A 288,358-nucleotide genomic window follows, 5' to 3' on the forward strand; every position below is an offset into this window, starting at 1 on the left:
GATGGACAGGCAACATGTCAAGGGTCACCCTGCTCTCGCCCTGTGGCTGCTGAGGTAGATCCAGTTCAAAGCAGTCGAGAAACTGAAGTAATTCCCCCAGGTAACTGTTTTGGCAGATGATGATGATTTCTTTGAACATTTAAAACAAACAAACAAAAACATGAAAGAAAATATTATGAAGAAAATTCTAATTCCAGCTACTTGAGGTAATTCGGCTGTCTTGCAAGGATGCTTCCTGGGCGTCTCCTGCATGAGTTGCTTCGGGCAAATTCCACCAGAAGGAAGCCCCAGGGCAGACCCAGGATAGCTGGAATCCCCAGGCCTCAAGTTTGACACGTACACAAAAGGAACATTGTCACTTTAGGGGTCAAGCAGGTGTTTCCTTTAATTTCCATAGTGCACGCCCATAAATATATGAGGAGGATAGAAAGATCTAGATGAGTTCGTTATATTTTCTTGAGAACATCAAGACCGGATCTCCCAGTTTTTCTCATTTCATTTTGATATGCATTTGCAAAGATACAACACAAAATATCCTCTCTCACAATAGTAAAGGCTCATAAATTCTTCCAAAAACTTCCTGGATCTGTTCTAAAAGACAGTTCCTTTAACGCTGGGCCTCTAAAGACCTCACCTTTCATAATGTTTTTCTTCAGATCTGTCCATAACTTATTGATAATTCTGCAAACATGCATTATGGAGACAATAAATATTAAAACACTCCTTTGACATTTATCATCTTGTTCTTACATCACTGTTTAAAACTCAAGACGCTCTGTGCATCACCAATCTTTTCCATGGAAGACAGAAAGGTGCAGAAGCAGGCAGGTGAATCCATCACTTCGATGTTCACAGCAAAAAACACAAGTACAAACCTGGTTCCAGGCTGGAGTATGAAATTTATTTGCAATGGTAGGTGAAGGAGAGATTGTCAGGTGATTTTGTTTACCGTCTTAAGAGAACACAGTGTTGTGCACACTGATGAGATACCTGAGCTTGGCAGTCTGACCAACATAACCAACGCACACAGTGACAACACGCTCGTCTCTGTACAAAACAATAGAAAACAAACGTGTTTAAGGCAAACCTTTACTGGTAACAATGAGAGATGTGACCTGACATCAGGAACTATATATTTGTTGATGCTGAATCTTTCAGATTCTGAAAGATTATGAAAAGTTGTGTTTTTTAGGTACTGATTATATAAACACTCTCTAGTTATAGTACAAAACTATACAGCAGAATACTACACATGCATATTAGCTCATTTCTCATCGTCTCCTACATCAATGAACAGACACCAACTGCAGAATTTAGAAAGATAAAAATGAATATTACTAATAAAATAGATGTGACATTCAGCCAGTACTGTTCTTTATTGCACAACGTGCAGAATTTACAACTACAAAATCTGTCAAATTAAAACAAATCAACAAAGAATATACTCATCAGTGTTCTTCAAGACGCACTTCATCCAAATCGCAAAACCACCTCAGAATTTTCTGAGATTTTAATTTTTCTTTGTCTTCAAAGCAAAACAGAAACATTAGAAAAATTAAGGTTTTCTCCGTTTATCAACTTAGTTTTACTTTGCCCAGCAACTGAAGCTAGATTCTGATATTGTTAAAATGATTTTATTCTTTACAATTATGAATAAACTTCTTAAAATTAAAATTTTTACCTATTTTTACCATATTTAAAATTTTACTTATTGAAAAATAAATTGGCATTTCATTATGAAGTGATTAAATGTCTTCATGAAATCCAGAAATATATTAAAGCAGTTTACCTACTCATAGCTAGTTTACCTATTTTCTACCATACCAAACTATTTTTATTGCCCAGCATATTTTACGCAGCAGAAATTTTCAATGTATTTTTTAGAAAACATCCACTGAATATAATTATACTCTCAAAGTATCGCAAATTTTCTTTTCTCAGCACCTTTATAGTCGATTCTTTCCTCTGCCAGCAGTGTTGCTTTTCAGTATTTATTGTAGTTTTAGTCTCAGTATATTAAAGCTTTTCTTTTACATTAATTTCCCATTTAGTCTAATTATAATATTCACATTTTCTGACAAAAAGGGAATAAAAAATGTAAAAAAATACATTATATGAGCTGTCAAGACTTTAAATGTGTGTTACAACTTTCCCATTTTCCATCTCAATATACACAAAACCTACCCTCATTCCAATGTTTTTCTTTTAACCTTTATTTCATTAAATCTCTTTACTCAAAATGACTTTATTTGCATGATATAAAAACATAATACACTGAGCCATAATATTTCATCTTAAGGCATTAGAGGACAATGGTTTGTGTGATTTTGGGTGAAGTGGTCCTTTAACACTCGTGTGTAGAAGGCTTTGTTTACATGAATCAATGGCCATCAGTCTCTTTTCATCCAGATAACACCGCCACCGCCGCCCTGCACAAGAACTCATCCAGCTGAGACAATGACGCAGCTAGGAGGACAATGTACACTGAGAGCCTCTCAATTCAGTCAACACTTGGCATTGTGGGTCATTTCAAACACGGCGCAGAGGCAAAGCACAGTATCTGCAGATGGAAGTATTCAACAGAAAGTAAATAAAACAGGCACAAAATGTAAAAGCAAGAAGCTAACCCCTGCTGTTAAGGACAAACATGAGCTCTACGTGAATACAGGCCGTCACTACAGGTCCTCTCCAGCAGCAGCAGCAGCGCTAAACACACTTGGTTTGAGGTGTAACGGCATCAGACGACGAGGTGGAGGCAGAGCGAGCAGCAGCCACATTTCAAATCAACACATTTTTATTAAGTTTGATCTGACTCAATCAGTCACCACCTTAAAAACCGTGACATCATCAGGTGACCTCACCTCCCGCACACTCACATGTGCACCTGTTCTGCTGAGGCAGGCGTGTGTTTTGGAGGAAACGTGATGGACTGTGCAGGCGGATGGTACCACTGAACACACAGCAGTGATTCAGTGAAGTAGCTGCAACACAGGAAGGACCTTTTTTCATTTGTATGTTTCATTTTCACATTTTCTGTTATTCAAAACTGTTCTTTGACAAATGCAGTGAAAGGGAAATTTAACTGACCTACTAACAAGCATAGTCTATGTCTCAAAGCCAGAAAAATCATTAAAAATGAGCTAAACCGTTGCACTATTGGAACACACATGGAGTGCAGTTTTATTTTGACATGCTGCAGGGAATGCATCTAATATAGAGCACAAAATGCATGTTAATCTGCTTTTCAAAACAATACCACTCCCCCAAAACGCACCGTTTCAACCTGATTTTTTTGCAAAAAGTACACAGGATAAAATGTTTCAGAAAAATAAACAAAAACAAAGAAGCAGGCGGAGTATTTTTCTTATCATTGTGGAATTTGACACTTAAAACAAACAAACAAAAAACACCAATAAATAAAGCAGAGATCAGTAACAGAGTTGGATGAAATAAGCCCCCTGCTTCACTCCACCTCTACACGTTTTGATCTTTGCTCTCATCAACTGAAAAATGAGAAACTTGAGTTCATTCGTACATGAGGTCAAAAGGAGCCGACAGACCTTTCGCACGCACACTACGTGTGCACAACTACAGCACAGCAAGTGACCTTTTGCCCTCGTCCACAGCCCCCTTTACGTTTACAATATAAATAAAAGAAAGCCTATACCCCGTAACAAAAGTACCAACTTCATGATGACTATATTAGCAAAGAGCTTAACAAAAAAACCAAAATCTGACCTGAACCTAAATCCCAAGTGCAAATTTAACCAAGAAAGTGTCAGTGAATTAATTTGCAGGCTTGTACAAAAAGGACGTTCTGATTTGCTTTAAACAGAAAAAAAGAAAGAAAAAAAAAGTAAGATTGGCATCAGGTTTCCTCCAAAACCACATTTGCTGATGTAAAACAGCTGCACTTTTTTTGTGTAGGGGATGGAGTGTCTTTAAAAAAAAAAACATACAAATGAAGGAAGGTTAAATAAATGTGTCAAAGAAGGATTTTTAACTTAAAAGAAAGCACAGACACTGTAACAGTTCGGTATTTACAATAGCAAAAAGGTAAAGTTACAAAAATTATAATCATGAAAAGCAAAGAGAATGATTCGGTTCCTATACATTTTCTTGCACGTGAACAGTTAAAACACGCTGTAAGTTTCTCTCATTGAGCATACTGAGTAGCACCTGTACTCTCCTGAAATATCTGCTCTTTGCAACCGTAAGTTTGTCAGAAGATTTCTTAGTACTGGAGCAGAAAATGAAACTGGTATAAATGTAATTCTGCACTGGTGAAAAACAGACAATGACAGTAATATTCCAGTATCTTAATATATATTATTTGTCCTGACATTCAGTTGGCAGAAGCACACAGTTTACACCACGTCACCCCCCCTTGCGTCTCTACGTGGAAAACAGAGGGAAGAAAAGGTGAGTGCAGCTAACAGGAAGAGTGCAGAGTCAGTAATGGCCGGCGTGTCCTCAGTGAGGAGCTGAGCCGAGGACTGAACAAGGCTTGATTTTGAAAACAAAAATGTGAAGATGGCAGGCAATCTGGTTGCAAACACTGACACAGTAACGCACCAAGTCAAACAAGGAAAGGATCTGCGGGAGAGAAAGAAACAAGGTCACTCTTTAAAACAGGAGCTTAACACACTGCGGAAGCCCACTGATGCCAAGAAAATGAAAACTAGATACTGATATATGGGCTGGCCAATTAAGATACATTTAAGACATTCCAGCATGCACCCGTACGACCCTTTGATAAATCATGGTAGCACTTTTTATTATAGCTCAGCAGCAGTGTTGTCATAAGGAGAAAACAAGAAGATAATTCAGAACCTGCAAGTTATTAAAACTTATTTACCACATAATATATAAATAATTAAGTAATATCTTAAATCAGCACTGGGTTTAGTTGAGTGGTATAATACTGATACTGGTATACTGGCCATGCATACTGTGTGTTGTGACGAATGCTGGGGACATATGGTAGGATTAATTCCAGCATTATAACACAGTAATAGTCTCCTAATATGTTAAAACACCAATCAATATGGACAGATGTTTCCATTTTTTTCTAACAGGTTTAAAGACGATACTGATTATTAACTGGTTTTCTCGAAATCATGCATGTTTCCACATCATTCCCCCCAGTTTCTGACACCTTATTACCCAATCACATAAACTTCAGTGTAACATTACTCAGCTAAAACCACTATAGATACAAGACGATTTGTTGGCTTTTACTCAAGCATTTCATTGGTAATAACTTGTGTAATGACCTTCTTGTTTTTAACCTTATTAGCCCACTATTACCACATTTTTTTACAGAGCTGCAATAACAAATGCAACCAAAACTATAAATATATAAAAAAATATCTGCTTGGGTCCACTGGATACAAATCTGTTTCTACTTGTTTTTTTGTCTCGAAGGACAAAATAGGTTTATTTTAAACTGTAAATTCAGATACATTTAATTTTGCGGACTTACGTTTTGTTTCTAGGGATGATTTGTATTTGAAGTATGCCAGCATTTCATTAAGTGATGTGGTTTGTCCTTGTAAACAAAAATAAATGTTTGGGCTAATTTAGAAATGACATCATTGTTCATTTATAACAGTCTTGAACCTGCCTGGTAAGAGACTGAAGCAGGGTCTTCGCACTGAACACCAATTTCACTTATTGCTTCGTACCTTTACAGGCAACAATGGGCTTCCATACAGCACAGACACCATCAGTGAGAAGGTGTAACGATTATGGATTAAACAGCAACAACAACTGACTGAAGGAGACACTGTGACTATCAGAGTAGGACAAGATATAAAGATATAAACACTAAATTCTAGACCTGCCAAAGCCTGGACATGACCCAGCTAAATGGAACACATCCATCACTCATACTATTAGTTACCTCTGTGATTTTCCTGCTTTTCAAAGTAAAAATGTCATGACCACATTTATCCAAACTTGGCATCGTGCGTACTTACCAGTGCAATCCAGAGCACCAGGTACTCATCAATAAAACTATTGAAATACTGATCCAGGAACAGTAGTCCTGGTCCCAGGAAGGCTAAATCGTGGAGATGCATCTCACTTTTTGTCATATGTGCTACCTGTACACAAAGATCACACACAAACACACAGAGTTTCAATTAAACAGTCATCTCTGCAAGGCACTGGAGTTGTTTGAAGTTTCCGTTTTCTACATAAATTGCATCAAACTTCCTCTGCTACAGTTTGGTGTGGTAGCTCGCCTAATGAATCTTGCATGCATCTTAAATTATTGGAGAGTTTTCCCACCCCATCTCTGTCCTAATTTTATAAAGTTTAGTCTGTGAACATCTTCAGAGATGCCTCTCATCCAGCATCTCTCTACTGTGAGGAGGAAAGGAAGACAGCTTTAAACATGAGCGGTTCAGAAGTCTCTTCCTGGGGATGTTTAGACCCTTGAATCTTTTTTTCCCCCCGAAGATTTATTTATTTTTTACAGTAACAGGTTTTAGAATAATTATTTGTGGCATTTGTGAATTTTAATGCTATTTTTTTAAACCTGTATTTATAACTTTTTGTTATGATGAGCACTAACAAACATGTTTTTTTAATGACAGCAGAAACTCAAGGTCCAGTAGAAAACCTGGGTGAGAACGAGGTGACAACATGCAAAGTTCACTCCAAAGCCCCCTGCCTGGATCTGAGTCCCTTTTGCTGCTGTTGGCAACAATGTCAGCAACGGAGCAACCATGCTGTTAAATGTTTCTGCACTGAGCTACATCAAATGCTACCCTGTCTGCTCCAATAGCTCAGCTTTAAAATGACCTGCAACTAAATCAAAGCAATAAATTAAACTGAGGGTCAAATGTTGAGTTTTAATGTTAAGTTTCAACCGTGTTTCATGATTGTAGATGGAAAGCAGCTGAAAAGCCAACAGTGTAAATTAGAGAAACAAACAATCCTGTTTTTATCCTCCTGCAGTGTCTGCAGTGTTTTGGATGCTGGTCCAAAAACCTGGAAGCAGTTTTACTGGTTGGCAGTCTTTGTCCTTACCCTCACCTACAGCTATGAGCTGTGGGTAGTGACGGAAAGAATTACACACTGACACAAATGGTGGAAATGAGCTTCCTCCGTCTGGGCCCTCAGAGATAAAGGAGTTTGGTTATTTGGGAAAGGCTCAGAGTAGAGCCACTAATCCTCAACACCAAAAAGAGTTAGGTGTGGTGTTTCGGCATGTTGAACAGAGAAGAGACACCAGGGCAGAGCCAGGACAGCCTGGAGAGATCATGTCTCTCAGCTGGCTTAGGAAAAATAGCTAAGTTTGTCAGCATCTATGCTTTTTCAGGAATCCTTTACCAATAATTATTATTATAAGTAAAGCTGAAACAATTAAATATGCACGTTAGCTACCTCATGTCTATTCACAGCTTGCACTCTGATAGCATCAGGTTTACAAAGTGAAAAATATAAGCTTTTTTTGGTTTGTTGATGGAACTATTCAAACAGTTTTATCCTTTCAGTATTTATGCTAAGCTAGGCTAATCACACCTTTGATGGAGGATATCAGGAATAACAACCATGAAAAACACAAAGTGCAACCTTCATTCAGTAAATATAAACTAATGATGATTATAAAGAGAAAAAAAGTATGTTTGACTTACAACTAATTTATTGGTGATTTTGGCCGAGACAAAGCCAAATGCCAGGATATAAAGACACGGATGATTTTCAAAGAGCTGGACAGCAGACTTTTTGTATATCATCATCGCCAAAATTATGACTGAACCAATATGTAAGACTGGAGAGAGCACACTGGTTCCCTGCAAAACAAAGAGGAGAAAAAGACAATTAATGTCAGTGGAAACAAACAGGAGCTGCTGAGGTACAAATAACTGTAACACAGACTAAAGCGGGCAGAAATACAGAAAAAGTAAAACCTCGCTTATCCCTCATATCACTATTGCCAAAATGCTGACCAAAGCACTGCACCACAAAACCAGTGGGCCAGAGGTTTGAGCCACATTTGTCAGTGGGGCTGCCTCATAGGTAAACCCGATTTGGACAAACTATCCTGTAATTAAAAGGTAAGAAAATATTGTAATAGCTTACCAGTGGCACCAACAAAGTATTGTGTACTGTTTGTCTGTTCTTTGTAATGTTCTGCTCATTTAGATGGATCTAAATTAGCAGTTTTGCTAAAATCTCATGTTTGCATTCCATATTTTTCTACAGATATCCATTAACATAGGTTTCAGCTGTAATACGTACTCTGCTACATAAGACACAGCCTGCAGATTAAGTTCCCCCCTTGTGTAAATTACCCCATCATCTGCTATGTAAAAATAGGCTGTCAAGTTGGTCAAAACACTGGGTGGTTCTCATAAGGCACCAGGGCAGAGCTGTGCAGCGCATCAGTCGAAAAGAGGCATTACAAACCAGGACAGGACATTGAGAGCTTACTGCTATTGTGGATCCGTTTTTGCCCACACCTCCTGTGAAAATAACTCTGAAATAATTGGTGCAGGAGAAGATGGCTCCTAACAAAGTGCAGATGGCAGGAATCATTTTCATCTGGATATTTAGGATCGGAATCTGGAATTCGAGACATTGACATGGAAAACTTAGATGTGTTTATGCAACACAAAGTCATCAAAACAAATCCTGATCAGACAGAAAATTTCCACCCACTTTTGTACTTTGAGGGCACATTCACTACACCACCCTCATTTAAACAATCATGACTAATGTTAGACACTACTAAAAGGCACTCGCTTATAACAATTACAGTAAAACAGTTTAAACATGACTGTTAGAGCAGCATTACTGTAAATTATCAAGTTAAATGTCATGACATTATAGTCTCACTGTCATTGGTTCCAATTCCTTCAGATTAAGATCAATCAGAATTACCAGTGACTGCCAAAAAGCAGATCCTCCCACGGCGGCCAGCAAATACATGATTATAATGAAGATTTGCACCTCAGTCACATCAATGCTGAGTGGGAGGAGAAAGCAGAGAGTTTACAGTGAGGATTAGTGACGTATAACAGCACACAGTCATCCTGCAGCATTCCTCCACAACACACTGCCGGACATGGAGCCCGTTCTTCTGCTCGACACGTTTGATTTGAAGGTTAAAAGGTGCGATCAGTAATATTTCACTGGCTCGGTCAACAAAAGGACGAGTTTTGTTAGCAGAGTGAGTCACTCCCCTGCTCTCTTTGACTTGAGCAAGTTTACTGCAGGGCACACTGTGACATGGGTCCAATAAACGTCACTAGGACATCAGGTTTGATGCAGGCTGTAGTGCCTCTACTGCTCGTTTCCACCTTTTCTTCTTGCTGTGATCATGGTGACAGCTGAAGTTTGTATTATCATTTGATTATGAAAACCATCTGATAACATGTTTTCATTTATTATTGGCTACAAAGCTGACAGTCTGTCTTGGGATATACAGCACTGTGTGAAAGTCTGATGCCACCCCTCATTCATTCATGCTTTGCTTCCAAGAAGCCAGACTTAGTTTTTTTAAGCTACCTTGAGCAATAATTCTACAGGTTTTCTGAAGGTCTTTCAAAGTTTTTCTTTTGACATTGGCTGCTTTTTCCATTCATTTTCAGTCAAGTCCTTGCACCTGACCATTTCCAGGATTTTTTTTTAATTTGTTTTTTTAAGCTACTTAAGACTGACCTATGAATCATTACAGGATAAAGGCACCTAACTCAAGGGCTAAACCAGTGTTTTGTCTACACATAACAGACTTAGTGACTAGCAGCCTGTTGCAAAAAGCATGTTATGTTTTGTACCCAAAGAGCTGTTAGCTGAATAAATTGGCATCTGTCAGCTTGGTGTGCAGTGTGTCTTTAAAGATTTTGAGGAAACTAAAAAACTGGAGGACAAAAGAAGACGTGGGAGGACTAAAAAAAAAAAAAATCTGTGTAGAGCAGACAGACAGGATCTGAAAGTCACGTTCCTAAGAGGCGAAAAAAAAACCCATAAAGAGAGATGCATCTTGCCCATTCAGTTAATACACTGTTATACTGCTTCATCAAAAATGGTCTCAGTGGAAAGGTGGCTGTCAAGCCATTCTTAGACTGACATATGCCTAATTACACAAGTCATTGGCTGAAAATCAGTGAGAACAGCTCTTAGAGTGATAAAAAAAGCCAAGTTTTAAAGTTTTGGTTCATTGCCCATATGTTACGGTTGACATGAAGAGAGAGGTACAACAGAGAGCGTGTGCAGCTACTCTGTAAAACCAGGTGGAGGAACTGTCATGGCCTCTAATTAAAATATTTAGTTTTTAAAAATGTAAATGCATAAAGTCCTTCGTAACAAAAGTTTGAAACTAAAATCTTATAAATGTTATATTAACTGTTATATTTGACAGGTGAAAGGTAGTTGCCCAATTGCTTCAGCTGATGCTACTCAGAGCCATATTTTACTGACCGCACCTTCAAGCAGAAACGAGTACGAGCTGATCTGACCACGTGACTCCATGCGGGTCAGAGTTCACTGTGGAAGTGGACAACAGTGAGCCATGCAGGCAGCAGCCAGAAAGTTTACCATCACGTTCCACAGGCAGGGACCCACAGCGGCTGTGAGCATCTGTAATCCTGCTAGACAGAGCTGCACCTCTGTTATATCAAATCTACACACAGAACACATCCACATTTACTCCGGGTCACCTGAACACGTAAATGCTGTGATCTAATGACAAGACTAAACCTCAGGTCTAATTAACTTGCTGCACCTTTTATTAACTTTTTCAAAGCTTTGGACTGAATTCCTGAAAAACCTGTTTATGACTACCTCATAGGTTTCAGTAGGTAAAGTCAGAAGGTGATTCAAAATGACTACATTCTTTCTATACCAATAGTCCATTCTGCCTAATATGAAGATGTTGGCTTTAAAAATCAATCATATAAATCTAATATTTGTGCACAAAGAAAAATCTGTGTTTATATTTATACAGAAGGTGTTCAATAAAAGTGAGAGCACACATAAAGGTCAAGTAAACAACTAGAACTTTTCAGGGTTTTCAATTCTTAAGTCAGTGTCCATATAATTTTTATGTCACCCTCATTTGTAATAAAAATCAGAGATTATTGGTTGGCAAACTGAGCAGTTTACTACTAATAATAAAAAAAAAACTAGACTAGTTTAACAGCCAGAAAACAGTCTGAAACCCAAGATTGAATTAAACAGTCTCTACAGGTGTTGTGAGTGTTTAAGTACCATTTGAGACTTAACAACATCCTTTCATAATGAAATCCTATGAATTGTGCGGCCCTTTGTGTCATGCATAATATTACACATACAGAATGCCAGAATACAGGAGTTCACAAAGTGGGGCTAATGTTAGCTGTGCTAACTTCAGCAACCTTTGTTGCTTTCAGGTTAAAATCTGCATAACTGTATAAAATTGGTCTGGCTTCATGGCAAAACATAGAATAGTTACAGAAACTCAGGTAAATCAAGTTCATGGCCATGAGTTGTCCTGTCAGGAAGTATTGCCTAAACCTAGCCGAGTATTTTTTTTTTTTTTTAAATAATTAGGAACACCGTTAAAACAGCACAAATGTTTTGAGGTAATCTGTCTGAACTTTGGCCTCTGGTATGAGCAGAGGCCAACTACTCCAGCCTCCAGATGTGGACATTTTCAATCCTTTAAATCCTACATAGAATAATTCTATGTAGATGAACATGACAGAAGAAATGAGACTGATAAAAAATGTGAAATGAAAAAAAAAGGAACAGAAAAAGAACATTTGTACTCAGAAGTAAGAATCAATAGATTAAAAATGTATTTCATGAACTGCAGTGAGGCTGTGATGGTACAGAAAGTGGTTGCATATTTTTAACAACCCCCATAAATAAACATTACTTAGCCTCCCTGTAGATAAACCAATGGTATCAATTTCAAAATCCTTCATCACCTTGTTCTCAAGTTATCGTACTCACAGGATTTTCAGAAAACTTGACCTCTGACCTTAAGGTCGAGGTCACTGAAATTTGAACTCATCCAAGATTTTTAGTAGGTGCACCTATGATATCAATTTGAAGCTCCAGCATCGCCTTGGTCTCGAGTTATCACATTCACAAATTTAGGTCTCCACGCCACCCACCCGCACGATGGGTGGACAAGAATACCCCATCAGCCTTTTACGGCTGAGGCGTAACAATAAAAAGTTTAGTCTGTCATTGTCTTAATTTCCACCACAGAGAGAGACGAAAGTCTTCAAAGCAACAGGTACTAACGGTGTGCGGTGATGAGATATTAATAACTTCTTTAACAAACTATTTTTTGGGGGGTGACAAAGTGACGGGAGCAAAATTTAATCCTCAAGATGGACACTTTCATAAATCTTACACTTTTAACTTCTAACCTTTTGAAAGAATCTGAGGCAGCATGATTAACATCTGCTGTCAGTTTTTTTTCCACACGGACACAGTGTGAAAAACACTGTTGCCACTCTAACTCAGCACAGCGAAGCATCAGTAAGAACTGCTGTGAAATCAGAAATGAAACAGATTTGTCTTAAGACGACTACATGTGTTGCCAGATAAGAAAAATAGCTGCAAACTCTTCTCTTAAACATAAGAGAAGAGAAAATAAGCAGTTTTTATTGACTCACATCCCAAAGCGCAGCGTCCCTGACACATATGTTTGCCAGTGTGCACAATAGAACATAAACATCCCGGCGAAGCAGCAGAAGAACATCCAGTCTGGGTTGGTGCCCAGCTGCGCTGCTATACTGGTTCCCAACACCACAAACACTGCAGAGGAGAAACAGATTATTCACTGAGCTTCAGATTTTCGGAAACACAGAATCAAACGGGATGTAAACTGACCGGTGGAGAGGGAGTCACAGCCGTGGTCAAACAGCTCGCCCAGCGGAGAGCTGCTGTTAGTGCGTCTGGCCTGCTTCCCGTCGATGGCGTCCAACGACTGGTAGATAAACAGACCCACCGCACACAACAGGTATGCCCAGAGAGGAGCCTGGAGCAAAAAACGCAAATAATCACATGGAGGTCACTCTATGTTGATGCTCACGAACAGGTGCAGTCTAAGGCAAATTTTACATGCCGTGGCTGGTGGAGGATTGGGCACCATGACCATGATGGTTTCTTTCACCTCATTAATATACATAAACACAGAGACTGCAATTGTTAGAATTGTGCCAACACCTTTCATAATGAGTAATGTGCTGGTGAAAGAGGAACTGGGGAGTTTAGTTCCTGCTATGAAGTAAAGGCTTCAGTGTGAGACCTTGTTCACATACAATGATGAATGATGTAGATTATTTAAGTGAGCGGAAATGAACAGAGATCATCTGAACAGTCATTAAAATACACCCGTCTCTTTTTTTGCCTTTAGCCAGTCCATCATTACGTGTGTGTAAAATGCCTCACTCGTCTCTCTCATTCAAGTCTTTACAGACAAACACACTCAAATCAGAATCAGAATAATTTATTAATCCCTAAGGAAACTGGAGAAACAAAAGCATCTGTGCAGTTTCTAATGTAACAGCAGACAGAAATACTCTCACTTTTTTTTCCCCCTCATTGTGAGATTTGGTATTTCAGTGTAGCTGAAACGCCCACACATGACAGAAACCGCAGCAACATGTCAGTGCTGGCTGCAAGAACATCAGTTGCCATTTTACTCCCCTCTGACACCCAAATAAATATCACCAGATTTAAGAAGAAGCTCTCATATATTTGATCCTAAGAGCTCACGTATGACAGTCAACAGTTATTGTTGGAGGTTGAAGGTAGTGCCAAAGAAAATAAAACACTGAACTCTCTAGACCAACCAGTTTTCAGTGGAAATTAAATACAGTCACACCGAAGGGTTAGCATTACAAAGACTAAAAGATAATTACAAAGCTGTCCACATAGATATAAGCCAGAGCAAGTGACATATCTTTATGATTTGGTTCATTCATGCGGTCCCTTTGTCAACAAATTAAGTCAAGTGACTTTATTCAAAACATGCATTTAATTTTTATTATCCTGTTTAATAAGCATATTGGTAACCATTTATAACTTCCACGAAAAAACTAAATCATGCACAAGCAGCATCCTCAGCATCTGAACAGCAAAGTTAACACAAAGAACAAACAAACCAAAAAAGGACTGCAGTTCCTCTAATGGCCACTTGAGGCTGACCCTCAAACTTCATCAACCCCATAGATTCCCATATTAAAATGTCCAACTTTATAGAATTAAAAAGCACATTTATATTATTTGTCTTTTGTTTTTTGAAAGTTCTCTCCATCCTGTGTTCAGTTAAGGTCATTTCTGCCTCCAAAAAAGCAACACTGAGGCTTAAATTTGCAGAAGCACATGGACAATACAGTGCCAATGTTTTTCTTTTATATACCAATCTAAAAGCATCTTTACCAACACTGCTTTCAATCATGAGTTAAATGATTGACTTCTTATTACACTTTTTCTTTCTCTGAGCTACCGCTGATGTTTCACATTAAAAGCCTTCCAGCAGTTCCTATTACCTAATCTTACCCTTTTCATATCTGCTTATGTTTTAATATAAAACACTGACAGAAAATAACAATAACAGTAGCGCTGTAGCTATGGACCTCATCCTCTTTAAGATTATCGGCTAACCTGCTCAGTGGCAGTTGGGCAGTAGTAGACGAGCACGAGGGTGGTGAAGACGTTGGTGGCCAGGCCGATGATGGTGATAAGATTGGGTGCAATCCAGGAAGGGACACGTCCTACCAGCCATTCCCAGTAGCGCTGCATAAGAGGCTCCAGCAGGGAGCGTCCAGCACTGCTGTACCTGCAGGGATGGGCAACAGGTGGTGGCAGTTGAGACACAGAGGAGCGACAGATATGAATGTTTACCGACTTTTACGAGGGCTTAACAATTATTAACTGTGTTTAAATATATCTCAGCAAGCTGTAGAAACAGAGTTACAGCTAGAGTTTCTTGAGTTTGTGAGCTGCAATGAAGGTTAATGCTCCAATCAGCACGAGAACAACAAAGAAAACAAAAATCTCATCCAGACAAATGGGACGTTACATTATGTGGCTTTTGGTTGATCTAAAACATTTTGCTTTAATACATATTCATGTATTTGCCAAATCACCTGTTCGTTATAATTCTGCATTAGTCTCAGACGGTTAAAAGATGGTAGATTGGTTCCTCTCAAAGGTTCACAAACTTTTTCTTGCACAGATTTCTGCTTTAATTACTTAAAATGTCTTGTGATCTTCATCTCACTCGCAGTTGCACACAAAACACAGAGGATACAAAAATATTGTTGAATTTAACTGGGATTGTCCATAAGTCCTCCTCATAATTGTGCAAGTCTTATCAGCAGCTTGTGGGAATACTTAAGTTTGGTGCTGCTAAAGGAGGTTCTGTGAGTTATAAACCTACTTTTCTTGGCTTGTGCTCTAAATTATTGCTAAATAAATTCTAAAAGACTTCAAAAGTGCAATTTTATTTCTATAGTACCTTTTAAGACAAACATCACATAACCCTTCATCAGTAAATACCACAGACATCAAATGGACAAAATAGCATCATTAAAAACTTTAAACTAAGTCTTCTGAATTCAGAGGTGGCTGGCAGCCAGTCCTTTAAATGTTAAAATGTTTAAGATGTTTTCAGATTTAATAATAGAAACATTACCTCAAACTCCATTTGGATGGATTTTTAATGTTCTTAATCACGTCACTGCAAGAAATTCCAGCACCGTTTCACCTCCTACACATTTTAGATAACACACTGTGGCAGCTTCTTTAAGACGGCTATTATATGTGTAAATCCAGTTAACAGTATCATTAGCTAATTTATCTTAACAGCCTAATTTAACATCTTAAAAATAAATAAAATCCCAGCTGCTTAGGCCCAAGAGGGGGTCAATTTCACCCCATCTGGCTTGTAACACCCTGATGGAAACACTAAAGATGATAATGAAGATGTCATTAGTCTCAGCCAAGACTAATGGCTTCAAAATAACAGTTCACCAGAAATCTGTGGTTAAACTCAAGTCTAACGGTGTTATAATACAACAATTTTGTTAACTTATTTGGATAAAGCTCTTAAATTCAAACAAATACTTTCATTGAACTTGTTTTTTTAATTTAAACTAACATCATGTTTAACTGGGAAGACTATGTTTTCACTTCTGATACATTATTTGACCTTAACTTAAATTGAAAGTGATAATAAGGGTTTTGTTTCAGCTCGAGGTGTGACTCAATCCGACCCATGAGTCTGAGAGAGGAAACACGAAGAAGGGAAGGAAAAAAAACAAACAAAAAAAACAGCACAAGCTGCTACAGGCCTGATCTGTCAACAGTAACATAGCTCGTCAATCCTGACATACCAGCAGTTTTTTTTCCTAAACCAATCATAATGACTATGTACATCTGTTATCCATTAACGTAACACTATTCTTGAATGACACATTGCAATAATAGAGAGCACTAGCACAAATCTTGACAAATGTAAGCTTAAATTTTCCTGGAGAAATCGGGTTTAATTTAGGAGGTATTGTGTCTGAGTGGCTGTGGGAATCATTTCTCTTTTTTACCACGTTGAAACAAGTCTGTGAGAACACTTGGTGCAGGCATGTCATGCTTCATGCTGTGGAGACCACAAACACAGACCTGAAGCTAAAGTTTCTACAGAAAATTATTACAATTTGAGTCACTATGCTGGTTATAAAAATGAACTGGAAACTGATATTGTAGACAACATTTATGAGGACTCAGCTCCATTCTCTTCAGACTGTTAAAAGGCAACCTATTACAGGGCCAAAAATGATACTTCTTGAGATAAATGAGATTATTATTTAACACAATTATTCCTGCACTTTGGAAAAATGACGGTTTTATTACGGTTTGAAAAAGAAGAAATTTAGATTTCCTTGAACTTTCATTTTATTTTAATCAAATAAACCCATTAAAAAAAATGAAATTAAAAATTTAATATTTGGTGTAGAGGAGCATGTCGTGACTCAGTGTCAGCCCTCTTCTGACTGGATGCCCCTCACAAAAAGATTTGAACACTGCACCTGTGCACATGAGATGATCATATTATGGCTACACCCTCTCTTTGAAATCATACACAGCCAAGAGTAGAACAAAAAACTGAGCATGTGCTTTTGGCTCACAGGGATTACTGTGGAAATGCTCACCTCCTTATTTGAAACCTTTGCTCGTGTTTAATACGAGCATCCAATTTTGTGACAGTACACATTTGACATAAAATAGATTTCCCACTTTTCACTCCACTTACTAACACTTTGTTTTCCTGAGTTCAGTGTACACGGCAGAAACCTGCATTACCTGTGCTCCTCCAGTCTCTTGAGTTGGTGTCGAGACAGGGGGGGTGAGGGCAACTCAATCAGCCTGCGCAGGACTCCAGGGGACAGCCAGCAGGTTGCCTCCATGCCCATGCCGTGCCCGGGGTCTTTGTCCCGGCTAAGGCCTCGGCGAGTACGCAGACCCCCCCCTTGCTGCTGCCCCGTGGCGCTCATGAAGCCCTGCTTCCTGCTGGTCTGGTCCCTGATGGCTCTACCTCTGCCACTGCCAGTGCCCTGCCTGAGGGGCTAAAGATCCACAGTGAGGCCGGATGATGCCTAAGAAGAAAAACCCAACATCATAAAACTGCCCTGTGGAAATATCTCAGCAAAAAGAAAAAGAAATGCACCTCCTAAAATCCCAAAAACCAATTTCAGAGGCTACAACTAAAAATTATTTTTTATGCTTCATTAATATCATATCTACTTATTCTTCTAGGCTACTTGTTATATATCAATGTTAAATCTGGTGCTTAAGAACTTTCTCTAACAAATCCTTCCATTGGACAAGCTAAAACTTGAAAACAGCTGAAATTTTAAAAATAATATACATTTTCTTTTCTTTTTTTTTTTTAACTAAAATTAAAAAAACTAATTCACTTCACTAATACCAAAAGCCACATGGGAATACTGCATGACCAACTGCAACTGTTATTGATGGCATAGTTTTTTCTTTCCCTGCTTGAATAATTTTAGTGAACATTTACCTATTTTAGGTAAATGACGCACTTACTATGCCCTAGTGTTAGCATAAAGTCAGACAAAGGCTCCTGCAAAGTGAGCTGTGAAAGGTTTAAACAACCAACCTCCCAAATATCTCTATAGCCCTGTTGCACTATGGAAATGTGGATGCAATATTCTTGAAAGTGAACGTGCAATGCAGATATCTGCAGCTCCTGTAACACCCACATAGACATGCTCAAGACTGGTTAAAGAATGTAAGTCTGATGCCATGTTTAACCAGTGCTAAGGCAACAAGTAAAGTGGAAATGCATCAGAATAATAAAGGAGGGTTTAGCGAAAACACACACTTTTAAATGTGGCTTTGTTTAGACTCCTTAAGATTTATATTTTTTGCTGTACAGTACAAGCAGTGCTTTTACATGGAAAAACAAAAATTATATAAGCGTATATGTAATACACGCCATAGTTGTAAGTTTCCTTGTGTCTTTGCAGGAGCAGATAGATGAGCCCATAACTATGATAATCAGTCTGAGCTTTTAAAAAAAACCATAGGAACGAACTAAAGCATGGGTTTGGAGAGTTGTTCCTCCCCTACTCTAATGTATAAGCCCATCCATCCATCGCCACTTGTTAGGAGTGAGGCTGCAGCCTCTATGACCTAAGCAAAGAAACCTAGACCCCAGTCTCACACAACAAGACATTGCTAGGCTTTACTGGACCTGAACACCAAGGTCTTATCCCAGTAGGACATGCCCAGAACACCTTAGCTTCCTCCTTTTGATGTGTAAGAGTAATGGCTCTTCTTTGAGTCCCTCCCAAATGACTGAACTTCTCACCCAGCCACCCTTTGGAGAAATCTCATTCCCACCACTTGTATCTCTGATCTCATTCTTTCAGCTGGAGCTTGTTCTCAACCAGGAAAGGGTAGAGTACCCACTCCGGGTCAGGGATGAACTGCTGCCCCAAGTGAAGGAGTTTAAGTATCTTGGGGTCTTATACAAACATATATAAAAATGCACCCTGACAAGACATCCACTTGACGAGGTCATCCGGAACATGACTCTCTGTATTGAGTTTGTAAAGACACTCCTGCAAAGAGCCACCCACTTACAGTCATAGGTGGATGTGAGTAATCAGCTTAATTATGCTCCTCATAATATTCTGAGATTAAAGGCAAGTTAAGACTCGTAACTGGGACAACAGGGCACATCTAAATTTCTGTAGTAACAGAGAAGGCCCATGTGTTGCTGATGACAGGACCCAGAGCAAAGCTGAAGAAAGATTAAATCAATAACGCAATATTTATTGAGACATTACTGACACTGACAGGGGTTAGTTCGCCAGCTGTTGACGCTGCCCGTCATTAACCTCGTCTACGTTTCTAAACTACTTCTTGTGACTGTCACTTGAGCTGCTGACAAAGCTCGAAGGGCACCAAACAACCTGCTTCTTGAGACCTAGCACACTTGCTGTTAGCCCAGTCCCCATCAGTTAGCGTGTGCATTAGCTGGACTATCTGCAACGTTAGCGCAGCGAACGGCTACGGAAGACTCATGTCAGGGTGGCAATATAAATTTACACGCTTGCTGCAAGTTTATTAACTCTTTTTCATACTTATTTTGCTAAAGGCACCGGTGCATACTCAGCATATTGCTCAGATCAGACGGAGACTCATGGACCTCCCGTGGTGACTGCGGCTAGCTTACGCTAGCCTAGCTAGGCAACCCAGACTGCTGGCAGGATGCTGAACGTAATGCCGACTAACCTGAGCGATTAAAGGACGAGAGTCGCGGACAGTCCAAGGGCCAGGTGGGAGTACTTCAAGCCGACAGACAGCACCTTTCTCTCCCCGGTTAGCTTTGTGATTTCCCCTCTATGACTTGGAATATCAAAACAGCGTCTGCATCTGTAAGGTGGATCACCACGACCGGTGTCACTGTGGTTTGACACAGCAGGCTAGTTATCGTTAGCCATCACAGAAATCTCGCGAAGTTTCCTTTCGTAAAGGGTAAATTTTGCCCTGAACACATCTCACAGGTACACGGCCCGCTCAAACTCCCTCTAGTGTAGGGGTGTCAAGTTCGTTTAGTTCGTTGGCTACATACAGCCCAGATCTGATGTCAAGGTGGTCAGACTAACAAAACCACTGCATAAAAACACTCCACCAAAGGCTTCTCTTTCCTTATAAGGAAGTTTGTTTCTGCCAGGCAGATACGAGTAAAAATTTGAATTGTCGTCTCTAAATTTTGAATATCGTAAAATTTTGACTTGAGTTGGCTTTCAAGTAATTTGAAATTTGAAGATATAAAAAAAATTGGACTTACTGACCGTGGTGAGACTTGCTTTGACAAGGACTTTGGGTCAGTGCTACAAAGAATGTCTTTTGTTTTTTTCATTATCATATAATTGATTGATTTATTGCAGCTTGGGTATGAGAAGCCTAAAAGCTTCTAACCTTAAACTATCAATACTTAGTTACTAAAACATTTTTTAATCCTCACAACCAAAAAATAGCATTTAAAAACACAGAAAACTTTTTGTATTTGGCCTCAAGAGAAGTTTTGAGGTTTTATCTCAAAAATAATATTATCTATCTGTCTTTTCTTCTTAGTTTAGATAACATAGCCCAGATTTAGTTTTTCTCATCCACTTCAGATGCTGCAAACCTTGCACCCGTCTTTATTACACCCAGAACTGATTGACAGCAACAAGTGGTCTTCAGGAAGTTCAAAGTGCAGCAGTTGTTATCTAAAAAGTTCCATTACATTTCTCCTGTCTGGGTGTCTTTGCAATATAAACCAGACCTGATTTCAGAATCTTCCTCCTGACCTTCAAGGTCCTAATCGGATTATCTTTCCCCTGACATTTCCAGCCCTATTACTCAACATACACCATCACACCCTTCATGCTGGGCTCTTAACTGTCCCTGGATTCAGTAACTAAACTCCTTTGAGGATACAGCATTTGGCCACAGAGCTCTTCTCCTTTGGCACAAACCTCCAGTCCAAGGTCGCCCGGGTGACTGAGTGTAGATTTTCAAATCCAGACTCAAACTTTTCTCCTCAGTTCTGTATTAGTAAAAGTCCAGGCTTATCAAATGATGCCAAGTTTATTTCAGCTGCATATTCTTTTCATTTTTGGACTCCAGAGTAGCTTTGCATGATTGACTATTCAAAGAAATCCTACTTATACTTCTCTTATACTCTTGTGCTAAAGCACTTGTTGGAGCTGCATCAAGGCGCAGCTGCACGCCTGTCTCTCTCTTTATAGCAAATGAGTGTCTCTCCCTGACAGGGGATTTCTTTAAATCACCCTGCCGTTCTTTGTTCAGCTGAGACACCTGAGTTATTCTCATGACACTCCCTCATAAAGAACAGATCAGAGCAACAGGTGACTGGAGCGTCTGTGCTGAAAGCCAGCGCTGACCACATCTGGAACATCCGCACAGTCTATCACCTGAACCTTTGTCTCACAGAGATTTCACAGGCTTCACTGACCCAGCGTCCCAGCGCAAGTACTGCTACTCAACAGCCATCTTGAAATGCCCTTGGGTATTTATAATAGGTATTTTGAAGAATTACATAAATTTATCTTAATGTCAATGGTTATTGGAACAAAACTGCAGCTGATTAGATTTGATATGGATGTATGGATGGATAGATAGAACATGTGACACAATTTTCTTAATTTTGCTTCTGTACACAATAACAGTGGATTTTAAATCTAACCATAAAGATGAAAGAATTATAATACAATACAATACAACTTTATTTATATAGCACATTTCAAAACGAAGGTACACCAAAGTGCTTCACAACAAGGTTAAAACATAAGATATAAGATAAAAGGCTATAACAGAGTACAAAAAACCCCAAAAGTACAGACAAAATAAGAAATAAAACATTAGAGCTTAGTTTAGGAGATAAAATTACTGGGTATTCATAAATATAAGGTGGGGGTATTTATACAGGGGAACATTAGTAGAAGATAAATAACATCAGGGTAAAATATAGGGGATGTGCACTAACTAACTGAAAACGCTTGGTCAAACAGGTACGTTTTTAACTGAGATTTAAATGAATAGATGGAATCAGAGGCGCGAATAGCAGCAGGAAGATTGTTCCAGAGGCTCGGGGCTGCTAGGTCAAAAGCACAGTCACCTCTGGTCTTTAGCCGGGATCCAGTCTGCACTAAGAGTAATTGTCCCGATGATCTTAGGGCTCTCCTAGGGGTATATGGACTAAGGAGTTCAATGAGGTAGCACGGCGCGGTATTGTTTATGATTGTAAAGGTAAGCAACAGAACTAACACTCAATTCGGTATTTGGCAGGGAGCAAATGCAGGTCAGCAAGGACATAAGATAAGATAAGATAAGATAAGATAACCTTTATTAGTCCCACACGTGGGAAATTTGTTTTGTCACAGCAGGAAGTGGACAGTGCAAAAGTTATGAAGCAAAAATTAGAATAAAATAAAATACTATATACAGTAGAATACCCCCCCATTCTCAGAGGCAAATAATTACACATTCCCTTATTATTCCATGACAAATTTAACAGATATCTGGAGTTAACTGAGCTTTCAATATGAGGCCCAAAGAGGTGTTGAATGCAAAATGCCTCAGAGACCACAGAAGACACCTAAAGTGGATGATTCCAGAACTCTTTCCTGGGTTAAGAAAAACCCTTCACACCATGTAACCGAGTCAAGAACACTCGCGAGGAGGTTCCTTTATCATTGTCAAAGTCTCTAATCATGAGATTAGAGACAGAAATACAGAGGGTTTGTGACAAGGTGCAAACAACAGGTTGTATTTGGGAACAAGAAGGCCAGATTAGACTTGACCAGATAACATCTAACACTAACTGCACAGCCCGGAAACAATGGACAATCCCTGGTTTCCTGGTACCAGGAAAAACCTGAACCAGGTTGGCAGGACGAACAGGATGAACTCTGTGCTCTCTGCTCAGATTCAGGTAAAATCTGTGACACTGACTGATAAGACAAAGCATAATGAGTCCCCTTTAAGCAGTAAGCTGACACAGACCGTGACCGTGTGTACAACTGTGCACCACTTAGTTTAATATAAATATTCACAAGGTAAAATTGCAAGCATTCAGATTAGTGTTGCATACATCCTTGCACATTTCTTTATACACTGATCACACAAATTTGGAAATGTTACTGACTCTGGGTAAATTCAAGCTGCACTATATGACATGTTAAACTTAACACAGGTTTGCATTTTTACTACTGAACCAACCACAACGCACTGATTTTATTTTACACAAAGCACTGGTCTAATGCAGCCAAGAAAAGCACAATGATCATGCACATTTTCCAACATGCTGACAGCTGAATAAAAGTTGCACAAAGCCAAATGCAAATGATGTCAGATATTTGCAATAAGATCTAAATGAGTCATCATTTCCCTCCTTTCCTCTCCCTCTTACACAGTTGCATCAGTCTTTTTGAATGTAGTAGCTGCAGCCTAAAGTCCCTCATTCCTTCCTGTATTACAGGCTTTTTTGTGTTTGTAATCATTCACTTTGTAACATGACTTCACTGTAAAGGCTGAAAGTCAAAATCCTCCATCAGCTTCAGTATAGGAGTTAAATCAGACCATGCTGCTGTAATTGAACATAACTCTCTATTGCCTTTTCTGCTGTACAAATAACATGGTTTTCACCTGCAGTCACATCCTTGTTTTGTTAGGCAGCACATCTTTGTCTGGGTCTTTGTTACTGTATAGTACTTATTGGACAATGGGACTTTTTGGAATCGTTGGATGGAGATGCTTACATTCAGGGGCACCCCTTGAATCTCTCGACTTTCAGGTTGCTGTTACCTCTGCATTTACTTTCTTGGGTTCTCTTTTCAGAATCTATCATAGCACACAGTGCTACGTCTAACCTGTTAAGTTCAGGTTAGACTCCCTGCAAAAACTTTGCAGAGACGGATGCTATGGGCAGCTGTAGGATGCAGAGCAACTGACACCTCCAAAAAATCAACAACACTGTTGTGCATCAGGCAAATTTGCTAAAAGCAGCACAATAAAGGACAAAAGAGACCAACCTGAAAATATTTCAGTTAATGATAAAAAAAAAGCACTTCTGAGGTGTGGGAGAAGCATAGCTGCAGGTATGTAAATATGTTCAGTCTCATGCTTCAAGGACTTTTTAACATTAACAAAAGACAACATCATTAAAATGCTATTTTTATGTTATAAAGTGGACATTGAAGGGGTATTTAGAAAAACAAATTAACTAATTTACTTGATTTAAGTTTTGTTGAAGTCAGGAGCGTTGTTTTCTCCCAAATGTATTTGGGAAAATCCCATGCTGCTTCTCTGCCAGCAAAATCACATAAAAACTATTTAAAAGAACCAAATAAATTTTGGTTCTCATCCAGATCAGGTTCTTTAAAACTGCTACATGCCTTTGTGTGGGATCTCAAACTGTCTCCGTCCTACACTTTTTTCTGGGCTTCATACTTTCGCCATCTTTCTGCCGAATCCAAAATTTGTATATTTGCATTTGATGGAGAGAATGAGAGCTGGAAAATATGTAGCAGAGCTGGGTGACGTATCACAGCTTTTGTATATCAGGGATGATGTGTTTATAATTCAAAGAATATATACAGGAGAAATCTGCATACAGTCTTTTAAATATTTATGCTTGCTGTTACCAGGTGGCAATTTTTTCCCAAAACTGAAAACTGAAGAGTTACAGCATTTAGTTTACAAAAAGTAAGCCTATTCAACTTTGGTAACCAGCTGTAGGAAAATGGTCAAAAAAAGAACATCACAAATTAAACTGCAAAATTAATTTGAGCATTTAACATTTTAGTATAAGTATGATTTTTTTTAAATATCTGCACAAAAAAAGCTTATTTTTCCATGAATGCAAAAAATATATAACAGACTAAATCATGTATTTTTTAACTGTCACAGTTAGGTTTATTGTGACTTTGAGTTTTGCAGGCATCATCTGCAGTTATGAAATTGTCTAAATGGCTTTCAAACACATGAATATGCTGGTCCTAAAACTAAAGCTGGATATTGAAAAAAGTCTGCAATAACCAACAAGTTTTATATTCGTTATCTAGATAATTTGGTGTGTGTTGGCCTTAACGTGTGATATTCAGTCATGATTAAAAAACAAAAAACAACAACATCAATAAACCCCAATAAATGTTTTTTAAAGCCTATGCAGTCATATAGACGTATGCAGTCATACATTGAAACCTTACCACTACACCCACTGAAACACTTTCATGCAGCTCTATTAACTAAACTTAAACTTACAGCTGCTTTTAAACACTTGAGACACATCTGCAGCTGAATGGGTGCTTTGGGCACTCCGGATGATTTTGTAGTTGTGCTTTTTGTGCATTTTATTATTCAAACAATTGACACAATAAAATTTTCATATATGTTTAGCTTCATGTTTTTGCTTCTGTGCGTTGTTAGTCGTCCCCGTTTGGCAGGTATGGATTAAAGAAGTCTCTCAGGAGGCTCCTGACTCGGGCGTTCTGGGGGTTTCCATCATCAGGGATCAGCTCTGGATTCAGAGCCAGGTTTAAGACCTTTGTGGGGCTGAAAGCGGCAGAGCGGGTCTGTGCTGTGTGGAGACCCTCGATCGCGCTGGACAGCCAGAAGAGTCTCTTGAGACTCTGGATGGTTCGGCCGCGGTCATGCATCAGCTGGTGTTCAGTTACAGCTCGGCGACTGCAGCGAGAAAAGAGACAGCAGGAAGCAGCTGCTGGTCAGCGCACAGTCTCAAAGTTCATGCAGCAACCATCAATGACATGTTTTATCCAAACACACAGATTCATTTATGGAAACAAACTCAGAGCCGCAAACGCAGCACAACAAACAGGGTCCATTCATTTCTCAGCACATGAATACATTTTAAATGAGTGAAAACTGTTTTAGATTCAAAGTGACACCAAAAACAGATAAAATCCGTAATAAATAAATAGTAGTTATTATTCATAAACTCTGAAATAAGGTGGGAACAGTGAGCCCACCTGTCGCTTTGTTGGCACTGGCCGGTTGTAACAATGACAAGAAGCATGACAGCGAGCCACTGCACAGGCCTGTGGGACGTCTGCATCTTCTGCATGAAAACAGCAGCAAAGACAAAACACATTAAAATCTCTCATACAAAAGGTAAAAAACAAACATTCTGAATGCACATCAGCTATTGCTCTACCAGCTCAGGAGGAAGAGAAAGTCATCTACTAATGAAAAGGTTGGGGATCCCTGGGTGATCCGGGTGATACTGAACCCTTTTGAGTTGCTTTTGATGGGTTCATCTATCTGAATGTTAGATAAAAAACATTTAGACATAGAAAACAGTGCTTGTATATATGTGTGTGTGGATGGGTGAATGAGACATGCTACATTAAGCACTTTGAGACTTTGAAGTAGAGTTAAAAAGCGCTATAAGAATCAGCCCATTTACCATCAACTGTTAGCACCCTTACACGCCCTGTCACCATTTTTCTATCAGCTATGGGAAACATTTTTCTTTAGCAGTTCCCAGGAAAAAGGAGCACATGCTCAACAAACTGAGGAAAATGAAATTTTCTTCAGCAGAGATGAGTCGTTTTCACACATGAACTGTAGAAGAATCGTGAAGGGGGATTTTCCACAGTGGTCCTCTCTGACATGCAGCACACAGCAGGAAATAGACCACCTCAGACACTTTAGCGCTGCTGGAAACACTCGGTGTGTTTTAGGCCTGCACAGAGCGCGCAGGAGCACAATGCCCACTCGCAGCAGTCAGCTGTATGGACTGATGCATTATGATATCACATAAATGTCAGACTGCATCTGACATTTATGTTCTCGTGCTTGTGTGTCAGGTAAGCTGTGGAAATGTTTAGTTCAGTGGTGTACGTGTGAGTGAGTGAGTGCGTTTTTCTTGTGGCTAGGGTGATTAGGTGCCCCAGTCTATTCAGGGACTGCGCCACATTTTTATCCCTAATCCCCACGATCCAGATACTGAGACAATGTCCAAGCTTTTGATTGGCTCTTAAATCAGGAGCCTATGAGTCTCACGAGAAAAGTGGTGCTCAATAAGAGATGTGCTGATCTGTGGATGCATCCCTACTGAAACTCCAAGATAATCAGCAGACAGAAATGCAGCTAAAATTAAAGTTAACAAGTTCTTCTGAATGAAAAGAGAACATGGGAACATGCAAAGACTTTTGCATAAGAATAAACAAAAACCTCCCATTTAAGCTTATCGTATTTTCTGATTGGAGTTTAAAAACTTCAAATAAACCGCTAAATAACCTGTAACGCACTCCTTGCCCTATTTAGATAGTTGCCAACAGACCTTTAACCCATTACCAGGTACTGACCACTTCTTATGGAACCACTGAGTTATGCAAGTCACTGAAATATAACAATACAGAAAATATAAGCATATAAGCAAATGCATTACATTTGCATCTGCTTTTCTTTCATTTGCTGTACATATAAAAGCACAGTAATCAGCCTGAAAAATACCAGAAATAAATGTGCTTGTAGAATATGAACACAACGCATCGTTTATGAAGGTTTTGTTTGTGTTTTAATTTTTGATGATGTGGGCAATCTGGATGAATCTGATTCTAAGTGTTGGAGGATATTTTTGGTTTCATTAGTGGATGCAACCAAATTATGTTCCACTACCTCACAAAGAGATAATTGTGTAAACCTGCAAACAACAAAGAGTTCTCCACACATCTGATTCCTCTGCAGCCATTCATTTTTTTCCCCAGCATCAGAATCCAGAATGAACACAGCTGCTGTTTTCTGCCTTGAAGCAAACTACAAACTTTTCACAAAGCTGGAAGATCGGCTGTATGCAGAGAAAGGTGTGATGGGTAAGTCATGAGGAGCCAATGATCTCCCAAAGTCAATGACAAATCAAGCTGATTGATCCTACTCCATGTGGGCCTCGGGTTCAACACAAAAAAAGAAAAAAAAACACGTAAAACGAGCATGCAAACGTTTCCGATATTGTGTGTTTTCTTTTACTGAATCTGGATTTCATATCAATTTCAGTTTTATAAAGTTCAATTTACTTTTACCTGTTTGACTGACACAGAAAAAATAAATACCAGCATCATTTAAGTACAAAAAAACAAATCAAATAAAAACTAACATATGAAAAAAAAAATTACTAAAAGCTTCTTTAGAGACTCTTAAAGAGGTACTTACATTGCCCCTGTTTGCGACTGCAGTACTTCGGACGATTAGACACTACACTGACTTCAGATTCGACCTCGAGACCTTTTATAAAGCTCTCTCCGTCACACACACACGGACACACACTTTACCCAGACCTCCCACTCTCTTAATTGAAAATGGTTTGATTTGCTCCTGAAACAAACGTCAGCACCATCATCTCTGACATGTGATCTTTGTGACTGCAGAGAAAAAAAAAACATGAAGCATTTTTTTTGGCTTATTCATGTTAATAATTTGATCCCAAAACAGCCACTTGCACCCCAGTGTGACAGTGGAGGAGGTTTACACACTTATACATGCTCTTTACATAAGCAGGTGTTTTCAAAAGGAGGATGAAATTCAATTGAGGGATTATCATTTTTCTATTTTCTGGTCTAATCCCCTCTGGTTCCTCTTGCAGACTCATGCTGGCTAACAATGGGGGGAAGAAATGGGGCTGAATGGTTGTATTGATGTTGAGGGTGAAGACACGGAGCGGAATGAGTCAGTGTGAATGACGCGAGCGTCAGCAAACTGTCTGCCAGTTCAGCTTTAAACTTTGCTAAATGATCTGTCTGCAGTTAAGATGTTTGTCGCCTGGAGCTCTACTCCACATTACGACCACCGGCACTAATGAACCCAAACAAACTGGAGTCACTGGTTGCTGTGGTGGCGCCGCAGTCGCCATTAGAAATGCAGTCGTCGTGACAACATCTTGCAGGGCGAGTTTCCCTCAGCGAGAAATGTGGGCTGCCATCGGAGGCTCGTGGGTGGAGAGATGGGAGCGAGATGAAGTGATTTAATTCATTAAGGAGTAAATGATGGCAGTGTGAAGAAACCCAAAGAGACGGACAGCAAGGGAGGAGTCGTGAGGGTGAAAGAAACCAAGAGACAAGAAACTAATCAGCTCGATGGAGGTTAATTTCTCACGGCAGGAAGTGAGTGTTTACATGACTCACATCCAAACCCAATACTCAAATTCTGTTTTATATAGAAGACTCATTGTTAAACTTTCCCTTTTGTGCGTCACAGTGGATTAGCACTGTTGCCTGGGTTTGAATCCACTGGCCAGCTGAGGCCTGTGTGGCGTGTCTGTGCAGGTTCTCTCCGGGTACTCGGGCTTCCTTAAAAAGGCATGCATGCAGGTTAATTGGTGATTTTGGATTTGCATGTAAGCCAGTGACTATGTGATAGTGACCAGTGTATCTATTCTACATAGCATCCAGTAAACAGATGTTTGTACAACAGATAAGGATGGTGGTTGGTAAAGTGGGAACTGCATCTAGAACAGAAACAGCTGCATTATGCTGCTAACACAACTCTTTACAAGCACCTGCACAGACAGCATGCTAATGCTAGGCTAGCAAGAAACCCGGAGTGATGCTAGCCTAGTGAATGCTGACCCTGAACTTCAACAGGTAACAACAGCAGAGATTAGCAGTCAGGGTGCAGCCTCTGTTTCTACCTGTTCATGTTTCTACAGTAGAATCACTGCAGTGATTGTTTTTAAGTCACCGTGCTGGTTTTCATCTTTGCTTTGTGTTGATGCCTAAAATACTAAGACAAAGATCATGTGGGGTGTCCTCACAGGGATTGGTGTTGGTGTGTGGGACTGTAGCCCATAGGTTTATATTTGAGACGATGCATTTCAGGTGTTCTGTGTAACATGTTTAATAACGACCCCCAACACTGATCACAACAATGAGGGGAACTACCTCCAACTTGCACAAACATTTGAACACAAAGCTTGTAATTAATTTACATGAATGTCTTTGACGTGCTGCTAAGAGATGGTGGTGACTCAAAGTGGAGAATCTAAAAGAATCGAAATGATAACTGATGTCAGTATTGACATCATTCCTACTCACACTGCATCTACTGTCCCAAAGTATTAACCTGGAATTACCCCTCCACAGTTTTGTAGTGTCTTTTGGGCGTGTTTAATGCACAAGGTCTGCTCTGCCGTTCCTGTGTCTGTTTTGTACCAATGAGGCACTTTTAAGATGTCTCACTTTCCAACACATTACTGAAATTGGTAATTTTCTGATAATTAGTTGTACAGATAACTGATTACATAATTTCCTTTGGGATAAATAAAGTATTCGGATATCTGCTGGTCTCACAGTCGCTATGACGGATATATGAGATAGAGCTCATACAACAAAATCCATGACCTGGGGATCATACCAGTTGCTTGGCTGTTACGCACTAACAGTAGTTTACCAAATTATCTGTCTTTGATTCTCGCATGAATCAAAGATTTGCAGCAGTTCCAACAAGGATCCAAATGCAGGGGGAAAAAGGCGATTTAATACTGAGATGATTCAAAGCTGCAGAAAAAACAAACAAACCCAAAAACAATGAATCCACCAAGGCAGAAAAAAGAACAGGCAGCAGAGTGAGAACAGGAGAAACCGATGAGAGTAAAAAAATCGAAAAAGACAAAGTAAAAACAAACGCAGAAAGTTATCCTTTCAAAATAAAAGAGGAATCTACAGAAATGTGTAAAATTCTGTTGTGAACCACAATGTTCAGATAAGGTCTATAAATACCAGTGAAGCACAATAAAAGTTACAGATTCTTAAAAGAAATAGAGACAGAGAAGTTCAGGCATGAGTAAAACCAGGGAAGACTTTCCTGTGAAAGTTTTAAGACAACTTAAAGAAAGTCGCTGACTCAGCAAACCAGATTTCCTTCAGTAGCTCACTCCTCGCCTCGAGGTGCTGCTATAAATCCCCTGTCCTCTTTAGTTTTAGTCGTGCTGTATTTCACTCTGGGCTGACTGTTCTTTAAGCTACTACAGATACCTGATGAAGGAGACAGAGCGTTCCCTTTGGCATCAACTGGAAGTTAGTTTTTTATGTTTTATGTTGATATTAGTTTTTATTATTAAAAGAAAATGAGGTTAATACATTTATTATAACTGTGTTTTGGATGAAGAAATATTGGATTTACACACTGACATGTGTTTTTGTTTTTTTGTTTGTTTTCAGTTTGTTTTTTGTTTTTTTTTGGGGGGGGGGCATCATAGTGGGTTTTAAATCAAGCAGTGAAGATGAGTTTGAAGTGCAGACGTTTAGCTTTAATTGAAGAACTTTAGCAAAGTATTACTTTAACTATTTAAGAATTACATTCATTTTTATACACAGTTCCCAGATCTCATCGTTTTCAGGGAAGGCCTTGCATATTTTGACAAGATAATGCTAATCTGCATAGTGGGGTTTAGCTTTATATACTGTAGACTTTCTCATTTTAAATATGTGATGTGTTTTCTTTGTTCAGTTGTAAATAAAAAAGGGGTTGCATTTTGTTTTTACAGTTTACAGAGCGTCCCAGCGTTTTTGGAAGTGTGGTTGTAAAATTGTATATTTGTCCAATTACTTTTGAGCATCTGAAAATGTGAGACTATATGTATAAACAAGAGTGTAACTCCTAAAAAGTTAATGCAATACTTTTGTTAAAGCCGTCAGTTAAAGCCAAAAGTCTGCATGTCAATCGCATCCTGATGGTGAAGATAAGTTTCCACTTCTAGAACAGACAGAAAGAAACAGAAGGAAAAAAGAAATGCGCCCAAGCAAAGGACCTTAAAAGGGTCATTTTTAAGGTCCTTTAAAGTGTTTCTGGCTCAGACGCACACAGCAGTGAGCTCGTCACATCAAATCACAGCCACCTTCACTCACAGCCTGCAGGCTCTTTAAGCAGCAGAGGAGATCGTTGGTGTAGTTGTTCAGGAAAAGGCATCAGGAAATACAAATGGACCAATTATGGGCCACATGGAAGAGAGAAGGAGAATTACCTTGGGCCATAACACACCCACACCAGCTTTTCTCAAACTTTTTGCGACACACCACCTAAAAAAAATTATTAATAATAAAAAAGCAGCAGTAATTTTTTTTATTTATTTCTCCTTAAAAACAAACAAACAAACAAATAACAACCATTATTTCAACTTGGTTGTCCACCTCCTGCGTGCAGTGGCTGCGCCCCACAGTTTGGTAAGATATCCTCAACTGTAAAGCAACCTGTATCCACATGGGGGCAGTGTTGTACTGAGCAGCTCAGTGTTGCTCATGACACTGCAACACTAAATTCATCTGCTGTGTAACATACAGTAAAATACATTAGGACTGCTCAGTAATGCCCCATAGAGGCCGCAGCGTTCATTACAGTCACAACATGAGCAAACATCTTGATTTTGTCCTTCTTACTGTCTTGATGCATCTTCAATCATTCAGGTAAGTAAATCCCAAAAGGTTGATTCTGTTCATCTGGATGTAGAGTTTTCAGTGGGAGAAACGTTTCGTCACTCATCCAAGTGACTTCTTCAGTCTCAGCTGACTGCAGGTTTCCCCAACCTCATAAACAGTACATTTGCACAATAAGTTCAGTTATTGTGAAAATGTACTGTTTTGTTTATAAAAAAACAAAACAGTCTATGCAATGATTTTATAAAAAACCCTGAAATTAAAGCTGAAAGTCTGCACCTCAATCACATCTTGATTGCTTGATTTGCTTGATGTGTGACGTGTAAATGCTGCACATTTACGTGCCACTACCAAATGGCATGGCCTCGGACAATGTGCACAAGATCTTTCACTTGGCATTTTTGTCTCTCGGTCCTTGAATCACTCAGGTCTCAAGGAACAGATGTAAATGAAAGAAGCAAGGATACACACCTGCATAATGAAAAGCACTACATCAAAACACTTTAAATGTAACACCTTTAACATTTATGAAAAACATGAGCAGCTAATACACAGTGTATAACAAAGTCTAACATACCTGCATTGGTCAACAACCATGAATTCTCTTAAAGACAAATCACACTGTTACCATGGCGTCACTTTTGGTTTTTTAATTTTTGAAGCCTCAAAATCATCAACTGATTTGGGTAGGAAGCTGCATCTACAAACGTCCGTGTGCAAGGCACTATCAAGTGCCAATCAGTTATTTGATCATTGTATTCAAAAGGAGCCCGATCTCCTGATCTAACACAATCCTTAGTTAATCTTTGAAATCCTTATTTTTAGTTTAGTTTGAAATCATTGGTAATTTTTGCATTTATTGCATAAAATAAATACTGCTTAATCTTGGCGACAACGCTGCTCTGTGGACCTTGGATTATTTTGGACGTAAAGAGTCAGTCACTGTCTGTGGCATCAGGTGAATCCAGTCTTTGGGAGAGTCTCTGCTAAAAGAGTTTTGTGACCCAAATTTTTCTCCAAGGTTTAAACATGAATGAAGTCAGGTCGGTTTCCGTAGAATTTGTTCAGCAAAAGACGAATTCAAGGCCGCAGGAAATCATTTGTACCTGCAGCCATCAAAGTTTATAACTCCTCCTTGTGATACCTGGACTAATTTTACTTTTCTGTACTTTCCTAAAGTCTTTTTTAATATTTAATTCTAATTTAACACATCACTTTGACTGCTTTCATTCATTTTTGTTTTATGTATTGAGTTTACTTTTTCTATCTTCTCCTAGGATTAATAAATACCTCTGAGTCTGTGAATGCACCATTACTCCAACCTAGCCCAACTTTTATCTCTAAAACCAAGTGTTGCCTTCAAATAGGCCTTTGAAGGGGCAGGCCAGCCAAACAGTTCCAGCTTTTACAAAGGTAACTCTGATGGTCTAAACCTTTGAGACTGTTATTGCCGCAAAAGCACATAAATCTGCACACACACTGAAATTCACACATGCGCACTGAGAGATAAATGCACAAATGCTTTTGCTCCAACGATAACCTCATGTAAACCTCTCATTTGTAGATACTTTCATGCAGGCAGCGATGTGAAATGATAAACACTGTATACAGCAGTGAGTAGCAAGTTTATCTAAAAGCCACTGAGGCTAAGAGAAGGCAACCGGATGTGGAAAGATGCAAAATCACTTTTTGACCCCTGCGGCGCTTTTTATGATCGCCTTCGTGTGATGCATTAAGGGGACATCTGTAAATAACAGCTCTTACAAACCAGTCTGGTTTTCATTCCCCCCCAGCAGGTTCAGGTCTAGTTTTACTTTTAAAAAAACCTGACATTCAAAATCTGACAAAAAAATAAAAAATAAAATCACAAGTTGACACAGCTTTATTTCAAATTTCAATGGCTTTATTTTATGTGTATAGATTTGTATATATTTATATATATATATTTATATATTATATATATATATTTATGTAACAACTTGTACTCAGTTGCTTGATTATCATCTTTTGTTCAGCTTAAGTTCAAACGACATGACACTAAGACCAAGGCATTCCACATGTTCATATTTTACAAAAGAGTAAAGAAAACGTGTGCGCGCTTGCGTGTGTGTATGTGCATCTGTCTGCACACAGCTGCTATACACAAACACACACACACGCACACACACACGCACAGACATATATCAGTGTACAGGTGGTGTCGTGGTTCTGTCTGTACAAAGAACTGGAACACAAAAAGCAGATAAAGACGGAGACGAGCGGACAGAGTGAGAGCGCGAGGGAGAGAAACCGGATGAACCACTGGAGGCGAACTGAAGGATTCTGTTGCATAGATTGAAGCAAACAGGAGGAGGGTGTCTGACAGGAACGGACAGGATGGGAGTGAACGACAGGGAAAGTGACACACACACACACACACACACACAGACACGCACTGAGGAAACACACCTTCATCGAGCCAATACATCCACACGAACACACTCACTCAGGGAAGCACAGGACGTTTTATTTTGGCTCAAACAACAAACCACCGCTGCGGCTCAGAGTCTAGCAGACAGGACCAAAGACACAGAGGTCACGACCTCTGTGTTTCAGCCGATGGAAAGCTAAAGGACCACCAAAGCTGTTACACCTCATTCAAAGGTGTAACAGATGTTTTGTGCGAAAGTCCATGTCAGTACATCCAATAAAGTGTCCAGATACTTCACTAAAATGTCACCCTCATGTTAGCACTGAAGGGAAAGTCTGTGTGAAGGATTTTTCTTTTAGGGAGTCTGATCGCCGCTGTGGCCAACCAGATCTGTGGACGCCAAGAAGCCACCCAGGCTTCCTCATCTGTCACGGTGTTCCCTTATCCCACAGGGAGAAGATTCCCTTTCACGAATGTTTGTGCAGAGATTTCAGTTCTGACAGAGCGTCCAATGGTTACTCTGATATTCTATTCTGGACCAGATAACCAACGCTGGTCAGCCGTGATGATAGAGCACGGTTGAATTTTGGGATTTTAATCTTTGTTTAATCTCGTCACATCACATGTTTTTGTAAAGCACTTTTTAACATTGTTTTGATTCATGTTATTTCGACTGAAGCTGAAAAGTATTACAACTTGGACACATAAACAGTGTTTTACAAGAAAGAAAGAAATGCAGTTTGGAACTTGTACATTTCACTACTTTTAGGCATTAATTTCAAGTTTCAAGTTTACTCAATGATGTTGGGAAACAGAACGCTGATAACAGAGTTGCAGACTTAATAAGGATCAAAATAATTAGAGACAAACATTTTATCTTTGTTTGTGCTGGGGGCTGAATTGTGTTCATGACCTCAGTGTTGCTTTAATCCTGTCAGCGACCCTGCTGTCAGATTTCATGCTTCATGCACTTTAACGCAGTCACTTCCAATGTGATGCTAAATTCTACAGCCTGAAAAAAACAAAAAAAATCTCAAATAAACATTGAGTCCATAATTATTTGTATCTAACTGAAGTTTGTATCTAAGCTGCAGCTGTTTATTAATGTAGGCTTGAAGTAAAATGTCATTCTCTTTTGTGGAAACTGAAGGACTAAAGGATTTATTTTGTGTCTTTAAACAGGAAACTTTGTGGCATTTTGCCCGCCACTGGACACAATTAGGTGCCGCTTGAGATTTTAACACTAAAATAGGGAGCGGGGCTGTTTTTCTTTGTATTACATGGAGGGTAAACAGATGTCGAATCAATTGAAAATGGGGAAACAAGGCAGAGCCCACATTTCACAGCTAAAAAATAGTTCAAATCCCTAAATCATATCACATGATGACTCCATTATCCTCATTTTTCTGTCCAGCGTAGCCTGTAGAGAGAGTCAGGAGGATAACGGATCGATGGATGCGATCAGTGAGATGAATGGACGCCCACCTGAACCACATCATGCTGAATGTTTCAGGCCTGTTTAATTGCCATCACCTTCCTCCCTCCTCCTCCTCTTACTGCACACAAGGGGGTGATGAGTTCAGGAGAGTCTGTAAAAGTGAGTGTTTGTGTGATATGAAAGAGAATGAGGAGAGAGGAGAGACGTGATGAGTGGAGATGATGAAAAAAAAGAAGAATCTTCATCTTTCATCAATCCATCCACCAGAAGTCGCACAGTTTTAATTTCCTCAGTGTTTCACCTCACAGTGCACATACCTGTGTGTGTGTAATGGTGCATGTGTTGGGGGGCGTGTAACTCAGATTCATTTGGAAAACAAGTCAACGTTTGGGATGTTTCATTCCATACTAAAACATGCAGAACACAGAACATTGAACACATATACTGAACAGTTAGTTTTATCCAAATGCAGTTTCTCTTTTTTTTGTTTGGTTTTTTTATCTTTTTTTTCCCGTACAGAGTGATTTTAGGATACACAGAACACGACGGAAACCAATCGCACCAGGTTGGACATATTGCTTTAAACCACCAAATTTTGTATATATGTCATGCATGCCACATAGATGATATTATGTTTATACAAAAATAACACCAACGCCTATTACTGTGTATCATAGTAATTACAGAAAAAAACTTTCAGTCTTTTTTGCAATGAAGTTCAACTGAGAAACCTTATACATCTATGTATTTATGTCTAATACATATATACATATAAATATATATATATACACACACATATTAGATATAAATACATAGATATACTATATAAATATATAGATATATATGTTAAATGGTTATGACTTTTCCAGCTGTGATATTCCAGTTCAATTGAACCCCTTTTTTTTCTTTGTTAAAGTTTGATGTGGTCGTGAAGGTTCTCTAAAGATTTCCTGTTGTGAAAAAAGGCAGTGCTCTGAAGAAGAAGAAGCAACGCAGTCAAAATGCAACAGTGACCGGATAAGACGTGAGTTCCTTCTCCATACAGAAGTCCTAATGAGGGAAGAAAAGAAAAGAAGATCTGTGGCAAAATGAGATCTTATCTAGTCCAGAAATGAACTTTCGAAAAACTAAATCCAGGTGAGGATTTTCAGTCTGCTGAGTCTCGTCCGGACTGTTTTTTGTTTGCGACGTGGCTGAAACCAGGAGCACAAACAGGCCGCCGCAGAGTCTCTGATTGCATGGCTCTGCTTGTGCAGCTGGCATGAGACGTGAGGGGCAACCAGTCCAAGCAGTCCAACACATGACCACCGCGGCCACAGTGAGGCGATGGCGAGAGCGGGGCGGGGGGCACTCTTATCCAGACAGGAGGGAGGAGAAGCGAGGCGAGGGGAGGGGGGTGACAAACTTGTGCAGAAGAAAAAGACGACTTTGGCAGAACATTCTTAAAGCTTTGCTGGGTGATGATTGGCTGATTGCCCCCTCTCCCATTTCCTGTCACCGACACAGACAGCAGGTACACTTCATTCACTTATATGACAATATTTACACTGTACTGACTCTAAGGAGGAGCGCAGGTGTTGAGCAGTTAGACAAAACAAAGAGGAAACGCGTCATCGTTTGGAGGGCGTGTCTCGTTTAGAGCCAACGGACACATGGCGGGAAGAGGAAGTGATGTCACCAGCGCTCTTACAGTCCTGCTCTCTTCCCGGAAACAGTTTCTGAAAGCTGTTAGTCGCATATAAAACGATGATGACCTCCACAGCTGCAGCTGTGTCCCGCCACAGGCTCCGCCTCCTCCAAGATCTGAATTTCATGACCACAAAAACAAACAAACTGTGGTCCAGGGCCGGACTGAAACTTCTTAGGGTTCTTTCAGGCAAGCCCCCCTTTACCCCCAATATGTAACCATGCACATTAACGGCTTCAAGTAAATTCATAAAGCTCCTGCTGTTCCTGGATGCTGTAATAAATATTAACTCTACAAAGTGAAGCCTCACCTTTATCAGTTTAAACAGTGACTGAGTCCTGAACCCAAAGCCAAGTCGCTGTGGGCTCAAATACATTCAGTCTGACCTGGTTTGGGCAGAGCGCTAAATTTTAGAGCTAACCAGACCACGCCTTGTGAGAATGTTGGACGAGGGCTCAAAGACTTACAGCAACACTAAGATCACCTAAAGCTTGACTTAGAGTACAGCACTGAATCCACACTGCATCCTGATGTGCACGACACGTGATTGGTCCACTCGGTGGTATCAAAGTCTTTCTAGAAGCAACTCACAGAACTCGTTATCCTGCAAGCCCTTACATGGGCATTTATTTTGAAAAATTTTTCAAATTTGCCCCAGAATAAGATTTTGAATAAAGAAGTTAGACTCGTCCCACAATTCTTTCTCTCTCTGTCGCCTGTTTGCTGTGCATACACTGTAAAACCCATTGATTAGCACTCTGTTAATGCCTCTGTTGAACCAAATGTAATAGGCTGTGATTGTATCTAGTGCGATCACAATGCTAATGCAATGGCTGGTATTCTGCCAGTGTACATGGCGTTTTCTCATTTTTACAGCTCAGTTCCCTTCTTCCTGCTTTAAAGTAAAAGTAACTGTTGTTCAGAGTCCAACGTGAGCAGCTCAGCTAGTAAAAACAAAGATGGCCGCTCTGGGGTCTGTGGCGATTCAATGCAGGACTTCAAATTAAGCTTAAAGTCTTTGACCTCGAGTCTGGGAGGTCAGAGCTTGCTTTGTGATTTGGTCCGTCTCTGTATTGACTACAACTACATGGAGCTTACTTTCTGAGGTTTTTCTCGCAGGGGGGTTGGGAAGTCAATTTGGACAAAGATGGGCGTGCCTTCATGGACCACAGCCCCTTCAAAACGGAGGCGGAGCATGACGCGGGACACAGCTTTGATCCTCTTTAAAGTCGTCAGCTCCGACACCTGCAAGCTGGAAAACAGCATCAATCCACTCATTCAAAAAAATCAGTCGCTGTAGCTTCAAAGCAGAGAAACAAACAAACCCAGAGGTTATTAAATAATTATACACTCCCATTTAATGTTTGATACAGTTAGCTGATGCATTTTCTGAACTCTAATGGAGTTGGATAACTGCGAAAAATCACTTAACGTGTAGTGTGTCACAACATCTTAGGTAAAGTGATTATACTCATGTAAAAGGGGGCTAATGGGACTAGACTGTTCAGATTCCAATTGATTGGGCGACAGGAAGTAAACAAGTCACTGCAGGTTTCTGAGCCCTAACGTCAGGTGACCAAGACGACACACGTGGCAGAAATATTTAGAGAGCTGTAAAAAGACAGAGTCCACGGTAGGTTCATCTCATTCATGTACGGTACTGTCACCAAACTCTTCAGCCTATACATATATATTCATATATCTCCAAAATATTAAAAAGTACTTAATATAAAAATACAGAAGAATTGTAAAAAATGAGCAAAACATTGAATTTTATATGAAAACCATGCAAGAAAGATTCCCCATTTAGTTAAATAGTAACTCTAAGATTCAGGAAAGCAAGGGAGTGAAAGGGAAGTGGTCGGATGAGAGAAGCGCAGGCGAACTGCCACCGACTCGCTTTTCATGTAAACATTGTAGAGGTCCTTTAAACTTGGTTCGGCAGTGACGACTGAAGATTTTTCTCCTTGTTTTTTTTCTTCTTTTGTTTCTTTTTTGGTCGTGTTTGAAGTAAAAGGGCCAGGGGTGGAGAGAGGGTGTGTGTTGGGACGGGGTTAGAAAGGGTCAGGGGTGAGAAAGTCCAAAGCAAACCTCGATAACAATGAGATTTAAAAAAAAAAAAAAAAAAATCAATACAGACAACCTATAAAATATGGCTCTGAGTTACATAGAAAAAGCTCATCAGTGGGGGAAGAGGAAGAACCTAGTCATGACAAAAGTTGGAAATATGGCAGTAGTAGCACATTACTTCAATAACGTGTCCTAGTTCAGAGATAGGTTGATGGCTGCTAGTCAGACTAAGAGGGGATTAGACGCACCGCTGCTTCTGATTGGAGGATGAGTCCTTCTTCTTTTAAGACAGTAATCTGCAGACAAGCAGGAAGTACTAAGCGGCAGCAGGAACACAGTGGATTTAACTCTATGGGCTGACTGGTGACATCATCAGTCTCCCGTAAACCTCAGCGTGGCCGCCACACTGATGCCTGTCAATCAGACACAGCAGAGCAGAGAGCGATGATGTTGATGGTGAAGATCAAACATCTTCTCCGCTCCTGGCTGCGTGATGTCACTGACAGCTGATTTAAGTTTATGTTCATAAAATCTGAGAAAGGAGCTAAGATTTGTCTTAAACACAGGCAGACGGTCCGGACGCCGTTTAAAGCTCCATTTACTTCCTGTCTTTGCCCCAGAAACAGACTCGTCAGTGGTAAAGTCGTTTTCTGTTTAACACGCGTTTAAACTTCTTTTACCAGCGCCACAGTCAGACTGCAAAAATGTGAGTGACACCAACAGATGTGAGCTGCCCACGGGCTTAAAATGCTTTAGATTCATTGATAGCAAAACTAAACTTTGTGGCAAACCTACATTCATGGATCCAGACATGAAGCACCGAGAGTACAACCTGACCTCTGACAGGAAATGGGTAGAAGACTAAATAAGATCTGAAATGCTTTACCTAAACTTTTCCTTGAACAAACTAAAAGGTTAATATTCCTCCATCCTCTGAAGGAAATGTTTTCTCTTTAAGCAAATACCCTAAGAAGCCCAAATTATACATCTGCACAGCAGGGAAGTTAGTTGTGCTCAATTTTAACTTGCTGATGAACCCAGGGTGGGCGGGTTTTGTCTAATACGAGCCTGTCGGAGTGTCGAGTTAGGAGACACAAACGAGTGTTACAGTTTTCACACCTATCGGTATGCAAACATCTGCTTGGGAGTGACATAAATTTGGTCATGGTCATGTCCCTGTGCCCGGTGTATCGAGAGGACAACAGTGATTCCTCTCAGAGGAAGAGCACCGACTTAACGTCGGTGTCCAGGGGCGAGTATTACAAGAACAGAGATGAGAATGCATGTGTTTTAGTCTGTCTCTATCCATGTATTACTATTTTGATTGTATTCAACCTCTTCTAGCTGAAAGCATCTCTGTGCACAGCTGCCAACATGAGATTGGAGTGGGCCGGTCGCAGCCACGTGGCGAGCGAGCGACACAGTGGGGGTCGAGCAGTGGAAAAAACAGGCTGCAGCTTTTGTTTGTTGTTGTTGGCCCTCGGGACTTTCCGTGTGTGTAGTGACCTCATTTTACCAGCGATACCTGTGTTGTGACAACACCGAGACAGACATTGGGTTTCAGGGCCTTGTGACACACGCAGACGCCGGGGTATCGATTGTTTTAAACACCCTGATGGTCTCCTCTGCCAGAATATCGATGAGGCTGCCGTGGTAACAGGAGGTTCAGTCCTACAGACAGGAAGCTCATGGAGCTCTGAACAGACGCTGCTGCAGACGCACAAAGTTGAAACAGAATCCCGAATATTCATTCCTACTGTACGTTATCATGCGACTCAACACGAATTAAACAAAAACATGCATCCTACTAGAGAGGGAAAACATGAACCACACTCCCGTTTCCTATCCTCACAGGGGACAAACTGGGGGAGGGGCAGAGAGAACCAGAACCCTGACTGGATGAGATGAGGTCAGAACCCCCACTGAGCAGAAAGCGAGCCCCCTCCAGACGCTGCCGTCTTCAGTATTTTTGGGTAGTAAACATTCTGTCCTTCCACATGCAACACAGCAGCTAAAAAGAAAAGCAACACATACAGACACGATAAAGGGAAAAACATCATTTTAACCTTGAAAGCTGTAGTGTCATACGCACAAGACATTCTCAGGAGTCTGAATCAACCATTGATTGACATTCGTTAGAAGGTTTCAAAAAGAAATCAAGATCAAGGTCTAAAAAACAAACAAAACAAAACAAAACAAAAAACAATAATAATAATAATAAGGTTACATTTTTGCATTTGCCTAAAAATCTTCTGATCAACAAACCCGGCTTATAGCTGTGTAGAAGAGCGGAAGCGTATGTACATCAGATTCACTGCACTCTTTGAAAAGTTCGGTGCCGTTTTTTGAGAACGCAGGAATGAAGCGAGTACAGAACACAACATGCTGCTGCTGCGAGTCCTGCAAGGATCGAACCCAATAAAGTTTAAAAGCTTTTCAAAAAGAATGTCAAGTTAAAAAAAAAAAAAAAAAAGGAAGAAAAAAAAAAACACATGAATGGACTAGAAGAGGCCTTCCACTGTGGAGACTCCATCAGACTTACAGGCAGAACGACGCCACAGTCAGTATGAAAAACACAACGTGGCAGGAATGACCGAGGGGGGGTGGAGACGATGTGAAGCATGTGTGTGTGCAGAATGAGTCATGACTCCCTTCCTCGGTGTGACAGTTCGGTTGGTGGGGTGACAGATGATGCTGATGAAGAGGAGAGAGGAGGAACTCAGATGGATTAATTGAGGTTGAGGGGGAAGGTGGTGGGCAAGTCTTCTCCTCCCCGGATCACTGATGAGGAGCTGGGGAGGGGGTCGATTTCGTCTCCAGTCTCCTTAATGGTGGGGATGCGAGCCTCCTCCTCCTCTGACAGGGGCACGAACTCAGGATGGGCCATGAAGTTGTGGATGGAGCTACGGGACTCTGGGCTCTCCAGCCCCGCGTACAGGGAGCTACGGAACGCATTCACCACCTTAATCTGAAACAAAGAGAGGAAACGAATGTCAGAGGAGGTCTTGTAGGTGGGCAGCCATTTCTACACAAACAAAAACAAAACTGGCAGCAGGGGCTGATGGGACACGTGGCGGTCGTGCGTCTGAATTCTGGCAGGGAAATGAAAAAAAAAACAAACAAAACCCACAAAACACAACGAGTGGAACAGCTGAATGAGAACACGGATGGAAAGCTGAAAATATCCACAAAACATCAACGCAAAAAGGTCAAAAAAGGTCAACGCTGGAGGCAGCTCATAGCAGGAAGTACATAAAAAAAAAAACACAACAAAAACAAAAGCATCATCAGGGAGTCAAATGTGGAGGAGCACTGAATCACAATCACCACAGTACGCACACCTGCACACAAACACACACGTCTGCAGGGAGAGTTAAACTGATGCTTACTCTACATCTATAATTCTGCTTTTTAATATCTGACAGTTAAATATTGATATATGTCCAAAAGTCTGTGGACACCTTAGTTACGGTTAAACTGGGTTCTTAATGTATGAGCACATCGACGAAAGAATGCATCATCACGTTTTATCTTTCTACACACGAACTCATGCCTAGTTTTAACTTTTAGCCATCACGGCCGACGTAACCTTAACAAAACCGCCACTGTAACCGTCACTTCACTAATGATGAAAAAACCCCATTTAAACCAGCACAGATCTCACAATTAGCAACGTTAACTAAAAATGTCTGATATGTTCGTTTCTCCCTGAGCTGGCACTCAGTCATCCAAACTTCCTGACAGAAGACGCTGCATGTTATCAACCCGCTCCCCCACTCATCTAGCTCCAGATGTCGAAGCTGTATGCACTCCCATTCAGCCACTGCAGTATTAATGAGGACGGATGCTGGCGCTGGGTGATGAGGCCTGACACACAGTTGGTGTTGTAGTTCTTTCCAGAGTGGATGGATGGGGGGTGGGCTCAGGTTTTTTTCCCTTTCTTTTCTTTTTTTTTTTTTTTTACCAAACTGGAAAAATATTTACTAATAATACTTTTTGTACATTGGGGAATCGTCACATTGTGTCACAATGAAACACTAATAGGATGATCTGAAACGTAATACAGACTACAAACATATTTGTTTTCAGATTTTCTCTCACTGGAAAACAGCGGCTAATACCAGGACAAACACACTCATACTACATAATACAGTAAACGGTGTGGATGGTTTTGATTCCCCCAGCCTTCGTGATCTCATACCTGATGAGAGATTACCCAAAATGACTCAAAAACACATGCTCGTAAGGACAAGTCTTTCATTACATTTGTTTTTCTTGAACCTGATCATGTTTCAGCTCAGTCTCTGAGAATGAATTCCTAAACGAGCACCGGCGTTAAGCACAGTATGAAATGCATCTGTGGAGCTTTTTGTTTAGACAAAAATTTTAATTCTGCTGCCCAGGTTTAGACGACAAGTTTTGTTAAATAAAAATGATATTGTAGGAAAAAAATGCATAATCCAGAACACAGAAACGTCTTTATTTGTATTGGGCTTAAATAACTGATTAAAATTTCAGTTTCAGTAAATTTTTATTATTTTTAAAGCCAGTGGGTATTTTGTAAACCTTAGTTTTAGTTGGTTTAAAATTTAAAATTAATTTAATTTTCTTCATTCGCAATCTTGGCAACACTGAAATTATGTGCTCAGCCAACAGAACATGTTGCCTGACAACACGCCTGCATGAACCAATCGCAGCGCTTCCCTGCACTGCGCAGCCTGAAATCACAAACCAAAATATGTTTCCAATCAAGGACTAATTAATAAATACGTCCAGTAAAGACAATGAGTGACGGGGGGTTCAGGTTCAGGCAATACAACATCGCCTCGCACGATTATTGTCCCAAAGTGGAAAAACCTGGATCAGATTCAACTTCTTTGTCTACAAAGAAGGTTTAATTAACAGGAATGTCCCACAGTGTAACAGTGACAGCAACAGTGCCCTAAAAACCCCCAAACATTTTCTTCTAAGAGATTCATTGGATGATTTTTCTTTTGATGTAAAGATTTGTACAAATTTTAAACCGTGAAAGCAGTGTTCGCATTCTATGACAGTGTAATAAAACCATTTTTGCCACTAAAACCAACAAATAATGTAAACTTTTATCCTCCCGAGACGGTTCCTGTGTGTTAAAAGTTTTCCCCAGTGGATGAAAGGGTTACTTAGAGTCGAAAAACGGGCCCCGACTGCGGTTTGTAGCCACTCCAGTTTTTGGCCGGATTGTTGGAAGCTGCACCATCTGAAGTTCTCAGCGCTTACCTGGGAAAGTGAAATCTGAGGCTTGTGACTGGGAGGTCTAATCTGAATCTGGCTATGATTTAAATATACAAATATACTTTGGTTCAAACTTGTGAGTATAAGAAGCCGACAAGTCAAGTTCATCATCTTGTTTACTCACTTACTGATCTTTTTTTTCTCCTAATTTTGTTGTTTACTGCTTAAATACCTGCAGAGCTTTGTGTCATATTGCAGGATGAGTCTACTAGCATCATCTCGTCTATGCAAATAAGATATAAATACCATAAACTAACTGTCCTGCAGCACACTGACTTTCTGGGGTCACTGCTGGTTGGAGGCCACGTTTTACCAACTCAGCCATAATGGCGTCAGCGGGAATACCGAAATATTTCAGCCAATCCCCGGCCCCAGTAAACACCACACACATAACAAACACAATCTCACTGTTAAGCATTTCTAATCACGTTCCGAGTGAGAATCGTTTTGTCCTCGGCCTGCTCTCCTCTCTTGGCCTAAAGTCGTTTTGTGTGTGATGAATCCGCAGAGGCTGCAGCTGATCACACTGATTTATACGCACCAGTAGACACTCTTCATTATAATTAATAACCCCGCAGTTCAAAGCTCTCTATTACTGAACCACAAGAAAGCTGCAGGCTGAGCTCTGCAGCTTAGAGCATACATGCAACAACCACACACACTCGTGCATACACAAAGCTCACAAGTTAAAAAGCTCTTGGCTGTTAAACCACGAGGGAGACTTGCTGAGCCTGACAGATTTAACCCTACACAGGATTAACCCATAAAATGATCTCGATGACCAGGATGTTGCCTCAGAGAAAAAAAGGGGGGAAAAAGCAAGAAAGAAAATGGGACGGGGAAATGAGAGCGATTCATCGTCTCTTTCTCTTCTAGTAGGTCACACGTGCCTTTAGTGACTTGTCAGGCACCAAGTCTCATCATGGGTTAATAGATGCATGGTGAGAGTTTAATTCTTCATGCAGGATGGAAGTGATGTAAGTAATAACAAGAAAAAAAAAGATGAATATAAAAGCAGAGGAAGGTGAAGTGGATAGCACACAGAAGCAGAGAGATGGAAACAGATCAGGTTGTCTGCAGGCTCTCTCAGTACTTTTTTCTCTGGCTTTTACAGTCAAACTGCAGTTCACGCTGGTGTCTATTCAAAGCCGTAATGTATGTACTAAACACTTTAAAAGGATTTAATAAAACACATTCAGTGTATTTTTTCTGTACAATAGAGCTGAAAATGTTTGAATGTTCTAGAAATGCTGAACTGAATGAAAGAAACATCTGAGTGCTGCAACAAATCATCTAAAAAAATCTTAAACCCTTGTTTCTCACTCGCACCACTGTATGAATGCAGCAGGTTAACATGAAGCTAATTAGCAAGCTCTAAAGATGTTCACTTTTTCTCTAAAGATGTTTTTAAATATCTTCTGATGTTCAGCTCTTACTACACTCACATCTTCACACTTTTTTACTTACAGATTTCAGCAGCAGCATCACAGCTTTATTTGCGGTTTTAATTGCAGCGATTGCAAACGGAGCATTTTCCCCTTGCTGCTGGTTTACATTTAATGCTCTCCACCAAACCTTTGGGGGGCTTTTATTGTAAAGCTGCTGTAGACAATACAACTTAGCCAGGAGTGTGATTAGAAGAGCTTTCTAAGCTATGCTCCTTGTGAAGGAAGGAAAGTAGAAGAGGAAGAAAAGTTTCTATGTAGTCAGCACAGGTTCAATAATAGCATTATCTTTAGTGCTACCCTGCAGTGGGCTATTCCCAATTCCACCGCTTCCAGTTAATGAATAACCTAGGCACAGTCTTCACATGAAAAATTCCAGATTAGTTCAGGGCGTGCAGACACCCGATTATGACGGCAGCAGTGCAATGGCTTCAGTGTCGGTAAGTCATGCAACGTTCAAACAGAGGAAAAAAAAGACAGAGTCCAGCCCGGTGGAGCGTGCTGTTAGCTGGCCTCCAGTCACCGACTCACTGCCTGCAGTAGAGGAGGAAGCAGCAGCGGGGGGCGGAGCCCCAGCCGAGTTGGTGAGAGAGGAGGAGGAGCTAAGCCCTATGTGGGTGGGGCTAGAGAGAGTTTTGGCAGCAGTGGCGTCATTGTGCTGGCTGACGACGGACGGCTGGCGGCGCAGGGCACCGGGCACCGCCGCCTGGCTCGTCTGGAAGGTATAGACCACATCCATCTGAAGGAAGGACAGTCACAACACACTGTTAGAGAGCAGAGAGAGCAAGAAGACAGCGCAGAGGAACAGACTTCTGCAGAGGTTAGAGACAGTGCAGTCTGACCGTCAGTCCTTTTAATTCATTCGGACATAAAGAAGAGGTAGCGTAAGTACAGCGATGAAGACAAGCACATCTGACAAAAGGGTGACGCTATGTTTGCAATGAAAAATGGCACTGTCCGCACAGATTCTGAGCCGTTCCCTCTCATATTGACTTGAATTAATCACCCAACCACAGATATCAAAACTGTAAAAACATCATTTGATCAAAACCAACTAATATTTCATTTCATTCACCAAGATCAGTGCTGATGAAATAGACAGATTTTATGAAGTGGATCCTTTCCTTATTTTCTGTCATGTATATATACACTGATGCTGGATGTTCATTTTAAACTTTGCAAAGTTTCAAATAATGACTGCTAGCCAAAAACTCAGACAGTTTTTTTTTAATCTCTTATATGTGTGCACAGCATCCCCTGTGAGTGAGGGGCAGCCAATCAGAGGAAAGTTGGCTTAAAGATAAAAGAGCTAAAACTGCTTGTTTCAAACACAGGAGTTGCACAAAGTTCCAGTGTAAGATAAATAAGGATGATTTTGAATTGTGAATCATGCAAAGCTTCTCTGTTAGAGTCCTAAAACTGTAGGCAGAAGCTGGGTATCATACTGTCCCTATACTGAACACACTGTATCCAGCATTTAAATTCAACAGTTAGTTTTACTGAAAGAAAACAAATGGACATTATGGCAGTAAGAAAATTTCTGATTTTCCATTGAGGTATTTCTTGCATATTTAGTACATTTGTTAAAGGAAAAGCAAAATAAAATATCAAATCTTCCAATGGGGTAACCTCTGCAGTCCTTATCTGTGCTGCTGCAATACAGAAAAACTGAGCTACTGATACTTTTAGTAGGTAGAGACACTAGAATATGAAAGAGAAACAAAGATGAGAAGAGGAGGATGAGAAAGAGATCAGGACAGAGGAGAAGTTGTAACAGCGAGGAGAAGTTTGAGAGCTGTCATTTAGTTAGTGTCAAAATGTGAAAATCCTCTGACAGAACGAAGGGATGGAAAAAGAAATGGAACAATGAATAAAGAGCTTTTGAATCAGGCTTACGGCACTCTGACAGAGAGAGAGCTGAGACAGGAGAAAGAGAAATGTGTCATTTGGAATGACTGATAAAGTTTCTGCAGCGAGGTGCTGCATGTAGCAATTATTCCCCCACTGTGTCTGACTGTTGAGGCGTTGAGCGGCACAACTCTGCCCACCAGGATTAGAGAGGAAGAGGACAGGAAGAGGAGCGTGGAGAGATAAGAACCTAATTAGCTTGCAGCCTTTCGTCGCCTCCCTCTCCATCCCCGCTTCCTCCCATCCTCCCATCCCGAGAGGACAACACACTGATATTACAGATACACAGCCACGAAGAGAAAAAGGAGAGCGTCCTCAGTTCTGTACAGCAGATCCGATGGCAGACAGACAGAAGAGGAGGAGAAACATCCGCCTTTCACGACACTCCACTGATTTACGTGGACCGGGTGAAGATTATCGTAAACCGCACACGTGGATCAGGGTTTTCCGCTCCACCTGAAATCACACTTGCCCTCGCCTGTTCATTTGTACCCGCTCTGAAGCTTTCAATCAGATTATGTGATCTGCTGAATGAAGCTTCCACTTTCTCGGGGCATTTTAACCTCTAGACATTTACCAGCTCACCGGTAGCACATCGATGGTTAGGGTTAAGTTTGGCTTTTGTTTTAGCTTCATGCAAAACAGGCACATTTTAAATGAAGTATCATTTATTAAATTTGGTATTACCAGATTTTCCTACAGTTCCTACATGAAACCACCGACTTACTAAATAATTCATTTGTATTCTTACAGTTTTAGTCTGTTCGTGTGATAAATAGTGTATTATGGATGTTTAATAGTATACTTTCCAGTTTTTTTTTGAACAGCTGTTGAACACTTTGGCCATCACCTGCTGTTTTAATCAATGTGTAATGTATAACAATAATAAAATGGACAAATGATGGAGAAGCACCAGAGCTCTGGATTAAGAAGCTACACTTCTTTGTTTAGTTGTTTCATTTGGAAGAGGTCTGGTTTAAAATAAAGTCTTATTTTCTGTCAGTTACAGAGATGAGTGAAGAAGCAGAGAGTCAGTGTTTCTGCAGAGGTCAAACTGAGAAACTCAAGACGACAAACCAGAAGAAATTCGCTATTATTAATTCAGACGTGGTTACCCTCTGGCCTCAGTAAGTACAAGCAAGCCCAGTGGTAAGAGGAAAACACCTGACCTCGCTGACTCCATGTGTGTGCGCGTGGGAGCAGAGCGATGGCTGCTGTTACTGTAAGTGGGCGTTAGCATGGAGGCTAATGAAGCCCACAGAGACTGAATGGGACTGCCCGTGGACATGCTAAAGCTCAGTGAGCTGTCCTGTAGTAGGAGGATAACACAGACAAGTTCTAGCGTACTAGTAAGAACACCAGCTAGATTTCAATCCAAATGCAATGTAGCATGAAGTTAGTTTACTGACATAATAATTCACTAATGACACTGAGTCTCCAATTCTGATGGAAGAAAAAGATGATCGCATTCGTGTTTTAAAATCCAGTTTATCTCTTCCTTTGATTAGAGGACTGTTGACTCTCATTTTCTTTGTCCTTCATGCTTGTTTTGCCCTTCGTCGCTCTTTTCGTTTACTTTGTGGTTTATTTTGTGACGTTTTTTCTCCCTGACCCATGTTATTGGTTTGATTGAGTCTTCTTGCTTTCTTTTTAACCCCTCTCTCTTCCTTGTTGTCTGAATTTAGTCAGAATTTCCATCAGTCTTTGCCAGTTTATTGCAGTTTCAACTTCCTCTTGTTCCTCAGTCTTCCCTTGATTCACCCCATGTTTTAGATTCAGTCAGTGCTTTTTTTGGACTAACCTGCCTAATTGTGCTGCAGGTTTTCTAACTGAAGTTCCTTTCTGTTTACCCTTTCTGCCTGTCTGTCTCCGTGATCCTGTATTTAGGTCAACCTTTTCAAACTTGACCACCACAGGTTACACGATTGTGGTCTTTCAGAAGTGTTTCTAAAGATATGCTCACTAAATCTGGCTTTGTTATTATTTAATCAGTAACTTTTCCAAAAAGCGTGACTTTTTAATTTCTTGTGGTTTCCCTCAGGTTACACAGGAACTGAAAGTCTGGATGGAAACAGGTGGATGGAGACACGCTTGCTGACATGACTGATTAATTTACTGACTAATGAAAGTACTCAGGAAGGTTTCTGCCGCTGTAGCCGTCTTTAATTTCTGTTTTTTAATAAAGTGGTTCTGTGCCGAAGCTCTGCAGCAGAGTGTGAAATTGACAGGACAACATCTGCAGTTGAGTGTGTGTGTTTAATCTTCAGTTCAATTACAGACACACACACACACACACACACAGTTTTATCTAACAGTGTGTGTCACAGAGGTGCCGACATGAAGCTGCAGTCAGAGATGCAGCTACGGTAAACTTTTATCAAGAGTTCTGGTTGACTGCACTATGTTGTACAGTATACATATGATAAAGACTCTACAGGCTTCATTTGGTGTCTGATCTGCGATGGATGCTGACAGTTTAGAGGATCCACATGGAAAGTTTGCAGAGCCAATCAGGCTTTGCGGCGCAGCTCCACGCATTCGTTAAATGTAGATACTGTGCTTTCTGTATATATTTTTTCTCCTAAGCGGTGATCAGCTTGACTTTAAAGATTTTTTTACACCCTCCAGCTGTTAATTCCACCGTAAAGCAGCTTGATGCAGTTTACCACTTACTGCTTTTATTTCAGTAAGAGATGGTAAGGAGATCTGAAAAAAGGTCATTTTTTCTTTTCTTGCAACGAGAAGAGAACATCAATAAGAAAAAAGATGTACTGTACTGTGAGAGCACAGAAAATGTTGAATGAAAGTGAACTTGTCGTTTTGCTACAGAGTCTGGCTGGTCACCAGTGGTGATAAGCCGATGCTTGTCGTGATGCTCTGCCTGAAAAACACAAATGATGTTCGACAGATCTGAAATAAAAACTTTGGTAAGGAATTTGTTGATTGTGAACCAGATCAAAAATGGACCCGGCTGCTGGATTCCATCAATTGTGATGCATTCAGGTGTCTGCTGGAAAAAATATTTTTATTAAAGTCTCTCTTTGTCATCTTGATGAGAGAATGCCTCTCAAACAACAATTCAGATAAGACAATAGACCAAAAACAAAACAAGTCCTCAGCCGTTGCCATCAAAGGGGGAAACTGATAACAGAAGTAACCTGCAGTAGGTGATAAAGTTAGACATGTCGAGGAGCCGAGGTGAGCATACCTGTGTCTGGATGCGGTTCAGACCTCTGAACCAGAGAATCTGGCCTCTCCTCAGCTCCATCTCGGCGTGGTCGATCTCATCCGTGCCCTCGTTCAGCTCCTCCTCGGGAATCTCCTCCTTTGTGATACCGTGACCGGCCTCCTTCAGGAACTTCAAGTGGTGTGTGGGGATGGCCGAGATCAGCTGAGGTTGAGAGAAAACCATTGTCAGCAGATCAGATCTGGTGGTGTTTACGCCAAATCAACAGATGAAAACAGCTGACAATATCCGATAACACATCGATGGTCAAAATAATAAAACGTTTTATGAATATATAAAGACAGCCTGTGCTACAGGACAAGTTTAAAAGATGTATGAGAACTGCATTATGGGAAATGTAGGATTCTTTGGAGTGTGACTGATTAAAGTCCTCACAAGTTAATAATTCACGTGTTAATATGTGTAGTGTATAATGACTCAAAAATAGACAAAAAGCAGGGTGTGCAGGGTGCTTTCCCAATCTGGGACCAAGACTTATGTGAGACAACAGGACTAAGGTGTTACTAAGAGGTTGTAAGAAGTATTTTGGGTAAAGTTTGACAACTTTATTTTAAAAGATAAAAAGCTAACAAATGAACTACTTATCAGTGCTTTCATTTTTTTTTCATTTTTTTTTTTACTAACAAGCAAAATGTTCCTAAAGCTGCACTGAAGCTTGATTTGACCTCAATTTTAAAACATTATATACAAAAACTAATGAAGCAAAATTAACTTGTAACTTGGTTATGCAATCATTATTTTCCTACTGCTGGTGAACTATCTGTTCATGGTTGTTAAAAGAGAGCGGAGAGACACACCCGGCCTCCTGCTGGAGCTGCACATCAGCTTTTTATATCTCCGTCACCCTCCTCTCTCTCTCCGTTAGAAACAAAAGGTGTTTTTACCTCTTAAATAAATCACAGACTTCAGATGAGTTTGTTTCTGTCAGCATATTTCTGTCTCTCTGCCCTCCACCTGAACCCAGCAGGCTAGCTATGACTGAACAGTTTTTCTGTGTGTTTGCATGCTAACAGGATCATGCGTGTGACGGCGTGTTCGTGCGCGTCCACAGAGGCACTGACACGCCGGGTTTGTTTTCCCTCGGCGCTCGTAAACAGGAGTCGCATAGCTTTCATGTGCTGAGCTCATTACCATGGCGATAGTCGTGATGGCAACACCGCAGCAGCGCGAGTGTGACAGGCAACAGTTTTCTGCCATAAACCTCACGTATCCACCTCTTCATCAGCTCCTGGGTACACGCTGCTTATTCTCACAGCTCGGGCTGGTGTTTTTTCTGCTCAGCTGTTTGTGCACCCGCGGTTTTTGTCTCACCTGTCCCCACAGCAGCTCTCCCACGCCGATGAAAACGCACCACAGCCACTGGTCGATGGTCAGAGCCGTGCAGGAGAACGGCTTTCCTCCGAACTGAACAATGACGATCTGGGAAGGAAACAAGCAAGCGGCATGTGAGCCGTGTGAACGGAGCAATGATAGTAAACTTTTAGCCGGCAGATCTGGTGGTTTCACAAAGTTATGTCAGACTATTCTATAGAGTGAGATTGGTAATAATTTTACTCATACATTAGTCCAATGCTAATGTTAAGGCAAATAAGTAGGATGACAGAATAACTGAGGAAACTCCAAGTTCCAGCGTTTCTATTGTCAACCTTTCGACACTTTGTCCCCCACACAGCGCAGGCAACTGCTCGTCCCGTGATCTTCCGCCTCCTTTTGGTCAACATTTCGGATGTGTGTGATTCATTGTACCACCAGTCCTACTGTTAAGGTCTTAGTCTGATGTGCTGATGTCTTCTTACCATTTCTAATTTAGTAAAGTGAAAAGAAATCATCAGAGGGTTTCAGCTAAACTCTTTTAAATGTAACCAAACTATGTGCAGCACAAATGCAGCTGCACCTACTGAGACCATGAATCCATCCAGACTCAGTGGTCACATAACAGGAAAAGTAGCACGCTAAAGGATGCTGAAGGTGTTACCTGCAGAGCGAAGGTCCCCAGTACAACGCTGCAGAAGATGGGGTTCCTGTAGACACCTTCGAACACGTTCCTCTCTCCGTGGATCTTCCTGGCATTGATTTCGTTGAAGAGCTGCATCATGACGAACACGTTGAACACGATGGTGTAGTGCTCTGACGGCGGGGAGTGCAAGGGAGCGTTTCGCCCACTGTCGATGTCGAAAAACTTCTCACCTGATAAAAGATGAAGGAAAATACCGAAAAAATGAATCTCAACTGTTTCAACAACGATTAACAAACATCAGCGTCTTAGTATCAATGCATTTCTGCAGAACCGGGTTTACACCCAACTAGGATGGAGTCAGACTCACCAGCGAAGAGCAGGGTAAAGATGATGACGAGCTGGTACACAGCATGGCCAAGTATGTTCTTCATCATGGTCCTGGAGATGAGGGGCTTGTTCCGACCATAGGGTTTACGTAGCAGCAGAGACTCAGTGGGCGGCTCCGTGGCAAGAGCGAGAGACGCCAGAGTGTCCATGATGAGGTTGACCCAGAGCATCTGGACAGCTTTCAGGGGAGAGTCCTTTTGGAGAAAGAGCAGGAGTTTAATTTACGAGAAGAGAATATAATATAATATCAGGGATATAACAGAGTATAAATATGATTGAGCAACCAAACAACAGAGAAACATACAAAAAAAATCTTTATGATCTTTAAAACGTTTTTCTGCAATTGCACCATGTCTACTCCGAGTTTGTGCTCCTGGTTGGGTCTGTTTGTGGACCTCTTGCAGACCAGCAAAAAGCATTACTGCCAACTCCAGCTTTGAAATTCCCCCGTTTACAGCATGAGAAACAGTTTTGGTCTAATTTTCCCTATTGTGACAACTGGAATGGTGTGACTGGTTTCAATTTTTGTAAAGCTATCATGTGATCAAAAGACCCTGATAAATGCCACCTGCTGGAAAAGATGGACTCAGTTCACTAGATGACTGAACTCCAATGCTTTCTCAATGACACAGTAACATACACTATAATAATAATAAATAACCTATAAAACATGTGAGAGGACAGTGTGACCACTACTGACAGAGGAGCTGAGATGCTGAGAAGAACTGATCATTCAGGGGGCATGCTCGGACACCGTACAGGGCAATGAGTGGCCTGCTCTCTGGAACAAATATGGAATCTCTGAGATACAAAAAATGTTGCCAGTGATACATAAGTTATTGTTTAAGAAGGTTCAGGGAACCTCAGGTGGACACATCCCATTTTTCACACGGTGTCTATGGTTATATCTGAACTGCATTGTTAGGAAACAAATATATGGGCAGGTTTTATACTGCTGTCACTGTGAGAACCATACTGCAAGAACCGATTTAATCTTAGTGCGTCTAGCATCAAATGAGTAATTTAACTGCATTAAAAAAATGAGGAAAAAAAGTACACACACATTTCAAAGCACCCCCTCCACTTCTAAAACCCAGTTTATGCCTCTGGGTCCTGCCTCTGTTCCTCTGTACACACGACAAACACGTAAATCGCCTTTTAATGATCTTTTCCGTGCACTAACAGAGAGCGAGCGCCTGATGATCAGTGAGCGAAATCACAGCACAGAGACCACAGACCTGCTGAGTCCCCCGTTATATTTCAGGATTATGATGGTGACGTGTTGCCATGGTTTCAGGCTGAATCTTAGCCTACTTTGTGTTCTCCGCTCTGTAGTCGAGTTAGTTATCTGGTCTTGCCAGCTGTGAGCCTTTCAATTAATACACAGCCCCAAGACTTTCTTCTTTATTGTGTCAGGGGTTCAGCTTTCTGATTACAGGCACATTATGAAACAAAGAAAATATGACACGGCCACCTCGCCTCCTCGCAGCACTGAGACGGTCACACCGACTCTTTGTTTCTATGGATATTTTATCAAGCGGAGATTTAAAGATGTTTCCACAGCGTGCGACGAGGTACATCAAACGCACCAGCCTGCCTCAAAATCTAATCAAAACACGAGTTAATCAAAAGCATAAGTGAAAGCGATGTTTTTACTGTTTTTGAATTTGAGATGAAAACCAGCAACGACACAAACACAATTTCACACGCTGTTTATACGCAAATAGCACACACATTTAAATAGCTTTACATTCAAAACATTTAAAGTCTATACATTCAAAAGCATGTGATTCATTGATCAGTGATTAGAGATGCTGTAGCATAAATGCTAGCAGCTGCTACATATGTGCTCCAAGTCTGACACCTGACATTAAGATTCATTTGAAATGATGTTTGGAAAAAAAAAATCTAAAGCAAAACACTGCAAAGCACACTGAGCACACAAACCTTTGCCAAACAGCTCACTCTCTGAGCAGTATTTACTAGAATTGTATTTTTTTTATTGTATTCACCACAATAAATTCACCTTTAAGACTTTGGTGGATCGAAGCCAAATTTAAATGGATTGCTTCCATGACCCCACACTACACCCCTTTTCAAGCTATCATTTTTACAGACAGAGTGATGACACACACGCACATAAACACGACCAAAAATATAACCTCCCCAGTTTTTTCTGCCCACTCGTACTCTAAACTTTTTTTTTTTTTAAACACTAGCAAACAATATGAAACTGTGAGACTGAATTTAGACAGTGGATTTTGAAAAATCATTTGGTACCCAGGCACATGCCGATCCAGTGATAGTGACGTCCTTTTCTTTTTGGGTTGTGTGAAAACAAAGTAGTTACAAACACAATGTGAGATTTCTTTTTTAAATTCTCATTTACACATGTTCGTTCCAGCTTTTTCAGCTCATATTCAGGAGGTCCCACTGACCCGCCTGTCATTATTCAGACTCAAACTGGTGTGCTAAATGAACTGTAATTTCAGACATAAGCGGTTTACCTGTGTGATGCAGGCGCCTGTGAACGCCACAATCACGGCCACCACATTGACGGTCAGCTGGAACTGCAGGAACTTGGAGATGCTGTCGTAGACGTTCCTCCCCCACATGACGGCCTTGACAATACTGGTGAAGTTGTCGTCAGTCAGGATGATGTCAGATGCCTCTTTGGCCACATCTGTGCCGGCGATTCCCTGAAAGGAAGCAGAGAGGCATCATTAGTCCTTGACTAAGAGCAAACAGTCAGTAGCTGATGCCAAGTTTCCAACAACTACGGAAACTCTGCTCACACAAGATCCACACAAGCAATGAATCAACTCTGCTAAAAAGTGTTCATCGAAACTTTCATGTACATAAATTTTTGTATTTTTATGGTATTTATGAAAAAGTTCTAAATATCTGAATCTGTGAGAAACGGTGTATTTGGAGCTAGGGTGGTGAATTAGAGTCATAAAGTACTGGAAGAGACACAAACTACACTTTTATTTTTTAGATTTCAGTCAAATGACATCTCCGGGTACAAAATCATAATTTTTCTATTTTCCTCCTCATGTTTAAAACACTGCTCGTAAATTACCATCCCAAGCACCAGGTGTGGCCTGCTGCTGTTTATTGATGCTTAAGGTCATTTCAAGTCGTTCCTCCAAAAAGTCGATTGGCTCCAAAATACATTCAATGCTCATAGGTCCTGTGTTCAAATGCCCAACTTCAGTCATGAAGATAATGTTTACAATAACCAAGCTTCCCCTTGAGCAATACAAGTACAACTATATGATTTTACATAAAGACTGCACAGTTTGCCTTAAATATAATGTACAAAGACAAAAACTGTTGAACAAAGACAGAAACAGAAGATGTTTTGGGTCACGGCTGAACAGTGATTTGTTCGGACAAAACAGTCCAAAAGAAAGAGAAGACTTTGGATACCGTGGACACGACATTGATCACATGCTTGAACATCAACCAAAGCAAAACTTGCAGCAATTTGTCTTTACTGGAACACAAAGCAGAGACTGGTGTAAGACAGTGCTGAGTTTTACAAGCAGGTTACACCAAACAACTGAAAACTCAGGATTTTATTGTTACACTGGAGACTGAACTTGCTTAAAAATGCTACTGTTAGTGAAATGAATTAATGAAACCAGCCCTCTCGGCTGTGTTTGTCCCTTTGGTGCCTTCTGGAGCATTTTTCATGCAATTATCCAATAAATAATATGGCTTCCTGTGACATATTATTATTGGTCTATTACTTTATGGCCACTTTATTCTATTAGTAGTACAGCACTTTCATCCGCAGCTGCTACTTCTGTGTTTATGAATAAATCTGAGTTGACTTGACAATCCTGACAAGCTCCATATAACAAGATGGCCAACAAGCTAACTGAGGCTCTAAAAATGTGGAGACCAAGTCAAAACATCAGCCTGGCTTTGTACTAAACTGCCTCTCAGACTCGCACTTATAGATCCCCAAAGTGCACAAAACATAAATCTGAGGGATTGTAAAGTGATTATAAGGTAAGAAGACAGAAATTTGCTATACAAATTCCACATTTACTGCCATCTTCTTCCAATGCTTGACTGATCACCACTGAGATAGACAAACTGTGGTAAGCGGTCACAGATAACACATTGCTTTACCTTAATGAGTCCCAGTAGTCACAACCTAAAAAGCCTTGGAACCGTGACTAACTAATTGTGCATAAACATCTCAGCTGTGACCAAGAGAACTCCGGTGTACTGAAGCTCATCTAACACCAAAATGTTGAGCTGGAGCGCTCACAGTTTCCTCAGAGATGGATAAACGATTATCTTTCTGTGGAGTTTAATGTCACTGCTTCCTAGCTCATCTGCAGGGTACAAGCGCAGCGGAATAATGCTGCCGAGGTTGTATCGGCAGAGCAGTATGACAGGTACAAGGAGAAAGTCCAGCTGTTCAGCTTCACTGTGGATAAAGCGAGGACTTCTTGTTGGGTTCTTTCTCACCCCCTGTAGATGTGAACAATCTGCCAGCTGGACGTTTAATTTTTAAACCTCCTTTCATCTAAAGTCTGAAAAGCTTTGACTGAGAGTATTTTATGCTGCTCAACTGACAGTAAAGTAAAAATAAAACAGGAATGTCGGCCTTGTCTTAAAAGCAATTCTAAAGAAGTTCTGAGCTGCTGTGTCTCTCTACGCAGGCAGACTCGCTCAAACAGATGGAGGTGAATCGCTTTCAGTTTCCCAGCTAACCAGGCGATAATTGAACAGGGACGCTGGAGTTGAAACTGAAAATGTTCCAAATGGGACATATAAGCACTGAAAGGTCACTGCTTTAAATCCACAAATTGCTTTTGTGATGTGTTTAGGAACAGTAGCTACTATCAGGGAATTGTTTGACAGCACAGCAGCTGCTCAGCAGCCTGCAGGAGAGCCTGATGTTCAGATGACTTTCCCCAGTAAATAAAGGTCACAACAACACACACAGGAGTCAGCTGTGAACTCGTCCACATGCATGTATTCTGTTTTTAAACAGATACGCATTGGCAAGTTGTCAGCTGATCATCTGTTCAGTGTTACTCTTCAGAGACGAGAGTTAGGACCCCACAGTGTTAATTCATTCAGTTTCGAATACAGCAGAATTGGATCCTTTAAATCTACAAACACTTCACTCGCAGGCTGTCTTTGTTTTACAAACTTGTGCGATACAAAGAAATGCTACGATTTGGCACTGGGTTGCCAGGTTTGTGGTTTTCCTGCAGAAATGGAATACTTTACAAGTTGCAGTTGCCATCCTGAACTTCTCTACAAGTTTACTTAAAACAGTCTTCACTTTGAGGTAAATCTGATGAAGATTCGGTTGGTGCGTCAAAAGTGTTACATAACAAATGAGCTGACGTAGGTGCAGCGCTTGGGTATCATAACACTGGGACAGTGAAAACAACTGAATTTACACAGCAAACAAACGTTTATGAGTGGCTGTAGGAGAATGTTTACTGAGACATATTTTGAGAACTAACTCCATTAAATATATGTCAAACAAAAACATGTTTATGCAAATTTTCCCCTTTTTATTTCCTCCAAAGATAAATATGGTTTTAACTTTTGAAACTTTTAGGTGATTTAAATAAGGAGTGCCATGTTTCCGCTTAGTGAGTTAGCTTTGTGCTAAACACAAGCCCCGATATGTTTCGTTCCAAACGCTCTACTGGGAAGATGATCATTTTATCCGGGCTGAGCTCAAGTCCAAACTTGGATGTCTCATGTTCTTATTTTCCATAGTAACAACTTTCTAAGCCACCTGCATGAAAGCTATAAATATTGTAAATAATGATGATTGCTGACCATTTTCAAATGTATCCTGAAAAGTAGCACATTCTCCAAGACATATTTCCTTACAGCATGCCACTGGTTGTAAATGTATTTCCTGATAGTCAAAAAAAAATCAATTGTCCTACTTAAAACTTGCTTGAGGTGTTTCATTTATTATTGATGTGCGAGTCATGTGCATTAACAATACATTTACCAGAGTAAATGTAACCATCATGTGATGGATTACTCAACTCAATTTTCAGGAGTCTGAAAATTAATTTTTTAATGAAAAATAAAAACTAATAAATGTCGTTTCACTGAAATCTATAAAACACCCAGACTGCTCAGAGGATTGTTATCGGTCATATATAAAACTCAAATGGGAGTTTCAGCCACCCAACCACTACCTTTTGGTTGCTATTCTTCAAGTTTAGTGACCACTTTCAGGCATTTTTCAACATCATTACTTACTTAAACTGTTATTACATACTTTCAGCTATGAATTTACCACATTTGTGTCTTGATAAAGTGCTAGTCACACTTTTAGCCAAGAAGCTCCCTCTTTTAATTTATAATTTTAGCTACTATAATAACTGTTTATCTAGTTTTTCCAGCTACCAATTTCATTTAACTTTCTTTTTCTTTTTTTTTAAGTAATCAGTTAGTCAACGATAATATGCATAGTCACCATTGCTTATACAGCTTTCTAGTGCGATTCCTCTTTATAGTCATTCTTCTGCTTTTGTTTATTTAATTAAAGAATATGAAAACAGAGCATGAGATGTTTGAGAGAAAGAAAAAAATACAAACGAATAAATTACAGTAACCAGATATACTTGGATATTAACCTAATGAGGAAATATCTATATAAATAATAAAAAAAAGTACTGATATAATGAAATTAAGTTATAGGAAGGGCATTTCAAGGAGATGCCATCTTTCCACTTTTCCTCAGATTGACCCTCCTGTAGCCTCATGAACCCAATATCAGGGCAAAACGTGTAATAGACACGGCGGTCCACCATGTGTATGTCATGCTTTGCTTCTCCAAAGCATGAAATGCACAGGCATGCTGAAGCTGCATTACCAGCAGACAGACATAATAGATCTAAAAAGCCAAGATGTTGCTAGTGACCCAGGAAGTACGCTCCAAGATCTGTCTATGCCAGAAACGATTAAGCTAGGTGGCTAATATGTAGTTACAGATAAATATTTTAGTAATGTCTCTTTAAACGCTTTCTCATGATTATTTTCAAGATGAAGTAATATCATAAAATTCTTAAAGGGGACAATACTTGACTCTCTGTAAATTGAGGTGCTGTGAGCTCTGGAAAGGTGGGATAAAATAGCCAAACACTCTCCATGAAACAGAGCTTGATATTTCTCTATCTAAATGTGTTTTTAAACTATTTTGTTTGTTCATTTTTACTTTTACCTGATAATTTTAACTACTTTTAACTAATAAATTCCACATATTTTTAACCAGCTATTGTATTTTTTTCATTAAGTTTGTTTAGCTGAAACCATAATGTTTTTATCCATACATGTGTTGAACTAATATTTCCATATTTTATTAATTCAGGATTGCAGCTTCACATTATGAATGATTATCCATAACATGTTTTTGTAAATGGGTGAACAATCTAACAGTTTCAACTGTTTTGTTAAGCTAATTCAACTTTTTTCCACTTTGTGACCATTACTTATTTGTTTTAATCATTTTAGCAATTAATTTTGGCTGAGTTGGTCTTTTTATCTATTAACTTTAGTTAAAAGTGTTAACTTTCTTGCTCAAACACATTCTGCTCTTATCGCTTCTTTAATTAAACTGTAATTTCAGTGTTTTCGTTTTTCCTTTTTGAGAAAATCTGTCCAAATACCCTCAAAAATGTGGAAAAATGCACCCTGGAGTACACTCTGGTTGATAAAACAGACAACATAAAGAAACAGCATTAGTCTCACTCTCTGTGAGTTGATCTGTAGGAAACAAAGGCAGTGACAAGGTGGTAGAGTGGGGCCCCACTGTGCTGAATGCAGCCGAACTCAACATTTATTGATTTATTATTCCATTTCACAGCTATCTTAATGAATCCGCGGCATTAAACTGAAGAGTTATTGTCAATGACGGTTAGAGAAATGACCTATTTCATGGCTGCTTCAGAAACGTAATTAACTGAAAGGCTTATGTTTTTTCTTTAGGTAATGATGCAGAGAAACTTAAGCAGCAGAAGAGTGAAGCGATGAAGAGCCGTGAAACAAAGGCAACAGAAGAAAAGGACGGGGGGAAAAAAAGAAGAAGTGGTTACCATAGCAAAGCCAACATCAGCTTTCTTGAGGGCGGGGCCGTCGTTGGTACCGTCTCCTGTCACTGCAACCACCTGTCGGGTTTCGCCCACTGTGCTGTCGATGATGCCTGATCAGCAGAGTGAAACAACAAGAAACTCTGTCTTAGTGAGTGTATGATCATTCAAAAAAAAAGGAAGGGGAAAAAAAGTAGATTCATTTACAGCAGCTTGACTAAACGTTTAGAATTACACGCAGATTTAAAGCATGCTCAACAGTCTCCATGCTCAACAGAACAAACCCACCTTTGACCAGAGTGTGTTTGTCTGTGGGTGATGATCGAGCCAGAACACGCAGTTTGGGCCAAACTTTGTCCAGACGCTCTTGTTCCACCTAGAAATGACAGGTTTAAGTTTCAAACAATCTTTTTCTAGCATATAAAAATAACCATCCCAGTTGGATACAGAGCAATAATGGGGAGTTGGAGCTTCATCTTTAACTGGACAAATCTGGGCACATCACTGGGCAGAGCAAGCAAAGCATATGTCATAAACCTAATGCATGTGTTTGAATCTGCCTCGAGGCCATTTGCTATGTCTGTCCTAACCAAAGAAAGGCTAAAAAGCCCCCAAAATTGAGGAATCTCAGCAACAATGTCTGAAACTCCAGGACGGGCAGGGAGAAACAGCCAGCCACTTAAGAGTTAAACTGATTAATTGGTTAATGGGCTGCACTGATAGTTATATAATGCTTTTCTAGATTTACTGAGCACTCAAAGCACTTTTTATGCTATGAGCCACATCCATCCATTTACACACACTCATGCAGCACTTTATGTACACAAACACTCACACACTGATGGATGCATCAGGGGCAATTTAAGCTTCACTATCCTTACAATCAGTAAACAAAGCTCTCTACCTCCCAAATCCCCCAAAATCAGCTGATATAAGCTTAATGCAGACAGATCAGTTTAACATGATACTGTTGTAAAGAGTGCTGTGTGGACGGCATCAGCTGAACAGGTAAAACTCTATCAAACACAACATATCCCTCGCTCTAATAAGATAGCTATAAGATACATTAGGAAACTTAATGTTTGCTGCTTTTGTACATAGGCCTTTGGAAGGGGGTTAACTGAAGGCCGTCAAGAGATGTAATGGGCTAGTGGAAATCCGGCATTAGCAACAAAGACTTATTAGGCCATACTGACTTAATTTGGCGCTTGTTTGAGTTCATTTCAGAGTCATTCTCTGGTCAAAGCTTTTAAACTTAAATGCTCATATGAATGTTGCTTGCAGTTGGATTCTTTTTGTACTCGTTTTACCTCTCCCTTGTCATTTCTTATTTGTTGGTTGAACTCTTTGCCCTCCAGACACAGGAAGTCCTCCCCAGGCAGCAGGATGCCACACTTGGTCGCAATGGCACGAGCAGTGTTGATGTTGTCTCCGGTAACCATGCGCACGGTGATGCCTGCGCGCTGGCACTTAGCAATAGCCTCGGGTACCTGGAGGAGAGTCAGAACAAAGGGACTTGATTATTTTCACAGTACAAAAAAACCTTGAAGATGAATGCAGAGTGACAGAAAAGATGAAGATGATTTTGAGTCTGAAGCATAAAGAAGGTCCCCTCGCCCCTAACCCAAATAAAAAAAAAAACTGACTGTCACGAATGACACATTCTGTTGGTCGTTGCAGAGGAGAAGCTGAAGAAAGCAAACTATCTTTAGGGTCTTAGAAGATGTAAAGAAAGAGTTTATACTGCAGCAGAGCTTGTGTGTAAGAGGTCCAATTCCAGCAGCAGCAGATTTTACATGAGAGCCACTGTTGTTGTTCTTAAACCCACCCTGAGAGATCATTCATCTCGGTCTGGGAGAGGTGATAGTGACTACACAAAGGTACACAGATGCCTGTGAGGAGTCTATAAGGACCTGATGGTCAGAGAGGTGCTGACTGCTTCTTGTGCTCCTCAGGTGGTCCGACTGATATGACCAGAACCCAACAGAGGGCCCATTTTTTGCTTGTAAATACATACACACAAATGCTGCACAATTCTCATTTAAAGTGCCTCAGCCAGGGTGCAGTACACCGTTTCCCTTCCTTAACAATGGCTTCTTAACAGCCATCCTTCCAATGAGACCATTTCTGATGAGGAAGTGAACAGTGGACCACCTGAACGGCCAGCTTCATCTCTCTGGTCCTGTTTCAGGTCTTTTTAGGCATCCCACTTCTTTTTTTGTCTTCCACGTCTTGCTTTTCCTCATAATTTTAAGGACATATTACACAGCAAGATATGCCGAGTTTTCATCTCTTTTGGAATCAACTTGTTGGAACAAAAATACAATTTTATGCTGTCAAACTGTAAGATCCTCGGGATTTTTAATGGATTCGGCTAAAGAAAAGGTACAGATGTGTTTTTCTTACAGGCTGTGAGTAACAAAGTGCCCAAAGACACAATTTAAACTTTTTTTTTTGCTAAGTTGTCTGCTATGTGTAGACGCAACACTGGTTCATTACCTGGAGTTAGTGACCTACGAATCATTCAAGCATCAAAATGCACCTGCTAAATGGCTTAAGAAACAAAACAAACATTCTCTCAAAGGTTTATGTATAAGGGCTGGGCTGAAAATGAGTGAAAAAGCAGCCAGTGTTCAAAGAAAAATGTGAAAAGATCTTCAGAAAGACTAGAGACCTACTGCTCAAGAGCATTTTTAAAATTAATCTTGCTCCTTTTGTAGCAAAATATAAAGAAATAATGGGTGGCTCAAGACTTTTTGCGCAACACTGCAGATACTTACATTAATTATAGTAAAATGTTGTAGGAAATGCTCTATGAATGGTCTGCATACATTACCCGTTAAGTTAATGAACCAATCGGGTTAAAAGGGGGCCCTTGTGTTTGTTAACTTTCAGGACAGACTGCTTTATTTTCGGGTTACTTGCAGTTATAGAAACACTTTTTCTGAATATGAGGAGAAATAATAATTTTGTAGCACAAAGCTAAAATATTCAGTCTTGTGCCCATAACAAGTTGTGAAGAGATAAACACTGTGCTGCTGATTGACTCCTGCTGCTCTCCGGTTATTTCCATCCTGTTGGTGATCTTTGTGCTCTGACATTAAAGCAGCAGGCAGCAGCACTGATGCTTTCTCAGCTTCATTACAGGCCTCATTTAACACTTCAGAGCATCCGGACTCTGTTAGATCTGGCTAGGACAAACTTCGGTCTTCATGTTAGGAGAAAGTCAATAACATGCTTACGCAAATATAACAATATAGTCAAGAGCAGCCTCTCAGATGAGTTTCAATCTCAATGAAGAAAATTTAAGCTCCCTGTTTGGTCTGTTTAACTTATTTTTGCATCATCAAAAAAAAGCTGCACACTACAAACTCTGATTATCCCGTAGATCTACTGATCCCTGCGTGAAGTCTGGATTATTGCAGGTAACAGAAGCAGCAGCCTCTTACTGCTGTTCATTAAAGCAACAAAGCTATTTCCGTCGCTTTTCATGTGAACAACTGATTGCAACGCTATGAACGTCTTTGAAGAGGGACCTTCTGAAAGTGTGAGAAACAAAAACACACAAATCGCACAGAGCTGTTGGCGAGAGGATAGGGAGGAGGACAGCAGGAGGTAGAAACAGCTGGAGTATCTGTCAGTCTGCATGGATAGACAGCTTATCAGTCCTTTTACCTTTTTTCTAGGCAAAGTGGAAATTATGTAAATTCATCTCCCATGAAAATACAATATTTATCGAGGCACTGGGATGTGACATATGACTGAATGGTAATTATGTAATCCATAATTACAGTGTGTTTCTTGTTGAATAACATCATGCTCTCTTCCTCTCTGCTCATACTGACTGTTAGATTATCCACACTTCAGGTCAAAAGAGGAAATGACACATCATGAATAGAAAAGTCTTTTTGGTGAATAGCGAACATTGTTTTATGTTCAGCTGCGGTTTCACATGGTTAAAACAGATCCACGATTTTATCTAAACAGCGAATCACAAACAAATCTGAACAAAAAAGGTCAAAACCATATAAGACTTGAAATGGTAAGCCAGTGCAGTGCCTTCGGTTTGTAGAATAGAACTGGACCCATGTAATTCCATACTAACCACTGAAGCTGCCATGGAAATCTATGGAAAAGTGGTAATCAGATCTCTTACTCTGTGACTTCAGTAAAGTTTCCTGATAAGTTTATGGTCTCAATCACTAGCTTAAAATTATACTGAACCAAGTTCACATTAAGAATCAAAAAAGAAGATATCCCAGAGGCAATACCTGTCACATTTCAAAACACCAACATGGCTACATTGAAAACATTCACCTTGGGGTTTCATAGCAGTCTGATCAGTCACACAGTCCTCTTTAAATATCTTCTTAAAGGGGGCCCTCTATGGTTTTTCTAATTTTTTTGTCATATATACACAAAGCGATGGATGCTCATCCAACAACAAGGTCAGTTTATGTGCAAGTAGTGCCTATGAGCTAAAAGCGCAGACTCCTTAATACAGATCTGGCTGTCAGCAAAGAAGCGCGATCCACCTGTTACTCTAACCTTCCATTTATGAGGGGCAGCCAATGAGAGGGATGGTGGCTGCACTACAGTCCGGTATAAGAATAAATCAGAATTATTTTGACCTGCGAATCATGCTAAGCTACCACAGTGGTATTCAATTGAAGTAATTTGGACCAATAAATGTGCATTAACTTCATATTTAACTGCACACATTCTTAGCTAATGGTATCTGCTGGAAAGCATGTTGGCACGTTTGTTAGCACTGTTACCTCACAGCAAGGAGGTTCCTGATTCAAACCCTCTGGTTGGCTGGGGGCTTTCAGAGGACTTTGCATGTACTCTGGTGTCTTCCCGGAGTCACAAACATGCATGTTAGGTTCATTTATGCTTGTTGATTAACCACAGATGTGAAAGAATGCTTGTCTGCCTCTCTGTGTAAGCGCTGTAAAGAACTGGCAAACTGTCCACGGGGAAGTCTTTTCCTCAGCCTATGACATCTGGGATAGGCTCTAGCCTAATTAAAACGATGAATGGAAACTCTTTTTATCACTTTAATATTTTGTTTATATGACTGCTTTGCAACACACTGTTTTCAACAATGCTACAGAAATAAAGTTTGGGATGTTTGGCCATAAACACGCCCAAAGAGAAAAAGTGAAAATGATAAGAATAAATAAGCTGTATAAAGATTCTTCAGCAGGTAAGATCGTTGATTGTTGAGACCTAACGGCACATTGGCCAACATGAGCTGTTAATTACAGATGGTGTTTTGATCGGTGGTGCTGTACCTCAGGTCTGACGGGATCTTCGATGCCCACCACGGCGATGCAGGTCAGTTCGTTGAGGATATCATTCTCAGCGTCCCAGTCTGGCTCTCCAGCCTCAGCGGGAAAGTCCCTGTAGGCCACACAGATGGTCCTCAGCCCATCGCACGCCATTGGCTCAATCACCTTTCGCACCATCTCGTCACGGTCCTTGGGCTTGAAGACACGAGGCTGGCCCTGGGCGTCCAAGATACGAGAGCATCTGGGAGAAGAGAGACAATCAGAGGAAGTGAAGGGAGATTATAAAGGTATACCAAAAAGGTTACTGTGTCCACCCAAGCAAGACTGTTAGTTCTTACTTCCTCAGGATGATCTCTGATGCTCCTTTGCTGTACATCCGGAAGCCACCGTCAGCATTCTTTAGCACCGTGCTCATGGATTTGCGGGAGGAGTTAAAGGTGTAAACCTTGTAGAGTTTCTCTTCGGGGACTTCATCTCTGATTGGCTGGTAGTCTCTCTTCAGCTCCAGCACCAAGCCCAGCAGAGCACATTCAGTCTTGTTACCCACATGGCGAGGTAAGCCGCCTTCTTTCTCCGGGGGCTGAGGAGTGAGAAAAAGTTTGGAAGTGCTTAAACATGATTAAAGTTACAAGCAAAGAGAAACACTAGGAACATGCAGAGGATCGGGTTTGTTTAATGTTTGCTGGTTCAATCAGAGAAGCTTGGGCTCCAGCATTAATCAAATTTTAATCATTTCATTTGGTCTATACACACTAAACAAAACCATCTGAAGAACACAACGCTTCTGTAGCTGCAATTCAGGTACATGTGCAGGTTAACATCACTAACAGAATAACACACACGGTGACACATATCTAATAAATTAATATAAGTTATATCAGATAAAAGACTTTAATTAAAATGTTAGTCTTCATTTTTCTTGACTTGACATGAGCCAGCGTTAGCTTGGGTTTCAAGTCTAATATCAACACAGCGATGTACTAGGAGATTTTAGAGCACTTCATGCTTCCATCTGAGGACATGCTTTTTGGTAATGACAGTTTCCTTTTCCAGCAGTAGTTAACACCTGCACACAGTGCCAAAACCACTACCAAACGGTTTGTTGACCATGATTTTACTCTGTTTGATAAGCGAGCCAACTCCACTGACACTGAATCTACGGGGGAATTGTCAGGGAGAAGACGAGAAATGTCCAATATAAAAAGAGCTGAAGGCTGATATCAAGCACTGCGGGCTTCAGTGGCACCTCAGCAGTGCCACAAGCTGATCATCTCCATGCCACACCGCACTGATGTTGTAATTCGTAACTCGAAAAGCATCCAGTGTGTAAATGACCATAATTTTCAGACACCAGACATTTCTGTAATGACAAATACAAAATACACCAAAGATTACTTTTTAAAATTATGACCAAAATGGGATGCACTAGTATTTTTATTATCTGACTACCTCTTGTTTTCTCTGTCATGATGACACTCGCTGTGAATGAAACTGACTATAATGAAACTGTGGACAACCAAACACTAATAACTCTGTCTACATACTGTAATAAGAATGTATATACATATATATATATATATATATATATATATATATATATATGTACAAATATACAACAAATTATAGCTACAGCTATCATCCATCACTTGCAGCCCCAGCAGGCAGGCACCCTTCATCCTTTCTCTGATGGAAAAGTGGAAAAGAGGACAGATGACAGCTGCACAAACCAGTACAAGCCTGCAGTACTTTGATCTGTAAAATGGATGCTTACTGTATGTAGGTAATGCGTTACCACATTCTGCTTGGGGTGTGGACGATAAACAGAAGGACAGAAAGCTCCTGGAGCGAATGCTGCTCACATTTATGCACACCTGAGGCCAGTATGGCAAAGTTGTACGTTTGTGAAGAATGCGATCAACAGTTTGTATTGGCTCATAAATATACACTCAATATAAGAAGGGATGATGCTGAATCTCATTCATTAGATTGTGCTCAGTTTTTTCTGGTATGTTCTTTGCCTAGATGTTTTTTCTCCTGTGTAATCAACAGGAAACATTGTCATAACTATAGTTACTGTCTCAGCCAGGCACTCATGTTGCAGTTTATATGCTTGTCAGTCTATACTCATAACTTACGTAGTGAAGACTTCCATTAATAAAGCATTTATCACAGCACAGCTTCTTTCTTTAACATAAATGAAGTGTTAGGCCCATAAATAACTGAATATTCTCTGTTTATTATTATAGATGCTCCAGAGCCAAATAATTGCATTTGGAACCAGCCTGAGTGTCAGTATTTGTCGATGTGATACTCACCAGGATCTTGGTGGTGTACGCCGAGTTGATAGAGATGCTGTTGACCATCATTTCCAAAGTGTCTGGCTTGATAGCATCGGGTTCTGGGACAGTCTTGTAGTGCGTATCGCCGATGTATGCCTGCACCACTGTCATCCGATTCATAGTCAAGGTACCCGTCTTGTCCGAGCAGATAGCCGTGGCGTTGCCCATGGTTTCACAGGCGTCCAGGTGACGCACCAGGTTGTTGTCTTTCATCATTTTCTAAGGGATGGACGACGAAGGTGCACTCATTAAAACCTCAGCGTCTCTGACATGATTTTGAGAGGAGTCTATTAATGTTAAATTTACATAATTCCTTCCTGCTCACCTTGACAGAGTAGGCCAGAGAGATGGTGACAGCAAGTGGCAGCCCCTCAGGGACAGCGACGACCAGAACTGTCACACCGATGATGAAGAACTTGACAAAATACTGAATGTAAATGGGGGTGCACTCAGCTAACCACTGCCGACCCTGGATCCCAAAGGTGTCAATCACAAAGTAGAGGATGAGGATGATAACTGTCACCGCCGACATGATCAGACCTGGGTGGAACAAGAGCAGTTTTCCATTAAAGTCAAGTAAGCTTTATGTAAAGAGACAAAAACAGATAAAAATCACACTATTGTCTTTCTAAGGGTTTTAAGGGTTCTACAACATGTATCCTTAAACCTTTAGTTTCAATCCTTTGGGAATTAGACTTCTTTTGTTGCTGTGTTTCCAGTTTCTATGGACTCCTGTGTTCCTCCATCTCAGCTAACTTGTTTAGTCTCTGTATTCATGTAATTTTGTAGTTTACTTTCAAGTTTTTCATGTACCTGGCTCTAGTTTTACCTCCGTCTCTTTCCTCCTTTGCAACTGTTTGCCTTGCACTCATTAGTTTTACCTGTCTTTAATTACTTTCCATTGTTTCATGTAATCAGTCTTTGTCTGTATATAATCTTGTCTTTCCAGAAATCCTGTGTTTGACATCTGGATTCCTGTTTTATTTACTTCTTTGGGAATTATGTTTCCCATTTTCAGCTGTTAGTAAATAAAGGCTAATTTTCTGTTAGCATGCCCGCCTCCTCTAACCATTTTATGTCATGTATTATGTTATAATCGTGGTGATCCATTACCTATTATCTTATTTTTTATTCAGCAACTTATACTCACATTTTAAATGTACTTACTTGACTGATCTGCACTTCTCGTCCACATTATGAGAAGTAGAACTGTTTCATTTCATACTTTTACACATTTTTTTCTAAGCAGAAGACATGTCTGCAGTGACAAGTGCAAAGACTCACGGGACTGTTAATGTTTACCTTTAAATGCTTAATTTAATGACATTGTGATCATTATTTGAGTGATGATGTTTGTGTGTTGAAGAACACTGTAAAGGCTTATCTATTAACAGCCCACCATGACTGTGTCTGCAGTGATTAATGACACTTGTTCAGTGAACCTATTCAAGGTTGTTAAGGTTAATAAAACCAGCGTTCCTGGAACGCAGTGTATAGAGCACAGTGTGTCTTAACTCATGATGGAAATACTGCTGCTCAACTTCAGCTTTCTAAAGTTGGTCAATCTTAGTGCATTTTCAGATTGTATTCCCCATTATTTGCTCAAAAAAAAAAAAAAAAAAAAAATCCACCTGAGAACTAACGTAAAAAGTATCCTTAACTTGAACTATCTTTTAAAATCGTTTTTTCTGATTTCCTGCCTCATTGGAAAGGCCGGAATGTCCTCTATTGAGCACATCAGGACATAGTAGGGTAGCTCAAATAAGTCAACAGATATAGACCAAAACCAAATGTCCATTACAGAGGACATAAATGAATAGGCTGGGTCTCAGGAGACTATGGTTGCATTAGCTGCATGTAACTTCAAAGTAGAGACCCTTTAGTTTATTAGGTTTAAGTGACTTGTCCTCATTAAGTACTGCAGATTCAGTCACATTCAAGTTATTAAAAACCTTCTTTTATTTAAATTAGCATTTTTTAAGCAAAACCAACCTGGCATTTTTCACAGTGCTGTTGCAGCACTTTTCAGATCTCTTGTGGTGCTTTTAAAGATGATCTGATGAGCAGTCCTGCTGAAGACCTGCTGGCAAACTCTCCCTGTGGTCTAGCCGTTTGGGAAATATTTAACCACACTGTCCCCAGTCTGATTCTTCTACAAAGTGATTTTGATTGCATGTCATCCCCTTTGCTTTCCATGTCTCTGTTTCTATAGTCAACTACCAAAAGAAAATACGCTTTCATTTTCTTTAATCTATTTACGCTTTGGTGTCTAACTGCACTGATTCTGGACTGCCAACACTTGAATATATCTGGCTTGTAAAAACTTGAAAGGTGGTTAAACTATGATATTTAATAAGGCAGTGAAGTCTGGATGCCTGTAACCAGACAACATCCTGAATGTCAAACAGGTGAGGGGAAATAACAGAAAATTCCCATTTGTGTTTCTGTACTTCATCTCTCCTGTCAGTCACCTCCAGTCAAAGTGTTTGGCCCAAATTCTATTTCTGTTCGGTAATGATGTCCTGAAAAGCCCTTGGTGTATTAAGGTCAATTGAAATGACACAGAAAATGCCTTCAATTCCGGGATGAATCGTGTCCCCAATAAAAAAACATCCATCCAATAGAACTGAGTGCATTTTGACCCTCAGCCTCTTCGTCCCCGCGCTGCCTGATCACTTTGTGTGCTGTTAAAGGGCAAGTCACACTTTTTCTCGAATGTCGTCTTCGTGAGAGTCATGTAGCAGCATAGGTTTCATTTCTATGTATCTAATACAGAGACTTGTTTAGGATCTACTAGCCTGTAAAGAAGTAAAACTGCAAAGATTCTCTTAGTGTAATCAAAAAGAGACAAAACTGCCTTTCCAATAACTTCAGATATGTCTGATGTTGAATCGATCCTGTAGATATCTGGGTTGAACTAACAGTACAGTCAAAACTAAACACCTAATAATGAGTAGGATCACATAATAAAACAACCAGTTAATTCCATTAGTGATTCTGTACATTTTATGCATTATTTATCAGTTTTGACCTCTGTTGGTATTGTGACTGTGTTAGAACTGCAGCTGGAGACTCACCACTTATAGCTGTAATATACTGATAACATTAACTAGCCTTCACAGAGGCTGGCAAGGCGACGCCGTCAGACATGATCAAAATGTTTACTTAGCTTAGGGCACTCTGAACTCTTTTGGCAACAGAGCTGATTTAATAACTCTGGCAATCTCTTACATTTTTATTTAACACCATCATTCAGAGGCAGAGCAGTAATACTTAACGTATGACTCAGGAACCAACTCAGGATTGCCACAGGACGCTGGCTGGCCCACAGACATTTTATAATTCACTAAATAAAATCTACTGAAGGGGTTCCAGCTATGTTTAATGCTGTACAGAGTCCTTCAAAAGTAACCAATTCAATCAACTGCAGCTAAAATGCAGCAGCAGCAGCTTCCAAATATGGTAAAATAAATGACTTGTGATTCTGGCCGGGTATTCAAGTTAATATAGATAAGAAATAAGAAAAATATAGGAAAATGTTAACTATTATGTGAATACAGAAAACTACCACAACACTTTGTCTTCCTGGCAAAGTAACACTTTAAGTTTATTCTTCTAAATGGCAAAAAACAGACCACTGCATATCAACTGTAAGCTTTCATCAGGGTCTGATAAACACATAATCAGTCTGAATTAAATTACAGTAATGCTAACACTTGTGTGGAGGAGATTACCCATAGCTAGTGCTATGGGTAATCTCCATCAGAAGTGTTTGCTTGTTTAATGTTTATTAACCAGCCTGTGGTCTCCAGTGATTGTGCAAAAGTGGTCCCCAGACAAAGCAGCGCGAGTATCCCTGTTGTGGGCTCTCAGCATAAAACAAGTTGGAAAAAAAAGAAAAAAAAGAAGGGAGGTCCCATCGGAGTTTCACAGTGGTTTAAAAACTCAAATTACTGACATTCATTTGTGGCTGTTAAAGTATTCTTAATAATCAGTTAAAGTTGAAAGTTCAAGAACAAGCAAACCTCAAAATGTTTTACAAAACTATTATCTTCATTCATTTTGGCATGCCTCTTTAAATGTGGGGTACAGAACTGCGCTGACTCGACTTTTACGTTTTTGGAAAGTGAATTAAAAAAAATAAAAATACTCCACCCCAGGTTGAAGCTAGACCAGCAGATTCCCCTCAACCTCCAGCCTTTGTTCTTAGCTAGGTTAAGATTGTTCGTGTGTGCGTGTGTGTCTGTGAGCTACTCACCAGCCTTCCCAATCTGCACAGCTAGTCTGGTCAGTTTTCCCTGAAGCACAGACTTCTCCTTCTTGGTAACATTGACCTTTTTCACTGGTTTGACCTCTTCCTTCTCCTCAGACTCGGCGGCCTCTTCGCTCTTCAAAGGCTGTATCTCCAGAGCAATGCCATCCTGGGTCTTGGCTGTTAGGATGGAGGAGGTAAAAGGAGGAAGCGGAAGGTTTTACGGGGAATGACAGAAGGAAGGAAGTAGGGTTTGAGGTGGTGAGTAAAGACAGATGAGGACAGACAGAATAATGGAGAAAATTGATGGTAGTTGGGATAAGAGGAAGGTTTTGGATGGGAGCAAAATAAAAGTTGAATGAATTAAATTGATGTTTAATTGGCAACAAAATAAAACACAATGAGGGAGCAAGGTTCAGGAGTGGTTTGGGGATGAAGGAAGAGAGGCAGAAAACGTTACAGAATCAGTCTGAGGGAAAGCTGAAAAACGACAGGACGAGTTTTCTCAGAAAACAGAAACACCTCTGACTCCTAATCATTACATGGTGAACCTTTGGCTGAATGCAGAGAGCAGCATTTCATCGTTTTATGATCACACAACATTCATGATAAAAAGGTCCAGGTAGCTTTCAGAGAGCGTCACAGACGAGTTGGGTGCAGCAGTTCATAATGAAGTGCAGCAGACAGAACAGAGAACAGCAGATACAACAGAGAGGATTTAACACGGGGCTGTCAGTCACACACAATCACACACACAATCACGCACACATACAGTTTGTTTCACATCAGAGCTCCGAGTTTGAGATCTGAAGTCTGATGTGGAGTCTAGCTTTGCGTCCTGCTTGACGGCTCTGCTCTGCATTTGCATAAACAAACTGTGTATTTGCATTTCGCTTCATCAGCTGTGATCCTGTTTGGACTGTAGTAATGTATGTGGAGCTTTTGTGATCTGTTTGATCTCTGCTCACAGCGAATTCAGCTCCACTCGCTCCATCCACCGTTTGCGTAGTTCCATACCAAAGAAATATGAGCAGGTGATGAACGAAAACAAAACAGATCTTCTCTAATCTCACACACTGAGGTTTGATATTTGTCCTCATGAACGACTGAGCTGACAACTCTAGCTGGATGATTTTATCTTAAAATTCCTTCATTTCCTTGTCATGTTATTCACAATTAAATACTGGAAATGCTCTGCTGGGTCAACAAATTGGGGCAAAATTACTCAAACATCATTAAAACTATTCAGACTGACTGCTGGTAAACATTTCAACATCAAATATGGAACCAACATTTCCAACAAATCGTGGATATAAAGCAAGTTAGATAGATGACCAGAAAGTAACAAGTACTCTTGTATCGCTAAGGTTATAGCTCTACTGCTGTGAAAACATAACATTTATCCAAATTCCAAATTTTAGTTCAAAAATTATTCAATGGAATGAACCAAAGGAAAAAAATAAAACAAAAAACAATCCAACAATAATACTAATGTGAACTGGAATGAGGAGTAAAACCATGTCGTCCAGTTTTGCTTCACTTTTGCAGAAAGTTTCAGCAATAAGTTTAAAAGAAACTGAATTAAATAGAACTGAGAGACTGAGCCTCAAGCAAGAACTGATTTAAATGTTTTTAAGGGAATTGATTCTGTTTTTCCTTTTTTCTGTCAAATGTACAGTCAGTTTGCACAGGACTCTACCCAGTCCTGTAAAGTAGACCCTATAATCCAGTAGCTTTAGCATTCCACTGTGTGACTTTATCAGCTTCTCACATCGTTGTGGAGTAAGTTTTGCCCATTCTTTTTTAAAATGTTGCTTCAGTTTATGCACTTATTCAGTTTATGAACTGAAGTTGATGTTTGGGATCATTTATTTATACACGTCTCTTAAGTATTTTTCAGTCAGGTTAAAGTCTGGACTTTGACTGGATCATTGCGGCAACCTGAGTTTTTCTTTTTTCAGCCATTCTGTTGTAGATTTACTGCTGTGCCTGAGAACACCTGTCTTGTTGCATGTCTCGGTTTGAGTCAAGCTTTAGCCGTCAGACTGATGGCCTCAGATTTAACTTTGGAGTTCACAGTCGACCCAGTGACTGCAAGGTATCCGAGAAAAACAAGCCCAAATCATCAGCCCTCCACCACTGTGCTGACAGTTGGTATAAGGTGTTGGTGCTGATCTGTGTGTCTCAGTTTCTCCAAATGTGGCGTTGTGATTCACAGCCAAACATCTCCATTTTGGTCTCATCTGTAGAAAGGACATTGTTCCAGAAGTCCGGTTGTTTTGTTTACCTGCAACAGTCTTTTAAAAAAAAAATCCTCTTTTTTGTTTATGCAGATTAATTTTGAAATTCTTATGACTGACTGACATAAATCCTGGTATTAGCTGGTGAGAAAAGATGATGTTTGAATCTGAGGCCAATCTAACAAAAAAACTGAAGATTTAAGAGAGAAACATTATAAAAGTCCCTGCATGAGGCTCGTTGTCTTTAACGGCTATATTGCCTTCTAACCTGGGTAAAATGAAAGAATTTGCATGCTCAACAAAGCCAGGGAGTGTCACCCTAACATGTTTTTTTGTCTGACCACTTTTATCCACTCCTCAGTACCACCACCTTGCTCTGAGTTTCATCAGGTTGTTAATGAGAGACCCCCGACACAGATTATTTCCAGAAGGGAAGTAATTTCACAACAGCACGACCTCAACAAGACATTTAACATTCTGGATGTGGGGATGGGTCGGTGTTAAACCGGGAAGCTGCGGAGCCTTATGCACATGGTCCACTCTGAAGACAAGCCACAACATAGAACTAACTGACACAGCTTCACACGAACAGGACTGAGACCCACTGACCAACCACAGAAGTGTAAACAGGCGCAGCACTGAACCATGGGAGAACGCACGGCGAGCAGAGGGGAGGGGGTGTCTGACAATCAAAAAGTAAAGCAAGTCAACAAACAGAAGATGAACTCAAAGGATCACCCCAAAAAAATGAAAAACAACAGCGATGCAGAACCACGACAGAGAGAGACAGGAGGAGGTAGTGGAGGCTGCAGAGCTATGGAGGCTGCAGGAGATTTCAGCAAGACAAAAAGGAACAGAGGAGAGAATCAAACAGTGCCTACAAGACAACATGAAGTCCTGAGCAACGCCCTGCGAGGAGGCAACAGTGAGAGAAATGAGAGGAGTCAAAAGGGAAAAAGAAAACAAACTGAGGATAATACACAAACGGAACAGACGACAGCCCACAGCCCACTGATACTGCAAGGGTGCAACTCCCACATCCTCGTTTCAGCCCCCCCACCCGCAAACCCCCCCGGCCATGTCTGTTTTCCCTCAATACTGCCAAGAGAAGGTTACATTCACCACAGCATGTTAAAATGTGATTTAAAAAACAAACAAACTGTGGGGCATTTTAAAGGTGAAACATCAGATTCTCAGATTCTTCTTTTGCTGCTGCACTTCCTGCACAGATGTTTCACATTAAAAGCTTTCCAACTGCTCAAGGGACAAACACCCACATGATATTAAAGTGAAACATCTGCAGGAAGTGTCGTGATACAAAGAGTAAAAAAAAGGAAAAGCAATTATTAAATACATGATAAATAAACTATATTAAAAATTACATTTTTAGGTTTTAAACTAGAAACCAGCTATTCTGAGATGTGACCTTGGGCTTTTTAAAAAAGTGCAATGGGCTACTTAATCAAAAGACAAGGGTTAGACACCTTTGTCAGCCCATTTGTGGAATCTGCACCTCCCAAGACACCTGCAGTATAGGGTGTCACCACCATAGACAGTATAAAAGATGGTCTTAGCTGACCAGTCTAAATAGTGCCCAAGTGCATCAAACATGCATTACTTTTAATGGCCAGTAGGGGGTGCCTCCTCTGGTTGCAATAAGACTTTAGGTTGTCTAGAAGTCTGGAGAAAACAGCCCTCGGCTTCCTCGCACTCTGACCTCAGTAAAAACTTTCCATATGACTTTATGGCTCCACGGCTACTTTCAGGTCACAATAAAACAGGAAGTTCATAACTTATGGTTGGAAAAAATAAGCGGCTGGAAACACGACTGATGGGAGAACTGGGGCTATTTCACGTAGTTAATGTGCTGCAAAACTTGGAGCTAAAAAAGGCTGCAGAGGTAGTGACAAAGGCATTCAGGGCTTTAAGGTTCATAAAAATGAGCAAAGATGTTCCTAGAAATGTTGTCCAGCTTGTGTTTTTCAGCGGAGGTCGGCTGTGACTGCAGCACTGACTATAATTTCTGTGTGAAAAACAGTGATGAGCATCCAAAAGCTGTGCGTGCGTCTTTCTCTGTACATGAAGAAGCATTCTGTCTGCAGCAGATGCTTTAACCATGGGAGGTCTGGATGAGGGGAGTGTGTCGGTGTGTGCGCGTGTGTGTTTAAATGTGTGTGTGTGTGTTTGCTGAGACAGCTTGCAGAGGAAGCTGGCCATGTGCTGGAACACCCAGGACATGGAGGGCATTTGGCTGATTTTGGAGGTTGCCGCAATGACGTCATCAGCAATCTCACACACAGTCATTAAACCCATTAAACAAGGACACCTCAGAGGTCAGAGCAGTATGTTAGGAGTAACCCTCACTGATGGTCTCGTAGCCCAATTCTGACCGTGAACTAAGAGACTTTGATGAGGGGAAAAAAGATGTTTAGCAAGCACATGACTTACATTTAAGAGATTCGTAATAACCGTTCAATGTTTTTTTTTTTCAAACAGAAAATAGCGATAAAGATCTCAACAGTTGTATAAGTTAGTTTGCAAAGTGCACACTGATAACATTTACAAATCAGTACTGCTTCCAGGTTGGTTTGAATATTCTGAAAACAACTTAACTTGTTTCTGCAATTTAATTTTGTTTTTTTACGTGTGAATGTCTGTTGAATGTTTTGTGACATTTAAAGATTTGCTGATCAAACAAGAATTAATCATCATTTGAAGTCCTAGCTCTTTAGTCTGGCTAATATTTAATAACAGGGCTCTGAATGGACCTTCTGCAGGTGATTACCCATTGATTAGTGTGTCTCCTTATAGACATAATATATTAAGTACATCTGAATTATTACTAATTGATTGTTGTTTTTAACATTATATACTTCTGTTTCTTGTTGACTCTTGTGTATGCTTGCGCCTGAAGCTTGCAGGCCTCGCCTCTGTGTACTCCTTAGCAACAGGTGTCACCACAAAAACATGCCAACAGGTATGATGTCACTTTTGGTACACGTTCCTGTTGGCTAGTGCGACATGAACTTCCTGTAAGTGATCATAAATGACTTGTATAAGCCATGTCTTATTTTTGTTGTGAGTGCCGCAAATAAACGTGATTTACACAAAGATAACCACTAGGCTCACATTTTTTTAAATTTTCCTGTGGCTGATTTCTCACCCAAACATAAATCATGTGCTTCCAAAAAACATGCCCTGCTTTCAGGGTTGAGGCATTAATACACTTCTGCAGGGTGACCGCAGACTCGGCTGTTAGAGACTTGAAGGTTGAGAGTTGCACCCTTGGACAGGTAAAGCAAGGCGAGAGAACGTCCCCCTTTATACAGCAGAAAGAGAGAGAGAGGGAGAGAGATGGACTGGACACTCCCCTCCTGCCGCTGGGTGAAGGGTGAGGAGTGGGTGAGTAACAGGGAGGATGGAGGGACAAAGCGGGACAGATGGATGAATGGAGGGGTTACCTTTGTTGCGATTTTCGGGGGGTCCTTGTTTTTTACCTGTTCGGACAGAGAGAGAGGGCGGAATGCTGATAAGATGGCTCAAAGGAAAAATAAGATCAAATCAAACTGAGGGACAACACAAAGTTCAAACTGATAGAAACCCACAGGTGTGTGTGTGTCGTGTGTGTGCCGTGGGCAGGAATGGACGAATCAGAGGAGAGAGACACACGACTTCCCGCTGCGGAGAACCGATGGCCAAAGAAATCTAAAGTTTTAAAAATATTCATCAGAAATTTAAAACGTGGTTTAAAAGTAATCAGGCGATCAGTTCATTTGTACTTTACTGAAGCTTTGCATTGCTCTGTTTCTATCATTTAATGTGAGAAGGTAGACCTTTCAGGCAGATGTCTGTTTTTGAAATGACACTGAATTCATGTTATAGATCATTTCTTCCTTAAATAAGCAACAATAACATGTAAGACCCACCAATGTGCTCGCTTCTGTATTTCACTTCACTATATGCAGTGTGAATTCATCTGTACCAGCACACTGCGGCCTTTTTTAAAAGGCAATGCTTCACATGGTACATAACATTGTTACTATGATACTTACTTTATCTAAGCTTACTGAAGTTTTGTTCATTATGTACATCGTTAAATAGACTGCATGTTGGTCTGTCATTCTTGTAAGCTGCGTTATTTTCATATTATATTTTCTGACTGTGGTTTGGAAAGGTTGGTCATTAGACTGAGAAGTCAACAAGGAGATTTATTGTAAAAAAAATGTTGATATTATGGTTATTTATTTATCAGAGTGTGGATTTTTTTATTTTTTTACTTTGAAATGGAGCGTAATGAAAAATGTTAAGACTCAATTATTTCACACAATCATTGAAGGTTGTGTGATGTGAATAATCAAATCTATGTTAGCACAGCCACCGCATTGATTTGTTTCTATTTAATTCAGTACTGCCTCAAAAGGCTGCCAGCACAGCTGCAGACGCTGTGATTAACAGTGACCAGGTTTACATTTTATTTTGAAATCAGTTCTTTGTTTGAGCGGAAAGTGAGAGTTAACAGGAAGCTTTGTTTTTTAGGGCACTCCCTTTGTAGAGTGGTTGTGAGATGCTCTGACATGCATCAAAACATCATTTTATTTTTGTCTGCTGATTTTCTTGAGGTCTGATTTTTTTTTATATGACTAACAATGCGTTCACTTCCTGCCAAGATGCCGTCTGTGTATCCTCATTATGTGCATGATGTCTTGTGGCGTTGGTGCCCCGAAGAGCCGGCCAAGGCAGTCTTGGAGATAATGTTCCCGTTTTATATCCCTAATGGTCCCCTTTTAGAAGACTTTTAGAGGTCCATATTAGAAGGATAGCAGTATGGCATTGATTTTTTTAATCTTTTATTGACTTTTTACTTTTGCTTTCATTTGCTGAATATGTATATTTTTGTTGATTTATTTATTTATTTTTTCAGATTTAATCCTCAAAAAAGTATTTAGGCTTAGGAAAGGGTTGCGGTTTAGGTTAAAAGCTGCATCTTTATAACAGTAACCGTGCACATGTAAAGATAATGACTTGAGAGTTACAGACACTCTCACTAGTGCTAAAACTCAGTGTGTCAGGGCACATATGCCAACGGACACTTTGTGTGTAAACGAGCCATTCCAGTGGCTTTGACTAAACAGCACTAATTGATGCCCCGTCGATCAAACTGGGCTGTCTGAAGTGGACTGCTGAATCTCTAAAAGGGATTTTATTCACCCCAAAAATGACTGAAAAGCTAAACACGTGGGCTGATGCTGTCTCTGAAATTGATCTTAACGAGGTGTCATGTACTGATTAGACACAATAAAGCATATCACAGGTGAAGTGCAGGTCAGGTTCGTTTTCCTGCTCATAGGAAGTTAACTTCCTGCTGCAGTAAAACTAAGCTGTCTGCTTTTATTATGAAAGGAACTTTGGCAAGGTCAGAGCTAAACAACACGCACACACACACAGAGCTCTTTGTTATTCAGTTGGTGGCTTGTTATTGAGAGTGAACTGGTTCAAGTATGCGTGTGTGTGTGTGCGTTTGTAACATTATGAGGGGCCGTACAAGCCAAAATTCATTCTTTCACTCTCACACACATACATTCTTCTTTCACACACATATATTTTCACTCTCACATACATACATTTTCACTCTCACACACATACATTCTTCTTTCACACACATATATTTTCACTCTCACATACATATATTTTCACTCTCACACACATACATTCTTCTTTCACACACATATATTTTCACTCTCACACACATATATTTTCACTCTCACACACATACATTCTTCTTTCACACACATATATTTTCACTCTCACACACATATATTTTCACTCTCACACACATACATTCTTCTTTCACACACATATATATTTTCACTCTCACATACATACATTTTCACTCTCACATACATACATTTTCATTTATGCATTCCTACATTTTGCTCTCATTTACATGCATTCAATATGCATTTAATCTCACAAATAATATATGTATGTAAGAAGAGAATGCATACATGTCAGAAGAAAATATATGTATGTGAATGAAAGAGTATAGTGGAAACGGAAGGAGTTTAATGGAAACGGAAGGCTGGGTGTCTGTACCGCTGTGATTGGCTGAGAAGCACGCGCGGGTCACTTTCAAGTGTCTGACAGTATGGAGGGGGGAGAAGAAACTCGAGTTCTTCAGCAAGCTATCGGGGTGTTAAGAAATATTTTATCATCTCCTGAAACGGTCACATCGTTGTCCTCGTCACTTGATCGAGATGGGACGGGCTCAACTTTTTTTTTTACGTGCGCTCAAATTTTTTTTAGGTGCGCTCAGAATAGTGGGACAAAAATAAGGCCATAGGTAACAGGCATCTCCGAAAATGTTAGAGCACTTATGGAAATATGTGATGTCTTGATGAATCAAGCAGATATTTGAAGTTTACACAGCACCATTCTCGCATGAAAATATCTTAAAAGTTTATTTTGTGACCTATGGCGTTATTTTTGTGCCACAAAACCAGCCAATCACAGACTTGGATGCAAAAATATCTGATTGGCTGTTCTGGTCTCCAATCAGCTCGAAATGACGAAATGCAATATCTCAGAATCCATTTCGTCCAAAACTCAAACGAGGCAGTGGCAGAGAAGCACAGAGTGGCGGGGTTTGAAATATTACTCTTTCTGGGTTACTGTGGCGTTATTTTTGTGCCACTATTCTGAGCGCACGTAAAAAAAAAAGTTGAGCCCGTCCCATCTCGATCAAGTGACGAGGACAACGATGCGACCGTTTCAGGAGATGATAAAATATTTCTTAACACCCCGATAGCTTGCTGAAGAACTCGAGTTTCTTCTCCCCCCTCCATACTGTCAGACACTTGAAAGTGACCCGCGCGTGCTTCTCAGCCAATCACAGCGGTACAGACACCCAGCCTTCCGTTTCCATTAAACTCCTTCCGTTTCCACTATACTCTTTCATTCACATACATATATTTTCTTCTGACATGTATGCATTCTCTGCTTACATACATATATTATTTGTGAGATTAAATGCATATTGAATGCATGTAAATGAGAGCAAAATGTAGGAATGCATAAATGAAAATGTATGTATGTGAGAGTGAAAATATATGTATGTGAGAGTGAAAATATATGTATGTGAAAGAAGAATGTATGTGTGTGAGAGTGAAAATGTATGTATGTGAGAGTGAAAATATATGTGTGTGAAAGAAGAATGTATGTGTGTGAGAGTGAAAGAATGAAAATATATGTATGTGAGAGTGAAAATATATGTGTGTGAGAGAAGAATGTATGTGTGTGAGAGTGAAAGAATGAATTTTGGCTTGTACGGCCCCTCATATAACATTGAAGGCTTTTATCCCGGCAAGATAACTGATGGGTGTGACTTGACATGAATGCATGAATGTGTGCAGTGCATGTGTGTGTGTTTACAGCGGATTGATGCAGCCATGTGTGACAGTAAAGTCTGCTGTGTGTCTGCTGTTAAAAGAACACAGGAACCTCATGACAGTGCCTCTGTGTGTGTGTGTGTGTTTGTGTGCGCGCTTCTATCTTTGCGAGGATTCACTTCCAATTTGGAAAATAAGGGCATTTTTTTAAAAGTTAAGATCCCTTTTGAAAAGTCTGAAAATATCAAAGCAAGGACTTGTTCTGAAAAGTGATGACACTTCTCACTTCAAAGAGTTTCTGAGGGTTTGTGCTTTGTTTCAGGATAAGGATTAGTAATACATCTTAAGATTAAGATTAAAGCTTTGACAATGTAAACATGGAAGTAACGGCCTGTGTATGAGATGTAAATGTAAAGGCTCTTTTCTTTAAGATTTAGAATTTAATTTTAGCTGAATGTGTTTTGTGGTTCTCCTCATTAGGAAGTCAGCACCAATTTTGTTTTTGTCTGCTTGTCTGTTTTTTTATGAACCAGAAACTGGAGGCCGAAATGCAAACCTGAGCGTCTCTCTCCGCTGAGCTGGTACATTCAGCCAGTTCACAATGAATGCCTGACAAACTCAAACTTTAGCCAGTAAAACAAAATGATCAGACAAAAACAAACTAAAGGAAAAGGATACATGTGTAAAAGGGGGTTAGCATGATCACAAGCAAATCAAAAGCAATAGAGACCGACTGCAGAAGCCTGTTGTTTTACATCTGCTCTGACATAGTACAAGGATCATCTGGACGTTGGCTTTTGAAGGGTCCCTCTAAAAAGAAGCAACTGTGTTTCACACAGGTAATCGATATTACGTAACTGGCCAATTAACTCAGTACTGTGGCCATAAATTTACATGAATAAATGAGACCATGATGAGGTGTTTGCTCAGGTGACCAATCAATCTGTCTTTGAGTCTTTGTGAAATCACAGTTCAAGTGTTGCTTTACTGAAATATTAACAATGATTGTTTGCAAGCCCACAACAGAGAACAAAAAGTTTAAATGGCCTGTCAAGATTCCCATCAAGCACTTGAACATAACAACTGAATAATGTTAAAAATTAAAGTACTTTTTAAAATTTTAGATCTGGGTGTCAAGCTCATTTTAGCTCATAGGCCACATACAGCTTGATTTGATCTTAAGTGGGCAATTGCAAACCATTGCATAACAACCTCTAAAGTGCTCCCTTTCTTTTAGTGTACAGAAGTACATTCTGCACACTTTCCTGTTTAATGAACCGTCCACTTACAAATGATAATGAACAGCTTGACGTGACTGAAAGTGAACCTATTATGCTTTTTTTGAAATTATTTTCTGTCACATGTCACATAATGGCGGATTTTCTAATTAAACATGGCAAAAGTTTCAAATAAAGAGGTCAGTATATCCTTGACTGATTTCTGTGAGCCAAAAGTTCAGGTTGCAGTGTGCTCTGAATGCTTGATTTCATTTTTTTTCTACTTTTGGATCTGTATGATGTGAATAAGAGAGGATATACATAATATGGTCCCCTCAGGCACACAGCTCCACCTGTGAGCACGGAAGCCCCACCTACCTGCTATTCAAACCTGTTCAATGAGCAGCCAATCAGATGGAGTAGCTAAAACAACTTGTTTGAACTGAGATGCTGCACCAGGGACCAGTAAAATATCAATAAGCGTTATTTTCTAACTGAATCATGCAAAGCTATTTTGAGCCCAAGAATCATGTCCAACTCATCAACAGCCTCCAAACTCTGGAGATTCATCTAGTGGGCAACACTGAGTCCTTTAAAGGACTGGGGCTGTATGTTAATACCCTGCATTATGCTCCTCTTTTCTGTCTTCTCTTTCCTCTCACCCCCAGTGGGCGCTCTCTGAGCCTGGTTTTATTGGAGGTCTCTCCCTGCTTTGAGAGCTCTTGGAGGTGGGAATGATCATTGGGAATGATCAGATTTTGTATCTTACTATATAAAGTTCCTTAAGATTGCTTTTTAGTGAAATGCAGCTGTGCAAATAAAAATTAACTAAGCTTAACTTACAGAATGAAGTAGGCTATATTGATCATGCATGTAATAGCCATTTATCCCCTTAAGGATACATGGTCACATGCATTTCTTTGAAATGTAGCTTTGGTTACAACCATAGACTGTATATAAAAGAAGGACGGAGCAGAAAAGTGCAGCTAGTGCAGTTTTTTTCAGATGTCCAGCAAGAGGTGACTGTTTGCAGACGTCTAGGAAGTACTTGTCCTCAGTACTTGTCTGATGAAGCACATTTAACATTTTGAGCCTATGACACCGCGGTATGCCTTGGTTTCTGAATCGGCTCCACCTCACATCATATCCTGTTTGTAAACACCAAGATTGTCATACCAAAAAAGGTCAGCTCAAGGTTTAAAACAGGACTTTGCATCTTTTATATATAGTTTAAGCTAATTAACTTGTGGGAGCCCCTTTGTAGACGTCACTTTTATTTCACTTGTTTTCGGCCGGTACAATCACAATATTACTCATCTTTGGTCTCGTGTATTCACTATGGAAGGTTTTTGTGCTTAGATTGAAGTTAAATAAAGCTTACAGATCACATTCAGACCCTTCAAAAAGCTCTGCTGTTATCAGCTCAGACTGGATGAACTCTACCTGCTGACAGAGTCGGCTGGTACGACAGGAGAAACGTCAAATCAACACCAGCTGATAAAAACGGGCAAAATATTTCCGATCAGCCTGTTCAGAAATATTCAGAAGCTGACACGGTGACAGTCGTTCTAGCCAAACTTTCCTCACAACACTTCACAGACTTACTGTCCTCGTATGACCTTCCACACTTCAACATATGTTGTGTTTCTTGAGATGTGTGTGACAGGCTTTGTCTCATGTCTTACTTTTCTTGACCTTCTTCTCTTCGTCGTTCTCGCTGGCACCCAGCAGAGTAAAGATGATGCCTGTTTGAGAGTTGAGGCCGACAGCTGACACCACCATCCTGCCTGATCCCTCCATCACGTGGGTCCCTGAGGAAATATTCAAAAAGCTACGAGTCAAAAAAGAAGCTTTATTTATTTATTTTTTTAAACTGTTACTGTGTTACTGTCATTTGTTTTCATTTTAAATCAATGTCAAAGCACTTATTTATCCATCTAATCTCATCTTAAGATGCATCACTGAATATTTAAAATGACATGCTTTTACTTATGTTGCTTTTTTTCTAGGTAAATAGTCTTGCACTCTTGTGTAGCCCTACGCCGCATCCAGATATCCTTCTGAATCCAGGGATTGAATTCATACATGGTGTAATAGGAAGTTTTAGCTTTGGCGGCGTGTCAGACAGCTCTTGTTTTATAAACACGACATCCATCTTTCAGTCAAACACCGTGAACCTGATTTTTTTAGGAGAACAGTTTTCCAGGCACTCACCGGACAGCAGCATGGGGTCTTTCTCCATAGACTTGCGAACCTGGTCAGATTCCCCTGTCAGAGAGCTCTCGTCAATCTTCAGGTCATTGCCTTGGATCAGGATACCATCAGCAGGCAGCAGGTCCCCTGCAAGCAGATAGATCAGATAGGTCAAAATCTTTTTCCCCCATCAGCCACAGGGTCTGAACAGGATCTTACACAGAGTCCTTTTACATTTACATTTTGTATTGTAAAGCAGCTCCACAAAGGTTGTTGCTGTAGTCATAAAAGCTTGACAGTTAAACATCACATGAAATAACCAAGTAAAGATGTTTGAGTTTCATACCGTATTTGATCTGAGCGATGTCTCCAACCACGATCTCGGCCACAGGGATCTGGATGACCTGACCTTTGCGGATGACTGTGAACTTTTGTTCTTGCTCGATGCGACTCTGCAGCCCGCGGAACTGCTTCTCCTTGGACCAATCGTTGAAGGCCGTCACCAGGACCACAATGATGACTGAGAACAAGATGGCAGCTCCTTCGATCCAGCCAGCCTGGGCCTCGCCCTCGTCCTCGGCGCCACCCGAAGATGCGCCGCATGCTGTGAAAACATGAGGACATGTTGAAATCAAATCCCATCGTAACAGCAAAGACAGGTGGCGCGGTGGAGAGCCCTTATTGGAAAGGTTAGGCAATGACGGCTGACTGTGTAATGATTTAATGAACAGGTAAGGAAAGATGCTCTAAGGTGTGATGAGGTTTAAGATCACATATGGTGTTGTATTGTGCATTTAAAGTGGGAATCCTGAAATTCCAAGTTCCCAGTCGCAATTTTAATCTGGATGCCCTCTCAAGTCAGACTTCCTACTTAGAATTTGGAGACGCAAGAAAAAACCCAAATCTGAATTCTAAAATTGCAGTGACAACCATAGACCACTGGAATATCCTCCACTCAGGCATAACATCATCACATTATAATTTTTTCTCTTTTGGATTTTTATGGAGGCACAAAACACAACATTGCACAACTGCTGTATCTCAATTATCCTGCTTTAATAATTGTAAAATCATTAAAATTTAATTAATTGCTCAGCCATCTTTCAGATTAGCAAAAAGCAAAAATGACCTGTATCCTTCACAGTCAGGAATACTGTCAAAAGCTAAACAAAAACTTTACTTAAACAACTTTATTTACAGTATATATAATATATACATCTCCATATAAATAATAATATAAATTAAAATACAAACCAACTACCTACAGATATCAGAATACTGAAAATAAATAATAATAATTAATAAATACATGTTACTTTTGGAATAGATGCAGTAATTGTGGGACGTGCAAAGGTTTGGGCTTTCAGTAACCCCTATGGAAAAGATGAGAGCTTGGAAAACCTTAACCTTTAATCAGCTGAAAAAGTTTCTACTCCTAATTTGTCATCTTTCAGAAATTCGTGACTAGCAGATAATTTCCTGTTTCTAGATATTTTTAGACTCCCTTGCATGCAAAGCATCTTCACAATCCACAAACATACTGCTCCCTTTTTCAGCAAACAGAGCTTTGATAATTAAGGCCAACAAAACATATTTTATCTCAGTCTGCACAGAGCAGCTGTTACCCTGATCCAAATGCTGCTTTGCTGACCGTACACACTGACTTTTGTGACGCAGCAGCAGGTGAGGTTTTTCCTCTGATGTGGGCCCTGATTGTGAATGAACCCCACGCAGCGAAACAGTGCAGCATCACTTCTGTGTCAGCTAAACATTCCCGTTGCTGCTCCTCTGCAGACATCTTGTTTCGATTCCTGGCGCTCCCATTAACCACCACTACTGAATGACATTTTAGATAGCGGAAATTGCAAGCTGGAAGTGCTCTGATTTCCTTTTATAGCCTTCCCTGCTTTGTAGGCATCAGCTTCATTTTCAGATTCTCACTCACTTGATTAGAGGAGCCCGTGAATGTGTGAGTGTTACCACGAGGCTTAAAGAGTCAGATAATTTATCAGGCTCTGAATTGTCATCAAGTGACAATTCCTAATGGCAGTTCTTAACCTCTCTTAGCCAACTCAATTAAGGCTCACCGAGCTAATGAAGTTCTTGCCACAATTATCGTTTCATTATTTGCATGAAGTAAAACGTATCTGCGTGTAAACACTTGAAGAAAGTCACGTTTAGATGTTTGTTTGCTGCACCAGTTTATTTACTTACTTCATTTAATGCAAAAATTGACAGTAATGGAAACTAGCACAGTAACTACTGACATTATTAAACAGATGAATGATCAGATTTCTTGTTTTATAAAAGTGGATTACGTAAAAATTAAAGTAAATAAATCCACTTATAATTTACCCAGAAAAACACACCTGATAAAGCGTGTAATTAAAATAAACGAGATGGATATATTAGAAAAAAATACAGGTGGCCGCTGGTGCTACCCCTCAGCCCCTTAGTAGATACACGTGTGGTATTAATTTGAAACTCCCATGTCGCCTCCTTCTGGAGTTATCGCATTCACAAGATTTCACATACTTGAGTGTCCACATCAAGTTCTAGTATTTTATAACAGCGCTCTAATTAATCTGCATCTGTGCATGGCACCCATTCAGTTTTGGCCAACCCGGCCTGTCAGCTGATTGCTGGGCTTGCCTTTTTCAGGTGTTTAACCCATGTTGCCTTCCACCTCACAAAGGAAATGATTTCACTTCCTGGGAGTCTTATAAAACCGAGTTAACTTCACTTGCTTTGGTTTATGTTGGAGTTCCCTCTATTTTAAGCCACGGGTAGTTTTGTCTTAGCAGTTATTTGACTTCTTAACTAATTTAACTTAATTCGTTTAAAATAATAAAATTATCCAGAGAAAACTCCAAAAACCAGACGACACGCTGCAAACAAGCACTTGGCGACAGTGGGAAGGAAAACTCCCACTGGAAAAACAACCCTCTTTGTTATGTCTATGTGTGCAGCTTGCTATACTGATAACTTAGCACTGCCACCTCTCCATATATGTTCATCTCTGGCTCTGAAAAACCACCAGCTGGCAGCAGCTAAAATGCTCAGGTTGAGTCTTCAGTGTACCGAAAGCAATGGGTAAAGACACAGCGTCTACGACCATCTACACTGACCTTCACTGTCACCGCCAGGTGGATGGTAGAAAGACAGGCCCAGTGAGATGATTGCAGCGATTTCCAGAATGATGAGCGTGACGTCCTGCAGAGCTTCCCACACCAGCTGCAGGAATGTCTTGGGCTTCTTTGGGGGGATAAAGTTCTGTCCAAATGACGTGTGACGTTTTTCCAAATCGACAGGGTTACCAGACAGACCTGCAGACACAACCGAAAAGTCATGAATATTGACATCAACATTAGTTATTGTTCTTTAGTAAAACAGTAATTATTCTGACATGTGGATGGAAACTTGGAGAAATGTCAAATGAATCCAGCAACATGACAAAGAGTGCAGACATACAGACACAGTTACAAAGAACAAGGATTCCTGCAACAGATGGTTTAGCCCACAAATAGCCCTGATCTCAATGTTATGAAGTCACTCTTTGTCAGGGTCAGCTCTAAGAAGTTCAGAGCAGCTATTACAATACAACACATGTCACAGTCTTGAAGACATCCAAGACTGTGAGATGTACTGAAAAACTGAAATCATTTCCTATATCAATTTATTTTCGTTTTTGCACTTTTTTTTAAGCTTTGGGTTTTATTTATTTCTGTTAACTGAAATGATTTAATATTTTGAAGAACTGTACAGAGATATACCTTTTTCTGTACAGAGATATACTCTGTTTTCCGTATTTCTGTGACGTCTCTCTGTGTGTACCTGTGTTGCAGGTGGATGAGTGTTGCAGTCAGACTGAAGTGTGTTGCTGTGTTAATATTTAGTTAGAGCAATGCTGTTTATAGCGCTAAAGTTCACCGCCCCTAAATATCTCAATGAATTTGAAATATAACTATTACAATCTTGTTCTGCAAGACATGCTTTTTCCATCACAGCTTATCAGCAGCAGCAATAGCAGCTCTGTACAAGGGTCAAACCTCAAAGGCTAACTCCTGTCTTCAAACTTTATTATGTTAACTCACCACACAGGGAAGAAGATGCACTTTAGTAATAGAAAGTCAAGATCAGCCCACTTTTGCTGCAGACTGCAGCATTTCCACACACAGTACTTATTTGAGGAATTCACCAAAACAGACCTGTTCCACCCAGAAACCTTCTGCAATGACATACTCATCATTTCCGCCACAAAAAAATGACCTAAAGGTCAGAAATCTGGTACACTCAGGTTCAACAACACAGATTGGAAAAATAAATCCCCCGATCAAGGGTGAATTATAAGCAGCTGTGAGGGGGTGTGTTGTTTTATAAGTTTCAGTGACGATTCCTGAACGTTTCTTTTTCTTTTGCTTTGTTTTGTAACAGCGGCTGAACTTTTGTGGCTTGCGACCTCTAAAACAACCTTTCATTCCAAGTTACAACCGTCTACTGGCTGCAATTAGTTCAACGAAAGAGAAATAATGTAATTAACTTTTAGAGGGTGATGAACTGAAAATGAAATGACAGGAAAGAAAGCTAAATATTAGCAGAAAGCAGCTAGAAATCAAACTTTATCCTCATCCTTTCAGTCATCCTGCCACCCTTCAGCTTTATCCTGTGGCCCCTCGTGTTGATCACAGTCACCGGGTCAGGGGCCTCCAGCGTGTCTGTCTGCGGCAGTGATGAAACCAAAGCAGCCTGAACTGACCCGAGTTCCCCTCCTGCTGAACACGCAATCTGCTGCTCCACCAGAGCCAATCTGGTCCACGTCAACACAGCACCACCCGTTCAGACCAGCCCAGTCTGGATGAGTTGCTCACAGGAAACTAATGAACCATCCCGTTAAACATCAAATTTGAAATCTAAATGAACAAATTGACAGATTATACACATTTTATACTGCAGCAATCATGATTTAGGGCTTATCAAAACCTTGAACTAAAGCTGGAGCCTGTCCCAGCTGACACTGGGCAAGAGACAGCACAGACTGTGGACAAGTTGGCAGTCAATTGCATGTCTAGAATCATCAATTAACCTGACAGGGAGAGCACGCAAACACAAGTTAACTCCTTGAAATATACAATATTGTATGAGCGTAATCACCAAAGCTGACATTCTGCTCTGATGGCATTACAGGACACGAGAGACCGACAAGGTTAATCATCTGAAGACCAAAAACAAAGAATTTGAAGTGGCAACCACACAGGAAGTGACCAGCAACAACTTAGCAACTAGAAACATTCAGTGATTTCAACCAGTTTAAGGTGAAAAAACTACTGGTGGACTAAAGTGGGTGGGTTTTTGTGTCTAAAGGGGCATCCCCACAGGAAGAGACTGACCAGACCATTAAAGGTCCACTAATTTCAGCAAATTTTGAGATTAGCAACAGAAACAACTACCAATGAGAGCGAAGGATAATACTGACTGAACTTGTTAAATCTCTCCAAAGAGTGCTGGGTCTACTCCGGGGCTTTCTTCTGGTAAGACAGGCCCAGAATACCTCATCTAGAAGCCATCCTGGAGGCCTCCTAGTCAAATGTCTGAACCACCTCAACTGCCTCCTTTTGATGTGGAGGAGCAGCAGCTGCACACCGAGGCCCTCTCGAATGGCTAAGCTCCACACCCCATCTCTAAGGTAGAAGGAAACCCATTTTTGCCATTTGTAATGGGTGGCAGTCAGATGCGGAGGTTCCAAAACTGGCTTGTGGTACAAGGAATGTCACCTTGCTTTACAGGAACATTTGCTCTATGTTGCAGTGTAAATGTTTATTCAGCACTGTTTTCTAGAAGGACTTTTCATAACGTTCACCTCAAAACAGTCTGAAAACACCTTCTGTAACTGCAGTCAAACATCACCTTACTTAACCTTATTGTTTAAGAGTAAAACACTTTCCTTAAATACACCATTAGAACTTGCAGATGATATTTGCTATTCTTGTGGAAGCATCCCTTCTAGCGGAGTTGCATCAAATTTCTGCTAATATCAGTCACTGGATTTCTCCAACTAATCAATGAGTTCACTGAATTGAAAAATGGCAATGTTTCTCCTCTTATCACTCTGCAGAGAGATTGCTCCCAAACCTCTGCTTACTGAGGAACAAACAATATCACTGAGTTATTGATTCCAGAACTGTGACTGTCATTTTCCAGCCGTGGCTCATATCTCGCTGCTCATTCATTCTCCATATAAAGACAGTGCAAACAAAAAGATTTCCCAGTCGACCCAGATGCTCAGAAAGACGGAGACACCAGGGCTTCATCCATCTTCAGAGCTCCTTACTTGTGGTTTTATTGAAACTGGGCTTAAATTAGATTTGAAAAACACCAACTGCAGTTTGCTAATTAACAATGAATTATCAGCAGCTTGTTTCTGTATTGATTTTCATTCACCAGAACAATCTCAACAGTTAGCTCTTTAAAATCACGTGTCCTCGTTAACTTTAACTGGTGTTTGCTGCAACTTTAATGACACACACATACAACTGAATGAAAAATAGTGTAACCACTTGTTTAATTATGTATTTTTCCACTAAAGTCTGACAATCAAAGACGTCCTCCTCATGGTCGTGCGGGCACCAACATGGCTGCTGGGGATTCTTAGAGAAATCGGGAGGTGTGCAGTGGAACGTGATCTGAATGTTAACAGACCCCACTGCCAGGATCTCTCATGAAGACAGCCTCCAAGTCAGCATGAACACGAGCTCAGCCATGTTTCTGCCGTCACATGTTTTAATAATGGACTCTTATTCTCGCTCTCTCTGATGATGCTGTCCAGACGGACTGAAAGAAGAGTTCCTCCTCCCCTCCTCGTGAATTCTCCCCCGTCTGTCACACTCCTCTTTGGATGCAGTAATGAGGTGAAACTATGAGACACTAGCTTCTGCCATTTTGAGGGTTTGCCTACACACAGCACACACAGACGTACTAGTTTCATGCCATCTAATCTTAATTGGACAGCTTCAGCGGCAGAAATATTCCACATTAAGGCTGACCGAGATAAGGTGAAAGATTAGATGTGGTAAGGGAGAGATGAGAGGAGGGCAAATGAGGTGAGGGAAGAAGAGATGAGGTGGGGATGGTGTAATGATATAAGGTTAGACGAAATAAAATAAGGAGAAAGGACAAAACGCGAGATAAGAAGAGACAAGTTGAGATTAAATAAGTTCAGTGAGATCAATGAGATGTGAGGGGGCTTAAGACAGTAGAGGTGAAATGTGATTAAAGAAAATTAAAGTAAGGCGATCCTATGGCATATTCACACCAAACCCATACAAAACCTTTGCAAAGACACAAAGCAGGGGATGTGCGTAGAAGTGAATCTGTGTGTGGATGTTAAAGATATCACATTTTCACTCTGTGTCTCAAAAATCTATCAGCAGACACTGGCTGTCCCACAGACTGTGGATGCTCCTGAACCCACTGACAGTGCAAGTATCTGTATCTAAACTAATCATTTCCAATAGGTCAGAGAATGACTGTGATCTGGTAGTAAGTCAACTAAGTGAGCTGACTTTACCTTAAATGGCATGAGTCTATTCTGAATCAAGTTGGCTGATCTGAAAACATAAATGTTGACAATTAAAACAATATTTGAATATTACTATTAACATCTGAATTTTTATTACTGGACTCGTGCTTTCCATGATTCACGGTTCAAAATAACCCATTTTTACTTCCATCGGCCTCGTTGCAGCACCTCAGTTCATCTTCTGTTTGAAACAAGCAGCTTTAGCCTTTAAGCTAACTATCTTTTGATTGGTTTAATCAGAAGGCAGGCAGAGCTCGGTGCCTGAGATGACCATGACATAAACTCGCTTGGAAATACAGACCCAAGAGCAAAAAAACAAAACTGCCAAAGTGAGCATTTAGAGCAGTCTGAACCCTGAATCTGTGGCTCATAGGGATTATTGTTCACCTTGAACTTGTTGCTTAAAATTGTGGCAGTGTTAAAATGAGTATCCACCATTGTAAAAATATAAATATGAGAAAATAAGGTATGAAGTCTTTTTTTGTATACTGCTTAATGATCCTTGTCTAATGTGGCGCTTGTTAAATCTCTACATGCTGCAAACCATTTTTATCTGAAGAATCCTTTGAACAGATCACTTCCAAGCTTTTTGCCTTTTTTAAAGGTTTTTAGCAACTAAAGGTGACATGACATATATTAAATATGAAAATGAGAGCACCCTACCATGCAGTGGGATAAGGTAATATAGAGTAATTCTGACACAACATAAATTGTCTGATAATATCTGTGGCTCAGAGCTGAGGACAGAACATCTTCGTGATGAGCTATGACACACTCCGATATTTTAAAAATACACTTTCTGTCACAGACACCATTGGCCATGTTTCATCACACTGTGGTTTACTTCAGAGTCCAGTTTGATCATGCTGAGGCCAGTGATTGTCACTGAAAGCTGCTGTCAGATTAAAATAAAGATGAGTTCAATCACAGAGCACCTTTACTGTCTGTTTGAACGATATGAGTCTGTGTTTTTTCCCCATTTAATGCTGTGATTGTGAAATCATGTTTCATCTAGTGCCTGGCATCGGCTTGCTGTTAGCAAGCGTCCCCGTGGAGATGCACATTAAAGCTCTAAGATGACGTTCCAGTAAAAGAAGAGCAGACCGCCGCACACTCGCCAGTCACAGATGTTTGGAAATTTCAGCTTCCAGCAGAAATGGGCTACCTCGGTCCAAAATGAGAACTCTTCCAATCTACAGTTTTATCAGCCACCATACAGCTTTATCCGGTTTTCACTTTCATTCATTCTTCCTCTACTACAAAAAGACTGAGGACTATTTGTCCTTTCTCTGTCCTCCATGGTGCCAAAACCGCTTCACGTTTCCTTCATCCTCTCTGTGGTTCTTCCACCTCATTGTTTTTTTTTCCTTTCACCACCATCCCACAGCTGGACTTACTGAGAAAAACAGCAGTAACAATTCATGCTCAAGCCACACACCCGGATCTAACAACAAAATAACAAACCCTGTACTGATAATTGAGTTTAGGAGTGGCTCAGGAGGTAGACCAGATCATCCACTAATCGGACGTTTGGTTGTTTAATCTCTGGCTGCTCCACTCTGCATGCCAAAAATAAGATAGGGCAAGATACCGAACTCCAATTTAACCCTGATCTGTTCATCGGAATGTGAATGTCTGATAGAGATCACTTAGATGTAGAAAAAATTCCCCATCATGTTGTATAAACATGCTTTAAGAGCTTGAGTAGAAAAGTGCTATATATAAGAACAGGTCCATTCAGTAAAAGAGAACCTATTATGCTTTTACCCATTTTCTGTCAGAGATACAGTGGGGAACACTCATAATAAACATGGCCACTGTTTGAAATAATGAAGTCAGTGTAACTGCAGGTAAATCTGCTGACCCAAAAGCCTTTCTCATTGCAAAAATGTGGATTAGAAACAAAAAAGCAATTTATTTGTTTGTGTTCATGGATATTAATTGTCAAGTTTTTTCATAACCGTCAGCAAGATTTTGAAAATAACTTTCATTTCAGTAGGGCACGAATCAGTTTGTATGAGACCGGTCATAGCTTCATTTTTAAACAATTGCACTCAGGAACACACAAAGCTGATGAACTGAGGCGCTGCACTAACGCCTAGTTTAAAATCCAAAAGTTATTTGTGTGTCTTGGATGAATCCACATAATCACAAAAAACTGGCAGCCGTGCAGACGTCTACACAGAGCCTGAAGTAATTTAAGTCAAGTGCAACCCTGTATACTCTGATATGGATACAAATACACTGTTAGTATTAACAAAGTAAATATTGTATTATAAAAATGATCCAAACCCATCCAGCACAGCACTGATTTAAGCTGTGCGAGAATAGTTCTCTTATACTTTGCCTTATAAATTCAGAAACTGCACAGTTATTTCCTGGTTTACATTTCAGAGTCAAAGATCCTCTGATGATATTTTTTTCAAAACCCTTAAGCTGAGAAAAGAAGCAGGTATAAAGTAACAAAATCCAACACAAGGTACAAGGCTTTTTCTACAAAGGGCTCCGCTTGTTTCATCTTTTGCTCACACAAAAATATGTTATCATTAAATAGTGATAAGACAAACTGTTGAACAGAGAGTTCATGCAGAAGTGGTACAGCGAGCTGCAGGGCATGTCAGCAGGCGACAAAAATTTAACAACAAATGAAACAGAAATTACTTTTTTTTTTTTTTTGAGGCTCTGTAACCTTTTGTCACATGTAAAAAGGCAAGCGCATGAGTTTGACTATCGATGATGGTTTTTCCAACACCTTACTGTGGAAAAAAAGAAGACAGTTTTTGAGCTTTCAAATAGCAAAATAAATTATTAAAACATTAAATTTGGCTCGGACATCTTTTCCACGACTGCTACCTTTGATCTCCTACAAAAAAGTTTTTAAAAATTTACAACTGCCAGCTAAATATATTCTTCTTTGTTTAAATGGACCTGTTTGATATGCATGCTGCATTGATGTGACCTGACATTATGAACAGTGACTGAAATGATGTCACGGGCCTAAATTGGGAACCATCTCGTTAAAGAGTGATTAACCTCTGAAATTCCACCAGGTCATCGGTGAACCACAGAGTGGAAGGGTTGGGCTGAGGCTGCATTTAACCATAAGTGACACAGATGATTTCAAAAAATAGAAGACTGCAGCTTTCAAAGCAGCCCTCTGTCATGCATTAGATGAGATAAGATCGCCTTTATTAGTCCCACAGCTGGGAGTGAAAATTCCATATGAGAAGATAAATATGAGCTTTACCCTACCCCCCCGATAAACATACTGTAAAGTAACAGTTATCACTACACTGTTCTCTCCACATCCTGTAACTGTCCATAATGTGGGGATTTTTCTGGTAACCATGCCACTAAATTGCCCCCCACAGCACAAAGATCTTTTTGATATCGGGATGAAGCATTTACGGCCCTGTTCTCTCGGTCTCCATAATATTCCTGAAAATTGAGAGCATGAGTGGTAAAGGATGACTCACCTGACTACATCACTTTTTCCCCACATCCCTCTAGACCAGATCCTGTAGTGTTCACATTACTGAACTCTTAAATCTGCATTCATCTTTGTAACGAGGTGTTTATTCACGGCATCCCTGCTATAATATCCCTCTCTACGTAATTGTCTCGTCTTGCTTTCTCATGTCCTGGATTTTTACATCTTCCCTCTTCTGACGAAGAACTTACCTTCTGTTTTTTTCCTTGCGTAATAACACCAACACTCACATATCAGATTTCTTTTTCTTTTTTCTGATATAATGGAGAGAAGGGCCTCATATTGTGAGTAATTGTTATTATAGTGGGATTTAAGTACATTTTAAAGAATTGAGAAGCTAATACCCTTGGTCACTGTGAAAACGTGGATAAAATTTGTTTTTACTGATGTCTTTTCCATAGATGTTAAAGCATTTGTCTCTTTAGTCACTGTTCCTCTAGAAACACAAGCATGCTGAGGACTTTGTTACTGTAATGCCTGCTATTATTTTCCTTTTCTCTTGCTATCTAGAAGTAAAATCAGAATTTGTGTCATTGCTCAGCATTTTTCATATTGTATATCCCACAGATAGATGTTAATTGGTTGACTGTACAATGCAGTGCACCTCCTCTTTATCTCCACTCATTTATTTGGTGGTCAAGTTTCTATTTAAAGCCATCACCAAGCCCTGTTTAATCTGGATGTTTCTTTCATTGTTTGAGGCCACAAGCATCCTCGGAACCACTTGCTTTTCTTTCAGTGCTAACAGCACCTTAAATGGAGCCTGGTGACCGAATGAGGCCTATTTTAATAATTAGATAAAGAGAAAGCACATCGGCAAACACTACCAAAAACAGGCACAGATATGGATGCAAAACAAACATTTACCACAGACGGCATAAAATACAGGAGCAACTATGTCAAGATGTCAAGAGTTTAGCTGTGATGCTTTCACCATCTTGTTTTGTTTGTTTACTTCTTTCTTGTTTGGAAACAGTTGCATGGCAAATTTTAGCTAAAACTGTACAGCTGCGGTATTTCTATCAGCTATTGTTAGCACTGGCTAACCATTTTGATTAATAAGGTGAATCTGATTTAATGTGAAAGGCTATAAAACAGGGTGCTAATTTGGGGCTTAAAAAATAAGAGAGTTAAAGAAAATTTTATTGTGTTTTAAGAGAGGAAATTCACCCACCAGCCTCTGAAAGCTGCATCACCCCTAATATTTTAAAGTTTTAAAGCTTCAATATAATTTTAAGCCAGCCTCAAGTGGCCACTGAAAAAGTTCTTTGGCACTTCAGCATGCCATTTTTAACCCTCCTGAGGTTATAGCTTAATCCAATATCTGCCCAAACTAACTCCACCTGCTGTTGTCAGCAACACATTTTTTAAATTTAATGAGAGCAACAAATTGTAATGTGTGACAGATAAAAGCATCCTGGCTGAACGGAGGACCAATAGTTCACCTGAAGCATTTCATTCACAGGCTAAGCCAGAGATGGAGAATGATCACCGTGATGACCATATCACTGGTATGAAGAGACGAGTGTCTACAGGAGATAGATTTCTCTTTAACACAGACTCACATCCTCTGTTGCAGAATGACGCAAGGCTGAGCTTAATAAGTCCTCAGGTCTATCCTCTTTGAACAAAACCAGAGACCACGTACGCGGCAAAATGACTTACACTGTATTTAAATTTGTACGTCTCAACTAAAAGAAAGAAAGAAAGGAAGAAAGGGAGAGAGAGAGCGAGAAAGGAGGAAAGAAAGAAGAGTGTCTTTGTAGTTTTCTTCCTCTTGCTGATTGCTTAGAGGAGCATTCAGCTTCAATTGGCAAAGACATGGATGTCCTGAGGCTGTGTGTGTGTGTGTGTGTGTGTGTGTGTGTGTGTGTGTGTGTGTGTGTGAGACAGTGAATAGGACTCGGGTCATGTAGCTCATACTGAAACTCCGATTGGGTGCTGACTTCTTGCACCAAAGAGTTCAAAAAGATCTGACACACCAGCAGGCCGGGAAACCTCTTAACCTACATACATGTACGCTTTGTGTGTCTGTTTGTGTGTGTGTCCATGTGTGTGTGTATGGGAATTCATTTACATAAAGCTCAGAACTGAACTGTGGCTGATAATTAGCCCTTTCACAGTACACACAGACAGGTGACACCATAATGAGGGGATCTGGAGGCGTGATTTTAAAATACTTCTGCTCGTATTTACAGGCCATGTAACATTTCTGTTTGTCTGACACTTCATGTGCAAAGTTGCACTCCTAATCCTTCATGACTGAACTGTTAGAGATCTGGTATTCTTTGAGGAGAAAAACTGGGGATGCAGCTTTTACCGTTTATGCGACCAACATTTGGTATTGTTTTCCTCAAACTAGACTGATAATTTAAAGAAACTCTTAAACATCTACTTCTTTAATCTTGCATCTAACTAGTGTTTGCACCATAGACTATCATAGCAGATGACGTAGCTTAGGGTCTGACAAATTGTATCAAACCAGAAAGACCTTAAATCTGCATTTTTAAAAATTAATTATTTTTTTAATGACCTGTGGGTGACACCTGCACAAGAGAAACGACTTCCTGTCACATACAAGTCTATGGAAAAAAACCGTTGGACTTGACCTCTGTAAACACTTTCCTGATGCCTTTAGCAGCTCAGTCACTCATTTGAGTCATACTGAATAAACCATTAAGTCCATTTTGTAATAACCAGTATGTGAGTTCTGCCATATTTAGTATTCAGGTCAATAAAGAGCATGTGCGTCAATATCAACGTCAATATCACGTCAGCTTTCTACTTTTATTATCTCTGAGTTTGTTTTCTCTTGCCACATCGCTCTTCCTTTGTCCACTCCAACAACCTATGTCCTTTTATTCTTTAAAATATTTTTTTTGCCCATAAAGCTCTTTGAAATTTCACATGTCAGATTGAGATCTACAAATAAAACTTATTGCACTGATTGTGGCATTCTCCTGGCATGGTTTGGATCCACTTGCCCTACAAGAGCGTGGCTTCTGAATTTGTTGATGTTCATTTGCCAATTATGGCAAACAGGATATGGCTGAGGTCAACACAGGAAAAACGCACCCACCAAACATTTTAGGTTTACTTTATCTTCTCAGGAGTTGGTGGTTTATTTTGATGAGTGCCAGTATTTTGATTATGATTAGAGAAACCCATGCAGCTCCAAAAGCCAAAGAAACGGACAAAAGTCAATAAATAGGAATAATACCAAAAAAAAATTTAAATTTACTTTACCTATCATTAAATAGTTTTATTTCATTTTTGGTTCCATTTCTAGCTGCTCTCAGTCACTGTATGTGAGAGGGAGGGGTGGAGGAACCAACTGATTACAGCTCATCAGCCCAAAATAAAATCTTTCCAATGAGTGATAAGTCATCCAAAATCACAGTTAGGTAAACGCAGACCCTTCACAAGCTTCTGCAAATCAGATTATTTGGGAACCGGTCGAGGTCACACTATTGTCGCTCTTACTAAGTTATATATGAAAAACCCAACAGTAAAGGTCACACTTTCTTGAGTAGAGAATAACACACTGAAACTGAAAAATACATTCAAAGATACTTTAAAATATATATTTTGTTTTGCCAAAACATGGTGGGATTTGACCTAGGAGTGATTTTTTCCATTACCAGACTACATTTTTGACGAGTTTTTCTAAAATGATTCAATGTACTCAAACTTGAAGCACATTTTTGTTTATAAAATGGTCACAAATATGAAAAAAGCACCCACTAACATTTCTGCACTTGAACGTCATAAAGGCAAACCCTTCAGAAAGCTTACTCTGCAAGAACTACAACTTTCCAAGTACTTTCCAAGAACTACAGCTACATGTCGTGGTGACGCAGCCTGTAAAGACTGTGATTAGCCTGTTCAGTGCCATCATTCCCTGTACCATCATTAAATTCTGCATGAAATTCCAGCTACTTGTTCATCTGCTGCCTTTAATCTTAGTTAATAAGCTGGAAGTGAGAAACTACAACCCCAGCTAGTGTTTTGGCAGCAAATTGGAGGCACAACACGTACAATTGCAAATCCTGGCAATGGTGATTTGTGTAGGGTATCACATAAATAGACTTTCAGCTTAATTCACTGGTCAGATTTAGGCACTTAAAACTCTTGGTTAGCTTTGGGAAAATGGTGAGAGCAACACTGCATGTTTAAAAATGACTACCGGGTCTGATAGAACTGTCTCCCTAGTATCATTACCTGATTACCAAAGAGCAGAGTGTGCTTAAATGAGCCGCCCTAGTGTAGTCTTTGACAAAATGGCATCAACTGACAAGCTGGGAATGGGTTGTTGTGCAAGAGAGATTAACAATAACAGTGAGAATAAAAGAACAATTTGTTTCATTACAAAAACCCATCTCTGTTGTTATTGAAAAGACTTCAAGAGACCTGACTGATTCACTGCAGCACAAATCGACCAATCGCAGCTTTTGACAAGCAGTTAACTAATCAGAAAGCCATTTTGATGTTAAGCTAATTGTTTAAGTCATTCATCAGTCATCAACGGCAGCTCTTCTCTGGCTCCACTTTCTCCAGCTGTCTCACATCACCATAAATTGCATTTCGCCTTTGCTGGCTCTTAAATGAGACCGATATTTGTACACAAGATAAACAGGAAGACATCTGTGTGACTTCCATGCCGTTTGCGCTTCAAAATTAGCATGAAACTGAACATCTGATCATTAGCTGATGCCACAGTCAGAAACTCTTCAAATCCATTTTTATCTGCCACTTTCAGCTCTAATTTCTTGAAGCTATTAAAAAGCGATGACACAAAATACAAAGGGAATTATCTCCTGTCTTCTTCTCACCTGAACAGTGACAGAAAATGCTGCTGCTCAGTGGCACTTTCCTAAAATAGAGACTTATTTTAAGGCCCGCATGTGTATTTTTATAAAGTTTACATCTGGCTCCGTGTGTTATGTTCAAAAGCTGCATGTCATCGCAACATGAAACACACTCGGACTTTGATTAATCAATACACATTAACCAACAGGATGCACAGCTGCAGCTGAGCCTTCTGTTTTAGGATGTGTGTGTGTTAATGATCAGGTTCAGCTCAGGATGACGAGGTCTGTGTCTGTGTCCATTCATGAGCTGGTTTTACAGACTGAAGCATCTAACTATCTATCATAGCCATCGAGAGAGCTGCTAAAGACGCGCCTCGCATGTGGTTAAATATAACTGTGTGAAATCTCTAACTGCTAACATAACGACGAACTGAGCTGTTACAGAGCTAATCAGGTTAGTTAGCATGGCAGCGGGCTATCAGAGAGAAGGAACAGGTTTTCTGTTGTGAGAAGCATGATTCATCTGAGGCTCATCCCAGATCTGTTTACATCAACACAAGAAATCATGCGATCAATGTGAGAAAATTAGCTTAAGGTGAGAAACAGAGAATCCCTATGTGGGACTCAGGTTTCATGCAGGTTTCCCTTCTGTCACAGAGACACAATAAATGAGATGTACATGCTTTAAGGGGCAAAAAACACACGATATTCACTATTTAACTCCTCACCTCTGACACTGCACATCCACTGTATCATTGATATTACAACATCCTGACATCGAATGAAACCCAGATTAACAAATAAAATGCTGTTTAGCTAAAAAGCTTGCGATTTCCCTTTAGTTCTAACTTACTATGCATGGTAAGTTATTAATTCTGTATATGTTTTTGGTGTATATCACAGTATTGCTTTTCATTTTTGGTTTAGAGTCACAGGAAACAGGCTTCCATCATCTACCACTTAGGTAGCTGAATGCTTCGATGTAAACTAACAAACTATGGGTATGGTATATAGTTATATCACATTTCTAGATGGAGAATAGGAGAGAGGTAAAAGAGGATTTTTATCAATACAGCTCACTCCCACAGCAAACTCTGTGCCTGCCATGCAGACTGTAAAAATCAATTTGGAGTTTATTATTAGGGTGGAAACTGTGATACGTTCAGCCAGTGTAGCAGTGCTGTCAAAATTCAGCACTAAACTTTAAATCCTGCACTGGAACAACCATAAACCGTGACACAAACAACATTTAGTAGGTGAGTCCACTAATTTTACATGTGAAATTATCAGATTAGTTAGGGTTGGTCCATCTCAGAGAACAGTTTTAGTAATGCATTGCCTTTACCACAGCCACCTTAATGATTAGGCTTGGGGTTTTCTGTTTCATAGCTTAAACATTTTAACTACTTAGGCTACATTTTATAGGTTTATTGAATTTTTAAAAAGTAGGGATGGGGTGATATATCAGCCACGCAACAGCACCTCCATGTATCAGCCTGGGTAAGAGAAAGAAACGTATCGACAAATGAGGTGGCCGATGTTTATCTCTTGTCAGCGCAGCTTCCCTGAATAAACGTTCAGGGACAGAGACTTTCAGAGATTTCTTTGTTTTCATGTTAAAAGTGAGCATCTGTATTGAACCACAATTTCAAATAACTGGTCCATCAGAATCAGCTTTTTTTTGACAAAGTAGGTGGACACATTCAAGGAAACGGGATCGTTTTTTTCTTTGCTCTCAATGTTCTTAACAGAATAGAAAACAGATAATACCAAAAACAGCAACATGACACAGACAATAGCAAGACATATACCATATGGATGTTTATGTGCAATAATGCAGTGGTGCAGAGTGTATAAATAAATAAGGACTGGATAACTGGTTACTATATATAAAAGAGACTTGACAACATACATTTATATAATTAGAAATAACACTATATTTACTTTAAGGTATTTGTTTTGTCATAAATTGTTGATTTCATTGAGCTACATATTATATATTATTGTACACCTTGCAGCTGTATGCTCCAAGTATTCAGTCAAACTGCCATTTAAACCACGTGTATACAGTCAAATAACACTTGTACTAAAGACTTGCAATCACAGCTGTGAGTCTGAGATGACTATATTAAGGCAGGTTTCAAATATCAGTTGTAGTGAGACTTCAGCAGCTTATGATGAATCTAAATGTATTTTAATTGGTATCAGTGAACTTCCTGTGTCATTTTAGCCACTAACAAACAAACACAGAAACACACACACAAAGAGAAACTCATATGATGTACTGGATTAATATAAACGAATCTAAATGTCATAAATGTTTTACCAGTTTATCGGTTTTTATTGAATAACCAAAGGCTTTAAACCACTGAATTTAAAGCCTTATGATTTATGAAGTCATGTTACGTAAACATCCATCAACACTATAGATGCAACAGCCACTAATGCAAATACTGACTGTGTAACTGAAAAATAAATAAATAAATAAATAAAACTCATTTTTGGACTGCTCTAAATAGATGGATTTGTCTTTCATTTTAGTCTCAGGACTCTTGAACCTGTGTAAAAGGATTCAACAGTAGCACAGTGACTCTGTGCTGTAGCTCACCTGTTTCAGTTTTAGTAGGCTGCGATTCAAGGTTAGGCCCTGACCTATTTTCTCTGTGTGTCAGGAATAATTGAATAAATAAAAGTCGCTGCTGTAGTGCCATATGCGTGAATGCGTGCAGTGTCCTGTTAACGTTTTATCAAACCAGGATTAGGCTGCGTTCACTGGCGAGTCTCTTTATTAACCTCTTACAGGCTCGTGCACATTTGCAAATTAAGCACATGAACTTTACTCTGTGCTCCCTGATGTTTATGGACTACTGTTGGTGCAAAAGAAGCCTGATGTCAGAAAAAAAAAAAAACGCCACTTCAACTTATCACTGTTTTCACAAAGTACAGGCCTTGAGTGTTTTCTTGTATCTGGTGTGAGATTTGCTTGGACGTCTTATGAGTGTGAGATAAAATCATGGGTCTAGGAAGCAGCGTCAAAAACAGCTAGTCTGTGGGATCCACTTATTCACTTTTGTGCTAGTTTTGGTTTCCAGATAAAGAACTTCTCCATTGTGAAGTTAAACAGTCTTAAAAACAATGTAAACTGTCCACTGCTGCTGCTGTTTGCGCTTCTCCTAACGCTTTTTTGATCCCTTGTTGTCTTTTTTGTGCTATTTCCCCCTTTGATGAACTTTGTTGCCCCCTTTTGTCCAACAGGCATTCGACCTATGCTTAGCAACTTCACCGTCAGGCTATGTGCTTTCAGTTTTTTAACTCTAACCCCCTTATATGTGACTGTTTGATTAAGACAAACAAACTGAGCAATAAATGGCACAAAAATGTTGTTTGATAATTGACTCTTTTTTTTTTTAATTGTGATAAAGCTTAGTAAACACTTCAGTTTTTAAAAAAATTGGAATTTACTGTCAATTATTTAATGGTTTACAGGGTTAAGTATATTTGCTCTCACTGTAGCAGTGAGTAGTAGGAACAGGCTGAAGCCTGAGATTTAGGTTCGGGGGGATTATTTGCATTTATGAAGAAACTTTGACCATGTGTAATATAACCCTGCCCCACAGGAAAAGCAGGAGCCCTTTAGAGTGGCGAAATGATGCTCATGTAGGACATGATGTTACTAATAAACCTGGATTGATGTCTTTGCAGTGTAACACACTAACAGTCTCTTTTTATGCGTGTTTGGCTTAAATCTTACATCCAGATTTCCCCGTTGTTGTTTTTTACCCCCTCCCCCCTCTGCAGTGAAAATATAATTACACTTTCTTCATTAAAGTGAGTAATTTCTTGCGTGGAGGACGCGACTACAGCTGTCCTCTGATTACTAAATGGAACAGAGCAATGATCTATGGAGCCATTAGGGGAACGGGCTGGAACTAATTTCAATCCTGGAATGGACCAGTGGCTGCAAACACACTCACACACACACATGTACACAAACACAAACACAGAGGGATCAAAGGATGAGAGTGGGAGAGAGACATAACAAACAGCCGCATGTCGGCCATTTTCTGGTCTCAGATGGAGCTCTGACTGAAATCCGAAATGATCATCTTTTAGCACAAAATAAAGGAGGGTATCCATGTTTCACCAAACAAGTGTGGCTCACACACACTTATCTCCTGCTCTACTTGTGTTGTCAATGTAACTGTTGATGCACTTCCATCAATATACCTGAGCAAGAATTTTGAGAAACGGTATTATTTATTGCCCTGCCGGCTACAGTCACCTTCAGAGTTGCTGAATAAGGCTGCAGTCTCATCATGTTTGATCTTCTCAGACTAAATTCTCATTGGTCTGACAATCGCTAGTTTTATTTGCATGAGGGGAAAAGTGCTGCATTAATAGCCTTCAGTACCAATCCATTACTTTTGGCAGTGTGAACAGACTTCCCCTGAATTATCACAACCATAACCCTGGCTATAAGAAAGCTTGGACAACTAACACCTTTCCTAACCATAATCACAGATTTTTATTGCCTAATCCTAACCAAGGATTATAAAAAAACACAACAACTATGGATTCCAACCGGAATACCAATCAATGGATTAGGAATGGAAAGGTCATCGAATCAATCGTAAACCCAACAAATCCTAATCCTAATAGTAAACAACAAAAATGCAACGTCCCTTCACCGCTAAAGTGTTAATTAGTGCACTACTGTTAAAGTTGGTTTCTTCTGTTGCAATGACTTGCTTCTTTCTTTGTGCGTTTCTTAAATGCAGAGATTTTTGAAGAAAAGCTTGAACTGAAGTACAATTTTTATGTTAACAATTAGAATCACTCTTTATAAATGTGTACTAATAAAAAATGTTTAGTGTGGGCTTCATAATGTCATCAAAATAGTAGCTACAGATTCAGATTTTATTCCTCCTGTAAATTAATAAATAATTTCTTAAATTTATGTTTTTCCAGCTCTTTAATGCTACTAATTAAAGGTTTTATCATCATTTTTGTACATGGATTACAAAAGCAACATTTTTTCTTTTTCGGTTTATTTGATAGAGAGATGTGACACGTGTCTTTCACCAAATATGGTGTATTAAGACAGCCACATACTGTGTATTTCGAGGAATTTTACTGTGAAAGGCAGGGACAAGAAGCCCTTTTTGTAGAACAAGCTGAGTGTATGGTACAGATCTCCACTGCCACCTGCTCAGACTGAAACACAATCACAGTCAGCAGTTTACTAGTCTTTTATTTTTAGGGCTCCTAAAATCCCAGAATTTGTGTTGTCTGACTTAAATGCTGTTAGGAATGTCAAAGATGGATGTTGCCCCATCACTGCCTTTAAAGGGCGATTCCACAACACTCCAACAGGGAACGAATACATGAGCCAGTTGTGTTGGCTCATGTGCTCATGCTTACAGCAGGTTCAGCTGTGTGCTGCCAAATCTAAAGGTAAACATAACAGTAGAAATGTACTGGGCCCGGATGTGTCATTCATCAGACCACGTGAAGGGTAGTTGCGTAATACTCTGTCTGTGATTAATCTGGTGTAAGTGTAGTTATTGCTTCCTTTTTATAGCATACTAAATGATCTCGCACAGTCAATTAAAATGGCACAACCTTCTGGCTTTAACTACTTGTTATTCAGATCCCGAGCCAACCTTTTGAAACACTATCACCCATGATTATACATTGTTTGAAATAAAAAAAGTCTCTTCATTAAAACTGTTTAGGTCATCTAAGGTACCAAAAGCAAACTTTCTTGACTGTACACAAGGCTCCAATAAACAAAATACTTCCAGACTTTTTAGTACATAACGCCATATATGGGGTCATGAAGAGGTGGGCTGGAGCCTATCCCAGCTAACATGTGTTGACGGAAGTTAAATTAAGCAGAATAAATGTGATTTGTGGAGGGAAAACTTTTCAAAAGTGTTTATTGATGATATAATGCTGACCACTGCCAATCTAATTCAACTTGGATAATTTTTTTTATTGTCACAGACTAATAAAAATTGTAGGGTGTGAACTGTTTCAGATCCACTGATTTAAATGGTTTGGTGGTGGTGTATTGAACGGGTCTTACCTTCTATAGGGGATGTTTTCAGGCGGCGGCAGATGCCCTGCACATCTCCGTAAGTGTCCCGTATCTTGTTGACGGCCTCAGTGCTCCGCAGCTCCATCAGGGTCCTCAAGTCCACCATGGTCACCCCAAAGTCCCCTTCATGGTTGCCCTCAGCAACCGAATTCCCCGGAGGGTGGTCTGCAGGGTTGTTTGCCATGGTGGTCCTCTTCACAGCAGTGTCGTTCTTCTGACTGTCTTTGTTTGTAGTGATCTAAACGTTGGCTATGTTATTAGTCACAGGAATCGTGGGTAGTGTAGTTCTCTTAGATGGCAAGCGGAGGAGACAAACGGTGACGTTAAAGCCTTCTCTGGACGTGCATGCTCCTCTCAGTAACTATGGAAACAGCGGAGTAAACATGTTCTGCTGGTTTTACTCTGCAGAGAAAATAGAAAACAGGAAAACAGTTGTTTAGAAACCAGAACCAGAGTGGAAACTGTCTGAAGACGTACCAGCCCAGCATCAGAAGCAGCACACATAAAAAATAAATAAAGAAATAAATCAAAGGGACTCCTGAAGTAATCTTTCTAATTAATAGCAGAGAGACTAATTTGCCCAATTAGAGAAGAGATTTTCTCATCTTAGATTATTAAAGGAGTCCCCTGAATCACCGAGGTCGTTATGATATAAACTTATTATCAGTTTGCGCAGCTCCTGTGAGACTCGTGGTTATTTGGTAAATATCTGCTCTCCATTAACCATCTGCTTTGAGTTTATCACTCTGGTCAGAAAAAGCAGCATTTTGTCTTTTGTCGTATTTATGAGGGAGTCATAGTTTATTTCCTTTCAAACAGCTGTGGATTGAGCTCAAAATCAAGGGTGTCAAATGTAGTTTTACTAACAACCACACTGGGGAATGAGAACAAAATCACGTGCTAGATAGATACGGTTTGTTGACAAGGTTTACCTTCATTGAAAGTGTATGTCCCGTGCTATTTTTTCACATTAAAGCCCTGAAGCAGGCCACACAAAAATATTTATTAGCCTTTATAACATTTAGTCAAGATCACGTAGTACACCTGTGCCGTACAAAATAAAATACCTCATTGTATGGTAGGGTTACAACTGCTTGCCAGTGGGCGTAGTGCCATCATAATAATTTCATAATTTACATAATTTCCTCTTGGATTAATGAAGTATTCTGATTCTGATGCTACAGAACTGCCACTGTGTCATAGAAAGGGGGTCCAAGGGCAAATCCTGAACCCCAAGTGGCAATTTTTCCACCTTAGTTAACATTTACTCATAATTATCAGAAAGAGCTTTCCATTTCCTCTGCCGCACCAACTGGCCAATTCAGAAATAATTAAAAAAGTGGAAGAAGACTGACAAAATTCATGGTAGGAAACATTTTTGTGCTTAAAAATATCACATCATCACATGTAAATATATAGCCTAGTCATAAGTAACCCCACTCGGTTACACTGGTGTGTGTAGACCACAGCTACAATGGGGTGGACCAGATTTGGTCAACACTGAAATTATATGTGAGCCATATAAACATTTTGAAGGGTTAGAGTTGGCCCACAGGCCTTGATTTATTCACATATTCTCTTCTTCTCAGCCTTACTATGTGTGCAAAAGCACAGCTATACAGTGAAATAAAACACACTTCAAGCAAATGCTGAAGACAGCAGTTGGCCTCTGAATTCATTAACTGAAGCATCTGTGAAAACAATATCAGACAGCAAATTTAATTACAGACTGCAAATCAGGAAAAGATTAGATGCTATAATCAAGAGTTTAGGAAAAACTAAATTAGCCCAGCGACAAGAAATCCAGACTCACAGATGAAGAGCCAGAGGTCACGGTACATGCACTGCAGCTCTGAGAGCCAATCAGCATCAAGCAGGAGACAATGAGATGGAGGATCTCCACTGGGTCAGAGTGTGAAAGAGTGTGTGTGGCCAAACTCTGACTCTCAAGCCCATCACTACAGATTATGTAAGTGCACATCAAAGGCTGTCCTCCATTTTTCACAGTTTAGTGCTCTTTGATGGACGCTCATACACACACACACACACACACACACACACACACACACACACACACACACACACACACACACACACACAGACAGACCCTGTTAGAGAAGCACTACCATTACTGCTGGGGTTAAGCATCCTCTGAGTGGTGTTTTTTGGTACAGGTGTTGCAGGACGATGCTTGGGTCAGTGGTTCTCAGACTGAGGAGGACAGACAGAACAATTTCAAAGCTCTGGTGAATGCTTAATATAACAGTGGGAGCTTCAGTTGGCTTGCTGTGCAATAATTGGCACCTGGTTCACTTAGAGAAATTACCAACTGAACATCTAATCAAAGCATAGACCTCATTTACATTCGATGGCATCTGGACTTCCAAGTCAGAGACAGTTAAATGTTTATTGTATAAAAATGAGCTAAGCTAAAAATAAAAATAAAACTCGGTGAATCCATACATGAGCTGCGCATAAAGCAGCAGCTTACAGCTTTTATACTTAGTGTACCGTTTTTCGTGATGCTTTCCTCTTCAGAAATTTGCTTTGAAGCCTTTATAATAATCCTAACATGGTTTGCTCGGTATCAAATGTAAGACAGTGGTTGTTGTTCAAACAGGAATTGCTAATGGCCATCTCAGTATGACTTTACATAATGCAAATTTTCCCAACCTGAAACAAAATACACTGCACAGGCAGGCTCACTCCACATCAGCGTGGTGGTGAGAGCGAGAGCTCATGAGGATCAAAGACCTTTTTCTTTCTCGACACCTCACGTTTGCAGTGCGATATCTGCAGTGCAATATTGTAAAATCTATTATAATGTCATTACTTTTTAGAGGCCACAATATAGGAAATAAAGACATATGAATGACTGAAGAAGAAGAGGTCCAGTCTCAGTGTATGCTGTTGTGCTATGATAACCGCATACTGTGCAGATTTCCAGTTGGGTCATGTAAATTGTAGTAGTCAAGTTTTTAAATTACATTTAACAGGGCTTAAACTGGAGCTAAAGTTTTGCTGTTCTCACGCCAGATATGTCCTTCCACTCATGTATTCCCTTTCATATCCTAATCCTGTAACGCCAAATGTATCATATTTCATATATGAGTTTGGCAACTATTTCATGGTTCGGGATTTAACAGGCTAATGATAGACTGAAGCTCATCTATATACTTACTTCTCTTAATTACTGCTCCTTACTCCAATCCAGGGGTACTCTATTTAAAAAAAAAATGCCCAAAATAAATATTATGGGTGGATGGATGGTATAAAACCAGATAATTTAATATTAAATAAACAGTTTCCGAGTCTGTGTGATGGTTTTCTTTGTGATGGTTTTCACCATATCCTGCGTAATGTTCAACTTTGGGTTGACTCCAAATTCTTCCCGTTTAGAGCAACGCCAGCGTTCACAGTGACAGCTTAGCCTGAGCTTGAACCCGTGTGCGCACAGTTTGATCGACATCCCCCTAAGGGGACGGGGCCTTCCCCGCTTTCGTCACAGCTGCTGATCAGTGCCAGATTTGAGAAAACTTTCTGTCATGCAGCGTTGAGCACTACAGAGCTAATGAAAAAGAGGAACGTGGTGCATAAAAATGCTGTGCAGTCCTTCACAAAGTAGAATATCAGGTCATCCTACACAAATAAACAAAATTACATTAACATGTTTGTGAAGTTGATTTGAATAAATTGTAAATAATTGGTGTAAGTGGTGGAGTTTACAGATTTATCTGTGTCAATGTTTATCAATGATTGCTGCACTTTTACAAGTAAAAAAAAGGAGGAGCTGGATGAGTTTATTTGATGCCCCATCTCTCGCCTTTTTTTTTTTTTTGTTAACGGGAAAAAATTAATAAGGAAAAGGTAACGTTTTTCTTTACTTTGTATTTACACGCTTTACATTAATGACCGACAGATAATTTAACAATCCCGTAAGTCGGTTTCATGTTTTCAGTAACTATGTTTGAGTCATTAGTCACAACATGAGAACGCGGTAATAAAATGAATGCCTGTTTGTTCTAAGTTATTAAAGAAATTGTTGATGATGTCACTGTGATGGAATGTGTTAATTATGGATAATGAGATTACTTAATTACAGAGGCAATAAGAGGATGAAATGTGCGACTATTTAATTAAAAAAGATCGAATATCTACGTTTACATTCATTATTCAGATGTGCATTAAAGAAACCAAATGAGTTAGCAAGTTGTGCTTTTAGTGTGTTTGATGTACATGGGCAGAGCTTCAGTGTCTAATTCATAGTTCAGTTTCTTATCAATTTACTACTAATAGCAGTATTTTCCATAAGCTTTATGATTCTCTTATCAGCATGGATATAATCAGCAACATTAGTCAGAACATTAATGTGTGTTACTTAATAAAAGGCCCTCATTCATGAATGTGAAATGGAAATAAAACAAAACTGCACAACCCACATATTTTGGGTGGAGTTTCACAAACAACATACACCTTCTGTTTGTTGACTACACAACCACACCCAGCTCAGTTCGAAGGTAAGCATTTTGACCTTTAAACCCTAATGACACACCTGCTCATTCAAACACACACACACACACACACACACACACACACACACACACACACACACACACACACACTTTCTAAGCTGTCAGGTCACCGAGTGTTTGCAAGGTTGTCAGGCTTTAACAAGTTGTTTCCTTATCACAAACATAAGTGGGGGCACAAAGTGATGACAGGTTGCATATACTGTCACTGTGCATTACAGCATTAGGCAGCAGAATAAAATAGGTTTGTTTCATCTGATTTTCAAAGGCACTGAAACCCACAGAAACTGTCATCTGATAACTGTCATAAATAACAAGCTGCAGAGTCATTAAGCTCATGTGCAGGTCAGCTTGCTACTGAATATTACTGTACAGCTTGGCCAGAAACCATGTTATTGTCACTGATGACTAAAACTGGGTGGGGAGACACATTTCAGTTGAAATACAAATAGAAATAGAAACTAGACTAGAAAAATGGAAAAAAAAACCGAAATAATACTGGGCACTTACAAAAGACAAGCAGTATGCAGAAGCACTGGTATATAAATTTACTGAGATGTGTATATGTCAATACACACATGTATTATTAATGCTGATTCTTAATTTATAGCATCTTGCATCAGATAAATTCATCTATTGCTAACAACAAAATCTCTCTCTGGAAACCAAATCTAAAGTAAAATCTAAGATTTAAAATGAAATCAAGAACATAATAACAACTGAATGATTTTAAAACAACAAGAAAAAATCCTCCTGAATCCTCATGCCAGTCAGTAGAGTAATGTGATTTTCACCTCTTGTGTTTGAGAGCAAGACAGGAAAAATGACTTGCAAATACACAAATCAATAGAGAGATGAGAGCCGGTGAAACCCTGCATCCTCTTCTCGTGGTTTCATTTTTGATCATTTTCAATTTTGATTAGATCTGCTCTCTGCTGCTGCACAAACAAACAAACTAATCAAGCATTTGTGGTTGGGGCTAATTTAAGGTTAGTAAATTATGTAATGCCAGGCTCATACTACATGATTTTCTGTTTGTTACGTTAGTGTTTGTGTCAGATTAGGCGATTATAGAAAATCCTGCTTTTTTCTTACTGTAATCTGTAATGAGAGGCATAACAGATTACACTTACGAGGGTGAGTTGCTAGTTAGTGTAAACATCTTCTTTTCCTGGAAATCACTAAGTGTATTAAATTTAACTAAACTAAACATAAAAGCGAGCAACAGGAGTGTGGAAACTTTTAAGTGAACTAACAGAAATGTTAAGTAAAAAACTTTACATTTCTGTCCTGAAAAACAAACTAAAATAAAAAGGGCAATGTATTTAGTATTTAGTAATGTATTCATGTTTATTTTTAGCTTGTTTGTGTCTTTTTTCCCTTCAAACTAGTGTATTATTCTATTAGACTAGCATGTCTACATGACAGTGAGTCATCTATTACAATGCCTGACAAAGACCCAATCTCTGTTTTTAGAATTATAAAAATGTAAACTATCACTGAAACGTAGAACTTACCAGCTGGTTAGAGAACCACGTGGGCGACCTAAAAGTCTTTGAGCAACTGCAGCATTAGTTTCCATCCATTATGATGTGAGAGTCAATGCATGAAACCCATTTTCATTTCCCTACATCGATATCGTGTAGCCTGAACAATACATTACAAAAACAAAATAACCCGCCCCTAACATGTTACAACCACTTGCTGAATGGGAATGGAAAATATTTGGAAAATCTAAATCACAAAACCACAAAGTTGTAACACAGGTCCAACTAGCTGACGCTGGAAAATTCTCCAATGTGTAATCAGAACTACAAACAAGCTGCTAAGGCTCATGTACATGTGAAAACCGACAGGTTTGATCAGGTCAACATACACAAGCTAATCCTCCTGCACACTTACATGTCACTCGCACAATGACTCGCACAAACCAGTTCTTTCCCAGATTACTGGTGATGAAATATTTCCACTAGCCAACTGCCAGCTGGAATGAGAAGTAGCTTTCTAATACACTTGTGTGCCGGTTTATTATTAGCTAAAACTAATGCAACAATCCTCTTAAATGCCCTTTCATGAAGGTTATAATGAGTAACAGTTTTAAAGAGGTGTTAATTCTACTGTGAGATCATTTTGGAGGCTGCAGCACGTCTACAATATAGAAGTAGAAATACACACACACACACACACACACTTAATTTAGACTATTGAGTATAGTGTATAGTAGTGGATTTGATTAAAACGGAAAAGTGTTAAGTCGTCTTTCCAAGTTTTCAACTTTAAGCAAAATAAATTGTTATGATTTTTGCCTTAAATCCAGAACTGCACCTTCTTAGCAGGTGTTAACCAGTTAAGTTTTGACTGACCACAAGGGCCAAACAAATACTTTCATTATGCAAGTACTATTCAGATTTTAGTCTTAACGTGAGGTCAAAAAACACCCGGCAACACTGTTAAAAGCAACAATGATGCAATACTGATGTTAATGCGTTACATCTACTTTCTAAAAACGTAACTTTTGATGGCTCGATACAATAGCATTACCCAGACTTAGATATGATGTCATAGATAGGTTATTTTTTATGTTGTTCTGCAACACTGCAGAAGGTCTGGTAAAACCACAAGTTTCCAAGACGTCACCTGTTGGTAGTAAGAAATTATGACCAAATGCTACACTGGAAACAGGTGATGTGTTCGTGAGAGTATTGTCAAAACTGCACATGCCCTTGAAAGCTGTTCATCTACACAGAGATCATTCATAGAAAGATAGTATCTGAGAGACTGGGCTACAAACATTGTTCAAATATGCGTGACAGCGGCATGTCTATAGTATGTCTGTCTGCATACTGAACGTAGCTACAGGATATCTCTGAAACTTGTTCTGTATGTTTGTGAGCCCCGATTCACTGCAAGACAAAAAAAAAGAGAACGTGCATTGATTTCCAGGCAGCTTTCCTTGCCACAGCAATGGGCCAATTCCCATTGAAAGTTAAAGGTTTAAAGGCGTTACCATCCAGTGTTTGTTGGAGAACCTTTACTGAACATGTCCTCTGGAAATGCAGTGGGAATGCTGTCAGCTGAAATAATCCAACATTTTCGTGTTTCAATATTCGACAAAGAGAAGATAAGAAAGTCCCGAGAGGTTTTGAGCAGACATCTAAATATAGACGGCGCATCAACGTGGCATTAAGACAACCAGTTTCCGTGCGTGAGAGACAGTGTGTCTGTTCTTTGTCTGTCTTATCTACTTCTTACTTCAGATTAAATTATGCTGCAGTCGCCATGTTGCCAGCCACTCAACTTATATGCATGTGCGATAGCATAAGCTTGTGTGTGTGGAAAGCGGAAAAAAAAGACTATTTTGGATTATGTGTGTGGTTTGAAGAAGCCTTAACACACTTTATAGTACAAGAACCCAATTGTTACAGAAGCGAGGCATCCCACTTTCACATCATGTGGAGATGGAGAGAGCGCCGTGTTTATAACTTGGTAAGTATTATTCGAAAACTGAGGGCAGTTGAAAGACTGCAGAGCTGGTTATGAATAAATATTCTCATAAACGAGTCTCGCTTTGGAGCCCATTTCTGAGAAAGTTTTGGAAAACACCTGAAAACATAAACATGTAGGCACGTCTTTTCACATGTAAACAGTTTGCAGACACACTCCGCCTCAGAGAGGATTGGATTCATGTTTTGGCAGTTCTAACTGCATTTGGTTAAACTAAACAAAACCAAGGTGCACAATGACTCACGCACTGACATCACATCCATCACATTGTTATTATTAAGAAACCTGCAGGACATTAACACAATAGAGTTATGTTAAAATGTTCAAAAAGGCACCTAGAACGTCAGTAACACCGTCAAGAGGACACAATTATCTAGACAGGGCGACTCCTGAATAAATTATTGGCGAGACTGCAGACTTCTGCAGTGCAGATGCTGAACCGTGTTTGTTGGACACGTGGAAGACATTTGCTCAATCTGAGCTCCACCAGGTATCACCATTTTCTGAAACATACTTAATTAACTGATACAAATAAAACAAGTCACCTCAAATTCAGAAAACTGAACCCTGGCATTAATGAGGCGTTTGGGGTCACTCTGAAATCCCGCCATTAAACAAAGCCAGGTAAAGGCTAAACTGACAGACATCATCACATTTGCATCTCTTTTGCCTGGTTATATTCAGAGTTTTGTTTTTCCCACATTTTCACTGATGTTTTTTTTGTTTTCTGTATGTTCAATGAGCGAAACGGATTCTCTGCAGAAGAATTTTTTATGTTCTTAGCCCATTGAGCCGTATAACACTAGAGAAGGAAGTTACGCAATAAAGTTACAGTAGACAAAATCACATGAAGTGACATTCAGCTGGTGATGCAGAAAATACACAAATGTTTTATGCTTGATTCTATCTGCTGCCAGGTCCCATTCAGGCTGCTGGGATTGAAGTTGCTAGAACACAGATTAGAAAATTTATCATTATAGGCTGTTTATTACCAAGAATATTATAATATATAAGGTCAAAGATCAAGCAGGTAAATAGAGAAAGGACATATTGCACGTCAGAGAATGATAGAAGATATGGCTAAAAGCTGTGACAAAGGCTGATAAGCATATCCATTCAGAAGAAGGGCTCTATAATAAAGTCTGTTTTCAGCCTGCTCTTTCTCAGCCAATGCCATTAACTCTTTTGATATTGATTATCTTACAGGACTGTGCCTTTCTGTTTACAGCTTTTTGCACGTCTAGTTTGTGAGCCTATAGATAGAAATAAAACCAATCAATCATAATACTTTAACACACTCGCCTGAAAAATGTTTTTCATTGCAGTTTAATGAAGTCATTGTGTGCTACTCTTTGGTCTTAGACAAAACGATGCTCATGTTTACAGTGTTTTTCCTGCTTAGAGAAATTTTTGGCATGCCCCGAAGGTCTGAAATCATCAGCACTGAAGTGAAAATAACAGGAAAAAGCAGTCAGATTTGTTAATTTGACTTAATGCTTCCCTTTACACAAATTAACCCACCAAAGGCCAAAGCTAAGACAGGAAGGAAGCCTGCTTACATTTTATTTTGAAAGTTAAGCTAAGCTGCAGGCAGACCACAATTTATCTCAGGAAATGCAATCATGCAGCAAGGCTAAACACACGGGTGGAGGACAGGAAGTAACACAGAGGGCTGTAAATATAAACTCCAGAAGCTAGCAACAGTAGCTCTTAATGTTTTAAATCACACAGCTTCTTATCAAAAGCTTCACTGTCATCAGCAGCTATAAAAATGTTTGGAGGGTCTGTGAAGCTGTGCTAGTTCAAGGGTGTCAAACATGTGGCCCAGGAGCCGTGACAGACCTGCCAGTAGGTCCAAATCAGCTTTATTTGTTTATTTCTGGTGTGACATATCAATTCCAGCATTTTTATGTAGGAGTGAACATTTCTGGAACTTTCCACATATTTATACATTTAGAAAAACTTTTCTTGAAGACAAAAAAACACATTTGTTTTTCTCAACACCTATCATGCATTTATAGAGTTACAATAAAAATGATTATCATTTTGAGTTTTCTTTCCCTTTTTGGAATATATGGCTTTACTGACTGGCTCCTGTGAGTTTAAATTGAGCTGTATGCGGCCCGCAAACTAAAATGTGTTTCACACCCCTGGGCTTGTTGACATTTAATGATCTGTTACCAGGTCACTAGCTACAGAGCTAGGCTAATAATATAAACCGATCAGTACAAGAGATGTACTGATGATGGCTAAATTATTTTAAAAAATAAAATAATGGCATCCCTGATGGGCACAGGAATGCCATCACATATGACAGGAAGAAGACGCTACTAATGGATTAAACTTCAGCCGAGAGAACATTTGAGACGAGTCCATTCACAACACGAGGACAGCCATTAAAATGATGCTGTGTGCTTTGGCTTGATCGCTATGAAAAAGCCCTGATCCTGAGTTTAAAGTCCACACTGAAATCTTAGACGGCCCAGGAGTGACTCTTTTCTGAAGCCTCAAAAATCAATATTTGGTAAAAGCATGAGGCTGGAGGCTCAAGTGTACACCATGAGTCAACTTAAATTGAAGACTGGCTGCACATGAATAGTGCATACACAAAACTGTAGGGACCAAGAATCATATGGTGGAGACGCTTGGACCAGGAAACAGGATCAATACCTCATCACAGTTCAGCCTGTCAGACAGTTCTTTTCTTCTTGTCTTTAGAATATTTAATCACAAACTGCTTCCTAAATACTTTGATCTTTTATTTGATGTTTCAGGAACAGTCCAGCTGCTGTCACTTATATTATTTTTCCTGCTATGAGAAGGCTGCTGGCATAAGGAAATTTGATTTGAATGTAAATTTTTAAATTTCTCTGTGTCTCTCTCTCTCCTCCAAACACGCAGTGAAACACACACACAATAACAGGTCATAAAAACAGTTTCATTCATCTCTCTCTTTTCATTATCTTCCATCAGACCGGTCTGCTGTTCAGCTGCTGTTAACCTCCCTCCTTTTCCTCCATCTCGGTTCTCTGCCTCTGCAGACACACCTGCTCTGCATACTAAAGGAGAAGCCTGCACCGCCCTCCTCCACACACACACACACAACCACGCACATGCACACGCTCCTGCTATTCAACCTCACTGCTGCCCACACCCGCCAAACAAAGAAGAAGTGGATTCTTGGTTCGCCCAACAACCAATCACATGCAAACACACACACACCCCGCACACATACAGTCCTGAGTCCTGAATCATGTCACAGTGACTTCATACAGGCTTTTCCACATGCAGGACACGTTACACTGAGCTGGTGTGAGTTAAGTCTAGACGACAGTGTGTGTGTGTGTGTGTGTGTGTGTGTGTGTGTAAAAGAGAGAGAGTGTCGCAGGATGCCAGACGGCCTAAGGAGAGCAAAGCGAGAGGCCAGGAATGCAGGAGACCACACCCATATCTGCAGTCATGTGACCAGAGTGGAAAAAGGAAATCCCCATACTGCAGAGAGAAGAAACGTCACATATACACAAGAACACACACACAGTCATGTTTCCATCACTTCACAATGGAAGGACTTGCATTAATTATGCTGAGGCTTACCCAAACCATAACCCATGTCAGAGTCCCCACAGTGTGTCTATAGATTTATGGCCCCTCAGCATGGCTAATACACACACACACACACACACACACACATATACACACACCAGGGTTTTTTAGCACAAAATAGGCTTTTATTGGGTGACTATGCAGCTAAAAATATTTGGGTCCCTTACAGTGAACACAAATGTGTTTTCTGTGTTACCTTACTGAACAGTACATGTATATTTATAGTTATAGTGTACAGCATAGTGTATAGTACACTGTTATAGTGGTAAATTTCATATTAAATATGCCCAGAGTTACAAATAATAAGGTCAGGGTATGTACAAGTTATCCTGTATATGCACTGACCTTGTCAAATTATTTAAAACATGAGGAATATACACATATTTATGTGCATATTCCTGTTGTTTCTATCAGTTTGATGGTTGTATGGATGATAATCAACCTAAAATATGATAAACATATTTTGTTTCAACCCTGGTGATTTTTCTTTGGGGCGGAAAGCTAAAACATCTTTGGAGGGAGCCACAAACAGACACACACCCACACACATCGCCTTTGTGTCTGTTAATGATGTTCTCACACAGCGACACTATATGGACAATTAGCAAGATTCATCTTACAGTTTTCCACTGCAAAAACAAAAACAAAAAAAAAGAAGCTCCCAAGGCTCAAAGGCACACAAGCACACTCATTCACTGGTTTGTAAATGACTCATGATCACAGGAAGCAAGACATGTGTGCATGCATCGCCTGCCTCCCGTTTGTCTGTTTATTTCAGGCTGCGCAATTAACCCTTCAAACTTTATAGGGAAGTCAGCACAAACTGAGGCTCATCAACTTAAACCCTTTAATTTAATCTTCCCATCACAGATCAGAAAACTGCAATTAACCAGTCAGATCTACGAAAGCTGAATCTATAAACCTGTGTTTTGGAAGTAAAAGAGCCTTTTATGAAAAATATGTGAATAGTTTTGATGTCTGTCAGTTTACATGTTTGTGATCAGGACTTGGGAGAACAATGTGTCTAAAAGTCAAAAATTGCCTATTTTAATATTTTCAGGTTATCGGGTACTTATTGCTCATGACGATACTGCCAAGTTGCCGTGCACCTCCCATTCTTTGTAACCAAGATGGCACAGTGCGCCCAAGATGCCTAACGGCAGGAATCTGTCTCTACAAGATTTCAATGTTATATCACAATGCAGAAGCACAGAAATTCCCAGATGACTCAGACAGAGTTTGTTGCAGCAGTTGGAAAAGATGAGATGTTCTGGATAAAACAGTGAAGAAACCTTAGCCACTGCTTTGCTTCCTGTATTGACTTCTATTCTTCGAAGATGGGACTAGAATAAACCGCACTGAGATGCTGTGAGAGTATAAATGGATACCGAGCTGTGCTGATGTACCTGTTTGCATGAACAATGACATTTTCTCTGATTTGTTGCATGTGCTATATGAGAAGCCTGTTAATGCATCAGATAAACAGATATTGCTCTGATGACATTGTCTGAAGGTCTTCCCCCCCCCCACCCTCATCTAAATGGCTACAGGGGCCCATGTGACATCTGTAAATATAGTCCAAACTTCATGACCACACAGGCTGAAACCACCAACAAGCACATCCACATGAGCAACTGTTGCATAATAGTGTCATTATTTCCACTCTTTGATGTTTTCGTGCCTTTTTGGAAACTGCTATGGAGACTTAAAGTTAAAAATACATTTCCTGTTGCCAAGTTTTTTCCCCTTGTATCAGTAGATTTGGGAGTTGCACAAAATAGAATCTAAAAAGGACAAAAAGCCCAAGTTCCCTTCAGCCTAACAAGAACTTTATTTTTCACATAAATCATTAGCTTTTCAGCTGGATGCATAGCATACTTGGAAATTAGTTGCCTCTAACTGCATCAGAGATCCCCATCTAGTACAGCTTGCAGGCTGACCTTTAAAAAAAAAAAATCCCAAATAGCCACTGTGAGATTTTATTGATCATACATTCTTGGTTATATATGTTTTAGTCTGCACCTTAAGCTGCACTGTACATCAGGAGGAAGCCCCCAGTCAACCATACATTTTATTAGGACCAGATATCTTTGTAAGAAGGGCAGAAATTGTACTGCGAACAGAAAGTTTGATAAAGGAAATAAAAAAATATCTGTTCTGCAGCTGAGTGCAGTTTTATATCACACAAGTCTCAAGACTACAGCTTCAGGTACAATCCAATTCAGTTATATTGAAAAGCTCACTACAGTTTATATTAATCTTGTAACAGCAGCCATAAGGGAAATTAGACTGTGAAACTTCTAAAACTGAGTGGCAGCAGACTAAAATTTGTGACCCTCAGAAATTCCTGAATAATCAGGCTGTCGGTCGATCAATGATTGATGATGATGTGGAAAAGTCTGTGATTGTCTCAGCTGAGCTGAGTTTCGTCCTTTACGTCTCCTGAAGCATTGGTACAGAAAGACTTGAATCAACTGTATCAATAATAGCAGACTTTTAGCCATTTTCACGCAGGATCCTCCTGGAGAATCAGCTCAGGATTATTTCCACAGTTGTCCTTTCACAGATGTAGCACACAGCAGGAAGTAGTCCACTTCAGATGGTTTAGGCGAGGGAGGTACCACAACAGCATGCAGGAGGGAACACTTGCACACCGGAGCATTCCAACGCCACATGGATTTTGTGCAGGCACACTGGCAGTTTAAAGAGCAGCTTATATCCAGTCAAACTGCACCTGGATGTTTGAGCTCTGACATGCACCTTTGTTGGGTAATGCCTGGAGAATGTCAGGGCTGCAGTGCATGTATTAAAGCCACAGAACAATAATGTTGCTACCATAACATTAACCACTGGCATTTTAAATCCTTAGGATTAGCATTCTGGCTATGGCTGTGTTGTTTTCTTGCAGTCAAAAGTCTGTGTGTTTGGCTGCGATCAGATAACAACTGTAGAATCACAAACACACATATTGGCTAATTAATGCTAAGGTAACAGACCAAAATAATACTAGAATTTTCTGTGCCTGCTGCCCTCCCCTGGGGGTACCGCAAGGCTATGTTCTTGGACCTTTCCTTTTCGCTTTGTACCTGCTACCACTTGGTAATATTTTCTGGAAACATGCCATTTCCTTTCATTGTTACGTGGACAATTGTCAAGTTTATGTTCCACTGAAGCATACTGGTGTGTTCTTGGTCCATCGCTTTGATTTTAAGCATGCCTGCCAAAAGACTACTGCCCACTCAACCAATCAGAAAGTTACTGGTGCTGTTGTTTGTTTTGTTCTTCCTTAACTGGAATGAAAAACTTTTAATTTTTTTAAACATTTGAAAATGTCACCTTACCTTTGAAAATGCGCAGTATTCTATAGATTAAATTGTCAATCGAATAATCCTAAAAGAAATTAAGCGAACTAATCAAATATGACAACTGAAATTATTCATTAGCTGCAGCCTGACACTTGTGTGTGACAATAAGCATGCTGTGTGTAAATGAATCCATTATTTCCTGCACTTAGATTAGGCAAGTCGTCACAGAGAAAGAAATAAGAAGGGACAAGAGACACAGCATTAAAGAGGACATGACCTTATTGTCCCTTTTTTAAGCCCAAAGAACGACACAGAGGAGAAGACAGTTCTGAAACAAACAAAGCAGCAACATCTGGAGAGCGTCCAGAGATTTAGTAATCCTGTTTACAGCCTGAGGCTCTGAAGCTGTTCATCACTTGAATCCTGATCCACGCTGATCATAACCCAAAAACACTGGAGTAGATGTGAACTGAGTGAGGAGGGGAGGGAAACATCAGACACTGCTGCTGCTGGTCAGTCCCCAGGTGTGACTGTCTGAGAAGCAGGTTGATAAAAGCCTCCATTGTTGCCGCAGATGAAGGGAAACAGGCTGCAAATCTAAAAACATGCCGCGCAGCTGAAAGATTTAGAGCACTGCCCCTTTAATGTTTGTCCTTTGCATGACACAATATTGCCCCTCTGGGCCGCCACAGCCATCTCTGATCCAACAGATTTGATTCTTAGTTTGATTTTCATAAAAGTATCCAGACACCTGGACCAAAAAAAAGAGTCTCTTTAACAAGTTCAGCCCACATCTTTGTTTCCAGATGTTTCAGCCATAAAATCTTACATCAAAATTTAGATTTTCACCAATTCAGCTTCCTATTGTATCATTTTCAGTTGTTTATTTGTCATTTTATTTATAGGCCCCATTTTTATTTCATTTAACTTGTTTTTCTTATTAAACTGTGTCATTCTTTTTGTAATTTTTATCTCATTTACCCTTTTTATTTTGCGATATTTTATCTAATGACAAATATGAAGGATGAAAGTAAAATGTTTGCATACAGTTTTTGTAGAAAAGCTCAGCTTTTCTGTAGGTGTCAGGGAAGAATTTTGGTTTAGGCAGATGTTACATGGAAAATACTAAAAACCAATTTTAGAGTAAAAGAACTTTGTGTTTTCTGTATTTAAAGACTAATTAATGAGCAGCAATGTCAGCAGATCTCAGGTGTTTTCACACTAACTGACCCAACACCAAATGACCCTGTTTACAGTAAACGCTTCAAAAATTCTGCATGAACAAAAAACAACTTTCTGATGCCTGGGAACATCACATCCAATCACTGTAACCCATCTATCCCTTTGCAACATGATGGGGGTGTTTTTCTGTGAAGATGGTAAAGTGATGAACATGCTGGAGGTGACAGTGTTAAATATCCATAAGTGTGTTTTCATGTGTAACAGTAAACTCTGCTGACCTTTCACTGTTTTAGGTGTGCCAGCAAACTTTTTCAGCTCTTTGGATGGGAACCGCTGGCTTTTACAGCAGCAAAGGCTTGGTCAGTCAAAACGTTTTCAACTATGGCTAAAATGCCTGCCGTTTTCAGCTGGTAAAAAATGCTTCGGTGGATACAACCCCTTACATTCCCAAATAGCACACTCATGCACTTTCAGATTTTGTCTCAACCATACTTCATATTTGCAACTGTACAAATACAATATAATAAATGAGATTTAAACTCATTGCAATAGTACACATCAAAGGAATTGATTCACAGTGGGGAGGTAAAACAGACTTTTCTTGCTTTCTTGCATGGAGCAAACTACAATGACCAAATTACAGGTATCGTGCTAAATGCAGATCCAGAAAATATGCCCCAAATGTTAGTTTTACAATCCTAGTTATCAGTTATTTAGGTGTTTATTTAAAAGGTACTGCCTCCATTACAGGGGGGTGAAAATTATTGCAGGTTGTTGAAAACCGCACTCTTGGGCATTGATTATTCCCCCCCCCCAAAAAAGACAATTTGAATATGAAGTTCAGGCGAGCTGCATTATTATTATTATTTTTTTTTTATGTTATTACACTAAATGATTTATGTTTTTAAGAGGAAACATAATTGAGCCAAATTTTTATACTAAAAAGTCTTGAGCTTATTCAATCTAAAATGCCATTAAAGGTTTGCTGAAATGAAAGACTATACATTACTGTATTGCAGCAATGTATTAAAATCTAATATTAATGAACCTCTTGCACAGGAAATAGCGCAACACTCTTTAATCTAACGCTTTAATATTTCTTTTTTAATTTCATTTGAGTTTATTTAATTTTCAATTCAATTTAAATCAGCTCGATTTATATACCACCAAATCATCACCTTGAGGCATTTTATATTGTAAGATAAAGACCTTTCAATAATACAGAGAAAACCTCAACAATCAGATGACCCCCTATGGAGCAAGCACTTAGTGACAGCAGGAAGGAAAAACTCTCTTTTAACAGGAAGTGCAAGGCTCACTGAAGGGCTCTTAGGGGTTTGGGACAGGACAGGGCAAAAAACACACTGTGGAAGGAAGACAGAGATTGATAATAACTAATCATTAAATACAGAGTGATGAAAAGAGAAACACTCAGTGCACCATCAGGCCTATGACTAAGGGAGGGGTCAGGGTCACCTGATCCAGCCCTAACTATAAGCTTTAGCAAAAAGTAAAATTCTAGCCTAACATTGAAAGTAGTGAGGGTGTCTGTCTCCTAAATCCAAACTGGGAGGTGGTTCCACAGAAGAGGGGCCTGAAAACTGAAGGCTCTGCCTCCCATTCTACTTTTAAATACTTTAGGAACCACAAGTAAACCAGCAGTCTAAGAGTAAAGTGAGCCTTTTGTGGCAAGATGGGGCCTGATTATTCCAAATGTGAGGAGAAGTATTTTGAATTTGATTCTAGATTTAACAGGAAGCCAATGAAGATAAGCCAATATGGGGGTGTAGTCCCTGTCGGTACTCCCACTGCAGCATTCTGCATCAGCTGAAAGCTTTCCAGGGAACTTAACTGTGACATTTCTCTTAAAAAGATCGTAGAGATAGTATATCAATGGTTTCCTGGTAATGGTAGATTCATGGGTATTTATAGTTTTTTCAAATTACATTATCCTATTTTGCTTCCTCTTTCTGTGAAACACTACAAGATTTAGATGACTCATCTTGAACTTGGGGGCAAATACTGTAAATGTATAACATGTAATTTGATTTTGGGCCAGCAGCTCACGGCTCTGCTGGCCGTATAAAAATGCATAATCGCTCATGTATCACAGCTTACCAGAGTGATATTACAGGAGTGGGCATATCTTGGCAAAAAGAGAAATTTGGGAGGAGGACAACAGTCCTCTACAGCCCTGCAGCTTTTCTTCACCTCTTCTGCACCTCTTTCTACACCGCATTCACCGTTGAGCAACGCAGTCATACCCGAGACTTTAATCAAATCCTTCTCATAACTAGAGCATGTTTTTGGGTTCGTTTGGATGAACATCACCTTACAGAAGACAAAGGAGCTTTGAAAACTGATGCATTTGAATTTTAAAGTAGAGAATTAAATAAACCACTATGTTCTTTCTTAGCTTTGTGTCAGCAGTTTGTAGTTTGGCCTCTTCCTGTTTCAACACCCTGTGGTCAAAGGCCCGCCCATAAAGAAATGGCTTTCCTTGTCTGATGTGACACGTTGACATAAATACTGATTTTTACATCTCAGGAAACGAGTTGCAAGCTCACTATGTGTTAGGATCTGAACTAACTCAATGAGACACCACAGTCAGAAAATACCTCAAACTATGTTACTTGGTATCTGTCACTGGAGTCTGATGGAGTGTAACAGCATCACGTCTTTGTAACAAAAAGCAAGTAAGGTGGTGAAAATATCTAAATATACTCCATATAGTGTAGTCAAATGGATGTCACTTCTTTAATAGGTGGATAAAACCCACAACAGCTCATGGCTTTAGCTGAGTACCCAGTAGTGCCTTTTCTAGTTGGGGTTGCTGCCTGTAGCCTTGTGCGTCAGGTAAATGATTCTCAAACTTTGCTTCAAAGAAACTGAACTCTGAGTGAAACCTGTTTACTCAGTGAAATGTTTGATTATTTCAAACATCAGAAAGAGATATTTAAAATTGTTTTAAATTATGAATTATGAAATTACATTTCATGCGTTAGACATAGATTATTCTGTCGTTTTGGGAAGCTTTTCCAGATACCTAGATATGTTAAAATAAAGATGATACCTTCGAACGCTTCCACTTGATGAGGCGTCTCATACAGTTTTGTTCCAAGGCTTCAACTCACACCGCAAACATTTCAGAAGCTGAGTGTTTAGCCTACACAGCTTCTTTCATTTTGGAAACCAAATTCATCCCATCATCCCCAAACAGATTTTCCTGTGTTTAACATTCTACTAGCTTGATGAAGCTTTCATTAAAAAAAAAGAAAAAAAAAGCAGTTTTTGGAATGACATGGAGCAGAGACTGTTTTTGAAATGTACTCCGGTACATCTGGTAGAGTTACAAGCATTATCTTGAGTGGGGGTTATATAGTCTTTTGGCTCTCTTGATGTTTTCCCAAGATGAAGAGCCAGGCCTGATGAAAGTCACAGAACTCATTCACTAACCTGTTGGAAAGCCTTTCCAGAAAATACAGAGGATGTCACAGCAAAAGATTATGGCTGCACAAGCTTATTGATGCAAACACAATGCAGATTGGAAATGTTGACAAATTTACCAAAGCCAACAGAAAATTATTTATATGAAGAAACTCTCCAGGTTCTCCACTCTGAAACGAGAAATGAAATCATGCATTTATTCATATCCTCCTTCTATTCCCTCTCTGACCTGTCTGCTCTTTGAAGGGGAACTCCTTTGAAGTGCGTCAGCATCTGTGCAGTGAAGACCCTCCAATTAGCTCAGACAGCTAACAAGCTCCACAGGGCGGCTTGATACAGATGACAGTACCTGCAGCTGGGGTCACAGACAGCTGACCCTCTCTGGGCTGCATGCTAACAGCTGGAGACCTGAACCAAAAGTCCTCTGAGGCTTCAATCAAACACCGCTTGACTGAACCGGCGGGATGGTGATGGTGAGGTTTACAGAGATCAGTTCTTACAGAAAATCCTGGTTTTATTTTCCTTTCTCTCATCTTTGTTTTTCCATTTACTGCTTAAAGAGGAAATGAAATCACTGAATGAGGATTAGGTTGAAACTGCTTTTGTCTGGTAGCTAAAGTAGCCGGGCATCTCACCACAGCACCGCCAGTAATGAGAAAGGTACTACCCCATCAGGCACACACATACACACACACACACACACACACTTTTATTCTATGAATATTAATGTCATCTGAAGCCCGCGTGATGACTGAATTAAAGCATGTGTTTCCTGCCTGAGTTGCTCTCTTTTAGAGGCCGATCATCATCTGTGATCCATCTGCTAAACATCATTTTTAAGCATGATTTTTTGTTATGGGTTTGGTCCTAAATAGGTAATGGGTATATAAGGCCATTATAAGGCCTTAGAAAGCATGCATTTACAAAGAGCTACTTATGTTATTGACACATTATATTTGTTTATAATAGCATTACAAAGCCATTTATTGATTTTATTAATCTATATGTACATTTCTTATGGGAGAGCTAAAAAACTGTGAAAACAATAAAGTTGGTGCAGTGGTCACTTCATAGCAAGCTGTGACCGGTTCACATTCACCAGCTGGGATGTTTGGATGCTCTCCCTGTGCCTGTGTGGGTTCTCTCCAGACTCCGCAGACACACATAATGGGCTAACTGGTATTTCTAAATTGGCTGCAAGTGTGATTGCAAGGTTGAATGATTATCTGTCTCTCCGTGTTAGCCTTGTGATAGACTTGCAACAGTAAAACACCTAGATGCCGCTTGTCAAGAACTATTCAACAAAACAAAACAAAAGCAAACAAAAAACACTTAACAGCCCACACATTTTTACCTCCTGCACAGCTCCCCACGTCACAGAGGTATGTTTAAAAACCAAAATACTAACAAATTACATCAAATCAAGGTGCTTAAATACCCATCTCTCTCCTCAAGTCACGCCACACAGCTGTTCTCTGACAATCACAGGACAAAGTACTGATAGTACTCTGTTAAACCAATTCATTTTCACATTTGAGTGTTTTTTTCAAAACAAGCTAAAATATCATCAAAATTAGGCAGATTGAAATGTATATAATCCTATTAACACGTATTGTAATATATTAACAAGCTACAAAAGGGTGTAGCTTATACTAAAAATACAGTGTGGGTGCAATTCCAGTTTATTTCTCTGGTAATTCAGAGCAATATGTACAATATTTTGTGCCACTCGTTGATTAAATTAGATGAGCAAAATCCCGAGGCTGAGACCCTAGTGGAGCCAAAATCATCATCGTTAAATCAAATCTGGATCAATGTGATTCAAAAGAATCTAAATTTAATCAAATCATGAGGTTGCCAGATTCTGACCCATAATAACCCTTCCTAGGACATTGTGCCTCGTTTAACCCTTAGTCCGCAAGTAAAACCACAGAGATAACCAGTCTGATGGTGTGACTGTTTACAGTTTCTCCTTTATAAAAGAGTTATATTTTACACATTCTGGGAAATGTTACACATCCTTACATTAGGAACATGAATATTTCATGGAGTCCCTACTGGAACCACAGCATCCTTTTATGTAAGAAAGCATTAAAAACCTTAAGAGCAACGCATCATTTACATTTGGAAGGCTTGGTAATTTCAGTAAATGTTAGCAGTCAGTTCAGCGCAGATATGTTAAAGTTACCACAAACACTGAACAAAAGGGCGAGAGCGGAAGCGGAATGTGGAGAATTCCCAGATAAATGTGGAGTTGTGTGGTCCGTGACTGATGAGGTTTCACAAGAAGAGGAAAAAAGGTGCATAAAAAACTTCAAATAACAATTAGAAAGAGAAAATAAAGTGGAAATCAGTCTGTGCTGTGATTCACACTTGGACTGTGAATACGCTATAACTGCTTAATCAGAACATCTGTGACTTGGGCCAAGTTAAACCAATATAATAAAAATATACGGAAAAGAAATGAGTCTTGAACCAGAGCTTTTTTTTGGCAGCCAGAGGGACAGAATTAAATTAAAAACAAATAAACAAACTGCTGATGAATCTCCATCTCTTAAATGCCAAAAAGCTAATTGTATTGTTTTGAGGGCAAAATCTCACAGGCCAAATGTTCCACACTGGATAAGACAAACTTTCCGCTAGAAAGAATTACATATATTCTCGAAGACTGAGAGTTTGGGGACCATTTTTGAAAGATTTGTATCCAAGAAAAAGCCAGCCTTAATAACTGATTCGTGTAAGCTATGCAGTGGATATAGATTCCCTTTCTGTTCCACTGTTGATATTAATGTTCAATAAAGATGAACCCCACCGCCCACCCCTAAAAAAAACATGTTTCTCCTTCTTAAAGAACATCACAAAAGGGATTTACAGCAGTGCATGAGTCTATGTTGATGTGTGAGAGTGAAAGCCAAGGCATGCCAATGAGACATGGAGTGCGTCTCCAACATGTTAGATAACAGCTGTTGTCTGCAGCACGTTGATAAGCAGGGCGCACCGAGCGGGACATGGCAGCATTTTCCTCAAGAGGTAAGTGAAGAAGAAGAAGCAGCTAAAAATATGACAGCAGCAGACAACAAACATCCTGACGAGAGACATCACACATGTCGAACCGCATCATTTAACACGCTTGGATATGAGAAAACTGCCATTAACACTCCACTTAAAATTCAACTCCTCGTGTCAGTTATTTTTCCAATTATAATTAGAAAACAAGATATTAAAGATATCTCCAGTGCAACCCTTTCCTTCACAACTGTGCACTTTAGCCCCTCTCTAAAAAGCCAAACTCACTCTGGTCAGCAGTTTTGTAGATCTTTCTTTTGACAACCAAAAGCCAATTTAATTGAACCCCAATACATCTTTCTTTTGTACGTGTTTTTAGGATTTTCTACAGCAACAATTACCAAAAACCTCTGAAATTAGATGCGCTCTCCGTATTAGGAAAAAAAACCTTATCTAGGGCTTATTTTGAGTTTGCCTTTAACATCAAATGTCTTTCTCACCCTCAACCTGTCTTGGCAGTGTCGCCCCTCCCTGAGCCTGGTTCTGCCAGAGGTTTCTTCTTGTTAAAAGGGAGGTTTTTTTTCTTCCCACTGTCTCCAAGTGCTTGCTTATAGGGAGTCGTCTGATTGCTTGGGTTCTCTCTTTATTATTGTAAGGTCTTTACAGTACAAAATAAAGTGCCTTGAGGTGACTTTTGTTGTGATTTGGTGCCAAAATTTAATATTTTATAACAGACTAAATTATTAAGATTGATGTGTTTGACAATTGGAAGCAGCCTTGCTAATAATGCACATTTCTTGTTTTAAATAGTACCACTTAGTTTATATTAGTTTGAGATGCAGTTATTGTGTTAATTGAGCAATAAATTACTGCATATACACTATATACTTGTGATTTAATACAGAGTTTTGTAGAGACTTGGTAACAAGTCTGACTCTACTAAAACCAACATTTGGATATGCTATGACTGACAGAGATACACACTATAAGGCCAAAAGTACTCGCTCGCCTGCCTTCACACGCATATGAACTTGAGTGACATCCCATTTTTAATCCATAGGGTTTAATATGATGTCAACCCACCATTTGCAGCTATAACAGCATCAACTCTCCTGGGAAACGTTTTCACAAGTTTTACAAGTACATGTCTATGGGCTTCCAGAAGCGCATTTGTGAGGTCACACACGATGCTAGACAAGAAGTCCTCTCTAGTCTCCGCTCTAATTCATCCCAAAGGTGTTTTGTCGGGTTGAAGTCGGGACTCTGTGCAGGCCAGTCAATTTCTTTTACAGCAAACTCACTCATCCATGTCTTTATGGCCCTTGCTTTGTGGACTAGTCACGTTGGAACACGAAGGGGCCATCCTCAAACTGTTCCTTCAAAGTTAGGAGCGTGAAATTATCCAAAATGCCTTGGTATGCTGAAGTATGAAGAGTTCCATTAACTGGAACTTAGTAAAAGGATGCAGTGAAGACCCTCCAATTAGCACAGACAGATGCAGTGGTCTAAAGCACCACTGCAACCAAAGCTTTGGATTGTGCTTGGTGATGTAAGGCTTGGATACAGCTGCTTAGCCATGAAAACCCATTCCATGAAGCTCTCTACGGACTGTTCTTGATCTAATCTGAAGGCAACATGAAGTTTGGAGGTCTGTAGAGATCGACTCTACAGAAAGTTGCTGACCTCTGTGCACTATGCTCGTCAGCATCCGCTGACCCTGCTCTGCGATTTTATATTGCCTACCACTTTGTAGCTGAGTTTCTATCATTCCTAATAACTTCCACTTTGTTATAATACCACTAACAGTTGACTTTGGAATATTTCACAACTGGACTCGTTGCATATTTGGAATCCTGTCACTGTATCACGCTGGAATTCCTGAGAACAACCCATTCTTTCACAAATGTTTGTAGAAGCGGTCTGCATGCCTAGGTGCTTGATTTTTATACACCTGTGGACATGGAAGTGACTGGAAGACCTGAATTCAATGATATGGATAGGTGAGTGAATCCCTTTGGCAATATAGTGTATGTCTTTCCCTGTTATATTCATTAAAATATGCCTATGCTTCAGTAGATGAAACATTTGTTTAAAAAAAAAAAAGCTTAGTGGATCTTGAAATATTTTTTCTTCATTTAACAGCTATACTCTGAATGTAATTCAGTTTCTTTGCATCTTTCTGAAAAAATAAAATTCAGCCAACAGGAAATGCAAATGTTTAAAAATGGAGAAATCTTTGTCAGCAGAAAAGTTGAGGCAGGTTGAATGTATACGAGAACATGCAGCACCTGAATGAATAAACACATGAATAAATGAATATGTCAGTGAAAGCCTGTCTGACTCACTGGGCTGCTTCACATGTATACATGCAGTACTAGCCTTTACTGTGCAAGTCATTCACAAACAGCTGTATGAAGCACCTAATCTCGATGGTTTCAAACTACAGAGATCAGCTCTGTGTCAGTCTCAACACATACACACTCTTTTAAAACATATTGAGAGGCCAAAAGCCTGCAAACCCACCGCAATTGGAACACTCCGACAGCAGCTTCCTGTTCTGGATAAACAGCTACAGCTACAAGTCACTGTGTATCTGCTGCTTATCAACAGGGAAATGTTAGGACCGCAATCACTTTCTTTCCTTCCTACTTTGTTTCACAACCTGCCATCAGTCTCATTTTCAGGCCATCGCTCACACAGCTGACTGCATATTAACACAGAAACACAGCAAAAACCCATAAGAGCCTGCACTCAGCTCTTAGTCATCATCACCACTGAATGCAGCTAATAGCCATCTGAGTAGACCTCTTAAGGCAGCAGAGCCAACACACATGATGATGTCTCTCAGTGTTACAGCTTCTCAATGCTGCCAGTTATTCTCAGTTTCTATTTGGGCTGGGAGATCTTCTCTATAGTCCAACAGACATTTATTAACTCCAGTGTCATTGCTAATAAGTGAGATAATCACTGGATGAGTTTAACACTGCGCGGTTAAGATTTTAACACCTGCCAGGTCATTGGTGATTGGTCTAGGGTTAAGGTTAGCTTTTATTTTCCCCACATGGAAAATGGTCAAATTCTCAGAAACAGAAAGATGTTGCCTTTCAAGTGAAGTGTCATGGTTTCATTTTGACATCACAGTTTTCCTTCTAAAAAAGTTTTCCATTTGGGTATTCCAAAAAGCAAAAGTACATCATGACTAACCTTTACCCTTAACACACACGCACACACAAACACACAATACAACACTGCTGAGAGTGTAAGAGTGTTTACAAGATCTTTGAGTGTTTACTTCCTACTTCAAGTATGTTGACAAAGACTACATACCATAATCACTGGATGCCAAAGCTAATGACCTCAGATGGCAGTGCAGCAAAGATTTTATGCTTCTCACTTTTGAATCTTTAACTTAAAGCATTGAATTTTCTAAATGGGCACAATCTTTCAGTTTAGGGAAACATACTCTTTTTTTATGTGCACGTTTTTGAGCAATGGGGAATTTAAATGTCCAACTTGGTCTCAGTTTAGACAAAAAAAACACGTAAACACAAATTTAAACAAAACACCAGACATGATGGAGCTATTGTGATAAAATAGAAGTACAAGTGTCTGAAAATAATGTAAGAATATTACTCCTAAGCTCAGGATTTCTATGCAGCCAACGATGATGAGACACTAATATCATTCAAAAAGTGCAAATCTGATTAAGCTTAAAAAATGACTTGTTATCATGAATTTTCAAACGGCAAACATTCAAATGGCTAACGTAACACTTCTTTGTAACAACCATTACAAAAGAGTATGCATGTCCATCCTGACATGTGTGTCAATTTCTCAACCATTTCCCTGAAATATCAACTTATGTGCTCCACCCAGATTCAGTTAAACAGCTAAAAAGATACCAGGCCATCATATTTGTTTGGCTCTTTTTGACTCCCTCACAGTCTCCTTTTAATGTGTCCCACCTGTTTCTCCTTCGCTGGTTTCCTCCACAGCTGATTCTTTTCACCAGCAAACACAAAGCCCTGTGAAAAAGAATGAAAAGAGGCCACTAAGTTTTAAATGCAAGTTAAAGTTTTTCCTTATTCTATGATGAGAAATGAGTATATTCGCTCCAGATACACTTACATTCATTTCAAAGTGTGAAGATTTGCGAGCATTAACTTGCACATAACCATGTCGGTTACATGCCAGCATGCTAACATGAAACTAGCGTGGCTGATTAGATTTATTATCAATCTAATTATAATGATGACATTAAATTAATACGCTGATAAGAAGATGAGTTGGAAAAAAATCCCCTCTGACGATCATCTGACCCTTAGATCATCCTCCATCGACACAACCCTAGTTTATATCAGTTTTCCAGTTCTATCTCTTTTAAAATAGGGGCCAGTTTCAATTTCTCATAACATGCACGACTGAAGAGCCAGCAGACCAGACAACAGTTGAGACTCACACCAGTCTTATCAAACCATCTTGTACAGGGTTTTTTGCATCACAATAATGCAAATGCAGATTCCTTTATAAGAAAAAGAGAATATTAAAATTAATGGTAACACTTTCTTGCAGGGAAACTGAGCAGTACTACAGATTTTTACAACTTGGGTCAGTAACCTTTTACATCATAGGAACTTTTTCATATCTCCAGGATGTCACAGTACTGTTCCTATTGGCAATGCAAACCCAAATAGAAAACCCCCCCGCACATCCAGAGGATCTAGTTATTCCCCAGTGACTTTGGAGTTCAAAAGCACCTTGCAAGCGACAAATTGCAATTAGAAAAGAGTTGCATTTAAACATAAATATTGATTTAAATACCACATCAGAGTACAGACAACAACACAGTCTCCTCTCTATTCAATTGTGTAACTTCCATCTGTCTAATCAATATCTTCCACTTATCCAAAGTTGATTTGTGGTGGCAGGATGCTAAGGAGGATGTTCCAGTCATCCTTCTCCCCTACAACTTCTTCCAGTTCCTTATGAGATCCTGAGGCATTCCCAGGCCGGATAAGATATATATATATATATATATGTACAATCAGTCCAGCAGGTTATGGGTGCCTGAAAATCCTCAAAAGAGAGAGGCTCTAGAGGTATTCTAATCAGATGCCAGAACCACCTTGACTGGCTCCTTGCAACACGGAGGAGCAGCAGCATTAATCCAACGTCTCTCTCTAAGGCCAACCCAGCTACCCTCTGGGAAAAGCTCATTTCAGTCACTTGTAATCAGTCTTATTCTTTAGGTCATTTCCCAGATCTCATGACCATACTGTAGGTCAGAGTTGCAACACAGACCGTCTGTTAAATCAAAAGTTTATAAAACTATACCTATTTTATCTACAAGGGGAATGGAGATAAAAACCTTAAAAAGTTGAGACTCTAGCAAATGGATCTTAATTATGCAGATGAGTTAAGAGTGCGTAAAAAGAGTATGGATAAAGACGTCTTTAACATGTCACTCCAAAGCCAAGTGTCTCAAATTGAAGTGCATAACAAGTATAATTTCCACAGGCAGCATGTATAAATCCCAAACGTAGAAAACTTATACACAACACTGATGCATTAAGGCCTTTCGTTTCAGACTACGCTTTCCAGTGTGGTTGTGGGCATATAGAGCTGCTGTGGGCTGGGAAATAAAAATCAATCACTCAGTCAATAAAAACAATACATTTTTCTTTCCGTTTATTCCTCGTGGAACTTACTGTTAAACTATTTTTGTCCAGCAAAATGTCTGATGTTAACTTTGAGGCTGGAGTCAATGTGAACTAAACGGGCACTTCAGTCGAACCCTGCTGACATCAGGCGTCTGATGGGAATATAAAGCCCATAGATGTGAAACCAACCCTTCGTTTTAAGAGATTTCAGCCCCCTCACAGGGATGTTTGCCTCCACTTAGATTGTTTTTTTTAGTGGTATTCATGGAACAGTTTTGTTAGCAGCCAGCTTGTTTACTTCTGGACTGGATCTAACAGTGATGTTATCAGCTGTGGGGAAAATCTGGAAACAACAAGTCAGAGGAAAACTTGTTGTTTGGCAACTCAGTACTCGAGTTCATGTTTAAAAACAGCTTAACAGCTTCATCCCCAAATCAAAATGACCTACTTTCTTCTCTGTAATTCACACCAAAGCAATAGAGATGTATGCCTTCTTAAATGCTATGGAACCTGATGCCACTTGCCTCGTGGCGCTCAAAATGCCAAAGAATTAGTAAAATTTATGCTTTTCGAAATTCAGAACCAAGTTTACTTTTGGGGGGAGGGGGTCACCCTGAATGATTTACCAGTGGACAAGCCTTTGCTTTTATTTTGAAAGTTCCCTCCTGTCTAATGGTTCTCTGCAGGTTGCTCAGGTTGATTTTGTTGTGCCTTATCCCACTGGCAGACATACTCCAATTTGGCGACGGTAGTATGCTAGAGAGCCTCCCTGAGCTGGAGCTGGAGGGGCCACTTCCACCACAACCTGGAGTAGGTGGAGAGCTGGGACCACTACACTGAGCTCAGAGCAAAACAAGGACTTTAGTCGCCAGCTACAGCTCAAGATGACAGAGCTGGAGTCCATCCACGGGATGAGAAACCTGTTTGAGAGGCAGCTGAGGGGCACAGTTTAGTGTCTTAAAGCATTTATGGTATTCTGTCACACTGTCACGAGTCTCTCTTCACGAGTAAATGGAGGCGTTGTCCTTCACAGCATTACATTTGGTGGGTGTAGTCTGATAGAAAGAAATGAGGTCCTATATGAACTGTGAACATGTTTTTTTCCCCTTTCTGCAAATAAAGTGCCATCTGATCCCAATATATTATAGAGAAAGGCAGACATCTCTACAGCCGATATCTCCAAAACTGGGCAACAGTTTTGCAATATTTCAACACAATAAAAGCAAAAAGCAAATTCTGGGGTCCAAGCATTTAATCATACATTTTTTTTCCCTATTCTATAACAAACCCATCAGCCTCTTTCAGCCCTCATCAGTGAAGCAACACATTACTCAGCCTCAGATGACTGTTGGTGGAGCATCTTGTGACTGAGAGCAGAGCGGAAAAAAAAATCCTCACAGTCTGCTGTTTGTTGGGCTGAAAACCAGCTGGACAATGTGACACCAAACATTCCTGGGTTTTGTGAAAAATAACTGTTCAGGCTGACAGAGTGGAGAGTGTCTGAACACAGAAAACACAAGCTGCCATTCATACCAGCGGAAGGGAGGAGTGTATCTAACAGTCCAATCGGTGAGCAGCTGAATGTGTGACAGGGTCAAATTCACAAGAGGAATGTGACCAAGGAAACATGTTTCTGTCTCGAGTGTTCAGGAAGAGGATCCACGGCAGTGTTGGCAACATTTTTTCCTCAGAGGGCCAGACTGACTTAGATACAGTAAGCAGAAGGAAACAAAGTGCTTAAAATCCACTAGAAATTTCCTGAAAAAATTATGAATGTGCCAGTGTCCCTATTTCTGTGTAAAATAGCTTTGCAGAGATTGCAGCAAATATTGTAAGGAAAATGTAGACAGCTGGAAACTAGAAATAGATTTTAATTGTTTATGTTAATATCCTGATAAAAGTTCTTTTGGAGTTTCCCAAAAGCTACAAGATCCATGGATCCGAATTTTAGGCAGAAGAAGGAGACTAATAATAATAATGATAAGATGAAGATAATGACAAAAATCTGACAAATAATAAATAGTCAGCCTTAATGCTATTGCACTGACGCACTCAATTAACTTTGACAGTCTTGATAGATTGCTTTAAACTCTAAAAGGCAAAGAATGTTGACTTTTCTCTTTCAGGCTGATGTGAAATCCACTTAAATGCCTAATGCATGTATTAACATGCATATATGCATCAATGAATGAATAAAGAATGAATACATGATCATAGTCGTGGGTATGACTCAGGGTGCATACCTGAACGAGAACGGCCATCATAGTACAGACGTGCATCACCGAATCAAGAAAATCAGTTAACACCATTTCCCATGCACATACACTACTCATTAGGGCCACTCAGACATATTTGTTCCTTCATCCGAGACAACAAGGACTCTATTGAATGATCTCCTCACGCTTGTATTGAAAGTACACTGGCCGCTCCCGTTTCACATTCCCCCCCAAAGTTCCATTTAGTACTGCAAACTGTGCATTGGACCTCAGCACCATCCTGACACTCTTGTGCCTGGATTGCTTAATCTAAACAGGATTTAAGTCCATCTAATCACAAGTACTGGTCTTACAGTATGGGTGTGGTTTGGTACTGAGTGAACCTGTTACCCTGTGCAGAGCTTAGGCCTCTAAATTAACTTTCATTATTAAAAAACTAATTTAGCAATAATCTTTGGACAAACAAGTAAAAAACATCAAACAATTCAATAAAAACAAAAAAACAAATACTAGGCGTGGCAAAAGCTACACAGAAAACTTTTATGGTTGAATAAATTTATTTTATCTAATTGTGTTCCCCTTATCATTTTGACTTTATGACTACTTTATGACTTTATATGGTGGCTCCTATCTAATGAATGTGGGCCGAGTGTACAGAAATTTACGAATTTGCAGAAAAAAGAAAAAAAAAGTTGGAGAACCAGTTCAAAGACACTCAAAACTAAAATACCTATTAAGTAAGTTAATGACACACACGTGGTGATATCAGTGCAGGTAAAAAAAATCACCAGAGATCATCATTCGAATCATGAATGAAAAATGCATTATTCTGCTGCACTTATTGAATCTGCTTTCACAAAACTTGCCTGCTTCACAAAGGCATTGCCATCTGTATAACACTCATTGTCAGAATTATTACAGGCCTCCAAGTGTGTTTAATTCACTTGTCTCAGGATAGTGTTCTTTTGCCTGGCAACTAACCAGTTATTCAGCTAATCATATGCGCACCACCTTCAGTGGAATTCCCATCAGTATGTGTACTTCAAATAACTCCGTATCAGCTGCCAGCTACTTCAAGTTCATCTGTTATTGCCTCGTAAACATTTCCAAAGCCAAACGCACTTGAATGCAAAGATAATTAAATTTATTTCACTACCAACACACACACAGACCAGGAAACTTTGATGCGATCAGTATCATGTTCAAGGACACTTCATCCTCTAGAGGTGAGGAGCTACAGATCAAACCACCAACTCTGCAGTTAATTTACAACCGGTTCTACTGACTCATCTACTTTGTTTTTCCATAGTGTTGAAAAAGCTAAATTTCTCCATTTTGAAGATTCTGTGTGTGAAAGCAGAATCCAAGAATATGACACAGAGTCACATGAAAGCATGCACGAAATGTTCTGTGTGGACAATGTTCTGTGCCTCTCCTGTTTTTGTTTTTTTTTTTCCTGTTGAACTTTGAAATGAAAAGCCACTTCAGTTTTATTAAGCACGTGATCTCACACAGCTGAGCCCAAAGGCCTCGCTCACAGTCAAACTGTGGAAAACCCAAAAACGCACAGACAGGTCACTGGACCAGACCTCCAGAGCAGTTTCTGGTCCTCAGAGTCAGAAAGTCACCGAGTTGTTAACAACAGCCGGAGATGAAGAAACAGAAATGGAACAGCTGAGAATAAATTCAGCTTTTGAATTTATTTATTTATTTATTCTGTTTTCCCAAACAGCACAGGAGTGAGCGGGTCCCTGTTCCTCTCTGATGTGTTTTATGTTTTAACAGATTTCATCTTGTCCCAGTTTGGAGCATCTTGGCTGTGATGGCAGTGTGTGCGTTCAGATCGGAGCCCTGCGTGTCTGTGCGTGCATGCTGTGATGAATGCCTGCGTGCTGATTGTGAGAGCTACGCCCAGCTCTCCAAAACAAACACTGCATTCCACCGATCCTCTGCACCAGTCACAGACCTGGAACAGGAATGAGGCCTGAGTGGGATTCCCACCTGGTAGGCAGAGGAGATGTGTACGTAGCAGAGTTCCCTGCTGGCAGAGCTCCCGGTCAGCTCAACAACACATTGACAGGAGGATAGAAAACAAACCACATCGGGGACTCTTTGCAGCGTCTGCAGTCTGAACATGAACCAGGACTGACTACTGGCAGGGATTCCCCCACAGAACAGTGCAGTCCACCCACATCCTAAAACAGCTCATGTAAAACCAGACCATGGCCACACCGCCTAAACTATAGTGACCCTCATCTCCTCCCACACATCTGATATGCTGTGCTGAGGTTATACATTCACTAAATTTAAGGTATAAAAGAAGCCTCTGTTTATTTAAGGCAGGGTGGGACACCTCTAGTATAAAACACTAATCTTTTTGCCACACTTGGCTGGATTAGCAAGGATGCATTGCAGGGACATAGTCTTTGGGTAATTGGGCTACAAACGTTGTTCAAATATCCTTGAAAGGTCTTTTACCCATGGTTCACTGCAAACCATTGCAAAGTAGTGATAAGAAGTGGAAAATGACATCAAAATCACAGTTCAAAAATAAACATAAAACATTTCCAGCACAGTTTTACTTTATCCTTGCCACATCAGCGGGCCATTTCCTGTAGAAATGTGAACATAATGCATAACAAGTATTAAAAAAATATTGTAGCAGCACATAAATATGAGCTGGACTCATAAATGACTCCACTCGGTCACTTGAAGGTTAAAAACATGAACAGTGCGCACAATATTGATCTAAATTTACCATATATGATGTGAAGTGCATTAATTTGATGTCAATCAATACACAATTTAAATGTTACCACAAACATACCTTAATGCTTCCCTAACAATGCCTTCATTAAAGCAAATAATAAAATGGATGTTGCTGGCCCATTAAACAATGGTACTGACACCAGCAGTGTTCAAACTATCCTTTAACTGTAAAACTCACTCTGCAATAAGATGACTCATATGTTAAAATTCTGTAAAATTATCCAGTGGTTAATGAGGTGTTTTTTTTTCCAAGGGTAGAAACCACAAAATTAACAAAATATGGCAACATATATCATGCTAATGTCCAAAAACCAGTTATTCTACTCTGTGAGTCTTTAAAATGATGCAGCCGATGCTCCAACTGCATTCATGTGAGAACAAATCTGATAAGAAACTATCTAGGTTACACTGATATTTCCACCAAATCTTTGACAGTACTCAGCCTCCAGTGGAGCTTCAAAGGATTAGATGACAGAGAAAGAAGTCTGGTGGTGGGGGGAAAAAGAAAGAAACGTACTCCACCTCTGCTCATTTTATGGAGAAAAATAAAATGGTTCAAGCACCAACAACAACACTGTTGTGAATTTTAAAAAGTTTCTGAGGTCAAAAAGCAACAGATGTCAAATAAAGGGAGGAAACAGACACACAGAAACAGCACCTGTTGGGAGTATAAGTAGAGGGAAGTGAAATCTTGACTGTTGCCAACACAACATGAGGAAACCACCGAGCCTTCACTTCCTGTTGGCTCTCCATGTGCCCTCCATCTGCTCACTTCCTCCTCTGACTGGTGCCTTTTTTTGGACCGTCTCTGAGAACAGAATCTTCCAATACATCTGACATTTTAAGAAGCTCCTCTGAAGTCATGAAGTACCAGATTTTAAAAAAAAAAAATAACAATAATAATTAAGAGAGAAGGAGATGGAGGAAGAGTCTGATGCCTACCTCAAAGTATTTTGTATGACTGACTTCCACACACTTTGTCACAAATGCATGATGAAGTTTTACTACAGAAAAGTTGCGTATAAAAATATTTTTCAGTGTTAAACATTATGTGTGTGTTTAGGTGTCACTTTAAAAACCAGGCCCACACCGACATCACCTTCACCTCAAACCTGGTCGTCACGCACACTTTGTTTCAGCCACCTGAGTGGAAAACTCCTGTGGGTTTTCTACAGACTTATACAGAGATTCAGCATTTTCCAAGTCAAGCAGAATGTGGACTTAATTGTTTTGTGTGAGACATTGTTATATCCCTTGCATCTTTTTAGCCTTTTATTGAAACGGAGACTTTCTCCCTCTCTCTCTACGTGCTGCAGCTGAACAGCATTCTGGTCAGTAGTGAAAGTGCACATCTAGCCCCTGACAAAGTGCTCCTTGCCATTTGGCTGCTGGGATCTCTGTTGTGTGGTTGCTAGGATTAGTAGTGTTCGGTTTCACTGGAAATCTGTCCTTTGAAAAAGACTTGTGGCAAACCTGTAAAACCTCAGTATGCCTTCTTTTGTGTTTGAATAAATCTGGCTGCAAGCTTGGCAGGAGTTTTCTGCCAGTATTTAAACACTTTCTCTCCTCTTTTGTGGCTAGCCAGGGAGCCTAGGTTTTACAGTTTTGCTTTGTTTTGTTTTTTTAAACCTGCAGCTCGGTGTTTCTCTGGCCTTGAAGACCCAGAAGACTATTTGCTTGCTTTCCTTTTCCTAACCAAATGCAATATAACCTACAGAACTGTTCTTCAAACAAATGAGCATCAGGAAAGCATTTACTGGGGTTAAAGGACAGGGGAGCCAACAGCTTATTCCCCATAGATTTCTATAAAACAGTAAGTCTTTTAGAAACCAGAGGAGTTGCCCACTGCAGTCAATTAAAAAAAATTCAGATTTCACTGGCTTTACTTTTCAGACCCAAAAGCTACATCCACCTTTTATACCATCTACTGCACAAAAGCACTATTGTTCTGCATATTTTTAAGGCAATGACTCTGCATCACCATCCTTAACAGAAGCCTGTTCAAATTCCTCATATTTCTAGCTATTTCTGCCCATCCTGATGATTTCCCTTTGGGAATAAGAGCACGTTTCAGGAAAAACGTAATTAAACAGATTAAAATATTTACCTCTGAGTCATTTCACTTGGAGCTCTTTTTAACTTGTTCAAACCTCTCTGGTCTTGGACAGACACTTTCTCCTGTGGCTTCAGTCTTTTTATTCCCTCGTCTTTATCAGTTGGTAACATGTAGCAGAGGGCTGCCAAGTAGGCTGCACCTCTTGAATACATGCACACCCAAACACAAGAGTGGGCTGCACACTCTTCACAGACACCAACCTGAATTACACAGCCGCTCGGCCAAGGAGCTGAGTCAGATTTCCGCAGTCTGTTTAATATACAACATCTAAAGGTGAGCATTATGGAGCTTTCAGGAAGGGAGTGGCTCTTGTACCTGCCTCTATTGGAACCAGTGTAAACAGGACTGTAGCCACTCCAGCTGGAGAGTCGGCCTTTCTTATCACTCTGCCAGAGTTGATGATGGTTTAACCTTCTTTAAATAGTGAGCACACAGGAAGAGGATCCACGAGCAGCTTTCACAGCTGTCTGAGTTCTCTGAATTAGGAGCAATAGGAAGGTCATTTACAGCAAATAAGCTCCATTTTAATCTCTATTTAATATCTATATAATCTCTATGTGATATCCAGAAAATGTATATGAAAGTGTATTTATATTTGCAACTGAAGTTAGGTGACTATTGTGCTTGTCTTTTTGTTAGCAAAGTTACATTAGTCAACAGTCATGAAAGGCACAGTCATTCATGTTTAGATTCATTAATATAGTGCTGCCTTCTGTTTTTTTGTTGTTTAGGGTTATTCTATTTTACTTTTTTTACCATTGTGAGGACGGTTCAAAACTATATATCGCCTCAGGATATTGGAAGAATTGTCGTGATTTTCAAGAAAAATATCCAAAACTAGTCTTGATCCAAATATCCTTCTGGATCTTGATTCCTTCTGTTAAGGGAATTTTCAGTCTTAACAGAGGTCTCGGATTGCTCTTATCATCAATTAATTTGCTGATTATTTTTGTCACAAGTGTTTCGTCTACAAAAGATTACAAAACTGAGAACTGGCAACCGGAATTCTCTAGAGCACAAAGCAGCGCCAGCAAAATTTCATTTTTTGTCTGACCAACAGTCCAAAATCTGAAATATTCAAGTTGCTCTAAGGTAAAATGGTAAATGGTAAATGGCCTGTATTTATATAGCGCTTTTCTAGTCCCTAAGGACCCCAAAGCGCTTTACATATCCAGTCATTCACCCATTCACACACACATTCACACACTGAATGTGTGTGAATGTGTGTGTGTAAGGTAGACAAGGAAAAGCAGCAAATTCTCACATTTTAAAACAGAAACATTTTTGCAGTTTCTGATTGAAAGTTTAAAAAAAAAAAAATTCAAATAGTTGGTGTATAATTTTCTACTAAATGAACCAACTGTTGCAAATATAACTGATCCTCATAGCAACAGCATAGTTAACCAGCATCACCTGACATCAACTGTAACAACCCACAGAGCAAAAAACGCACTCACACTTATCCATGTATGCTAATACAGTCACACAGACTCACACAGCCCGGCTCACTGCAGCTCATCACATTCACAACAAGCTTCAACACCTCTCTGCAACAATGGCTTCATCAGGATTAACACACACACACACACACACACACACACACACACACACACACACACACACCTTAGTGTGTCTTAGCAGCAGCTTCACCTTTGTGAGGTGAGAAATGTTAAAGTGAGAGCACCAAGACAGATAAATGTGCATTAGAATTGCTCAATTTAAAAAAAAAAAAAAATTGTGCATATCCTGTGAGACACACAGACATTTTAATTTGGTACACATGTGTACAGTATGTCAATGTCAAACAGCTACATGTGGGCCAGCATTATCGTAGCTACATATGCCAAACGGCAGCCTGATCTGAACCACTGAGTCATTGTCCGTATATCTGATTTTTTTTTCAGTGCTTCCAACAGGTCTCTTTTTGTGCTAATCGATAAGTGTTTCCATGGATGGAAAAACAAATAGCCAATCACAGCCTTTGTGGGTGGAAGGACAACATTTTCATGTCCCAGAGCCAGAGAAATACGAGTATGTGCAGCTTTCTGAATTTCAGCTTACAAAACATGACAAAAAGCAAACTAAAACCATGAGCACTGTCAGAGTAATGAATAAATAATGAACAATGAAAAGGAATTGGAATTGAAATGGATCACCGGTGCGGCAAACAGCAGAGAAAGGTAAAAGCCGGTGGCAGACAATTAAAATTATTTATTACCTGAATCTAATCTAATCATTGTCGCCACATAATGTAGATTGCAAATAATTAGACTAACTGCCTACAAATATTTATGCCATGAACCCACAGTACAATTCCCAGTCTTTAAGGAGACAGAATGAGTCAGCAAAAGAAATACTTTTTTATACTGCAACTTCTTCTTCGATGTTGCTTCTAAACCGCGTCTCATTTTGCTGTATGTTACTGTGATTACAGCTGTTTTGTGTGGACTAGGACTTGGAAACCAAGACAAAGCTCGATGTTGGTGGAAATCTTGGCTGCCAATAATACAGAAAATACTGTGCCTTTTGTAACTTTTAATTAGGCTGATAATCAACAGTTTACTTCCAAAGACACACATTCTTTTATTTTTATCTTTAATTTAATTTGTCACCTCAGATTGTGCAAAGATGGAGCTGTTATTTAATTCTAAAAAATTCTACTGCGTGGTGCATGTCAGAAAAAAAATTGAGATTCTGCTAAATTTCTAGTTTTGTTTCTTTCTTACTTTTTTCTTTAAAAAAAACTCAACTAGTTAATTAGTCACTATGAACATCCCCAACTCAAACTGAAAACGTTCCCTCACTCACGTCTGCAGCAAAGCAAATTATTAATGGTTAACAAACAGATTATTGACAGTCTAAGTGTTAGTTTAACTTTGAGTTTTTGTGCATTATGCATAGTGAGGGATGATGTAGGAAAAATAAAATCCCAGTCACTGGAGGAGCGATCATGGCCTCGAACTAGTAGTCTTCTATTCACATACTGCCCATGGAAACCTCTAACTACCAGGCTGCCGGAAGTTCATCACATAAAAGAGTTTAGTGAAATATATCCTGAATTTGTTAGCAGCTAACAGCTCTGACACCAGACTTTAAATGAACCTTTTATCACCAATCATTATGTTTTTATTACTAAAGCATTTGAAAATAAAAGCATGCACAGCAGGTAGCGGCATTTTAATTTTAGCTGCTGTGACCCTCGCTGAGGTTGTTGATTAACATGACAAACATCAAAAGCAGCAGCTTCAACAAGCAGCAGATAATTAATGTTGATTCCATAACAGCTAAAATTACAGTTTTGGTTGTTGTCCAGTGAAAACTGTCTCTACAGCCAAACAGAAACATGACTCTGACACTGAGCGCTGTTTCGTATCAGATAAATATCAGGAGAACCACCCAGTTTAACTTCTAAGGGTATAATATAAATTTCTTATCAGCTTCACAGTGTGAATCAGGACCTCCATTATTTGAATCTGATTCATATTTAATCAACACTTCATATCTTCTCCTGCTCATCTAATTTTCTGGTTCAGGCTACAGGCTGTCGATGTTTATTACGGCACTAATATAAACTGTAACGCACAAACAAAGGTGATTACCGATCCGAATTCAATATTTGACTCATAACTTTAGTTACTTTAAAGTGATGAAAGCTGAACATAATTACATTAGATGAGCAGATTTGATAAAATAGCAATACTCATCACATCTCAGGAACTCTGCCAACTACTGAGACTGACTCTTTGGTTGAGTTCATTTCAAGAGTGTTGACAAAAATGCTGCTTCTGAATGTTCCTCCTGCTGCTCAAACCTTCCTGTCTATCATAAATGCACAAACACCCACATCCCCACCCACTAAACACCTGCCAAGCAGCACACACACTCACACATCCACACACAGGCGTTATGTAAGTGTGTGTCAGGAGGACACTCTCAGATGGTCCAGTTACAATCATCAATCCTGCTGACGCCTCCATGTCATCTGTGTGGATATTTCCATAAAGCAGGTGGACAGTGAACCCACTGCAGTGAGGTGGAGGCAGACTCCCATCCAATATTAGACTCACACATGGCCAAAATATGGTCTGTGGACCAGATGCCGGCCCCCGACATCCTGAAGGGAGAATTTAACACGTCCCCGAAAATAAAATTTTTTTTTAAAAAGGGAGCATGCGAAAGCAGGTACACCCAAGCCTTCAAAACGCATTAATAAATACTATACTATACTTTGTGATAATAAATAACAGGTATCAGCCGTCTTTTTGCAACGTTTCATCTGGCAGGCAAACTCCAATGCCTTGAACTCCAGTTTGCAGCTTTAATTCTTGCCCTCAGTGACCTTTTTATAGCCAACCAGTTCTCCGCATGCTGCAGGTTCAGGTTAGAATGACCGTCGTTAGTTGGTCACAGTCGATATCCAAGAAAAAACAAGGACTGCAGTCCAAGATATTGGGAGCTAGAGTCTGTTGAACCATGGGATGAGAGTCTTGGTACCACCACAGCTGTGACCTGATAACTCTACAGGTAAACACAAGATGGGAGCTAGCTAGCTAGTGAATGAACATTCAATATAACAGAAGGGATTGTCCAATAGTAAACTGATCACGGATGTTAAAATAAAAATAAATTGAAAAGATATATTTGGGTGACAAGTAATATAGCATGTGGAAAACATTGTATCCCCCCCCAAAAAAGGGTTATTAAATAGTAAATATTAGCTGAGCACAGTGGTGCCTGTTGTGGTACTGCAACATATTGAAAATCTGAGTTACCTACAAAATTAAAAACAGAGGCTAAAAAAGAACAGGGAATTATTTTAATTAATTCATCATTATGAATAAAATTATCCTTAAATACATTAAGCATTGATATGAATTGTAGACACTGAAAAATCAAAAGTTTCTCACTGAAAATTCTTGATTTTTTTTTTTCAGGCGTACATTAAAGGAATCTGTTATGTCTGCAAAAACGTGGGGATTTTAACATATTTCAGGACTGTATGTATTCATGTGTCTATTTAGTCATTTAATGTGTGGTGCTTCATTTATTATATCCAATTCAGTCTGGCCCTCAGAGGAAATATGCTGCATACTCTTGCTCCATCTGGACAACTGTGAGTCCATTATTGTGTCTTCTGTCATGTTCGCTGATCAGAGGAACAAAGGTCGACTGTGCTGAATCCTCCTTCATGCTTTGAAGAGTGTTTGTAGTCAGTTTAATCCGTCGTCTCTACCACTGGACTAGTTTCACCAGTCTAACGCTAAGAAGCCTTAAGCTTCAGTACTGTTGCTATGGTTACCTGCACTTGAACATACAAAGAACAGGTCTCATATTTCCATGTGTTGCACATGCTGCTGGCGCAAGTGAGTTGGATTGAAACAAAGACAAAATTATCACCAATGTGAGGCTCATGGTAGATTGTGCATAACGTACATTTTCATTTTATTTAGCCTACTTTTTGGGTTTTTTCGCCATTAAATTACTTGCAGTGGATCTCAACTTTGTATTTCAGAGTAAGAAACCATATGTTTTCTAGACCATTTGATATTATTTTTTAGAAGAAAGTAAAAAAAAAAAAAATATGTTCAAGCAACCTGCAGACCTTCTTGAAATTAGCTTGTCCAGTAAATCTTGGAGCGGATCAGAAAACATTTAAATTATTATTTTTTTTTTAAAAAGCATGTAGCTCACTGTTTACTGCACTTTTCAAAGCCTCAATGTTTGTTTTGGGCAGCACTATTTTGTTTTTGGAGCCAAAAGTGACCATATTTGGAAAAAGAGGTTTGAGTGCAAAAATTATCAGCTAAAAATAGAAGGCGTGATTTACAAGCTGCATCCATAAACCATATGGATACAATGTGCAGACACATACTTTTTAATTAGTGCTAAATAGCAGACTGATAAAATATTGCAATTAACATAGAGCACTAACTTCTTGGATCATCAGAGGTTTTCATTAAAATTACTCAAAAGCCACCTACACCATAAACATGGTGTTGAAATTCAGTTTAATGAATTAATCAACAAGTTCTTTTCAAAGTTGGGAATTTTAAACACAGGAGTCTATGGGGATTGAATCACTTCTGGAACCAGCCTCAAGTGTCCGTGAGATGAAATGCACTTTTTGGTACATTTGAGTGTATCTTGTTATTTGATTCAATTTCAAATAAAAATGTGAGCTAATGCAAATATTACACAAACCCCTACCATGAGCATGCAGTCAACCACAAAGACTCCGTTTGTGAGACACACTAGAAACGGAAAAAGAACATTTGAGCCCTTTTCAAGGGCTTCAGCTTTCATGTTATTCATAATTTTAGTTTGTTAACCTCCAATTCGTGGCGTAGTTTGTAATTTATCTGCAGCTCATGGGTACTGCTGCCTGTAATGGATTGAAGGAAGAGTGAGGATTTCCTGCTTAAATATTTTACAATTGAATAAAATGGATAGCATGCAGTCATAGTTCAGCAGTTCTTTATTACAGTGGGATGACCTCTTTTTTTACCAGCAGGGATATGAAAAAATGATAAAGGCCAATGGCTCTATTATAACCACAATCACTGAGGCTCCGCAGAGCAGGGAGCATCCATATCTTAAATATAGGCCTGAGCTTCTCAAAGCTGCACTGCATTCATTAATTTTTGATGTGGACTTACATAAGAGACAAAGTGAACGCTGCAGGGTCTGGTTTACAGGCAGGGATTCCGCCTGCAGAGGGGTTTCCACATTTCACTAAATCTTAAAACCACGTCCACACGAGTGTAATGGGCGGTGTTTTTGGATGCAACAGGCGTGGATGATACTGACTGCTACATGAGCATGAATCTCCACAGGTCGTGAGGTGGATGGTGTCATGACAGTGACAGTATAAACATGTCCACCTTTGGAGATGTTGCTATACTTTTTTTTTTTTTTTTTTTTTTAACAATAGACTGATCCCTTTATATGTCTCCTTGTAATAGCAAAACAGCAATATGTAAATTACTGTATTTTTTAATTTATGTGCAGTAAGGTACTTAAATTTGATACAAGGATTTCCTGTATCAAAAATAAGAAAAATGACAACGATAATATCCCAGAGTTGATGTCTTCAGACGTTTTAGTAAAGCTTACATTTGATGAGTGCAGAAGAAAGCAGTAAATTGTCAGCACCCAGAGACAGCCTTGTGTTTTGCTCTTTAATTTTTTTGGAAGCAACCAATTGTCATTATATAAAACATACATACGTATATGTGATAATGGATTTTACCCATAAAAAAAGCCTTTCTTTTGAAGAACAGATCATCACAAACTTCGTACCAGCGTCAGTGGTAAAAAGTTTAAATTAAATTTTACAATAAAAGCAAGTCTAAACACTAGAAAATGTCAGACAAGAAAATAAAAGCTCCAAGATAAAAACAACCTGAAAGCAATAAAAGAGTGAGTTTGTTCAAATAATTTCCATACACAGTCAAAAGATATGAGATATATATTTGTATTATTTTAATACTTGAAAGGAAGCTGAAAGGAAACGGAGCTCCGATAAGAAAATGTAATAAGAAAGGAAATAAATTTTTAAAAAGTATTTTCAGCACAAATAGCAACTTTAACATAGGGAAGAATGAACTCCCAGCGGTTCAAAGTTCGGCAGTAAGGGAGGAAGCGGTTTTGCCTCGGGGTGACTCAGATCACATCGATCTGTAAATCAAGTCCCAGATGGTTCAGACTCCATCTGGGGTCTGAAGGTCTGACTCAGTGAGATCACAACAACACACTTGTTTGCAGTCTCATTGTCAGTGTAGCAGGTCAGCCTGAGATGTCAACACTTGCAACGAAAAAGGCATATGGATAAAAACCAGCGCGAATGTCTCGATGTACATCTGCGTCACGCCTCTTGTTTTAATGCCCACAGCAGCCAAGGAACAGCTTGCATTTAAGCAGGGGCGTGAAGTAAGAGCCGCAATGGTTTTTCGCTTTTACTGGAAAAATGGCTGCTAAGCCAATGCCTACAGACTGAAAACAGAATCAGATGAGACTGCAATAAACAGACGCTTCATATGCAGTGCTGCAATTTAATAAGTAAAAACAGTGCGTGTAGAATCTTAGGGCGAGGGCTTTTGATAGAGTCGCCATTTTGAAAGCAGAGCTGAATACACACAGTGAGACAGCATGTATCACACAACAACATGTATGGCAGTTTTACTTGGTACTTAAACAACTACACAGACGCAGAATGAAGCACCAGCTCCTCTTTTCCGTCCACTTGGTGGAGAAGTGCTGATTTACAGCAATCTACCAAGCGTCTCCCCTCGCTCTGTTAAAAACAATTTAATATTTCACAACAAAGATACCAGCTATGTGCTGCTGTTAAATAGTCAAGTCTTCTTAAGAACTGTTCTGGAAGCAGCAATTACACTCTACTGCAGACACGGACGAGTAGGCATTGCTGTTATACTTCTTAGAAGTCTGACTAGTTGCTACATTGTAATGTGAAGTCTCCGCTTCTGAGTTGCCATCTGACTGGACATTTATGCTTCAGTGGGGAATCTATGGGGAGTCTCCCTAAGCTGTAACCACAAACTGTGGCATCGACACAGCTCACAACTCACAACCTGTATATTTCCAGCTACTCTTACACTGCAGTTTTTCACTTTAAGAATACCCTTCATCAATTTAAATATAAGGAGTAATAAAAAAAAAAAAAAAAAAAATCTAAATTCATGGAGGGGGATTGCTGAAACTATCAAAATGGATGCAAGGGAATATACCAGCATTGCAGCATTTTATTTGTTTCTATCAGCTGGTACCCCACATAAAACACAGGGACACAACCACACGGTAATTAACACATAACGCACCTCGCGCGAGAAATGTTGACAGCAAATCGGTTACATTGTAGGCTCTACAAGTAAATCACTGCAGAAGTTTAAATCAGGCCTGATTATAAAATTTATATCCCTCTGACTCAACCAGAGCCAAGCAGACTCACAGACATAGAATCTATAGCATGCTTTTAACTGACTGACACAACCGGAAAGTGTCTGCGTGGCAGCCATAAAAAAAGCTGGTTAAAGTCTTTGAATACCGATACTGCTTCTTTATTACCACTTTTAGCAAAGAATATGCCTGCGAACAATCAGTAAACAGAGTTGTCAATGTTATGTTGATGGTGTTGTTCAATAAATATTAGTGTGTTTTTGTATAAGCTAGAATGTGTTTTGAATCTTCAGTGACCAGCTATGTTAAACCCACCTGTAAATCCTGTATATTCTGAAGCTAAATACTTTGTGCATTGTGGTTCCCATTTCCCAAGTCCTTAAATTCTCTCTCACCATTGACCTTGATGCCGTTTTCTATCAAGGTCAAGGAAAAGTGATTAGACAGACAAAGACACGGGGTTACTTTTTGGACTTTTCGACCACAGCCTTGGTTAATTCTTCTCAGGCTAAAGGAGCTAGAACCTCATGCAGGCCGTTCAAATGATAGACACACTGAGTCAGCATCCGTCGTCTCTCGTGGTCATCAGGACGACGGCAGCAGCTTGAGACAGATACAGAACACTCGACTGTCTGCAGGTAGGCGTGACCGTGTGTCTTCAGCGGGGACGAGGTCGAGGTTGGTGAGATAATAATGATCAGTATGAGAGCTGGAATTTACAATGTACTTTATTTTTAGACATTTTTATTAACATCACTTCAAGTGCATGTAATATAGCTACTTTGTATTGCTTTAGAGCACAACTGGCTCCATCTGTCTGTTACAGAAAGGCAAGAGATATACACCCCCTGCTGCAGTGGCACCCATTACATGGCTCTGTAATACACCGTTATATCCAAGAAATCTATTCAGGAGATAATTTAAATAAGGCTGGGCAACAAAGATCCTAATTTTGAATGTGATCTGCTCTTAAAATGAATCATCAAATAAATAGCAGTGCAGTATGAGGCCTGCTCCATTAAGGGAGAAGAAAAACAATCATAATTACTGTGGTAATTATTGAGATGATGGTTATTTAAAAATAATTATGCTAAGATTTTGAAAAAAAAAACTGTACATATTTTTTTCTACGTCTTCTTTTAAAATTGGATTTTAATTATAACTTAATTTGTTTTATATTGATTATCTTGTTTTAATAATCACTGCAAGCCAAAACTGTAGCTGAAATTAAAATTAGACGAATGCCTTCATTTTACATGAACTTAGTAAAAGCCTGAACAGCTGTGACATTACTAGGATGACACTTACTTTGTAAAACAGAAGAAAGCATGATGGAGGAAAAAGGTTTCAAAGACGCAAAGAAATGGATGGATTTTGATTCTGCCTCAAAAACGTCACCATGTTGGATTTTTCTGTATCACAGTATGGATAGTAAGCATGACTAGGCTGCATATATTTAAGTCTTACTTAGCAAAATGCATGCTCTATGTGTTTCCTGTTATTTTTTACCATTTTATAAATGTCAAATGAAATTGTTAAAACATATTTTTCTCACAGCCTTGGTGAGTTTTCTGTGGCAGAAGGACAAAATACTTTATACGCAGGAAAAACCCAGCAAGTGGTATCTGATGTATGCTGATAATGAAATAATGTAATGTACAAAAGAAAAAAGGTAAAATGTAAAAACCATTTGACTGGGGTGAGATGCTGCATCAGCCAATTCAACAGAAATCTCTTTTCTTCTTGTAGGTCCCAATTCCCAGGAGAAGAGTGGGAGTTTGGTGTTATGTGGATCGAGTGATGGTCAGCCTAACGGTACAATCTTCAGGTACAAAAAGTGAAGACAGATCATTTTATTTTCTTGGCCAGTCCTGCAGGTAAGATCTGTGTGTGGGAAGCACTAAAGTACATCCATGACACGTCAATATCATCAGATACTGAAATCTTAGTCAGAACAGTTTCCGGCAACTGCTTTACAACCAATCTGCCACTACAATAAAGGCAACAGTCCAATTTACACATAAAACTGCCACTGGACTTACCAGGACAGGTTGCCTGTCTCTAACATACCTGACACATTTCTAAAATTATCATAAAATTATGAAAATGAGGTTCATTTGTTTCCCAATTAACTGATGAGTATAGATAATGTGAGAAAACAGTGAAAATGTCCATCACAGTTTAATCACAGCCCGGGGTGATTTGTCTAGCCAGCAGCTCAACACCCAAAGCAGTTTAGAGTGATATAAGCGATCAATCAACTAATCTGTTCAGTTCTAGTTCTATCAGATGTAGGCCACCTTGCCTGAAACAGCACCCATTTAACCTAATAATTTATTTATCCAAAAATACAGCGTTAACCTTCAGCGGCAAAAATCATCACTGATGACACTTGCTGTGTCATCAGTGATGCTGTTGTTAAGGTTTAGCAACAAATAACATCAAGATTCACCAACATAGGTGTGGCATCATTTGAACCACTTAATGAGAAATCTAAATAATCTAAATAATCCTGTAAACTGTACGAGATGCTCTAATACGGCCACTGTTATACATGGAAACAGCATTGATCTATGCAATGAAGACATTTAATGAAAATGTTTTGTAAGTTAAGTCAACTAATTCCCTGACTTGCAACTAATTTGATTACCAAATTACTGTAAAAAGGTACCTGCATAACATCTACTCCATAGACACAGAGTGGTATTACCAGATGGCCATTTTTAAATATATCATCATTACTTTTAAGCCACTTATGTATAACTAGGCATGAATCCTGTCTCATCTGTTGAATTGTGAATTGAAGGGGTCCTTGTAGACCCTATGATGTGAACACAGGGGTGTCCTTAGGAGTTTTTCTTGGCGTTCTTATGCTCATCTTGAATTATAAAGTTTCTTGTCACATTTTCTTCTACTCAATTAAGATTAATATAAATCAATTCTTTAACCGACTTCCCAAAACATTTTGACATTGAATAACCATTGCCTGTCCATCTTTTCTTGATGTCTAGTCTTGAAAACATGCCATAAATCCGACTCAAACTCTTGATCTCTCTCTTGACCATTCATCCATTTTCTTCTGCTTATCCAATTCAGGGTTGTGGGGAAGGCTAGAGTCCATCACAAGAAGGGCAAGACGATGGGTATTTCCTGGACCCTGCCTCCAGGCTGACACAGAGACAGACAACTATTCATGCTACCATTCATTTAACACGTACAAACAATTTAGAATCACCAGTTAAATTACATGCATGGGTTTAGGTTAACTGTGGGTTAGCTTAGCTTTTTGACCATGTTTGCTGGGTTTCCAACAGGGATGTCCAGATGATGTTGATAAGATAACAGACAAGAGATGCCAAAATTTTGTCTTCAGCTTTCATTCTGGAACCACATATCAACCAAGACTAACAGTCAAGGCGAGACAGCCAACCGGTGGTTTCTGAATCTGAAAATACTTGCTGGAAAGTGATCTTCAGAGGAAAAAGGAACAAATAACAAACACTCTCACTGTATAGCTTCGTTTGGGGGGGTGTTCTTACTCTTCTCTCAAACAACAATGTTTTGTTTGTTTCATTTTGTCCTAGTCCAGAACAAAATGAATATACAATTGTTTACCACAAACTTTCCTGTCATAGAAAGTCTAACAAGGATGTTAAGGCATCACTGAAGTGGTACATTTGACAGACACAATCTTATGCCTCTGTTGTCGGCTCAACTTTTATTCTGGAGCTATTTTTAACCAAGACCAAATATCAAGAAAAGACGATCAGCTCATTTGTTATTTAACATTAAAGTGTTTATTAGAGCATGATCTCAAAGAAAAATCCCAGGAGTCTGAGTCGCTCTCACAGTATAGTTGTTTGTTGTTGTTATTACTCTTGTTCTAATCGTTTAAAGTATAACATAAAACAGTGGTTTAACATAAACTTTACTTTGCTGTAAAGTCTATCAAAGACACCCAGAGGAGAAAAAGTATGCCTAGCAGACAGTAAACATTTGTCTCCAACATTTGCACAACCTTTATTTTGGAGCCATGCTTGATCCAAAGCTAGATGTTGACTAGAAAAGACAGCCAGTAGACAGTTTGGCAGTGCCAAAAGGTCAAGAGTTTGAGTCCAAGTCCAAGCAGAATATCCAGGTGATAAGGAGGTACGTCCAACAGACGACCTTTGCTTAACTGTCATTTTCAAAACCTTGTTTAAACAAAAGCGAGACCTTAGAAAAGTGGCTCAATGCATTTGCCTGACAAGAAAATGATCCCTTGTCTAACCCTAGGGGGGAGACACAAAACCTTTCAAGGTTGCCAGGAAGAGCATCTGGTGTCAAAATATGCCAAACCAAATAGGCAGAGCTACTTGCTGTGCTTGTGAACGGAGGACTAGTTAAAATCTTTAACCAGACTTGATGAAAGACAATGGTTATTCAAATTTGAAATGTTTGCTTGGTGTTATCATAATGCTTGGAAGCCACATAATCATATTTCATTCCAAACTGTACAGACTTGGGTGGAATACAAAAAACTAGCCATTTTCCCTTCTGAATCCAGCAAACAGCAAAGTCATTGCTGTCATACCTATAATTCAACTCATTTCAACAAAGAGTCTTCAAAGTTTCCCTTTCTACTAATTTCACTTTGCAAAAAGCCTCTATGTTCGGTTAATTTGCAGCAGCAGAAATCAGAAGGAGCAATGCCCTCGTTTGGAGGTCACAAGCTGAGGAGGAGTCACCACATGAGCCAAGATGCGGGATCCCCCCTCCTTTCTAACGCAATAAGGAAGGACACACCCAGCTACAGAGGGGAGGAGGAGGAGAAGGTGGAGATGGATGAAATGAGAAGAGAGGAAAAAGAAGCAGAACTGCTGCTGCTCCTCCTCATCCGCCCATCTTAGCCGATGACGTAAGGACGGTGCTTCGTTAATTAAAATAAAGCGCAGTAACGATTTTTCCACCCTTGTTCAATACCGGCAGCCTTGAAAAAGAAGAAGTAGTATTTACAGTGCGAGTGCTAAATATGGGGGAACCACTCCAACAAGCTTAACAAGCTCATCCTGAAGGCGCCACATTCGTGTCAACAGTGTGAGGACACCACAGTGATACAGAAATACACACAATTAATATCACAACAGGGACAAACAACCGCAGCAACCAACGCTCGCTGCTCAGAGAGCTGTTTTTAACCAACTTACCACAGGTCCTGTGTTTTTTCTGATGGTAAAAGGCGCCTTTTCCGGTTACCACTGGAAATATCACTCGGAAAGCAACACACTCAAGCCAGAGACTGTTAAGAAATTGTTTCCAGGCGCCCGGAGACATCCGCGGGCGGTCTGATTCCTGCCTCGCAGCCTCTGCAACAGCAGATACGTGCCTCGCTGTCGCCCGGGGAGACCTGGCACCAGAGCGCCATTAAGAATCTGCTCATTTTGATCTACATCTCCTTGTTGGTTTGTGAAAACGCAATTTTGTAGCCATTAATAAAAATGTTCAGACCTTTTAGTAACAACCCTTCGATTCGGCATACCCCAACGACACGTGAAAATGTATTATTCAGAATAAAATGACAACTTTTACCAGCAGGCTCCTTAGTTTGCCAGACGGCAAACTAACTAGCACTGCGTATCCAGTTCAAAAGTTGTTTTTTTCACCAAAAGTGAGTCATCGTCTGTAAATTTTACAGGGGTCTGATTAGAAACCATCGCACAATATCACAGTGTAAGCTTTATGGGTATTTTAGTTTGTCCCAAAGCGTTTTAAGTTGGATTTTAAAGTCCGCATTATGAATGAAGACCCGACAGCGTTGACTGCAGAGAGGGAACGGCACGTATCGGGGCTGTAACCTAGCTAACAGCCGGGACGTTTGGCGAGGTGAAAGAGATAGAAACCGTACCTCGGGATTTCTGGGAGACACTGTTGCTATTAGGGAGGAAAATACGCCAAGATGGGCGTTACAGTGCGTCGGACTGGGATAGTTGTGCGTTCACACCTGTGGAAAATCCAAAAAATGTGCCTGTAGTTGCTAATAAGTGGGTGTCAAGGTAAAGAAACGGCAGTTATGAACGTTACCCGGATGCTGAGCAGTGCGGACAACTGGGGGGGGGGCGCGACAGACTCCTTAAAACACAGCAAAATGTCACTTTCACGGTCTCCGACAGACTAAGGCAAACCTTTCTTGTCTTTCAGCCACAAGTGAATTGAAAGAACGCAGACTTGTGGTGAGTTAAGTTTAATTAAAAAACAAAAACAAAACAAAAAAAACACTGAGAATAGACGTTACCTCCACTCCGTGGATCTTCGTCCAAATCACGTCCTGTGGCTGAGTCGGAACGGTTGGGAAGCGTCTTTAGTTTAGAGGGGTTTGTCCATTTCCCAGCAGAGCTCCAACTTGAAAACTGCAGTGGCGAAAAAAATGACTGACAGGCCGGGTGGTGGTTGGTGGATAAAACCTTGAACCGTTCCTGACGTTTAAACCGGTTTTAAATACATCAGTAGGGGCACCAGCTCTGTTCCTGCAGTGGTGGCGGCAGCCCCGAGCAAGGAAAACAAACCAGATCCAGATTCAGTCAGAAACGAATCCTTTAAAAGGAGAAGATAAACTCACCCTCTCTCCCTCTCTTTTTCTCTCGCTCACTCACTCTCTCCCTCTCCTGGAATAAAAGCAGAGGAGGGAAAAGGCTCTGTTAACAAAGAGCAGATCCAGAAAATGAGGACTGGTGGTGTGTTTGTGTTGCTTAGCGGTGGGTGGGACTGGAGGGGGGTCCGGCACACTCAACCAGACCAGAGGAAACACCAAAAGTCCGGATCAGATCTTTTCCTGCCAAGCTGGGAAACTGAAAGAAAAGGAGGTGAGCTTGTGGTGGCGAGCAGGGGGGAGGGACCAGACCGGGATTGCCCTGTTTTTAAGGTGGATCTATGAATTAATTAGGTAATGAGGCAGAAACAGAGCCCTGCTCTCGAGAACATCAGCCCCGGGCCACAGATGCAGTCTGGAAACTCAAGAGGGGGAGAAAAAAAAAATCCACATCTGGATCTATCTCGGAGCGATGTATGGAGTCTCTTTTCAGCCAAAGAAATCAAAGCATAAGACCTTGACTCATTTGTTATTATAAACTATCATTATTTTTGATTTTTTTAAAAATATAACATTTGACAACGAGGGATTCAAAATTAGATTTTAAGAATATTTTTGTAGCCCGTTATTTTCACCCAAATGTTTTAGTATGTTTGGAAAACCTGTTGTCAGACTAACTTTGAGATAAAGCTTTTTAAAGACTAAAGCCATAGTTACTTCACGTTTTCAGAAAACCCTGCCCCGAAGAAAAAGTCCAATAGTAAAATATTAAAGGAAAAAAATATTACCCTATCTTCTATGACATTTTGGTAAAATAAATAAATAAAAATAAAAAATAGTTACTAAACAGTAATAATTTGAGTCAAAAAATAATAAAGCCAAAATATGATTTTTTTTTAATTTATTTATTTATTTATTTTTTAGAAAAAGTATAGTTTGTGGCAAAAGCCACGACAAAAGTCATATTAAATAATCACTATACTGGTGTGCATTTGAAGCCATCATATCAATTCCAAAATAATTCAAGACTAAAGTTTTAGGATAAAAATCAGAATGTTTTTTGTAAGTTTCTTCATGAAATACCCCTTTTACCTCTTTTTGTGTATTCACTTATTTTGTCGCAAAAGTTGGGGGGAAATTAATGGAAAACACCTGTTGTAATGTAAAACTTTTATTTTCTTTTTAAAAAATTCAAGATTAAATCTGAGATCTTATTATTAATGAATAAAATTGTAATCTTTTTACTTTAAAAACTGTTTTAAAGGTAAAGTACAATTTAAAGATGAAAATCATATTTTTTTGAATATAAAATTGTAAAAGTGATTGATATAATCTGATAAAATTAATTTTAACATTTACCTATTATGCCCTCCAACTGACTGGCAGCCTGGATACACTCTGTCCAAAGTGTATCCAGCCTCTTCCTCAGTGACAGCTGGGTTAGGCTCCAGCCCTCCTGTGATGTTATACTGGATGTTTTCTGTATTTTTTTTTAGCTAGGCATTGAATGGCATTTGCCATTTACCTATTTAAAAACTTATTTAAGTGTTTCTTCTTCAGTCACCTTTTCCACACTGCATTTAATCATTATTTATTATTAATCTCTGGCTCTCTTCCACAGCTAGTCTTTATCCTGTCTATTCTGTCACTCTTGATCAGTGTTTCCCAACCTTTTGGAAACTTTTCACATTAGAAAAATCACCACCAAATAAAAATGTCACAAAAAGCGTATTGATAACTTTTCCCCATGCACCAGGTATAGCGAAATTGGCTCGGTTTGTCCACAACAGAAATGGGCAGTAACGCGTTACTGTAATCCGATTACTTTTTTCATCTAACAAGTAATGTAAGGGATTACTATTGCAAAAAAAGACATTAGATTACTTTTACTTTCCCATAAGCACGCTGCGTTACTGCGTTACTAAACTGTCATGATTTTGTTTGTGAGAGTGTCTTATGACAATGACTTAAGCGCGTGCGACATCCATGGCAGCAACAGACGTGTGTATATCACCAATGAATAATATGGAGTACGGGAGAGAGTAAGACTATGCAGCGTTTAAAGCGTGGAAGTACTAACATGACTTTATGTTTTATACCGTAAAAGGTGACAAAAACATTAGTGTCCGCTGTACACTTTGCGTGGGAAGAAAACTTCTTTCTACAGTGAAAAATTAAACTTCAAATCTGAGCAAGCACCTAGCAACCCGCCACAGGAATGTGAAATTCACAGAGAAATCCCGGATCCCCCCACTGACATGACCGGGCAAACCTCCACCCGCCCCACTCCTGCTAAACAGGTGACAATAGATGTAAGAGCGACAAGACTTCGTGCCACTGAATCTTTGAATTTATTTATTTTTTGCTGTGTTTTACTTGCATCTATTTGAAAGCGCGAGTGTAAACACAAAACATTATTTTATTTTATATGCTGGAATATGCATAAAATAGGTTTAAAATAGGTTTTTTCTTCAAGACAAAGACAATTGCATATAATTAAATTTTTGCTTAATGCAAAAATTAAAAGATAAAAAAAATTAAAATATTAAAACAGGTAAAACAATTTTTAGAAAGAGGCTTTCCATTTAATTCATTTTTATATGATGGATTATGCATAAAAAATAGAATTGGGCTGAAAGGTCTATTGCTTTATTACGTATTCAGGTTGTGTATCATGTTTTTGAAAAGTAACGAAGTAATTTTGAAAATAAGTAATCAGTAAAGTAACGGGATTACTTTTTTTTGGAAAAGGAAAAACGTTAGGAACTAATTACTTTTTTCAAGTAACTTGACCAACACTGGTCCACAATATATATTTTTTGCTTTCTTCTGACCACAACTCATGCTAGGGCCTTCATCTGGGTAGGAACTTTCTCCAGGGCCCAGGTCAGATTGACTACTTTTTCTTTTCAAATATTTATCTATTGCTATTACATGCTGCGTCTTCTCACAGCATGACTAGTATGTAATTGCTTCTTTATCTTCTTCTGTTTTACTGGCAGTTGGAAACCCATTTAATTAGAGTAGGTAGCTGTACTGCCCTCTAGTGGAAGAAAATGTAATTGTTCTGTGCGTTATTCACGCCGATCGCTTAGAGTACTAATCAGGTGGAACCAGATAATCTTCCACGGCACACCTGATCATTTTACACACAGTAGTTGGGAAACACTGCTGTAGATGACTGCTCCTCCCAGAGCCTTGTTCTTCTGGAGGTTTCTTCCTGTTAAAAGGGAGTTTTTCCTTTCCACTCTCACCAAAACAATTGCTGACAGGAGATCATGTGATTGTTGAGGTTTTCTCTGTTTTCGCTTTATTATTATAGGGTTTTTAACTTAGAATGTAAAAGGCCTCCTTGAGGAAACTGTTATTGTGATTTGGTACTATATAAATAAAATTGAAGTGAATTGAACCACAGCTATCAGATTACATCATATTGTGTCCATCTGTTGGACACACCCAAGAGTCTAAACAACTCCACCCTTGTAACCATGATCTAACCACTGTGCTGAAAACAAAGAGGATCCGTGAGAAAAGACTTTTCTCTTTTCTCAAGACATTTATTTTAACATCAATTAAGTTTCATAACTATTTGACCCTGACAAGGATAAGCTGAAAAGAATGGATGGATGGTTATATTAAGTTCCTGAGTTTTGTTGCCTAGAAGTAAATACAAACAATAAGAAAGTGGATGCAGCAACACACTAGCAACCTGTCCACCTCTCAACCCATGACTGTGATAGCCCTCCTGTGACCTTGAACTGGACAGGTGGGTAGATGGATGGTTCTTTTTATTATTATGAATATTTTTTAAGTAAAATTAAAGATTAAAACATGACAAAGATACCTCTTTGGTGAGGTGTTTTGGGTATGACCATCTTGGAACAGGGAGGTCTGGACATCTGCCCCTGAGACACAGGCCAAGACATAGTACAAGAACAAGTACAAGTACAAGATGAATTGGTGAATGAAATAAAAATTTATGGAGAAAAGTTAGAAAAAGCCAATATTATTGAGTAGTAGTTATATTTTTTTCCCTCAGATTTATTTGGGGACTTCCAGGAGGAGTCTTGACCCTGTGGTTGGGCACGTCTTTTGATTTATGTTCAGTTAAAAGACATTCAATTGAATCTGTCTTGAATTTAATTGAATCTCCAACAATCAGCAAAGGGTCTGCTTGAAATAGCAGTCTACTGAACTGTTCTTGTGTCATGTGTTCCTTCATTATGGGGGGTTTGGTTGGGTTTCATTCTCTTTGTTGTGTTTAGTTCTGGGTAAAATCTATTGAACTTCTTCCATGAAAATGATTTATTAAAGCCTCCAAGCTCCTGTGCACATCTGTTTAATATGGAGATATGAAAAAAAACAGAGACCACATCATTATAAATCAGAGGTGGAGGTGGATGTTGATGAGATGGTGATTTTTTATTTTTTTTTACTGGTGCAAATGCAGAACTTGAACAAAGATTCTGAAAAGAAATTTCTCTCTGACTGCCAACTGGCCACTCAATCAGCTCTTCCTCCTACGCTATGCTAATGACAGAGAGGCAGAGAGGTGGTTAAAGCTGCCATTTAACAGCACATTACACTGCCTCACTTTAGATAAAAAACTGACTGCAGATGAAAGAGAGCTGCAGAAATGTTCAAAGTCCCCGTCAGTCCCTATCTCATCCTTACTGTGTGCGTGTGTGAGACGTCAGTTTCACCAGTCTCAATTTACACTTGAAACACCATATAACCTTTGCACTACACAGTTTCCTTCCAGTTATTGTTGGAGATGTCAATATACTGCATTTTACAACTCAGCAAATAAGTTGTACATTCAAGTAAGCATTTTTCAAATAGCATATTTACAAGGAAACTGTTTTTTTTCTTGTATTTGAATTTGTCTGACTTGTGTTTTGTATTGTTTTTTGTTCCTCCTCCAAGGCAAAGGATCATTGCAAGTTGTTTGTCTCTTTTTCAGCAAGATTATACAAACAACTACCAAACAGATATTTCATCAAACTTGGAGAGAAGGGATTTAAGGAGCATTTCAGTGCAGATCCAGATGAGTTTCTTTTTAATTCTGAAATATATGAATAAAAATGGATACCATTGGTTCACAGAACATCTGACGCTACTTGCATATTTAAACCATCCATCCATCCACCCAGTTCTTTTAACAGTAAATCTTAATAACATAAATTCAGAAACATTTAACTTAGAGCATCCACTTTGTTTTAATTCCAGTGGGTGTGTCTAATTGACAGGATATGATGTAATGTGATTGTTAGTAAAGTCAGGAAAAGCACATTGTGAAAAATGGAAAACATCCTGGTAATTTTCTGTCAACATATTATCTGTTTTGTTTTGTTTTTTCCAAGAAGTTTATGAGCATACCATTTAGTAAATATTCGGCCAAGTGGGAAACTTCAATACTCGGTTAAAAAATACAGGAAGACATCTTCCAGTAATAATATTATTATGACATTATGTATTCATTCTAACATAAATAACGAGCTTATTATGTCAATTAGTAATTAGGCATTGATCTTGAATGTGGATTTGGTGGGCTGTAGAAACAAGCTGTAAACTAACACATGCCACATCTTACAGTTTCAGAGATTTTTTTGTGTTTCATGTCAACAAGAATTGAAAAGGCCATTCGCAGCATTGGTATAACAGGCGTCCAGCGACTCGCAGCAACTAGCGTCATCTGGCTGACCACAGACAGATGAATGAACTGCTGGTGAGCAGTAGCTATTCCAGAGTCTGTTTGAGGATCAAAAATTCACAAGGAGTCCTCCAACCAGATTAATCACCATTATGTTACAAATATTATAATGAATTAATAATAATACCAGTTTAATATTTCTTTTATGTTGGCTGAAGTAAAATGACAAAAAAGTAACATGGCATATCATTTTACAAGGATTCTTTAGAGTGCAATGCACGTACAGTATAATCAAGTAAAAGCAAATTTCTGAACTTAACATTATCAGCATTTGGAGGGGGTCACCTTATCCTTCTATTCTGGTGTTGATGCCAGAAACGATTTGGGGAAAAGATAGCGTGATATAGTATAAGATACTCAAAACAGTTAATAGCATCAAATTACAAAGCTTTAACATGGCAGATATGGAATATACAATAAAATGCACTCACCACAATGCACATATAGCACAATAATATGCAGCAATAATGGATGCCAATGTACTTAGAATGCACATCCAAATTTCTGTATATCGGAATTTTATATCTTAGCATTAACAGTTTGACAGTTAGCTCAGTCGATCCGCTTTTATCATTTAACTTTAATAACGTCCAAAATTACAATAACTCCTCTTATATTATTGTTTATTGGTAGCTATCATTAGGTGTCCCAATCTATTCATCCATCCATTTTCTTGCACTGATGCAGTCTAGTCTGTGTTTGTGCTTTGCATCCATACAGCTAATAGATGCTAACTTCACTTGCTAGGATTAGCCAGCACCTTAACACTCCACCCGTTCATCTTTTCAGCATGGTCACACTAGATAACTGGCAGGAGCATCCACAAACAGTTTAGTTTATTTACAACATATGGTGTCCCTCAGATCTTTTAGGATGTTTCAGTGAACTGTCTTTGCACAACCCTGCAAATGTATAAATAAATAAACAAGTAAACAAACAACAACAGGGTTGTTCCTGGTCACTCTCCTGAGCTGATCTGCCACCACCCGGGTGGGGGCGGGGATTCTGGAGGCGTCCCTGCTTTTGGCATGGTCACTCTGGACTCTTTTGCTGAAAAGCACTATTTAGGTTTGGGAAAGAGACAGAACTTTAATGACCACAGTTGATTCTCAGTACTAAAGTCGAGTCAATTTGTCATAGAAGTTGCTCCATACTGAAAATGAAGTGGTTCCAAAGTATAGCAGCAAGGAGCTGTTGATAGGAATAGCACCTACCTTGTACCTTTAGAGTTGAGAGCTAAATACATGTGCTTATAGGACTGGAAATCCATAATTTAGTGAATTTCTTTGCTGATTTCTGTTGGTATGGTCTGGATCGTTATGTCACTGCAACAAAACAATGCTATCAGATTATGATCTACATTTATGTATCAGTGGGCCAATAAAGACCCCCTCCTCTTAAGATACTGGGGTGTTGAAGATAGATAATTTCATGTTGCCCAAACTCAGAAGTGTCTTCTTGCTTGGACTACAGTATCAGCAAATGTAGTTGCTGAGCTTTGTGTCAGGATGCAGAGTTCATGGTGGATGTAGTTGACACAACAGGTCACACCTCAGTTTAGTAAACTCAAAGGGCTTGGAGCGAGTTGTCTTAAAATGTTTTAATTTTTTTTGAAACTTTTTTAAAAAATGGTGTAGATTTTTATTTAATAAATCTCAATAAGTGATATCAGTGAGTGGAGTGTTTTACTGGAAGCCAAGCTGCCACTGATCGTCCTGCTGTTAGCTCTCCATAAATCAAAGCTGGACGCTGTTGGTTGAGACTATTGGAGTGTTATAAAAGGAAAACATACTTGCAAAAAGAGGTAGTATTTTTATTTATTTATTTACTTTTTAAAATGTGGATGTGAAATTGAAAGTTTTTGCAGTGAACTTCAGACTGATTCTCCTCATAAAATGAAAAGTTGTCTGATAATACTGGTGCCCAGCTGTCAGCTCTTTCAATGTGTTGGATGCTCATTACACTTTTGTAACATGTCATTGTTGATGTTAGACCCGACACCCCCCCACGCTGTAACTAAAATAAAAATAATGTGCCTTGTCAAGACTTACCTGCTTGATTCATTGCAGTCCTTTACCACCCCTCTGTAGCATACTGTTGTCACAACACACCTGTGATTCTAATGTCAATATATCCTGCAGTGGCAGGACAGGTGGGAGAAGAACTGAACTTTTAATCTGACAAAGTCCAGCATCTGTAAATACGATAAGTATCAGGCTCTGATTTTTTTGTGTGTTCCATCTATAACATCAAAAACAGGTAATCCTGACATTTACTTATCTATTGTAGATAATATTGTTGTAACCTGGCTATGGGTGGGCCACAATCCACTGTGCCTCTAGTTCTGTTCCCAAACAAAACATGTGGATCATTCCATACTGGATCAGCGGGGGCCCGGGTTACCAGCAACCACCTCTGGTGCTGTTTGCTAACTGGGTGCTGGTGAAAACTGTGCTACTGTTGGCCGAAGACAAAGAGAGAGAGATGACATGTAGAGTGCTGGTGTCACACTGGGGGATGCGAGGGACAAGAGGGTTAAGATGATATTTTAGTGATTAGTTAATAAAAACAAAATATAAAAACTTGTAGGATAAGTTTGTGTCTGTTGGTTTTTGGTTTTTTTCCCCCCCAACTTTATCCATGGTCTGTTTCCATTCCAGGGGCAGACTGGCCTTTGGGAACACTAGGACATTTCCTGGTGAACTAAGGGTCGATTTGTCCTCTCGTGAACAGTCAGCTTGACTGTGGGTTTGTATCAAAGAGGAGTGAGTTGACAGACCTTTCAGAATCCACAGACCAGCTGTGACTGTCACTCTTACCTGTAGAATGCATTCTGCCACTCACAGTCTTTGGCATACAGACCCAGGTCCACATACATGCACATGGATTCTTTCTCTTTCTCCATCATAATATTGCATGTTATGGTTCATGTAGTCCTGGTGAGATTTTGAGGGTGTTAGCCTATTTTGAAAGGTCAGTGTTCAGAATCAGAATACTTTATTCATCCCTAAGGAAATTATGTGGTTACAGTTGCTCCAAGACAGTCAGTACCCGACTGAACAAAATTAAATAATACAATATATTATATGTAAGTTTACAAAATATAAGAAATAGCTCTAATATATACAAATAGTTCAACTATAAATATCCAGAATATTACAGAGGTGAAATATATATGACTGACATTTTACTCTAAACTGTAAACCTTGTTATTTGTTATTTTACTGTAGAGCATGAGCAAAAGGGTGCACTGTGTAGTGTGCATCAGATGGAGGAGTTGTACAGGGAGATAGCCACAGGCAGGAATGATTTCCTGTGTCGTTCAGTGGTGCATTTGGGTAATCTCAGTCTCTCACAGAACATGCTTCTGTGACTGGCCAGCACCTCGTGGAGTGGGTGGGAGGTTTTATCCAGTATTGTCCTTATCTTGGACAACATCCGCCTCTCCGACACCACCTTAAGGCAGTCCAGCTCTATTCCCACAACATTACTGGTCTCAGTTTATTGAGTCTGTTGGCGTCTGCGACCCTCAACCTGCTGCCCCAGCGTGCAACAGCATAGAGGATGGAGCTGGCCACAACAGTAAAAAAATCCTGTGCATTGCACAGATGTTAAAAGACCTCAGCCGCCTCAGAAAATACAGACAACTCTGGCCCTTCAACAAGGTGCTGTGAACAATCCTCAGAGATTTTTGGTCCATATTGACATGATATTGACATATTGGCAAGCACAGCTTGATTGTACTGCCTCGCACTCCTCTGGGGAAAGCAAGGCATTATCACGCCAGAAAAGAGACATAATCTCTTCAGCATGTCTTGGTTCTGCTCCAGGGTCTTTTCCCAGTTGAACATGACCAAGCTGCCTGTAGGCATCATCCTGGTCAGATACCTAAACCATGTCCAGTGGATCCTTTCGTAGCAGTGGGAGCATCCATTCGTCTCTGACGTTACATTGTGTTTCCCATTCTCGATGCAGTAATTGCATTGGTGTGGACTACACCTAACACAATTAAGCTGATAAGGTTCTGAAAATTCAGTTTTCTGAAATATAGATAGAGGGATGTTTCAATGGACTCATTGAATCTGACAGGGTCTTTATGTCCTCAGTGTCCTCTTGACTGCCTCTGGCTTTAAGCTAAATTTAAAGCACAAGCCTCTTACGGTCAACATGCTGTTCATTTTGTTAAAACTTTGGGTTGGTAATGATTTGTGACATGATAACCTTGTATCAGATCAACCTCTTTTTCATCAGGTTGAGTTTCAAATAGCTGGAGATGATGTTGAAGTCAGTAGTGGCAGTCAGGAAACAAAAACATTCGGCACTGGCAAAAAACAAAAGAAAAAAAGAGAGATGCTGCTTACATTGCCGTGTTCTGTGGTTAAAAAAACACAGCAAAAAGAAATTTAAACTTTAATAAGAGATTTGTTATCATTTGAGCTTAACAAATTCAGGTATTTAGGTTATTTAATAATTCAAAATAACCTCCTGGAACCCATCCCTATACTCAAGGTCGTCTAAGTGCTTAAGTGCTTTCTGAATTGCTCTTCCACAAATCCTGAGAGTCTTAAAAAGGAAATTACAGGCTTTTCAAGCTGAATCTTATGCTCATAATTGTGGGCTGTTCTGACTATGGGTTACACTAACTTCGCACTTATGAAATGCACTACGGGGGTTAACCAGGCTCTCCACGTTGTTTCCTTAACTATCCTTCTGAGATGAGGACCGAAACAAGCAGAAGAAAACAGATGTGTTGATAAGCAGACAGTTGTTTGGCTTGTGTCCATCTGACAGAACATATATCCTCCTAGTTTAATCATACATATTTGTTTCATATATTTTTGCTTTAATAATAGTGTTTTTTTGTACAGCACTTTTAATATGTAGTTACAAGCCTTTTCCAAGACACAGAAAACGGGGCGACTGTGGTTCAAGGGGTTGGGAAGCTCGTCTTGTAACCAGAAGGTTGCCGGATCGATCCCCAGCTCAGTCTGTCTTGGTCGTTGTGTCCTTATTGCCTACTGGTGATATGGCAGCCTCGCTTCTGTCAGTCTGCCCCAGGACAGCTGTGGCTATAACTGTAGCTTGCCTCCACCAGTGTGTGAATATGAGAGTGAATGAATAGTGGAATTGTAAAGCGCTATATAAATGCAATCCATTATTATTGTAAAAAACATTCAAAATGAAAACATGCACAATACATTTTTTTTTTTTAAAAGGCATAAAATCTGAACAAACAGTGTGAATGAATCTATCTCCTGCTTTTTCATGCACTACTGCCGTCAACATGTTTTTGGGCTCTTCTAAACTGTGCCTGAACGCCTCCTGTGTAGAAACAGATGAAGAAGTGAAGCTGCTGCTCGGCTTACGTGCTGCTCACACTACGCCCGCTGTATGCCCTCTAATGGAGGGAACTTCTTTCTGTGTTTACTTTTGATTTGACTCAGCGACATCTGAATGTGTAAACTGATTCATGAAAATTTTTTAAGACTTACGGAAAGCTCTGAGGGGTGTCAGACGACTTCATTCATATCATAGTCACATCCAAAAGGACGTGCTGAGAGTGATGCGCAGTCAAAAGAATCGCAATGATAATACTGTACCTGCAACTGACTTACTTTGCAACTTAGCATATTTTAGTTTGCAAATGTTTTTTAAGTGGGGGCCCTGATCCATAACCTAAACCATTCAAGGCATCTATTTAGTTGCTGGAGCTTGTCCACAGCCTGGAGGGAGAGCATCCCAAGAGACTCAGTTCAGGGCAAGAAAGTCACCTCTCCATCTGCTCATGGCTGCAAAGGCAGCAGGAGCTCACACACACACAAAGTTGTGTTTATGACACTTCAGAGGACATTTCATTGACTTATATTGATTTCCTGGAGATTTACCACAACCATATCCCCTACTTGCCTAAACCTTACCCTGACCTTAAACCAAACCTTCACCCCATAATTCAATGGCTTACTTTATAGGGACTTAACTTTTGCTTTAAAATGGGAGACAGGTCCCCACAATGTGACCATATAAACAGATTTATGTCCACACAAGATGAGTAATACAAACACACGAAGAGGCAAAACAGAAGGGATACTTGTAATTTCCCAAAATGTCCTTTTGACAGCCTCAGTAGCCTCAACATGTCTGAGTATCCGTTTTATAGGATTTATGTGTTTCAGCCAGCCTCAATGAAACAGCAGCCAGGAATGCAGATTGTGTCCTGGACATTTTCTCAGTCAGAGGATTCCTGTCTGACCGGTGCAGTCTACCCAGCCGTGCTCTCATTCTTTATGACTCAGATTACATTAAACATATTAAATTTGCTTTTTAATCTTTTCGTCCGTTACGTCAGCTTATGATTAACTGGAAATTAAACTTGTTGCTCTGACTCATTCCACAGCCACTAACAATATAAGCAGAATATTGTTTACCATAAATTGATGATCTAATTAAAAATGTATTAATGGTAGAAATCACTGAAAGCTGTTGTTTAAAAAAAAATAATAATTTGTGCGGCACAGACTGAAGCAGGCTTCTGACTGATCTTGTTGTCTGTGGTGTAATAGCGTCATACATCACTGTGTGATGTGTTATTGGTGCTTCTGCCCTGCAGTTTCACACAGATACAAAAGACTGATTCCACCTGCAGCTCAGAGTTACTGCAGTCCTGAGCAGCTGTGGTGAATTTCATGGAAATGTAACTTTATACTTTGTGTTTATTTATAACTGCAAGACTCAGTGCTTCAGAATTAAACTTGTTCATCCTGTTTGAAAATACAGTTAGGTTCAGATCTTCAGCATCCTCAGAGGATAAATCGTGTGGTATTTAATGCGGTGTTTGTGCAAATGTCTGGTTACTCCTCAGTATCTGAAATTAGTGCATGCCCCATCGTCTTACTTTCAGAGGGACAGCTCAGGTTGAGCAATTTGGAGACTAAGTTAGAGAAGGAAGGTAGAGAGGGTTTGGACATGTGCAGAGGAGGGATAGTGGGCAAAGGATGTTAAATATGGAGCTGCCAAGAAAAAGGAAAAGAGAAAGACCACAGAGAAGATTCATGGATGTAGCAAAGCAGGACAAAGGAGGGCTGGTGTGACAAAGGAGGGTGCTAGGGATAGATGGAAGCAGATGATCTGCTGTGGCAACCCCTAAAGTGAGCAGCTGAAAGAAGAAGGCGGCCTATATTTTTCACAGCTTTACCAATAATTGGAGAAACATGTAGGGACCATTACTCAAGTTTATTACCCAAACTCTGTATTTCAAATATTAATGTTCAGCTTCTTCAAATGATATCTCATTACTGAATTAAAATTTTAAACATGAAAATATACTCGATATACACAAAGTAAAAGTATTCACTAGACAGAATCTCAGCTGTATTACAACAAATAAAAAGCTGTTTACATTAAGCACATAGCTTTATCACTTATTCCAGATCAATAATCAACTATCTTCACCTTAGCTAAGTTGCTAAGCCTTATAACAGCAGTTTTCTCTTCATAATATTTTCTGTTTAAACTTTCTGTACAGATACAGATCCAGAAACACATTTTATTTTGCTCCTTGAAGCTTTGCTTTTCAAGGTACTCAGAAGAAGAAGAAAATCATAGATTTAGGTGCCCACATGATGGCCATGCTTGATTCAGGTTTAGAAATTGATGTGGAAACCTCTGAATCATGGTGGTGTCATGGTACTCTGGTGGTCACCAGAAGTAAAAACGATCACACAATTGCCAGGGGGATGTATTCAGCTTAACAAGATTTGTATTTTAAAATCTGCAAAACAATAAATTCCTAAAGCTTTAAAGTAAATGCTACAGAGCATATCAAATTCTGCTTTCAAAACATCACCACAGCCCCCTCAGGACACAACCCGGGGAAGATATACAAACTTTTTTTATTTACTTGTACTTTCAGTTACTTTTAAGTTTCCTTGAGCAGCTTTCTTTTCCTTTAATAAATAGAAATAAACCGGCAGCCTTAGTGGGACATTTAACTTTTGTCCCTTGAAGAAATCAACACTCATCCTCCTCGCAGGTTTCTAGATTGACTGTGCTCAGTGAGTGGGAGAGAACAGCAGCACCTTTGACTAATCCACAGGCAAAAAGAAACATGAATCAGCCCTGAATGTGCCTACCTGAATGATCTAAATACCAAAATAAATAGCTATTTAATTTTGTTTATATTTGCAGTTGCACAGAATGAACAAGTTTATTCTAATATTCCTATCCTCTGTGAAAGCCTAGACATTATGTTTCTTTAATTTACAGATATAATTTGAGTCATATTACTTTTCCCTTTGCTTTTTTCTTCCTTTTCTTTCAGCTGCTCCCTTTAGTGGACGCCACATCTGCCTCCATCTCTAGCATCCGCCTCTGTCACACCAACCCTCTGCACACCTCCTTCACTACATCACTGAATCTTTTCTGCGGTCCTCCACTTTTCCTCCTGCCTAGCAGCTCCATTTTTAATGACCTTTGTTCAGTATATCCACTATCCCTCTTCTGCACATGTCCAAACAGCTCAGCCTCGTCTCTCTAACTTTTTCTCCCAACTGAAAAAAACCTCCATATTTCATTATCTGTTAAACATGCCAGTTGAAGCCAGTTTAGCTGTCATTTTTAAACTCCCTTATTCTTAACTTTCCGTGTTATAAGAACACTACTTTATGATGACCTGTGTTTTAGCTTTAGTCTTGTCCATTATTACTGTCTACTGTCTGTAAATTTCTAGGTTTGAGGGAAAGTCAGTCTATTTTGTCTAAGCCACTGAGATGGGTCATTCATACATGAACTTTTGTCCATCCTTTGGGTTCTTTCTCCCGATGCGTTTGGTTATGGCAGTAGTGTAATAAGAGTGCCACTCCCAAATTACCATTTTTCCATGAGCAGGGTTTTGATTGTGAAGATGCATATTTTAATCCAAACCACTTTTTTCCCCCTAAACCTAGCCAAATAACTCCTGGCCTCGGCCATGCACCTGTAACTTATACCATTGTTTCTCCTGTTAATGTGGCTTTATGGGCCTCAAAAATGACCTATGAATGCTCAGCATCAAGTATGACATTGCGTAAACGGTATCTGCATTTTCTTAAATAAGCTTATGTTTAATTTACCTTCACACTGCAAAGCTGGAATGACATTAGTAGCTGGCTATTATATTGTTAGCAGGAGAGTGCGCAATAATGCTCTACTGTAAAAAACAAACAAACAAAAAAAACCCTGCAAAGTGAACATCAAGTGATGTCCGTCAAAGATCCTGCTAGACCGTGAGACAAATACATTTTATAATTAATAATAAAAAGTGTGTGTCGCTGTCTCACTCTCACTAAATCAAATGGAGAAGGTGAATGAAAAATAAATCCTATAAACTGAAAATATGAGTCGACATTATAAACATATTCATTTACAGTCATGTGATAAAGAACGCTTTCACAGGTTTATAAAAGTAGACTCAGCAGATGGCAGGAATGTGAGTGGAGAACCGGATCTCAGTACTTCAGGTCCTTGGAATTGTTAGTGTTCTGCTTGGTTCCACTTGCACCTGCACTACAATCACCTGCATCCAGGACAGAAACAACCGCTTTATACAGCTAACACAACTCTTTGCAAGCGCTCGTGCAGATAGCATGCTAACGCCAAGCTAGCCAAGTACCCAGAGTGATGCTAAAGCTGAGTGAGTGCTGACCCCAGGCCAGCAACCAGATCCTGAACTTCACACAGGTAACAAAGGGATGAGCAGTCAGGCCGCAGCCTCCGTTCTTACCTGTTCATGTTTCTAAAGTAGCGATCACTTTCATCTTTGCTTTGTGTCATCAGGTTTTTGTTCATACCTAAATACGAAGAGAAGGATCATATGTGTCCTCATTAGGACAGGGATTTGTGTTGATGTGTGGGACACCAAAAGAGGGCAAATATATCTAACATTTAAAAAATATGTGACCAAGCAACATGCAATTAATTTGCACAGATGTAATGTCTTTGATATGCTGCTTAGTGATAGGTTGTGACGCTCAAAGCAGAGCCAGTGGGAACACAATGAGAATCGATAAGATCATCAATAAGAGAATCGATAATGGAATTAGAAAGGGTAAATTCTTCACATCACTTCCCATCCCTACTAATCAGTGGTTTTACAGGTCTCTGAATAAAATCTTTGCTTAGTAAAAAATTAACAAACTACAATTTAACGAGTGAAATGATTCACAATTTTATCTCTCCCCTTTGAGAATGAACAAACCATCAAACAGGTTGTTTAAAAAAAAGAAAAAAAGCTGAATTGTCCTTTTATATTCCACTCGAACATGTTCGGCTTTTAAACTAACATGTTTACACTTCAGCTGGAGGGTTTTATGAGGTCTCGTATGTGGGAGTTTTCTGTGAAAACAGCAGGAACCCATCAGAAACCATTGATACCATGAAATCGTGGATCAGCAGTCCCGCTGGAATGAGACACAGTTTTCCAGAGAAACTTTTCAGTATTAATGTTAATTATGAAATGGAAGCTGTGATTCAAATCCATCAGGCTTATGTAACGCTGTGACTTCCTAGGGTCAGGATCCACCTACACGGCAGCTATCTGACAACACACAGCATTTAGACAACTACTTGAGGTGGAAACACATAAATCTCTCCATATATGCACTGACAAGGGTGACTGGATGTTGTATCCATGGCTACCTCCTCACGTAATCTGCATTATTTTTATCACAAAAGCCGTCCTGCTTTTTCTCCTGAGCCTCCTGGTAGCATGATATACACAGATTCAGTTCTATATGTGATGAAACTAAACCGAAGAGGCTCAGAGAGACACAGGGAGGGCGTGATCAGTATGAGCAAACTGGAGTCTGTGTGCCTTTAACTGGTGAAATGATTTCCATTTCAACTGACAGGCGTAGAGCTGCGCCTACAGACCCTTTCAATGAAATATAACTTTTTTCTCCCCACTGTTTTTCCTCTGGACTAAGGATGAAAAGTATTTTGTTGCTGCGTTTGTATTGGCCAGGATGACAAATTCTTCAACCAAGAGTAGCCGATGGGCTGTGTTAATGTCTCTCAGAAGAAGTTTTTAAGACATACAATTTGACTACACTGGAAATCAAATATATTCACAGTCATTCAGAGTGAAAAGCCAGCTATCATAGTGAGGGGGAGGAAGGTGGAGGCATCATATTTTTCTAAAAACACGAATAATGCCTCACATTTTCAGAAGATCTCTGTCTCTCTATTTTAAGGCGAGAGATTTTCTGAAGCCCCTAAACTTCCCCTGGGAAAAATAATTTTTTAATCTAATGCACACAAATTATGTATGTTGTAATACAATATAAATTCATATGCATCTCTAACAATATGGAAATAAGCCACTTAAATATTCCATTTTACACACAAGATGATTTACTATAAATATTTTCTGAGCATCGCGAGATTCATTATCCAGTCGTCTGCTATACGGCTGTTTAGTATGCGCAGAAAATGATTCCTCCTGATGACAAGTCGACATGCAAAGGCAGCAACAATTTCACTGGGGTAAAATAAAATTTTATTAGCAGAGTTCTCTCCACTATATGATGACGGTGTGCATTTGAGGTCATTAGAGACTCGTTCGTTTTCGTGCCCTGTGGTATCCATTAGCTTTTAATAGTTTCAAGTGTTATTTTCTTCACGACTTCTGTGCTTTCCTTTTGTTATCTGTGTTTCTGGTCTTTCTGTCCAGGAAATTCTTGGCTTATTTTGAGGAGAAAAAATGTAAACTGTAAAGAAATGCTTTTGCATCTGAGATATCTTTCATGTTTGAATTGATGCCAGTACATCCAAAGTTACCTGATTAATTACCTGAAAATATCCCACTAAAAGTTCCATCGTCATTATCCGGTCAGCTGCAGGTATTTTAGTGGACTTGGCTTTCAGGCTATCAAAAATCTTTGCACACTTCAATTTTTAGATCTGTTTTGCGTTTGATCAGGTGTTTTTTGATCCTCAGATTAGATCTACTCTACAATTTGTACTACAAACGTTGTGTAGAGTTTTGAAAAGTATAACCACACCTTTGACCTGTGTGTACTTGTTGCTCCTCAGCGCATTGAAAGAACATGTCATATTGTCTCATTGTCTAACACTCTGCTAAACCAGATATGCTCTGGTGCCTAAATTTGGCATCGCCTTATTTAGTGTGAATTTGTTCTAATTCAGATGACACTCTGAAAAAATTCAATACCCAACCCTACCTTCATGATCTTCTTTTCTGTTGTTTTGCACTGTAACATGTAATTTTGCATGTCAGTATGACAATAGATTACCGAACTTATTGTTATAACATGGAATTACAAGTTAAAAACATCTCAAGTATACAAAAGTTAACTTGAAAATTCATGTACAGCCAAAATCAAAAACGTACTCAAAAATGACCAGGATGGCATATCATTTCCATGAGTGTCATCGAGGTACATGATGAACAACTGGTGGTTAAGGGCAAGCTCACATTACGTGGACATTTCGTCATCATCACCACTGGAAGCTGTTTTCAAGGCGAGTAAAACTGGTTAGAACTACAAGGAATAAAGATACAAAAGCTGGAACACGTTTTGAGTTTGCTGAGGTATAAACTGTGGTTTTGTGAGACTCCAAACTTTAGGAGACAAGTTTGTTTCAGCTATGTTAATATTAGCCGACTGTTACATAAGATGATCCTGACACCCTCTTTTATGGTGCACGGACCAAATTAAAAGCAGATTAAGTGTTGTAATAAGCCTGTCTGTTTTCCCACACGTAATCACTTCAGCTGTTATTTACTGTAGCCATCGACGGTGCACTCTACACATGGTCTATTGACTAGCTTTAAATTAGTTTTGATGACCTAGCCAGCATGAGATACACACTGAACTGCCACTAACCAGGTAATGTTAACTAGTTATTTCCCTCATATCCTGTTCACACAAAAAACACACATACACAGTTTCCTTTTGTGTATGTTTGACAAATACATCAGGTAATATGTCATGCATGGTTGCAGGTTATACATGCATCTTCTAAAAAGTAGTATTATATTTCTCTCTGAAATACTTGACAGTTAAGAACAATAGCTTCATTTTTAATGTGTGTTCGAATTCTTGCAGTCAATATGAACAAACTGTGTAAGTTTCCATAATAAAAGAGCTAAAGTGATAGAAGATACTGATTTTGGCATGGTATACTGCAATATCCCCAGAGTTGTTTCACTGATTTGTTGCATAATTTGGCAAACTTCATTCCATGTGCCGCAATAAAAATAACATTGTTTATATTTTCCTTCTTGTTTTTGTTTGTGTGACAAACTTGGTGCTGGATCTTTTGTATTTTTATGTTTTCATAGAAATGAAATGGTAAATTAAGTTTTGTGTATTTATCATATTACTCGATTATTGCTTAGTTCAATTGTTCTGTAGAATAAATGATATGAAGGTTATAGTGTCAAGGCACGTCTTAAGCAGTAGTATAGGGCTATTGATGATCACATGGAGGTGACATAAAATAAATAGATATACTACCAGCAAGTTATTCATCAACAGTAGCAGTCCAGTATGTTTATGTTATCATGGTTATAATAGCATTTATAACTGAAGGTTTTTCATTCAGTTATTTTCCCAGGTCTAGGTGATCACATTTGTTTGTGTTTTTTGAATGAGGAGGACTTGGAAACTTTGAACTGTTCTTGTGGCAATCATTAAACACTAAAAACAGTCACAGACATTACTGAAAAAACTGTCCACTACCCTGCACACACACCAGACTGTCTGCAGCATTCAAATCTAAGGAAAGCTCTCTGTGTCCATTTAAGAGATCACAGTGTCATAGATGAAGAACTGAAATGCCCATGGAGTGACTTTATTGAGCCAGTTGGATTAAATTAGTAAACTGTGTTGTCCATCAAGGTTAATATCTGAGGAATAGGGAAACTGTTACTTGCTGTTCTAATCTGTGCCCTTTTAAATCACACATTTACCCCAGTTTTATGTCACAGAAAAGTTGTTTTCGTCCATATTGTACTTTAAAAGATTTCAAGAAAAAGAAACTGAAGAATTGGTAGAATGTGAAATAGCTGTTCATTTGTAGTGAAAAATTACTGACAGTGATGTTCAATAATTCTGACATAGAGGACCATGCACCATGAAACCAATGACAAAATTCAGGAAAGGCTTGCATCTTTATTTCTTGAATTGATAACCCAGGAAATAATCAGTGATGTTTTTAAAACTGGCTTTTGATTGATGGTCTAAACAGGTATAGAGTATTACTTTCATGATCCTGTGTCTGACTAGTGTTGGACTCCAGTTTATGTTGTAGCTTTTGATAGACATCTTATTTCTGGGATATTACGAGCAGAATACAATAACGTCAGTTTTATTTGAATTCAGAAGCAGGATATTAGACATTTCTGCAGCTTAACAAATTGCTATTTCATCTGGCTTCTTGAGTAGATAAAGCTGAGTATCATCTGCATAGCAATAAAAATGTTTGCTATGCCCTTAAATGATACTGCCGAAGGGAAGCATGTAAATGTAAACAAAATTGGTCCTAGCACAGAACCCTGTGGAACTCCATAATTAACTTTAGTATGTGAAGAAGACTCCCCATTTACATGAACAAATTTTGATCTATTAAATAGATTTGATTCAAATCACTCAGCCCAGTACCTTTAATATCTGCTCTAAACTTTGTAAGAAAGTATTTTGGCCAACAATGTTGCACATTGCACTGAGGTCTAGCAGGACAGCTAGCACAGAGATGAGTCTACTGTGAGGCCATAAGTTGGTAATTTATAAACCTCACTAACACTATTTGAGTACTGTGATGATTTATGAAATTTGAAGGCACTGCGTGGCTTGTTTCTGGTCAGTGATGCTGGCAAGACCTGGCTCATTAAAGTGCTCCATAAAAACCCTCAGAGCTCTGCTGTGGCTTTCCTCCCTGACACATCTTTTTGGATTCTGGTTGTGCTTTGGTTTGGGTTTTTCAACTAAACAACACTGTATGTACCATTTCTTCACCCATACACTGATTTACACCACTGATTGTACAAACTGTGGTTAGATTCTTTCAAGCCTGGTTTGTGACAATCTGTGAAACTGTTAAGAGCATTGGTCTGTTAAGACCATGTGAACTGAACACTGCTGAGATTGCCACCTCTGCTAATTGTTGGTGTTGTGGTGATATTGCACTTGAAAATTATGTAATTCTGTACCCAAAATATATTTTGGAACTCAGAACTGCAGAGCATCTTCTACTTTTACAGAAGAAAGCTTGTGTTACCTTGATGCCAAAATGAGTAAGACAGAAAACCTTTACAGACCAGGCCAGGCCAGAAATTCAAAACTAAACACTACTTCCTGAAACACTAATCTCATTTCATTTCAAAACGCAGAATGCAAGACAATGAAAGGCAACTTGTAAAATAGTAAAGTATTTATTGAATACTAGGTGGGGACTGGTAACTGAGGGACCCAGGAGAGCTGTGAGGGACTATAGGTTTTTTTGCACTTCAGGGGTGGGTGGGGTTCATCCACCGGTTTTCTCCCTGGGGAGGATGAATGACAGTGAGCAGGCAAGCAGGGAAGTGATGTGAATGTTTCAAAGCAGGCTTTCTGAGGAAGCTGACTAGCTCAGTAGACACAGGTTGGTGTGGAATATAAGAAAATCACTTTTTCACCAGCAGGGAGGCACCGAGAACAAGGGAAAAGGACATTAATGCTACAATGAGGTTACAAAAGACCCTGATTACCACACTTAGGAGGCTGAGAATCTGGGAGAGACTGGATGCAGGAGCTGGTCCTCTTATACAGTGGCTGATGGAACAGGTGGCCTGGCTGAAGAATAGGATAGTCGGCACAAATGAGGGCTGGACTGTGACATGTACACTTTGAGAGGCAGACTCGTGGTTTCTGCAAAGGCATTTTTTGTGTATGACAGTATTTTTTGTGATGTATTTAAAGTTTATTTTCCTCTAAAATTAAGATGGAAGTAAAAATAATGTATGGGATGCTTGCAGAGGTTTCAGATTTTCCAACTGTGCCTAAATTTTTCCAGCTTTTTTGGAGCATTGTATAAACTGCATCATGTGGACACACCTCGTCTGTATGCACTCATTTGACTCACCAATTAAGTTACGCAATTGCTTAACTTGTACTTGAATATGTCACGACAGGATTCGTCGGTGTGTTCGGAAACAGGACCCAGAAGCAGACGCTGAGAGAGGAATTGCAGGTTTTCAACAAAAAACAAGTCTTTAATTGTGACTGATTAACAAAATTACAAAACTGGAAAACACTAACTATGAGCTATGAACTGTTAACTGTGAACTATAACTAGGAGAGAACTATGAACGTGAGAAAACTAAGGCGTAGGACAACAGACGACCTGACAATGAACAAAGCAAGACAGAGGACTTAAATACACACAGGAAGTGAGAACACATGGGGAAACAGCTGACTGAAATAAACATAATGACGCCACGGAGGAAGTGAAACTAATGAACAAAGAACACAAGACTCTTTCAAAATAAAACAGGAAACAGGGAGACGTAGACATGACAACACAAGAACTAAATATCACAACCTAGCATGAGAAGCTCACAATATAAACTCAAAAACGCTGGATCAGAAACCCAGCCCCTGACAGAATATCAAGAAACCAGATCTCACCTGGCCCTGTCATCATGGGGCTTCTGTAGACTGGAGAAGAGATTTAAGGGCATTGGCTCGGAGTCAGTGGAAAATTGGATGAAGATCAACGTAGATGTTTTCAATCAGTGCCAGATATGCATCCTGTCTGACCATGTCTATATGCTATTTTTTCATACTATTGTGAATGTGCGGAAAAAACAATGAACTGTTTCCAGTAAGGAAGCACATTCTGATTCTGTCCAAATATGGATCTTTGGAGCTAAGATCCATATTTAAGTATAATGTAACTAGCACTGTTCTAACATTTAGCACATTTAAAAAAATTATTTCCATAACCTTGTAGACGCCTCTATTCTAAAGTAAGGATGTTACATGATATTTTTTCTTTATTTGAATTCTTTTATATTCCAAAGATAATGAAGACATGTTCATCAAGGGGATTAAAGTTGCGTTGGCATTGTGATGTTGAAAGAGATAGAAAACATCATCACTGTGTTGGTAGTCCTTGAGGAGGCTGTAATACTGTCTGATGTCCCAAGTGCTATTGCCGTGATGATGGGTCTTTTTTGCCCATTCCATCTAAAGGAACTTAAGTACACCTTTGAAGTCATTCATAGGGGCTTTATAACCATTGGTGGAAGGCAGGGTTCCTTTCTTGTGCATAGTTTAAGAAACAGACTTTTCAGGTGTGAATCTTAGTCAGTCAGTCAATCAATCACTCAATCAATCAAATAAAACAGATTATTATGGATTTCAAAATTGTATTTGTTTTTTTTAATGTGCATATGTACCTATTTCCAGTGATATTAACTTTAATAGCAGGTAATTAACTAGATATATAATTATTTTCTTTCTTTCTTGTTTGCCATATTTTTCAAGCGACCTGTATTTGGCGACAGTATAAAAGTATAAAACTAATTATTTTGTTTTTGATGTGACACCCCTATATTTTTAGTGGCCCCCATATGGCCAATGTAAATGAAAGATCTAAGAGTAACCTAACCTTTGCTGAAACAGATAGTGGAAAATTCAAAGAAGCTCAAATATGTTATATTTACTTACATTTACTTTACTTCCTATTTTTATGTGTGGTTTCTACATGACCTGTCTGTCTACATGGTGTTCTGCATTAGTCTTAAGAATTTTTGCTAAACCATATCCTGATTCTGTAGAAAATTTCCTTGTCAAGATAAATAGCTTGAGCACACACAATAATTCGTTTGTTCATTTGTTCTTGCTCAAATAAATATCACTTATTTGAGCAAAAAAATAACTTGATCCCACATGCCAAATAACATTACTTTATGGAACTTACTGGGCTTTGTAAAAAATAAAGATATGGGGCTAAAGCAGTACAGTGCCCACCGATCTCTGCATAAAGAAAGTGTGAATATTGCCTGCCAGCTTCTTGCCAGCTACAGATAATGTGCAAGACAGATAGTTGCTGACATCTGAAAGGTGTGGGTGAGACAGGTTTTACAAAGCTGTCTGACATGCCATCCAAACAGATGAGATTTCAGTCAATGTTTTGTTTCTGTTCAAGTATTTAAGAGCTGCAGTCTAAGAGGCTGTAGCATTAAACCAACAGGAAAGTGCAGATCCTTGAATGAATGTTTTTGTCAGTCAGAGCTTTGGTGGGAATCTTGAAATATGGGGACTGTATTCACCTTCATCAAACTGATGCAACTGCCATTAATAGCTGTAGCATTAAGGCTTTTCACTTTAATTTACAAAGACAACTCAAAAACCAAAACCAACTTTATCAAGTTTTGCCTGGCTTTGTTTTTGCTTTTTAGTTAATTTTTAAAGGATTTGTCTGACAAATAATTTGGCTTGTTGAGTGATTAATATCATATCCAAAAACAATTGCTCCAGTCTTTCAGGGTGAAATTGTATTTGCATTTTATCTAGCAGTAAGTGAGACAGGCAAAATAAACAAAAACCTTTATTGGTGTCACAGTTTGTGTAAAGGTTTCAAGGGCAAAACGTGCTGGAAAAAGTGCCGTGTGCCCACGGGTTGCTCGTTCAGGTAAGTAACTACTGCATTTTAAGGAAAGGTTTCAGGTGAGTTTTCTTTGTTTTACAGCAGTGCAGACAAGCGTTCCTTCACATGCTTGAGTGCAGGCAAGTGTTAGCACGGTCTACGGATTTGAGCTCAGGCAAGTATTTCTTTGTGGGCGCGAGTGGGACAGGCAAATTTTTCTAGAAAGCCAGCAGGTAGGCGGGTACATCAGGACAAGATCATACTTGTGTAGTATAGATAAACCCGTGCACACATTCACACATCAGAGAGGAAGAGACTGAAGACAGCAGGTCTGAACCTGAGAGGACAGAGGGACCATGGCAGTTGGCTGTTTACTTAAACCCAAAAGACACGACAAAAGACCAGGGAAGCAGCAAGAATATATAGACTGTCTACACACAGAGGCTACTGAACACAAGTGGCTGCAGCTCAAGACGTGGAGCAGGTCATCTACTGATTGAAATGTTGATAGTTTTCCATGAAAGTATCCTTTGAGCAAGATCCTAAACCCTGAGTTGCTCTGAATGCATTCGTCGGAGTGTGAATGTTTGCTAGAAAGAGTGCAAGAACAATAAGAATAAGAACAAGTCCAGTTACTATTTAGGTGAAAGCAATGAGGGCAGGCCAGATACTCGTAAAAAAAAAAAGGGAAATCAGACACAAGTGGAGGGAAAAGGGAGGGAAGACACAAACCGGAGGTTCAGGTGACACAAACAGGATGTGGAAAGTAGAAAAACAAGGACTACATTACAAGAACCCAGAACTGTGACAGCTTTGCTTTGATATCATACAATATATACAGTACCATCTCTAATGAGAGGAAATGAGGTAAAACTGACCCAGGCATATCAAACTGTTTAAATCATTGCATCATCCACAATCTGGATCAACCAATAAAAGCTTCCAAACACAGTTCTGCACATTAACGTGCCGTATTTGACTAACAAGACTTTAATAATCGCACAAGATAAAAAGCTGAGGAGCCATTAAAATGATTGCTGTCTATTCCGATGAAGACACAAATTTGTCCGCCAAGCTTCATGCAAACAACCCAATGTTGTTGAGAGCATGTGGTGACAGCAGAGATAAAGTCAGGGGAAAATTTAAGTTATGAGCGCTGATCTTCTTTTCGCCATTAAATCTGGATAAAATGTCACTGCAATCCATGTAATAGCTGTGATATTTCAGCAAAGTGGTGGAATAAATGGCCGTCAGACATTTTAGAGGGTACTAGAATCAGAACAGCAAAAATTATTTTTTAAAAAACAAAAAAATAAAGGAGAAGTACAGAAGTCAGAGCAATTTAAAATGACTACTTGTTCAAAACTAGTACTGGTATTACAGTTTAAATATGCGTGTGCATGGAATTAACACATTTTTGTCTGTAAGGTGTTGTCTTAAATGATAAATATTTGATATCCTGAAGATTTGTGCCTTTAAGGCTGTTTCATTGTTCAATCATTGTTTATATAAACAGATCTGCTGTCTCACATCGAAAACGTTCCTGGTTCAAAATTCTGTGTTATCTGGAGACCTCCTGATTTTCTGCATCATTTCCCTTCTGTTCCTGAGTTGTCCTTGTTTTCTGTCTGTGGGCTCCCTCCCTTTTGGTTAATTCCTGTTGCTTTTCAAATTTTATTTGTTTGAGTTTCGTGTCACACCGTACAATGCCCTTTGTTATCAGTAAGTTTTAGATTAAAGTTTTTTGTTTATCCACCCACTTGCTAGTCCCTGTTATGTCTGCGTATTAGGTCCTCTGGGGTCCTCAAACATAAAAAAAATTAAAAAGAACAAATGTCAAAATGACTCTTTTATCTGTGTTTTTGGAGTTATTTAGCTTTGTTTGTATTCACTGATAAATTGTCAGTTATTCATAATGTAATATTTTTAAAAAACAGTTCTGTGTGGTGGGCTGTTTAATATTTTATGACTGAGCTCAGTAGAACCGAGTCTACACTTTACATTTATTTTAATGACTAATTTCAAATGCATGCAATGTTGTGACTTTAGTTGTTTCCACAGTTGATCAAGAAGAAATATTGCCTTGACAGCTGGGGCGAAAGGTCGGGAGGGAATCCATACGAGGCAACATTAAACATTGATCTCTGTAACCTACTCAGGGAGTCTAGCAGCAGGACTCCTGCAGCTGGTTATGAGGAGATGGATAACAAGGCAGAGGAGTCCCCGCAGCAGCGTGAGGTTTCCCTCTTGGCTTGGAGCTCTCCTGGTGGTCCCTGACCTGAAGTCCAACCCTGTCATTATTGCTGTCCAGGTGGGAGGGGTTGCTCGCTGACACCATTAACATCATTCTGGCTTTCGACTCAGGGAAGCTTCCCTCTCTTTCTTAGATTTACCGTGTATACATCTAGAAGAAAGACTGGAAATAGACCACACACTCTACGGTCTTTCTGCAGCTTCATCCATCATTTGAATGACATGAACTCTCATTACAGAAACAATATGAACCTTTACAGTTTTTACAGATTTAAGTCATTAAATCTTTTGGGGGTTACTTTAGCAGTTAATTATGCCATCCCACAAAGATTAATTAACACCATCCAGCCTTTTTAACCTGCGGTTTTTCACATCCCAGAATAAGCACAACCTCAGATATGTCCCTTAGTGAAGGCCTCTGCACACTATAATGAGGCATATTAAACCATAAAGCCAAGAGTTCAACACAGAATATCGCTAATACTATTTTGGATTCATCTAGAAGGTTTCTGGTAAGAAGTCACGGTTTTTAGTTGCACAACTGAAGATGAATCCTCCATCAAAATTACCCAGACAGGCTGTGTTACGTTAATTAGAAAAAGTTGGAAATGAAATATGGGAGAATGCTCAGAGTTTATAAGTTACCCACCTTTATTTCTAAAGGCATTTTTTTCTTGTATTATGTATTATTTTTACAGTACTTGTCAATTGTGATTCTACTCTGGCTGCCTCTGTGCATATTGTTTAATGCATGACAAAAAATAAAATAAAATGCATGAATAAAATCAGTCAAATCAAAAACAGCTCTTTAGAATAGAGTAGGTGTTTGTTTCTCTCTTTTCTGCAACTGCATTCATAAACAAGTCGTCCAGCATTACAGTGTCTATCCAGAGAAGACATGGCATATTGCACACGTGTTCTCTTCTTCTGATTCTCTTTGGAGGCAGTGGGCTTTGGTCTTGACGGAAGAAATATGTATATAACATATATGTAGTGATCAGCAGATGAAGGACTCCTTTATTTCAGAAGCCATCAGATGCATTAGCAGCTGATTAAAGGTGGATAACTTTGTTATGTATGATAATGAGTGGGCTGAGAAGTCAGAGCCATAACTGTCCACAGACATTTTGTGCCTTACTGCTAAGTGGCCTGATCCGGCACAGAAGAGAAGAGAGCTGCTTTTTTTCTTTTAATTTTTAGATTTGTTCATGCATTCAGAATGAAGAAAGCATGTATTCAGCTTTGCCTGGAACATCTCTCCAGCAGTCATAAGTCTGATTTGATCTTATAGTTTTACATACATCATTAATAGAAGAAGCATGGTTCTGTTACCTTTTAGTTGCATTTGTATGACTTTCTTTGAGGTATTTGTCTGTTAGTCTGAGGGTTGGAATATCTACAAGGAAGAAAAAACTGGACTGAGGCCACGAGCAGTGTTAAAATATTCATTCATTATGAATCTTTTTATTCTTGCACATATACCACACACATTCGCTTGGTATTTATTTTATTTTATTCTGTTTAATAATCAATAATTAATTTTATTCTTTTATTTTGCAGTCCGGTTTTATGTGTTCACATAACTACTGAATATCACTAGTTATGTCTTGCTGCTCAGTCCCTGAATTTTTTATAAGCTATCAAAGTGGTACTGTCATGATCCTGGGTGTTGGTGATGTGGTGGTGCTGATGTTTTCCGTCTGGTCCCACCTGCAGTTCATGAGCTACTTGGCTGCCTCTCTCCACCTGTAGCTCGTCACCAGTATTCAGCGTGGTAGCTTTCAGGAGAGGTGCAGACCATCACTCGCCACCAGATCGTCAGCTAACCCATAGCGATATATTGGTCTTCATGTTTCGCTCATTCAAGTGTTTCCTTGTGTGTAATCTCATGTGCCTTCTCCAGCTGCCTTCTCCTCGGGTTCATTCCTCACCTACCTCTGTACCTACCTGGATTTCTGTGAAACTGGCATTTTGCTCCCGCTGCTGCCAAACTAAATTCACCTCCCAGGCACGACTGCACCTCCTGTGGAATAAATGGAAAACTTACCTGCCTGCCCTCCTGCTCTCCCTAATCATCCACAGTTCACGGAAATCATGAGTGGACATCCCACCTCACCTGACGCTCACCTCACCGTCTTCCCCAGAGAATCTCCCCTCCCTCGATGATCTCTCTCGCCTGCCTGCCAAGTGAGTCATCTCCTTTCACTCTGTTGTTGCAAGACCCACCTAAAACAATCAGTTCTGGTAATAATACCTCTCTCTTCCCATTGCAGTGGAACCTGTCCCTGTGAAACTTGTTCAGTGCCTCACTTTATCTGTGACAATTCTTTTTTTTAATAAAATCAGTTTAAGTTTGAATCCTTCGTGCACTGAGTATGCTTTTGGGTTCATTCTCGCACTGGCCTCTCAGCCCTTTCTGACAGTATGATCTGGCCACACATGGACCCAGCACACCCAATTTGCTCTGCAATTAAGAAACAGTGCGCAGTGCTTGGTGTGCACGAGCAAGTGCTACAATATCTAGATCAACACTGTCAAGCCATTAGCGACACTCAGGAGAAGGTGTTTTCTGTTCTCCAAGAAATTCATGCTAACTTTATCTCCCACTTCAGCTCAGACAGCCCAGGCCTCCACAGCTTCCCCAGAAACCGTCTTCAATCTGCACTCCCCTCAGGCCCCACTAACTCGGACCCTGCACCTCCTGCTACGGCAGACCTCTAATCTGTGTCAGAGGAGTGTCAAGATTACAGGAGATAGTCAGTAAAAACATGGCGCTGTCCTCTCTGGACAGGCCATTGACCTTCTTCTAGGCGCCCCGCTTCCCTCCAGCCGTTTACACAATCTGTCACAGCAGGAGAGGGAGGCAATGGAAAGTACATCCGTGAGTCACTGCCTGCAGGAGTCACCTGCCCGTCCTCCTCTCCAGTAGGAGCTAGGGGTTTTTTTGTGGCAAAAAAAGATACAGTCAGACCGTGTATAGAATATTGCCGGCTTAATGAAATCAGAGTCAAAAATAAATAACCCCTGGTTTTCATTAACTCTGCCTTTGAACCTCTCCACTGAGCTTCACCAAGTTTAATCTTCACAATGCCAACCATCTCGTCCGCATCCGACAGGACGACGAATAATAAACAGCTGTTAATACCCCTCTCACACACTTTAACTACCTGCTCATGCCCTTTGGACTCACCAGTGCCCCAGCCATCTTCCAGGCCTTAGTTAATGACATGTTAAGAGACTTCCTAAATGTGTTTCTCTACCTTGACAACATTTTGATGTATACATGGTTTTGATTTTTTCTGTTCCTGGCAGAACACCGTTTTTATGTCCGCAGTGTGTTGCAGCAGCTTTTGGAGAATTGTCTCTACGTGAAGGCTAAGAAGTGGGAGTTTCACTCCCCAGCTGTCTCGTTTCTGGGCTACACGGACCCATTAAAAATCCGTGCTGTCATTGATTGGCCCACTCCAACCTTACGGAAAAAACGACAACGCTTCCTCGGATTCGGCATTTTCTACCACTTCAGAGATTGCAAAAATCCTGGTTGACCATGTTTTCAAGTTGTACAGCATACCCATAGAAATTGTGTCTGAGAGAGGTCCCCAGTTTGTCTCCCAAGCCTGGAAAGCTTTCTGTACCACGTCAGAAGCCAATGTTTGTCTGAGCTCAGGTTTCCATCTGCAGACCAATGGACAGACGGAAAGGCCGAATCACCCGAAGACACCCTGCACTGCATCATGGCCCAAAATCCAGCTTCCTGATCAGCCCACCTGGCATGGGTCGAATACACCCACAACTCCTTAACCTCCTCTGTTACTGATATGTTGCCATTCAAAGTGTCCTTGGGCTATCAACCACTTCTTTTTCCATCCACGGAGAACAAGCTCGCAGTGCCCTCACTCCAACACCACCTCAAATGTCGCCAGCGGATTTGGACCCAGACCAAGGAGGACATGCTCAGGACAACCGTTCAAAATAAAAGGTATGCCAATTGTCATCGTTCCCCTGCACCCGATTGCTCACCTGGACAAAAATTATGGCTGGCAGCAAAGGACATTCCCTTAAAGTCCCTGACCCAAAAACTTGCACCTCACTACATCGAACCTTATGAAATAGATGCTGTGCTCAGTCCTATGGCAGGCAAGCTCAAACTGCCCCTTACCTGCGCATCCATCCCACGTTCCATGTCTCCCAGATTAGGCCTGTGCACTCCAGCGCCTTGTAGTGGATCCTGTCCCTGTGAATCTCCATCAGTGCCCCACTCTGCCTGTGACAATGTCTGTGTTTAATAAAATCAGTTTATGTTTGAATCCTGTGTATTGAGTCTGCTTTTGGGTCCATCATCGGGGCCTCTCAGCTTTCTGACATTTAGAGCATAAATGGATTTATTGAAACACAATACACAAATGACAGCGTAGGAGACTTGATTTGTAAGATGATAGATAGTGGTGGGCGGATCGATCCAAATATCGATTGTATTGATACCAAGTCTGCATTGGTATTGGATCGATACTAGCCTGGTGAGATCGATTCTTTACTTTAAGTTCTGCTCTTGTTTGCAATGCTGTGCTTTTTCATGCATTTTCATGCTTCGCAGCATCATTTATTCTTACAATAATCACACGGTTGCTGTAACACTACATTCATCGGCTGCAGCTTTCCCACTGCCAGCCGTACACATCACCACCAACAACAAAAACACAAGCAGAGCACAGGTTTTAAGCCGACGAGGCGTGTTTGTAGATGCCGTGCAGGTGAGTCCATCTCACCTGCAGTGGCATCGCAGAACACGCCCCACCACATACCCCCATTGCCCGCTTGAGGCTGGGGACCCATCCGGCCGAACCTACTCCCCACTCCGTGAGCAAGCGAGCGATTCGGCCCAGACCATCGGCGCCCCATGCCCCGGCCCAGCGACGGGGAAGTGTCCACTCCGGCGGTCGCCCGCTCATCCAGCACCGGATCCGGGGGCTGTCCGCGCCTCCAGCGACAGCTCACCCCGAACCGGTCCTTCCCGCACGCTGTCCACCTTACAATAATCACACGGTTGCTGTAACAGTACATTCAACGGCTGCAGCTCTCCTGCTGCCCGCCGTATACATCACCACCAAATACAACAACAACACAAGCAGAGCACAGGTTTTAAGCCAGCGAGGCGTGATTGTGGATGCCTTGCAGGTAAGCTTGTGGACTGTGGAGTCCACACCCGCCACAAAAATAAAGCATTTTCTATTTAATTATAAACTTGTCCTGGGTTTTAACTATTTAATAATAAAAAAGGAAACATCACAAAAAGCACTTAAGGTGATGAAAATTAATTGAGATTTAGCAATTCAATGATGCATCCACCTTATTTATTTAAAAGTATCGGTATCGGCGATACTGGCCCATATTTACTTGGTATCGGATCCATAGCAAAATATGCAGTATCGCACATCACTAATGACAGACTGCTCTCAGCTTTTCAGCAGAACTTCAGTAAATTACAGTGCCACCACATTTATACGAAGGACTTAATGGTATACATCACTTAGTTTGCCTTAACTGGCAAAATAACTACCACAGAAGATTCCCATGAGGCATTCAGCCCACAATACTGGAAATGTGACAAGTGGAATCACACACTCGTTCACACTAGCACCACATACAGCAGGGGTGTCAAACAAACGGTCCACAAGCCAGAGCCAACCCGCCAAAGGTTTCACTCAGGCCCACTGGATGACTTGAGAACATGTACTCCCCTTTATTTTGCATGCAAAAGCATTGTGCTGCAAATTGTTAACCTGTTGACATCCACTAGATCACCAGCAGCCAATCTAGATGGGATCATCATAGGACTGAGAGTATTTTTCCCATGCTTTGTAAAGACAGAAACTGTAATGCCAAAATTAACATGTGAGGCTTAATTTAAAAGGCAACATTTTCTTGTTTCTTAAAATTGACTTCTTTAGAATTTTTTTTTCAAACCAACACTCAACCCAAGCCCCAAATGAGCTTTTACAAAGTGCACAAATTTAAAGACTGACAGCTAAATGACACACACATGCAGATAAAGATAAACAGATAGAAACAAAGGATCCAGCCAGCAGGAAGCAAGGAAGACAACATGGAAACAATACATGATATTGTGTGTCTGAGTTATTCAGCATAAGTTAGAGTCTTTCTCAGACAGATTCCAATATCAAGTTCCAGTATCAAGCATGTGTTTTCAAAGTCATGTAGCATTTTATAGGTCAGCAATACATCTTAGATTATCATGTGTTCCTGTCCGAAACCTCGGACAGGGGGATTTGCATAGTCTGAATATTTTGCTATCCCCTCTGTCTCCCTTGAACAATGGCCTGAACTGCGTGAAGACCCCAAAACCCTGACCTAAGACAAGTTGCAGGTGACCAACTTTCATGATGTTAGATTAAATCATTCAATGTTCTGTATCATCTTCCATTTGTAAATGTTCTTACTGACATTAAGACATTACCCATGGCCTGCCGTACCACACCAAGGAACCATGTTGTCACGGTACCAGGTCTGCGACCCAGTATTTGTGTTTCAGACTCTGGAATTATATTCTTTGATTATTGTTGTTCATGGTTTTGGTTTACTTTAGTTCTCAGTGATCTTCGTTCTCCCTCCTTTTGTGTTTATCTCAGTCTGTGTTTAGTCTCTGTCTCTGTGTGTTCTCTGGGCTGCTCCTGTCTTCCTTGTTTTTTGTTGAGTCACCTGTGTCTCTGTGTTCATTCATCTCCTGTGTCTCCCCAGTCAGCCGTGTCTCCTTGTTAAGTCTGCATCTCCGTGTATATTCGTGTATTTCCTGTTTTACTTTGATAGTCCTTTGTCCTGTGTTTAGTGTATTCAGTTTTGATTCCTCCCAGTCTTGTTGTGTCAGATTAGTCCCAGCTGTGTTTCCCCCCTGTTTCCCATTCCCTTGCTACTCTCTTCTGTTATTAACCCCTGCGTTTTCCTCTGTCTGTTGTTGCGTCATTTCCTTTCATGTACCCTCACAGTGCTGTGTTTCTCCCTTTGTGTTCCTGGTTTGTTTTGTAGTTTCAGTTTTTTGATTCTAGTTTCCAGTTTAGTTTTGTATGTGATGTTAGATTTTTTTCCAGTGAATAAAGCTGCTGCTTTGAGTTCAATTCCTCCGCATGTATGAGTCCTGCGTTTGGGTCCTACTTCCTGCCTGCCACACAGCACAGCCATGACATATGTAGACTCTTCATTGATTTACAAAACAATAGTAGACTGACTCCATGTGTAATAATTGAGTAAAATTGTTGAGGTTGCACTTCTTTTTCTTCAGAGATCTGTTTTAAACTAGTTGAGCCATAAATTTGTTTTCTTAACAATAACAGAAAGGGACATTTTTAGGTAATTTTATTGGTAATTATGAAAAAACTGAGATTAAATTGGGCTGTAAGTGGTTAATGAGCAAAAGTGACACTCTAGACTTGCAATATGCAAACCTGCGCATAGGATGTTGGTATACAATAACAATCCTGCCTTCATGGAGGGGATTGTGTTAGTTCAACATATCCTTAAAACAGTTTATACAAAAATGCACCATCATAAAAGTTGTATTTACGATTGTTAGAGTACTTTAGCTTTTACTTTATGTGTCCAGATAAAGCCAATGTGAGTGTCCAGGTGAACTCCAGGACTCAGTGTCATCCTTAATAGTGTTGTTAAAGTGAAACCCACAGTATGGAAAAACTTCCAGTCCAGCCCTCACTTTGCTTGAGCATTCTCATGGAGGTTCTGCCACTTTAGGTGCCACTTCAAAGCAACTACTTGTCACTGGCACTGTATTATAAAGCCCTCCAGCACAGGCTCTGCACCAGTGCAAGTTTATTAACCACACTCTGTGATGGTGAAGCACCTGTTTGTATCTGACATGGAGGAACGTCCATACACTTAAAAATACGAGTTCTGTTTGATTATTTCACAACCTTTCCAGTAATAAATTAAATTAAATTGTTTTCCTTTTTCTTTTTTTTGAGGAGTGTCTCAACCTTTATTTATTATATTGTTGATATATGTCATCTCATAAGTTATTGAGTTACAATGAACAAGAAAGAGCAGAGGAGTTAAGATGGGAACATTTCAGAAATGTTGTTAATAAATACATTAAACAGAAATAGAATAGTTTGATATCTAATAAAAATTTAGATGATTTTACTCTATCCTTTAGAGAAGTATAAATAGCAATAAAGGCTTATTGGTAAGCATCTGTTTCCCAAGAAAGGACAGAAGAGGGTTTATCCCAAAGCTTGCTGCTGTATTTGCATCCATCCATTCATCCACCCATCCGTCTTCTGCTGCTTATCTGGGTCTGGATCAAGGGCCAGCGTTCAAACCAGAGATGTTCCCCTGCCACCTCATGCAGCTCTTCTCTCATTCCCAATCTATCTAAGAAATTTAATCTCTGCAACATATCTGGGGCCTGCTCCATGTTCCAGTTGGTCATGCTCATCTTGGAGGTGTCCATGAGGCATCCTAGTCAGATATCTAAACCACCTCAACTGACATTTTTCTATTCATCCCAAATGACCGAACTCCTTACCCTTCTTTAAGGGAGCACACAGACAGCCTTTGAAGGAAGCCGAGTTCTCCTACTTGTAATTGGAGTCTCATTCTTTCAGCCACTACCCAAAGCACACGACCATAGGTGAGAGTAGCAACATTGCACAACTAGTTCATCAACAGCACTTTCACACTGAGCTCTCTCTTCGCCACAACAGACCAGTACAGCATCAGCAACACTGCCAATGCAGCATTATGCATGTGTCAATCTGCTGCTTCACTCTTGGACAAAAATCTAAGATACTTAAATTCCTCCATTTTGGGGCAGCAACTCATTCCCAACCCAAGTTGCTATTTCTCATCCCAGCTGCTTCACACTCAGCTGCAAACCATTCCACTGCAAGCTGGAGGTCATGACTCAACAGAACCAACAGAATCATATCATCTGCAAAATATACAAAAGCAATCCTGAGAGAACCATATCAGACACCCTCCACCCTTTGACTAATCCTAGGAATTTCACCAATAATAGTTCTGATGACAAGGGAGAGCCCTGGCTGAGTACAACACCCACCAAGAACAAGTCTAACTTATTGCAGGGAATGCAAACCAAACTCTCACTGCAGTTGTGTAGGAACTGACAACGGGACTGATCCCCAAGTTGTGGAGCACCCACAACAGGACACCCTGGTTTCCCTTGCATCCTTGAATATCCTCAACAGAATACAGTCCTCTATTCTATTCTTCTATTCTCATTTAATAAAGAAACCCTTCTGCAGCTGCAAGTGTGACTCCACACAAAGCTACACTCATCATTTGTCACACTCAGTGTAGAGAATGGACTAGAATTGGGCCAATGTCTGCATGATGAAGAGAAAGATGAAGGTGAGCCACTTCAGTGGGTTTGTCACTGTCCACATTTTATTTAGTGAATGATCTCATTCATTAGCACAAACTGAAGTCAGGAAAAGCTGAATGCACTGTACATACACAAAGATTTTGTTCTTATAAATAAATGGTTCAAACACACTGCCTCAAACTCGAGCTCCGGTGAGAATTAAAATATCTCTATTTCTCTCAGAGTTCTCAGCGTTCAGCTTTATTTTCTACATAATGTTTTTCACAGTAGCATTTCGGATAGTTTGGTCGGCTGATGCCTCTGTGCTCAGACTCAGGCCATTACTGCTGACATTTCACTCTTGGACTTATGTTTCTTTTATGAGAGCAGAAACTGGTAATGAGGATTTCCTCACACTGAGGCTTCGTGTCTACCATTAAGCCTCACTGTAGAAATCAGGAACGTTATGATTCGCATATGAACGCTTTTTATTCTCATCTTGTTTAATATTCAGCTCTGTTGCAGTTATGTGTTCTATACAAATATCCTACGTAAACCTCCTTGAGGTAAATTTTTGATTTCTTTTCTGATGTTTTTTGCAAATAATTGAAATGACCGAGTCTTCCCACCCGGTCGAAGATGCCCGGAAAGAAAGTCTGCAGTGTGCTACCTCCAAAATGTCTCCGACATGCTGCAAAAACACAATTTTCTAATCTGCAGGAGACCTGTAACACCAGTCCAACGATGGCTGACAGAGCTTTTGATTAGTCTGTGTTTGTGGGTTTGATCCTCCTGATTCGCTGCAGCGAGGCAGCAACACATCAACACATCCAGCCTGTTCTGATTCTCCACCAGGAAAGGTGTGAAATGGCAGGTTGTGATCGTGTGTGTGTGTGTGTGTGTTTGTGGGGGCGTGCTCTGGCCTTTTCCCCTCCTCTCCCACGTCCTCCAGCTCTGCCGCAGCATTAGCATGCAAACAGCAGCTGCAGCGCTGCACCCCATCGCTCACTTCAAACAGCAGCCCAACCTCAGCTCCCACACGCACACACAAACACACACGCTTAGACACACACACGCACACTGTGACCATGTAGTACAGTTCATATATCACAACAGCAGACGAAATAGCACTTTGTACATGTCAATGAGATGTATTCATTTGACATTCAACCCACGCAGTCAGTGACACACGCACACAGTTACCAACCCACACAGTGGAAGCACTGCACACGCACACAGTCTGCTTCTCTGCAGAACCAGTTCAGCTGTTCAGGATGTTTTCTTGATTCTTCACTTTCTTCCCAAAGTACAAATTCAAACAGTCTGAGTGCAGAGCTAGATTTAAACTTGTGCATTAGGAGGTAACAGCACAGAGGCAGATCCCAGGAGCCTCTGTAGCTACACCACAACCGCCACCGCAGCCGACATATACCCCTTCAAAAATGTAACTCATACAGGAGCTATAGAAACTAGGCTAAAAATGAACATAAGTCTTAACTACTTATCTGAATCTACACACTGGGTCTACATTGATAGATTATGTAGAGTCTCAAAGCACAGTTATCTGCATGCTGAGAACAACGAGTAAGAACATATAAGTAACATAGCAAGTTTAGCTCTCCTTCAGACTCTTGTATGAATCCAGACAGCAAACCTGCTTCCAAACCAACACCCACAAAACTCACAATTATCCCTAAGCTCACTGTGCACCCAACCCACTAATAAAAGACTGGACTAATAATGGCTCAGAGCAGCTGATGAACAGTATAGGTAAAGGTTTAGTGTTGCAGGGTTTAGTAGATTCACAGATGCGCCAAAAGAAGTCCCATAATTATAAAAGATTTATATGTGCTCACTGCAGATGTCTTCTGTGTGCTTTATTTACAAGGGCGCCTGTTTGAGCACAACAGTAGTTTTCATGCCTTCCTATCACCTGTATCTACTTGGGGTAACCCTTTATTCTCTTTCCTGAACTGCAGAGTTTCTATGACACTTCAGGTCTGCTTCAAGAACAAAATGACTGTGTGTGCATCGGAAGCTAATGAGGGTGATCTCTGCCTATACAGCTTGGTGGAAATTATCTTGGAAAAACCCCTTAACCAAAAAACAAAAAATAAAACACTTTCCTGTTGAGTTTATAGGCTCAGTCACATCGACTAGTCATAAAACTACGTGTCCATTTGTAAATTTTGGTCATTCTCAGCTTCAAAAAGGACGATTATCAAGGATATCCTCATTGGCCAATGGCTGTTGGCTAATGGATTGTCAATCACAAGTGATCAGCCAGTTGGCATTAACTGTTAGTCACATGCACGCTTCACTCATCACATCCAGTTTTAAAGCACCAAGATGGAAACAGCAAAAATGCTCATCTTGACACTTTATAACGGGGCTTCTTTACCAATGGCTGATGTCATGGTAGTCTAGGTGTCCCTCTCCCCGGCAACATTTTCCATTTCCTCCTGGAAGATCCCAAAAATCTCTTAGGTCAACAAGACCCGGTATTTCATACTATGAGGAAATGCCTGGAATAACTCTAATGAAAAGTCTAGAGCAGGCATCCTGATTCGAACCATCTCCTCCTTTAGATGTTAAGGGGCAGTGGCTGTACTCTGTACTCTCCTCATCCTGTCTGTCATGGAATGTTCCGGCCAAGCACAGTGGAGTTTTAGCCCACATTACTTGTACAAATACAGTCACGATAGCGTTTTTGGAAAAATCATAAATAATTACAACAGCCAGTGGGAGGAGGGAGAGGATTGTAAGTGATAGCTAAAACAAAGTTACAGGAACATATTTTCAGAACATACCAGGAGTCTTATTATGACAGTGAAGTTGAATCATGCAGCTCTGGCTGACCACACATGGCAACAATAAGCCTTTCCTCTATTTCTGGTTGTCAGCAGCATCAGGACAGTCTTTGAGAGAATATCAGCTGATTGGCTTTCTCAACCTGACATTTTTGTAGTCATTTTTTAACTCTCACAGATGCGGCTTTGCCTATGCTTGTTTCTCCTAGCATCAGCAATCTAGTTCTTTCAGCTGAGTTCTAAACAAAGTAAAGCAATCCATTATTTCCACCTGAGCACCTCACCCTCAGACTTGGAGGTGCATTTACACTGGAATATAATGAGAAGAGCAAAAGCATTATGACTCCACGCAGATTAAATAAACAACGCCAATATTGTCAATGCCGCATTCAAAGGTCTAGGATGTATTTGGGTGAATTCTGCTGCTGAGGTTACACAATGCTCCTTTAAATGTCTCAAAATTTGGAAGTGGCTCAAAAAGAAGGTGGAGAACAATTTAAACAAAAGTCAAACCTGTAATGAGGCTAGTGCTATTGATATAGTTCCTGTGGTTTACAGGCTTCTTTTGGAAAATCAACATAAAATGCAAGATGTTAATGACATGTGAGGTCTAGCAGTGATTTCAGTCTCTCTTCTCCTGTCAGCAGCAGAGATGGCAGCAGGAGGACAAACCGTCTTCATCAGCCTGAGTTAAACATAGCAAACCTCACTTGAACCTGCCAGCAAGGATCTAAGCCTCAAACTTGAACAGTCTTTTAAATAAAACTCTTTCTGTGGGTAGACGTGCAGATTAGCTAGCTCATTTTGCACGTCACAGCCGTCCCTGGAGAGCCTCCCAAGCTAGCAGGATAAGCCTTGTAATAACGCAACCAAAGCAAGTCTGTGCTTCATAATGTAAAATCAATGGATTCATGTGTGGGTGACCTCAGAACTGATCTGAGCTTCAACACAGATGGTAATTTCTAATTACACATTCCCAACACTTGGGAGGTTGGTGGGAATGAGAGCAGAGTGCATTAATTAGCAAACTGGATGCTGCTCTTCAATGAAAACAGGTCCTGAGCTGCAGAAAAGACAGAGTTCACTGAACCTGAGTGTTGCTGATTTGTTTAACTGTATGTTTGTGCATCTTTGTATTGCAGCTTCTGTGAGTGCATCTCCATGTATTGCTAATGACCACACCAGTGTAATTACTAAGTAATTGAAGCTGACTTCACTTACTGACGTCAAAGAAAGCAAAAAAACGGTTCTTCACTCTGTATCCCAGTTTGTCTGCAGACAACAAGGATCCAGCCTAAATGTTTTATTTATTTCCTGCGGAAGGTGGAATTATGTCGGTGACACAGTGATGAGGAAGTCTGACTTCATACCTGCAGTAGAAATGCAGTCAGCAGATTTAGAAACAGGGCTGTCAAATGGGATTTTTTCTAGGCTTTTTAAACTATAGAACCACTAAAACACAAAAACAAGTTAAAAAAAAAAAAAATCAGCACCAGAAACAGAAAATGCTTCTTTATAGGTTTTACAGAAAAATAAAAATGCTGTGTGGATAAAACATTTCCCAATTACACAAGTGAAAATCATGCCTCAAAATGCAAAACATCAGTGAAGGCACTATGATGTCACCCACTGGTTTATGGACTAATGTTATGAGGAATTTTTGGTCTATTGAAACCAGACACTATATGCAAAGGGTGAATATGAAACTCAAAAACCAAGGAAAATTCAAGTTTACATAAAAACTTGTTAATAAAGAGGTACCTGAGCTTTAAATCACATGCTTAGTTATCCTTATGATGCTTCAATCCCTGGCTTCTCTAATCCAAATATTGAAGTGTGCTAAGATACTGAAACACGTTGCACCTATCCCATTGAGGTGTTTTCAGCATTTAGTCTATTAAATTCTAACTGGTGCTATTCATTTGTAGCTGAATGTGAGCCAAAACAATTGCACCAAGACCTTTTAGAGGTGGTTTCAGCCTGGTTGAACTCTAGGGCAGCAGAGCAGAACATTATCAGACCAGAGTAAATGAAGTATAGGTGTGAAAATGTCCTAAGTGACCACTTTGAGTGCTCAGTTCATATAGAAAATTGCTATATAAATATAGTATAAATACAAATACATATATTACCACTTCTAATTAACCATGGAGTTAGGCCATGAAGTCAAACTCAGCCCACTTACATTTGAATACATTTTTAAAAATCAGCAGATGTGTCTCTTCTGAGAAACCATGTCCTGGTTTCTAGTGTCTGTATACACTAGTGTTACCAGACGAATCTGACAGTGACATATTGTCATGACAGAGAGACTGATTCACAAGATTTGTTTCCTGAAAGGTGAAGTAACTTTGCTGATAAGAGACCACTGTAACTCTCTGATTAGCCTAGCAGGCGACACAACAGAACAACAGCTAGCTAAATATAATAATATTTAAGCAGGATTCCTTCATTTATCAGTCATAAAAGCAGGTATAACCCAGTCGTAACTACATGCAGCATCAGGAGCAAACCAAGCTGCTATGACACACACAAATAAAAAGATTTTGTAAAAACTCAGATGACAAAATAAAAGTTTTCCCATAACACTCTAACAAAACAACGTCAGCATCAGTTCTATTATGGCAGATGTTAATCATCTGGAGGATCATCACCAGCAGAAGATATGAGCAGATGCTACTAATGGCGACCTCCATGGTTTAAGGTTTGCATCATAAAGCCTGAACTAACTCACTAATTTCTTTTTTACATAGTCTCAGCAGAAACTTCAGAGCTTAGGATGGATGATCTGATATCGTCGTGTTGGTGTTGTTCCCAGATCATCATGAAAATGTTGTTCCAGGATCAACATTGCAAGTGACCAATCAGAATGTTGTGACGTTATTCTTTTGCGCGCCAAGCCATTCGTGCATTTATGAAATTCAAATATTGCAAGGACAATATCAGTTCTGCTTACCGTTTATTAAAGGGTTAGGGTTAGGGTCAGGATTAGGGTCAGGGTCCGTTGATCGACGGACAGAGGCGGTTTCTCGCAGCTTAAGTACAGTTTTTTGTTTTACGGCGGTTTTTCCCGAAGTCGCAAAACTATGACGTCACTATGACGTCATTGGTCACTTGCAATATTGATCCTGGAACAACATTTAGTATGATGATCTGGGAACAACACCAACACGACGATATCAGATCGTGCGCTTAGGATAGTTGGCTTTCTGTTTTCATAAACCTAAAAAAACAAAATGAAAAACTGCATTCGTTTGCTTTTTTTTAAACTATTATTTTTAACACAGAAAATCCATCATGCAGCAAAAATTTAGGGCCCTTTATGTGGTGAATTATCTGCAGGCTTCATCCGAATCATTTCTTACAGTAACTCCCCTCAAAGCCACGAGACAACTTTGTGCTCAGCAATTTCGTGATGCTGTGTTTGTATCAGCTTTTTGTTACGGCACTATAGACTGTATATAAAACACTAAGGTAGGCTGTAATCAGCATTTAAGCATCCTGGCTGTAGCCATTTTGGCTTTGGAACCACAAGTTATCATATTTGGGCAAGCTTGGTTACCAAACTGCCTTCATACATTTTATGATTACAACACAGAGACACGGGTATCACCAATCCAGTTAATCCAATACTAGAATTTCACTCTCAAGCATAAATTTATTTATCCAGATAATTCCAATAAACACACTACACATGAAGTACTTTTAGAGCCTGCTTCATGTGAACATTAGAGGAACTGCATATTTTTCACAGTTTGAATGCTGCCTGTTTTTTTGTGACTAAAATGCATGGAAGCAGTTCAAGACCGGGCACCAGCAGTGCTTCAGAGCATGAGTTACTATCGATTTTAGATGGAATAGTTGCAGAAGAGCACGCACAGACTGCTCTTATATATACTTCTATGTCTTCTAAACAAATACATGAAGCATAAAATGTATGTATGCACATATACAGTATGTATACATCTCTTTGGATGAACTCAGTGTATAGATAAGTCTAAAAGAAGATACAGTCAGCTCACAGAGGCAGATACTAAATACTGTTTTCTTTCTTCTCCCACTGTAATGAAGTGTGTGTGCGCGTTTGTGTGTGCCTGTGTGTGTTTGATTCAGATGTGACTGTGCCACCTAAATCATGTAGGCGCTGCAGCAGAGTGTTAGATATCGACACCATGGCAACAACACAAAGCTGTGTGGTTACATAAGGACGATCAGAGTTTCAGAGTGAAAGGACAAACTGATCAAAAACAGCCGTAGACTCACCTGGGGAACTGAAGCACTCAGTGGATCTAAACTGATGCGATGGCTACAGGTTTGATTGCACACTCGGTTTAGATCCTGTCAATCAGAGTATCAGGAAGGCAAAATGACAGTGCACTATGGGAGCCTTACTGACATCCATCTCTAACTGTCATGATGCCCTGTGTGAGGCAGGCAGGATAGGACCCAAAATACATTTTTGGATACCTTATTTTACAGCTTGTTATTAACGGTCCACTTTTATACTTTCACAAAACTGTGACCAGAGGTTCCAGATTGAGGCGTATAAATGTGTATAAATAATAAGGATGTTACTGGTGACTAATTAACTGGTTATCTAAACACGATATGAGTGGAATCTAAAAGTAATAAAACACAATTTAAGAGCCATTTGATTCCTTTAATCTCATTATTTGATCATCAAGTCAAACTGTAAACGCTGCTGAAATAATCAGGACTTTGCAGTAGCATTGCACACTCACTGTATGCACACAAGATTGCTGTTAACTTGCTTGTTACCACTTGGCTGTGCAGATTCAATACTATGTACATATTCTATTGAAAAACTGGTTCACAGAGCTGTTATTTGTCTTAGTTCCACCTTGATAGTTTTTGAGTTGTGCAGCCGTCTGTCAGTCACAGCCAATGCTGGGTGACGTCCTAACATCTTAAAACCAAAAGTCGACTGGTGTTGTACCAGCTGGTGTTAATAAAACATGAATGTTGTGTCGACTAGTAAGGCCCCATTGTCTAATCAGCAAATCAGCAAGTCAAGCACAACCCTTCAAAAAAGTAGCCCCTGTCAAGGGTGCAAGCCCTAATGACAAGCCACTGTAATCCTGAATGTACAATGAGGCACTTTGTTTGCTCTGCCTGTGCTGATAATTTATTGATAATCTGAAGAGATCACTTTCAGTTTTACATGAAAAGCTTTGAATCTTTACTGTTAAACTACAGAAAACTCTGTATCCGTCAGCAAAACTAGCGTAACCAGGTCATTAATAATCCTTTGATGTAATTACACCAAATCTGTTTTGCCTCACACGTCTCTTACTTCATTGTGAGGACCTCGAAACCTGCTGACTTTGTGTAGGAGCTGAAGTGGGCAGTTTGTTTATGTGGAAATGTTTCTCATTTACCATTGTCAGAATAAACAGGGATCAATTCCACGGAGACCGCAGCGTGTCATGGCATCTCCTCTTCATAACCGACACAATGGAGAGGTTTCTGGTTACACTTATCGATTTTAATCATCATGACATCACTCATTAATTCGTGGACTCCACGTGGTGAACCCAGTGAGCACCATGCCCAATTTTAATGGTGCAGCTTAACTCTCATAGCATGGAATATCTCCAGCTAAATATAAACCACTTTTATCCCCAGCATTTTAATTTTTCATTCCATAATTTATATAATCACATAAACAACACTATGGTGGGAGGGACTGAGATGTAAGGAGAGAACTGAGGATGTAAGAAATGGAAAGGAGGACCATCCTCATGAAGCAGATGATGAAAGACAACAAACTCTCTCTGGTCAGTGAGCGGCATGTCTGTCATGTGTCACGGCAGCCAATTATCACAACCGTGATCTCAGCATTAGACTCATTTTGAAAGGTGTTTTTTTTTTATACTGAACCTCCGCTTACACTTTATATAAAATTCTCAGATAAAATGCTTTCAATGACATGCACCTAGGTGACTATCTTGCATGCTGTCACATTTCTTCAAAAGACCAGAAAATTAAGAAGGTATTGCCTGGAAATACCTTTTGCCTTTTACAACCGTTAAATTCAGCCCAACAGTGACTGATGATGCTGTGACACTTGGCTGGTTTTTGTTTTCTGGTCCAGGTGTCCCTCAATCACCCAAATTCCTCTCTATGTTTAGAACGGGACTGTTTGCCGGCCTCTCCTACCCAGATTAAAAGTGCCCCCTCAGTGTAACGAGCTGTACTCATAACTAGTGATGGGACTTAATCACTGCTGAAAATTTAATTAAATGTTAGGAAACAGCTAAAAAATGTGACCCAGCATGACTCATTGTGTTGTACGGTTTCTGGGCTGTGACCCAAGAAAAAAACAAAACACCGCAAGCCCTGCTTTTCACTGCAGATATGCACACACTCCCTCTTCAGTTGATTAGTTATTTATTAAATGACACCAAGTGTCAAGAAAATAAAAAATCCAAGCTGCAATTAATATTTGTATAACAATGCCTCAAATGACAGTGTGCTAACAACAAGATGACACAAAAGGAGACTCTGAAAGTGGTGGTTGTGATTCTCTCAGCAGAGAATTATCTCCTGAATCTACAGCTTCCCACAGCATTATGGATCTTTATAGTCAGTTTTAATGCAATGTTTCGCTTTCATACTTTTATGTTTTGGTTCAGCTCGCTTTGCTAACCTCAGCATCGGCAGTCAGGCCAAGATGCTCAGTGACTCAGTAAGCAAACCCAGGGTTTATCAATCTGGCTGTTAATGAGTCCACATGAAAAGGACGGCCCTGGTGATATCTGACCAATCACATACAGGTTTGCTGACAGCAAAGAAGAAAAAAATTACACTGCCCCAAAAAAAACATTAAAGGAATGCCGTGAAAACACACCAGATCTAGATAAGAACAAAGAAGTCATGCTGGATATCTACACTGATATTGACTGGGTAATGTGTTAGGAACAAAAGGACATCGTTTTATTAAAATGAAAATTATCAACCTACACGGGGCTGAATTCAGGATCTTCTCCCAGATCTACACCAAGGCATCACTGAGCTCCAGGACAGTCTGAGGTGCAACCTGGCAGCATTAGATGGACCAAAACGGAATGTCCTAAAGGTGTTCTGTTGGATTTCATTCAGACGAGCATGCAGACCAGTCAGTAGAACCCACGACTCAGTGCACCAGTGTAGGGTCTGACAGTGAGTCCAAGGATTTCCTCCTGATACCTAATGGCAGTCAGGGTGTCGATGCCTAGCCGCAGAGATCTGTCCGTCACTCTGTGGTTATGCCTGACCCATTATCACTGACCCATTGAAATGGCCATGCTAAACAATGTTGCAGGCAGCATAAAGGTCTTCATGGCTTCTCCAGATCCTTTCATGTCAGTCACAGTCACAATCACAGGGTGAACCTGCTCTCATCTGGGAAAACCACAAGGTGCCAGTGACGGACCTTCCAATTCTGTTATTTTATGGCAAACTTGAGGACGTTGGGTCCTCAGGCTACCCTCATGAAGTCTGTTTCTGATTGTTTGGTCAGAAACATTCACACCAGTGACCTGCTGGAAATGATGTTGTAGCTTTGGCAGTGCTCATCCTGTTCCTCCTTGCATAAAGGAGCAAATAGAAATCCTGCTGATGGGTCGAGGACCTTCTGTCCAGCTTCCCTAGAGTAACTCCTGTCTCCTGGAATCTCCTCCATGATCAAACCTCCTTGCAATAGCATGCTCTTTCACTAAGAAACGGGAACATCTGATGGATTAGAATTGTAATTCCATGAAATTAATATTTAGATATAACATAACATAAGTTAGTTTTAGTTTTTATTCTTTCAGCTCCAAGCGAGTGGTGTTTTAAGGATTTGAGAGTAAAATGAAGGTTAGATATAAAAACAGAATGGAAATATGAAAATTATGATGATGCTTTTCTGTGGATTTATTTCATCTAATTTTATAACAATTCACAGTGATTACAAGGGGAAAATGATATATATCTGGATATATCTGGATACAATTCTGCTGGAGGGCACTTACAAAGATGATCTCTAGTGGGCATGAATTGTTGTTGCAAGTTTGCATTTCAGTTAACTATCATTTAACCAGAGCAACGTCTGTGTAGCTGGGTTTTACAGCATTTTATTACATAATTTCTCATGAGTAGACTGGCACACGTCCATGGGATCGGTTATTTGCATGTTTCCATTCGTTGTCAGTGGTTTTCAAACTTTGTCTGCTGAACACACATCAGAGGGCATGCCAACATTTTAACGCACACCTGCATTTATATCTGTGCAAAATAGCCTCCATATCTTCTGACATGTAGTTGCTTTCTCTTTTGTTTGTCAGTTGAAGTTGCTTTTGATACACTGTTTGTAGCATGTGGACCTAATGTGAAGGTTGACATCTGCAGTTTATTTCGAGCAGCATTTACTTTCTCTCATCACCTTATTGGACACTTTTCCACAATCCAGCAAACGCACATGCTGCCATTGGTGCAGTTTCTGTGCTCTTTTCTTTTCTCTCTATGTGCTCTGGCACAATGGTGGTTAATTTTGGGTTGTTCCACAAAAGAAAGTGATCGGTTCTTCCCGTTATTATTAACCCCCTCAGTGTCAGTCAAGCCTTTTGATGTGTCACAGTCTCATAATTCCCCATATCTTGCAGCTACATAATCAGACTGGGTTCCCTTCAACTGCAGTTTTTTTTTAAGGACTTTTATAGTAGTGATGCATTAAATTAACAAGTCAATGATAACTTTTTCTGTAGTTGTATATATTTCTGATGTTATCATGGTTCCTGTATTGCCTCACAGCACACCATTTGGATACCACTGGTCTATGTAACCTTTTCTGTGATGGACTGTGGTTGTGCTGCATTGTGTTATGTTGTGCTTTGGCAGCTTCTCATTTCCATTAACTTAAAGTCCTGGGTACTTCATGCAAATCCAGTACGACAGCAACCCTGGAAACTTTAGTGGTTCAGACTGTTGGTCTAAACTAAAGTTTGAATAAAAAACCATGTGGCTTATTTTTGCCTCAAATGCAACATAGAACATTTGAGGAAGTTTGCAAAAAAGCAGCCATGTTGGTTTTGCTTGGAAATATGGGAACAGAAAAACCCACAAGAGACTTAGCATGTGTGCAGGATGTTTGGAAAGCTGAAGGACAGGAAGAGCTCTTGTCAGTCATCTACTGTAACCTGCTACTGCCAACACTGACTCGAACCAACACTTAAAACTGACTGAGCATAAAAGTGTTTGGTGAGGTCACAGGTATGGCTTCCATCATCACATCTGGATATATATTGAGGAGAAAACCGACATGTCCTTTGTTAACAAGCAGTATACACACTATAGAAACAGTATCCAAGAAATCATTCTATCAAATAAAAAGGGAATAGATTTTTGTATTTTTTTAAAACATCTTTATTCAGACAACAGTTTACCCAGGCATTTCAAAACGAACAGCTTCTGCCTTTTTCATCACTAACCTGCACTTTGTTTCGTCCTGCGTTCTCTTTAAGGATCTCCCACATTAGCTTTATCTATATTTCTCATATCTAACAGACTCTAATTTATTCATGCAAATGGGGAGTGTTCTTCACACACTAAGGTTAATTATGGAGTTCCACAGGGCTCTGTGCTAGGACCAGTTCTATTTACATTATACATTATGCTTCACCTAGACAGTATCATTAGTATCATTCATTTTCAGTGCTATGCAGATGATACCCATCTTTATGTATCCATGAAACCAGATATCATACAGCAATTAGTTAAACTGCAGGAATGTCCTAAAGACATCAAGACCTGGATAACCTCTAATTTCATGCTTATTTTAGTCGTCCCAAAGAATTTTAGAAACTCAGTATCTTACCAGATACTAACTCTGGATATCATTACCTTGGCCTCCAGTAACACTGAGGAGTAACACTTGTCCACAAGTCTACCCCAACCAGTTATGTCAAATTGCTGCCTTTGTATTTTACGGTCTTTACAATATAAAGCAAACTGAGAGGATCGTTTTATAGAACAGCTGCTATTTAAATCGGAATGTAATTAAAAAAAACTTTCAAGTTATTTGGTTCCTTACGTAATGTCAGAATCAGTGTGTTTTAACTTAAAATATCTGTATTAGACAATATTTGTGTGATGTTTATTACATCATACAAATATTGTAAATAAACAGTAGCAGTCAAAATTGTGGACACACTCAACCATTCACATAGGTAGTGATTATAATGTATAATATATAATGATTATAATGATTATATGGACAGAACTAGAGAACCTAAACATAGTACATATGTATAGCATATGTTTTTATTTACTGACCCACAGATGAGGACAAACTTAAGGTTTGTTATGAGGCTAAAGTTGACATGCTGTTTTATTCTGTCTGAGACAAATAATAATAGTTCAATCATTTAGGGAAAAAAAACTCTTTGTGTAGTTTCATCTTTAAAGGTCTAACAAAGGTCTTGGTATTGAATATGTATTAACTGTTGGGAAGGTTGTCTTCTGGGCTGATACACAGGTTTTATTGTCATTTTAAAAGTTGGTGTGCTGCATCTCCTCTTATGGGATGATAAATATTTCACCAGGCATCAGAGCGTTTGACTCCATTGCTTCTGCTGGAACAATTGAATGTGAATTCTGTTTTTCTGAGCATCCATCCAAATACACTCACCTGCTTCCAGGGAAGCACTCATGAATAATTATTTTACACTTTCCAACCACTTAAGCGCTTTGGCTGTGTACCGACCCAGGGAGCTGGCCTGATTATGCTGTTTGCTTGTTTACGAACAACATTTTTGCCTGGAAGTCTCTACAGCCGTTTGCTTTTTTTTTTTTCTTTCCTGTCTCAGGAGTCTGAAGTCGTCCGGATGATGATGCTGCTACTTCATCCCCTCGAGCTGAAACAGCCGTCTCCTATTCTGCAACAGAGTTCAGTGCTACTGCGGGTGAATTTATCAAAGCTCTGCTCCAGAATAAAAATATACATTCACTGTTTTGCCTCTGGGATTTAGCATTGCTGTGTTATACCACATGCATATGAATTAGTAAGTCCTCCAATCTAAACACATGTTTTTGCTTTCTAGCTTGTCCTTAAGAATACTAATGCAGTAATAGCCAAGGTGGGGGGAGAGGCACCAACTTTATTTCATAATTTTTGGGTCAAATATTTTTATATGTCCTTTGAAACAGAAAAATTGAAATCTGTCAGCAGTTCAGCATCACTACATCTGCGATTACAGGATAAGTGAAAGTCAAACAGTTTGACTTGGTTACACTAAAAAAATCCACAAAACAAAAAGTAAAAAACACTTTTCAATAGCAATTTGAAGGGGACTGTTTCTCTTTATTACTGTAGTTTTGTGGGTGTTTAACGTATTATATAAAGTGCCTCGAGGCAACTGCTGTTTTGATTTGGCATAATTTGAATTGAACTGAGTTGAATTGTTTGCTCTGTGTGCTGCCTTTACGATGGAACAGGTGACAATCTGAATGTGTACCAGCCGGTGGAAACGGTGAGAGCAGAGAGTTGAAGTCAATAAAACGTGAAAGTATTCAGGGTTGACAGCTGACTCTTTGACCTTTCACTGACCTTTGGTGAACATGTTGCTCAGTGTGGGTGATGATGCTGCCCAGATCAATAATGCCCAAAGGATCTATCACCAGCCTGGGGAGCTGACAGCAGGGTGAAGCTGAGGGAAAGGCTAGCTGCACTCTGCAGCAAAGAAGAAGTTTGTCAAGAGTCGGAGACCAGTATGTCACTCTGTAAGTGTGTGTGTGTGTGTGTGTGTGTGTGTGTGTGTGTGTGTGTGTGTGTGAGAGAGAGAGAGAGAGAGCGAGAGCTTTTTGGGATGAACAGCATTCATATTTCCACTTTATAGGATCTAATTCACACACACTCCAGGCTGTGAGTCGGGTGTAGTGACAGCACCATCAGTCCAAAGTCCTGCTAGCGTCCCCTACAGGCAGCAGTGTTCATTGCAGGTCCGTTATTGCAGAAAGTGACACAACAACAATATGTACATTTCAAAGAAAAGCATTCTAATTATAAAGCTTCATGCTGATCATTAAAACTACCTACAAGTGACGCAAGTAACATGAACTATGTCATTACAATGCAATCTTCTGCTGGTAAATTTTGGGTCCTGACATTTATGCGTTAGCACAGAACTTCCAGTATAATTGAGAACTCCCACTCTCTGGACTTCCAGTTTCAGACGGGGCGCTTGCGAGACAGAATGAATGGGGCCCTGAGGAGCTGTAGAACATAAATATAAATTTGGTGAGGAAATTGTTTTTCTTCTTGCAGTTTTCATCATGATTTTGATAGAGGAGTTTGAGACAATAAATTCATTCATTGGCTTGCCAGAAAATGTGCATGCATATTTCTGCCCTAGTGCATAGGCACAGTTTTTTATCATCCTGGTATGTTTGGGGGTTTGTTTCCTTTTCTCCCCCCTCTCCTCCTTTGAAAACCTCTTTCTAAGTCTCAGGAGGAGTTGTGGGCTGACGTTCCTGCTGGCCCACACATGGGAGGGGTTCCTCCTTGAATCAGTATGGTGTTAATCAGGCCCTCTTTGAATCCTGCAAGTTCTTGTGTGTTTTAACCTGTAGCTCTCTTTCTCCGTCTGTCTCATGGTTGCCCATCTGAAGCCTGTTTTAAAAGTCATTCTCCTGGATTCCGGTTCTTTTAAGGAAATTTATGGACACTACCAGCCACTCCCAGGCGTTCTCCATGCCTGCAAAGGAAAGTTACCTACCTGTAACACACCTGCCTCCTCGCTCTCCATTTTTGTCCTCCTGGCCACTTTAGAGGTTCGACTGCCTGCCAATAGCATCTCCAGACCTTCTATCCAAGAAACAAGTAAAGTCGCATACGAAAGGAAGCAATTCGCATTACTTTCAAGCCCCATGTGACCAGCAGTTATTTCACAAAATATCTTTCACTGTCTATGGTCTCTGGTCACCATGTTGCCACAAATCGCTTCCAGTGAGTACGGTCAAAATCCAGAATCAAGTCTCAAATCCTGCAAACCAAATCAAATCCTCACCTTTGGCACAACATTTCTATTCGTCTCTGGCAGAACTCTTCGGATTATGTTGAATACTTCATGATGATCAATGAGTTTCATGAGAAGGTTGTAAGCAACCTGCCAGACTACCAGGTGGGCAAGAAGCATTTTATCCAGAGTCTTTCTCTCTGGCTGAAAAGCTAGAATAAATAAAGCTTTACTTTTTGTGTGATTTGTTGATTTAAGAACATATATTGAAGGTGGAACTGAAACAAGGGTTTGTATGGATGTGCTTTCACAATGGAAAGTGACAAAAAAAATATCACAAAACAGGTGCTAAGCTGATGGCCTGCTCCAGGCAGGCGGGCGACAGAAATGGAAAAAATAGTCTCAGTGCATCCTGGGGAAATGCCAGTTCGCCCGCTGTGTGCTGCATCAAAACAAAGCCCTTAGTAACAAAAACTGCCAGCAATCAAAAGTTTTAATTTAATCCTTTGTTAGGTCTTTAAAGCTGTTTTGCTAGTGTGCGAGGGCAGGGTTTTTACTGCATAGAGAAATTTTGTCACCACTCAAAGAGATTTTTGTTAGAGGCAAAGGAAAATCACCAGCACTGTATTGAAATTACTTTAAAAAAAAAAAAATCAGTTATTTGGGGTTTTATTTATTGAAGTGTGACAGACATTGTGATGATCAGAAATGACTAGAAAGTGTTCTGTCAGATTTTCAGCCTGCCAGTATCAAATAAGATTTAATTAAGGTTATATTACAGAAATTGATGTACTGTATAACACCAGTGTGGGTATTTTGAACAACATATGCCTTATGTTTACACTATTACACCATTTCCAGATATATGCATTTAAAAGTGACTAAATGTGGTTTATTTTTGTATAAAGATTACCACAGGCATGAATGTATGGAGGCAAAACAACAAAATTAAGTGATCTAGACTGACGTTCTGGGCTTAGCGTGCCTCTGTCAATACTACAAACATTTATGGTTTATTTCTTACTCATTGCACGCTCATTAAAGTTTCCAGAGTGTACATATGGGTTTGTTCACTTATTGTTGATATAGCCAATGATCTGTAACCCGTAAGAGTTTTTCCACAGTGGATTTTTACCTGGAGCAACAGGTTGCACTAACCTGGACAAACCTCTGTGAAACCACACTGGATATTACCTAACTCCCTCAGCAGCATGGTAAGCAGAAATATTATACACTCAAGGCTTTCTTCAAGGTCTGTGTAACAACCGGAATATCAATTTGTTTTGTTTTCTTGGAGGTAAAAAGTTGCACAAAAGAAAAAACCCTACAGTGATCTTATTGGCTGCTCTTTGTCCTTTTTGACTTTATGCTTTTAGACATTCTGAGGTGCACCGTCAGCTATGTGAAGGAGCTGTGAGCCGGCTCATCACACTTAACAAAATATGACGAAGGTGTTGACATGTCATACATTAGACAGCCTTCGACCTCTATCAGGCCTGAGGAGCACACTAAAACACTAACGGGGGGCTGACTCAGCATCTTCTTACATTCAGCAACTTTAAAACAGCAACACGTCATGTAGACAACTTAGACGCAGTGAAGGATGACCTTAAGTCCTGCTCGGGTCTCACAAGGGGCAGCTGATCCACATCCAACCACATCTGCCCAGTAACATGCCTGTTAAGTCCCAGTGCCACGATAAATCACAATCATGTTGTCACTGCCTTTAACACGGCACTGTGTCTTCCCTCTTTATCACCCTCTACACTTACAGACTGTTTCTATTCAGGTTTGGGCTCATTTTATATTTAACGAGACCTGACATACAGTTGTTAAAAGCAGTATTTACATACAATAGCACATTTTAATTTCATGCAAACATTCAGCAGAGGCTGGGTTTTCAATATTTTGATGGTCATCACAGGAACCTGTTTGTACGGCGGCCCCGAAAGGTCAAACGCACTTCAACTTAAGATAACACCAACAAATAGAAAAAAGCTTAGTATTTGTTTTTGTGTGCTTTTGTAGCATTTTTGTATTTTCTGGTATTTTCTTAAGTTGCATTCTGTCGATGGAGTTGGTGACGTGCACAATCACCAACTCCTTACCAATCAAAAGTCATTGTTTTCCAAAAGTGAAAAACAATATCACCATTCTTTGATGATCCTTTGAGGCCAAAAAGATGGAATAGAAGCAACTTTATTCCTTGCTTATTTCCCTGTTGGATGAAAGCAATTTTAAAGCAGTTTTATAGTCATCTATAAGCCTCCATAGTGAGAGGAAAGTAAAACAGAAGGCCTATGCCTTACACTATCTGAACATTGTGTAAAATTTGCAACTTACCAGTCTGATTTTTGGTGTTATATTTGTTCACCCCTCCTCTTAGTTTAACAGCACCAGGGTTGCAGATGAAAAAATAAGACCAAAAGTGGCTCATGCACATCTAAACAACACATTGATTTAATGGAATTTGTGATATTATACAGTTGGCATGTAAAGAGCACTTTTCCAGTCTTACTGACCAAAGCACTGAAAGCACACATGCAGTCTAACACTAAACCTCTGCTGCTTTGTCTGCAGCAGCTGTGTTGCTTTTAGCCATTATTATGGGTTTAAACTGTTCATATTTTTCCAATATCCGTGTTTGTGACTGGTCAGATGCTGCCAACACTGCCCCTTTCATGTGAATGCTCTCGCAGCTAGACTGACCCTGTGTTGATTTATTGGGTTGATTATCCTGATTCTCAGTGTTAGGGTAAGCTATGCCAGATATAACGGTATCGTTCACTTATTTGGTTTCAGTTACCCTAGCATCAATCGTGTAGCACAGGCCCCAGTCAAATAAAACATTACAGTTCACATGTAATCGTAGAGGTATCATAAAAGGAGGCAGATTCACTGAAATAATAATTAAACCTCATATTTCTGTCACCAAACGTCAGCTTCTCGCTGTTATCTGCAGGCAGAAGCACAGTGAACCTATGACTGAATTAATAAATAAAAGGCCTGCAGGAAATAGCAGCACTTGTCACTCAGCACACTAATCAGTTTTAATTGACTGCAGCTGTCTGGTTAAATGTCCGGCAGGTGTAACTGAAACAAATCATTGCTGTTATTTAAACAACTTCAAACACAGGAAGCAAATGATTTATATGGAATTTCTGGGCATCGGTAGGAAAAGCTCAGTTTGTTATTACTGTAGCACACATACACACGATGCCTTATCCTGGCTTATGACATGTGTCTCCAGCTCCATCTTGCTAAGGGGGTCAGGTTGTTTTGACCAATTCCTAATAATAAATCTCTTTTTCATGTTCCAATCACGGAAATGCTAAAACTAAATAACAGAGAATAATCTTCCACAGGTGAAGATATTTTATACAGATATTGTACTGCTGTGTGTAAACTTGTAGCAATAATTCATGTTTATGTCTCTGTAATAATACATGTTTGAGGGGGCTATGTATGTTTATGGAAACAGAGACATATATAAACATCGGTCCAGTGAACAGCCGTGACCAATGCAGCATCTATGGTGATGAACATGTTAGTTGTTGCAAATAAAGAGTTTTAGCTGACTCTAACATAAAAATAGAAGGAAATCACACACGAACAGTGAAAAAACAAGCTTACACTAACTTCTCCCACCTCTACCTTGATTTTGGAAACACGCTGCACTGTCTTAAACTGTTTTGGCAACACAAGAAACTTCCTTCTGAAGTTTTTCTCTTGTACTCCGCGAAGACTTTCACTGCATGAATTTTTCAAACTGTCAGATGCTCAGCTGTGGAGTCTGAGATGACTGAAGAGGAATTTAGTGCTGATTATGAGGAATGACCTGTTTGCTGAAGCAATATGGATAATTTAGGAAGTGATTGTTTTGGCAGCATTTGGTGTGGTGTTTTCTGTTTGCTGTGCATTTATCAACAAGGATAAAACCGGCACAGATTTCTTCCTTTCTCTTTCTCTTCCCTTTTTTTTTTTTGCATCTACACTGTTTGACAAAATCGTACTAAATTCATCTCTTTTCTTAAACAGGTGTTCTGCCAACAGCAGGATTTTTTTGTGTTTCAGTTATCAGTTTCATTTTTTTATTTATATAGCACCAAATCACAATAATAGTCACTTCAAAGCACTTTTTAATGTAAAGTAAAGACTCAAAAATAATAATAGGAATGTATTTGATTCCAGCTTGAGTGCATGAAACTGGGCTTAAACTTAAACATGCTTAAACTCACGTAGCCACTGTGACGTCACCCTTTGCTATCTAGGTGTTTAGATACGTGCATGAAGCGTCGTCCACTCATTCTTGAACTCCCAGCCTGAGACCCAAACACAGATTAGCGTACCAGCCCAAGTACCTATTGCACACTAACTGGCTCTCAGAACCTGTGAAATATTTACCAGCTCAAAATGCGCTTAGTACCTGCTAAATACTTAACTCTTCAAAGTATCTGTTGCACATTTACAAACTAACAGTCCCTTATCGGTTCTAAGTGCATATTTGCCCTCATCCTTTTCATCCAGCTTGACAAATCGTTAATTAACACTTCTGAACTTTTCAGCATTTGAGTCTATAAAAGTAGCCTTTGCACACAGACAGGTGCCCAGTGATTAGTGCCCAAGCAACAACAAAATAAATCAATAAAGTACCATCATCTGAAACACAAACTTCTTGGGCAGTCAGATAATCACATTAAAATATCCCAAAATGAACCACAAGCAGAGGTTTAAAAGCTCCATTTCAGTGGCTTGAAGGGATGAGGCTTAGCAAACGGTGATTAGCTAGAGCTTCCAGTTCCTTAATAAAATCCAAAGAGGTGCCATCAACAAAGTACACCCCCTGTAGAGTTGTAGCTATGGAGACCAAAACTGTTTGTTGGCCATAAACATGTTTATTTCTGTTGTAAAGTTGGACAATTTAAAAGGGAAGCATTGGGGATTACTTGTCTTTGCAGTCAGATTCAAGCGACCAATAGAGGAACTGCTATTTTTTTGGCACTTCTTCATTTTTTTAGCCACAACTTGGCTGAAATTTGTCAAGCAATGCATACCGTGCTTCCCTGTCTTTCCTTACTGGGACAATAATTTACAAAAATGAACATGTCTGTATTTGAGGGGGATTCACCACCTGCTGTCCTATTAGAAAGACTCCAGGTTTTCCGAGCTGGAAGCTATATCCATCTTTTATATTTATCTATGGATAAATCATGTGATGACTTCTGAACTGCTTTTGAAGATTTATTTGTGCACTTTAGTAGTAATCTTTGCTTTACAGGCCCACCCTGATTATAAACAGTAGGTGTCTAGTTTAAATTACCTTCTACACATCAGTTGCTGAAAGAATAACGACACTGAATCCAACATTAATACTCACATTTATCACATTAAATATCACGCAGGGACTTGACAATTAACAACTCTGTCACACACAAACCTCTGACGTGTGTGAGTGTTTGTGTTGTTAGCAGGTCCTAAAACACTGTGGATGTTGGGATGGGTACACAGACACACACAGCGGTACATTTTGTACTCCGTAGCACACTCCAGTGGTGTCTCCCCTCCCCACCCTTTACCGGGTCGACAGCCCAATTGGAAATCCATGCAGCTAAAGCTGAAGCCTCTTCCCCCATGGCTGCTGGCTCATTGATTATCTGTCAGAGAGACAGGGGGGTGAGAAAGTAGCCCTGGGTGAGTAAAACAGAGAGACAATGACTAAGAGAGAGGGAGAGAGCTAACGGTATGGAGCTGAAGACAGAATGAAAATGAGGAAGAGTTCTGTACATGCTAAAAGGAAGTGAGGAGAGATGAAGCCGGTGGGGGGGAACCTGAAACCGAACCACTCCTTTCTTGCTTGCTCACTCTGTCCAGCACAACAGCTGTGTTTAATTTTATTTTTATTTTTCTTAACCTTTGTATTTTGTTTCAGCTTGATTGCATGAAAGGAGAGGTGCTGAAGAAGAGGAGAGTCCATCGATTGGTGGAACCTCAGATTCAGGAGGAAGGTTGCGATTGTCCAGGCCATGGACAACAGCAACCTTTCAAGGATAATCAATATCCTTGATAATCAAAAGGACATATCAATTATGCCCTGTTGATTGTGTTCTGGGAGTGTGGGGGATTGGGCCTGTTGTTGAAGGCCATTCAGTATCTGTGAACCCTGACTGAGAACTTGTTTTATAATAAGTAATTAGTCTTGTTTCATGCCTGATTGTTGACACAGTTCTGTTCTTAACTTTGTGAAATGGATTTCTAGACACAGTCTGAGGTTGAGGGTATACACCTCAGAATTAGGCCTCAGAATTATGTTTTAACTATTTGCGAACGATGAGCTCCTTTTCTGTCATTGAGCCATGATTTCCAGCTCACAATGGAGCAGCAGGGATTAGAAGTAGCACTGGGTAGGGGAAGAGTTTTTACTACCCTTGCCAGTCAGACGTGGGCAAGCTGCAGAAAATAGATAAATGAATGAAATTACTGTTAACTGTATTTATTGTGCTTTCTTTGTTGCTTCTAAACAAGCTGAATTTAATTTTTCCTGAATTTTTCTATCTTACTTTGTCTCTCTGTTTTTAAGATTTATTGTTTTTATATTGACTTTCCCAAAGTGCTTCATATCTGTCTGTGAAAAAAAAAAACACTATATAAATTTCAAATATTAAAATGCACATTTCTTATGTACATTGGAGCTAAATGATAAATGCCATTTAGCTCGAAAGAATCAATGGCTCCGGTGCACATATGGAGCCTTTTTGGGGAAATACAATGTTGGTATTTATTTATTTGTTGCCGTTTGTCTTCACTTCTCTTTCTGTCCTTTGTTATTTTTCCTTTAAGGGAAAACTGGGGGGGGGGGGGGGGGTTGTGCCTTTTAGACATTTTGAAAGATCTCTGCAGAAGTTTGGCTGGGTCTAGAAATGAAATTCAGAATAGATTGAACAGAAGTAGTGGCGCTGCACTTACTTCAATGCTTTATAACAAAGTTGGGGGTTTTTTTAAGTCTTTGCAGATGACTGTAATAATTTCCTCTACAATGTCTGTGATGATTCACTCTCAGGAACATGATACACACCTGGTAGCAGCTGGAGAGAGAGAGAAAGAGCCCTTTCATCAGATTTCCGTGCAAGTGTGGATCTTCTGCATTTGTTCCAAACTGCATTACACTTGACAAATGTTGAACGGCAGCCTCTCTTTATTGCCTCATTGGATGTTGCTTTCATGGTGGTAGCTCTGTGACTGAATTGGTGAGCTGTAACTCGATACCATCTTTCTTAGTCAGTCAGCCACTCCAGCTTTTGACCACCTTGATGGAATCAACTCTAGTGCCATTATCAGCAGTGCTTATAGGTGCAATTTGATATTGATTCCCTCATTGATTTCTGATCAGTTTTTCTATGTAAAAAACCAGTAAGACAACATAGCTATTTAGCATCAACACACAGCTTTATTACCTCAGAGTCTGAACACAGTGGAGTAACACAAGGTGGACAAAAGACTTGTAAGTGAATCGGGTGTGTAAAAACCCAAAGGCATCATAAAGACTAAAATTAAACGGCCTATGTTGACCTTAATCTGTACACCAACTAAAGCATAACTAACCTCTAGGAAAGCAGGTACTTCCCTGAGTACCCTGAGAGATACTGACATCTAAAATGGATTAAATAAGAGAATATTTGTAGAGCTTTTTGTTTTTAATTCAGGTTTTCTTATTAAATATTGGTTAAAAAAAAAGGATTTGGGCCTTTGGAAAAAGATGTGCTGATCAGCTGGAAGACTGTGGAAAATGGTGGTGAAAAATTATTTATCATGTTGCTGTTTTTTATAGTTTTGGTAAGTTCAAACACTGCATTTACTGCATCCTGATGAATTTCTATACACCACTTTAAACCTTGTTGCATTATTATATGTCGGAAGTGACCTTATTTATATAAAGGTCCATACAAAATCAGGCACCAGATGACAGTTCATACAGGAACATAATGCAGTGGTAAGAAAAAACCCCAAAAGAACCCTTTTCTCATTTATCCCTGCTGAGTCAACACACTTATAGGCTTCTATCCTCTTTAGTGTTTGCCTGTTTCCACAGACAGTCAGAGTGTACTAAGTTAACGTTTGTATTTTATTCAGAGAGTTACCCCGTACGTGGGTATCATGACGATGGTAATAAATTCCTCTGTTGAGGCAGGCATAAAAATGAGTGTTTTGTGGGTCATGTGATTCACAAAAGGATCCCTACCAGTGCCTCCTAATCTAGAAATATGATGATGAGGATGAAATAAAATGTTGATAAAAATCTCTAAAGAACATAAGAAATATAACAGTAAAATCAACACTTCTGCAAATGAGACAAAAGACTAATGCTGCAGAAAAACATTAATCTTCGGATTTATCACAAAGAGAGGTAAAATAAACATTTTAATTTGAGGTTATTGTGTTATTGATGACTGCGCTCTCGGTGCTGCAGTTTATTTCTAAGGTGCAGGAGCACATCAGAGCTCTTAAACTGGATGCATTTAATCATTAAAGGTTACTCTCCCACAGGCCAATAAAGGAGACATTACAGTCAACTGCTTCACTTCTTCACAGATCCAAGTGAAATTAAATTTACTGATTGAACAGGTATTCTTAATGTGTTCTAGTTGCTGCAGTTCTAGCAGTGCAAAGCGAACTCAAGCTAAGCATTTATATGTTTTCTGAATCACATACACATTCCTGTGACAATGTGGCACTTCTGTCAATGGTTTTAATAAAGGGCAACTTATAAAATGTATTCCTACTACAGAAAATCTATAATGTACTTAAAACATGCTCTAAATGAAAGAATTAGTGAAAACGTGGTGTTTCTAGTCGATTTTAAACCTGCTCCTTATCGGGTTATGTGTTAAGTTACCATGGTGATTTAACCAGGCAAAAAAAGATCCACTTGCTCAACGCAGAAAACTCTGACTTTAAGCTTGACATGGCTCACTAAAATATTAATATGGTGACGTAGTACACCCCTCTTTTCTGTGGGCTAATCTTATTTGCATTTGGTCCTTTAGGTCAGACGCTACAGAGAGCACAAATGTTGTAATATGCAAAAGAAGTCTTGTAAAGAAAAAACAAATGTTAAAAAATAATGAAAACTTTCCAGTGCAGCCATCATCTGTACTGATATTTGTGTGTTTCTGTCTGTTTTTGGTGAACTTTGCCATCACACTTTCTCTTTCATGCAAACATTTCAACCAGTCAACATCTCTGTGTAGGTTGCATACCCAAAGTCCTTTAATCTGTGTAGCCAAACACTCATGCAAATGGACTAAAATGCAGTACCATGAATTTTTTTTTAGGTTTGGTGCTTTATTTGTGCGAAGACTCTGGTTCGTCCCTCTGAGACCTTTGTGTTCTGCACATTGTTTGTGTTTTTCCTCCCTCGTTTTTTATTTTTTATTTCCACTCACTTGTTAGATTGAGTCACTAAAAAAACATAGTTTTAGGAAAAAATGGTAAATTAATTGGTTCGTGTCCAGCACTTTACATAACATGCCACATTTTTTCCATGCTTAAGTGCTTTTTATCAAACATTCACACTCCAGTGAATACATCAGAAACCAACTTGGGGTTAGCATCTTCCAAGGCTGTTTGACATACAGAATAAAGAAGCCAGGGATCAAACCCCCAACCTTCTGACTGCTAAATCACTCGCTCTACCTCTGGACCTACAGCCACCCTAAGCTCATGGTTTTGGTTAAAACACAATCCTGTGCAGTAAACCTGCTCATTGACAAGTTGGAAGTTACACATCACTCTCACTAATATCGTATCCCAGTGTAACAAGGTACAGACACTAAAGAACAACTTGAGGTGCACTAACAGTTTGACAAAATGGCACTAACTGATGCCTCAGGGATGAAAACATGCTGACTGTTCAAATACAGTAGATAGTAGGAAAGAGGAAACCCTAACATCAGCTTAAAACTGTTCAAGTTTAAATTTACCAGTAAATTAATGAGTTATTTATTTATAGCAGAGAGCCTAAAATATAGTCAGTAGATTTTTAGAAACGGGTATAAAAAGGTGGAGCGGTGGTGGCCCCGAATGCTGCTATCATTTGCATTTGTATACCTCACAGCATGTATTAAAGTCTTGTCAAGGCCAAAGGGCAGGGCGGTGAACTGCCAGTGCAGTTTCTCTGTGCTGCCTCCAAATACTTGTCATAAGTCATTAACCTGCATATTTATGATGCTGCTTACTCGTGTAAATCCTACTTATCAGGCAGATTAGGCGACTAGGAGAGTCGGGGGCTAGAAAATATTTTTATGTTTTAAAAGGGATGTTTTGGAGATAAAGTTTGGTACACAGTGACTTCCAGGACTTGTTAGTTAATCCACATATTTTACCAGCTGGTATCAGAATGTTGAAGTGCATGAATTACTGAATGGAAGGATTACAATTAGAAAGATGGACGGTTATTGTGTAATTGGGGGGTGGGGGGTAATTTAATGGGAAAAATGTAACGGATAGATGATAAAACAAAATTTTAAAACCAACAGACACATGAATAAAAAGGTGGTAACGCATAGGAAATTGGATGGGATAATGGAATCAAAATGGATCATAGAGATCTATTAATGGATGTCTTGAACAGAAGTGGTGCTTTCATCGAGATATAATCTCTCAGTTATGATTCAGCAGACCTGGGAGGGTTTGAGTTGTTTGTTTCGATTTCCTTTTCTTTTCTCTACTTCCTCTGTTTTCTCAGGTGGAGTTGCTGGGCTGGTTTCATCTGTGGTCTGCGACTGAGGGCAGCGTCTCTTGGTGTGTGTCGAGCCCTCCTCACCTGTGGGCAAACTGATTCATCAAGCATTGAGTATAGGAGGGACAGGTGGTGCCACAGTTCCCTGCCTGACCGCTCCTGTTGTTATGGCAGCTCTTAGGCTCTTCACAGTTTGAAGTCTTGTTTGTTCTTACCTTTTTCTCCCTCTGCCCTTTATAGCTGCTCACTTAAGAGCCTCGCTTGGAATCTGCTCGCTAAAGAATCAACTTAACTACAATCTGGTGATAACTCGAGCTGCCTTCTATTTGTGGGCAGTTAATTAACTCCAATTCTCTCCTCTGGCAGAGCTCCTGTGATCCCTCTCACACTGAAGTGATTCTGGTTCTCTGGTCTGGTCATAAACCCCCATTTGATCATTGTCTTTGCAATAAAGCTCACTTAGTTAAGTCTCTGCATATCAAGTCTGCTCCATGGGTCTGGCCAGTCTAGCATTATGACAGTCTCAGATACAAACATGAAAGTATGCCCTTTGGATACCTTCTGGCATGCACTCAGATAGTTGATTAGGTGCACCTTTCGAGTACCCATTGGATTCCCTTTTGCCTTCAGAACTCCCTCAGTTCTTTGTGGCATAGATTTAAAAGACATTCCTCAGATAATCTGACATGGCAGCTGGTGCCCATCTATGATGTCTTGTGGTTTCTCTGTATCCCAGAGGTGCACTAATGGATGGAGATCCATTGATCTGAGCTTTGTGACATGGCTTTTTATCCTGCTGGAAGCAGTAATTAGAAGATGGGTACACTGTGGCCATTTATGACATGGTCAGCAAAAATACTCAGGCAGGCTGTGGCTTTTAAATGATGTTCAGTTAGTAATAATAATAATAATTACTATTTTTATATCACTTTTAAAAACAGAATTACAAAGTGTTTCACAGTTTGAATAAAAGCCACACATTAAATGCGAGGATCATATAGCCCAGCTGGAGTGATCAAGGTCTCAGAAGCTCATGGGCCCGCTAATGTCGTAACTGGCCTAAAGAGTGCCAAGAAAACATCGCCCGGCCTGAACTGCTAATACAAGGCAAGATGAATCCATGTGTCCTTGCTAATGTCAAATTCTGACCCTGTGGTTTCAGAGATGCTCTTCTGCATACTTTGGTTGTAATGTGTGGTTACTTGCATGACTGTTGCCTTACTATCAGTTTGAAGCAGTCTGGCCATTCTCCTCTAAACTGCTGTTCACTGGATATTTTCTCTTTCTCTGACTATTTTCTGTAAACCCTAGAGACAGTTGTCCAGGAGTGCAAGTGTTAACAAGCAGCTGAACAGGAATGCCTAAAAAAGTAGCCGGTGAGTGTATATCGAACCAAGGTAGTGTAAAATATTTTCCTAACTCCAAACTTGAAAAATTAAATATTTTATGATGCAACCAAAAACAGCAAAACACTGAAAATGAAAGCTCAGTGAAATGAAAGCAGTCATTCATGCTGGACTTAAAAGTTTATTAGGTTTTTGTTATATTCTTGGATCTGCATGTGCCTATTTCAGAAAGTGAGATGGTGAGGTGCTGCACAGAGTAAGAGCTCAGTGATGGGGCAGAAAGACGAAATGTAAATGTCAAATGTTAATAAGATTAGAAAAGACACTGGATCAGTTGAAAAGAGGAGGTGAAGCAGCACAACGTGGGGGTACAGCTTCCCTCTGATGTATCCCAACTATCATATCTGAGCGCTTTAATGATTCTCTCTGGATGAAGGAAAGAGAGACTAAAGAGAGATCAAGGGAGCCGAGGGGGTGAGGATGGAGGGAGTGGAGGAGGGTGGAAAGGAAGAAGAAGAAGCAGTGAAACAGCAGGAGAGAAGTGCCCTCCTAGACATACTTATTCTGCACGCCATAATTTCTTTTTCATGGCTGCAAATGTATTAAAGTTAAAATTTATGTTAAACTCTCCTGACTTCGGTTTGCAGCACTCCAATCATGAGTTTCCATCACAGAAGAGAATTTAATGGGTACTAATGAAGATCAAATTAAATCCTGGTGTTATGCTTTCACCTGAAGAGACGAGGTTAAATGAAATGCTAAATCAAAATTTCAAAGCACTGTTCTCTTACGAATGAAATAATGAAGGCAAACACCAGAACACTTCTTTACTTCATCTTCACAGTATCCTGTTGTTTTAGCAATGCAAACAAAACAATGTGACCAAATTATAATTTCAACCTTTCCAAAATTATTTAAACTGTGTTTTGAACCACATCAACGCAATTCATGAATTACAAAAGGAATTTTAACTTCCTGGAGGTCACTGCCATTTGGTAGGTGAAACTGGTCACAAAGAGATATGCAGCATGCATGTGAAACTGAAGAGTCCAATGTACTGCCACAGAGTGGGAGTGAAATTTGAGGAAGTGTGACACAAACTGGCCCTATCCCTCAGACTCAAAGCTGCACCATTTGAAACATCTTGGTTTAAGCTCTTAGGCCCAACTTGTCAAAACTGTAGGAAGAGTAACCAAATCCAGACTCGTAATGAATAACAAAAGGCAAACCCTTTATGTTGGCTGAGCCAAATGATACAAAATCTACAGACAGAAAAAACCACAAAAACAGACAGGAAAGACACTGCGAGGTGTTTAGATACTCAATTGGAGGTTTATATTAATATAATTATTGTATAGAATTTACTTAAAGGAAGGCACAGCTTAAATACTCACAAATGAAGTAGGCTTAATCAAGGGAATTAGACACAAGTGGGCAACAAGACTCAGCTGAAAGTAATCAAAACAATGACTGGTATGAAGTGACATTTAACGGACGACACAGGAAATAGGAGACAAAATAAAACAGGAAGTAACTCAACAGGGAAACACTGAACACAGAGGCGATGACTTTACAAGACAAAAAACAAAAAATAAAGCTTGTTTGTTCTTTCAGGCCATTATATTATTTTATAATTACTATCTATTTATATACAGACATTTGTTTAGACTCCTATACGTTTTCCAAGTTTGAGGATTCTTTTTGGACAAACATGTCTTGTGTATTCCTCCACCAAACACCAACCTCCACCTTCTTTCCCCCGGTGGAGGTTTGAGATTGGTAGAACACTGCTATAAAACAGCTTTTGTTTCCAGGAAATCAATTTAACTCCTGATGAAGAGTTGTATGTTGTTGTGTGTTGTCATTATGGAGTTCTATTACTTTAATAAATGCTTTGTTTTATAATCCTACCTCTAATGTCTCAGCTAGTTTAAATATCAACTGACATAGCCAGACACCTTTTACACCACAATCCTTCACATTTTTTCACAAATAACTTCTGAAATATTAAAGACAAAACTACAAATAATGCATTGGGTTATTTATGTGGCTTTATGTATAGTAAATACCTTATAAAGGGGGTAAGATAGCTGAAGGAAACCAGCGCTCTGCTTTCTGTTCACTCTTCTATATTGAGTTAGACAGCACAATTTCCACACTACCGAAGCCCTGAGGCGGTAGCCATGATGCACAATCAAACCACAAGGATCCCAATCTACTATGTGTCATCCTGTAACGCTTATGAAATACAACCTAAATAACTACTTTTACATGTCAGAACTGCAGTAAGAGCTAACCTTCAGCTGGAAATTCACTTCTTTCAAAGAACTGCCCCACAAGCAAACTTTAACTTACACAACAACTAGGCCTTTATTGCTGATTTTCATGTTTTTCCCCCTTTTCTTGTGGAGAATAACCAAACATTTTTACTTTTTTTTTCTCTGTAAAGTTAGAATCACCAGAATCATGTTCTGCTCATGCTTTAGCTATTTGCTAAAAAGCTAATTCTATATAATAAACCTCTGTGGCATGATTCTTTACACATAACAGAAACTTTGGGGGTTAAAAATTCAGTGCAAAAACACATTAAGATAGTACAATTTGTCAAATATTAAATCACAGTTTTGCAAACAATAGGGTGATTCTAAAAACTTATTAACTGTAAACACGACATATCCAAGCACTGTGTGCAGTCATTCTTGGAACAAAGTTCAAGAAATTGATCAAGTGGAGGGCATAAATACATGGAAGGCAAACAACAACGATGCACAGCAGGTGAACTGCATTGAAAAGTTCCTTCCTTAATAAACAGCAAAAAAACAAACAAACAAGAAAAGATCTACCAGATTTTCCGTCACTGCTACAAACAAGAAGGGACTTAAAGCTGATCCCTGATGTAGTCCCACTCACACCTTCAACTAACCGATCCTCTGCACTTCCTGATTCATTAACTTTCACTTCATCAGTCCTCATCTGTCACTCTTGTGAGCTTCTCGAAGTAAAAGTACTCCTTCAATCTCCTCAACACTCTCTCTTCACTCATTAGTACATTTTGATTTCTGTCTAACATTAATCACCCTGCACATCGTTTCAAACTCGATTTTTCTCATCTCCAATCAAGACAAGTCCTTTTCTCCTTCCTTAGTGTCCAGCCTCACATAACTCACTATAAGCCTTTTCACCTCTTATTTTGTTGTATGTCAAACCTCCCAGGACTCCTGGCTGCTTTCTTCAGACTATCCCACTTTTTCTTTGCCAGTTTCTTCCTTTAAAGAGTGCCTTGCATTACATCACCTTGTCTCCTTGTCTTCTTTCCTCTGTCCAGAGGATACATTGTAACAAGTGTGGCCTCTCTAAACTTTAGTAACTAACAAAACATGGCAACAGGTATTCTGGTAATTAATCAATTAATTGAAGTATCATTGTATTCCTGTGGGACTTCAAGTTTTACAGAAAATACACATAGGTTTCTTCCTTTGGGCTGTTTATAGGGCCAGTTTATCCAAATGACCAACTCTGCATATATACCAGATACTGTCAGGCTACAAATTTATGCATCATTGTCTTCTACAGCCCACGGCTTTGTGTTTTAAAGAACTCTTGTAAGCCATTGTTTTACTTCTTAAGTTTACACCTACAATGAGAAAATTGGGATAAACAGGAAGATCATATGAAACAACATGACCCTACAGCTTGGCTTTTCATCCTCCTTTTCTGAATCAACACTCGTCATTTGTATGCATCTTTTCACAGTATTGACCCAAGGACGGCTATAGCCTACACTTTATTTAGTTCATAAATAAATAAATAAAGTGTAGTCTACTTTAGTACAAAATAAACAGTTTTTTTAGCAACATGAAACTTGCATGAAGTGTTTCCATGGTGACCTGCCTGGATGTGAGGTATAAACAGAGAGCTCACAAGACAGATCTAGAAATTTGCATTCTTATATTTCAGTCGTAATTCTCCTCCAGACATCACAAACTGTTCATTTGCACAGGACAAACTATTAAATTTGGATTACTTTTTTTTTTACTTTTAGGAAATGTGAATTTAAAAATCTATCAGTTTCAGAAAAATTAAGAGTGTTCATAATTAAAAGTTTATTTTTATTTTTAGGTTGCAGTGATGATGAATAAATTATGGTTATATAGCAGCAAATCACACAACAGTCACCTCAAGGTGCTTTATATTGTCAGGTCAAGACCCCACAACATTAGAAACCCCCAACAATCATACAATCTATAAACAAACACTTGGTGACAATGGGAAGGAAAACTCCCTTTTAACAAGAGGAAAGTTGGTGATGAGGAAAGAAAAGATGGGAGAGAAAGCCAGAGTTTAATAAATGCTAGCGGTTATATAGAGTATTGTATAAACACACGGGGGGTTTGAAAGAGACAGGTGTGAGACTCTTGTGTCATTACATAAAAAAACAACCAAAAAAACAAATTATAAGAAACATTGTAAAAACCAAAAATGGGGTTTCTTGCCTGAGAACAACACTATAAAGGCATACCAGCAGGTCAATAGCTGCAATCCCCCCTGTAGACTGTAAAAGTACCACTGGCATAGTCACAGTTTTTGAAATGTAAGGAGTGGTTAAACTCTCATATGGTAGCTGACCAGCTCTAAAGTATACCAAACTTTATCTACCTTTTGAATTCTGATTGGTCTCCCTAATTCACCAACTGAACATTATTTTGTATTCAGTAAGCCTTTTTTAACAACCAGGAGTCGCCTCCTGCTGGCTGTTTAAAAAAAGCAATGCAGGTTTAAAGCACTTCCCCACTGGCTTCAATTTTGAGCTATCTTTTATATACAGTCTATGGGTAGTCTCTGTTCAACCTCTTATTTTGAAATCTTTGCAGGAAATTTTACATTTTAATTTTTTTTCTGTATATAAATAAAAACATGTTTTCACCAATATTAGAATAGGATTTGCATTTTTCCAAAGGTAGCCCCAGTAAGCTATATAAGCAGAGACCACCCTCACTAGCTTCTGGTGCACGCTCAGTCATTTTATTCTTGAAGCAGACCTGAAATATGACATAAACCACTCAGTTTAGAAGAAAGAAACAAAGGTTACCCCAATAGACTTCAAAAGAGCAAAGAGTTAAAGCAAAATGGCCTTTGAAAACCAGCTTTGATTTGAAGACTGGCTATTGTGAAAACTTCCCAAGACAAAACATCCCAACGTCCCAATTCCCAGTGATTCTGATACACTGAAAATATTTACAGTCAATGTAGGAAGTGTTGCATCCATATACAGTGTGGGTAATGAGAAACAATGTAAACTGGTGAGTCAAATTCAAAACACTTAACTTTTCTGTAAGAAAATAATCAACCTTTGTTTCCTTCCAAGTTCAGTGTGCAAAGGTGGAGGAGAAGGTTGAAGAGGCGATGAGAGGCAGACACTGGAGTCGTTGGTGGAGCGTGGCAGGCGGGGTTTGTAGCTGACAGCGGAGAATGGCAGGTAGAAAAGAAGCTGAAGAAACAGGTTGCCGACAATCAGAGGATGCTAGCTGACACTTTCTAAAGGTCTACAGCACAAAGGAAGTGAGTAATGAGTTCGGTGAAGAGTTTAACAGGAAAAAAATAGAAGAGAATAGCCTCAGTGCTGTCCACCACAGCAGGCTGACTGATAATTTGCTAAGCAGGGGATGACAGGCCATATATATACCACAGGTGGTTGATTACATGATGAGCAACAAAGACATAGACAACTCCAGAGAAGGGGGAGGGGGGGTCAAGAAAAATGTGATGGCTGTATTTGAACAGATGCCGAAAACTGTTTTTTAATTACTTTTCCTTGACCTTGATGGAAAACATTATGAAGTCAGAGGGGAAATATGTGATGAAGAATTTATAAGGACTTAGAAAAAGCAGACCATGGTTCTTAAAAAACCCAGCTGCTCTTTCAATCACCTCTGTCAGGATGTAGCTGCAATGTGATGGGCGACAAAAAGCTTGTTCAAATGAGGGAAGGTTCCATGTTTATTACAGTGATGCACTGAGTGTTCTCTATGAGCCGATTTGGTGGAAATTCAGTGCAAAGGATGAAAAGTATAACTCAACATGTCCTCAGTCTGGGTGTTGTTTTCAGTTCTGAAACTCTTAATGTTGCTCATCTATAAGTGAACAGCATCAACATTGATTTAGCTTATTTTAGCAGTAAGCTTTCTTTTTTCTCAAAATTATAACCTTGGTAATAAATTGGTATTTTTTTTCACTGCGATGCGTGCATTGTAAAAAATTAAAAATAGCCTTCCTTTTTTTATAAACTCACTGTCTATCTCTGGTTGGGAAGGTAGAAAAATATGTTAGCCAGTGGGAATACGCCATGTGAAGCAGGATTCATCAGTGCTCTCAAAGGGACACAATCATTTATAATTAACCGCTGAAGCTGATCAATAATAGATCACCAGGAATGAAGGTTTTTCTAGTGACAAAACACAGAGGGAAGCAAAGGAGAGAGCAGAAACACACACAGCCGTCAAGGTGACTGAAATTAATCACGTGTGAAAAATATGAATGTACCTCAGAAGAGTCTTAACAGGCGTATTAGCAGCTGTCGCTTCAGCATCTAAACCCGGGATCAAAACTTAATCTCGTTATTCTGGGATAACAAGTTGTGCTCTTTGTTCATTTTTAAGCCTTTTTAGTTACAAACGATGCTGATTCGCCATACAGCATACTTCGTCTGTAGCTCTTGCCCGACTTTTCGAGCAACAGGACACCCAAACCAATTTTTTGGATGATTCCAGAAGAGCAGTTTGGGAGCATTTAACGTCTGACCTTCTTTAAGGTTAGCTAAAGACCCACTGGATGATGTTTCATGGTTTTCAGCCCTGCTGTGCTGACCAATGCTACATCCTGACTAAACAAAAATCTTTCACCTTTGATGAGCGAATTAATTCAGAAATTCATAAAACAAAACAATTAATAGCTCCAAATCAGTCTGCATGTCTGAGAAAGTACAATTAAAATGAACAACCCTCTGTGTCTCAATGCTGTCGTAACAAAGCTTCTTTAACTGTGATTTCTTCTTCTTTTGTTATTGTTGTTCAGTGGCTCTTCTTCAGCAAATATCTTTCCACCACCACCTAAAAATGAAACATTGTCTTCATTTACTAGTCCTCCATATTACAAGACAAAATCTATTGTCAGTCTTTGTGCCTTTGACAATCATTACAAATCACCGTTTCAGTAATGACACAAAGTGGTTAATGTTTGATCTGACTTTGGCACAACACGACACTGATGGTGTTGAAGAAAGATAATGGCTTTGGTTAAATATTCCCTTAAATGAGACACACACACATCTCTTGTGTTTTTTATGTCAGTCTTTTATTGTTGTGACATCAGCCTAAGCCTGTGGCTCAAGAACATATTCTCATCTTTTTCTGTTACACATCTTAATAATGTCCATATAGAAATTCCTAAACATTTCATCACTCGCAGCTCTGTTTTTTCCCCCCTTTCACAGCAGGTTCTTCCTACACCCTGTCAGTGTAAAGATGGAAAGTGCACGTATTATGCTTTCCCCTATTTTCTGTCATAACACTCTTACTGTGAGAAGATGACAGTAGATGAACTGAGGGGCTTTACCAAGGCCTATTATAGCATAAATAAGGATTATTCTGATCTGTGAATCAGCAAAGCTACCCCAGTACAATCCAAGAATAAAATTATGAAGTTGGAAATTTAAGTATAGTTGATATAGTTTATAGTATCTCATACTTCTGTAGCCAAAAAGGAAATACATCCCACATCTCATGTATGAGGTTCATTATTCAGGGAGCCCATCCTCATCAGGTAGCCCAGCTAGTCAAAGCATCTCCAGATAGCAGTGATCCCCTTTTTTTCTGTACTGTTGAAAGCTTGACTTTCATGGGACAAGACAGTCTGACCAGTGAGAAGTATAAGGCTACACTATGGCCGGATGAATTTGAAAACGGCGTTTGCATCTGAAAACGCTCCGCGTCCACACTATCGTTTTCAGTCATTTTCACAGAGTTGTGCGTCCACATTGAAATGGCCGAAAACGCTTACGTTCCAGTACTGTGCATGCCTGAAACACAAGACGATTCGACCTGCCTCATTTCTGTCTGCTGTGTATTTACTTTATGGCTCTTTGAAACATTGCATGACTAAAATGTGTCATCGTTTTCGAAAAGGCTCTGGGTTCGCTGTCCACACTGCGACGCGAAAACGCTGTTTTCAAATTTATCCGCTTTGGAGAGCGTTTTCAAAACGCTGCGCTTTCCTTGACCAGAAACGCCATCTCAGTGTGGACGGGAGGCCAAAACGGAGAGAAAAAGATGCGTTTTCAAACGAAAACATATTAGTGTGGACATGGCCTAAGACAGGTAGTGCATATACACAGCTGGGAACACTGGTGCCACCAATTCAACACAGGTGTTTGTGAGATGGGGTTGTTAAGACAAAGGCAGGAAGTAAAGCAACAGGAGACACAGGAGAAAAAGCAGTGACTAAAATAAAACAGGAAATGAAGCTAAAACAAAAACTCAATACTACGACAATACAATGCATCTCTCACTCTCCGCCCAGAGAGTTTGCCTGTGATTCCTGTCCCTATTGTGTCATTTTTGTTTCTTTTCTTATTTCACCAGGATAATAACACTGTGAAATTAAAGAAAGTCTCCTTTGCAACAGTGTTGTGGTCATGACAGACAGCAGTACAATCGATGGTAGTTGCACAGACGAGCAGAGGAGAGCTGATACAGCTGCATTGCAAGCCTCAATTTGAGCAGGAATGACCCTGCTGGGAGTGAGCGAGACCTTCATCTGCTGGTGTGACTTTCCAACGCTCAACCAGAAGATTACTCAATAAAGGTGTCACCTTTGCTTCTGAAACACAAACAGGAAGGCAGCGACTTTTTGCTCCTCCTGTCACATCCCAGCATGCCCTGAGCAAACCATGAGATGTGCTCTAACTGCCTGCAGGTGTTTCAGTTGTTACTGTTCCCCGTGCAGGCATAGTAAGAGCTTAGCTCATGTTGCCAGCAATAAGTCAAGCTTGTTCAGGTGGGTGTAGGTCTCCACAAGATCTGCTGTTTGTCACCAATTCTATTCATAATCTGTATGGACAGAATTTCTAGGCACAGTCAAGAGTCGGAAGGTGGAGCATTTCAATGTCTCCGGATCTCCTCTCTGTTTATCCCAGATGATGCAGTTCTGTTGGCTTCATCAAACCATAGCTGAGGAAGTTTGTAGCCAAGTGTGAAGTGATTGGGATCAGAATTAGCACCTCAAAGTCTGAAGCCGTGGTTCTCAGCTGGGGAAGGGTGGAGTTGCTTCCCCAAATGGAAGTTTAAGTATCATAGAGTTTGTTCATGAGTGACGGAAGAGCAGAGCAGGAGACAGACAGAATGTGGTTTTGATAGTGATGTGGATGCTGTACTGTGATGTTTTTCAACTGCAAGTTTATTGGCTCCTTGGTCAGGAACTGTGTGTAGTGACTGAAAGAACAATATCATATTTATTATAGATAAATGGATACAAAGTAGTTTAGACTCATAAGCTAGACTTGGCACACCGACACCAGTTTAGAAAGTTTATTTAACTGGGTGAAAACGTGCTTGGGTAACCGCCTGGCAGCAGAAGAGAGGAATCTGCGAGAGGAGAGGTGGCACTAATCCTAGCCAAGGGCTGAATGGAAGTGTTGCTTTTGAAAGAGAGGTTGGAACGATCCAGGTTTGAGTAGTGTGAGGATTCAAAGATTGGCAGGCGGGATTCCAGTGAAGCGCTGTGTGAGATGCTGGAGCATCGGCAGACAGATATCAATGGCGGGAGACAGCTACAGAGCTTCTTGGATGTCCAGGTTAAGTCGAGACAACAGGTAAGCAGAGTTACTCCGGGACAGAGTGCACGTAACTGAAATGATCAGGCAGAGATCCGACATCCTTGCAGCCACTAATTACACAGGTAAATGAGTGGATTCAGCACAGATGTGAAGACCCACCAGCAGAGGCTACACCCGAGGCCAAACTAAGGCAAACTTAAGCCCACTTCTCCACCTGTCCAGAAAAAGAAACAAGTACGTGGAAAAAAGGGAAAATGAAAACCTTGAACCCAACCCGAAACATGACAAGTGGCAGAAATGTGTTTCCTGTCAAGGTAGCGCATTTGCTGTCCGCTGCACCTTTTTAAAGCTTTGAATATTCTCTGTGGTTCCCCCGTTCCCAGTGAACTCTGCCATCGCTCTTCTCTATTGCAACTCATTTGTCAACCAGTCGACATTCGGCAGGTGCTTATGTCATCCACTTCCAGCGACACACAGTCAGGATATTGGAGGACTGCATTGGAACACGTCTCATGTCGGTGAACCCCCCCCCCCCGTGCTGGAGTCTGCTGGAGCTAGAGACACAGTGGCCTGTTAGAGCTACTTCTTTGACATCTGCTTGAAGTGCACCTCCTGGGGAGCATGCATCGTTGGTGCAATGTAATGTAAATTCTCCATGAAGGCATCCACTTGGTCACAAAAAACAGGCAGGACCATGGACATTCACATTAATTCTCCTGCTAATGGTCCAATAATGAAATTTACTTCACCCAAAGCATCCTAGCAGACTTGCCAATGTGGAACATATAATATATGCTTTACAAATAGAGTCAGGAGTTTAATAATTTAGGAGGAGCTCGGGGTAGAGCCGCCTTAGGTGGCTTGTGCATCTAATCAGGATGCCTCCTGGACATCTCCTAGGTGTTTCAGTCATGACCTACCAGGAGAAGGCCGCGGGGCAGACCCATAACATGCTGAAGAGATCTCTAGCAGGGTTCATTTAAATGATTTTCTACCGGCGTCAGAATGATCCAGATAGATTTTATCATTAATAAAACACACATTATGTTCATTTAAAACTACTGAAAACAAAATGACATCAGAATGTTCATTAAAGTTTAAATTTCATTTTACAAAATATGCAAATTAATTACAACATAGCAAAAGTATTGTTTTTTTCTTTAGATGTCATTAATAAACTAATAACACTTAGAAATAAGGTTTGCTGTGATTATAATTTTTGCTATTATATTTGCTTCTTGCAGTAAATCCCCAGTAGCTTGTGTATGTTAAATACATTAGTAGGATGAGGCAGAGCAGTTCCTTAACTTCTACTTGAGTTTGCAGCTGAATCTAGGAAGCAGCTGCAAATTTATAACACTGTGTTCCAAATGTCACATTTCAGGACAGACAGACTGAGTCTTGGGATAGAGAGCAACTTCCCACATTGTTTTGATGTGTGTAAGTCAGCAAATAAGATCATTTTGTGTCTAAAAATTGACAAAGCAGACCATCCACCCTGAGTTTTAAGGTTCTTTCTGAAAACATTTAAAGCATCACTCCTTGTAATCTGTTGTTTGTTTGCTAATATCACAGAGGAAAAACGACAACAAATGAAAGATTTTTATTTAGAAACAGTTGTTTTTGTTCACTTATATTAGAAATTGAGGTCGTTCTGATGGTTTGAAGTTTCAATGGTTTAATTTATTTACTTAAAATAAATAAATGAGTAAAGATATGTCAGCCGAAGCAGATGAGACTTTTAAGGAGCGCACATGGAATAAAAACAGGGAAGCCCTACGCCTGAGGACAGCAACTGAAGAAGAACTTATTACCTTCATGTCTAATTTAACAACACTGAGACGAATGAGCTGTGGACCTTCTTTACAACCACCAGGGGAAGAGTATTATGGAACAGATGCAAGGTCACCGACTAAATTGGTAACGCTTCGGCAGTCGCGATGATATTGGTACCGTCAGAAAGCACGGGGGAGTAATAATGCAAACAGAGCATAATTTTGCAGAAACATTTCCACAGACTGACGCATTTCTTGGAAATGAATCTGCATGTTTCACCCCCGTGCTCAGCGACTGCAGCCTGCAGTGCTGACTGGCAGCCATAACTCTTCCAGCACATTTCATTCATCTCTTCCCTCTGTCACCTCCCTCTGGTCCCATTTCTTTCTCCATCCTTCACTCCCCCCCCCCCCCCCCCCCCCACCCCCACCCTATTCTTTCTCTTTATAGGCAAATTTGTATCTCCACTGATGAAAACCTGAGTGCCTTAATGTGGGTGTGAAGAATCAGATCATGGTGTTCACTTTTTTTGCTTTTTCCCTTCGTATACTGCTGTTTGTAGATCTTGAGGACAGGGCCACACACAGTGAGGGCCACCTGTGTCCAATCACTATGGCTGAAATTAAATGTAATTAAATTTCTCCATCCAGGGTTTGTGACCAAATTAAAAATCAACTTGTGTGGGCTTTTCAGACAAATTGCTCTTCAAAAATGACCCTTCAACCTGGAGTTTCCGATACCAGAACCTGGGTGCAAAAATAAAAGGTTGCAAAGCACAGCACACTCAGTGAGGAGGCTGATGATAGCACGTATGTACCATGCTTCAGATAGTTTTAAACACTTGCTTTATAACATCATAAAGATCTTTTGATGTTATAAAAAGTAGAGGAGAGCTGCTATAAAAGATAAAAAGGACTTAACATCGATCAATTTATATATATTTGTTTTATATTGTATATATACTGCTACTGCTCTTTGCTGTTGTCTTTTCGGATGTCTTCTCCTGGTTTTGTTTAAGAGCTCACCCAATTTCGGCCTTCCATGATGCATGGTCCAAGGCAGTTTCCTCCCAGTGGTCAGTGGGTATTTGGTGCTCTTCATGCCTCGTTAACGCACATCCATAAACCTCAGCTAGGGACATTCAGTTGGGCGCTTCCCTTTTTTCATTTCTCCATACAAATGGTCTTTTGGGATGCATCCATTGTCCATTCTTTTGACATGTCCAAGCCAGCGAAGTCATCTTTGTTTGAGGATGGTGTACATGGTTGGTAATCTTGTTCTGACAACTCTCTCTCCATCTTTCCATGTTATGCCCAGATTGTGTCATAAATTCCTCATGTTGAAAGTGTTCAGCTTGTGTTGTTGTTCAATGCCATTCACTGCCATCGAGAAGATGGCAGTGATGTATAAAGAGACCTTGGACTTCAGGTTGAGCATTTTGTCATTGCAGCTCTGATACAGATGCTGTCAGAGGCCAAGCCACAAAATCTGCAACAGAGTGGCAGAACTGGACTCACGAGCCAATTCAGAAACTGTTCCATGACTTCACAGCAGTAAGCGACAAGGATTTTAAAGATTTCCTTAGCATGAAAGAGGCTGTACAGGGACTGTGTGCAAATGTTTAAAAAAAAGCCGTATTTCTTCTCGGAGCAGATTTAAGCAATAGCATTGATGAGCTAACATGGCAATGCATGTGGGTCGTGTTGGTGAATATAATGAATCAGTGGAAGACCTTGAGTCATATTTGCAGCGTTTGGAACAATGGATGTTGGCAAATGATGTTTCCGATGAGAAGAAAGTATTCGCATTTCTGTCTGTGATTGGAGCAGATACATACATCTGTGTCCCCGACACAGATGTATGTACACACAAGTATTGAGCACTATGGGATATGACGGAAGCATTAAGTGCGCATTATAAGCCAACTCCAGTGGTGATAGCTGAGCGGTTTTGTTTTCAGAGACGTAATCAGAAAGAAGGGGAGTCAGTTTCTGACTACATTTTAGCCCTGATGCAGTTGTCAGCAACATGCAATTTGAGGCAATATTTAGATGAGGCCCTGAGAGATCGCTTTGTTAGTGGACTGTGTTCTGATGCTGTGCAGCGCAAGCTACAATCGGAAAAAGATCTTACATTTCCACGTGCATGTGAGATGGAACTCGCTTCGAAGAATACGATGGAGTTCTCAGGACACCATGAACCTCACCAAGTAAATGCCTTGACAAATATTCCAAATTTTTCCAACAAAGGATGGAAAGGACAGAACACACAAGAGGGTAATAACAAAATAAAGAGCTGGAAGGCACCATAAAAGGGCACAGGAGCAAAGCAACCATGCTATCATTGTGGTGGAAAACATCCAGCACGTGAGTGCAAATTTAAATTTGAAAAGTGTCATGTTTGTGCAAAAATCAGACACATTGCACATGCTTGTTGGAAAAAAACAATCAGTCAGCAAACTCAGTATATAGAACCTGAGGATGAATGCTCAAGTAGGAATGATGAAGCTGAACGTTTTGGAGTGTATTCAGTGTACACCATCACCTCCAGTGAAAAAGGATACACAGTGAATTTTGCACTGGGGAACAAGAACACCCCCATGTTGCTGAATACAGGATCAGCAGTGTCAGTGGTATCAGACAAGTATTACCAGACGCATCTCACTCATTTCCCTATAAAACAAGCCAGAGGGCTAAAGCTTAAGTCCTACTCAGGCCAAAACATCACTGTTCGTGGAAATACTTTGTTACCAGTACAAGTATGAGAACCAAAAATTTACCCTACCACTCATCATTGTTCAGGGAGACAGAACAGCTCTGATTGAACGAAGCTGGTTAAAGAAACTATAACTAAACTGTGACAATGAATACAGAAGGTCAGCTCAATATCCCAATGCAGATGTGTTGTCACGTTTACCTCGCGACTCACCGGACAATACTGCAGAGAAGGGGAGTATCTTCTATTTCTCACATGTGGAAGAGCCACCAATAGTAGCTAAAGACACTGAGAGAGCTACCATGAAAGATCTAGTTCTCAGCAAAGTCTGGAGCTACACCATGAATGGGTGGCTGAGTTATGTGCAAGATAAGCCTTATTTTATATGCAGACAAGACTTTTCATCAAAACAAGGATGTATTCTTTGGGGACAACAAGTTATCATTCCACCAGTTTACCGACAGAAAGTACTGGAAGACCAGCATCATGAACATCCAGCCATCCTATGAAAGCTCTAGCCCACAGTTACCTGTGGTGGCCAGGCTGTGATGGTGACATACAGGAACTAGTTCAAAGCTGCTCAATCTGTCAGGCTGTACAGAAGTGCCAGCGGTTGCACCACTCCATCTGTGGAAGGGGCCTGGGAGAGTTTGGCAATGGATTCACATTGATTTTCCTGAAAAAGACAAGCAGTATTTTCTAGTTGTCATAGACAGGCATTCAAAATGGTTGGAAGTGTTTCTTATGTCATATTTTACCTCATACAATAGCACTGAGGTTTTGAGAGGGTTATTTGCTTTATATGGACTCCCAGAAGAGCTTGTTTAAGACACTGGACCTCAAATTGTGTCAAAAGAATTCAGTCAGTTCTTGGAGTTAAATGGGATCAGACACACAGCTTCATCCTGAATCAAATGGAGCAGCAGAGAGGTGAAATCCTGAAACGATCCCTGATGAAGAATGTGCTGGAAGCAGATGGTAAGGCCACATTGCTGCTCACTCATCAATTGGCAAACTTCCTTATCATGTATCACAGTACACTGCACACTGTGAAGTACACCAGCAGATGAGCAGAAGCGACACCACCATCACAGAACTCCACCTGTACGTGTTTTTTCAGGAGAGGCTGTGCATATCTGAAACCTCGGGGGGCAAAAAAAAAAATGGACTCATGGAACAGTTCTAAAGAAAAAGGGAAGTGTTACTTATATGATACAAGAAGGACAGAGAACACGCACAATACATGTTGACTACCTGTTACCATGGAGACAAACTATTGAGAGATCCCCAGTTATATCTTCACCAGTTCCAGAGGGCAGACCAGAAGTGATCATGGACTGTGTTGTTCCAGAGATAAGAGGGATTTTAACATTACACCCCTTACCAGCTGAATCACCTTAACAGACAACCGATGAACCACCAGTATCAACCCCAGAAACCACCTAAAGCCCATCTGTGGAACGCAGATACCCAGAGACACGCACAGTTCCTCCAAAGAGACAAAATCTTCGAAAATGTAGAAAATATGGTTTAGTTATTTAATGCCAGTTGATTTAGAAGTGATGCCGCATTGGAGTAATGGCTACATTTGTTAATTGTTAGTAAAGGCAGCAGATTGGTTTATTGGCAGTCAGAATACATTTTTTTAAAGAGTTTACTGAATTAAAAATCTAAAAGGTAAGGAATGTAATAGAGTAAACTGATGCACCCCAGTGGTAAAAATACAGAAATGCCTGTTACAGGGCTAGTTCTGTTAGGGTACCTGGGTCTAGTGAACCAGTGGTTTACATTTGGTATGTTATTTTCTGTGACTTAGTATTTCTATTATTTACGGTAGTTTCTGCTCCCTAAGTTCTTTAGTATCTCCTGATTTCCATCTTAGGTTTTGTTTATATCCCTTTCCTATGATCAGTGGCATGCTTTTTTCTTGTAATCTCAGTGTCAGGTTGTGCTTCCCTTGTCTCGTTAGGCCTGATTTGTCCCAGGTGTGTTTCCCTCCTGTCTCCTCCTGATTGCTCCCTCTGTGTATTTAAGCCCTGTGTTTTCGTTGGTCTGTGTTGCGTTCTCCCTCATTTCTCACCGTGTGTTCTGTCTGTCCGAGTACCTGATTAGTTTGTTTGTATTCTTAGTTTAGCCAGTCTCTGTTATGCCATCCAGCAATAAAGCTGTGTTTGAGTTTGCCTTTACACCTCCGTGAGTCTGCACTTTTGGGTCCACCATTCCTGCCTGCACACAGTATATGACAAGTTCATGGTTGACCGTGAACTAGGTCACACTACCGAAGGCTCATATTAAACATGGCCAAAGTTTTCGAGGTCAGTGTATTTGCAAATAATCTTAATAAACCATAATGTCAAGCCTTAGACTGCTCTAAGTGCCCTGCTTACAGTTTTCGTTTTAATGTCACATAAATAGGATATTATTAATATAGTCAACTCAAGCACACCAACCCCACTCGCCTGTGGTTCAGACCGCCTGGTTCAAAGGGAGAGGAGCTGAAACAGTGGATCAACCGAGGGGCTTCACCATAGCAAATTATAAGATAAATGAGGATTATTGTGAACTGTGAATCATGCAAAGCTACTCTAGCAAAATACAAGAATAAAATCAGGGAGATGAAAATGAGCATGTTTTAAAGTGGAAATGTATGAAGAGGAACTGAGATCCACTTTTTGATGACTTTTCAGTGTTTCCACAAATTGTTCATGCAGTTCAAATGTGACTTTTGCTGGTTCTTCTTTTCATCCAGACCTCTGGTTTGTGAAAACAAAGACTTCAGCTGTTTTCAGGTCAGAGCAAAAAGAACTGAAAACTGCTGACTTTGCTCTCAGATGGATCAGCTGGCAGTTTCGAAGGGCTTTCCCAAGGCTTCCTGTGTGTGTGTGTGTGTGTGTGAGAAAGAGAGACCGGCTTTCCTTCTTCTTGCTGAGCATCCCACAGGGTGGCTGTAGGTCATCTACAGGATAGTGGTTCAATCCTTGCCTGCTCGGTCTCCAGTCCGCGTACCTAAATACCTTTGGGCAAGATACTGAACCTAGAGTTTCTCTTTGAAGTGTGAGTGTTACACAGAAAGTAGGTGTAGAAGAAAGTGCTTTAGTGCTTATGTGGAGTAGAAAAATGCTATAAAAGCACCAGTCCACATGCCATTTACGTGCAGGATCTTAACCTGTTAATCATGAAATTCTTTCATAGTTTCCATTTTATGAAAACCATTTTTTAATTTACATTGAAAATTAAAAAGTGTAAACTTGTAATTTTCATTCCAGTTGAGTGAATCTGTCTGACCTCGTCTGCCTCCTCCTCGCGCCATCTTCATCATCTTAAATGCTGTCTATCAGTGGTGAGCACATGTAATGGTTAAATACTTTATTACACTGAGGGAACATGCTGCCATGTGCATTTTCCACCCACCATCTTTCAACATCCATCAACAGAAAGATAAAAGCACGAGTATGAATGCATTAATGGATGGGCATGGTGTGCAAAGATCTGACAAATCATCCTAAATTGAGATCTAAAGACTCCTCAACTACTTCCAACTTGTCACATACATAAATCTACTTGGTTGAAGCAACGTCTCATTTTCTACCTTAAAAGGTAGTCCAATAGACTTCGGTAAAATTCTTTCTTAAATAAATGCTATGAGATTGTGGGCAAATGTATTAAACAAAAGAATGTGTGTTGAAGTTTTTTGGAGATATAGGTTTGGGTTTGTTACATGCTAAATCTTGTGAAAAGATGTTTTAATCAAAAGCATTTATGTCTGACTAAAGCCTGGTTGTTAGTTCAATCTGAGCCAGCATACTTCTGCCTCGTTATGTCACAATTCTCTAATATGCTGGACTCAGGAGTCGGAATCAACATGTCAACAGCAGTTTTTTTTAAAATCGACTGCTAAAGCTCCAGTCACATAGGCCAAAGTTAATGATGCCTTGGTAAAACATGTATTCCCCAACGGATTGGTGTGTGGTTACGAGAGGATCCTTTCAAATTAGTTCAATTTTTATTTATATAGCGCAAAATTACAACAGCAGTCACCTCAAGGTGCTTTGAATTGTCAGGTAAACCCACTACAATAATACAGGAAAAATACCAACAATCAGATGACCCCCTTTTAGTGAGCACTTCAGCGACAGGGGGAAGGAAAAACTTCCTTTTAACAGGGCAAAACCTCCAACAGAACCAGGTTCCAGAAGGGGCGGCCATCTACCACAAAACATGCTAACTTGACTGCAAACAGTAACACCTGTGAAGCGTGCTACGCAAACAAGAAACAGCCTTCAAAGTAAAAGTTGTGCATTCCAAATATGTTGGTTGCAGTGGTAGAAAAAAACTTTTACTTTGAAAACCATTTTCAGTTAGTTAGTGAGTGTTTGCAGACAAGTCAGCATCTTCCACGCCAATTATGGGCAAATGCAGCAACCTGCTCACAACCAAAGTAATTCCATGGAGGTTTTAGTGGGGCACCTTCCAACACCCACTCACCACCAAGTCAGGATACACATTTTTCCTCAGTGACCAGAGGTTTTCAGGGGGTTGCTGACTGGCTTCTAGGCCTGTGTGACTGAAGCCTTAGCTCTCCCTCTCATTCAAACAGTGTCACTTATGGCTCCAAATAACAGACATGTCCCATCTTTTATATACAGATATGGTTACCAGCTAATCTGAGCAGTAACATTATGAAACATTTGGATTCGGCACCACTGACGGAAATCTTGAAATTTTAAACTGACAATAAATCTCAAGTCATCCTGTGAAGCACAGCAAGCTCCAAAGAACAGAGAAGGAGGTTTATATCATATTTTAATAACTTGTTTCAAGTCACACAGCACAGGTTTGTCATTCTTATTTTTTACAGCTGCTTTTGTACTAAGAGCAAATTTAATCCTAACAGACTACAGAACATTATTGCACTAACACTGAAAAAAGCCAGCATCCTGTCACAGCTTCAGCTGGGGATTCCTGCCTCTCTGTGTGCTACAAAGAGTGGTGCAGTACTTATTTGTGTGTCCATTGCGGCATCTAGCTTCAACAAAGTCCTGCAGTCACTTTATAGCCCACCCTCCCCCAAATACACACACACACACACACACACACACACACACACACACACACACACACACACACACACACACACACACACACACACACACACACACACACCCCGTCCCTTGTTAGTGTACATGCTTATGCTTATGCACTGGGTGCTGTTGCATGTGTCAGCTCAGCTCCTCTAATCCACATTGATTCATGATGCTGAGAGGAAACTGCTCCCAGCAGAGAGTCATTCTGGGCTGTTGTGTCCATCAGCTGCTGTTTGTGTGTCTGAGTTCAGAACGAGTGTATTCCTGGCTGCTTTTTCCTTTCTAAATGGATGCATTCAGTCTAAATACATCAGAGAGATGAACTGAGGTTTGAAAGCTTTAGCTAAATCGGGATACATGTTTAAAAGAGCATCAGGGTGGGAGAGAGTTTAGTTCAACAAGCACAGAGAAGCGTTCATAATCAAGTCATATTTAACTAACCAGCTCCAGTGAAGTGTTGTCATCTGATCGTGTCATCAGTGATAAACCAGTCAAAAAGTAAATAAAATATCTATAGAGTATCTCGACCTTATAACAGTGAGTGGTGCTCACTGGAATGAATAGGGGTCCAAAAAGTTGAATAAACGATGATTGTGAAATGTTGCTTGTTGGTTAGACTGGTTAAAAGACTGGACAAATGATTGATTAGGAGAGATGTGCATGACATGTGAGTATGTCAAAGTGTGGAATAATTTCTGGAAGAGGAAATTTACTAGCAGGGAAAACCTGGGACAGATATAACACGGCCTTCAATTCATTGCAGGTTTGTTTGGGTTCTGATACTTAATCCAACTCTGGTCTTTGTTCCTTTGATATATATTCATAGAAACTGAAGGGGGTTTTTTTTTTTAAATTAACTTCCATTTGCAAATTACTGCATCAGGTAATGTTACAAATCAACAACCATAAATACCCTAACTGGAATTCGCCTGATAAGGTCATCAATTTTTTTTTAATCAGATACACACAGTTCCTATGTCCTGCATGGTCATATAAATAATACTTCAAAATATCTGCATAAAAGAAGTGTCTGCAGACATCTGAAGATGGCTGAGTGCAGAAGGATATTGGACACATCCAAGTCCAAGTATCCAAGTATTAAGACATTGGACACATCCAAGTATAAGACTCATGATGGAGTATATCCAGGAGTATGTGCTAATATACATATTGGTGCAGGACTGTCTTGCAGATGTCTCATGACTGTTTTCGCCGATGTTCAGCTTGCTCATGGAAAGTCAGATAAGGCTGACTGCACTTCAACAGCTTTTCATGTGTCAGGCGCTGTGTGTGGCAGGAATGGAGGACCCAAAATGCAGACTCAAGGAGGCGAAAGTAAACTCAGAAGACAGCTTTATTGCTGAATACCAGATATACCAAAACTAACTAAACTGGGAATACACAATAAACTAAACGGGTAGGTATGCAGGCAGAACACACAGCGAGGGCTGAGGGAGAACGCGACACAGAGCAGAGGAAGACACAGACAATAAATGCAAGAGGTTAACGAGGGGATGAGGACCAGGAGGGAAACGAGACCGGGAAGAAGTAAAACAGAAAACACTAACCCAAGACGAGGAAATATCAAAGTAAAAGGAAACATGCTTTTACTTTGATAAAAGTAATGGTCCCTACTTCTAGACACAGACTAGACATAGGGACCGGGAAAGAACAGACATGAAAACATAACTGAGTTAACAAGACACAAGAAAGACAGGGAAGTCACCGTAACAAAATCTAAGAACTACAAACCAGGAGTAGAATACTGATAATAGTAGAATACTGATAATCAAAACATAAACACTGGGTCATAAGACCCAGGTATCGTAACAGCATGTTGTTAGCAAGAATTTTTTGTCTAGAACTTACAAAGTGCTCCTTTAAAGGTACTATTTGTAATAACCATTGGCAGAATTTAAGTACAATTTTCACCACCAGAGGGCAGCATTTTACTAACAGGTGTGTTGAAACGTTTTTAAATGTGTGCGCTTGTCTTTTAAGTTTCAGTACTCCTTTTTAGTCCCACCACCATTTGTTCAACTTTTTACCTTTAGCTTCAGACCTTTTGTAGACCTCGACTGGGAACCGGAGTGTGACTCGATTAGTTGACTCACTTTAATTTAGCATAAAAGTACGGCCCAGTCATACTTCAACTTCACTTAATATCTCTTCAGACATGAAGTCAAAGCAGTTGTTTAAGATTCTGTCGATATTTTTACTAAATCTTCAAAGATTTTAAGCAAGTTTGAATTTGTTGCAAAGTAAATGTCTAAAAGTGCCTTTGAGTGGGTAAATGGATGGACTGTAAAAAACAGAAACAGAAACAGTAAAAAACAGAAAGAAAATAAGACATTCAAAAGATCTCCAGTGAATAAACTGGAGATCTTTTGAATGTCTTATTTTCTTTCTTTTTATTGGCAATCTGATGATTAGCATGGTTTTAGATGACGCATTTGTATACGAGGAAATCAAGATGAATGTAAACAAAAATGAAACAAACTGCACTTCTGACGGCCTTTAAATGGGCTGGATGTGTGAATTTGGCAGCCACTCAATAAACAACACAACAAAAGATAAAAATGGGTCTTTCTTGTTTTTCACACACACGCTCTGTTGTTCAGGATGGAGCCTTGGTGGTTTTGTTTTGCTGTGAGACTCAAGGCAGCTATAAATATTCAACCTGCTCCTGTTGCCCATTCATACTGAGACAAACAACAAGAGGAAAGAAGGCTGTAAAATCCAGAGTTTATGTTCTGTGCCTGGACCTACTAAAACAGACTGAGCTGTGATATCAGGGAGCAGGTCAGGGAGAGAGAGGAAGAGAGGGGGAGAAAAGAGAAATGGGTCATTAAGAAGGCGAGTAAGATGAGCAAGAAAGATATAAAAGAGGTCAAGGAGGTCAAACTGGTGGAGTAGAGATGGAGCTTTGTGGTGATACCTCTGTCTTATTACTACTTGTATATAAAATTTACATCTGTTAGGACTTCTTGATGTCTACCGAGGATGGTTTGAACTCTGCAAACATTCTGACCCATTGTCAAATTAAGAACATGTTCCCTAAACGGGCCAAAGTTTGTCTTTCCTGCTTGTCTTTGGACTTTCAGCCTCAGAACTTGAAGAAAATCCACAGACATGCAAGAACATCCAAAGTCAGCAGAGGAAGACCCCAAGCAGGTTTGAATCCAGAGGAAACGTTGTACCGCCGACCCTGGATTATTGTCATTACCAGTGCTGGACATTACTTAGGAATAAGCTACAGTAATGTGATTACTTTTTTCAGCATAGACAAGTTTAAAGTTCATGATTATTTCATGCTTCGTCTGTAAGTTGTGATGATCTGTCTGGAACAAAAAACAGTGTTAGTCTTTATAGCTTTATCCTGAATCACTGTACTGGGGTGAAATTTAAATTCATAGTATATATTTATAAATCACCCATGTGGGTTTTATTATAGTTTCTATAGGTTATGTGTGGCCGCTTTTAATTGATTCATGTGCTGATAGCTGCCTGCTAGGAGTAATTCCAGTAAGTCAGACTGCATTGTGCCTTTGCCTCCTGCCTTTGGACCAGGAGTGACATGTTTGGCTCCATGTTCTCCTAAAATTGCTGGCCGTCTGGGTGGTGGGCTTTATATATATTTGGGACACTTTCTGAGGAGAAAAACGGGTCTTATTAGGAGACCCACTTTAGAAATCTGGCCAAATTTATTAAACCCTCCCAAAACGTGATTATCCAGAGTTGGGACCAGGAAGCAGAGCTGTGGTCTTACCTGCCTCTCTGCAGCTTCTCTCCTCTTCTTATCCCCCAAATCTGCCCCCTTAGCGACTGTGTCAGTGCCCAGAAAAAAAGAAAAACCAGCAAATCAGCAGTTGTCTCTCTTCTAAGTCTCTGTTAGTACATGAATTAATAATTGATCAACAAATTGATTTACACTGCCTGACAAAAACCTGGTTACAGCAGGATGTAAAAATGACAGTCTCAGCACAGCATTTAATATATTATTAGACTCAACTGGCTTCTGTTCTGACATATGTAGTGTTGGTCAAGTTACTTGAAAATAGTAATTAGTTACTGATTACTTCTCAAAGAAAGTAATCTGCTACCTTACTGTTGCTTTATGATTATTTCAAGTAATTAGTTACTTTAATACTTTTACTTTTTAAAAACATGATACATAACCTGAATTCATAAGAAAGCTATAGACCTTTCAGCCCAATTCTATTTTTTATGCATAATCTATCATAAAAATTGAATCAAATGAAAAAGTCTCTTTTTAAAACTTGTTTTATTAGTTTTAATCTTTTAACTTTATGCACATTGTATCAAGCAAAAATTAAATTATATGCAACATTTTCTGACTGGAAGAAATTTGTTTAACATTTAAACCTATTTTCTGCATATTCCAGCTTATAAAATAAAATAATGTTTTGTGTTTACACTCACTCATAATAGATGCAAGTAAAACACAGCAAAAAATAAATAAAATTGTCATTCTTAAATCTATTTTCACCTGTTTAGCAGGAGTGGGGCCTGTGGGGCACGGTGGCCGCAGCGGTCATGTCAGTGGGGGGATCCCAGGGTTTGTCTGTGATTTCACATTCCCGTGGCAGATGCTCGGTGCTTGCTCAGATTTGAAGTTTAATTTTTTGCTGTAGAAAGCAATTTTCTTCCCACGCAGAGTGTACAGCGGACGTGAATGTTTTTGTCACTTTTTACGGACTCAAACTCAAAGTAATGTCAGTACTTCCAAGCTTTAAACGCTGCACGGTCGTACTCTCTCCTGCACTCCATATTATCCATTGTTGATCTACACACGTCTGTTGCTGATTGTCTCGTAATGTCATTGTCATGAGACATGTTCACAAACAAAATCAAAGTTTAGTAATGCAGCATGCTTACGGGAAAGTAACAGTAATCTAATTACTTTCTTTACAATAGTAATCCCTTACTTTAGTCGTTACATGAAAACAGTCATTGGATTACAGTAACGTGTTACTTTTAAAGCGTTACTGCCATCTCTGGACATATGGCATAGAAACTGGACATTTAACAGTATTTCCTGAAAACCCTCTCTTGTCTGATCGTTTCCTTATAAGATTTAAATTTACAGTAATGGATTACACGGCAGTGGGGAATAGATTTCAACACAGTAGATGTCTTTCTGAAAGCGCTGTAAGTAAGTTTAAGTATATAATTTATCCACTGTTATCTTCTTTTATGCTTTGTGCCAACACAGAGCAGAGCAGCTACCTGAACGCTACTCCAACAGAGGTCGATTATCTTTTAAAAAATTTTATTTTTTCACTATGTACGACTCAGAAGTACTTGACTCCCCGGTATAACTCTCAAACTGATTGAAGGAAAATTAGAACAACCCTTCTGTAGGCCCGGTCTTTGAGTGGACCACAGCAGCACTTTGATTCTTTCCTTTTTTAGCCGTTCTGTTGTAGATTTGCTGCTGTGCTTAAGATCTTTGTCCTGATGAATGTCCCAGCGTGGGCCAAGCTTTAGCTGTCACACAGATGGCCTCAAATTTGACTATTCAGCACTTTGGTATAGAGAGGAGTTCATGGTTTACTCAGTGACTGCAAGGTGATCAGGCAAAACAAGCCAGAATCATGACCTTAGGGTGAATCCAGTCCTGGGAAGATTGTGGCTTTGTGTTAACACACCTGAATGCACCACACCTGCAAAGTGCCAAAACTTTTGCTTTTATAGAGGTGATATATGGTTACATTTGATCTCCAGCACCTGTCTCCCATAATTTCTATTGAAGCATTAAGGGTATATCTGACTATGTGTCCAGCTTTGATATACAGCCTATAGTGATTTTCAGCACTGGAAAGTAACTTCCAGTGCCCCGTTCTAAAATAGCAGAAATATGACTCCAGGAAATTCCAAACTTGTCATCTCTAAAGGTTGTGTTTCTTAGATGGTTCGGTCACGACAGTCACTGATACTCCAACATTTAGAAGTCACTGACCCAACTCTTGCTCATGGTCAGTAAATCCCTTCACACTCTGGGCTGTTTGCTGTTGAAACCAGAGTCTTGTTTTCAGTTTCTACATGCCTTCATGGCAAAAGGTACAACATATGTGTGCAGAGAAATTGTTATAGACACTGAGGTAATGTGATATGTTAAATTTTACTCTCCATTTTTCCCTAATTCTAATGGATAAAAATAAACTCCCAATCTCATCATTTAAGTGGTCAAGTAAACTCAGCAGAGTAAAACGACTATATGTAACCCGGCCACAGGGGGAGCCACAAGGCAGTGTACTCCTAGTGTCCGCAAGCACGGATAAAATGGGAAAGGTTACGTCACGAAAGGCATCTTAAATGTTTTCCAAATCAAATGCGTGGGTCATCAGGCATTCGAAGAAAGAGGCTGCAGATTGTTTGTATAATATGAGTATGATATAAGGCAATATTTCCCTCATGAAAAACTGTTTTTAGAAGTTCTCCTGCATTTTGCTCCCAGCCAGGAGTTTGTGTTAGCGTGAGAAAAGAAAAAAAAAAGCTGTGAAGGTAAAGACAAGCTGCAGTATGTGAAGAAAGCAGGACGGACATCTCTAAAGTCCTCGGGGCTTCTGTGGGAAACTGATGTCACTCTGTCAATAATGTAGGCCTCATATAAGATTTTGCTTCTAATGGCCATGCATATTAGACCAAACCCGCTGTTTCTGAGAGGCAGCGGGAATGTGCAACATGGAGTATGTATACTTATAAGCTTGTAACTGTGCTAACTAAAACCAGTCTCTGCGCTCTAATTCAAATTTAATTCAAAAAAGGGTGTACTCCATGTTTTTCTTGCTGACAACAATTACCATGCTGACTGAGCAATGTGTATTAATTCACGTCTGAAAATAGTTCCCAAAGAAGGGACAATTTCTTCTTATTTTGGTAACATTTGCTGAAGCTACAGTGACCAAAACGAGAAGGAAATTGCTATCTTTTAAAGGAAATGAACTATATTTATGAGCCATGTTAAAAAATGCATTTTCTCAGCCGGAACCAGTGGGTTTGAAGTTGAGTACCACAGACAGGGCGTCATAAAGTATTGAGAGAACTCACAAGTTGTTGTCTGAGGTCAGTTTGTGTTTGCATGAGAACAAACAGCAGAAGGAGTTGAGGTGCAGCAGGTTCAACGGAAGACTTCAAGATACAGGATGGGAAAATGAAGCCTTGGTACTTGAGTCCAACCAGCTGACATTTACTTTCTGCACAGATCTCACAGTCAGCAGTTATTTTAACTCAGCTTCTGCTGGGAAAAAACAGGCAGTGTTTTCTGTGGGTCATCCAGAGTTAACGGGGACAGTCTTCCTAGAGAGATGTGTTGCTCCTCAGTCTCTTAAAAGTAATTTTTCAATGTTGTGCCCTCAGTTTCCATACAAACATGCGGTGCATTATCGATTTGCTAAGCCTGGCTGCAGCGGCAGCAGAGGGATCCCCTATTAAGATGCTGCTTGTAATTATTGGATTATTGAAGAGTAGAGGAGCTGCTGGCCAATCTGAGGCCTTCACACTCATCATCACAATCATAAATATCAATACCCTCCTCCCTTAGCTGCCATCCATTCTGCAGCCCCCCACCTCTCCTCTCAGACTGCTGAGTGGAGGAGGCAGAGCTGCTGGGAATCCCACAGTCATACATTATATAACCAGCTCTGTGCTGCAGTCATGGTGCTCAAGCTGTGACACTGATTAACTGGTGGCTGTTCTTCTAAATCTAGCAGCCCGGCCTCCACATGGAAAAAATTAATCATTTTTCCATCTTCTTGAGGATACACTGCCTGATTTGGTTTTGCTAAACTGTCCTTTAGAGAGGGCCTACTGTGCTTCCCTTATTTTCATTCATACATACATATATATAATTGATTTATTTTGTAGATTATTACTGAAGGCATCAAAACTACGAATGAATATATGTTTATTTTAGATTCTTCAAATTAGCCACTCTTTGCTTTGATCACTGAGCTTCGTGAGGTTGTCACGAGAAATGGTTTTCTTACAGTCATGAAGGAGTTCCCAGAGATTCTGAGCACTTGGTGGCCACTTTTGCCTTCACTCTGTGGCCCATCTCATCCCAAACCATCTCGATTTGGTTAAGGTCAGGTGACTGTGGAGGCCAGGCCATCTGGTGCAGTACTCCATCACTCTCCTTGGTCAAATAGCCTTTACACAGCCTGGAGGTGTGTTTGGGGTCATTGTCCTGTTTAAAAATAAATGATGATGGGATGGCATGTTGCTGCAGGATGCTGTGGTAGCCGTGCTGGTTCAGTGTGACTTCAATTTTGAATAAATTACCAACAGTGACATGAGGAAAGCACCCCGACACCATCACATGTAGAAACCATCCATTCACCTTTTTTGCGTTGCACAAACACGCAGCGAGTGGAACCAAAGATCTCAAATTTGGTCTCATCAGACCAAAGCACAGATTCCCACTGGTCCTTGTTTCTTGGGCCAAACAAATCTCTTCTGCTTGTTGCTTTTCCTTAGTAGTGGTTTCTTAGCAGCTATTTGGCCTGATTCACGCAGTCTCCTCTGAACAGTTGATGTAGAGATGAGTCTGCTACTGTAACTGTGTGGCATTTATCTGGGCTTTAATCTGAGGTGCTGTTAACTTGCAATTTCTCAGGCTGGTGAGTAATTAATTTATCCTCTGACTCTTGGTCTTCCTTTCCTGGGGCGGTCCTCATGTGAGCCAGTTTCGTCGTAGCGCTTGATGGTTTTTGTGACTGCACTTGGGGACACATTGAAAGTTTTAGCAATTTTCCAGACTGACTGACCGTCAGTTCTTAACGTAATGATGAACTGATGTTTCTCTTTACTTAGCTGATTGGTTCTTGCCATAATATGAATTCTAACAGTTGTCAAATAGGGACTTCTTTTCATTAAGAAGGCAAGAAATTCCACAAATGAACCATGACAAGGGAGACCTGTGAAGTGTAAACCATTTCAGGTGACTACATAATGAAACTCATTGAGAGCAGGCCAATGGTTTGCAGTGCTGTCACCAAAGCAAAGTGTGGCTACTTCCAGGAATCTAAAATAAAATATATATTTAGAGTTATTCATCATTTTGTTCTTTGCTACATAATTCCATAAATCTTGCTTCATATATCTGATATCTTCAGGGTTACGGTTAGTTTTTTTCTACTCTTGGCTCTGGATGATGTCATTGTGAGGAGATAACCCAAATGTGGTCATCCTGATCAGACCGCTCTGCCTGTGATCACAGCAGCCCAGCTTACCTGTTGGTCAAACTTTTGTGCTTACCTGTGGCAGTCAGTCAAAAAAGAGTTACCGTAATCCATTGTTGGGGTAACCCAGTTTGTTAGAGTATTCAGATTACCACTTGCTGTAGCAAGTAACATAATAGGTTAGTATGGCAGTTGCTGTTTTTTCAAATAAGCTATCTGATAAATGCCTGTTTGGTTATGAGGGAGAGAACGACAAGAATTCCTCTGGAGCTTAAACTAAAAGTCAGCAATTTTTTTTCCAAAGATACAGATTCTCATGAGTTTGACATGGTGGCTGAGAGAGGTAACAGGAAAAAAAAAAAGCAGAGCGTGATTTAGACTTTCTGTGATTTAGACAGAAAATCTATTTCATACCTTACTACGGAAACAGAATCTTAATTTTACCCAGAATCTACTCCGTAGATTTCCTGAAGAAGTCTAAATGAAACACAAGAGTCATCAAACGTGGCTTTTCTGATAAATTTCAGAAAGCCTGGAAAGCCTTTGTAAACCACTTTCAATCATCAAACCTTTTTTTGGAACCCAACACTAGACTGCAGAGAAAATAACCACCCTGTGCCTGTTTGTTCAAATGTAACATCTGTTTTTCTTTGGTATATTTTCATATTTATGCTTTGAAAGTTAATAAAAGTAGGAAAAATGTTCTGACAAAATCGGGGAAAAGAAAATAAAGCAAAGTTCAGCTACTGCAACGAGAAAGAGGAAGTCCTTTATAGTATATAAGTATTAATAATATTTTATGGCAGGGTGATAAGTGTTAGCCACTAAGAAGCTGTACTTTGCATCTGCATGCCAAACTCAGCTCCACAAAGCTGGTGGTGAGGCTCACTGAGGAGGAGAATGATGCCGGTGCTGCAGCTCTGAATCTGCAAGCTTTTAGCTGTCAGTCAGACGGAAATTAACAACAAGCTCGTTGCTGATTATGTGTTGAAGGAGATCCAGCCAATATCATCTTGCTGTGCAGTGTGGTGAAGTCAGTAGGAGTTAGTTAATTGACAGTAAGTCACTCAAAAAATACAACCAGCATGTGCAAGCTGAAAGCAAAGACGAGTTTATTTTTGGTAATCGAGATGTCCTCTAACAAGTTACTTTTCTAAGTAGGTATTTGTGTAATGGATTACTTTTTCATAGCACTAGGGGAACACTAGCCAATATAAATAATGTAGAACGTTTTAAAGCTCAAAATTATGCAAAGCAATTCTCTGGAGCTCCAGAGAAAAGATATGAAGCTGGGAACGAGCATAATAGGTCCCTGCTAAGCACAGTATTAGTGCATCATTCAGTGTGAGAGCAATGAAAAACTAATCTTTGGGAAATAAAAGGCATTTTTCCAGAGAGGCTGAAAGTGTGAAGTGTGCACTGTTCTCATTTGCATGAGTCATTCTTTACCACAGCAGACTCTTCGCCCTCGTCTTTTAATGTGGACAGTCACTACAGGTAGAAACACTTCAACTTTAGGCAGGTGAGTGAACCTTGCTTCAAAAACTACTTTCAGTAGCTGGAACCATATTGTCATTTGAAGTTTGACTGGATTTCTAGTAGGTGATAGCAGAATGGCTGAACATTAATTGAGGCTGCGGTTTGGGGGAGGCCTCAGAGGGGAATGGCGGCGGCTCCCGGCTGGGCAGATCTCCAGGTCCCACATTTGAAATTAAGATAAATTATCTCCAATTATGTGAACCATGTTGTTGCATCTCTGAGGTGGGCTCAGGCTAAAATGTGCTTGACTTTTTAGCTTCTGCTATGGAAGACATTCAAAGCGGCCAATTCAAATCTGCTTCAGTTAGTTGTTAGAGACTAATTTACATGTATCGAACACCTTTGTGAGTTGGTGTTTCTGATTTTGCTCAAACACCCAGTCCCAGTCTGCAGATCTGTTTGAGGCGTTAGATGGTCACTGCCACTTGATAATCAACTTAACTCCTTGCAAAATAGAAGAACAAAACTAGGGAGACTTGCCGGTGGGATTGATCTCAGCTCTAGTAAAGCCTCAGAAGGCTCCATCTCTGAAGTATGAAGTCCAGTCAGAACATGTACATTTATGAGTAAATGCTTCGAGCGGCTGTTTTTGAATCATATTATGGACTGTCTCCCAATAAACCTGGATCCCCTTCAGTTTGCATATAGAACCAACCAATCTACAGAAGATGCTATCTCTACCACACACCACGTTATGCCGTCTCACCTGGAGAGGAAGAACACCTACGCCAGAGTCCTTTTCATCGACTTTAGCTCAGCTTTTAACACAATCATTTCACAGCAGTTGTTGGAAAAACTGATGCTATTAGCATTAGACCTGCAATCTGCAATTGGGTTTTCAGCTTTCTGACAAAGTGGCAACAGACAGTCAAGGTGGGCGGCCACACATCAAAGACCATCTTAGTGAGTACAGGCTCTCCTCAGGGGTGTGTCCTCAGCCCGCTGTTGTTCAGTCTGCTCACACATGAATGTACGACCAGATTCGCTACTGACCACATTGTGAAGTTTGCAGACAACACAACAGTGGTTGGTCTCATCACTGACAATGATGAGTCCGCTTATAGAATGGACGTGGAACAGCTTGAAGTGTGGTGTAGATCCCATAATCTCACCGTCAATGTGGACAAAACAAAAAGAAATGGTGAACAATTTCAGGAAGTCTGGCAGAGATCACCACACAGACCTCACCATAGATGGTGCTGCTGTGGAGAGGGTCAGCAGTGTTAAGTTTCTGGGTGTGCACCTAGCTGATGATCTGTCCTTCTCCATTAACACCACAGCAGCTATTAAAAATACTTAACCTCACAACTTTTTACAGAGGCACCGCTGAAAACATCCTGACACAAAGTTTTACATCTTGGTTTGGCAGCTGCACGTTCTATGAGAACCAACAACTCAACAGGATTGTTAAGACTGCCAGGTGATTGTCGGTGTCCCTCTCTCGTCTCTGGAAGAGATCTATAAACAGTGCTGCATACGCAGAGCTATCTCCATCATCCGAGACTCCCACCACCCCTCTCATGGCCTGTTCTCCCTCCTGCCGTCTGGCAAGAGGTACAGGAGCATCAGCTGCAGAACCACCAGGATGTTGGAAGGGTTCTTTGCACAAGCCGTGAGACTGATAAATGGACTGTGCCCCTCCCCATTCATTCAGCTATTCACACAGCTATACTGTAACATCCACAAGCAGATTGTGATGCCCCCTATCTACTCACGCACCCACACACACGTATACAATATACTCCTCAGATACATATATTATTTGAGCTAATTATTCCCTTCTGTGACTGTTTAGACTTCAGCTTGTTTTAGAATTTAGATTAAGAGTCTATGTTATTTATCCTTATTATTACTGTGATTTATTATTGCCTTTTTTACTGCTCTTTTTAACTTTTTTAAAATTTGTATTGATTACTGCACTGTAGAGGCTGGTGAAAAACAGTATTTTGTTTCAGTCTGAGTATTTTTTCGAAATACCAAACGAAATGCCAATAAACTTTTTGATTGATTTTACTGATGTTCTGACTATATGTTCTGTTCGTTCATGACACACTGGAACGATCTTTATAGGCTCATTTACAAGTAGAGGATAAAACAGGTTAGCACTGTTGGTGGTATTTCCAGGGTGAAGTAGTGGGGACAGACACACTCTTGCACAGTCTCTTAGGCTCTTACTGGTTCCAGATACATGGACAGGTCTGCATAGAAACCCTGAGCGAGATGAAAAGACTGAGGCTGAGCATTTTACTTGGCCAACGCAGCGATTTGGTGACGGCCGAATGTCGACTCCAACCTTAATCCTCCGATGAGCTGCAGGTGAATTCATCAGCAGACTGTGAACAGGTGAGTGACCAGCAGAGAGGTGGAGAAACCTGGAAGGAGCCACCTCGGAGAAAAGCTAAACAATCACACCCACACACACATATGTAGGCGAGAGAAATCACAAATTCTCTTCTTATTTTCCTTCAGTGCGTGAGAGACATACAAGAAAAAGGGGAACACAATGAGAGATATTTGTCCATTCAGTGCCCTCCTGCTCTGTCACCGTGTGCTCTGTTTTAATGTAGTTGATATCAGAGTAAAGGTGTTCTCATTTGCATGTATAATTTGTTTCTGTTGTCAAACAACAGAACTGAAGTGACTCAGATAATTTACTGAGTAATATGTGGAGGAGGTGGGTGGAATAACGATGTGACGGCATTAAACGGGCACATATCATCAGTCTGAGAGCAAATTCAGTATGAAACAACTGAAAGGTTTCTCTGATGTATGAAAATCCATTGTCGTTCAGCAAGAGGAAACAGTAACTACCTTTAGCCTTTAACCTGTATTACAGTCTGTCATTTAGACTAAAGAGTTTCTGAGTGTATTAACACACAGCACATCTGACAAAGAGCCTAAAGAGTTAGCCAGGCCTCTGACCGACACACATCACAATTCAGTCAAGCATCCACATAATGTGCTGGATGCCTGAAGGCTCTGACCCCACAGCCCACATGGGGCATTAGACATCAGGGTCCTGCTAATGGGCAAGCAATTCAAAAGCATGGCCAAAAAGGATGCTACAGCTGGATCGGTGGTGTCTTCTTTGGCCATGTCTCACTAAGTACAGGACAACTCTGGGCATCTAGTGTCCTGTCACGATTGGTCAGAGCCAGTTTGGTAGCACAGTCTGAACTAAACTGGTGGTTTATGCACTAAATGGTGGTGAGGTAGTTAGCACACACAGCCAGAAAGTGCTGGATTTTGATCCAGTTATTTTCTATTTGCCTGTATGGTCTCCTCCCACAGCGCAAAGCCATGTTTGTTAGGGGATTCTGTGAGTATTAAAGTGAGTATGAATGTGTCTTTGTGTTGGCCCAATTTGGTGCCCGGTCCAGGTTGTACCCCACCTTTTGCCTCATGACAGCTGCGATATTCTCCAGCCCACATGAGATGGATGGAAATATAACAATAATAAGTCAGTCAGGTAGTTTGACCGATCGGTGCATAACATGGTATTTGGTCTTCATTTTCTGGATTAAGCAAAGTTCTGGTAAAACAACTTCTTTTAAAACTAATGAATACATTCAGAGGATGACTCACTAGACTGTCAGGTAGACTGAAAATAGTTACGTGTTTCAACGAACACGCATGTAAAAAATATCCAGTGTGTTAATTATGAGCTTCAGGGTGCTTAATCACCTAACCTCTTTGGTTCAGTTTTATATGTAAGGTGTCAAAGATGTCATACACGCTGGCAAGGGTCTCACTCCACTTCCAGTCAGTCTCTGCTTCTGTTGCCTGAGGTGTGAATAGAAAGCAGCCCAGAAACAGGACTGTGTGTCATTGTAGTGACTGTGACTAGTAAAGAAGCCTGTCTTCTAATCTGTACATGAGCTGTACAACCTGTATCTATAAAAGGTGATTTTGTAACCATGGTAACATGCATGTGTGTCACTACATGAATGAATCAGAAAAGGAAGCAGAGTTGAACCACAGAAGTGTTGAGCTCATGCCTGACCAATAAATCATGAGTGAAACCGACCACACAGTAATATTATTTTCATTAATAATTTACCCTTTCATATTACAGGCAATGCCTGCTGTCTTTTAGTCAGTCACAGTCTGAACTTGTAAAAAATGTAACATTATATATATTTGTGAGCTATGAAGTGTATTGAGGCTGAGCATTTGTTTAGTGGACTGATATTTAGGAACACCTAGAACATGCCCAGCTGCTCGGGACACCACAGTCCTCCTTACATGTATGATGCAGGTTCCTGTGACTCCAATCTTAGCATCTCTTTGTTTCATGAACCCAGATCAGAACAAAAAAGCAACATCTCTGTAAGCACCCCCAGAGATGTCTCCAGGTGTATTTTTCAACAGACGGGAAGCAGTCTTTACACTAAGCTGGCCTCACCATCCTGCAACTTATATATTGCTTCACACACAGAGATTTAGATCCATCTGCTCATTGTCAGAAAAGAAAAAAAAAATATTTCTTTATCTCTGGGTTTCTTTGACCTCTTTTGAAACAGTTTTTACTCACAGCGAGGAAAGCAGAGGTGTTTTAATGTTGGCTGCATTCCAGTCTGGGGTGATCCTGCGTTTTCTGCATGTGGTTCACTGTTGCATACGATATTTTCCATACATGCAAAAGATTTGTTGCCACTGTGGCAACGAGCATCGTCACCATTGTCTCGTGTGACCTCGCTTTTTAAGGCTTGGTTTCACAGAGGCATGTGCGTGTGCATGTGTGTGTGTGCAGCAAATAGCTGCCTCCACATATCACACAGAAATCTGTTCACTGCATTGGGAAAATTGTCCAATCATCCATCCATCCGTCCATCCAGCCAGCCAGCCAGCCATTATCCAGGTTACAAGCGTAGAACTCTAGGTAGAGATGCCCACATCTTCTTCTACCCAGCCACCTCCTCCAGCACTTCTGGGGGGACACCAATGTATTCTCAAAGCAAGAGATCTAATCTCTCCAGCATGTGCTGGGTCGGCCCTGAGGACCTTCTCCTGGTGGGATGTGTGAAAACGTCGGGCTTCTTTTCAAAATGGCTTGTGAATTTCTTAATCTTATTCAAAATCAGTGTACTTTCTTTTGTAATTCTATTTTTCTTTTTCGGAGATTAAACAGATTCCATGCTTGGCCACCAAAAATCTGACAATGATGTGATTTATTGTAACGACTAACTGTCAAGGATCACTGGGGAACTGGACTCACAATGAAGGACACAGAAGGACACGGAAAGAAAGTTCGCAGTTTATTTGCTATTTACAAGCAAAAAACAAAAGGCATGAAGGCTGTCAGGAAAAGCAGGGATAGGCTTAGAGATTCCACAAGTAAGTCCACTTTCTCAGGCTCAAGATGCACACAGGAAATGAGTCATTGTTCACAGGTGAGTTCCTCCGAGCCCTGCAGCCTGGTGTGCCTGTAACTTGGGCAGATAATGGGTACCAAGCATGACGACCCCTGAAAACAGTAAACACAACACCAACATCTATGCTCACACAGGGACAAAGCCAAAGAGAGAGAACAAGAAGAAGAGACAGACAGAAGCTGGCAAGGCTGGGCTGCAGGACTGAGGAGCCATGACACTAACATCAGCAGCAATAGGAGTGGCTACCACAAGGAATTCACAGATGAATCTCAGCCCACAGATTCTGTCTGCGCTGATTTTCTTTTCAGGGACGTCACTAAAGCTTCTGCTAGAAATGCATCATGATAAACCTGCTCTCAAACCTGTTGAAATGTGGGCTCATTCTCAAAAGTGGCTCTGCACAAGCACTGGCAAGGCATTAGTGAAAACTGAGGTACACTGATGGTTTAGATCAAGCATGTCAAACTCATTTTACATCATGAACCACACATAGCCAACTCTGATCTTAAAATGGGCCAAACCAGTGAAACCTCCCTTGATGTCAGTGCAAAGAAGTTTAACTGCACATTTAATCCCATTTAATAAATAAAAAAGTGCATTTTCAACAGTATATTTCAGTTTTTCTGCACAATACAGAAATGCTGCTCTAGTGAATGCAAGAAATCTGTCAGCACAAATAAATAACCGTGTAAAATTACAGAAAGCTGGTAACTCAGTGCCCAGAATATCTCCCCTTTCCTCCTGTGGACCCACTGTAAAAAAATAATAACAATAACTAGAAATTTCTATAGTAGAAAAACCGGAACTTTTCTGTGGTAGTTTATATATTGCTGAATTACTTTGGTGTATTATGAATGTCAGTGGTGAAGGTCTTTATTAGTACAAATGCTGTAAAACCTGTGAAAATACAGTTAAAGGTCCAAAGCTGGATGGCTGATTCTGGCCCCCGAGCCTTGTGTTTGACACCCCTGGTTTAGCTTAAAAGAGTCATGTTCTTTAGCAAATTGAGAAACTCACACATTTCTAATCATGTGTCAGCCTATTTGCTAAATCAGCTGCAAGCATTCAGACATGAAGCCAATGCAAACAGATGCAGTCAGATATTAATCTGACTGCATCTGTTTGCATTGGCTTCATGTCTGACTGGAGTGTACGTCTGCAATGCGCCTTTAATGGAATTGAGCCATCGTTAATTCCACCTGTGCTCTCCTACAAAATGTCTTCTGTAAAAGAAGCTCTGTCTTCAGAAAGAATCTGACAGTGAGAATTGCTTTGCAACACTTCTGTTCCAGGCTTAATCCCACGTTCAGTCACGGTGGCGGTTCATGAACGCTGGGTGGCTGCTGAGGCTCTGTGAGAAGCAGGCGGGAGACAGGACGGAAAGAAAAAGAAGGGGTTAATGTATAGGAGGCTGAGCGCTGTGGGTGTGAGGTCACAGCTATAATAAATACAAAACAGTTGGAGAAAGTTAGAAAGTAGAGACAGAGAGACACGGAGGGGGCAGGTAGAGAGGGGGTGGGAGACAATAAAGCTCAACTGATTTGAATTCTATTCATAATTCTCTGCTGGGAGGCTGGTTAGCTGAAGGCGGCGGATGATGAGAGATGGAATGAAAGAGGGGGAGAAGGTGTGGGAGGAAGAGAGAGAAACAAAGGGAAGGACAAGATGGGATGTAGTGTTGAGTCTCTGAGGGGGAGGGAAACTGGGAATTAAATAGAGCTCGGCTTCAAACAGAAAGGTAGAGCGACAGACAGAATGAATGAAAGACAGACCGAGAGAGAGGGGAGATGCTGTCTCTGCTGTGTGGAGGTTTGGCCGCTGATTTACAGCAGCTGCTCAGTTTGATTCCTGCAAATCAAAAACAAGAACATCAACCATTATCCTCCACACGGGGCTCACAAGACACACATGTACTTGCGCCCATAGCAGCGGGCAGCAGAGCATTACAGTAATGTGATTACAATTTTCAGTTAGCAAGGGGCAGAGCAGACAAATTCCAAAGAGTAGTCAGGTTGCGGTCACGAGGAGGTGCAAATCTGGGGACAAAATGCGGTGCAGTTTTATTAGATTCAGCACTAACATCATTAAAGGTCATGCTGACAACCACATCCTTTATTCCACGGTTTTCACCAGTGTACTACAAGCATGCTAGTGGTAAGCACATTTTTTAAGACAAAAGCTACAACTGTTAAGTTAGACGATGTATCTTATTGGCAAGTTTTATACACTAAGTGGGAAGAAGTGGAAAATAATGTCCAGGTATGTGTTTCTCTCTTTGCCTACACATTAAACTCAAAACTTATCCTCTACCGCCACACAACTGCTGGGTCGAACCTTCCTAGTGGAAACCTTTGGACTTTGTTTTGTTTGGTTGTTGAGTGTTAGGTTCTTTTCTCTAATAAATAATTTTTCCTACAACCTTGTGTCCCCACATAATGACAGCATGAGGGTTAATTTCTTTTCCTGCTCGTTTAAAATCAGTGCTTTCCTGAGGTTTCCTCCCACAGCTGGGATATGCGTGTATGTGTCACTAAACCTCAAACTATGTTAAAGTTTGTCATTTTGACAGCTTTGAATGGCAGTATTTGGATCAGAGTAGGTATTTGGGGTGGAGGAGGAGTTGTTTGTTGAGTAAATGAGCCAGAATAGGAACAGAACATTTTGCCTCTGAAGATGAAGCTAATGATCATGATCACTTCCTGGAAATATTTTTTTTTTTTTTAAATTCAAACACAGAATTTCCAAAACTTTTAAAAGTACACTAACTTCAGTAAAATAGAAGTGCACTTATTTTTTGAAAACTATTTTCTAGTGCTATCCTAGGGGCAGGTTGTAGTGTCAGCAGGTGAGACCATTGATCAAATCCTCAGGTATTCCTCCCCCAGGTGAGCTCAAATCACCATGCTCATAAACCTCCAGTAGAAAGCATCCATTGGGGATCCTTAATAAGTGTCCGAACAGCCTCAACTGGGTTCTTTTGATGCAAAAGATCAGCAGCTCTGATCCCGTTGGTGTCTTAGTGCTCGTCTGTGAGGATGAACCCAGACACCTTTCAACGAAAACTAATTTTAACAGCTTCTCTTCTTTTTTTTTTCATTTGTTGTTGTGTATTTTCACCCCAGGGTGTCAAATGCTACTCAGATGCTGCTCTTGCACACAAATGGCTGCAGAGAAACACAAGTCCACATTTGCAGATGTAGTAACAGCATAGGCTTGCCACTCAGGAGACTAAATTTCACTTTATTTTCACTCACTGATGATTTACAGTTGCTCCATTTTTTACTTTCAACACTAGAAAAAGGGCTTCATTTGGGTTCAAATGTTCCCATTTTCAACAATTACACTGAGGGTGTCCAAAGTGCCCTTTTTCTGCTAGACTTGAGGTGAGCATTTTCACCATCTGAGCTTCTTGAAACCAGAAAAGTGCACCTGCAGTGGCTTTCAACGTGAAAGTGAAGAACACTCAATTGGTTCTGAGTTTTCAATCAGAATCAAGGCCCACTCTGAAGTGTATCCTGGTTTATGCCCTTCTGGAATCTAAAGGGAACCAAAGTTCACTAAATAAACATCACACACAAACATCTGCATGGGCTTCACTTTTCAGGCCTATTGCCTTCTTTTTATATATGTAATCTATGGGAGGATAGTCTGAAACCATAGCCTCAGGCTGATTATTTTCCCCCTGTGGTGATCAGATGAACCCAGCTTAATCACATCTTCTGCAAAGAACAGAGAAGGAATTTTGAGCTTCCCAGTTTTCCTCCTCCACATCTGGCCAGTGACTTTTACATCCCAACCATGGAAACTGCAAACCAAACTGGAAAAAAACTATTTGTGGAGGAATCACATATATAGACTGGATGGACAAACTTTCATGTCCTCTACAGTAACGTGTCTTGACTTTTAAAAAATGTCTTGGTCCTTGGTTTATTTTTATTTTCATTTTTTTGGTTTGCATTTATTTCTTTGTGTGTTTCAGTTTAGCTTTCCCAGTGTTTCACTGTATTTTGTTGTCAAGTCTTCTTTCTCTTTGTGTTAGGTGTTTCCCTGTTCAGCTGCTTCATATTTTATTTTGATAGTCATGCATCTCTGGAGCTTTGTACTTAGCTTTGTTGCGGATTAGATCCTGCTGTGGTCCCCACCTGTTTCCTTTCCCCTCGTTATCTTGTGTATATATCGTCTAATTCTCCTCTTCTACTTTGAATTTCTTGAGCATGTTTCTGATATTCGGATTCCTTCTTATCTTTTGAATTTTGGGCTTGAGCTTTTCTTGGTCCGTGAAATGGAGGCAAAGAAAAAACACAACCTGTTTTTACCTTTGTGAAGACATCATATTAGCTTACATTTCTTCCATATATTGCTCAACCAAACCCAAATTGGATTCTAATCAAAACCCCAAGAGACACAGTTAACCATGGGAGGACTGCTTAGTCCTAACAATGTGATTGTATCAGTACACACGCACACACACACACACACACACACACACACACACACACACCATATGCGGGTATAAAATGCTGTGTTGTGTCTTGCGTTTCGCTGTCATAAACAAGCCGAGCTGTTGGACCTGCTGAGAGTCTAAATATGGACGTTGTGAGCTGGTCTCTGTTAGGGAGCTGCAGGCCTCCTGTATAAACATCCAGCCTCCATATCCAACACACTGAGGAACAGTGCTGATGGAAAATCCTCAGCAGTAATGTTCTGCACTGAAAATGTATTCCAACGCCCTGACAGCCATCAGACAGCGTTTGTGTCCATGACAGGTTTACTTATTATCTTTGGAAAGAATGACTTAAAGTGTTAATACATACGCAACAGTGACAGAGGATGGAGAGGTACTGCATGGCTGTAGAACGGTCATAGCTCACAAACTTCTTGAAATGCACCAGTTATAAGTTCAGAAATGCAGAGTCAGTTTTCATAGGAATCTGTGCAACCCTGTGAAAAAATGAGTAACTTAACTACTTCCAATTAAGAGGGTAGGCAGCAGCCAGGTGCTGCTAATCAAATGCACATGACTAATTAATCATTGATTGATCGTCAGTAAGTGTGACCTCCTCTAAAAAGCAAAGGTTTTGGCAGATCTTCAGAAATAATTGTTGCTGCCCATCAATCTGAAGAGGGTTATAAGGCCATTTCCAAAATATATAAACTCCATCATTTTGCAGAGGGAAACAATATTCATGAGTTGAAAACACTGAGGACAGCTGCCAATCTTTCCAGGAGTGGACGCTCCAGCAAATTTATCCTAAAGTCAGACCGTGCAATGCTCAGAGAAACTACAAAATAATCCAAGAATTACATCTCAGACTCTAACAGGTGAAATCCACAGTGTATCGGCACAATTACCTCTTACCAACTGTAAAGCACGCTGGTGAAGGCACAGGACCTCAGCACCTTGTGGTTAGCTAAAGTTTGGACTAAACTGGTCATGAAACAGGACAATGATCCCAAGCACAACAGCAAATCTGCAACAGAATGACTGAAAAAGAAAAGAATCAGGGTGCTGGAATGGCAAAGTCAGGACCTCAGACTGAAATACTGTGGTGGGACCCTAAAGAGAGCTGTGCATAAATAAAAGCCCACAAATCTCAAAGAACTGAGGCAAAGTTGTAAAGGGGGAGTCAATGTGAGATATTGTAAGAGTCTGATAAAGGTAGAAAGTGTTAAGGTTCAAAAATGTTGAGGAGGAATCCATAAATAAGCACTGATCCGGGCGTGTGCAATTAGAAACAATTACTGCTGCTAAAGGTGGATCTACAAGCTATTAAATGATGGGCTCTAATCAGTTTTTCACAGAGCTCCACCTGTGAAAGCTTTCGTTGCCACATGTGAAATAAGAAATAATAAACCTGATATATTTTTCACTTTAAAGAACAAGACAGTAATATTAAAGGCAAAGTGCCCAATTATAATAATTCAACAAATAACTCCTAGTAAACTGCTGTATCTCATGTACAAGTCTCAAAGTAATCACATTACTGCTGTTTTTGTATATGGCACCCATTGTAGATATGAGGCTAGAAGCAAAAATATTATTATTACAAAAGCCTAACCATGTTTTTAAATCATAACCAGATTTTAATTAATGGATTTGAGAGTGTGAGTCAGCATTATCATCTGGGCTTGAATGTAAACATTTGCTAAGTTCATAGTATGCGTGCTTCCTATAAGTGAATTAACTGTTGTCTTCGCTGAGAACTAACACATTTATTTAAAGACACTTCTTTTAAATACAATGTCACGTTTAAATGTTGCATATTCAAATATGTAAAAGAAGGACCCAGGATGTAGGAACCATGACCCCACCCATTGGTTACTGGAGCCAGCATTTTAAATTCTTCTCTTTGACTTTATGGCCTTTCCTGTCTTAGCTCTCTAGTTGCAGAAGTGACCATATTTGCAAGAGTAGGCTAAACACTATTATCAGCTAAAGCTAGGTTAGCAAACTACAGACACAGATAACTCCAAATTAGCGCTAAGAAACAGAGCTATAAAATAAGAGTCTTATAAAGCATAAACTTTCTGAAAGATCTGAACAACACAGCAAGTCGAGTCTAGAGTTTTATATGATAATTCCATTAAAATGCCCCAAAAGAAACCAAAACAGTTCATTACAGGGATTTAATTCGGTGAGTCACAGCTTCATTTCTCAATACAGACAGAAGCACTTAGATTGGGCCATGTAGAGCTTAGATCTTGCAGCCCTGGTAAAACCTTTTATGCTGTCTAGAAACAGCTTTTTTTAGTTTATTTTTTTTATTGTAAGTTGTTCATGGTCACGTCAAAATCAGTGTCAGCCCTCCAGCCTGATTCTAATTGGAGAAATTGAGGGTGTTAGAATTGCCGCAGGTCCCCCCTGCTCCTCAGAGGTGTTTCTGTTTGTCTACACTCGGTAATATGAGTGATACAAAATGCTTCAAAAGCCAGTCAGTATTTCACATTTATATTTCCACAGCATCACAAACGACATCCTCCAATATTCTCCTGGCAGTCGCTACAGGCTTTTACATCTTCATAATGCTGACTATGACTGAGCACTGAAAGTTTCAAGAAGAATGAAAACCTCCTTTGAGATTATTTTCAGATGTTTCAGAGCAAATCAGCTTGTTTCAGCTTTTAAATCCTTAAGAAAGAATAAAATGCACTGAAACTGTCAAAGTTTCATGAACTAAGATACGTTTAGGATTCAGAGATGTTTCCTGTCTTTGCAGCATTGTATTGTAGCAATAGATGTGTCTGTTCTCAGACTGAAATCAAGTTATTGACTTTAAACTTTCTCAACAGTGCAGCTGTATCTCACCATTATTAATCTGTACCTGGTGTCGCCCTTCATGTGTCTGAGAGATGCTGCATCCTCAGTCATGGAGCAACACTGCCCTCATGTGGCAAAACAGAGATGTGCCAATCTTAAATTAATACGATTCATCATGAACTTGTCTTTATCTCTTCGAGATATGTCAGAATTTATAATCTGACATTCAACCTTTATTTTATTTTTTTTTATTTTTTTACGTTTTCTCTCAAATCCTCATTTGGATTTGTCGGGGGGGAAAACAGACTATTTAAATGCCAACCTGTTGATTTGATTTCAATGCTTATAAAATCTCCCACACCTGTGTAACTAATGCTAACATACATGCTAACTGAATGCTGTGATCAAAGCCTTTGTTTGACATTGATTTGTTTTAACCTGCCTTTAAAATAACTTTTTCTCCCTCTAATAACTGAGAGAGCTGTTCCTCACTGAGAAGGGAAAAGTTAGCATCACATTACAACTTCAGGGTTAAGATTAAATGAGAAATGAATCAGCTGGGGCAGATATTACCAAATATTTATTTTTGTTATAATTATAAAGGATTTAATCTGGAGACTGAGCGCATAGATCCTATCCTATATATACCTTTGGTTTTGGTCATAAAAACCTTCAAGTTCGGCATCGGTTTAGCTCACTGATTGAGAAAGCGATCATGTGAGTCATGGAGCTCTTTGCTGCTGCTCTCTCTCCCCTCTTTCATGTCTACATTTCACTGCTGCACTGTCCAATAAAGGTGAGAAATTACCCCTAAAAAAAGAGAGAGAACAAAAACAAAAGATAATTTTTCCCCCTTTTTGTGCCATAGATGGACCCTCAGGTATTGTGGATCTCTGAACCTTTTTCCAGAGGGCCTGATGATCACGCTATCATCTTTCCTGCCTCCTAACATGGAAGTTTGTTTTTCTTCTTCCTCGCACTGGAAAATCTTTGCATTTGGCAGAGTCAGTCAGAAAATGATGTTAGGCTGTTAAATTATAATAAAAACAAGGTGATGGCCGCCCCTCCCTAAGCCTGGATCTGCCAAAGGTTACTTCCTGTTAAAAGGGAGTTCTTCCTTCCCCACTGTCGCCAAAACGCTTGCTCATGGGAGGGTGATATGATTGTTGGGGTTTTCTCTGTTGTATTTTTGTGGGGACCAGCTTACAATATAAAATGCTTTGTGGCGATTGTTGTTACGATTTGGTGCTGTATAAATCAAACTGAACTGAATTTAATTGAATCGAAATTCATTGTGATGAAAAACTATTGATATGAAAAGTGCTGATTATGGCCCTGGTATAGATTTTATCTATTCCAAACCACATTCTGTGGTATCACCCTTCTTATCATAAACACATACCAATAAAGTCAGATTTATTTGACTTTATAGGTTTAAATTGAATTGGTTTGAATTGCCAAAATTCAAAGGCAGTCTTCAGGAAAAATTCAAACACAAGATATCTTGTGTTTGATGTTTTTCCTAAAGTCTGCCTTTGAATTTTGGCTTTTTTTTCTGTCTTAGTTTTGCCAAATTAATGAAAGCTCTGTTTACTCAGGACTCAATGGGGCCCCCAGAGTTTATTTGTGAGCTTTACTGATGTTTCCCATGTCCTTTAAAAGGGATCAACGAGGAAGTGGCCCGGGCAGTCCTCCCTCAAGCTGCTGGTGGGCCTCCAGTCAGCTTCCACCGCCTGCCGTCTCTCACTGAACAGAACAAACTGGACTGGTGACCAAGGACAAGAAAGCATTCGGACCTTCTGGTTTTGATGGGGACTTTGCAGCTCAGAGGACTCTGTGGGAGTCCAGCATCAAGCAGAGACAGAGAAAATCTTTTTTGGTGCAGTGGTGCAAGACATAGTCAAGAAAAACTAGAATTCACCCCCATCCCTCCTGCTGCCTCAAGAGCACTTTCTCTTTCTTGCATAGGGCAATTTGCTCTTAGCATCTGAAACTGGGAATGAAAATACTTCACCTGACATAACTGAAATCAGTCTCAGTCTTGTGTTTAAGGAAGTCTGGACTGCAAACAGGAAGAAATCACTAGCCTGAAAAAGTTTAAAAATACATATGCCATCACCTCTGAGGATTTCCAGCTATTGTGTGTACGTGTCACAGAAAAAAATTAATATTTAAAAAAAATATTGATAGACTTCTAAAAACATAATAATTAAATGATGTTGTTTTATTGGTAATATCTTCAACAATGACTAGCAAACGAATGAAAGGCCTTTATAGTGTCTTTGCGATCCTAAGCAACCACTCTGGGTTGTGCTGGCTCTGCATTTAGCCAACAGAGGGTTTCATTTGTGGACAGGCCGCTGATAGCATTGCTGATTAGCAGTGAGCTGTTGTCCTGGAAATGGACACTGCTAACAGATACTGTGCTGCATATTTCCTGAGCCCGCTGTGGCTGGAGACAGAACAAGACAGAGTCAAACCACAACTGTCAGAGCACACAGAGGAAAGACTGGACATCAATATAATGGGGATAAAGACAGGCAACGGAGTGCTTTTATTTTGAAATTCTGTGCAATTTGTGAGGAAAATCAGTGAAGGTATCTCTTTGATCACTTTCATCTATTTTACTTATTAATCAATTTAATACGTTAATTTATCCATATAGAAAATGGCCAATTTTGTGCTAATGTAAATGAGACAGAGTCTAGATAAGGGGGTAACAGCTGATTGGCTCTCCCCAGCAGAAATCCCAGGGGCTGAAAAATGAAGCTTGAAACTGCACTTCCTCTAATAGCCACTGGAGTTTGGCTTCAAAGAAACAGACTACAGACTTCCAAAATGACCAAAAAAGGCATAAAAATATATGTTTACAGCCTGTTGTATGATTCCCCCCATCATGAAAACTGTGGCTTACTGTTGGACCTTGAGTCGTGAAGGATAAAAAAAAATGTGATGCACCAATCTGAAGTTTTCCCAGGTTTACATTTTACTGATTGGTGTGCTGACTTGACACATGCAGCTCTAGCTAATAGTTTACATGCTAGTCCCGATCTTCAGCGGTTCAGGCCACCTAATTGAACTTGTAAGACCGTATTTGCAGTGTGGGTGCTTTTTGAACATTTTGAGTGGCTATCTGACAAAAATATGGCCTGGTGTATGATTTTGGGAGTAGAATTAGTCAGTTGTCTGTTATTTAGTTCTAAGTAGCAAGGATCTGTGACAACATGAAGAATTAGCTCATAACTTCTTTTGGGACTTTTTAAAGGTGTGTATGATATAAGACGTCTGTGAACTACAATGCAGTTATATAACTGGTTAGCATCATAGACTGTATATAAAAGATGGACATAGTCCATCTTTCAAAGCAAGACTTTCAGCAACACCACGTCTGTGTTTTCAAAACAAACAGAAAGGACAGTTCTGATTGAAAAATGAAGGATAACTGCTTTCTTACGGGGTTCCGACTCATGCTTAATCTAGGCTACCACAACGGACACGATTGGACTTGAAAGTAGAAATTGAGACCGTAAAATAATCAGGACAAGGTTTACTGAAGTCCTGAGCATGACAGTCAAAGGCAGTTTTCACAGAAAGGTCTTCTGAACTTCTTTGTGTGACCAGAGAAGTCACCCCCTGCTGGCCATTAGAAAGAATACAAGAGTGTGTCATGTGCAAGTACTTGAGCGTGGACATTAACTTTCAGACCCAGAAGCTACAAACATCATTTACATATTATCCATCAATGGATTATGAATTATCGATTTGTTTTACGTCTACTCGCTTGCATTAAAACATTTTAGACACAAGTAATGTAATTATCGTTCAAGCCCACGTAAACACAGCAGGGCCATGCAGAGTTCAGAAACAGCCTTTAGTGTTGGTTTTAGGCCGTATTGCTAACTTGAGGCCACCATGCTGCTGTGTCTCAGCTGGTTGCCAAGGCAACCAAGAAGAGAGGAGTTTTGGCTTATCTTAGCGGACCACAGCAGTTTTCCTCCCCTGCATTTCAGCCCTCTTTCTTCTCTCTTCTCAGCGACTGGGGCAGCTGGTGGGAGGCGGTGGGTGTCGTGTAGCTTAGCAACTCCCTCAGTGGATGGCGATTGATATGCAGCTTTGTTCAAGTGTCTCTCTCTCTGAGCCAGAGAGGGGGATGCCTGAACAAAGCAGGCCTTATTGAAGCGTCCCCTCCTCCTTCTTTTTGCCCAGGCAAGGCGACGTGGGAGGACAAATATGTCAGCTAAAAGGAACCGAGACTCAACGTACAGCAGAGGTTCTTAAAGTGAAACTCAAAGGCTGTAAAAACATCTGTGAAGGGACTCCAGTGTCCTCAGTGAAATTAAAGCTTTAAACCTTCAAAGTGAAGTTGTATATGTACTTCACACTTCTTAATTCACTTCAAATAATAACACCTCTAAAGTCAACAGCAACGTTTTTTCACTCCTTGGTACGTCATCTTATTAAATGTGTGCATTTGGGACTAAAACAGACACTTGGACTCTGTGATATTAAAAACCTGAGTTATTTGGATCTCCACTTTTCCATTCAGCTTCATGTCTGTTGTGGTTTTTAAGTGCCTCCTTGTGTGTGTGTTTTTACAACTTTCACAGGGATTGTTCCCTGCAAGAATGAACATTAACAACCTCAAAATTATATGCAGAGTCAATGCCAGCTTGAAATCATTAACTTGTGTTTAATTGGTTTCACAGAAGGGAAAAACGGATAAAAACTGGGCAAAATAAGACCAATAATAAGTTCAGGCCCTACCTGGCCCAGATTATCACCAGAATAAGATCATGAGGTCTTGTGACAGTTTCCTGTTCTCTTGGACTCAAACTATAAATCGGTTCGAGTCCAAAAAGACCTTCTATGTTTAGGGCGGGGTTGCTGGGTTTTTTCCCCCCAATGGTCAAATAGATACTTCTCATTTAGTTTTATCTAATCCAAAAATGGTAAATGGCCTGTATTTATATAGCGCTTTTATGGTCCCTAAGGACCCCAAAGCGCTTTACATATCCAGTCATTCACCCATTCACGCACACTGGTGATGGCAAGCTACGTTGTAGCCACAGCCACCCTGGGGCGCACTGACAGAGGCGAGGCTGCCGGACACTGACGCCACCGGGCCCTCTGACCACCACCAGTAGGCAACGGGTGAAGTGTCTTGCCCAAGGACACAACGACCGAGACCGTCCGAGCCGGGGCTCGAACCGGCAACCTTCCGATTACAAGGCGAACTCCCAACTCTTGAGCCACAATCGCCCCAAAATGTCACTAAAATAAGAGAAAAGTAACTCTAAGCCTAAACATTTAGCCACCCTCTTGGTCCCAGATTTCCAGCCAAGTAGAGCCACATGACACTCGGTACAATCACCTGTTCTGGGCCAAACTATACACAAGCCTCAGCCCAAATACAGACCTGGCTCAACTTTAGGAATGTGGACTGATTTGTTCAGTGTGTTTGCAAAGAGCAGCCAATCAGGAGAAAGCTGGATTAAAAGGAGGGTGGATTTAAAGAGATGGGAGCTTTAGCACAGCAGATAAATCCAGGGGCTCCTTCTTTGTCCAGAAGATGAAGTTACTTTGAACTGATCCTTTGCTACAAGCAGGTAGCTCCGTGTGTTTCATTTAATGGAATTTTACACCCTTCCTGACTCAAACCCAACCTCTGGTGCTCTGTTACTCTTCATTAAGTGTCAAACGGAATTTTGTCCATTTGCTGGAGCGTTTCAATTACTCAAACCTAACAGAGAGTACTCCAAACCTTTTTTCTGAAATTTATACTTTAGAAGAAGAAGAAGACACAGAAGTTGTGTGAGTTATCTGCAAGCAGTTAAAGAAAGCCTAATACTCTCATTTCCATCTCCTAAATTTTTTCTTGGACTTTTGATGAGTTTTGCATGATTTCCAATTTAATGGAATCCCTATATATCTTATATTGGACGTAGAGAAGGGCGTAGATCTGCAGGCCAGCTTTGTCCTAATTGGCTGACCCTTGCAAACAAAAAAATTCAGCAGGTGGGCGGAGCATCTTTAACATTAATATTAACCAAGATTAATATCAAACAAGATGAGGAAAAACTGCCTCAAAAGGAGTTTTTACCCAGAGATCATCACTGAAAAGCTCAACATGAACTGTATAATTCATTGTCTGTAACATGCTGTTAAAAGTACATCATGTTTTTTATGTAATAAGCAGGTATTGCATGTGGAAACTGTTGGCTTTGCACATTAACGAAAAGGCACAGAAAATCCTTACTATTAATTTCTGATGCACATAGGTTAAGGACACAAGATGCCCATATTGATTCATGTAATATGTGGAAAAAGCATTATTTATGATTTATGTTCAAACAGACTGAATATAAAGTACTATTTTCCAGTATTTTGTGTAACAGTATTTTAAAGCTTGAGAACTGCTGAGATCCAGAATATTGAATCAGTCCAGCGACGTGAACTCAGTGACAGAAACGAGGTGCAAAATATCGACAACTCTGTCCCATGTCAAGCTGAATAAAACCTATCATTTAAATTTATTAGGCCACAAAGATATCGTCATCCATATATTATGTTTTCTGCAAAGGGATACAAGATATGATCTTATATATCACAATATAAATGAACAATTTCAAAAATAATGGACTGAAATGTAAAAATTGTGCATCAGATTCAGTGTTGTGAACACCTGATTCTACCTTCTGCATAATATGAAAGGAAGTTTTTCTTATAATTATACATTTTGAATCTTTTTTGTGTGTGTTTAAATACCTGTGCTGAAGACAATGCTGACATTTGGAGGAAGCATGACAAACTTTTTCACGTCAATATATGAAAAAGGAGAAAACAAGCTAAGGCTCTTTAAAATACATGGGTGGATAAAAATTGTGAAAGCAAGGAATTCCTGTCTGTTCTCCTAAGCAACTGGTCGTTGAGTGACTGTGTTCATTATGGTTGCTCGAACTCAAAGGCCAGCACTTATTGTGAAGCTGTGACCTTCAATAATTGAATAATGACAAAAAGGAGTGTCACAGTCAGGCATGAGGAGCGTTCTGAGTCTGTGGGTGTTGGAATCACAGCGCAGAGGCATTCTTTCCAGTAGACATCAGTGTTCATGAGCCATCTGCAGCTAAAGAAAATGAATCCAGACAACAATCACCCAGAGTTCAGATGTTCATTACATGTAATGCACCTTTCAGGAAATGTTTTCTCTCACTGTCCTCCAGCCTGTTTTCTGGCTTTCTTTTTCTGTCTCTACGTGTAAGGTTAACATTAATCACATCCAGAATTGTCTATAAACTAAAAATAAAACAAATCTGATGTTCCTGTTTCTTTCTTTCGGACTTTTTTGTGGCAAACATATTCAAGGTTTTACTTCAGCAGGCTCTTTAGCTCAAAGTGTAGTGTGTACATGTGAACTGATGCAAAGTAACCCACTGTGTGTTCATTGGTTCTAGGCAAACGTGAAGTTCTCTGATGGAGAATATAAAAAATATATACACTGAAAAAAGATTCTTCACCCTCAATAAACACAAATTTTGAGTAAAACCCATATGAAATATTAAATACATTAAATCAAAGGTAAATTCAAATAATTAATCATTAAGGAAAATGTGCTTGGTATAAACCAAATGTATATCAGTCAAGTAAATTTCAGTTGATTCCATTAAACTTAACATTTTACTTGTGTAACAAAATTGCAGGGATAATTTACATGTATTCAAATTACTTAAAGTTACCTTTTTGGGCTTTTTTTTCTTTTTGAGTGTATGAGACGAAAATTTTTATTAATTATTTTTTTTGTTATTGTCATTTTTTAACTTAGCTGGAGGTGTGCACTTACTGAGTATAAGCTACAACACACTCTAATGCAAGGCCTTTATACAATGCAGTAAACGCAAATGACAAGGATGTAAACGGCATACAGTTTTGATACAACTTCAATATATTTATTAATAGAAAAAAATATAAAGCACCCTCAGATATGTCTTTCTTTCAAATTGCTATTTCTGCTTATTAAAAAAATGAAAACCATTTTATCTTAATAACTAATTTCTCTTGAGAAATGAAGTCATTAATGGATAGTTTTGTCTACTGTCTGCTGTTGTTTATGCCAGATATTAAAGAAACAAAGAACACATTTTTTCAAAATGTATTTTATTCAATCAAAATAATAAAACAAGTAAAAAAAAGTCAAACTTTAGTTTCACATTTCTTTATGATGATTGATCCCATTGTGAACCTGTACCACCTGAACTTTATGTATCCACATATTTGATGTCTCCTGTGCAGATCAGCTATGTATGAGGAATTACAGTAAAATCATATATTTAAAACAACAGACAGACAAAAAAAACCAAAAAACTGTTGAAAAACATCAGTCTGCTGGCAGTTGTCCTGGTGCTAAAAAAAAAAATCCCCCAAACTCAAATGAGTTTCTTTTTGATACAGTACTTAGAAAATGTGATGCAAATATCCTGAATGGGAATTAGAGATTTATCAATAACTATGAAATGTAAATTGTACCATAAAACAATGACATATCATTTAATAACTGGCATATCAATTAAATCCATCTAGAACATGCTCCATAATCTGAATAATTACCTAACGCTAGTCTGACAAACCTCTGCTCTACAGTGGCTCTACCCAAGTTTATACAGACTAAACGTAAAGAACGATTTACAACGACTTGGATTTTATTTTGGTATTTTTGTCCCTAAGTTTGACCACCTGCAATAACAGTGTAATCACGAATCTAAAAGTTGAGCGCTGATGAAATGGCAGTTTATATATAACCTGTATTCACATCAAAAAGCTCAGGTGATCAGACACGTTGAGAACAAACCTCCAAGTTAATCAAACATATCTGGAATAGAAAAAAGTAAACATTTGTCAGCACACACTGTAATTCACAGATCCGCTTCAAGCTACAACTTTGACTGGTGGCTTTACTACTGGTACCTAGTTTTTAGATGCACTGTGTTGCCAAAAGTATTTAGACACCTGGGCACTTGTTCCGATTCGGTATGTAGAATTTAGCTGAGATTTTATTCATAACATTGCCTTACTTTAGCTTGGATCTGATTCTTCATCAGTCAAACAAGAAACCACATTAGAAAAAAAGGTTGCCCTGAACAGATTTTTAGTGACTGTTTTGAAATCTTAACAGCGCAGAAAAAGGTTTGCATGGGACTCAGCTGTGCAGAAGGAAAAATGAAGAATGGCAGCATTTATAGAGTAAAATGATACACCTGGGTGCAAATAATTCCTCCTAGTTGGAATATCACTACAGCGCCTTTGTTAGACCTAAGAGATGAAGGTTAAAATCACAAAAACAGACTGGAACACGGCTTTCCCGATACCGGTATCTTTTCAAACTTTCTCGTCCTCTCTTCTGTACTGATAACTCGTCCTTCCTTAGTGATGTAACTGTGCTCCCAGTTCTTTGAATCGTAGTAAAATCAAGCATAACATTGTTACACACAGGTAATGATCCATTCAGATCAGCTGATCTTAGTGATAAACCCACATCAGCTGATGATTGGCTAATATGCTTCTACATGTCCAATTGGCTATCTCATGTGAAGCATGCAATTTAATTTATGCCTTAGCAATGTCAGAGGTACTGCGCCCCTGTGCAAGCTGCTTTGCAACCCACCTACATTCTGGTTCCTGCTTTCATATCATATCTGTCATGTCTGTTTTTGTTGATGGAGGTCACCAAGTGTAAATTAATGCAGGTGCTCATCCTTCTTTTGACTATAGTTATCCCAACTGAAATGTCACTTTGTGAAATGTTGGACAAAACTACCAATTAAGAACCAAGTTGTATTAAACCGAAAATAACCCTTTAAAGTGATGTACAAACAGTTCTGAGCCTCAGCAGGGTGTCCCAATAGCTGCTGATGAGTCTTTCACTCTCTCATGGACTGCTGGTTCTGCCGGCAACAGGCTCTTCATCGGCTCCTCTTTGCTGGAAGGAAACAGGGAGACTGGCGAAGGCGATGTGGGTGAGGAGAGGGTGGAGGTCGCAGCAGTTGAGGCAGAGGAAGATGAAGAGGAGTTGCCATCAGGGAGGCACTCTTCACAGCAGCAGCAGCAGCAGTCCATGAAGGCCTGGCCCAGCGAGCGACACAGGCACAGCAGCATCACTGGCGTCGCAGAGCAGCGCACGAACAGCAGAAACTGTCCAATCAGACCCAACGCCGGCAGAACCAGAGCCGGAAGCGCAGCGGTCATTGGGACAGAGATATACGCCAGGGTGATGTTGCAAATGCTCTCTGGCAGGTTGCACGTGATGTACAAGACAGTGAGTGCCATCACAGTGGAGCGTAGCCTCTGCTCCCTCACATGCTGCTTTTTCTTTGTGGAAGACGAAGACGAAGAGGAGGAGGAGCACCTGCTAGTCACCTTTTCGCTGCTGGGTTTCTGTGGTAGTCGCTGTGCTAACACCTGCTTTGTCACCAAATCGCAAGCCAGAGTGAAGAGCAGTGGCAAACAAAGGTAGCATCCAAAGAACCACCACATTCGAGCTTCGTGATAGGTCAGCACCAGAGAGTAGATGCTCTCTGGGAGCTCCACAGACGGCTCACGAACACACATATCCACCTTGAACCTTTCAGTCCGGCCTCTAAAGGCCGCCATCAGTGAGCCTCCGTGCTGGCTTTGCTGTAGGTCATTGGGAAGCGTCGGCAGGCTGACAGTTTCCTGAAGGAGCTGCCACAGCAGGAGCTCCGGGGCAGCTAGGACCATGGAGCCCACCCAGATGACGGACAGCTTGGACAGGATGGACTGGCAGGACTCCACCTTTGGAGTCTGATGAGGCCCAGGGCCTGTGGCTGCATGGAAACGATCAATACTGAGCGCACAGAGGCTGAATGTGGCCACGCCCAAAGAGGTCACCTGACAGAGTGAGGAAATTGATCAGAAAAAAACAATATTAATAAGCCATCACTGAGAATCAATGCAGTTGCTGACAGACATCCATTCACAGTTGCATTGCAGACATATACTAATTCAAACCACAACATCAACATGAGGATCTTGGTTTAAAAAAAGGAAATACAATGTATACGTGTTTCCAAGTGTGATCTTTATCCTCAAAAAGTAGCTGATGGTAGCTGATTCCCCCATTGGGCACAACTTGAAAAATCAATCATTGCCTCCCACCTGACCCTTTCAGAATCTGATGATTATTTTTCTACAAATGCTTCAGTATTTTAATGAAGTCATGAAAAATGTTACATTCATACTATAAATACTCTCTGAGCTACAAGCCCTGGAAGTACAGGAGCTGGATTGAAATATTTGAGCTCGCATAACTTAAAATATAGGAGTAAGCCACATGAAACACATTTGAGCTCTGTTAAAAAAAGGTCATATCGCCATGTGGGATAGGTGGTTAACTATTGCTTTGATGCAGGTTTTTCCCCATATGCTGTATTCACACTTTTGTTTTTTTTGTTTTTTTTGAATGACTGCTTTTGAATGATTTCTCTTTTAAATCCTGGAGAAGCTAACATCACACAAGTTTCACATTCCTAAGGCGTCACATTTTCTCACTTTGTAGCCACAGAACATGTCAGGGTACAGCTGTGTGGCAGGCAGGATATGGACTCAAATGCAAGACTTGGGAGACGGAATATGGGGAGCGGAAACAACTGAAAACACAGGTGAAGACAATCAACCTAACACACTTAACCCGAGACAGAGAAAACAACTGCTGTAAAAACTAAACAGGAAACAACTAAACAAGGACTCACAAATGGAATTGAAGACTTAAGAATTCAATTCAATTCAATTTTATTTATATAGCGCCAAATCACAACAAAAGTCGCCTCAAGGCGCTTGAGACTGAAAGACTGAGAGAAGACTGAGAGATCTGAATATAAGCAGAACTAAACACCAACAGAGACCAGATAACGTTAAAAAATAACAGAAGATTAAAGATGCCTTCAATACCATAAATATGAGCTCCAAAAACCCAAAAAACAAACTGATTCAGTCCAAAAACACAAAACCTTGGGTCTAAGCTCAGATCCATGACAGAACAAATGTTTCTTATTTATTATTATTATTTATTTTATTTTTTGGTCTTTTACACTCATGACTCAAACTTCTGAAGCTGCAGAACAGCTCCCAGTCAGTCACCACACAGTTAATGAGAAAAAAAATCTGTCCTGTCCTGATGCAATGGTCCATTATGTTACCCAAATATTGTTTTTATGTTTAATAAATGTTCAATACAATATTAATACCTAATTTATTAATAGTTAACAAAATATTGTTACTATTAACAATTTTAAAGGTTGTTTTGTTTAACCATTTTACATCAAATAGTTAACTCTAGTACTTTACTGGCATAAACAGTAAGATGATGCTAATAAGAATTAATATAATTCAACCAGTGCTTTGAAGAAAGCATGTTTGAGGATTTCCTCTGCTCTTTATGCTGGCTGCAGACTAAATTACAAATCTTACAAGCATTAAGAAAAAAGTTACAAAGACAACTTTCCATTAACATTCAGAACACAGAAACAGAAATGAAAGGACACACAGAGGGGAAAAAAGGTCATTGTATTGTAAAAGCTCTTAGCCTTCATACTGGGGACAGTAATTGGTGCCTCGTGCCCATTAAAGTTGGTGGTTTTGGCCAGAAACACTGACTATCATTACAGAGACTTGTCCTCCCTCTGTTAGTGCTTAACGACCTCAGACTGTTAAGACACAACTCAAGATAATTAGCACAGAGCTTTAATTAGCATGAAAATAGTTTAACTAACGGAGCACAGGGCAGCTGGCAGCCTGACCTGCTTCAGTACTGTTCAGTAAAAGAGCATTGAAAAAAACAAAAAAACAGTAATTCATTAACCAGGAATTAATTCACTCATTAGCATAAAAATAGGTAAAGCTGCAAAGAATAGAGGAGGCCGGCAGCCTGACCTTGTTAAAGACTGCTTCACACAAGCTGTTATTACAAATTAGTAAAACTCCACTTCAGTGATCTGAAGCTGTGTAGGCGGACAGAGCTGGTTTAGAGCCAAAAACAAAGACTCCACAGGCTCCAGGACTTTATCTCTGTGCTGAAGCATTCATCGCTCAGTGAGAGTAAATCTAAATTAAGCTCTTGCCTCAGCTTTTAACTTAAAACAACTGCCCTCTAAATGAGGCCTGTTCGGATACCTTTAAATCATTTGGTCTTTAAGGAATTGTAACGGTCTTGCTTTTCATTCATTTCTGATATTTTACATAATGACAAGACTATTTAATCAGGAAAACTATTTTTCAGTAGGTCCTTAAAACCTGGTGGTCTTCTATGATACGTTCTTTAAATTTCTGTTGTCCAAGGCAGCGAATCAAAGAAACATCACTGTTGTGTGATGCAGAGAAGATCCACTGAGTTAAATGTCAGCATCTCAAATTGCATTTAGGCAAAACACTTAAAGAGGACGTATTCAAGAGCATTCTTTAAATACCATTTTATATCCCAAGTGTCTAATCTGCTTTTGCTTCGTCTGATTAATCACTACATTTTTAAAGCAATATCTTTATTTGTACTTTTATCCTCCATATAAGCCGGAAGCCTTTTTTTCCTGTATGCCAGTTAAACTCAGGTGTACACTGGGCCTCAAAATAGAGATTTAAAAACATGTACCAAAACTTTTTTTAATTACAAACTGAGCCGCTGCTGGCCCATCCTGAGCTGGTATTCTGCATTTTAAAAAATGGAGCTCTCTTTCAGAGACAGCCTGATATCTCTATTTCTTCTTTTTCTTTGTTTATTCAGTGATTCATCAGGATTAGCAACAGTTTCTCTTTCATTACTGAGACTTAGTTTTGGAGCTGCACCTGCACATAAACACCACCATTCTTGAAAACTACGTCTCTGCATTTCACTGTTTCGTTCTTGTGATGTGAGGAAGAAGAGCCTCTTCATGCTGGGGCCCCACACTAGCCTCCCCTGGTGGTTCATAACAGACGGCTGAAGAGGCCAAACAGACCATAACGGACGTTTGTTCAAAGTAAAGGCTGCTGAAACTGAGGAGAAACAAAGGCACAAACGGGCCATTCATCAGACCTGGAGGTCTCTTTATTAAACTGGAAATCACTTAAAATGAGTCAAACACGGGCCGTAAAAACTTCCACGCTTGTGTGAAAGTGCCTCGCTATCTGTGCAAAAATGTTCACTTCTGAATGGCTGCAGTGAGGATGATGCTAAAATAAACAACCAGTTAAAGATTACCTGCAGAAAATGACCTCTAATCAATTAAATGAGTAAAAGTGTTTTTATATCACTGATCCTGGAACTTGATGTTTCATAAATGTATTTAAAATTGATTTGACTCAGGATATCACTGATATTTTTCACTTATTTCACACAATTTAGAAATGGATTTCAGTAAAATCAAAGACTAATCATAATGACAATTAGAGTCTATCCATTAGATTAAAAAAAATAAAAGTCAACATCGTATTCAGTTTTATTCATTAATCACTCTTTAACCATGAATTTAATCGTTGTAGAATAATTTGGTATCTTTAGGCAGTTTTGTGTTTAATTTTTAATCGCTTCTTGCTGTTTTTTTTAAAAACTTCAGCTTTTATTCAATTTATTATCACATAAATTGATGTCTTTATTACTTTGATCGAGGTCGATTGTGTTTAAATGTATTGCATAAACAACTGAAATGACTTAAAGACAAATTAAGTGACAGTATATTCAAACATTTCAGTGAAACAGCTGAATAAAATATTACGCAGATTCTTTACCTGGCAACACTTTAAGTGCATCTATAATAAACATGTAAGTATTTATTAAACTATTTATAAAACAGAGATATGGGCACTGATTAAGGGAATTTGTGGAAACTCGGGAAAAAGTTGATACAACATTATATAACTCGGGTGTGTGACAGTTACAGGTGTTCACGCGACACTAAAAGGTGCTGCTTGTAAGCTAAATACTAAAACGCTTTCCTTCACGCGCACCTTCACCTCCTCCTTACCTCCAGGTAGGGCACGAGCCTACAGGACAGGTCTCCTAGCAACCTTTTCAAGGTGAGCTCGTGGAAGATGACCACAGGCAGGCAGAAGAACAGCACGAGGAAATCCCAGAAGGCCAGGCCCGCCAGGATGCTGTTCCACGCGCTCTTCAGGTAGAAGTTGTGCCATACGATGCACATGAGCGCGAGGTTGCCAACGATGCCCGCGGCGAACAGGACGAGCGCGAGCAGCATGACTGCGTACGCCCAGTAGGAGCCGTCGGTGACCGGGAACAGCGGGTTGTGGAGCCCCGAGCCGCGGCCGGACGAGTGGTTCCCCACCGGGGCGGAGGTGAAGCGGAAAGTCCGCGGTGTGGTGAAGTAGGCGCTCGGGTCGTCGTACCGGCGCGGGTGCCCGAAACTGTTGGCGGGAACCGGTTCTTTTTCCTGAAGCCCCCATCTTTGGCTCCTCGGGCCACTCGCTTTACACCGGGCAGTCCTGAAATTTGAAACCCGTTCAGAGAGCTCCTCTCCGGAGAGAGAGACGCCTGTCTGCGCGCAGGTGGTGCGCCAGCATCCTCCGCCTGCTGCGCCCTCAGCGTAGCTGCGTACCGGAGCTCCGCGCAGTGCAGAAAGAGGAGCAAAACACACCAAACCGGGCTCATTTTTGAAATAAATGCAACTGCTCCGTGTTATCCGTGTGTGTCACAGACATGTGCTGCAGAAAAACTTCACTCCAAAATAAAAAAATGTTGTTTGTGTCACAGCTCAGCTTCTCTCCAGTCCTGACGGAGAAGTTTGGAGTCTGCTGCTCAGTTTCCAGCACTTGTTATTGGCCAACATCAAGACACCGTGAAGACAACACGGAGTTTCCGGTGACAAATTTCAAAATAATAAAAAAGGGTCATTAAAAAAAAGTCTTGTGACCACAGAGGCGCTCTTTAAGAGCTCTATACTGATTGGAACAAACTAAGTTAAGGTCCAAACACCAGACAGTTGGACAAAGATGACGCATGCAGTGAATTATATTAAACTCCAAGAAATCCAAGAATGCTAGACAATATTTACCTTTTCTAAAAAAAAACTATTTTATGTGTAAGTAATACCATGTAATACCATACTGGTGCTCTGCAAGAACAATGTTTACCATGTCGATATTCTTAAGTTAGTATTTTAGAAAGCTGATATTTGCTGATGAACAAAATACACAAAGCACAGGTGACGCTGTTATTAGTTCTTCAGGTACTCAGACATGCAGTAGGTCTAGGCTGCTGGGAGATTACCATGATGCATTGAGTATTTCTCCTTCAGTCACCTCTTCCACTCACGATGTGTTTAAACACATTTCTGCATTTAATTACTAGTTATTATTAATCTCTGGCTCTTGTCACAGCATGTCTTTTATCCTGTCTTCCTTCTCTCACCCCAAGTAATCTCAGCAGATGGCCGCCCCTCCCTGAGCCTGGTTCTGCTGGAGGTTTCTTCCTGTTAAAAGGGAGTTTTTCTTTCACACTGTCGCCAAAGCGCTGTCTCATAGGGGGTCATATGATTTTTGGGGTTTTCTTTGCTGTATTATTGTAGGGTCTACCTTACAATACAAAGTGCCTTGAGGCAACTGTTGTTGTGATTTGGCACTGTATGAATAAAATTTAATTGAAATGAATAAAAAAAAAATTACTGGAGCATTTTAATTCTGACCTGAATTAAAATGGCATCAATTTCACAATCCTGCATCGCCTTGTCCTGAAGTTATCACATTCAAAAGACGTTCTGAGGACTTAACCTCTGACCTTGAGGCCGAGGTCACTGGAATTTGAACTTGTCTGAGTTTAGTAGCTACACCTACGATATCAATTTGAAAAATCCTAGGTGTCTTCCTTCTTGAGTTATGGCATTTACAAGATTTTCAGGTAGCTTGACATCTGACCTTGACCTTTAGCTCGAGGTCAACAAGATTCAAACTCAGGCAAGAGTTTTAGTAGCTGCACTGTGGTATCAATTTGAAGCTCCTACATGACCTTGTTTATGAGTTATCGCACTGACAAACTCGAGTGTTCATGCTGCCCGCCCAGCAGGGTGACAACAATATCCTATCAGCCATTTACAGGCGGAGGAGTAAAAATGGTGAGATTAAAAAAAAAGAAATAATAATTATATAATATTCCTGAAACCAGAAATAATGGAAAAGAAAATGATCAGTTAAGTTATATCTTTCATTTCCATTTATTCTTAATTTAATTTGAAGAAGCATATTTATTTATTTATTTGTCCATTTTTATAGTAGGTTTGGTCCTCCATAAGTGGGAGCTGCTGCTTGTATGAAATCATGTTTTTCACAGCAGGTAACACATGCTGTTTACAAAAAACAAAAACAAACTGACTACAAAATATCTCATCAAAATATCAATATCCACTAAAATAAACATTTAATCTGAAACTCTGGATGATCTTAAACATTCAGATGAGTTCACTGTCTTTGGCAGCCATCTGCTCTCCATCCAGCCGACTGCTACAATCAGTCCGAGGCAAAAAATTGGCACCAAGAAAGAAGAAATGATCGGTCAGGCACGAATTCAGGGCAGTGAGTGCTGAAACACAAAGACTTCATTGCCCACAATCCTCAGCTCTTCAGGGAGGACGTCAGCTTCCTCCGAGCATCCTTGTGCTTCTTGCGGTACTCCTGTGAACACAGACGGGAAAGCCGAAACATGTTTACTGAATAACTTGAGTCATTTTTATGGACCCACAGATTTTACGTGCATGAAGACAAAGAGTTGTGGTTGGAAATGCAGTGAATTAAACCCGTCGTCTGCCAGTGCTCATAAATGCTCCCACGAACAACTTCAAAGAAAACGTTGAACTCATAAACAGTATTTTTTTAAAGCTCTAATATTTTTATCTAAGTTACTCGTCATAGAGAAACATTTCTCCACAATCTGGCACTTCAAAACTTTAAAACACATGTTCCTGCTCCAATTCTGTCTTCTTGATTACTTTCATCCATCATGGGCTAGAACTTTGTGAGATCATGTGGTGAGGACGACAGCTGGGTTCGCTGCTCTTGTGGGTTTCTGGGCTGATGCCTTGCCACTGCAGACGTTTCTCCCTGCTGCTGTAGTTGGGTGATTGGGTTTCAAGATCATTAAGTAGACCACCTGTCAGTGCCTGGTAACCTGTCCAGCATTCATTCTCTCAAGCTATGACAGCTGGGACAGGCTCCAGCGCCCCTGCATGCCTGAGCTGGATAAGCACTAAAGAAAATGGATGAATGGACAGACGGGAAGCTTAAGTTTTATTTAGAGAGATCAGTCACTGTTGACACCGAGGCCTCAGCAAGTAAGACAGGGAAGAAGGGTGACCTTAGCACCGCAACCTGTGTCTTGTTTACTTATTGTCTGAGCCAAAACACAAAGAAGTTGCAATGTGCATCAAATGATTCATACTTAGATTGCAGTTAGTGAAACCAAATAACTCCAGAAGGTGGGTAAGAGGTGTATAAGTTACAACTCTCTCTAACACTGCCTCACTGATTGGCACCTTAAGGTACTCACTTACCAGTATTAGCAGCAGTGGTTTTAAGGGGAGTGTAGATATGTGCCCTTTTTGGTCTAGAGGAGAGATTTTACTGGATTTTTTCAGAAAAACTAAAAAACCTAGTGTTAAAAAAAAAAAAAAAACAGACTGGCAGTGTAATAAAGTTATGATATGCAATGTATACCATACTCACTGTGAAAACAAATTCTGGAGCTATGTTTCTCATAAAAAAAAAAAAATCAAAAAAAAAATCTTAAAACTGAAGATTTAGCATCTAATAAGGATCTATATAAGCATCTAATTAACTTCTTGACCGGTTTAAGCAATGTTCATACAAACTCTATACCTGTCTGAGTGCGCTCCTCCTCTCCTCCCACTGCTCCCTCTGCTCCTCCAACTCAGACACACGCCAGAACAACTTGGGACCCTCTGAAGGAGAAAACAATGTTCAGATCACACATCAGAACCTTTATCAACTTAAAAAAACAACAACAACAGAAATTTGGAAATCTCCGCTGACATGAAACTATATCTGCAGATCTAACCTGCTGCTGGATAACAGTTTAATAACTTATGTCACCTCTGAGTTTGCATAAGGAAAAAATATGTACCCACACAATGTTGACTCTCACAGACAGCTAATAAGATCATTTTCTTCTTTTTTTTTTTCCTTTGGAATCACCATCCTACCTGTCAGTCTGTCATCATCAGGGTAAAAGAAGAAGAATTCAGTGTGTGACGGCATCACCACTCTGTAAAAACGCAACAAAAATACACAAAAGCTCAGATCATACTGTATTTTCTTTGTATCAATTCAACACACCTTCAGTCTCATGTCTCCTTTCATAACAATCTCACAGTCATATCCACTTCATGCTTTAATCGGTCAGGTGTGTGAAAGCAGCTGTGTTAATGAACCAAAAATAACTGGCAACAATGCTCTCATCCTTCTCATAAATAGTTTCCAAACAATAATGCCAAACAGACACAGATTCTCACATTTCTGGACGATTTTAGGCAAAAGCAAACTGAGGTTATTAAAACAGTGCTCAGTTTCAATCTTCGTGAAAAACCTAGGTCACATAAAAGCGGGGACACATGAAGCAGTTCACAGGATTAAAGTTTGCTTTTCCTACTCTGTAGTTTTAGCTGTGGTGTTGCCTTGCTCCTCATCTTCCTCCTGCTCATCCTCTTCCTCCTCTGAGCTGCTGTCATGGAAACGTGGGTCTTGATGCCATGACACTTTTGGAGCTTGTATGGCCTCTACCTTGTAGTCGGCTGTTTAGAGAAAAATGGAAAGTTTATAAAAACAACAACAAACAACAGAGTTTATGTATTTGGAAGATTAAGATCAATATAGGCTCTACCCACCTGTCTCTTTACTTCCTGTCTCTGTGTCATCTCCAAAGAAGGAAAATTTAAATCCAGACGAATCCTCTTTTTCCGCACTGGGAACAGAGAGCAGTGGGGCCGACTCTTCCTCCTCCTCCTCCTCTTTACGCTCTCCTTCTTCTTCTTCTTCTCCTTCTTCCTCCTCCTTCTGGTCCCAGTTCATCTTCTCTTCTTGTTGATCTATCTCATCCTTGCTCTGACCGAACACGGTCTTCAGGTCGCCTGACACGTCGTAATAAATCTCTTTAGAAACCTCGGGAAGCTTTTGAGCTTCCTCACGTTTCTTCTTCCTGGCAGCTTTGCTGTGAAGACAACAGATCACAGGTTGAATTTTCTGGTTTCCTGCACATGTCAATGCTAAAAATCTTTATTTTATTATTCTAACTTTGCAAAAAGTATATTAAATCATTTATTGACATAAATATTGAGTACCGCACAAAACCCCCCATTACAAACATTGTTAGAATTCAGGTTTAACAGTAAAACCAGTGCAATGATGACACACAGAACCATAGTTATGATTGTGTTGCAGTAGGGTGATGTTTCTGCTCAGCTGCAGGTGGAGAGGATGGGCAGAGTGATTCAGGCAGAGCAGTGAGGGAAGGCTGACTGAGGTCTTTTAAAGAAGCACACATCCATTGTGTTGTTTACAGTGTGTGAGCCCAGAAAAATAAAACCCTGATATTCCCTAAATGTAGTCTGTCTGGGTCTGTGCTGAGCTGACTTACAGGTAGTAAAATCACTGTTATATATTACTTTTACTTAGCTAGTTTCTTGTCAAAGTCTGGCACCTACAATAATAATGATTATCTGTTGTATTAAATCCATCCATCCATCCATCCATCCATCCATCCATCCGCTTATCCTTTGGCAGGGTCGCGGGGGCGCTGGAGCCTATCCCTGCTGTCTTAGGGCGAGAGGCGGGGTACACCCTGGACAGGTCACCAGTCTGTCACAGGGCTTGTATTAAATCCACTGCTGAAAGTAATATCCAAACAAATGACTACTTGTTTGACTGAACAGTGTTTGTTAGAAACATCTTCCTGCTTCTTTTAAAAAAAAAGAAAAAAAAAAAAAAAGAAATTTCCATCCCTTACTACTTTTTCCTGATCTACTTTTGAAGTGTTTAGTGGAAACAAATACCATAGAAAGAGTGTAGAACAGCGGTGCCCAACCTTTTTTGCGCCACGGACCGGTTTATATCTGACAATATTTTCACGGACCGGCTTTTAAGGTGTCCCAGATAAATACAACAAAATAAAACCAGTACCGGTACCCAGGAAGAAGAAGATTAATTCATAACACACGGGAAAAGACCCAGGGAAACTGAGTTAATGATAAAAACGATTAAAAAAAAGTAACGATAAAAACCGTTAGAAACCCTGATAATCATAAATTTCACACCGGAACCATAAAATCATAAATTTCACAAGAAAAATAGGTGGAAATTCACGTTTCTAAGCTTGTACCTCTCCTTCTTGACTTCCTCTTTCTTGGTCTCAAATGCAGCATGTTCTTCCTTGCTGGGGTCATAATGAAGCGCTGACACATCTCTGCAAACACACAGTCACACAGCTTTAAGTTTCTTTATTTTCTCCATAGTGAATATGACTTGTTCCAGTTCAGAAGCAGCTGTGATTCAGACTGTGTGAAGCTCACTTGAACTTCTTGGCTTTGCCAGCAGTCTTGCTGCTGCAGTGTTGTTGGCCAAGAACACTCTGCAGAATAGACAGGGTCTTCTTCTTCTCTTCCTCCAAATCCTC

At 39.8% G+C, this 288,358-nt stretch overlaps 4 protein-coding genes and 3 long non-coding RNA genes across 21 annotated transcripts in view; 1 reads left to right on the forward strand and 6 right to left on the reverse strand.

The window, feature by feature from the left end:
- Window positions 1-2,185: 2,185 nt before the first annotated feature.
- cept1b (choline/ethanolamine phosphotransferase 1b) lies at window positions 2,186-20,034 on the reverse strand. Of its 2 annotated transcripts, none has more exons than XM_025907148.1 (10): window positions 19,780-20,034; window positions 17,317-17,609; window positions 14,620-14,794; window positions 12,841-12,988; window positions 12,624-12,765; window positions 10,552-10,636; window positions 8,446-8,577; window positions 7,647-7,805; window positions 5,982-6,107; window positions 2,186-4,596 (listed from the first exon to the last, which is right to left on the reverse strand). In XM_025907148.1, the coding sequence occupies exons 2-10, from the start codon at window positions 17,505-17,507 to the stop codon at window positions 4,474-4,476; spliced, it is 1,281 nt and encodes a 426-aa protein (XP_025762933.1). In that variant the 5' UTR covers window positions 17,508-17,609; window positions 19,780-20,034; the 3' UTR covers window positions 2,186-4,473. The 2 variants fall into 2 exon arrangements, with proteins under 2 accessions (XP_025762933.1, XP_003447757.1); XM_003447709.5 differs by lacking the exon at window positions 10,552-10,636 and adding an exon at window positions 8,896-8,980 and having other exon boundaries at window positions 19,780-20,022.
- A 1,806-nt stretch (window positions 20,035-21,840) lies between these two features.
- Window positions 21,841-28,360, reverse strand: LOC100696893 (uncharacterized). Its single transcript, XR_269255.4, has 3 exons — window positions 28,231-28,360; window positions 26,046-26,134; window positions 21,841-25,743 (listed from the first exon to the last, which is right to left on the reverse strand). It is a non-coding gene; the product is annotated as an uncharacterized LOC100696893 (long non-coding RNA).
- An 8,314-nt stretch (window positions 28,361-36,674) lies between these two features.
- LOC100696627 (plasma membrane calcium-transporting ATPase 1) lies at window positions 36,675-160,577 on the reverse strand. Of its 8 annotated transcripts, XM_005469686.4 has the most exons (23): window positions 159,782-160,576; window positions 135,799-135,858; window positions 109,246-109,659; window positions 90,409-90,606; window positions 87,627-87,884; window positions 87,302-87,427; window positions 86,773-86,898; window positions 79,947-79,982; window positions 74,252-74,425; window positions 70,319-70,533; window positions 69,970-70,212; window positions 67,993-68,234; window positions 67,658-67,895; window positions 63,671-63,850; window positions 62,649-62,736; window positions 62,367-62,473; window positions 56,775-56,966; window positions 54,248-54,461; window positions 53,899-54,110; window positions 53,235-53,342; window positions 51,885-52,067; window positions 47,300-47,507; window positions 42,881-43,017 (listed from the first exon to the last, which is right to left on the reverse strand). In XM_005469686.4, the coding sequence occupies exons 3-23, from the start codon at window positions 109,439-109,441 to the stop codon at window positions 43,013-43,015; spliced, it is 3,549 nt and encodes a 1,182-aa protein (XP_005469743.1). In that variant the 5' UTR covers window positions 109,442-109,659; window positions 135,799-135,858; window positions 159,782-160,576; the 3' UTR covers window positions 42,881-43,012. The 8 variants fall into 8 exon arrangements, with proteins under 8 accessions (XP_005469736.1, XP_005469740.1, XP_005469738.1 ...); XM_005469679.4 differs by lacking the exon at window positions 47,300-47,507 and having other exon boundaries at window positions 36,675-43,017; window positions 159,782-160,570; XM_005469683.4 differs by lacking the exons at window positions 47,300-47,507; window positions 159,782-160,576 and adding an exon at window positions 158,697-159,331 and having other exon boundaries at window positions 36,675-43,017.
- On the forward strand, window positions 144,728-183,631 carry LOC102075607 (uncharacterized). 7 transcript variants are annotated; one of them, XR_003220093.1, is made up of 5 exons: window positions 144,728-144,867; window positions 146,499-146,625; window positions 154,018-154,148; window positions 155,260-155,338; window positions 156,607-158,690. It is a non-coding gene; the product is annotated as an uncharacterized LOC102075607 (long non-coding RNA). The 7 variants fall into 7 exon arrangements; XR_003220094.1 differs by having other exon boundaries at window positions 146,499-154,148; window positions 155,260-155,387; XR_001224651.3 differs by lacking the exon at window positions 146,499-146,625 and having other exon boundaries at window positions 155,260-155,387.
- A 55,001-nt stretch (window positions 183,632-238,632) lies between these two features.
- On the reverse strand, window positions 238,633-239,705 carry LOC112846955 (uncharacterized). The gene is made up of 2 exons (XR_003220182.1): window positions 238,988-239,705; window positions 238,633-238,905 (listed from the first exon to the last, which is right to left on the reverse strand). It is a non-coding gene; the product is annotated as an uncharacterized LOC112846955 (long non-coding RNA).
- A 36,663-nt stretch (window positions 239,706-276,368) lies between these two features.
- On the reverse strand, window positions 276,369-282,480 carry gpr37l1a (G protein-coupled receptor 37 like 1a). The gene is given in 3 exon segments (XM_003447706.5): window positions 276,369-277,590; window positions 281,694-282,080; window positions 282,083-282,480. Coding segments are annotated over 3 exon segments (1,662 nt in total). The 5' UTR covers window positions 282,335-282,480; the 3' UTR covers window positions 276,369-276,567.
- Window positions 282,481-283,868: 1,388 nt separating this feature from the next.
- nol8 (nucleolar protein 8) overlaps window positions 283,869-288,358 on the reverse strand; it is a 12,441-nt gene continuing 7,951 nt past the window's right edge. The window contains exons 12-18 of the mRNA XM_005469692.4: window positions 288,255-288,358; window positions 288,065-288,148; window positions 286,575-286,897; window positions 286,340-286,481; window positions 285,894-285,955; window positions 285,550-285,632; window positions 283,869-284,349 (exon numbers count right to left, since the gene is read on the reverse strand). The exon at window positions 288,255-288,358 is cut by the window's right edge and continues 29 nt beyond it. Coding sequence (XP_005469749.1) covers window positions 284,290-284,349; window positions 285,550-285,632; window positions 285,894-285,955; window positions 286,340-286,481; window positions 286,575-286,897; window positions 288,065-288,148; window positions 288,255-288,358 — 858 coding nt within the window. The 3' untranslated portion in view covers window positions 283,869-284,289. The remainder of the gene's footprint in view (window positions 284,350-285,549; window positions 285,633-285,893; window positions 285,956-286,339; window positions 286,482-286,574; window positions 286,898-288,064; window positions 288,149-288,254) is intronic.

This window comes from Oreochromis niloticus, linkage group LG5 (genome assembly GCF_001858045.2).
Source record: "Oreochromis niloticus isolate F11D_XX linkage group LG5, O_niloticus_UMD_NMBU, whole genome shotgun sequence".
Taxonomy (NCBI): domain Eukaryota; kingdom Metazoa; phylum Chordata; class Actinopteri; order Cichliformes; family Cichlidae; genus Oreochromis; species Oreochromis niloticus.

What these genes read in the sequence shown, in the direction of transcription:
- LOC100696627 (XM_003447707.5), bottom strand. Translation starts at nt 109,441, where the DNA reads ATGGCAAACAACCCTGCAGACCACCCTCCGGGGAATTCGGTTGCTGAG. An exon ending in GAAAACATCCCCTATAGAAG is followed by an intron (nt 90,607 to 109,245) that starts GTAAGACCCGTT and finishes TTGTGTCTGCAG; the next exon opens with GTCTGTCTGGTAACCCTGTC. An exon ending in CAGGCGCCTGCATCACACAG is followed by an intron (nt 54,462 to 56,774) that starts GTAAACCGCTTA and finishes TTTCTCCAAAAG; the next exon opens with GACTCTCCCCTGAAAGCTGT.
- cept1b (XM_025907148.1), bottom strand. Translation starts at nt 17,507, where the DNA reads ATGAGCGCCACGGGGCAGCAGCAAGGGGGGGGTCTGCGTACTCGCCGA. An exon ending in CTGTGACTCCCTCTCCACCG is followed by an intron (nt 12,766 to 12,840) that starts GTCAGTTTACAT and finishes TCTCCTCTGCAG; the next exon opens with TGTTTGTGGTGTTGGGAACC. An exon ending in AAATCACCAATAAATTAGTT is followed by an intron (nt 6,108 to 7,646) that starts GTAAGTCAAACA and finishes CTTTGTGTACAG; the next exon opens with GTAGCACATATGACAAAAAG.